This window comes from Takifugu flavidus, chromosome 3 (assembly GCF_003711565.1).
Source record: "Takifugu flavidus isolate HTHZ2018 chromosome 3, ASM371156v2, whole genome shotgun sequence".
Taxonomy (NCBI): Eukaryota; Metazoa; Chordata; class Actinopteri; order Tetraodontiformes; family Tetraodontidae; genus Takifugu; species Takifugu flavidus.
The window spans coordinates 12,383,784-12,672,141 of NC_079522.1; the positions used below are offsets into that span (position 1 = coordinate 12,383,784).

The window sequence follows — 288,358 nt, forward strand, 5'->3', positions numbered from 1 at the left end:
CTCCTCTGAGAGACTTTTCTTGCTGTGTTTGATGCATTGTTGTTATGTCTGTGTGTGCAAACTTTTCCATATTTCTGGATAAGATTGCGTCATGTACAGGTAATAGGTGCGGTCGCAGCTGTCATGTCAGGCTGTTTTCTTTATGTCATGTTTTCTTTTTTCATTCATTAGGGAACACTTAACAGCCAACATGACACTTCCGTTATTTGTCTTGTGGCCTGTTATTTACTACAGATTATTGTATACTACTTTAGAAAAGTTAAAACAAATACAATAAGACAACCGACCACCGAAAGGAGCCTGAGAGTTTCTTAGTTAAGTCACTCTGGAGGATTTACCACCCTTGGAAATATTCAGTTCTGCATACAAAGTCCATTAAGTTTTAAATGAGACAAATAATGCAGACACATGCACACACATCTTTTGTACAGTTTTCATGGATGTGACAACATTCAAAGCAGATTTTACAAAACTTTCAGGAAACTTTTTTTTTTGCATGTAAATAAAACCAATAAACACAGTCTAGAATTGCACAGTTATATGATTCATACATTAGTGAAACCACTGAAGTGACATTAAATTGCTTTTACCTTGAAATAGAAAATTAGCAAAGTTACAAGTACATGTTTAAGAACAAATACTCTACGTACTGTAAGTCCAGACTTAACCAAATTTAAGAATAGGCCACATAGAGCTTTATTTTTTGGAAAGTTGATTGAGTTGGCCTTAAACAAGATGTCCCAAAAAGTGACTGGAGCCCCCTGAGCATTAAGGAAACAATGTTTAAAATAGGCATTATCGGCCACAGAAACAATTCCACCTTGCATACTACTTTAATAAGTCAGTATGTCAAGGGCATAAGCTGCTACGTCACCTATTGTATGCTCCCCCCATTTGCAGGTAGAATTTAAAATTTGGAAAAATACTTTAATTTTCCGTCTCGCAGTATTAGTTTTAATTAATATTTTTGCAATACTATCTTCCTTAATACAAATGTTTGAAAACGGACCGTATGGGAGACGCAGTCAAACGAAATAATGTAGTGTGGGGTTAAACCTGGCGGTGGCGGTAATGAGCTTACACTCTGGATGTGAGCTGCGTTTCACCACTAAAAGAAGAAGAATTGGGACCAAGCGGAAGTTAAGGTAAGTAATATGTGATGGAACTACTACAATGTTTCATTTAAAATTAACCACCAGTGATATTGGCATTGTTTATATTTTAGCTTCCACGTTTCGTGTGTAATTTGTCGTTGGTAAACAGGGCTGTAAGCGCACAGGCGATATTTCTGTCTTGACGTGCCATGCCACACGTGGGTGCTGAATGCTAATGGTTAAATGTTAACTCCTAATGACAACTTCTGAATTTCCAGCCGACGACTCAACATGTCTGCCAGTTATCCGACACCAGTTTACTCCCACGTCGGTCGAGGAGACTTCAGAGACGTCTATGAGCCGGCGGAGGACACTTTTCTACTCATGGACGCCCTGGAGAAAGACGCAGAGAGGCTGCGGCAGAGCTGGTGAGTAGTGGAATGCATCCAAAAGTATCGACTCATTTACTGTACTGAAGCACCAATGCAAAGAACTGCATAGTAATGCAAAGCATACCCGAATACACTCTTTTGCTAGTCCCATGGCACTCTTTGAAACGCTAAATTTAAATGTAAACTTATTTTCAAGTCACTGCAAAACATATTTACATTTTGATAACGAACTCTAACAATCACAGCTCAACTTAAATAATTGTAAAAACATTTTTTAATTCCAACACATTGCTTTTAGACCAAACCTCAAAACATGAGTAGGTCAGAGATGATCGGTCAGAAAATAATTTCAAATCTCGTGTACAGCACCCTCCAGTGGACAAACAACACAACAAAATGGGTAAACTAGATTTTCCTTCGTCATTTTGCTTGAATTTTACAATTTTACATTTAGTAAAGGTAATGCGGCCGATATCAATAGAACAAAAATACTATTTAACATAATCAGCATTTTCGGTTCAATCACTGAGTTTGAATAATCAAATTTGATCCGATCACTTGAGGAAGCAATATTTTTATTTCAATACCATGTATGCACTTGATATACACACCTTTTAAAAAAAAAAAAAAAAAAAATCATATATATAAATATTCAGCACTGTAGATATATAACTTCAAAGTAATCAAGACAAATCAAAATAACTAAAAGACAGAAATAATGGCTGAAACAAATTAACCTACTATAATGACTTTTACATTGATCTGTATCCATCATATTTAAGATTCCCAAAAAAAATGTCCACATAGAAATAGAGCTCAGAAAAGACATATAAAAACAATTAAATGTCTGTATTTTGCTTTGTTTGTTTAAATCAAAAGAAGCAGTTTTCATTGGTTTAAATGTGATTTTCTTCTTTGTATGGGTAGTTTTGACACAATGATTAGCCAGCAACATAGTAACCAGCAGTCAAATACGTTGGTGCAATGAAACTTCGCCATTATGGCCGATCATACATATTACATAAAATCTAAATATTGGCTGGTCCAATATAGCCAATTAGACTGGCAGACAGCCTATATTTTACTCAGTGAGTCTTTATGCTGCATGGTCAAATGAACAGGGCTGCAGCTTCCATCTCACTTACTTTTGGGTTCTAATACAGTAGACATCATGTGAAAGACAATAGTGATCTGGGGATGGGTCAACACTAAATGATCACTTTTGGGTGAAAGAATCTTTTCATGGCAAAATGAACGTACACAGATCTAAAGCACAGCCCTGCAACCCTAATTAATTGAAATCCAGCTTCACTGGCAAAAATTCTCATCAGCTTCAACAGATTGTGATCATGTAATGTGAAGTATATTTTCTTATGGCTGGTCATTGTTGTACTTTATATCAGCACTCGTGGAATGTCTCTTGTTCAAATGACTTGGTTTGAACTACCTCTTATAAAAATAGTTCTTTAAAATCAGTAATCTGCAGTCCTGTTCACAGTATCTCTACCTTAACCAAATACATCTGAGTCATTCTTCCAGCTCAAAATTTAAGATGTGCTGCAAAGTTACTTTAAAAATATTTATGTAGTACTTGTCGCAGTGTGTTCAATGAAATATATTTTCCTTTCCTGCGTGTAGTCCAGCTGTGATTCTGGAGGTCGGCAGTGGTTCAGGAGTGGTGTCTGCATTTCTGGCATCAATGATCGGACCTTCCGCTTTATATCTGTGAGTGATCCAGCCTAGAGCCGTATTCTTTTTGCTCTGCTAGGTAACGTATATTATTGTGTGTCTTTGCCTTCCAGTTGCACTGATGTGAATCCCGCTGCAGCACAGTGCACAGCAAAGACATCCTCCTCCAACAAAGTGTCGCTGCAACCTGTCATCACATCCCTGGTGAGTTTTCAATTTTTGCTATTCTGTTTGTGGAGCTATAGAATCTTGGTTTTGATGAAAACTGCATCACTCTGTGGAGCAGACGGGAGCTTTGTGTTGTCAGTTCAAAATGGTGAGTGCAGGAGAGGTGAGTCTGACATCGTTCACTCATCTTTTGTTTTGATGACTGGATTGTCTGATAGAAATATCTTAAAGTGCACGTTGAATTGTGTTTGTAGCGTGGGTGTTTTTCAAGCAGTTAATTTAGATGTGTCACTCAGTCAACTGATTGGTTGATTTGAATGTGGTGTATGAGGTAAAGTTTTTACTTTACACAGTATCTTGTGCTAAATTTGTTGTTTTGAGGTCACTTCCCAGCATTAATGGAATATGTGGCTGTACCGGGCCAGTAGGTGGCACTAGAGGTTAAACCAGGTGACAGAATTGTTGTGTAAAAAACTGGCAAGTTGGTTTTGTTCACGTTATTACTCATTAATAGTGATGAGCGAATGAAACTTTAGTGAGGTCCTGAACCACTTGGCCCAATTATTTTGAAAAGAGGTTAATTATCCCGAGGTTGTTATAGCGACCTCTTCTGGAGAAAAGTGGGCATTGCACTGCAGGATTTTAGTCAAATTGAATTAGGCTAGTTGGTGAACAGGAGGCACTTGAATCTTTTTTATTTTTAAAGGCTAGGCTAAATTTCATCCTCTTTGGACAAATAAACAATGAATGTGTGTATTGTTTTAAGGAGAAAATGCTGGAAAGATATGGCTGAGATTGGGTGTGCTTGTGTAACAAAGGGGCAATTATGTGGGATGGGGGACACTCAAAGATTTTTATTGAGGTACATTATTTTTTTCCACAGTATTTGGATTTAACCAGTTTCTCCTTTTGCTTAAAATTTCTCCACATTTGGAGAATATTCTTTCACAGGGTCCAGAAGATGCTGGTGTGCGTAAAATTAAAAAGGTTGGGGTAAACATGTTTGTGGTAAAGCCAGTAGGCTCGTGAATGTGCTGATCTGGCAGCAGTGGGTCGCTCATGTTCGGCTGAAGCTTCAGTTTGTCTTGCCATCACGACTCTACAGGTTAATTTCAATCATTATGTTTGTCTCTTGTAGGTGGACAGTCTTCTGTCCCGCTTAAGTGGGAAAGTGGATGTCCTCGTCTTCAACCCCCCGTATGTGGTCACCCCCTCTGAAGAGGTGTGTAAATTGTGCTGTTGTGACTCTACTCCACACACACAGAGGGCAAATGAACAGCCTCATTGTTTTGCAGGTCGGCAGCAGAGGAATCGAGGCTGCGTGGGCCGGAGGGAGCAGAGGACGGGAGGTCACCGACAGGTTTCTTCCTGTTGTGGCTCAGCTGCTCTCCACCAAGGGGTCCTTTTACCTCATTACGATTGCCGAGAATGACCCAGGTGAGTTTACAGACGTCCTTGGATGTCTCACAACGCCATAATAGGTCCTGACTGTTTAATTTTTGTCCCTCCAGAGGAAATCATCACTTCCCTTTGCCAGCAGGGTCTGCAAGGGGAGTCTTTCTTGACCAGGAGAGCTGGAAATGAAAGACTCTCGGTTTTGCGCTTCCTACAGGGCTGATGCTTTGGTGAGTTAACTTTACAAAATCACTTTTCCAAATGATTTTCAGCAGGTGCATTTTAATTGGTACAGCAGTTGACCTAAACATATTTACGGAATGTATAGAAGGGAATGTTAATCTTTAACATGTGTTCTTCAAGGGGGACCTCCACTCAATGTGTCCATCGTTTCCAAGACGGACAGTACCACTGGCCACCAGCTCAAGAGCCGTGGGGAAGGCTCTGTGTTCAGCCTCCCTGATTCTGTCACACAAGCTGTCCTCCGTGTCACCAACTAACACAGGCACAGCCTCCTGCACGATGATGGCACCTGCATCCACTTCCTCCTGCACAGAGCACAGCCAGAGACACTCAAGGATGTGAGTATTAAAAATAAATCCACTCTGTATTTACAAAGTGCAGTATTCTTGTATGTTTAGCAGTCTTTGAAGACACGGTCACGCCATCGGGAAATACGGCCACACGAGTGGCCTCAAGAGTTGGATTACAATGTCCTTTCCAGGTGGGTGTGGGGCAAATTCTGAATTTTAGAACTGCCCCCACCCACCTGAATCATACAAGAAAGAAAATGAAGGTTAATACTTACAGCGACAAAGTGGACTGTGCAGCCAGCGACTCTCACCCCTGCCTGCAGAGCCTGTTTCTGAGCATTCACACCCTTGAATGAGGGCAGCAGAGATGGGTGGATGTTCAGCAGCTTTCCTGAAGGAAGAGAGACTATTAAACAGCGCAGTAAATATCAATTCAGTAATAGATTGATTTGAATGTTCCCTCATACCAGTCCACTTCTTGACAAAGGTCCCTGTGAGGATCCGCATAAACCCAGCAAGACACACCAGCTCCACTCCAAACTCCTCCAGTACAGTGTTGATGGTGCTGTCAAACTCTGCACGGCTCCCGTATAGTTTGTGGTCCACCACCTGTGAAGGCCAAACAAATACATTAACTACTGGAAAGAATAAAATCCTTGATCGGACTGGACTCCTCCATACTCACCCGTGTCTGGATGCCAGCCAGAGATGCCCTCTTCAGGCCCTGAACTCCAGGTCTGTTGGAGATGACCACCACAATCTGTGCAGAGCTGGACGGACGCTTGGCCTGGTCTATCAGTGCCTGCAGGTTGGTGCCTGTGGCCACCACAAGAAAGATATTTCCAGCTAAAACCAGCTGTGCCAAAAATGTTCAATTGGAAAAACAGGACACACACCTGTTCCAGATATCAGCACACCAACTCTGGTCCTCTTGTGAGGTGCACTGCTGTCCTGGTTGACGGCCATCCCATCACTACACGCAGGTTCTGCTTTCAGGAGGCTGTGCTTTAGGTTTCGCACCACCACGGGTTCTCCCCCTGCAATTTTTAAACAAAAGCAGTTGGTTTTGCTGCACTTTACATCAAAGGTCTACTTAAATGACACGAAGATCAGTGACCAGTATGCACTCATTTCTCACCAGGCTGCTTATGGGCCAGTGATCCGACGATCCAGGCTGCCGTCTTCTCTGCATGAAGCTGGTGGAGGACCACCTGAGCATTGATGGGCGACACCACCAGCACTGCCCCCAGGCCACAGTTGAAGGTGCGGGTCATCTCCGCCTCACTCAGTCCTCCCTCCTTGTAGAGCCAAGAAAACACAGAAGGGATGCTCCACCGAGATGCATCTGAGCAGCAGAGTAAATGTCAGCAAGGCAGTCGGAAGAGCTCCAAGATGGGGAGAGTATCATGTTTGTCACCTATATCGACAGCCAGTTCCTGGGGAAGCACCCGTGGGATGTTCTCGAGCAACCCTCCACCTGTGATGTGCGCATAGGCCTTAACAGCACCACTTCGCAGTATAGGCAGCAACAAGCGACTGTAGATCTTGGTTGGTGTCAGCAAAGCCTCTCCTGGGAGTTGCAATAAATTGAGTCATTAAACAATTTTGGTGATTTTATCGATGTGAATTAAACAAGACCGTGTCTGTTCAACAACATTTGCCACGCAGTACATTAACATGGTAACAGTTTAAGGTCCTGTCGGGCAGATATGGCGACATCCTGTGGCGATAATATAGATTGCAAGAAGCCAAAATTTATTTGCATGCATGAATTTAAAGTGAGCCCAGCGAAATGCCAATAAATACCTTGGTTTTTTTTTTTTTTAATTTAAGCAGTACTTTATAAATTGGGCTTTTATAAACTCAAGGGTATGAAGATCAAAGGAAAAATCTGGGATGATTCCAATGGGTGACTTTCTAACTGAGTTCTGTAGTGGTGACTCACCAATGGTCTGTGCTGATGTGCCAAAAGGGGAAGGGGAGCTGTAGCTGAGGTTGGCTCTCTCCAGGACTTTACGGACCAGGCTGAAGCCATTACTGTGGACCCCAGAGGAGGCGACACCAATCAGTAGGTCTCCTTCCGTGATGTCACCGATCCGAGGCAGGAGAGCTCCACGTTCCACTGCTCCGACACAGAACCCGGCCAGATCGTACTCCCCTGCACTGTAAACACCTGGCATTTCTGCTGTCTCACCACCTGGAGAGGCAGAGAAAGGTGTGACAGATGGCAAAAATGAAGAACACCCATGATCGTCCTCACCGAGCAGAGCACATCCAGCCATTTCACAAGCTTTGGCAATGCCACCGATGACTGAGGAAGCAACGTCGACATCCAGGCTGCCACAGGAGAAATAGTCGAGAAAGAAGAGCGGCTCTGCACCCTGAGCCAGCACATCGTTCACACACATCGCCACCAGGTCCTGGCCCAGGCCGCCATGGCGGCCGCATGCCTGTGCGATCTGAAAATAAATACATAATGGATGCATTGCAAAAATAAAAACACATGAAATTAAATAAAGTTTGTAACAATGGCAACCTGTCCCTTGTGTAGATTTTTAAATAAATCAGCAAATGATTTAAAAACAAAAACAAAAAAAACAAACCTTGAGTTTGGTTCCTACTCCATCGGTTCCAGACACCAGGATGGGGTCCACAAAGCCTGCTGCCTTCAGGTCAAACAGGCCAGCAAAACCTCCCAGTTCAGCATTACAGCCTGATGGGAGGTGGGGGAGCAAACCCCAATTTGGTTTAGAGTTCAATATTCCAATCAGTCAAATCTCATTTTTCATTTGTGTGTAACATGTACACACAAGGATGAAATTACCAGGACGAGACGTGGCCTTGGCCAGTGGTTTGATGGTCTCCACTAGCTTGTTGCCAGCAGCGATGTCCACTCCACTGTCCTTGTAGGTCAGACCCCTGTCAGAGACAGCAGTGAGCGGCGACTTCAGATGTAACGTGTTCAAATCAGTAGAAAATATATATGTTAACAACAAAATGAGGCAAAAAAAATTACAAAAACACTGTCAAGATCAAAGATTTTATTCAACTTTACATGACAAATGAAAATAAAGGAATATTCAGTGTATCAAATGTGTGTTTTAACATCACACACACCTGCGCTGCTTCAGGTGGGTGATGGCTCTGTGACCAATGTCGCGTCGGTACACAGCTCCAGGGAAGCCGATGGCAGCCACACCCTGGTTGGCTGCCTGCAGTGCTGTCTCCAATGCAGGCCTGACTGCAGTGACAGTGAGGACGCGTCCACCGCTAGACACCACGCATCCATCCTTGAGGGCAGTGCCTGCATGAAAAACCTGCAGCTCCATGTCCTGAAGCTGAGACAGACCTGAGAAGAATAATAAAAACAAAAAAAAGCTCAGGTGAATTCAGAAAATTAACAGCTGTCTTTTCCCATTTTAAATATTTATAATATTTACATCAAATGTTATAATTTAATGCTAAGCAGACATTTGGAACAAACCTTTAATCTGGACTCCTTTTGCATAGGTGCCAGGATACCCAGAGCTGGCCATGACCACGGTGACTGCAGAGCTGTCATTGTGCCACACGGGGGCGCTGGTGGCCAGTTTACCTTCCAGGGTGTTTTGGATAACTTCGTATAAATCACTTTTCAGGAGAGGCAGCAGCACCTGAAATTTTCATGACACGTGTTGTCATACTACCATTAATGGACCTTTCTCCCATTAAAAATATTCTTATTGATTTAATATGTTGTTTAAATGGAATAATGTGTCAATAAAGCCAGTAAATATTGAAAATTATTAGTTTTGATTTTCTCTCTAAATCAATTAGTAGATTTGAATTCTTAGACATTTTAATTATGTGAATTATTTTTTAAAAACCATCTGTCAAGGAACCCTAGGGACATTTGGTGCCTTTTAATTTAATTAATCTAATCTTCTAAATTAATCTATTCCTAAAATAGCTAAGCATCACAAGACAAATGACAAGAAATACACATTGAAACATAGATTTGGTGATTTTAATGTCGCCAAACCCACCTGACACTCGGGATCACCAAAGCGGCAGTTGAACTCGAGGACTTTTGGTCCCTGATTGGTCAACATAAGACCTGCATACAACACGCCTGGAACACAGAACAGATATCAGAGCAGGAATCATAAGGGTGTGGGGCGAGATACGACATATTTAGCCGACTTGCCAACATAAGGAGATCCTTCCTCCCTCATCCCGTCGACGGTCTTCTGCAGAACAATCTCTCTGATCTGCTGCAGCAGCTCCTGACTCACCTGTGCAGGACAGCAGCTCCATCAGAATTCAGAGTTTTGAGGATAAATCAGGAACAAAAGAGAATTTCAGGCTTACCTGAGGGGTGGGGCAGTAAGCCCCCATGCCACCAGTGTTTGGACCCAGGTCACCATCCTGCAGCCGCTTATGGTCCTGAGCCGGAGGCATGGGAGCCACAGAGGAACCGTCAGTGAAACACAGACACTGTGGGACAGAACCCAAGCCTCAGATACACAGCATCAAGCTGAAAGGCGGAATCCTGCAGGTGCTGTACTCACAGACACTTCCTCCCCCTCCAGGAGCTCTTCCACCACTACGGTGTCTCCTGCTGAGCCAAACGCTCCATCCTGCAACACGGTCAACGTTAAAACACTGATAATCAGGAAATCAACACATTTTCACATTGCTTCTGAAATTTCATTTTAAATTCATAAAAAATTTTTTTAATTCCTACTCAGAATTGTTTGCATTTAAAAGCCCAAATCAGCGAGTGCCCTTTGAGTGAGTCAGTCACAAACCTTCATGATGTCCATCACAGCCTGACAAGCCTCGTCTTGATCTGCCGCCACGATGACACCCTTGCCTGCCGCCAGCCCGCTCGCCTTCACCACCAGCGCTGGGAAGTCGGCCCTGTGGACACATTTCAACAGGTGAGCACGTTTAAACAGATGCCGTGTCGAGCGATTTTATTGCAGAACCATGTTTGTCAAGCTGAATGGAGGCCGTCTAAGCACAGCAGCTGCTTTATGGCTTCTTTCACCCTCAAAATGTTCCACTCGGTCGGTTTCAGTGGCTCGTATCAGACACAATCATCACATCCTTACATCATTAACCCCAAGCTCCATCCCAGAGAGCAAACTTCTGACAATTAGTTTTTCCATCGTGGCACCGCTTCTGTATTTAATGGCTCCAAAACCAAACAAACATTTTTACTGAAACTTTAATTCAATCATTCAGGAACTAACATCGTGAAACGTGGGTTTTCTGCTGTAATTGTTGTTTCTGTGTGTACTGACGTGCGGATGAAGTTGCAAGCCTCCCGGGGGTCAGTGAAGGAGCCGTAACGGGCCGTTGGAATGCCGTGACGCTCCATAAAGGCCTTTGAGTAACTTTTGCTGGCCTCAAGTTGCGCCGCCTTGGATGACGGCCCAAAACACGCGACTCCAGCCGCCGTCAGGTCGTCCACAATTCCTGGAGAACAAAAAAGAATCAGGGGGTTAAAGGAAAAATCCGGATGCACGTGACGATGTAATGGGAGGTCAGGAACCTGCAGCCAAGGGTGCCTCTGGTCCCACGATGACGAGCCCCACCTGGTGATCCTTACAGTACTGAGCCAAGATGGAATGGTTGCTAACGGAAACCTCTGCACCAGACAAAGAAACTGACGTTAATATTCTGTCTGTAAAGGCTTTCATGTGATAAAGGACTTTTATGACACTGCTGGAAAAAGCATCATCTTCAAGTGGCGACTTTTTGTCCCAATTCTCCATCAATGCTGAAATTGATAAAATTGAATTATCTTTGCAAACGAATGCTTAAATTCCACTGAATGAGTTCGGTCTTGAGATCGTCTTTTCCTCAGCTACCAGACCACGAGCTTCATCGTTTAACGATGTTCACGTGAATGCTTCAATATCTTATTTCTCTTTACCCGAGTTGCTGATCTTCTCGCCGTTTGCTGTGCCGGCGTTTCCAGGCGCCACCAGCACCTGCTGAATGTGCGGCGACTGGGCCAGCTTCCAGGCCAGTGCATGTTCCCGTCCACCGCCTCCGACCACCAACACCTTTACCACCATCGTGCCTTGAGGAAATGAGAAATGAGTCGACTTTGACAATGGCCTTGGCTTGGCTCATAAAACACCCGTTTAATTGCGTGTACGTATTGACCTATAGCGAAAGTGGCGTCCTGAGCTGTGAACAAGCGCTGACCTTTATAGGCTGCAAATTATTTTGCAGTGTCAGTGGAGGACAGATGTATTGGAGCAGAACAGAAATGGTCTTTGGACATCCAACTCTGGAGCCCCCGGGACCAAACAGATCATTTTTCCTGGCTGATGAATGTTGTGCTTCCTTGCAGAGCTTTTCCTTTGAGACGTCGTGTTGATTAACTCCAATGAGACAGGAGTGTCACAGTCTGATTGTAATCTCTAATTGATTTTTATGTTAGTAAATAGGGACTTGACTTTAAATTCTTAGCTCAAACATTTTGTTCCAAGAAATGAGCACAAAACAAAAAAAAGACCTCAAACAAATCAGGATCATAGGTCAGATCATCCTAATCTTGATGATGCAACTCCCCCACAGGCCAGTGGGTGCAGATTAAAGTGGCTAAAAGCTGCACCGACTGTCTCAGGACAGCACAAAAGGCCGAGTCTCGACCTCTATGATTGTCTTCATCGACTTTAAGTGGAATCACTCCACTCATGTGACTCATGTCAGGAGAGAACATCACTTGCCTTTAGATGGGCTTTAAGTGGGCAGCCATTTTACCCTAATTCACGAGCCCCTAATACTGCATTTATAACAAAAGTTAATATCAAAAGACCAGAAAACTTCTAAATAACAGTTTAAGGTCAAAGCGCAATAATACAGTAGGTTTTTGGTTTCTTTATAATCAGTATGGCTAGCGTCATCCACAAAAACATCTCAAACAAATACGAGTAAGGTTCCTTTTCAAAGTGCATATCGTAACATTGCTAAAGTGTTTATTTTAGGCTCAATCAGCTTCAGCACCGACATATTTGGCATTAGTTTTAGTACTAGTCGTTTTTAAGACTCACCTCTAGCCGCAGATTCAAAGAAAGAAGCTGGATCCAGCGGAGCCCCGATCAGTCTCCTCCGCCTGCAGAATGCAACACTCACGTTTACACACGCACATACAAACCACGTGGATCTAATTATCACCGCGAAGCCGAACTGGGGCCGCTAAAACAAACTCGGAGTCGCCCCATTTTGCGTTTAATGAATTCACAGGTCTACCTCTTACCCTCCAAATCCTGCTGCCGAGTTTTGCTTTTTTTGGGGAAAGTTTCTTAACTTCCTTTGGCCGCAACGGCCAAATGAATCATGGGAATTGTAGTTAATCATTCAGTAATTGATTTAGCTTACTAAAACTCATGTGACATGTTGAATGTTTTATGTAATGCTATTCGCCATTCGTTTTTGTAATTTTAACGGTTAAAATGTACTTAAAATAAAATATCAAACAGCGATCTTAAACAGTGACTTCAAAAGTTTTACTCATAATTGTGTGTTCATCAACAGGGCTCAATATTTTTGTCAAAATATAAAAACATGTGATGTTTATTAACCTTATATGAATGTGATGTTTTATCCCTTATTAATGCAAAATACAGAGAAATATGCATTACATATCCCAAAATACTGTGTGTTTACTCAAAAGATACCATGAAAAAGTCCAATATGTTTTACACACACTAAGCAGACCACCAAGCATAACCTGGTCAAATTTAGTTGTGAATATTGGTATTGTCAAAAACACCTGACAACCATTTTCTTCAGCTTAGTCCCATTTATACTGACATTAAATGCTAACCCAACAAAGGGAGCTCAGGAGCCCTGATGAGCTCCCGACCCAGCGCCGACTGTTGCAGAGCGAAAAGTGTGATGCCTGAACTGTACGCTGCAGGGATCCTGATGTGTGCTGACTTGGACCCATCCTCCTCTTCTTCTTGGCACATCATTCTCACCTGACCTAAAAGAACCAACATTTTACAGAATTTGGAAAACTGTAACTGAAAAAGTCGTCACAAATACATGTATAAAGAGGTGCTTCACCTTGGACATCCAGTGCTTCCCATCGCGGTTCAGATAGGTTGGCCAGGCAGCAGGCAGGTGTGAGGCGCTGCAGGACATCTTCTCGCCGGATCAGGAGCACCGACTCGCTGCAGAGTCTCTGGTGCAAGATGTCCTCACTCACTGAAGAAGAAAACATGCAAGACCGGATCGACTTTAGAATATTCTTCTGGAAAAAGGCAGATTCCTCTCCATCACTCACCAACATCCAGAGGATTTGTCATGAAAACTGCGTTTGGCGCCACACCAAAGATCAGTTGATGGTGCCAAGCATCTGGCACCTCCTCCCCAGCAGGCACAGCCAGCTGCATGTTCATGGTTGCCACGGGAACAGCACCTTTACGGATCCAGCGTGCGAGCCAGGTGACCAGCTTGACCCTTCGCCGAGGGTAAAGGTGAAAGAAGCGGCCTGACACTTTCCCCCGACTCGCCTGCTCTGCGCCCTGGATAAGCTGAGCGTGAGTTGCACCTGGACAAATAAGAATTCATGTTTAAAAGCAGATTTTGAGAGTCCTTTAAATATTACCGACTGCAATTGTGTGATCCTTTTGGGCCACTCACCAGCTTCACTCCGGGACAGCAGGTAGTCAGGCAGCGGTGCCTCGTTCCTCCTTAGACAGGTTTTAACACAACGGTCGGCTTCCTCGGGGGCCACGTCCACTGTGAGAGCCTTCAGCACGTCCACCACAGCGGTGGCGCCACAGGCAGATGCACCAATCTGCAAGGTCTGCTTCTCTAAAGCCTCCTGGATGGACCAGAGCATGGCTCCCTTTGCCAACTCTTCCTCCTCCTCTTCACTGACCTTCGGCGTCGGTTCTTCCATTTCAGATCCTAAACTGAAATTACATAAGTTAAAAATCATGTTTTACAGATGTATTCGGATCGATATAAATGGGTGTTGTGAATACAGTTAAGTACAAAGACTGTTTACTGTTCTGTCAGTGCAGTTGTCAACATAATGTTAAAACTTTCTTTAATCTTTCAGAAACAGCAATAATATATTTACCCTCAGAAAATAAATCCATTTCCAACATACCTGTTTACAGATTTCTAACTTAACATTTCTGTAACCTAAGCAGACTCAAGCGGACGACCAGCTGCGTCAGTGCGCATGCGCAACTCACAGTTCAATCGTTTGTTTTTCTATTTCAGCAGGACCGACAAACAAAGATGCGTCTATCGCCCCCTGGTGGCACATCAACAATCAAACAACTGTCAAAATTCTGTCACTCTTCATCAAAATGACCTAAACAAATTTGTCCATACACTTCAGGTAGCCACTAGCAGAATTTTGACCCGAGTCAGTTTTTTTTTTTTTTAAATTTACTGATAAATCAAGGCCAGGCATCAATCCCCTACTAATGAGATTAATGCAATATCAGTAAACAACTAAATATTATTTTATTTTCAGAAATAAAAAGAATGAGGTCAGGTTCTGTTATACTTGCAAATGCAACTCAGCTTGTGTCAGGAAATATTAAAAAGAATTTGCAGATAGATAAGTCTAAATACAACCAGTTCACAACAGCATTAAACAGGAAAAAAACAGTAATTAATCACGTTTCTCCACAAAGAAACATTCTAAAAGTGAGTCATGAATAATTCACCATCAATCTTCATCATTTTATCCAGCAAATGTAAAATGGAGATTTAATGTCAACAATGGAGACACACAAAAGTCACACTTGATTTATGCAAGCCAACATATTGTCTCCTCATTTTTTCCCTGTTGTTACGTCACATGCTCCAATTACATGGAAATCTCTTTATTTTCACAGAGCTACTCTCTGTCGAACCAGATAATTACAGGCACACATAAAGCACAGAGCAGTTTTCATGTATCAAACCAACTGTGATTTATGCTGCATGCAGTTCTGGATGAGAAGAAATGTGTGAAGGGGGAACGGTTGCTGACATTTAGAACCTGACAGAACTGGAATAAATGAGTAGCTTCAGGTTTTCAAAGTGCCACATTTTGAAGAGAAAACACATTAAATGTGCTTAAGATGTTGAAGGAAAATTATACAGTGTCTGGTAGTTTCATTTACAGAAATACATATATTTCTAAAGCACATCTGAAAACGGGGTGGTTGAAAAGTACTTTTAAAATTTAAATTGTGGGTTTCAGAGCTTTACTTTTATACAATGAATAATGGCAAAAACATCTGTGCTTTTAAAATCGTTTTTGTATAATAAAAAGTACCATTATTTTTTTTTAATAACAATCTAACACATATTTACAAATAGTTAAGAGCTTATTAGTTCAATATCGTGTTTAAGCATTTTTAAAAGCTCAGGATTTTCTCTCGGGGGTTTACGACGCTTTAATTTTTGGATCATTAACAGACAGGTTTCCATCCGACCACTAGATGTCACTGTTGCTACACGTGACCGCAGCGCACTGGCACGTGGCGGTGTTACAGTACAGTATGTGTGAGATGACAGGTGAAAAAGACAGCCGGAAGTCACGCAGCAAATCACGCTTGATACTGTGTATCATGTGAGAGGAAGCAGCCCTTCCATCCTTCCATCCATCCATCCATCCATCCATCCATCCATCCATCCATCCATCCATCCATGCAGAAGTCTTCAAGGAAAGATGACACTGATCAAGCGTGTGTACTGGTAATCAAGGTTCAAGTTGAGCCTCTTAGATCTGCTTCCTGTCCTGGTGGAATTGCATGTGAGCTGTGCAAGAACTCCACGTTGGGAACATTTGTATCACGTATGATTTGTATCACGTATGATTTAAACTGACATTAAAAAGTGATGGAAACCATCCTGCCGGCCCACTGATGTGCCCACTGAGTTGGAAATGACATTTCAACTCACTCTGGTGATGAGCAGATAAAGTGACAAAACCCCGATTGGACCACAGACAGCGTTAAATGTCCGTAATTGTTTAGAACAGCCTACTTTTGAGCATCAGTGGGGTTAGGTCTTCCAACGCCCTCAGCTCCTCCCTCAGCACAAGCTCCAAGATCGACTAATCATCGCTCTGTCCTGGTTGGTATTTGTCTCACGTCCACATTTTCCTGGTTTCCCAAAACAGCTGGGAACACCATGTGTAGACAGTGATTAAACCTGACTGGGCTCCATGAACGTGACCTGGCAGCCGAGATGAAGTGCGTCAACAAAGACACGGGCGAGGGATGGAGGTCTTGGATGAAAGGCAGAGAACTGGGAGCCTGTCTCAGTATCTCAAAGGCAGCCTTCACCTTCTGCCATTTGGAGGTGCGAAGGAGCTGACGAGCTGAAAGCAGCACGGCAGGGTTTTGTGTGCGATGAAGTTGTCGCAGGTCTCAGCCGTCCTAATTGTCAACACACGGATCAATACTGTTTTCTTTGAATCCACGCTGAGCTCGTGTTCATCAGCAGTCAAACTATTAACAATTTGGGAGGCTTCAAATAAAGAGGAGGAACTAAACAGCCCCCTCTGATTCCAGGAGCTGCTGCTGGTGGAAATGAGTCAAACAGGGTTTTTAGGAACTTGTTGGTGAAGGCGCTGATTCAGGAAACATTGAAAGTTATAATTTATGAATAAAACAATATTTCATCTCAAGAAATCGAAGAAAAATGAAGAGGCAAAAAGTGTCTTCAGACAAAGGGATCATCTGCACTGAGGCATCTCTCTAATTCACTTTCATTTACTCCACTCATATTCTCTCCTTTTTTCCCTTGAACTTCCCGCGTGCCCAACTAATCTGAGATATCTTCACTGACTAATAAGTTTTCCAGATTTACCTGCAGCCTGGCAACAAGGAAATTCAAGGCTGAATAAATTCAAAGCTGGAAAATTATTGGGGAGAGAAATGAATACTAATGAGGCGCTTTGTCTGGTTCTGTCTTCTATAAAAGAGATTTTTGTATGTTTTTCTATCATTTCTGCTCCACAAGTGGAAAAATGAAAAGCAGTATCGGTATAAACTCTCCATTCTACTCATAAATAAGATGCAATTAGTTTTTCAAAGTCAGACAGAAATCAAACTTTAAAGGAAGGTGATTCCTTAAAAACTTCACAAAGTCACTGATTTACTTTTCCTCCTGTTGCTTGAAAGGCCAGAAACATATCTCATCATTGTCTCTGTTGCCTGCATGTGTGCTGCTCCAGAACCACTGCTAGGTGAACAGCCGGAGGCCCTTTGTGATTGTTTCTTGTGTTATTCTAGTGTCCATATTCCAGACATTTTATTCTTTTCTCTGTAAGACCCCAGGCAATGCCTGGCCTCTACGAGCTGCTGAGTTCATATAGATAATTTTCATTCTAGGAGGAGGGAAACATACGGGTGTTGTACTACAAAAAACAACATCTCGCTAATCCTGCAATCTTTACCTTTCTTCCACTTAGCTCATGTGCGGTACAAAAATGGATAAACAGTGAATGTGCCAGCCGTGCGCAGGCCTGTGGAATAATAATGGAGGCAAAGTCTATTTAAACACTATCTCCATGACCTCTTGGTGCACAGCAGCTGTGCAGGGATCTGCAGGATTAAGCATCACCTCTCAGGTAAGCTGATTCATAATAAATAGCAGCGATGCTTTGAAACACCCTTAACAGCGCATTAGCATTGAAATGAGGTAACAGTTGTCAGGCGGTAGCACTGGGTCGCAGAGACAAACGTCAAACACCACCCAGGAGGATAGGCGATGGGGGCTGCTTCAGCACACACTTGGATATTCCCTCCCGGCCGTCTACATCGGTAACGAAAACAGAGTAAACATCCCGACTCTTCTGCACAGATGTAGGCTATGGATTTGTTTAAACTTCCGGGGGGCAGACCAACAATATTAGCTCAGACGTCCTTTTATAAATGCATGGACACGTGAGCGTGAGACGGCTGGGCTGCATTTTTCCGCCGCAAAAGGAAAATCAGACCTGGAGGGAGAGCAGGATCCACGTCCTTTACCTTCCAAATTCAGCTGTCAAAAGCTGAATTTTACTTCAATTCAAAACCCCATCAGCCGTCTGTCCACTCCTGTAAATACAGCACTGATTGTTCGTTAAGTGACGAATAGAAGGTTTCCTTTCTTTGGGAACTCATTAGCGTGTGTGATGAAGCACCAGGTGGCCATGTCAGTTTTCAGTGGAGAAAATCATGCTTAATGACTTAAGTAATGCCTGTAAATGATTGATGCCTTTAAATGAGTGGTGCACAACCACAGTGGGTCTTTTTCCCCCCGATACACTTGAATGCATACATGACATCAAGCGTCATCATGTCAGATCATTAAACATTCAACAATGAATTCTTCAAGCTCCTTTAGTCCAGAGCAACAATCACCACGCACAGGGCCTGGAACAACTCCACATGAGGTTGCGACAGCTGATAAATCAGGTATTAGTAGACTCTCAAGTATATTTTCAAGAAATACTGCTGTATATTCTATTACTATCAAAGAGTTTATTATATCTGGAAACGGTGCACAGGTGAAAGCTGCAGTAAATCATATACTGTCCCATAACAGTATGCCAGATGAAAGTGACACACGGCTGTTGTTCTTGAGTTTGTGCATAATCTCGAGAACCAGCTTATTGCTTTTCTGATTAGGATTCAGCTCCCATCCTGCCCAGCATCTGAGCTAGCTGGGAAATGGAATACATCATCACCTAAGTGCAAAAGCAAACTGTCCTTGGCAGATAATGCTCCCTAAAGTTGCTTTAGCTGGCTGATTTTCCTCTGTTAGAGACATTTGTCAAGTTCCTCTGACACCGAGACAATTTCTGAGCAGTGCTCATGGGTAGCTGCATCAAAAAAAAGAGATGAATCTTTTTCTAAAGATGTCAACTTTAAATAGCTGGTTTGACATTCAAAATCACAAATATGACTTTTACAGAGCGAGAGGCAAACTTTCCTCGCCGCCACCGCTTCAACTTCAATTCTGACGCGGCCGAGCTTTATACAGCGACTGGCAGATGTGAGTGAAAGGTGCTCTTTAGGTCCCGGCGCCTTCATCGGCCGGCCTGGTATTAGCTCATGATGTCCGCTACGGAAGCTGTCACTACAGAACAACAAAATGCCATTTTCTCTGCTCCATTTCTGCAGACCCCTGCTGTGCTGCCTGCAGTTCAGCTATCAAACACTGACATTTATAGGCTTCCTGCTTCTCCAAAACACCTATTATTTATCCTGGAAAATGTGGTAAAAGTTCAGCGCGGTCTCAAAAAGATCTATGCACCATGTGCAGCCCCTGCTTTAAATGTGAGGGTTTGGCAAAAGAAGACAACAGAAAAGGTTTAAAGCCAGAGGTTTGGACTATTGACTCTGGAAAAACAGATATCGGCGATCTGTCACAGCATCTTTCTCCTCCACATAAAAGCATCAGGTGGACAATTTCATGTGAAATTCAATGAAGTTCCTTCACACCCTAAAAGTCTCATAGTGTTCTGGCTTCCATGATGAGTGTTCCGAGTATAAAAGTGAATGGTTCTTTTGGGAATATTACCTTAATATGACTCTTCTGTGTTTATTCATGTGCATGTGAAATACAAAGAAGCATTAGAACGGGACCATCTGCAAATCTAGAACCAATTTCTATGCAAATGCTACGATTTGAAAGGAGCTGACAACAATTGTTCGGCTCCTGAATGCATTGTTGGCTTAGGGCATCATAACGCAGGGCTGCAGAGCCGGCTGGGACGGAGTGTCTCCTCTGCTCATCTTTCTTGAACTGACAACTGGAGGTGCGATCCATTTATGTTCGCCTGGACTGCAAACTGCTGTAGGGGAAAGTCATAACTTTGCTGGGGGATGGAAGCAGGCTAATTGTGTGACTGCAAGAACATTTCCTTGAAGCCAATGGTGCAGCAAACTGGGCCCCTCATATTTCCTGTCCAGTAAATGGTGGCCCCAAAGCATGCTCCAGGTAAAATCACCATCTGTTTGCCGCGGTCTTTTCTCTGCAATAAAATTGCTACTAGTGCTACAAAAGACGGTGGTCAAATGAGTAGATCTGCAGCAGAAGTGCGTTTCTAGACTATCCCAACCACCCAGGAAAGAGAGAGAAAAGCAGAATGATTTCAAAAGAATATATAAATAGACAGCGAAGGATTTGCTCAGATTCACTGCCTCACATTTTCATTCAGCCGCTATCCTTCACATGCCCCGACACAAACACTCACGCACCCACGCAAAATATTTTGAGGTACTTCTGAGGACTTTGATGACCCTTATTTTACTTATATGTTGTTCAGACACTAAACGCAGCATAAGCAATTTCCCCCTGCAGCACGGGCACAGCGCTGGCCTGCCTCTCGTATGCTCGAGTCTGACTTAAGCAGCAACCACCGCCATCCACCAAGGGGGTGACGCCATTTTACACCTTCAATAAAAGATTCCTTATCGCTATGCAAACATGCACTGAGGAAAACTTTTGTTCTCGTGCCACGATGGCGGGGGAGAAGAGCCAAGTCCTCCAGTTAATTATGTGCTAAGATGGTCTCACAGACATGCAGAACTGTAGATCACTGGTACTCACAGTCCTGCTCAGGGGACACTCGGTGCCTGTGAAAGACTTTTCAATAGCCCTTGATCATTTTCCTGCCTGAGATGTACAAAATAGTGTTCAAGGCTGTGGAGCTACCTCTACATTTATAGAGATAATGAACTTTTCCCCTTTTTTATTTTACATTTCTTTACACAGCTCCTCTGAAGAGCATTTTCAGCTCACGTCATTGGAATTCTACTGATAACGTGGATTCATCCACACATCCCTCCACCTAGCGCCACGAGTCGCGTTGTCAGAATTTAGAACACCCTCCACCAAGTGCTGCCATTACAGGTCTCATTCCAAACTCGAAAAACCTCCAAAAGGAAACGGCCCTGAGACAAAACATCGCCCAGTTCAAATGGCCTACATGAGCACATGTAACAACTTTGACCATTTACCTTTTCTGAGATGCTAATTTCACTATTGATCAGGCGAGGGTCAGCCTAGGTTTAGGGTCAGGCTGGGGTTATCAGGCTAGCAGTCTGATAACTGCTCACAAGCATGGAAATGGAGAATTGTGCCAAATTCAGAACTCCAGGAAAATAATGGCAGCCATAAAGATGTGTGTTAAGCAGAGAGACTGTGTGACGTCCAGTTTTTCACTTACAACCCTGACGGTGATTTCACAAACCAAAAACAAGATCAAGATCGATATAAATCCCAAAGTTAAATTAAAATCAGTAGTGTTGTAGCACCAATTTGGAAAATGTAGGTAGCAGGGTTATCATCACGGGTGGAAAGATGTATATCTAATGTAATGGATTAGGAAATATTAAACATATGAAAACGGGGCATTAGACAACAAGAATAAAGCGTGAAACATTGAGTGTTGAATATGAATTCAGTCCAAAACCTGCTGTCGTGTCAATGACAAGTAGATGGAATTAGCACAGGAAATCACAGGCAGGAGGATAAGAAGCACGTGAAAGGTAAAATGGAGAGTGACACATCTCAGAATTGCTACTGGTACTTAAATACTTGCAGCATTTCTGTACAGTGATGCCAAAGTTTACTGTTAACTGATTTTACCCCTTTTTGTGATTTTTAATAAACTCAATGTGCTGCAAATCTGTCCATAGCAAAAATGTCCATCTATATGTAAAATGATCAACCAACATAACCAAAACCCCCAAATCGAATGGAGATTTTTAGAGGCTACACTAGATGAAAACTGGACAAACGTGATCTCCACCCCCGCTCCAACCCCCCAAAAAACAAAACAACATGGAACAAACGACAGTTCACAAGCAAAGCAAATCCACAAGCTAAAAAGATGTCCCCTTTAAAATGCTATAAAACAAAAGAGGCTCTTTCTGAAGTGCTCGGCTCTGTTAATCTCATGTATTTCACAGAAATAATAAGCATCAGAAGAGAGAAACCACTGAAGGTGCTGCTGTGCTCTTTTACACAGTGAAGGTTTGCTGGATGTTCAATCCCATAGAATCCAACACAGCTTCCATAATAATCTATCCTTCTATTTGTCCTGGAACTACATTTAGTGAGTGCATCAATTTGAAGCGAGCAACCGAGCTATATTTCGAAATCTCTATGACTCTTAATGCATAGTTGTTTCCAAGGAAACCAGATAAGCTCAAGAGCGACTCATGAATGTAAAATGATATTCCAGTTTAAATGACAACTTTACGTGGAGGTGACTTCATCAGGCCCAGAGGGGTGAAGGTCAATGCTGAGCAACACACAAGGAAAGTCATCATAAAGAGGCATGTAAGGACCACACATGGACCCATTCATTCTATATGAACGCGCGTGCGTTGCCTAGTAGGTTATAGAGACCTTCTTTTATCAGAAAGGTCATAGGATCTGTCCTGGCCGACAGCCACTGTGTATCAATTTCAAGCTGTTTATCCTCCTAAATGTCCCGCTGCTCCCCGCTGTCACACAACCAGGAGGCTTCTTAAATATAAAATCCAGGTTTTACGATGCATTTTTCTCCCACATTTGTGGCTGTTACCAAGTGTGACAGGCCTCCCTGGAAAAATAAGCGCATTAATAACACTTTCCTTAAAGTCTTATCAAACCCATCACACGAGTACTTTGACATGCACCAGGGATCTATTTTTAATGGCTTGTTTGTATTAATAAATGTCATCCTCATCGTGGAAAGTCAAATCACTCCTGATATGAATGATGTAGCAGCACAATGTCCCAATATTTCTCACAAAGTTGTGTATCAGGTGACCTATTGTTATAGTATTGATCGATTAATGTTGTGATGAAAACAAGTCCCCCCCCCCCAGCAGGAGTGTACCGAAATGTATGAGTAATTCCCTATTCCCTGTGCTGGATGCTGGGGTCCAGGGTGGGTAGGTGCACAAATAAGAAAAAAAAATAAGGCTGACCCCAGCAGATGGGATAAAATAGTTTGTGTTCCGCAATTTTCAAGGTCACATTTGTTATTAGCTTCCAGCTCTGGAGGATTGGAGTCAAAGTCCATAGATTTGTGAAAATTGTTTTAGTTGGAGTCCCAGGAAGAATCTTTGCTCAGCGGACGTTCTTATCGAGTTGTTGACATTCTATAACAGGAGGCTTCTGCGTCAGAGCCCTGCTGAAGGTCCTCGGCCACTTGATAAAAGGCACTGCAGCACAACAGTGCAGTGGGAGCTCTGCCGGACACTCACTGTGCTCCAGATTAAACACCATAATTATTAATCCTGAAGCTTGCCAAAGAATAGAATAATTCTACAGTTGCCAAGAGACTACTTTGTGCGTTAGGGGGGAAGTGGCTTCGCAGAAGAATGGCGCTCATTTACATGAAGCAATGAAGTGCAGAAACACACTGGGACATTCAAGGTTTTGTTATTAACAGCATGTGATCGTCTCCCTCTGTTGTGTGACACAGCAGTTTAGCAGTAATGTGCGTCCACTAAAATAAGGGAGACTTATATCTTCTCCAAAAATGCTCTGTAAAGGTTATTAAAACAGGTTTGCTGGTAAGACAAAAAAGACATGAAATAAAGTCCTAAGAGAAGGAAAAAGGAAAATCAAGCCCATATTTTAAGCTGTTTAGATGGTGGAATACTGTATATTCTGTTTAACATGCTTTAGGCTTTTTCTAAAAGTCTGCAAAGAATCATCTACATTTGTCCTTCAGAAGATTTTCAGTGCAATTAAAGGAGACGTTGGCATAACACTCAACACCTACACATTAGGCACATCCATGAAAAAGATTCACATGCATTTGTTCTGCTTTATTATTATGTACCTCTGAAAACAGCAGACAGGATCCGTGAACGGGCAGCTGAGTCTGATCCCTTAGCGGAATTTAAGGGGATAAAAACCACATTTCTCACTTAATATCACCATTTAAAGGGGCCATTACTGAGAAGCACAGATGTTGAAGTGATGAGGTAATGGAGATTTTAGATCAACGTGCATAATGGTGACATTCAGAATGAGCTTCTATTCACTTCTGTCATTTGTTTTTAGGATTTCTAACATTTAAACACAGCCATCAGTCTCCTTTTCATCAGAGCCAGGAACATCAGCTCCGGTCTGATTAGCGCAGCACGGTGATGTTTTCGGTTCTGATCAGCGTGCCTTATTAATCAGTGCTGCTTCACTGCTTCCACATGGACACCCCCTCTGGAAGGTCTCCAATCAGTCTCCAGATTTCAAAATATGACGACTGCTTGCAAGATCAGTGTAACGAGCACACATCAAACCTAGAGACTGCAGTGCCTTCCAATCAGGAGACAACACAAGTGATTGATGGCTACAAACACACATCCCTGTATTTCTATCTGTGTGAGGACTTTCATAGACATAATACATGACCCAGCTCCTTACCACCTAACCACCCCCACTAATCCCCTAACCCTAACGTATAGCTAAATAATCTATTTATTGCGGGGATTAAATCTTTGAATGTGTAATATTTGCAACAAACCTGATAGTTTTATATTATTATAAATGATATAGTTAATATTAGAGGGGTGAAACGATAGAAACGCACCAGCAATTTTCTCATTGCAGAAAACCACAGCATGATTCAAACAAAAAAAAAAGACAGACGTCTCTGTTGGGATGCCCGAGTTATTCATCCCTGCACAACACATGAAGAGGTTGTTGACACCGCAGCGCTCCAACACACCAATGCGGGGCAGCTCTCGGAGGCGCCGGGTCTCCGGGCACCAATAGAGAGCAGGAATTACTGTGAGGGGGAAGTACTCACTGTTTCATTGTTGACCCATGACTCACACCAGGGGGACAGTATGAAAACATACAGCTAAAAAGATTGGCTAGGAGGCAAAGCTGCTCCATCGGGAGAAGGTGATAGTGAACTCTATTAAAGTGAGTGCAGATTGAAATGGAAGAGAAGCCACTGGCTTTAAGATGGGATGAGAGGCTTATGGTGATAGGGAGCATTATGGAAGTGATATGTTGTCTATATGAGGGTACAAAAAGGGCAGGTAACAGGGTGACACACACACACGCACACACAGTTGTATCAACAGCTTTGCTCTCATTACAGACCTTTTACCCACAGCAGAAAAAATAAAGACTTTATATCAAATATAGCAGCAGTCCCTCCTAAGGAAGGTGAGTGAGGCCAATGCTTCACGCCAAGTACGGTGGGTAATGAAGAGTAACTACTTAGTGTAATTGCTATACTTTAATCACTTCGCAGACATTTCCCCCCAGGTATCTGTAATTTTTTACTTTGGATTCTTATCAAATGATCCTTTGCCAGAGAAATAGTTTCATTTCCTCTCTGATAAAGACAATTACAACCTAAACCAGAAGTAATATATGATACGTTTATTAGGCAAATTGAGACAATATAATTGGGTGAAGATTATGATTTAATATCTCCAATTTATTGAGTTCCCAGTCAGTTCATTAAACAGTAATAAAGGGAATATTCATCACATTAACTTTAACATTGAAATATTAGTCCTTTTGCAAAAGATCATGTTTCCTTCTCTTTTCACACATTATCTCATGCGACTTTGTTGATAAGCTAAAGCTGCCACATGGTGCCAGACACTGCTGCTGGTGTTGACAGGACCTGGCTACCTGGCAGCATAACAAAGCATATGCATCTATAAATATGAAGCAAGTGTTTTGCTTTTGCTGCACTTTGGGATGTTGGAGCAACAGGAAAAATGTGCTTCAGCTAAAAGAATCTCATCATCAAAATGGAAAGTAATTACGTGTACTGTAAGCTCTGCTGTTACAAATAAAAAAAGGATATCCTCCTTCTAAACTTTCCAGCATGATGCAAGGTGAAATATTAAACTTCTCTTATCTTAATATAAATATTTAAAGTGCAGCCTTCCTCTGATAATCCATGAACTGTTCTTATGGCAAACCTAAGAGGCTGCTGTGTTTACACAAGTCTATAATCATTCAAACCAAGACTAAATAAAATTACATAATAGCTCTGCAATGGAATCTAAAGCAAACAAGCATTCTTCATACACGGCCTGGGCAAAAAAATGTCGGCACCAAAAAATATTTAATATTTTCTTCACGGCCTTTATCTTAGATTACGCACACATTTACTGTGGCACTGTTTCGATAAGCTTCTGCTATCCAGCGTTGCATTCATTTTTCACCACGAACTTGTAGCGATGACGGGAGAGTCGGACCACTGTTCAAAGGCTTCTCCAGCACATCTCAAAGATTCTTAATCTGGACTCTGTGGTGGCCAATACCCCTGTGGAAATGATGTCTCGGGCTCCCTGAATCCTGGGATTGTCATCTTGGAATATGTTTGTGCCACCAGAGAAAAAAAGGCATTGATGGAATAACCTGGTCACTTAGTACATCAGGTGTTCAGCTGACCTCAATCTTAATGATGCTGAACCTGGATCTGACCAACTGCAGCCCCCTTCATAGCCACGAGCTATTATGGGTGCACCTCTTCATCTGCCTGATGTGCCCGTCACTCAGGAACAGCAGAAATCTGGAACATCCAATCTCCAATCTCCTGTCCTCCCTCGCACACTCAAGCCTTTTTTCTGACGAGCCTGACTGATTAGTGGTTTTCTTAAGGCTACACAGCTGTTCACTCCCAATCCCTTGAGTTCCCTCCACTTTGTGCGTGTGGAAATGCTCTTACTGTCATCATTAAACAAAGCCCTGAGTTCTACTGTTGATTTGATTTCAGCAAACCCTTAAATGATTGCCAAGCACGATCATTCAGGATTGCTTTCTGACCACATTTTTACCTCAAAGACGGTGCTTCCCCACCATCTTTCAAGCTTTCAATAATGGGTTGGACAGTTCTCAACCCAGTAGTTTCTGCAGTCTCCTTTAGAGGTTTTCTCTGCTTCATGCAGCCAATGATTTGACCTTTCTCAAACATTTTTCCATTGACCACGGGATGTGTCCTTCAACATGGTTGTTTAAGGACGGAGAAGCTACTCATTGCATCATTTGGGGTTAAAATACCTTTTTCCAGTTGAAAGATAATAGGTTTGTGTTACCTATTTGCTTATTTAAATCCAGTGGGCACCTTTTTTGGCCAGGCAGTTTATAATGAAGATATTTTGCTAGAAAACAACAACAACAATTCTTTAAAATCAAAGCTCATTAATTTCACATCTACCATGCAGGGATGTAAGAGAGGCTCTATAATTAAAACAAACAACCATTTTGTATTTGAAATAAAATAGCTAATCAGTGAAATTAATTAGCCACAGCGGGAATAACAGCCTCTGAAACAGGTTCTAATGGCCTAATATGTCAGGGATGTCAAGAGGTCGCAGCCAACAATGTCAAAGTGACCCAATACTTTTATAAAACTGTAGAAAGGAAGGCAATTTCAGCTGCCATTTCATCTTTGACACAAAAATCAATAAATATTCATTTCAATGTGTGCGTCAATGTGTGTGTTACATTCATTACGTAGATAATTGGAATCAATACGTTGAAAAAAGGCATTTCAGATGTGTGTAGCTGCAGCTGGCTCCTTGTTACCTTTTAGAACTGTCACTCCTCTGCCATGGGTATGGATAACGTAACACCTTTTGACCCGAGCTGACGTGGAATGGATGGCAAGACACATCGAAGTTTAACAACATTTATCCACCCAAGTGATTTAAAGTGAACAATGACAGTGGAGACCAACACATTCTCCTCAGCGACAGTCATTAGTCGACTCCTGTGCACATCAGCAGACAGGTAACAGAGAGGACTGAGCCTCAGCTCATCCCCATTTATACACTTGGCCACCTCCCTACTTAATAAAGCGGATCAATGCTGGGGGGGAAGAATGGCAAACAAACTCTTTCCTGAAATAAGTGCTGCACAAATGCAATTTTCAGACCATTTTAACACCATAATTCATATAATTTAAATATCTGAAGTAATGATTTTGTACTGCCTTGACAAAAGTAGCTGTCCACAGACAAAGAGATGGTGGTATCCACTCGATTAGACACAATCAAGGTGTATCTCCTCACCCCTATATGCTGACTCGGAATCCATTTAGACTCTTTTAGCTCACAAAGCAGGATTTGTGAAAGAGGGTGATGTTCTGTGAAGGTGTTCACACTGGGTTAAGGACATCTTTGTCCTTACCCAGTAAAGTATTCACAAGAAGCCAGTAAAGCTGACCATTTAGGGACAGCGAGGGTCACTCTCACAGTGAGACAGTAGTTTTGATGCTGCGCTGAGTTTAAGAAAGGTACTTTAGCTTTTGATTGAAAATACCGTATTTTCACGACTATAAGGCGCACCTAAAAGCCTAGAATTTTCTAAAAAATCTACGGTGCGCCTTTTAACCCGGAGCGCCTTTTGTATGGATTACGGTAATATTGGTTAATCGCGGCTACCGTAGTCAGTAGGCGTGGCCGAGGTAACAGCAGTAAATTCAGTCCCAAACCATTTCTGTCTGTAAAGACCCCAAAATGGCTCCTTGCAGGAGACGCGCTTTTGACGCAGAGTTCAAACTGAAGACTATCAGTCACGCAGTTGAACACGGAAATAGAGCAGCGGCAAGAGAATTTAACGTGAACGAATCGATGGTGCGGAAGTGGAGGAAGCAACAAGACGACCTGCGCCAGGATAAGAAGACTCAACGGAGCTTCCGAGGAAACAAAGCAAGAAGTGGATTAACAAAGGAACTCCAGCTGCTAGATATTGGTGTCAACGGGGCATTCAAAACTAGACTGCGAACTGCGTGGGAGCGGTAGATGACGAACGGCGAACACACGTTCACCAAGACGGGGAGACGGCGCCGAGCGTCATACGTCACTATCGGCCAGTGGATCGTAAATGCCTGGGCATCGACCGTGGTCCGAGCTTTCGGGAAGGCAGGGATTGTCACTGAAATGCCAGACAACACCAGCGACACCGACCCTGATGACGACTTTGACGAGACGGAGCCGGCCATGTTGGACGCCGTATTCGCACAACTGTTCAATTCGGACACCGAAGAAGAAGAATTCGAGGGATTCCTGGATGAGGAATGAACTGATAAAGTGATCTTTACGTGTTTCTTTTGTGTGTTTACAACTTAACAAGGCTGGTCATACTGTGAATATGGAAATTACCGTTTGAACAACTTGTTATATTGCTATTGTTATATTGCTATTGCTATCGCTTTGCACTACTTCGAGCGTTCGAGTTACCGTATATTGTGTTTGCATTAACGTTTGATTTACCGCAACGGTACTACGTGATAAAATGTTGCACTAAATCGAAGATTTATTAAACTCCACTATCCACTTGTGATAAAAATGTTGCACTGCCTGTTATAACTCGCTGTTATTAAACGAATGTGTTACGCGAAAACACTACGTCACTCGGGAAAAATAATAAAACAGCTGTTTATTTTCGTTTTGGAGTGAATAGAGTTGTGAGAACGACGGTTTGTATTCTATTATAAAGTTTGACTGACTTATCTGGCTGTTTTATTGACATTCCTTTTAGCGCAGCTCGATCTAGTGAACGCGTCATGAAACCACAGGCACTACGCAGTTTCTATGCTATGCGCCTTATAACACGGTGCGCCCTGTGTATGAAAATATTTCTAAAATAGGCTGTTAATTGAAGGTGCGCCCTATAATACGGCGCGCCTTATGGTTGTGAAAATACGGTAAATGCATTAATCTACTCTGAAATGAGCAGCAGGGAAATGGAACAACTTAAGTACTTTTTGTTACCTCGCATGATGCAGCCATTGTTTAAAACAGTTGAGACACATTGCTAAAGCTATAAAAGACAAAAAACAAAATCAAAATCAAAACAAAATCAACTGTGAAGGTGTTAATAAAGAATGACTGAAAATCACTCTGGAATTTTTTTTTTGACAAAGTTTAGATGGAACGTGGACATTTGCCCATTTCCAGACTATCATTTAATACCTTATTAAAATGGGTCCAGTTATATTTATTAGTGTCACTAATCTTAGAACACCATATAGTGTTTTATGGTGTGTTCACTCAAAACTTCACTTGGATCCCAAAATGCAGAGACTGGTTCGGTACAAAATTAATTCATTAATTAACTTCCAAAAGGGAAAAACAACTTTTCCGGCCACTGGCAGACCAGTTTAGAGGAATGAATTGAAGGCAAAGTCCACAGGAGAACAACCCGGAACTCGGGAGAGCTGGGAACACTGGAGACTGAGGCTTGATTCACGTGTTGACAATGAGGACCATCTGGCAACGAGTGAAGTCGCAGGTAGGTTTAAGTACCGGTAACTGAGGCTGAGTAATTCGCAAACTAGCAACAGGAGCTCTGCCCTGAAAGAGAGGAACGAGGGGAAAGAGACCAAAAATAAAAACAGAAAAAAACAGTATGAACCACAACGTCACAGAAAAATGCCTGGTGCAATGTGATTTTTTAAAATCTATTTCATCACACTGAAACAAACGTCACATTCTTGACTTCCCCAATCAGGTTCACAGCCTTCAAGGATTCTTAAAATTGTTCCTTTTGTCTAAATCGGAAGGCTGTGATTCGTTTTGTTTATATTTAGCACCTACTACAATGATGGTTGCTCATCTTGGAGTCTTTCTAGCTTATAAATATTACAAATAAAGAGCATTTAGAGGAGCTAATTACTCGACCACTGTACAATTCCAACAGCCAGTGAACAGATAAGGATAGAACAGAGGTGCTTAAGCTTCTCTACATACAGTATACAGGAGTGCTTAATATATGTATTTGGTCTACATAACACTTGCAGAGATAAACCATCATCACTGATCTGACTAGTCTGAAATAATAATGCATTCTCTTTATCAGCTGGTCCTCAGGTGCTGGTGGCACATCAGGTTTCCTCGTGCTCTCAGTGAGTAGCAGTCGTCACGCTACCGTTGTCACGTCGATACATCAACCTGTCACGTCTCATTTTGTTTGGGAATTTGATTCTTTATTATTGATTTATAGTTTTGACTGTACATCAGTCTCCAATTTGTATCCGTCTTTCTTGTCTGAAGCACATTCTGTTAAACCAAGCATCTCCAGGCAGAGTGTGTGTGTGTGTGTGTGTGTGTGTGTGTATGTGTGTGTGTGTGTGTGTGTGTGTGTGTGTGTGTGTGTGTGAATTTTTAAGGGGGTGCATTGGTGATTCACTGGAGGATTTCTTTGCTTCTGAGAAATACCTGCTTTGAGCATCTTTTCAGGGTTGTAATTTACGCTGCAATAATAACAGGATTTAGAAAAAATAAAATGGGATGCCTTAAAAAAAATATAAAAAAATCAGCTTTAAAGATGTTGCTCTCAATTGGATTTGAAATCTATATATATCTATATACTCTATATGCAGGGAGAAGATTGTGTGTCAAGAAGGATAAAAAAAGTCATCTTCCCCTAACAAAAAAGGTTAAATTAAAGGTTAAAAACCTTTGCAGGACTGCGGACATTAAAATGTAATATTTCACTTTGCCCACAGCGTCCATGGTTAAAATGACCTTAAGACTCCTGGTCAAGGCTCAATCCACCACAAGAGCACACCAAAATAACTGTACTCTCAGAAATGCACAATGTTCTGCAGCACTTTTACTAGACTACTGTATTAATGTGAGCATTAAACAGGGAAAATGCACTGCGTAAATATACCGTCTGTAACGCCATGCAGAGACCCAGAGCCTGACCCCTGAGCAAGCAACGGTGGAAGAAAAACAGGAAGAAACCTTGAGCAGGACCATTGCGTGGAAGTCACTTTCTTTTCATTCATTGTGTCAAGACATGAAAAAGAAGTAGAACTTCATCTATTGAACATGATCTATGAGGAGAAAGTGGCCACATGCACACACATGTTATTTGCATGCATCTACAGCCATGCTGGCTTAGCAGTGCTTTAAAAACCCAGACGATACCTGTCAACACATTCCCCTCAGTGCCTCAGACAGTGTTTGGTCGTTATCAGCTCTGTCGTTCAATCAACAGTTTTTTTCCTCCTCAACTGAAGACTTCACAGCTTTAAGCTCCCTGTAATTACTTCCCATGTGGCTGCTTCTTTACACTTTCGCATCTTGCGGAGGAGTTTTACTGGTGCCAAGGGCATAGACACAAAGACGGGGGGGTAGTTGAAACACAACCTCTTTCCTCCCAATGATAGAATCTTTTTTTTTTTTAACAAATGAAACAAACGGCTTTGCAGGATTAACCTCATCACACGTTGCCTCCAAATGACTGAAAAGCATCATCTCTTATTTGTTTATGGCTGCAGCCCGCTTTTCTTCTCCCTTTTTATTTAACGCAGCGGGAGTTAATGGAATTGTTGTGATGGTGATGTATGGGGGATTGTGCCAGCAGACAGATGGGGAAATGTAATTACGGATGTTTCAGGGCTTCGGGCAGAAAAAAAAATTGTCACAAAGGAGAGTTCAGGAGACAAAGACAGCCCCATTTGTCATGTGAGATTCTACTCTGAAAAAAATTAAATCAAGGGGTTTTTACATAGACAGTTTTCTCTTGCAATTGTGTTCCACACACAACTCAACTGCAAAGGGCTTTTTTCTCTCATTAAAACACTTCGGCAGTGCACTTGTGGAGTCACCTGATTGTTAGAATATTGACCTTATTTACATTATGAAAATCCTTTAGTAACGTATTGCTCCTCCTGTTTTTCACCAGAGTGTACCCGCTGCTTTTATTACGTACTCTGGCGACATCGGTACCGAACACAGACATGTGTCCTTTGTTGTTAGCAAGATAACAGATCCTGGATCAGTCAGCTCATGCTGGGTGTAAGACCCAGACCAGTGAAACGATTCCTGTTCTCACTGTTAGTGGTTTGCATGCTGTTTTCTAGACTTTCTTTTTCTTTGAGAAGTTTAACCTCTCCTCTACATGGATTTTGTAGAAGGTAATACTTCACCAGTGAGGTGACGCAAGATAAAACAGTCTTGCAGATCACCTCTAGTGATTTACATCTCTATCAACTGTTCTGAAGCCATGCATGCAAGACTTTAGACTTTGTTCTAAAGGGAGAAGACACATGTCAGCTAATATGTGGTGCATGACTTATTCATGATTTCTACATTAGTTATTAAACAGAAAGCTGCCGTATAAGCATAAAGGTTGGCTCTAGTTCACAGCTCAGTGGGACATCGATGAATGATAAGTAATAACCCACAAATACTGGGTTCATATGTCTGACACAAAAAAATCTGAAAGCAGGAAAGATGTGATAATATGGAAGAACATATGACAGAGCCAGAATGAACAGATGGGCTCCTGCAGAGCTAAAGAAGACGAGGCCGACTGGTTCCTGAGCCAAACCCTCCAAACCTGTGGGACCTGGGACTCCACCTAATACCAGACCTACCTGAACAACCCAAAGCACAAAATCGCACCCTTTTCTCTTTCCACACACCCCATCAGTTCTCCTGCCGCCTCTTATTAACCTTTCATTGGACAGGTTCCTTGGAGTAATGGGGCCATTTAAGCTGCAGGGAGAAAGAGGTCACCGAGGGGTTGCAGGTTATTTAGCGGGTGTGGTGGCATTTTGACGTTTTACTGGGAGCCTGCAACAGTCATGTACCAGCTGCTCCTTAGCTTTAAAAAGTCATTACGCCATAGACATTAAGGTTGCAAATGAAGACAGTGGTGGGGAAAAAGGGAATAACAACATAGCATATTTTATCTGTTTGAGGGCTGTAACAAAGCTGAATTTCTTGGGCTGCGAATTCTGTCAACTGGTTGGTTTGTTTGCCAAATTGGATTTATTTCAGTGAAACCTAGTGGAAATATACAGGAGAAGAAAAAAACTGATGCTCTTTGAGCACAGAGGTGGATTGAAGAGCAACTGAAGTAAGTTTATTTTCAATTTTGTCATAAAGATAGGTCTCTGCCATCAATTCGAGTGTATTATCTTGAAACAGTGGCTGGAATGAACTAGATAAAGCTTCTGAACCTTAAAAAACCTACACGTTATTTTATTGAGGTGCCAAACAGTTTTCCCCAAAGTTACACATCATTTCTTCAGTCTAAAAGGTTCAGAAGAGGCAAGACACAAATGTGTCTTAATCCACTGCTGAAAACAGCCCGTGACCAATGTCCAATTTAACACAGTCTAAGAAACAGCGGCTAAACCCACCTCAATAATACATATTGTGATCCATTCCAAAATTATAATCTCTTTGTGTGGACTCAAAAAATAGCACCAAATCTGTTCTTTCAGGAAGCAATGAGCAGGATGCAGAGACACAGATACTGATGGATTTCAGGAATTGCTGTCAGCTTGGAAGAATCAAGTTTTTTTTCCCCTGGTCCATCGTGGTTGAAAATAAAAGTGCACAGCAATTCAATGCATAACAAAACAGATTTAGCTGCATTCCGATAGTTTTCTTGCCCAGATAACAGTTGAACTGTCAGGACGACATTATACGCAACTTTGTTTTTATAAAGCATGAAAAAGGAATCAATGAGGCTCTTGGTGGAGACGGCTCATTGGCTAGCTGGAGTAACAGAGCATAGACACACGCTGCCACGACCTTGGACACTGCATGCAATGCTCTGAAAGATAGATGGAGCCCAAAAGCACTTGCTGTCCTTTCAAGTCTATCATTTCCAGCCTTTAGTGGTTCGCGACTACTGTATGATGCCTTTGCAGAGCAAAGCAGGGCAGGGTTATATGGACTGGGTTCAGTGAGCTGTATGGAAGAAAAACAAACAAAAACAAAAGGGAAAAACCAAACTTCCCCGAGCTCCAATGGTGTCAGGAAAGAAGCGTTACAGCAGACATAAACTAGTCTGCTCATTGAGCTGGTTTCTTATCTTATCCCAGTGATCATGTGGGGAGTTAGTAGCAGCGCCGGATGAAACTGTGATTTGTAACTTTCACGTGAATGCCACTGCAAGGCAATGTGAAATTGTGAATTCTGCCCAGAGGCACCAAAAAAAAAAGGGTGAGGAGGGTGCCTTTCCGTCTGAGCCAAGACAAGTCTCATTGGTATTCCATGCATTAGAGTGGGGCCTGTCATGCTGCATATATTTATGAACACAAGGTGTAAAGAAAGGAACAGGATACCAGTAAAAACTGGGTGCTGCCCTCTTTTGTGACCTGTCCTGAACAAGGACAAGTTGCTGCCGGACCAATTACTAAAATGACTCGCTGAGCTAATTTGCACTATTACGCATTAATTGTTCACATTGTCATTAGAAAATCCAGTTGTACCCTATTTGTTACTGACACAGCCAAACATAGCTCTCCTTGCTAAGCAGAGAGGTAGTGAGAAGCATTAATTCTTAACCCTGTGGAGGGAGCAGCACTGAGAAAGCCAGACGACTGCAAAATCCATCTCTGTCTCCTGGCCCCTTGAGAGCCAAAAGGTCACTCAGCTGTCAGGAAGTAAAATCCAATACCTCAACCTTTCAAGCATGTCTCTATCCTCTGTGTCCCCGTCAGAGCTACACAATCCCTTTCTGATGCATCTCTGACAGTCGGGCTGCGCCCTGCGAGGACAAATCATGTTCTCCACAGCCGGAATGACAGTCACCGCTGACGGTTTTTAGTGACACCGTAGAACCCATGACAAGTAAAGAGATGCTTCTCCACAGCAGAGTACACGCTGAACTGGCTGGCAGACAATCATGTGATACTTTCATTACTCCTGTATGTCTAGTTTTAGGACAACAACAGTTTTACATCGTACTAACTGTCCTCCCTCCACCTGTAATGGGTTCAAAGAAAACAGGAAAATAGTTTCCAACAACTTTTCTGAACGGCCGTTGATTCGCAGAATCGTTCGGTCTGGTTTGTAAAAGGCAAAAAAGAAAAAAAAAAGCCATTTTCTTTCTGCCTCTGTGGCGTGCTTTATTCGTCAAGCATAGAAACATTCATGTTTGTGGCCTTTTCCACTTAAACGCTGCAAAACAGTCAAGGAGCAGGAAGGAGAAGACAACGACTGAAGGACCGGCTTTGACTCAGATTTTAATCATTAATTGCTTGACAAGATCTCGTTACTTTTTCCTTTAACATCAAGTTTATTATATCAAACGTTTTCTTTGACTGCCATTATGAAACACTCCAACTTTCTCTACCATGAACAAAACTACTTAATTACCACACTGCCTCCAGCCTGCCACCCACGTTTGTTTGATCTGAGTGTTTCCTCTGACCTCGTAGAGTGTTCAGTGCAGACAAAACCCATGACCTTCCATTCAAACCTCGCAGCATCTTTTCGTGGATACAGCACTGGGATGGCCGATGGGATAAGCCTTTGGAAATCAAGTCTTTTCCTGCAGTTTCTGTGACAATGGACTGAGGCCTGCTGATCCATTAGAGCAGCTTAAGAATCACTCAAACCCTGCGTGTGTTCGGGTCAATATTCCACTCTTTTGGAAACAATAGGGGATAAGACAGAAAGGTGCAGAAATAGGAGGGAAAAGAGCCAGGGCAAGGTTGGGCAGAGAGACCTGAGGAAGAAAATTAGCAAGCAGAAAGAAAGATTGGGTGACGGAGCTGGAGAAAGAGGGGTTTAATGCTAAACATGGAGGAGGGATAGAGATCGAACAATATCGGCAAGGGCAAAAAAAGGGAATTCAGTGATGAAAGGGGTTGTAAAAAGAGGATGTGGGTGGTACTGGGGAAGAAGAAAAAAGAAGAGAGAGGGAAAGGGAACGATTGAATTCCTCTGGGAAGTGAGCCAGTTCAGCTGAACAATGGGAGTGTAGAGCAGTACTGATTAGGGTGGTGGGGTGGGAGATGACAATATGCTTACTGCTGTTCTTTATCCGACTTCTGCTGCAGAAGACTCTCCACCCTCAGAAAGGTGTTTTCTTTCCAACCAGCATCGTGGGCAATTAACCCAACTACCTGCTGGTCACAAAGAAATTGCCTCTTGCCATTTGCCAATCTGGCTCCACTGAAGAATAAAAACAGGCGAGGCACGTCATCGAGACACTGCTCAAAAGGCTGTTTGCAAATGCTCCTATAAATTCGTCCCACAGACTGAGAAATAAAGCATGCGCTTCTATCTGTGCACACACACTATCTTTTGTTTTATTACATCTGGTGTGGGGTGAATCATATTTCAAAAATTAAAAGAAAAGTGGATTCATTCATCTTAAAGGCAGGACCTGGACCGAACCACCCACCGTGATTGATGATGGCAGATATGCTGCGAGGGAGTGGGGGATGGGCTGGAAAGGCTCAGACACTCATAGAACAATGGCGAAAAAACGTTTTCTACTAAATTAGACAGCAATAAATGTTAGCATGCATCATAATGACAGAGGTCTGAAAATAATGGTTAAATTCCATTGACATTTGGTTCACAAATTAAAGCAAAAGGACATCTTTGAATCGACAGACGTACCTCTCGTGCTCAAGGTCAAAAACCTCATAATAAACCAATGCATAGTACAACTTGAAGGGCTAAATACATGATTATCAAAACAAATATGGGAATAAAGGTTCTAAACCAGTCAGAAACAGGAAAATTTAGAGACCGAAGCGCAGAGGTATCCCAAAGGAGATGAAAACAATTGTGAATTACAGTATATCTTATTACACTCATATCAGCGTCACTATTTATTTGTTTTTTCCATTTCCTTATCAGTTTGTTTCCCTACCACTTGACTAAAGTGAAAACGGAGAGGTCATGAGTGCACAAACCTCTCAATTTAGGTTCGGTAAACTAGAAAAAGGCTCATCTGAACAGATGTTTGATAACTACTTTTATTAAAGGATCGATTGTAGCTGATGAGTAGCCTATAAAAATGTGTGATAAATATTTTCAGTAATGACGAGAACAGCACTCTGCTAAGAATCTGATCACAACATGGGAGCCACTTTTCCAAGCATTTCCACGTTCATTAACTCAACTTGACTTGCAATCAGTCCCACACTGAGGCTCTCGTATCAAAAGTGGTGAACACATTTGATTTGCATTTAGGAACATGCAGTCAGGAACAATTTGCCTGTAAATGCACAAACACTCACAAATATGAGAAACTCCATCTGCTAGTTGGAGTTTGAAAAGTGTTTCTCGTTGTACAACCCCAACCCTGTTCATACAGTGTTTCCATGTGCATTTAAATGGGACTACACTTGTCACTCTACTGGTGTGAAATTTTGTAAAATTTCCAAAAAATACTTGGTTGACTGTTCCTTCCGAGCGCTACCAGGGGCCCATGTCAGAAGGCAGGTTGAACAAACACCGAGTCAAAACCTGAACTGTAGGTTGTGCAGCTCAATCAATCCTGAGTCAAAGTTACCCTGAGTTCGTCTTGTGCATGCGATGCTACCCAGACAAGTGCAGTGGCAAAAAACAACCACAGAAGTGTAGAAAATACCAGGAAATGGCAGAAAAATGTGAGTGTTGATTCATACAAATCCAAATGCACAATGAAATGTCTCCAATAGTCGAGAGGAAACACTGACATTAACCAGCCTGGGTCAGGAGACAACCACAGAGGAACAAGAGGCTCCAGAGGAGTCAGAGGCTTGTTTAAGTCATTTGTCCCCGTGGTATCTCCAGAGGCTGATATTGTCTGTATTAATAATCAGCATTACTTTAGTAAACTCAAATCTGGTTGACAGCTAGGCTAGCAGCTTAGCTGTGTTTAATCACACAGTTCACTCCTCTCCACTTATAAACTTCAATTGTCTGTTGGCTACTATTAAAGTTAAAGTTCATTGTATTTGAAGTTTACACTAGCAGTAACGGAGTTTTAAAAAAAGCCAATAACAATAATTATAATAACCACAATTTAAATAATACAGACAGAAAAGCCACTTTTGTTTGTAGTTGTATATCGGCCCCCTGCTGGGCCACATTCAGAGTTCTTGTCTGACTTCTCTGACTTGGTCCTCAGAATGGATAAAGTCATTATTATTGACTTTAACATCCATGTAGATGTTGTAAATGACAGCTTTAGAAATGGCTTCATTTAATTACTTGAGTCAGTTGATAAACCAACCAACTCATAGCTTCAACCACACCTTAGATCTAGTCCTGACTAGATCTGGTGTTGAGGTAGAACATGTGTCAGTGTTCCCTCAGAACCCACTCCTGTCAGACCATTCTTTGATCACTATCAGAGAAAAAGCTAACCAGGCCATCCCAACAACTGGACCATCACCAGATGTGCTGACTGTAAGGTGGCAGTGATTAAGCCGTTGCTTAAAAAACCATCACTGGATCCTGATGTGTTAGCAAACTATAGGCTGATATCCAACCTTCCTTTTATCTCTAAAGTTCTTGAGAAGGTTGTGGTGACTCAGTTACTGGAGCACCTGCAGAGGAACAGCCTGTTTGAGATGTTTCAGTCAGGCTTTAGAGCTCATCACAGCACAGAAACAGCACTTCTTGAAGTTACTAATGATCTTCTCATAGCTTCAGATCATGGACTGGTCTCTATGCTGGTTCTGCTGGACCTCAGATTAGATTAGATCACATGATCACTCTGGATGGTATCTCCTTAACATCTAGTCTCTCTGTGAGGAATCTTGGAGTAACTTTTGACCAAAATCTGTCCTTCAACTCACACATTAAATTAGTCTCTAGAAGTGCCTTTTTTCACCTGAGGAACATCACAAAGATCAGGAAGCTACTGACGCGGCATGATGCTGAAAAGTTAGTCCAGCATTTGTTACTTCCAGGCTGGACTATTGTAACTTATTATCAGGGTGTCCAAACAACTCTTTAAGAAGCCTCCAGTTGATCCAAAATGCTGCAGCCAGAGTTCTGACAGGTATTGACAAAAGAGATCACATAAGTCCTGTAATGGCGTCGCTTCATTGGCTGCCCGTTAAATTTAGAATAATTTTAAAATTATTCTTCTGACCTACAAGGTCCTCAGAGGCCTAGCTCCATCCTACCTGGAGGAGCTAGTGACACCTTATCATCATCAAGTATCGCCACCTTCATAGTTGTATGCTGACCTGCTGACCTGCTGACCTCTGACCCCACTGACCAACTCAACTCTACCGGCAGTTTATTATAATTAATGTATTTCTATGTTCTCTACCTATTCACTCCTCTACCTGTCCTCCCCCCTTCTCTTGTCTCTCTACCCAGCCCCCCCATCAGCAGGAGGGTCCCCCTACATGAGCCTGGTCCTGGGTTTCTTCCTGTTAAAGGAGAGTGTTTTCTTGCCACTGTTGCTTGTTGGGGGTCAGGCCCTGGGATTCTGTAAAGCACCTAGAAACAATTTTGATTGTAACAGATGCTATATAAATAAAGATTGATTGATTGATTGATTGATTGACTGATTTATTGATTGAATCTTCAGCTGAGGGAACAGAACCCTGCAACTACAAGCTGTTGTTTTTGTCTTTGATCTTAGATTGTCATCATCGTCTTTGATCTTAAGTTGGCATTTTAGTCTTTGATTTCCTTTATGTCATTGATGTCAAAGTTGTTCTTTCATGTCAGATGACTGAAGAGATCAATCGAGAAATCAGAGCTGGGAGATCAAACACATCAGCTCTACCTCTTTCAGCACACGCCTGAGGAGCTCAACACTCTTGTACCACACTGGTGACCAGCAGACGCATCAATGGCACAGAGAGGAACCCAGCAGCTGAAGGCAGAACAAGAACCGATGGAATCATCAGCGGAAACTTGGAGGGAAGAGGTCCAGCAGCTCAGAGAAGCCCTGGCCGAGAAGGAGGAGCAGCTCAGCAAGGCTGTGAAGAGGAGACAGATGAGGACTGTGGCCCACGTGGAGACCCTGACCCTGCTGAACAGCACACAAGCTGCTCTGAAGGAGAGCAAACTCAAATGTGCTTCTCTGGAGGAAACCCTCCACAGTCAGCAGCAGGAGAAAGAGGAGAGACGCAGGAGAGAGCTGATGGAGCAGGAGGAAGGTCTGAATCACAAGCTCCTTGTGATCGAGGAGGAACTTGAGAGGCAGCTGGAGGAAGAGAAGCAGAGGAATAATGAAGAGAAAGAGGCCATGAGGCAGCAGCTCTTTCGACAAGAAGAAAAGTTCAAGAAACTGCTTGATGAAGAGCGACACAAATATGATGAGAAGATCGTGGAAAATGAAGAGTCATTGAAGCAGCAGCTGATGGCTCAAGAAGAAAACTTTAACAAGATGCTGGCTGATGTTTGTCAGCGGTGGGAGAGCACAGCTCAGAAATGGGCACAGAAGAACGAAGAGCTGGAGCACAGGTTCCAGGAGAGCCTAAGTTTGAGGCAACACGAGGAGGAGGAGAACAAAGAGGAGCTCCAGAGGCTCTCTGAAGCAATCCTCCAACTTGAGGTGAGATGCTTTTGCCTTTGTTCCTCTTCCAGAAGATTTCAGATGATGTTCAGTGAAATCTAAAACACAATCTCTCTTTTCTGCAGCTTCAAGTATTAAAGAAGCAGGAGAAAAAAAGCTTCTGGAGATGGAAGTTCTGGAAAAAGAGGAAGCAAACAACAATTCCAGAGCTCCCAAAGCCCTCCTCCTCCTCTCCATCCTGACCTCCACAGCATCACATCCTGTCTTTATTTTTTTTAGTTTTATTTTACAGTATAATCATTGTTTATATTCTATGTTTGGATCTATGATGTAGAAACAATAAAACTCAAAGTAAACCACCAGATTATTGTAGATGTTGTAAATGACAGCTTTAGAAATGGCTTCATTTCATTACTTGAGTCAGCTGGTTTCCTCCAGCAGCTAAACCAACCAACTCACAGCTTCAACCACACCCTAGATCTAGTCCTGACTTATGGTGTTGAGGTAGAACATGTGTCAGTGTTCCCTCAGAACCCAGTCCTGTCAGATCATTCTTTGATCACGTTTACATTTATGATTAAGGATTCTTCTATGCTCAGAGCACAGTCTTACTATAGCAGATGTCTTTCAGATAATGCTGTAGCTAAGTTTAAGGAAGTGATCCCTGTGCTGATCCCAGGACCACCGTGTGTTTCCCCAGGGATCAATTATTATAATCTTAGCCCTGCTGAGGTTGACTCTATTGCTGAAGGTGCAGCAACCTCACTGAGAATCACGCTTGATTCTGTTGCCCCCTGAAAAAGAAAATAGTAAATCAGAGGAGGTGTGCCCCCTGGTATAATTCACACATCAGGACCCTCAAGCAGAAAGTGCGAAGACTGGAAAGGAAGTGGCATTCTTGTAAAAAAGACAGCTATCATGTAGCCTGGAAAGACTGTCTATTAGTTTACAAAAAGGCCCTTCGCAAGGCTAGAACAGCTACCTATTCACTCCTCTACCTGTCCTCCCCCCTTCTCCTCTCTCTCTACCCAGCCCCCCATCAGCAGGAGGGTCCCCCTACATGAGCCTGGTCCTGCTCAAGGTCTTCTTCCTTGCCACTGTTGCTTGTTGGGGGTCAGGCCCTGGGATTCTGGAAAGCGCCTAGAAACAATTTTGATTGTAACAGACGCTATATAAATAAAGATTGATTGATCAAATCTAAATATGTTGTGTCTGCACTTGCGTCCAATTTGGTTGTCATGGCAACGACGTTGGTCTTCCTACATGTGCTAATACACAGGTGATGATGTGGTAAATCACCAGAAAAGTAACATGGAAGCATGTGCAGTGAGAAAATGGATGTCGGATGCTCACTTTTCAGGTTCTCCTGGTGGTTTTGAGTCGTGGCTCTGACCTCTGCTGCACAGGGGCTGCAGTGTGAACAGGGCAAGGTGCTCACCGAGATCAGCTTTGGATAACCACGACCACGACCTGAATGAATGACAACCTACAAGGACCACCTCCTGTTTTCCTTTGATAAAGTTGGCAACCCGAGGTACTCATCAGGGAATGATGAAACATCCAATCGGGCTCTGATAATCATCTCCCCACAGACGTTTTTTGAGTAGTGTCAGCTCTTCGACATCAACTGGGTCTTCAAGAGACGGACACGACATGTCTGCCACTGCCTTCAGTCTGCAGCCGTCAGCTTAAGAGCAGGAGTAATTTGAGGTGAGTTAAAGCAAACCTGCCAGTGAGCAGGTTAGTTTCACAGAGTATGTTGCCCGGGTAACTGGCTCAGAATTGCAGGAAACTGGCTGAGTTTCCCTCATCTCAAGACTGACTAACAGGGTTTTCGCTAAACCTGCTGTGAGAAACTGGAACCAGGTCAGCAAAATGCACACATTGCTCAGGCCAACTCACCGTCCGTGCACTCTCAGAAGACTTACAACTGTACTATCTGGCAGTATTAGTCTGGCTACATCCGGACCAAAGGCATCCACGTGTTTTATATCATTGAACTACTGCAGGATTTTATGTTTCATGCATGCACGTAAAGGCGCTTAGTGATGAAATGTGACCTCTTCTCGGTCGCACATCTCTCCCACGTCTGTCTCAAACCCTGGCACCACAATATCCTTTCACTCTCCTAAACTCTTTTTCACGTCTTCTCCTGCGTGACTGAATTTCTCTGGCCACCCAAATCTCTTAATAACCCCAAAACAAGGACGAGTGCTCATAGTGGAGCAGCACTGACAGAGGGTTAAGCCTCTTCTCTGTCTCTTTGTCATTTTCCATGTATATATATGAAAAGCGACACACATCTACACAGCTCCTACTGTCTGTTCATTCTATTGTGGCTCTAGACCGCCTCTCCTAAACTGTAGCATCTTACAAATTTTTGTTATTGAAGATCTGGTACTAACGTTGAATTGCACAACCATTATGTCCTCGTAATCGTGCATAACAAGAAGCAGTAATTTAGCAATCAATTCTCTATTCAAACATTAAAACCACTTCAAAATGGAAATATCATAAGTTTAAATGTTGTACTCTGGCAGGGGGGGCATAGTGTTTAGTTTGTTTATTGTAGGCACAATGGGTGATGCTATTTTACAAAAGAGAAGTGTGTGTGGGGGGAAACTGGGTAATAAACTGAAGCATGAAGAGCTTCTTTAGTGAAACACTCCCTCTTCATCCGGACTTGACAAGATGTTTGTGAAGGACCTGATTCACAGTCCATCACTTCTTTAACATAAACCTACTTAAAGCACAGACATGAACATCAGGATCCTGATAATGGTACCAACAAACTGTCAGGGTTTCTGGGTTGTGTCGGTCTTTGTCCTGCAGGGGGTGGTGTGGGGCACAATTGGTGGCAGCTGGCACTGCTGGCGGGCGCACCTGTAGGCAATTTACATCGGGCTGCCTATTCAGTGCCAGGGTGTCTGTTTGTCTTGTCAGTGTGTCTGTTTGTCTTCCTTGTCGTGTGCTGGTGTTCTGTGTTTCCTGGGGGGCCGCTCCAGCTTCGTGTCTCCTGGAGGGCCGCTCCTGTTCCCTGGGTGCTCCCCAGTCCTGGAGGGCTGCCCTCGTGTGTTCCTCATGGTGTTTCCTCATGGGGGCCTGCCAGGCTGGGAGATGTTTCCGGTCTACCGCTGGGGGTGCTGTCCCATTGTCGACTCTGGCCTGGGTGGTTAGGGGGCTCTGTGCTTTGGTGTGGAGCCTCCGGTCTGTCCGGGTCGGGGTGGTCTTTGTGGCGGTACCACCTGTGGTCACGGTCCGTGACCTCCCTCGGCCTGGTGGGCCTCCAAAGGTGGCGTCTCCTTCGCCTCAGGTCTCGGTGCCCAGCCATGTCTCAGCTTGTTTGTGTGTGTGGGTGTGTGTGTGTCCTTTTTCTTGATTCTCTTGTTTCTCTTTGCTGTTTTTATCCTTTGTGAGGCACTTTGTGCTACCTAGTGTATGAAAAGTGCCATATAAATAAAGATTGAATTGAATGTTCTTTGTGTGCCCCCTTCCCCCTGTAAATAAAGCTGTTTGATCATTTTACCACTGTGTCCTGGCCTGTGTTCGGGTCCTAATCAACCCGTCCGTGACACAAACAAACAGTTAAACTTCATGAATTTGTATTCTGATGTGACTGTAAAGATGACAAAATTGCTTTTCTCTGTCTTCGTATCTCTTTTGAGCAGGACATCCATGCATCCCCGATAGACCTTATCCACGCCCTAGGGCATACATGAGTGGACAGCAAAAGAAAAGAGGACGTTTTTAATCCAATATTACCAGTATGGTGGCACTGCTGTGGAAAATTACTGTTTTTTGCATGAGGAAGATCAAAGTCAGTGGCCTTATTCTGCCTTTGCTGGTTAGGAATAAAGTTACCGCTGCTCCATGGACTCCTGATCACTGGGCAAGATCAAAGTAAATGGCACAAGCATCTGATCTTGCTCCCCCCCAAAAAAAAATCACATGTCAACATACCATCTTAAAAGTCCTATTGTTGAAGATCTTTAAAAAAATAGATATTCTATCAAGTTTGGCAAGCACGCCCTTCAGTGGGCTTCTCCAAAAGCTTAGCAATGATTCAGTTGGCAGCCAACTGTCCCTGCAGAGCACAGATGGATTAGAAACTGACAGTTCAGACCATGCTAGCGCACGTCAGAATGACAGATGTGTTGCTAAGGCCCAACACATGCTTGATGGAGGTCTCGGATTAGTTAGAACTGCAGCATAGTGGGAGCTGCGTGTATGTTCTTCATAGGCTGAATCATGACGCCACTTCCAGTTCAGTCCACTGCTGAAAAGGCTTCATAGAATTTTGTTTCTTTTTAAAGGGACCTTGGGCCGATTGGGGATTTTTACCATCACTATTCGTTCATATCCACAAAATTCCACAAACAACCTAAATCAACTTTACAGTTTTCCATAAAAGATTATCACACAGTAGAAAGCAAATGTGCTGCGCTTTGCTTTAAAATGGAAAAGCCATTTCATTTACGTACTATGTCTCAAAGGGGGACGCCTGGCCGACTTTTATTTTCATCAAAGGGGAGTTTCGGGAGTTGTGCTGCTGGTGGTGAAAGTTTTGGGGCGGGAGGGGATTTTAAATCAACACACTAACTGATCTGCCAAAAATTTGAAAAAAACAAAACAAAACTATAAACAGAGCAAACACTGAATAAATTATAATCTAAACAACCTGGACTCAGGATAATTCCTGTAATTTTAGGTTAAGAGAGCAATTGAGCAGCGAGATCAAACACAGTGCTTGTGGCCCTGCCAACTGCGCCCCACTGGATTTAGGACCACTTGTTAATGTGTCAGATCTCATTTACAGGCATCTGTATCTTAATTATGCAGGAAAAACAGACGGGAATAGATGCAGGTGTCTACCCAGTCTGGTCACCTTAGCATCCCGGCAGATCCTCCTCTCACATTTTAATGGGGATTATACGTGCTATAAGGCACAAGGGGCATTGAGCAGCAACCTATGTGGATGGTAAATAATGGGGATACTGATCCTTCAGACTGGGAACACCTATTAACACTAGTTTGAAAAGAACAGATTTCCCACCCTAATTGTTATAGGTCCTTACTCTTGTAAACTACAAATAAAATGTGATTTTTAAGTGCAGAAATGATAAATACTAGACTGCTATCTTTTAAATGGTAGGTCTCCTTTTGAGGCCTGACTGACATGCTAAGTGCTTGGAGTTTGTCATCTATGAGGTCTTTTTCTTTGATACTTCAATGAGACAAATTGCTGGAGGCCTTCTGCAATTATTATCCATTATGCATTGGCAATTACGATTGTTAATCAATTATGCAAGTAGTTGATATAGCAAAGGGGAGCCAGTTGTAGCACCGTCGAGGAGGGTAATTTGAATTTAAGCACCGTCTCCATGTGAATTTCTTCCAATGGAAAAGTTAATTGGTTGTGCGACATTTACAGTAGGCAGTCAGATGAGAAGAACTGACAGTATAAGGACGGTGTAGATGTCAGATGCACCACATGGGTGCGAGTGTTACTCTGTGACAAATGAAGCCGCCTGCAGCAGAGTTTCTGCAAATGGAGGTTTGCCATTTTACAACGATTTATAATAACATGAATGTCATAGGCATCGCCAGTGAAGCAGTTTGGAGCTATCAGTGCACTACGGGAGTCGTTTTGGGGGTTGTTTTATAACTAAAAATGTTGCGTCTTTAAATTATTTAATTTAAAGGCAAATTTTTCATAAATAACTGAAAAAAAAGTGCGGCAATTTCCAGTGAACACTTGTGAGTGGATAGTAATACATGCAGACGAGGACTTGGGGTAGTGGGACGATACAACCATATAAATTGAGGCATTTGTCTGTTTTAGCATTTCTAGTTAAAAAGGAAGAGCACTTGGAATATTGGAGCCATTATACGGTCGATAGTGTCAGATATGCTTTAAAGGGTTAACTAGTCCTAAATAATGCAGCAAGCAGATGGATCAGTCCTATAAAGATGTTCGACCTCGGTATCATCCTGAAGCATGTTTCTGCAGTCTCACTGTGCTGCAGGAATTTTATAATTCATGGATTGGGTTTGCCTTCAACTCTTCTGCCATGTCCCCAAACAAATGAACATTTGCTGGGATTACAAGAAAAGCACAATGAGCCCCGGTTTCAGACACTTTAATCTGGGTTGGATGCCACTTGGTTTTCCCTCGTTTTTACGCCTTAGTGATGTTTTTTTTCAGTCAGCAGTTTCTAAATCTGTAAGACTATCCAAAAATTATGGACTGTGAGCAGATATTTCCAGTTTGTTTTGGCGAGAAGACCTGATTAGAAACTGTTGTTTGCTTGCATGGACAGCTTAGGCAAGGATTTTGGAGTCTCTTGCCTGAAAGTTCCACGGTGGTGAAAATTGAAAGAAATCTCATGTGGGATATCGAGTTCAAATGAAACAAGTTTATCAAACTTCTCTGATAATAACATGGAGCCTTCACCACAGCTATTTTCTATATTGAGACCTCATGAACTGGAGTGCTGAAATCACATTTTAATAAACCAAAAAATAATTACGTCTATATGTCATTCCTGCAAAATTTGCTCTGGGAGTAAGCGACGGCTGTACTTGTTTAATTTAGCTACGCGAATGTCTGACTAACTCTGCCTGTAAAAGATGTAGAAAGGTGCACATTCCTAAAAGCCTTTCAAAAGCTGCCCCTAAAGCACCGTGGGAGGTTCTGTCATATGTTAGGCAGCTTCCCGTCACCCATATGTTGTTGCCATATGCCATCAGTATACGACACCATCTCTGGCAGTTGTTGTGCGCTACCTTGATACATGCAGCAATGATATTGTCAGGGGATAAAAACATCCATCAGGTGGAAAAATGACAACCTATTCATGTATTATAGGAAGTTTGCGTGTGTCCCGCATCCTTGTCACACACAAATGCTGGCTGTTGAGTGATACTCATCACATCTTGATGAGATTCTGACTGTCTGAGCCATCACTGCTGACAGGATCTGCATCCCCTCCTCCTTTCCCCTCCACTTCCTCTCTCACTGCTGGACCACTCTATTGACGTTCAGTCATCCTGACAGATGTTTCAGTCACCTGGGATTAAAAATGAGAGAGGGGAGATAGATGGTATCCATTGTGAAGGTGCAATTTTAAAATGGCCTGAGATGGCGTGAATGCCTCCCAACCACAATAAAACATGCTGTCAATTGGAAGCAGCTAAAGAGATTCAGTGTTGAGCTTTCATTTTTAGAAACAAACTTTGACAGCCGTTGCTTATTTCATAGAGATATAAACAGTAGGGGTTTCTCAAAAAGGTCACCTTTCAGGTGTAAGATTTTCTGATTTCACGTACTGGTGTGTTTTACTCATCCCCTTTTCACATTCTTTAACTTTGACATGTACACATATTCCAAAGTGCCATGGAAACTCCTTGGAAACACATTTATACAGAAATGCTGCCGGGCTCAATGGCCTCTTTTTATGGAAAATTCTCTTTCCCGTAGTTTTCAGCATAGACAAAATAAAGAACTGTGCCTATATTGTTTTTAGTTAAAAAAATACTCCAGTTTGACACGCAGATAGCGTCAACAAGAAATAATCCAATGTTAATCATCTATTGTTTTACAGATAATTTACAAAATCTTTAGCTGAAATACAAATAATAGGACTGAATAAAGAAGTACAGACCACAATATCCATATTACAATTTAAAGTACTTGTTTAAAACTGGCAAATATAATAGAGACTTTCTTCATCGACCTCTTTGTTTATGCTTTTATTCATGAAGCAACATTTCCAGCTTTTTAAGGCAAATGATGTGAATGGCAGGTTTTTGGCACATCACCATGTGTGTCTGTTTACAGACATGAGTGTAATAGACCAGTATTTCATTAACCAGACCACTGGGCTGGCTAATAATATGACTTATATGAGGGAGGCCTCACCGGTGTCTGCCAGGCTCTTATCAATATCAAAGCACGTGTTGTCAGCGCCTCTCATTTATTCCCAGTGTGCAGCTCAACATAGGTAATATTTGCAGTTCTAAAGAATTTTTCTCTTGTATGGAATCATTGGACTCCATTCAAAGACAGTGCTTAATTTTTGAAACTGCTTACTTTCAGTCGCCGATGGAGTCAACTTGCATAAATCTACATGTAAAACAAGACAATCGTTTTAAAGAATGACTCACTTTAGATCTATATTCTGAGGGGATTACTTGATTATCATTTGGTGCTGTGAAAACTTTGCCAATAAAAGAAAAAGGCCCAACATAAACTTGTTCCAGAGCTACTCCCTTTAAAAGTTAGAGGGTTTTTCAGGCTTACTGCTGCAGCTTTTGATTCTACATTAGCACCACAGAAGATGAGCCAGGAAATACTCCTTCATCCTTAAAAACCTCATCCTACTTACTATAATCAAAGTCTCCTCACCCAGTTTTTTTTAATTGATTCCCTGTGGAGTTGAGCTACACACTGGCATGATATCAGAGATCCGGGGCTCCCTGAGAAATAAATATTGCTCACAGACACCGAAATGCAAAGTTTAAAAGGTGGGAAGATGTTTTTATAAAAGCATAATCAAGCTGTACCACAAGAGCTGCTCTTCTGAGCTGATGTCACACCAGAACTGAAACATTAGTGATCACAAAGGTGGAAGCAGTCTCACTGGAAGGGCGAACACAACACTGCAGATAAAGACATGGTCCAAAGACATCTGTGGCTGAGATATTAGAGAAGAAATTCCGGAAACCTAAAGCATGTAGAAGACTCAATTTCAAGGTATTTTAAAAGTAAACAGAATTTAGGAGGTTATGAACACATTGTTTATCTGAGATTTGCAGGTGCCTGATGAACCTGAAGCCGACAAAACAAGCTACAGATCCTTCATCATGGACAACGCAGGTGTCTCTTTGATTACATCGTTCATTCAAGGAGGATGCTCCCTTCAAATCTAAAATGCAATTGAATCAGTGCAGTGAGAGCAGTCAGCGGAGCAGCACATGTGGTCAGTCATTGTGCTTTCTACCTTTTAACATAGCCTTGTTTATTCTCAAACACTAACTCATGTTCAGAAGCTGCCAAATTTTATATCATTAAATGCACATTACACTTCCACGTCTCAGATGTACTTGAGCGAACCATCTGGCACTGCAGTGAGAGCGGTCCATGGAGCCATTTGGCCATTATATTTTAGGCTGACTATTTCTCATTTTCTGGCAAAAAACACAGGAAATATGAAAAGATACGCCCTCGGTGCAGAACTGGAGGGTATTTATTTCAGTGTGGTAACAACTCAACAGCAAATACATAAACGCTGGTCTTTGGTCTCGACAGATCAAGGGTGTCAAAATCCAGGCCTCGAGGGCCACAATCAAACCGGCTTTTACCTGAGTTCCCACTCGCCTTGGTGAAAGCTGTTTCTGCCTGGCTGGATTGCAGCACTCGGGGACTGGGTTTCAACTCCGCAGCTGTAGATCAAACCGCCGGATGTGATACATGGATGCGATACCTACCACCCCTAAAACTGCCCCGCAGATTATCTGATAATGTGCCGACAGGTCAAAGCCGTGTAAAAATGGTACCATACACTGCTGCTTTATACCTCATGTCTTTGTCACATTTACTTTACCAGTGCATATCTTCTGATCATATGTGCCGGGGAAAAAATGCTTATTGGAGCGACCCTGCTGCTTGGAGACTGACTGAGGGGACAATGCTGTGCACCCTGTCTGAGGATACAAAAGTGTGGATGAGAGATTCGCCGGTGTCCTGCTTGGCTCTAGAGAGATTACCAGCAATTTATTAGACTCATCCATTTTCCTTACTAGAACACAGAAAGGCTAAGCTGCAGTTGGGGTCTTCTTTGCACCATCATCAAAACCTAGATAGATATAGATATAGAGATATATAGATATATAGATATAGATAGATAGATAGATAGATAGATAGATAGATAGATAGATAGATAGATAGATAGATATAGATAGATAGATAGATAGATAGATAGATAGATAGATAGACAGATAGATAGATAGATAGATAGATTATGCCATCTTGTTTTTGCTCAGAGAAAAGGAAGGTTGGCTGCCTTCAGATGTGAGCACAGATATACAGCTGCTGCTTTGAGCTGAAAATGGGGCAACACATCGGAGCATCACAAGTCCCAGCTGAGCCATAGAGCGAAGTGAATAAACTGAGATAGTGAAGGCTTTGACTGTATTTGTTTGTACAACTGCATAGCGAGCACCATGTTATTTAATTGGCTCATTTGCAAACTGATGATACACATTAACAGATAATGGAATGGCCGTATTGAAATGCACATCACAACTGCCCTAAGTGAAATGCTGGGGATGGTAAAAACAATGTATTTCTTTCCTGATAACTCAAATGAACCCTTCCCAGTTAAAGGAAAAAGGCTTCAAAGGCTTTGCAATTGTCCTGTCAATAATGTTGCAGCCTAGGAAAGCTTCTCAGGCACAATTCCATCAGAAAGAAATGTATTGATTAAATCATCTGTCAAAGGGTGCCCCCCCTAAACAAAAAGAATGTACTGCTCTTAATCTTTGTCTGCCTTTTTTGGGGGAAAAAAGGCCACTCAAGCCTGGAATCAATATCCTGGGGAAAAGAAATATGGTAACAAAACTGAACTTCATGTGATGTCAATGCATTAAGTCGGTTAACAAAACAAAAACAGGGTTTTTTGTCCCCTGTCCTAAGGCCTGAAATAGTTACCATCTGCTACAACAATTTCCTACAGTGCTGTGCTTGAATTTCTCCCAAATGAATGCTCAGATGTTGCAATTGCTGCCTGCCACCATGGTGCCACAGTCTGGGGGATGCTAATGAAACATGAGGAGGGTGCTGGAAGTTGACAGCAACATTAGCCACGTCTAATCCATTCAATTCCTATTATTTGAAACAATGGGGAGCACAAACAATGCATCCAACTAATGTATCCTGCAGCTAAAGCTGTTTCACGCCAAACCTCTGGAGGGGGCGAGTGACCACCGGGGGATGACAGAGTAATGAACACAGGCCGCATGCTGGGGAAGTCAGAAGAGGTTCGCATTTAAAAAGGAAGAAAATTTGAAAGCAAAGCGTGGTAAAAGCGGTTGATCACATATTACTGGTTAGTGTGGCTGAAAATTAAAGCTTCAAGGGCATACACAGCTTCATTGACTTTTAAAAAAACACTATAAAAAATGATTCTAAGCAGCTAGATGGGTACTCAATACCCACTCGAGTCGTAATCTTCAACACTGGCAAAAATATTTCTGGCCTCTGTTATTGAAAATAAGTATAATCACAGACTGGTGGTACATTCAGAGAGGTTTCAAAACCAAACTCTTCAAACATTCTGTCCTGAGAAGGATTTTTTTAATTTAGACTTCTCACAATGGGTCACAGGCTAACCGGCATGGAAATTCTTCCACATTCTGTGTTTTATGAAAATAGGAGCTTATAAATCTGCTGAGACGATCTGTGCGATTGTGCAGCAACACGTTCCTTCTTGACTTGCGAAACAAAAAGGCAAAATACCGCTGAACTGAATCCAGAGGGCTTTTCATCTTCCAGAGATCAAGGTCAAGGGTTATCATAAAGCTCCATGTACATATACAATACTACAGCTACTGGTCCCTATAGGTGGGGAAACCAGAGTAACCACAACATTCACTATTCGACATCTGATGTCATCGGCTCAGTGCTTTTTGTAGACTTCACATGGGCTTTAATCATGGACCTTTATCATACCACAAACTGTGGTTCATAAACTTCATACCCTTCGACTGAGCTCCTCCCTTTGCAACTGGGCCCTGGACCCTCTGTCGGACAGACACATATTACTGCTCTGCAAAATATCGGGGCTCACATGTTGTCCAGTTTGTGTGCGACAGTGCTCCGATGCATCAGCAACAGCAATGAGTCCAGCAACAGTGAGGAGGTGGAAGATCTAGAAGGTCGGTGCAGCGAGAATCACCATCAGATTTAAGATGAAGGAGACAATTATGGACTTTTGAGTGGGCAGTCACCTCCTGCTGCACATCTGAAGATGTGTGGTCTTCAGCTATAGGTACCTTGGTGGCCACCTGAGTGAAGAATCCAGCTGGAGCAACATCACTTTCAGTCTGGTCAGGAAAGCCAACCAGCGCCGCCACTTCCTCAGGCGGCTTAGGCGTGCTGGACTTGGTAGCGCAGGCATCACCTTGCCTTGCAGATGTGCGTGCCATGGGAGGTGCTGAGAAAAAGACATGCATAAGGTGATTAAGGCTGCACAAAGGACTTCTAGAGTCAGCTTGCCCACAACAGAGGACATTGACACCTCCAGATGCAGGAAGAGAGCAACTAGCACCAGGACGGACCTCACTCAACCAGCACCCACAGTCTTTGTCCCTCTCCCCTCAGGCAAGAGGCTGCGGAGCATAAAGAGCAGGACCACCAGTCTGAGGAACAGATTCTGGAAAGAAGCTGTAAGACTGCTTAACTCTGGTGGGGCGGTGTTAATAATGGAACCCCCTCCCCCTCAAATGCAGCCCTTTATTTATTTATTTGTTATCATTATCAACTATTTAGAGTTACTTATTGCTTCTATGTTTAGAATTGTTATTTATTAAACTCTAAGTAATAAATAATGCAGGACCTGGTTGCATAATTTTGGTTCCATCTGATGCTCTTGCATGGTTTGCAAATGACAAAGCTGCTTGAATTATTTCAACATTTATCAAAAAGTATACTTACAAAGACAAATCACTAAAAGGGATGTAACCTTCCTCAAACCCCAAATCTACATAACTAACATTTAGAGAATAAATATTAGTTTATAATTTCAGGACCAAAACATCTATCAAGAAAGACAGACATAAAATCGGTAGTGCAGCCAATACTGTGTTACTGTGGTTACAAATTAATCTGGCAGTCAACAGAAATGAACTCAGATGCAGAGAATAAGCCAACTTTAACAGAATCAACTTGTTCCTCCAAAGAGTGGAAAAATGATCAAAAGTATAATAAAAACTAAATTTAGTAATGTAAAATCTAAACTAAATATCACTAGTGGTGGGAGGACAAAAACAGATAACTGAAAGATTATAAAAATCCAAATCAAATCCAATCAAAGGATCTAAGCACCAGAAACTGTCTAGACTGGAGGATAACCAAACTAAAGTGTAAAAAGTAAAACAAATATTAACAACAATTTAGCAGCGCTTTAAAAATGGAGGCTCTGCAAAATCTTTGAAAATCTTACAGTTACAATGTCTGTAGCAGGAACAGGGATGTGGACATTTTATTTCTTATTTTATTCTATTTTTATTATCTTTAATAGGTTTAATGGTGTGTAATGGTGGTGGGTAATTTTGTACAGTGCTGTACGTTGTTTTGGAGATGCTAATTTCCCTGATGGACACCCCCTAAAGGGATCAATAAAGTACTCAATCAATCAATCAATCAATCAATCAATCAAAAGGCTGGTGTGTATGACAGGGTGAAAGACCAGGGCAAGACGCAGACCGTATATACGCAGAGTTTAATGGGGAGGGGGCAGAAACACTCGGGAGAAGGGATAAATGACCTGAAACGAGGAGAGTTGTTTCTCAAAATCAAAGAGGGAATCACAAGACAACAGACAAAACCTCACGGGTGTGACGGCGATGCTTTCATGACATGGATGTCACGTGAATTTGAGAGTTCAAAACAACGCGCAGAGAAAACTTAGAAGACGCTCCAGAAAAGCCTCTGGAGTCAGTTCGTTTCACAGTATCAAAGCTTTGTACCAAAAACTGCTAATTATGCAACAAGCAGCCCAGACAGATTATGTACATACACGTCTCATCAAGGTGACTTGTACGAGGACGCCGAGGGTTCTCCCGGGGGGGGGGTTTACTGACACAAAGTCCATTCCCTCATTTACATACAGTATGCTGCGTCTGACGCCGCCTCGGTGCCTCCATGATAAATGAGTCAGATTGTGTGCCAGTTTTCATTTAATTACGTGCTTTTTGGTCGAATCCTCTGAATGAATCATCTAATTAAATGCAAATGTGGAAGGAAAGAGTTCTCTGTTAGAACATCAGTTGCACCCAGCAAGAATTTGTTTTGTTTATTAGAAATGATGCAGGAAGATGAGCCAAGAGAGAAGGAATCGCATGAGGAGCCCCGGTGAAATGAGCTCGCCACAGGGCGCTCGGATTCCCAAAAACTGAATCTTGACCTCCATCTTCCAGGCTGTGAATAAGTAACAAGCTCCCGGGAGAAGAGCACCAGAAAATACATCTGTTTTATGTTCGGCTTTTATCTTCACACACAGGCAGAAAAGTGGGTTCGGCACCATTTCCTTCAGTTACTCATTAATTAGTGTCAGCAGCACTTTGACTCTGTCTTGATTTTACCAAAATGCATCCATTACAGCAAATGTGCCGGGGTCCCCCGAGTTCAGTTGCTTTCATTGTATCTGCAGAGACTAAACACTCTACCTCTCTTTTGAAAAGTCCAAGAATAAATACTGTACATTTTCTGCAGTATAGGAATCAGTCGAGGATGGAGGCCATTGTGTAATTTCTCCCACTAGAGGTCTGTTTTCCCCCTAAAGAATCATTGGGGTGTTTTTTTTTAAATCTAACCAGGGACTCAGTTGGATTAAATGGATCTTCACTGCGATGGGACAAAAGATCGATGGAGCGACACACCACTGTTTCTGAACATAAGACATTATTGATTTGGTGGCATTGTCAACCACAAACAAGCAAAAACATAAGATCTTCCAATTATCCTGTACCGTGACAATTTCACTGCCAGTCATCCACAGCAGAGTGACAGATGCTCGATGCCATCAGTGTAGCACCAACACAATGTGTTATTAACCAAAAAGGAATCAGACAATAGCAAGTCAGTGTGTGAAAACAGACCTGACAGCAGACATTTAACCACCACACCAGGCTGCAACAGTTACAGGACATCATCCATTCATACCAACGGCTAACTGAAAAATACATGCCGCCATAAGACAGTGACATATTTAAAATACTTCCCGAGTGCAGCTGAAGGAATATGAAAGCCCATGGAAGGGCAGTGACCCCCTGGAGCTGATGGAGGAGCACGTGTGGGCGTGAAGATCACACAGCGCTTCCCTGTAATCTCCATCTCAATTAGACATGATAATTCAAGAGGGATAAATAGTATAACGGTAATGCTGAGGCCGTCTTTAGAAGAAACCCCTTGTGATCTTGCCAAAGCAGAGCGCAGAAGACAACGCTGCTTATCGATGTGCAGCCATGCTTGTTTATATGTGGCACCTCCAAGATAAGATGTGCTGCCTTATCTCCTGCTGAGCTATCAAAGGATCCAACACAGGTTTAAAGAAGCATTTTGCTGCCTATTACAGCCAAATCCCAGAAATCCTACGTCAGGCTGTGATTTTTCAAGATGGGAAGCTCGTAAAAACATAAACATAAATTTTTCACAGCTCTCCAACGTGCTAAAAATAGAAGCAGTCACGAACAAGTCCACCCGACATCTTCCACTGATTAAGAATTCTGACAAAAAATCTTTCATGTGTGGCTGATGAAGCTCATTCCTCATCACAGGCCTCAGTGTTGACACTTATGTGTTCCCTGTGTTTCGCACTTAATTATCTCCCCGTACTGAGCAATGCCTCAGTTTTCTATGGACCATGCAGCTGATGGAAAAACAACCTTTTCTATATCTTGGCTGATAACTACAGTCTCATTTAAAGCAACTACCTGCGGCACCTTGTCACATGATGTAAGCAGGAAGCTGCAGGCTGACAGCTACGATCGGAGAAAACAGGAGGTTTCCGACATTTCCTCAGCAGTCTCCGAGGCGCTCTGGCATTTTCATGTGCAAGGCATCTGGTTTTTGTAACCTCTTTAGCAACTTGGAGCTTTGCATCCTGCTCCTCTTGATCCCCTGGGCTGTTTGTTGCAAAAACATTTCAAACCAAACATTAGATTAGACCCCAGAGACACAAACACCATTGCAGCAGGAACAAATTGGAAAGCGAATGAAAGAGAAATCAATTATGCTGAAACCCCTTATTAACAATTAGTGCTGGTGAGGGGCCTTTCTCTTCCTTTTGTTGGGGTTGATTGTGTTGAAAACTGCTGTCATAGGCAGCTGGGGTTGTTTATCTGTCTATTGTCTTTGATGCTGACTGTCGGCACCCAAAGTGGAAAAAGACTTGACAGGGGACGAAGTTACACCGCAAGGTCATGAAGTTAAATTCTTGTTTGTGTCGACTGTTCTTAAATGCTGCTCCAAACATGAGATTTTAGTTCTAAAATGGAAAAAGCACAGAAATATTTTTTATTTCTTCTGTTTAAATCAAGCTTTCCATGATCTCTCTTCTGAACGGGGCAGAATATGCCCAGTGTTGCAGCCTTGAATTCCTGTATTGCTAAAATTCTTTAAAAAAAAAATAAAAATAAAAAAAATTTCATTATATCAGCAGTATTCTGTATGTTTAATGACCCACAGGAAGCTCCAAAACTCAAAATCTGCCCTTTTCCCAGCACTTTTATTGCATTTTATCTATACTTTCTCCTTTTCTTTACCCATGGCGCTCACTGGTTTTACTGCAGGAAACCAATTACAATAAAACAGCCCAACATGCACTCGGTGAAGAAATGAGTTCTTTCTAAAGGTTCAGATTAACGTTGCTATGAAAGATCAAGAAGGTGGCACGACACACATCAGGGAACTGAATCACATGAAGGTGAAACTGTTAATAAATCATAATAAATCAGATTTTTTTAAAAATTATCCCACAATTCCATGGTGTTAGACCTCCGATCCTCCCAGTATTCTGCCCAGTTAATCGTAGTATCCCCACCTCTGAACTTTTCCATACGGAAAAAGATAATTGGGTAAGAATATACAATTAAGCAGATCAAAAATGCTATTTACGGATGAATAAATTGACCAGTAAAAATTCATTTTAGTGAAAGAAGCAGCTTAGGGAACACAGTCCAGTTCATTTATCTGTGCAAAGAACATGTGTGAGCTTTGTGATCCACCCAGGAGGGCCCTTTAGGCCAAGCCGGGTGAGTGACCCTTACATCCAATCCCAGCTGTTGAGAGGCTGGCCGGGCAATGATGAGCAGCTGGCTTTGTCACATTAGCTGTGACCACGTGCGACCTCAGGGTATCTTGGCAGGCTGCTGGCTGACTGAGAGGCCCGGGAGGAAGCTCGAAATGGGAATCGGGGAAGCAAATGAGCCAGAAAAGGGTGGTGGGGGTGACCAACACCAGAAAATGGAATGATGGTGGACCACAACAGAAAGCAGGGGCAACATGGTGCACTTGTCTCTATGCAGGCTGTCAGGGAGCCAACTGAAGCAGATGTTACATGTGGATTGGGCGACTTGGATGCTCCAAAAAAAATTTAAAAAAAATTTAAAAAAATAAGAAATGCTAACGAGCGTCTGCTGATTCACTAAAACTGCAATACTGAAAGCGCAGCACGAAAAATGAGCCATAAAGTTAAATTTACAATAACCAATTTGTAACTAGTTTCTCCTTTAAACTAACACCAACATCACAAATATTGTGGGAATCTTCACTTTCCCACATTTCATTATGAGCTCTTTATGAGAACCCCTTGTGTCCTTGCCCTTAATAAACAGGATGAATAAAGTTCAAGGACAAGTGAGGGAAACAACAGCAATTTCAAAAAGAAGTCTATAATACTGATGTATTAAGAGCTAAGTGAGGAACAGCACTTCTTGTTTTTTTAATCCAGCGGGTGCACCTATATTCTCTTTCAAGCCCACCGTCTCACTCTGTAGAGGCACCATTACTGCTGATGTCTGCAAGAGACAGAAAAAACCATGTGGGAAGGTCCTCTTTCAGTCATAAAGAAATTTTAAGACACTAATTTCCTATCGGATTAAAAACAAAAATCCATACATATTCAAAATCTTTATATAAATAATTAATCAGCTTGAATCTGGAATGAGCCTGGGTACATGCAGAGAGAAAATAGCCGCAGATTTTTGCACAGCACGACCTAAAATGACGGCTTACAGAGACTCGTGAACAGAGAACGGTGAAATTTAACGAGGTGGATTTAATTATATCCATTACAAAAAAGTGCCTCCGTTATCTCAAATATCCCTCTCAGATTTAAGCGCATTATTGCCCATTAAAACGTCTTTCGGAAATCCTAATGGTGTAAGGCTCCCACACAGCTCTTTCCATTATCCTGGAAGTAAGTTGGGAAGAAGATCTGAGGCTTCGATGGAGTCAAAACAGACGACAGCGACGAGCAGCTACCGTTAAATCCTGGCTAAGCCACAGCCGCGCTAACTGACTAACTCTTGTCTCTGGACAGCGGACGCCTCGTATTGATATAGAATTAATGCAATGCGCTAGGTTTCTGCAGGTTTCTGAAACTAAAATCAGTTAATTTCGCAGTCAAATGAGCGCTTCACATTTTAAGAGGACAGCAATAAACACTCTGCAATACACCATCACCCCCAAAATCTTGTGATATTACGTGGAGTGCTTTCCTACACACAACCTGTTGTTACAATTCCACTAATCAGATTTGCAGCGCAAAGCCAAATGGAGGGTTCCCTTCTTGACTACCCAAAAAGGAGGTGAAGCCATGTGACCATCCTCTCTGGACAGGCAGCCAAAATACCAGTAATCACATCTGACAGCGGCGCGTGCGAGGAGAGAGCACTCACATTTGGCACGGTGCTCAAATGTCATTTCACCTTCGGCGCACACTAAAAGGTGACAGGCGTCATCCTCCGTGCCAGGACGAGGAGTTGGCTGGAGGGGAGATCCCCGGGAGAAGCCGACAGAAAACAGGCTGTACGGCACCGTAAAAAAACGCCGTCTTGACTGACAGAGCACCAAACGATCTTATAATGATACGTAATAAATGCCACTCGGGCGAGCCCGATGTTCGGATGCCACTTCATAATTAGATAAGATCTGAGGCCAAATTGTTGCTATGATGAGATAATGTGCCTGAATCAGCGGCAACAATCCAATAAAAGACTCTGTGTCATCAGCAAAAATAACACGGAGAAGCATCATTTCTCCTGTTGTGAATGGTTGAAGAGGCTTTTGACTAAAAGGGAAACACATAAAATGGTCCATTAAATGCCACCTAAACACGACCACCTAAAAGTACCATAAAGTTTGACTGTACTCCAGCTTTTTATCGATGAAACCAAATTTAAAGTTGAAAGCAGTTTTCCAATAACTGCACGTTCGGAACACTTCGAGGTACGATAAGTTCGTCTGTTTGACCTCTGTCCGGCTCCAGAGGACGAAAACCATCATCACCGAATGGTGTTGGTGACTGATGCGGCAGAGAAAGGAGACAATGAGATGAGCAGCTCGCCATCCATCATCGTTTGGAGAAGGTCAGCGCGTGGACGCCGAATCCGCTCCGTCCCTTCATGCCAGTGTTTCAAATGAATGTCCGTTCAGCTTTAGTAGTGCCAACACGATGGCTACACATCCCATAACGCTGAGGGGAATATTAAGTTGACCTTCATTAGGATGATATTCTCTAACACGGATGTTCTCGTAGGTTCTGTAAGAGCAATAATGCAGAATGGTATTGATTATCACCATTTAATTAGTTTGACCTTGCGGGTTCTTCATTAATGTTCGGATAGGGATTCAAGGAGGGACATAACAGAAAGTGTCCAGTATTTGAATGGCCTTATCCAGCATCTGCTGCACTGACGCCCGCATATCTGCACTGGTTAATTATACACGTACACATGTAGAAACACATTAGTGAAAGTTCACTTGTAGTTCAGCCTAAACCCTCATGTCTTACAAAACTTCTATACGGACATCTGTCCTTGAATGTAGGGTTGTCTGTTTAAAAACAGAGCGCCTGTAAAGCTGTAACACGCAGGTGACCCGTGCTCTGGAGATCATCGCGCGGCCCTTTAACACACAGGCGGCCGTACATCGATGCTTATTACCTCTCCATAGGAGCTTATATTGTTTCCCCTGGTAATTGACCGTTCGATCATTAGCGCGACAAACCAAACCAGCGGATGGATGACAGCGCAGCCCGTTGAGATGATGGCCAAGAGCCAAAGAGGAGCCTTTTTAAATGTGACGCAGAGAATTTGTGCAACCTCAGTGCTTCTCTGGAGACTGATTGTGGCGGTTTTACTGCTTTAAACACGCTTTTCTCTAATGTGTTTTTAGCTGCTAAATGCCATCTCACTTTCTGAGCTACAGGTGTGAGGAGAAGGATTCCAGGTCGATTCCACCTCTATTGTGTCCCACTGCTCAGACTTGGACCTAATAACCAGGGAAGAACCAATAAAAGCCATGTTTTTCTGGCAAATGTTTTCTAATTTGCCAGTTTGGCAGGTTCCAAGAAAACGCCCGATTCAGGAGAGACGGCTGACAGCGTGATGTCAGAGGTGATTTGAATATGACTTTCTAAAACCAGCTAACAGTGATCAGGACGGGAATATAAAATTTAATTAAGAATCCAAACACAGCATATTTCCACACTATCATGGCTGAAACGGTGCCAAGAAATGTGGAAACTACTGAAGCTCCAAACATCAGAGGGTTTGAAACGGTGACGTGCAGCTCGGTCACATGGCGTGGCCGTAACCCCATCGAGGACGTGAATACAGACATTTCATCTCGACTGGATGCCTTCCTTTGATAGTCTTATGCATATTCATTAAGCATGATATCCACCAGAAGGTTGTTATCCATAAATGTCACTCCATAATTAATTAATCCTGTCTGCTGGTTGCTCTCCCTGCCTCATTAATGAGCCAAGACTGGCCGATTGTATCCACATTATTATGTTTAAATCCACCATTCTATGGCAGATTCACATGCCAGGGTATTCCACTTCATTAGCGGCAGGGAGCGCCTGAAGGGGCTGTTTTGACAGCCTGGTTTTGATTCCTCTTTCAGAGACCTGAAACACAGACTGGACTGGAGGATCACTTTCATCTGGAAGTTTACTCACACACCATCAAGAACTACCTTCAATAGGTAAATCCGGTCCAAGGGGACATTATGGGGGTAATTTTGGGCTGTTTAGTAAATTGATTTTTAAAGCTTTCCCAGAGGTGCATCTATTACTATCGGTTTGAGTTTTAATAAAAAAATCCAATGAATTTGCACAAAACCTAATTGAGTAACTCAGTCGCATTAGGCTAATGGAGAAGAGGGCCGCGGCTGAGGAACGACTCACAAATAGTTTGACATTTACCCCGATATATACACACTCAATTACTGGCCGAGAATTTTCTCCTCAGGCTCTGCTTGGTTATGCATGACACTCTGCAAATGCAGTGATAATCTACAGCAGCTCTGAGGACAATGTGACATGTACCCGCTCACATGTAGCCAGGCCGTGTGCTTAGCGGCACAGCTTAGCATGGAGGGAGATAGTGTCGTAATGGGCGCATGCACGTCAAATCCCCCATCGTGGGCTGGCTGTAAAATGTTCTTGAAGGAAATTGCTAAATCTCGTCTTGTGCGCCGTCACTGCCGATACGCTCATCAGCCGGATGTATGAAACTGAAGTCTAAATTGAACAACTTGAGCTGATGGGCTGCTTTGTGAGAACAGGGTTTCTGATTTGAATTGTTTCCATTTAGGTCCCCTTTGCATTCAAATTGAATCCTATAGTGGTTGAAGAAAACCATTCCCTTAACTGATTCACTGGCTAAGGTTTGGATGTAATGGGGCCGCCCCGGAATCAAAGAAAACCCAAGCATGATTATTTTCACTTCATTGAGAGAGAATTAAACTGAATAATATAAATAATAAACCTACACATTTTACTGTGTGCTTCAATTTGCCATTTTTATGAGACATAAAAACGCCATTTCAAGGTACAGTGTCTTATGTGGGTGTGTCAGGCTATAAAGCCAATTGTGAAGTCAAATTTAAAATAACAATACCAGCAAAATAACAAAGAGCTGAAATCTAATCAACGATGCAGAAAGATGGAACCTAATACACCAAATAATGTATCGATCACAGAATTGATCTGAACATGAAGACGGAGAGCTATTTTTATAGATAAGACAGGACGTGAGCGTGGTGGGACCTACCATGACTGTTGGAGGAGAAACTGGTTGTAATTAAAGGTTGTCATCAATTGATGCTCTGTCTTCTCCTGGAAGAGATCAGGATTTGGCTCCTTCTTTCTGAAGATAAGCTAATTTAAAACCAGGCTCCATCGTGGTCCCTATAAGAATTAAATGTCAGATAAGAAGCCTTTGACTGGAGCGGAAACGTCTACTTCATTAATCCTAAAAGCAATGAATTAGCATTATTAGCTGTCTAATTAAGCTTGGTGCTTAATTAGCACTCAAACAACTCTTAAAAACATTGAAGTTGTAGAATGTCTTTAAATACCTTTCTAATATTTTCTGCTATTTAAACAACAACTTTTAAATATTCTGGCATCGTACAGTTAAAACGAACGATTATTTACCACGTCCGGTCCAAGAAACAGGAAGTCGACATCAGAGCCCACTTAGCCTCTTAGCTTAGCTGCGGTTTCCCAAATAGGTGCTAAAAAAATAATATAAAAAATCCACGTTATCAGAGAAACTGTGTGTACTGCTGGTAATGATTCTGGTGTTAGCACGTCTTCAGTGTTTGATTAAGATTAGAGGGGAAACATCCATATATCTGATTAATCCATCCTGAAGTATTACCCAAATTTATTCAAAGCCACAGTTTGTGTACACAGCACACAAAACAGCAGCTCACCTTTAATTTATTAGGCAAAAAACTCATTGATTCACCACTCTCAAGCACAAAATCCATGCATTCAGGATTGATGTGTGCCAAATGGCGCACGGAAAGTTCTCCACCGTTCAAGGAAATGTCCCTTCATCCAATACAAAGTGTTTTTTAGCAGCTTTGCTGTACAAGCACAGACTCAATTATGTTTCCAGCAAGCCTGAACTCTGGAATGAAAGAGCCCCGAATCACAGCTCACAGATTATGTGACCAGCGGTCCTGACGTCCCCCAGATCTCCACTGTGTATGTGGGCGACTGAGCTGCACATGAGCTCGTGGGTCTTTTTTAGACACCTACATCACTTTAAAGGCATTAGCCTACAATGTCGGGTCATTTTGAACTAAAAAAACCCCTCCTCCCTGTGTCCTTGAACACCCAAGCTGCTCTGCAAGCAGCCATAAAGCTCCCATTGGTCACGTGGATCCAGTCTCTTCACTGCAGAGCTGGTTGGGGTCAAAAAACATTTATGTCTTAAGGTTCAGTTTCAAGAAAAAAAAAAAGATGTGCTGGTCAAATTTATGTTAACAGCTCAATAATTAAAGTGTCCATTTCATCCTGCATATTTTCAACAAAATTACACAAATTACGCAAGTGCCAATGAGGATAATAAGTAGAAATTCATGATAATAAATCTGATTTAAGAATCCTTTGTGTTTTTAAACCTCCAGTTAAACTGAAGAAAAAAGAAAGAAAAGTATAACACTGCCTTTCCTGCCAGGACAAATTGTTTTTGAAGGTGAATTAGCTGCTTCCAGCTCTCATTCTCTTTCACTCACACGCACACACACGCACGCACACACACCACACACACACCACACAACACACACACACACACACGCACGCACAGCCGCATGTACCTGCTGCTTCCAATCATCTGCGCTGTCAAATTAGAGATTAGGTCCAGTGTCTTCCGGGGGAGTCTGAAATGGAGCAGATTGCAGCGGCGGAGGGATGCGCCTGCCAAAATCGTTCCTCTCAACAGAGACAAACGGGCCCGTCCGTTGTGGGATTCTCCAGGGCGGGAGAAGAGAGGCGTTAATGGTGGGTGATCTCTCTCTTCCTGGAGTCCTGAAACTTCTGTCTGACTTGAGATGAAGGCGGCGTCCTCATCAGGGAGTCTCTGTTCGAGATTAGAGGAGAAATCAGACTGCAGGTTTTACTGCACCTCCTCTGAACGTTAATGCCGTAAAAATATCCCAGTTCATGTTTGTTGCTCTCGTTAGCGGCGGCCCCTCCAGCCACAATCCAACAGGCAACCTGCTGCTTCCCACGACGCCCGAGAAGTCTTATCTGCCGACTTCAAATGGAAGCCGAGCGGGGGAAGCTTTGTTAACAGAACTTGCTGGCTTCTCCATGCTTCTCAGAATTTGGTTAATTCCTCCTTTGAGCAGAGCTTCACCAATTTATTTGGCTGCGTTATCTTTAAAGACAGTCAGCTGTTACCAGGGAGGCCCAGATTCAGATGCAACACGGTTACTATTAAACTCTGGACTAATGGAGGTTCAGAATAACCTTGATAAAAACACAACTCTCCTCTGAAGGGGGGGGGGGGGGGGGGGGGTTCGCTCAACTTCAGAAATGAAAAGCTATTAAAGCTGTGTCTTTGTAGAAAAGTCCTCAGACAAGACTGCAGCTCATTAAAGCACAGATTATAATTAAAGGTTCATACATGGAAATATGTAACAGTGTTTTTCCCTCTTATAGTCACTCTTGCAAGACATTACATCACAGTATGGCTGGTTTATTAAAGAAAAAGTATCTTATTATTTGGGCACTATTTAAATCACCGACAGGAACGAGGTCTCCCTAGACACAAAAATATCTAGTTTGAAATTTAAATCATGAAATTTAGCTGTCGGCTGCAAATGGATAATTTTAAAGAACACCTCCACTACAAAATACATGTATGTTCTACATATCAACAGACAAGTGTTTGCATGTCCAATGTCTTGCTTGTTCCCCAGCCAGGCCATTTCAAAGGCTCCAGAGTAGGAACAAAATAGCGAAATACTATAACAATACAGTACTGGGAAACGCGCAAACCTCACGCCCGTGTGCGTGCGTGACGTCACAGGTGGTGAGTCTGCTGTCTAAAACCTCAAGAGTTTACAGAAGCACGTAGTGTTTCTCGCTGAAGCGTTTAATACTTCATGTAAAATTAGTTTCGCCAGGAATTTAGTATTAAATCGCTTACCTCGGAGAGGCGGAAGAACACCTGTCGCTTGTTAGGGCGTGATTAGCTGCAGGTGCGCCGCCTACTGGACACCATAGGAAGTCTCCCAGTCAAAGAGCATCGTGCAAGATTTATCTGGCTTTTCTGTAAATAATAAATTATCACACTTCGAAATAATAAAAAAAAGTTACTTTAAAAACGTTTTACAGTAAGAAAAGATAAAAATGGCCACAGTGAATGATGACAGCTCTTGTTTTTCTACCAGGACATGTTTATTTACAGCGGCAAATGACAGGAGTCACAAGTGTTTCCACAGGTACGTACAGAAAGACATCAATAGTTCCCACCTCCTGCACAAAGCACACAGCGGGGGTCAGTCCAGGAAAGATGGGGGACAGAGGGAACACATACTGTACACTAAGTTCAAATACGCCTGTTTTACCTCCTACAGAAAAAAGGACAGAGGCATGGTGACAGAGAAGGGAGGACGAGAGGAGAGGGGAAAGGGGCGAGGGGATTTTGACTAATTGTCAAATACAAAAAAACATTTACAAATCTTATAGCCTCCAGGCACTGTGCTCCCATATTTACAGTTGTCACAACAGGCAGCAGAACCGTTCCACAGCAGGACCATCCATTTCAGGTATGCAGGTACAAGGGCCCACTATGAGAGAACCGAGCACTGAGAGGTCTGAGATAAAGACCGGCGGAGTCCGAGAGGTAGGGGAGGGTGGCGAGTGGCGAGGAAGAGGCAGTGGTGGTGGTGGATGTCTGTCACCGATTCAAAGCAAGTTGGACCTCAACGGGGGACTCGTCTGGACACTCGCAGGTCCATATATGGGACATGGTCATAATGCTGCACAATGCACCATGGAACTGAAGAGAGGTACGCTCACTAATACACTCTGATTTATAAACTTTAAAGATTAGCAAATAAATTATATGAACAAAAAAAAAAAGCACTGTAGAAATTTACGACGCCTTCGGTCTTTAATTTAGGACAATATACATATATATATATTTTTTTTTCTTTCTTTTTTAAATTTGCACTGAGAAAAGTTAAAAGATGGACCCACAATCAAAATACTGTTGCAAATACATTCAGCATACATACACTAGACCTGATTGATGAAAAGAGCATGTTCACCCAGCTTTATTCCCCCCGAGCGCCTGAGCTGAGTTCAGGGACGGTGGACAGAACTGATGCTAATCCCATCCAACAACTGGTAGATGCTAACTGTCTGTGTCCACGCATTAGCCGGGCTCTAAGTGCTTTTTGTTTCCATATTCGCAATCTCAAACAGCATGTTAGACATGTTATCGTATGTTTGCTACACCATATTCTGTTGAATGAGCCTAAACTGCATCTATGTGGAAACACAGTTACACATTCATGCTGAGGGCTGATGTGGACTCATGCATTGGATCAGTCGGACAGGGTACGGCGACCCAAACCCTACATTTGACCCCAAAAACCTAACAGTGCATCGTAGTGTGGTGTACTACAACAGCCGTGATCGACTGGTTAAAAATGTATTTCCAGCCAAACACATATTTTGTTTGTACAAAAACAGCTAATGGTCGTCTGCTTTGATGACCTTGCACCAGATACACCATCACCGAGTCTGTCCATATGCTGGAGCTATGAAATGGCATCAAGTCAATGTCAGAAGATCAGTTTTACTGAAGATCTACCAGGACAGCTACAGTAAAAGTGAATGGGGTCCAGGGTTTGTGTCCTCACAGATACTGCAAAACAAGTACAAAGCATTGTGTGATGAGACAGTTCACCACATTACAATAAGCCCGCCATTTTGGGCCCGTTTTTACTGCACTCAGACAGATTCCACAGGTTCACTGACATGTTCGATGGCAAAAAAAGAAAAAAAAGAAAAGTGGTCGAGACCTAACGCTAATGTGGTGGTCTTAACCACCGCAGCAGGGCCGAGCCACAAGGGGGGGTTGAGGGGAAAAAAAGGCACACTACCCCTGTCATTACTTTCTGAATCTAAATGCTGTGAAACAGCTTTAGGGTACAGATTTGAAGAGGGAAAGCAAATGTGGAGGGGTCAAAAAGCAAAATTACATCATCGTTGAACCTTGGACTGAAACACAGCAGAAGGAGCAGAGGGGTAAAAAAAAAGCTGCATCAGCAGCGCTGAGAAGAAAAGGAAAATCCTGTATACAGCAAAGCCTGTTGCATTAAAAGAAAGACAAATCTCTTCCAGTATACTTAAATAAAAGCTTCGTAAAATACTCTTTTCTTTTTTCCCAAGACCTATGTACAGAACGTGACAACACCAGCGAGGAACAGTGATCGAAACCAAGGAGCAGAACGGAAACAAAGAGACTCGGAGACGGATCTCTGACTGGTATCAAATGAAATCCAGTTTGTCCATTTAAAACATGCACGACACACATGGATTGAGTCCTCGTCAGCATCGTTTGCGCACGTGCCACGAGTCTGTTTTCTTTTTTCCCTACTAACAGCGACAGTTACTACATGACACCATTCAGGCCAGTTGTGCAGGACATCTCTCAACCTCGAACCAAACTGTACATCAGGCCACCGGACACTGAGCCTCTTTTCCTGTGACACAGATTCTGGAGCGAACACGTGAATAAATCCCACGGTTCAAGTTGAAGAGGGCCAACAATATTTACTGTCGATATAAAAATGATATGCCAACACCAAAATCAACGCACGGGTATGGTTTTAAAGTGTTCAAACTGCAACACAGGCTGGCTTTTATTTGTCTTTTTTTAATTGAAGCAATGCATTTTCCTGCACCTGGAGCTAATCAACCAGCCGCGATGCCTCCAGAATACGTTAAACACCCGAGACCAACTCCAAATTCATTTCCATCCTAAATACGTCACACAGGAATTGTAAGGAATCGTCAGAGTTCCCAGACACCTGTGTGCTTGAAACACAACACTGAAGTATTTTTCCATGTGTGAACTACACTTGTGCACTGGGACACACACCACAGTTTGTTCTGGTGCGTTATGACGAAGCAGAAAGGGCAACTCCCCAAAGCAGAACTGAACACTGAGGATGACAGAAACAGGTGTGTTTGGTACAAGAAGCAGGATTAGCAGCTAGCAACATCCCCCCCCCCCACCCTCCTGCTGCCTCCAGACACCAGCGCACATGAATGAGAGTGCCGTACAACTATAAGTTAGCATCTGACCCGGCACTAAAGGCTTCAGAAGCATTAGCAACGGTTCACACAGGCATAGGAGGAGGTGACTGGGTTGGCCAAACTGAGATGACATGTCCTCTTCCCCCCACCCTGTACAGCAGCCGCAGGGGCCGATCCTCCACTGGCAAACTGGTGACATCAGAGACAAACAACTGGGAATCGTTTAAGTGGGGGGCAATACTGCCACCTGCCACTAGAGGGCAGCAGTGACAACCAGCTCGATGTGTTTTGTGATTGGCTGAAACCATCGCAGCGTCTTCCAGCGAGGACGGGGCGTGTGCATGGAACAGAGCACCAGCGGCACAGTAGTGTTTATCTTCTTTAAAACAGACGGCCAGAACAGGAAAAAAAATAAAAATAAAATCTGAACAGTGACATGAGACAAATGAAATACAATCATTGAGCAACAAACTTTCCACTGATGGTACATTTATCACGCCAGGTGTCTAAAAGGTTGACCCTTACTCTCTTTCCTTTTTCTTTTTGTTGTTATTTATTTTATTTTTTTTGTATTTACAAATGCCGTACATTGGGGCATTGATATAAACAGAAATCATATTTCACTCCACTAATTTCCAGTGTAGAAGATTCTCTGGGATTTGGTCTGATGATCCTAATGTTCTTTTGGTGGTGGTGGTGGAGGGGGGGTGATGGGGCCGAGCCTCCTTACGCTCTGCTGTCGTCCGGTTTCGTGAGGATGCTGTTGTCACTGTGCACTTTGATTTCAATCGTATCCGGCTTGAGAGACTCTTTTCCATTTTCTTCCTTCAGCGGTAATTTCCTGAGGAGGAGGGGGAGGAAACGCAGAGGTGAGCGAGAGACCCGAAGCTCCTCCTGAACTGGCAATGATGCTGAGATAAAAATTTGGCATTATTACATTTGCAAATGAGTATTTGCTAATGTAAGGAATGATGACGTGACGACATACAGGACAGAAAATGATGTATGAGTGATCCACACGTGCGGGTTTCCCCCTCCGTGTGCTTCCTTGTTTATAGCATGGCAGCATAAGAAACTTTCATCTTAAAAGATCGTTTTAGAATACACTAGTCAGAGAAACAAACACACGCATCTGAATACAAGAGAACCCAAGTTCCATGTGCCATGTGTGCTGATAAGCTGCGAGGTGCCGCTGGCAAACAAGCATGGGCTTAACGGAGACGACGGATTTATATGAAACAGGGACATGCAGCAAGTGAAATTAGTGCTGAAATGCTGCCACAAGACAGAGTGGGCTTAATGGGTTTCGCCACAAAAGGTGTCCTTTCTGGCTTTGGAGCCTGGCAGTAATCACCTTTTAGACCTTTCACAGCTGGGGGAGCTGCTCCTGTTCGGATTAATAACGCTGAATTAAAAGAGACGCAGCGGGGTTAGACTTAAAAGCCTCTGCGGGGCCCTGAAAGGACTTAAAGAAAAGAATCTCCACACGAAGCACCCAAACTCTTCACTTGAAAGGTAAAAGAAGATGCAACCGGAGCTCCGAGAGAGGCCGCGTCTCCGTCCTGAGGAACCAAACACGCTCCTCGTGTTCGCCGTATTAAAAACATCTATATTTGGGGGCCTGGATCAGTGCGCTTTGTTTGTGTTGTGTTCTACAGTCTGCATCGGTGGGGACAAAAGCGCCATTGTGTGGATTTAATTTGATCATGAATCCCGCTCTCTCTGCATTCTTCTGCTCTCCATCTGAGCTTGTTTGGCTGTTGGCGGCTTTTAAGTGCTGATCTATTTGTCTGTCTGTGTCGGCAGCGATAACATCGCCGACGCCGTGTCTCCCGCTGGCTTTTCATTCCATTCAGTCAGCGCAGCAGAAAGGAATCAAACGAGGTGATTGGCTGGATCCCTCGTCGTCAAGACAAGCCTCTGCTGATTTATCTGCATTCAGCTCCACACGTGCGCGACCCTACGGCGAGTTACAGAGTGACTGGTGACAGGCAGGAGGCGTCACTCCCACATTGACTCCACATCCAGTCGGAACGCATTTAAACTGGCTCACACCTGAAGCAGCTATTTGAATCCAAGTGACAACAATCCTCACTCGAGCTTCCTGCTGTACGGGACAACAAAGATTTACCACCAGTTTTATTATGGAGGTCATTAACAATGCATCAACCAGACGAGGTTCATCTGACGCCTGTCTGCACCCCAAAATAGCTCTCAGGATCCTCCGGGGACCTCATCATGTTCTGTAAACGCACCATGCACTTTATACATGTCATGTACTATAAACCCGGAACTGCTTTTGGTTTGTTGGGCTGTTTATATTTCTGGACTATGTCCTGAGGTGTGTGTGACCTCAGTACCTTTTAAATTGCCCCAAGGAGAACAAGAAAGTGATTAAATTGAATTGAGGAACAAATGCATGTATTTCTACTCATCACTTTATTTTGGAAACCAAATTCAAAGCTGGCAGTAATAATAATGATAATAATAAAAAGAAAGCTATAGAGTAGTTATCATGGAGTTATTCCTTCTATGGTGTTGGCGTTGGCAGTGAGGCTATTTTAGATATTCAATCTGCACCGGGGGACTTTAGTGTGGGCGCTCTCCCTAACTGTTGTGTGCAGCTTGTTCTTTCTGCGGATTCTTCTCAATAGATTTGAGGGTTTCTTATTGTGGTTTTTGTTCTTTAGCGCAGTATTGGATCAGAGACTTGGCCCTGCTCCATGTCCAACGAGGAGTCCAACTGTGCGTCCACCGGCGCCTGACTGAGGACAAACTATGAAGTGGAAACTGGCTGACTGAAAGTATGGCACAAAAGATCACAGCGTGATTAATTTTAATAAATGGGTACGATTCGGGGTAAAATGTCCATCACGTTGACAATTAGATTAATGCTGACCTTTAATTAACAGTTTGATCAAAGCCACTTAGAAACAACTGTAACTAATGTTCAGTCTAACATTTTAAATTAGGGCTTTATATTTACAACACCATTAAAGGTTCTGGACGTCTTTATTTTACATTTACAGTAAATTGACCATTTTTAAAGCTGTTTTTTTTTCAAAAAATTACGGCCAAATATCCCAAAGAGACGTTTACCAGGAGTTTAATTCAGGCAGTGCGATGAAGAACGTAGAGGAAGACGCTCTGCATGATAATGTACCTAATGTGCCCAGATAATGCCAGAGGGCCAGAGGGGATTCCTCCGTGGTCGATTGCGAGATGTTGAAGTTCCTCCAGTGTGGATCCAATTTCATGTTTCATTAGATTCATGCAAACCCAGATTGGACATACACAGTACATTACGGGCGATATCTGCCTTTTTAACGGCTTTCTTTTCTCAGATGCTAAATCTGCAGAATAACAAACATGTTTACATATCACAGGCGGTCACGAGTTCTGGCTGGATGTGGCTGCAGGCAACAGGAGCCGCGGTCGAGCGTGCGACTATTTGTCTGGACTTTGTACACATGAAATTGCTGCAGCGAAAACCAAATATCTGAAATTTGTAAATGAGGCCAGTGCTTTGTACTTCAAGCAAAGATGGCTGAAACTAATCAGAAAATGCACTAATTAGGCAGCTTGTGTCCTGATTTTGAGCTCAGTGAGACTAATCACCCCCCTGCACGCACACTCACTCACTCACACACACACACACACACACACACACACACTCACACACACTTTGAGGGCTAGGACACAAAAACAAACTAATGCTACTGGCCTCTTTGATCTAGGCTGCTGTGCACCTCATAGTCAGAGTGGAGCTATCACAGTGTGTTTACAGATGTGTGTTTGTAGTCTGTAAGCCTAAGTGACACTGCAGCACAGCAGGAGCGATTCGTTCTTCCCTTTGCTGATGTTAATTAGGCAGAAGGCCATCTACGCCCGGCCAGGAAGGCTGACAACAATCCCTTCTTTGCACAGAGATAAATTAGGTTCCCTGCCGTCTAAACCACAACACGTCCCAGCGCCTTAGTTTATGCTCTTATCTAAACCTTTCAATTTTACATTCATTCTCACAGTCAGTATAGAGTGTTCCATCACTGTCGACATGTTGGAGTCATTGCCAAGGACACTTCTGAAGGAACACAGTTCATGAAGAGATAGATAACGAGCCCTGGTTTGTGCCTATTCACAGTACCTTAAGGAGCTAAAATGGTGGTCACAAACAGCTTTTGAGCTGTGCCTTCCAACTTGTTCCTCAGTGTGAGCCTGATGTTGTTCCTCAGACAAAGTTCTACCACTCACAACATCTAGACTCTCAGCACCAACTCCATTCTCTTTACAGTAACTCTGAAAACCAAATCTATTTGTGTAAGAAGAGTCTGGTTTTCACAGCCGTTGTCATGGCTATGGCAGCTACCTCCTACAGCCATGTCAAATCATGTGAGTCAGGTTTGAGACGTGACTGAGGCGATGCTTCCGCTCCGACAGCGTCATAACCAAGCAGCAGTATTTACAGTTAGCTCCTCTCTCTCTGTGGCCATCTGTAAATGCAGTTCAGACAGGCGGTCAGTCAGCCCTTTGGCGCTGTGAGCAGAGCGATCCAGCAAGCGTCGACACTCCACTGTGCCCTCTGCAGCCCAGACGGGTGCGGCACAATGACAGCACGAACACAAAACTGGCACTGCTGGAGCTGATGAATCACACTGTGTGGGTGCTGTCTCATAAAAGCCCAGTTTGACTGGCACCCTGCTAAAAATAGTTGAGATTACGTCTGAAAATCGATAGTGCCATGACTTTCATGGATTTTTTTTTAGATGGATGGAGAGGGAGCACTTCCTCTGTGACTGGTCATTTCACACATACATGCGGTGATCCCAGGGTGATTTCGTGCACAGTGGAAACAAAAAAAGACAAACAGCTTGTCTCACACACATGCACGTGTAAAAGAGCATGCAGGCGAGGTAGCTCAGAGGTGAACTCACAGCACTTTATATGAGACGCATGGATGCTAGTGAAGAAGACATAATCAGAGACATACTGTGGCTGAAAGGGTGGTTGGGCGGCTGTTGTAGGTGTACCTACAGTAAATAGTGAGAATAAGTCTGTTTTTTCTTATGTTCTCCACAATAAAGAGGTTTTTAGACAATTCTAGGCTGTACATGAGAGGTTCTTGAGAAGCCAAACTGAGAACAAAAGGAACAGAAAGCTTAGAACAGTTCACAGTAACAGCCCTGACACCAAAAAGTTTTATTTAACTTGCCTCTCAGATTGGGAACATATAAAGGTGTTTAGTTTTGAAAATAAATAAATAAATAAAGCTCTAAATTATAGTGCAGAAGCAGTATTTGCCAGAATGACCCGACGTCACCCACAAGCATCAAGATACACCCACAGCAGATGCTCTCTCCGCAAGCATGAATGACTTGGCAAACATTGACGCACCCTGACTGTAAATCAAAGCCTTCAGTTACTAGAGACAGAGGAATATTACCGCAGAGCAGAATCACTTACAGGTAGGCAGCCTTGCCCTCCTCCATGTCTTTGCCCTTGCCACTGGTAGCTGTTTTCTTGCTGCAGAGCGTGCGCGTGATGCACATCAGCAGGCCACAATGACGCAGGAAGAAGCAGCTGACATCCACCACCACGAGGAGCAGCAGCAGCGCTCCCAGGCCCAGGCCCACCACCGTCCCCAGCCCAAGGCCGCTGAACAGGGATTCTGCTAAGGCAGGGAAGCACAGACACACGAGAGGGAGGGGAGAGGAAAACATCGTTAGCAAGTTTGGACTTCTTCTGTAGCGCACGTAGTTGTGTTAGAAGAGGTCAGGTGTGGCGTGAAGAATCAGGAATGTCACAGAGAGACATACAAGCAGGGACAGGCTGTACCCGGAACACCACCCACCACATTTTTCCCACTCCGGTTTTCTGAAAACAACAGAAAATTCAAAGAATTCCCGGGTGGATGCTAACACCATGACAATCCACAGAACCTCCAGTTTAGGGTATCCTTTGCCGAAGGGCTCAATTATTACTGAGATTCCTCAAAGCCACCTCCAGGAAAAAAATGAATTTCAACAGGAAATTTCTCAAACCTGCAGCACTTCGCTGTGTGATTTGCTTGCATGTGATAAGATTCACAGCTTCTGTTAAGACCTGACCTAGACTGGTGCATTTTACTGGTCGCAATCTTCAGAGCAACACACATTCTATCGTGTAGCAGTGTTTAACCTCACGACCTGAGTGAACGCTCCACATCATGTCCTTCAGATCAACACCTCTGGTTCCAGAAGACATTTCTGCTTCCAACAATGGTTCAAGGTAACGTCCATCAGCAAGACCGACTCCACCGAGGTTATTTCGCCGTCTCCGGCTGTGAGCATGCAGAAGCGCTGGAATCTGAGGTTTAGAATTAAAATGTTCTGCCTGAGCTGACACCACTCTGCCCTCCAGGAACACGCGGAGCAGGCGGGAACCAGCAGCGGAGCTCGACTTGTGTAATGACAAAATAAAGGTGTCAGAAACTCCATGATGGGCAGAGCTAAACACAGTTTTGTCCTTAAGTGATTGTAGGGTAGCGCTAACAAAGCCTCTATTGTAGGATCAGTGTTGACAGCTGGAGGTCAGATCTTGCCAGGAGTAATCAGCCACGGAAGACCGAGGCCATGTTTACGCATCAACGTTGTCGCCAGAAGCAGAAAGGTTTTTCATTTGCGATTTCAGAAGCACTCTGGGTTCTCATGGAGACGGTGTCAAAACCACGCACGTTCGCACGCATCCGCGCTAACAACTCAAACAATGGCAGCCAGCAAGACAGGCCAGGAGTTGGCGATGCTAGTTTGCAGTGAAACAGGTGAAAGCGTGTGCACAGGACTGAGACGTGCTATCAGCATCAGCGTTTTCACCGAAAACAGCGTTCCCTGTGAACACGGAGATGTAAACGATCGTTACGTTTGCGGATTCACCCCGTGCACCGTTCTCGTGTAAACGAAAGGCGCAGCAGCAACGAAACCTGGACATTTTCTGCTTTTTTCTGCATCATGTAAATGGAATCACTGCTATGCGTCGATCTGCTCTTATGTGGGCCACCAGTGAGAAGGGGGAAGCGCCCAGAGATGGGCGAGCTGTAAAGCTGTGTTTCTGCCGCCTCTGTGTAGGAAGAGATAAGATATCTGAAGGGGTTTGATGGATTATTCACCTGTGCAATGAATGGAGCCTTTCTGTTTAATTTTGGATGACAAAAAGAGACAAAGAAGCTTAATTATTTAAAACAGCTATTCAAAAACAACACAGTTCTTCTGGGTGCGCTTGCATGTTCATCAGCAACGCAACACAAATAGCTGACAAATATCAGACATCCATGAACTTCTCTGGCAGCTCTGTGTGACCCTCAGCTGGACTTGGCCTGGACCCCCATCAGGTAAATCTAACTGTTAAATGGCGCGTTTCCACTATGTTTAAATATTAAATCAAGTAGAGCACATTTTGTATGGAATATGGTTTCTTTCTGCCCTAAGATGCACCATACGGACACACAAACTGGGCATAAATGGAGCAATAATGCTGAACAATGGCTCATTGAAGCGGTTTGACAAAACCTGCAGATTACAGCAGAGAGGAGACACTTACCAACTCATACTTGCTCCGCTGGAAGCAAGCTCATTTCACACCCGAAAGCATTCTTCCATGTTCTTAACTCTGCAGCCGAAGGAGGCAAATGGTGAGCCACAAACGCCTCACGGTGATAGCAACTCTAATTAAAACACTGTATTTTCCCAAAACCGGGTTATGGGACTTGAGACTTGCATGTTGGATCAATACTTCCTCACAGCTCCAGGCTAAGGTTTCATATCTCACCTTCTAAAGGCTTATCTGAGTTAATTTGCAAAACCGCAGATTCAGAGGTGGTAAACAACACCTTTCCAGTCCCCACAAAGCAGCCGCAAATTACAGGAGACAAAGGGAATGCTAATCTTTTTCGTTAAGCCACACTCAACCGTTTTTTTGCAAAACTGTAGCACCCTCAAGCTTTCACACCGTGTTGAAATTTGTTGCTTCAAACACTCATGACATTGCAAATCACGGGGCTCTTGTAATACCTTAATGCAGAACAATTGTATTAAGAACAGAAAACAAGCAAGTCGAAAGCAGCAGGTTATGATCAAGTTTCCAGCTTCGCCTGTGTGTCAAATGAATGTTTAATCATACAAACAGAGCGCTTTTCATGCACTTCTTTACTTGCAGCGCTTTAGGACATGATGAGACATTCGGGAACACGCCAAGTAGAGATTAGAATTTTACGGTGGCACAAAAGTGCAAAACATGCCGAGGGGGACTTGACGGAAGACCAGCCATTGGCTATATTCCAGACACCAAGTACATTTGTATAGATGATTGAAACAACAGCGTGCTTCTTCTCTCTTCCTTTCAGAAGCCAAGATTGGTACCAGGTGAACTATCTGTATGGGGTCCCAAATGAAAAGAGTGAAAAAGAAAATATTGTAAAAGTGCCTTTACTGTAAGTCAATATTTATGCACAGATTTTCTACTTCAAACCAGAAACAAGATGCCTTCCACAGTGAAACAGCTCAGATTTCCACGCAAGGAATTAAGGCATGCCGAGCGGCTTAACTTTAAATTTAATAAACAGAGATGAAACGCAGCTGAAGGAACGCGTGGCCTCAAGTCAAACTGCTCAAGTTAGCAACCAAGGTGCCTTCCAGCACCCAAACACAGCTCGTGAAGAAATGCCACGACGGGAGGAAAACAAGAGGAAATTATGTTTATACATAATATACTGACTTTGGCAATCTGCACTGTTCAAAACAAATATTCCTGCGTTGGCCCACAGCGCAGTTGGTGATTTATAATGTCAGAGTGCAGAAAAGCAGTGCAGCCCTTCCTATGTGAGGGTCTCCTTTAGAAAATAGAGGGCAAATGTGCCCTCATCTGAGTGCTGAATGATCATCTGTGATCAATCTGGCGCCAGCGGCGGCTGTGAACGTCCTCATCCTCCTGTAATAACCCACGGGTCAGAGTGATAAAGTGCCTGCCAGGGCCCCTCTGCAGATGTGCCATGAGTCTGTCAAGAAAAGCTATTTTCTCCTTTTCTCTAAGACACATAGAAAAACAGGATTTGTCATTTAAAGCTGTCTGATTTTGAAATCATAAAGATGTAAACATTTGCCGCCGCGGAGCAGCTGCAACTTCAAATGCAATGACGAGTGACCTGCAGGGATCAAGGCTCCGCTGGCATCACTGTGGTTTTAGCCGTCTTTTAGCTCTGTGCTAACAAGGACTGAAAAAATAGTGTTCCTTAAATCATGACAACGCTGTGGCGAGATCAGGCTGAAGACATGGAACCATCAGATTATTTTCACCCAAAACAAGAATAGTTGCTTTTTAAAAGAATTTGTCATCAAAAAACAAAATATACTTTTTGCCACATATTATTAATAAATAAGCGAGTTCGTCTCCCTTCTTGGGGTTTCATTGTCCACTGGGGAGAATATCCATGCTCAAGGGTGCGCACGTTTGAATGGACATTATGTTTTCTTCCATTCAACAGACAATTTACAACCATCATATGTCTAATAATAACTTCAGAAACTGGGTCAGTTTATCATCACTTTCCATCAGCTCCTCTCTTCATTGATGCACATATACAGTATATACAGTATATACAGTATATATATATACACACCCACACACACATCAGGGCAGGTCAAGGTAGCCTCTTCCTGTCAGGCCAGGCTCATGTCTGAGCAAAGCTGATTGAAACAGTTGACACCACAGACCAACGTGGGTTTGATATCTGTTGTCCGTAATATTGTTGTTGACTCTGGCTACAACACGTGACCCCGAGATGAGCCAAACCCTCTGTGACACCTGTTTTCTGGCTCTGTAATTATATCTCCATTATTTTTTTGCACTGTACAGCTTAGTTTATTGGAAGACTGTTCCACGAGTCACAGCTGAGGAGGCTTTGGCGAGAACCTAAAGATTTTAGGTGACATTTCTGACTGTCTCCCAACAGTAGAAGTGCCGTTCCCTCTCAGCCAAACTCACAAAGAACCCAGATGTTCCAGCATTGTTGGCAATGAATGCGCAACTCACACAGGATCTTTCCCACTGTGACTCTGGGGCTGGAGCACCAATTGCATTTTATTCAGGCACTATTTCGTGAAGCCTCTGACAAATTTCCCAGTGTTGAAGCTCAGCGAAGAGGCTCCGAGACAAGTGTTTCCAATAAACTTGCAGCTCAGGATGAGGAAGTAATTTAACATTCTTAGGAGGAGAATGTGTTTGTCTGTCCTTTGTTGTTTTTATGTATTAGCTGTAATTGCAACTTTGATTGTTATCACTGCTGTGTTTACCTGGACATCTGGTAGAAATAACTCATTTGTTTGGTGCCACTTGAGTTTCAAAAAACTCTCTAATTCCTGCAAAAACAGAGGCCATTAATCCTTGTTTCCCTGCTCTATTAACCCTTTTCCTGACATCATTTGACTGTCGTTGATGTATAGGCCCATTAGCTGTTTCAATCCATTTGTTCAGGATTCAGATGTTTATGTGGCACCTGAAGCAATTCACACACATCTCAATTTGACAGTGAAAAGTCATTAGGCCTGAGCCATGATTGATCGTCTTTCGATTTGATCTGAGGGGAAGCGACTGGATTAATGATGTCCTAACAGGCATTCATTGATCAGGCAGAAAGGAGCTACAAGTCTGCAGAGGAATAAATGCAATCATTTCAGGATATGACTTGTCCAAAATGCTCCTTTTCCACTGGAGGATTTTTTTTTATTTCGCTTTGCAGCATCTAAACCAATGTTTGATTCGCGGGCCGCGAGGTGGGACACAGATTAACCCATTTTTGGGAACGTCGTGAGAGGAAGCAGATCTGACACCTGGTGAAATGAGCGAAAAACAAAACAAAAAGAAATGAAAGATGCTTTTCATTTAAAAGGATATGACATTCTTAGAGGAAGAACCGGGAGACTTCAAAGAAGTTTGGTCCATCTTTGGGTAATTGCTGCTTCCAGAAGTGATTAAAGGACCTCTACCTTGATCTTTAAAGATAACATTAAAAGCAGGGAGTCTTTGGAATGAACCAGGGATTACCAAACAAAATAAGCCTGTTTTCAGAGCGTGTGTTTTGTCATTTTAAGCAATATTCTTTCCAAGTTTTCCTAGTTTGACCTGTGCACGTTCTGCTTTCCTTTTTTCTTGCCTGTTGTCACTTCTGCCTGTGTCTTGTGTCTCATTGTCTCCAGCTCTGTCTTGCATTGATTCCCCAGTCTTTGCTTTGGTCATCGAGTTTGTCTTGTCCCAGTGTTGCTGTCCAAGCTTTGTTTCCTTGCCTAATCCAGAGTGTATGACTATTTCCACTGTCAATTTAACCTATCTTCGTTTACCTTTTGGTTATATACTGTGTTTCTTGCCTGACCTCCCCTGTACCAACCTGTTTCTGCCTTATTAAACGTCTTTTGGATCTCGATCTTTGTTAGAGTTGAGCATTTGCTTCCAGTGAACGGAGCCCGATATATTTTGTAAAGGTATCGAGGCTATGTTTTAAGGGGACAGATGTGGCCGTAGCTAACGATAGCAGCCTACTAAATGCTACGTGTAGAACAGCCAAAGCAAATGTGGCGATTAATGACGCAGCATGTTTGCGCCATGATTTGAACTTGTTAAAAGAACGCAACACGAGCAGCTGGAGTAAATGCACTTCGCCAGGACCACAATGCAGTGCGGTTTTTCCACTTCACTACGTCCCTCTTTTGAGCTGTATAGAGACCTGCAGTGGATGCCATTCAAAGAAAAATAGTTTTGTGAAACTGTTTGTAATGTAAATTAGTGGTGCTGTGGTAGTTTATAGAACGTTTCAACAAAATAAGGTCTGTTTCCAATACATAGGAAAACATTTGCTCATTTTAAAAAAGAAGCTGAATCGCATAACAGATTTAGAAGATCAAGCAGCTACATCAGGATTATTGAGAAGTCTACTGTTGTGTTAATAGTACACAATGTGCCCCCCAAAAAAACATTAAATAAAAACTAAACTCATAAAATGTAACACTATTCAAAAATAAAAATGCTGCTTTTCTGTCTCGTTTCTGTTCAGGCCTAGAAGAAAATCCAGAGATCTCTTTACAGGCCGCCTTAGAAATGACTTTCATTTGCAAAATTTATGAGCGAGTTGATTAATGTAAGGGGCAGCAATAAAAAAAGCATTTTCCCACTCTGATTTGTGACTTCATTTTGAGGAAACGTTTGACTTTGGAGAGAAAGTGGAGTAGAGAGAAAACCTTAGATATTAATTCATGAAGAGCTCTGACAGAAAAAATGGATTAATGGATTTTCTATTTAGAGGGTTTTTGATAAGACCAACAACTCCAAAAATCAACAGAATCATATACGACCATACACCTTGGTGAAGTGGGGCTTCACAGAGAAACACAGGTTTTGTTCTGCGTCAATGATGGCTGTTTTTCTTTTACCCCATCTGTCTGCTCTGGCTAAACCCGTCACAATGCTGTCCTCCACTGGGGGACCTTTGACCTGGAGGTGCAGGTCAACAGGTGAGTCTTGTCCAGAGGAGTTGGCTGTCCTGTGCTGAGCGGACGGTTGGTTTCAGCAGATGGACAGCTCTGTTTCTTCCCTGGTCTTTTGTCCTTTAGGTGGACCAACCTCTTCCTCAGAGCGTTGCCAGGCTTGAGTTGAAAATGAATGCGACGCTTGCTAAAGATGAGTTTTTCGGAAACAGCGAACGGGATGACAGAGTCTTGGCTTTGTTTCTCTGTCCTTGAGCTTCCATTAGTACAGCTCCTCTGGACATCAGAGATGAAACATCTACCAGTTTCTTTCACCTCAACGAATTTTGTACTGTGATGACAGACCTTGGAATTGGGATGGTAAACAACTAGCCCATTTTTGATTTTAATACTACATTTGCCTTGGAAACAAAACAGCAATGTGTCCCTGCCTGCAACATGAGAGCTGTATTTAAAGACCTTTATCACCATCCCAAATATCTGTTCTGCAAAAGAGACATGTGGAGACGCGGTTGTCACACAAGCTGCTTCCTTAAAGGAAAGTATAAAGCGCACCTGCTAATCAAATATGCTCCTCTCATAGATGTGACTTTCAGCTGAAGGTAAGCTCTGCCAAAATAATGTTTGAGAAAGAGCAAAAGTAAACAAATATATGCACGAGCTGTCGATGGAGAAAGTGCAAATATTGATTCAAAATGAAAAAAGAAAAGAAAAACTTTAAGGAAAGGAGATTAAACTGAAATGTAGGCAAAGGGAGCAATGCATTTTTGCTTAAAGAACTCTGCGAGGAGGGCAGAAGGTTATGCAGCACTGTACAAACTAAAAATAGAAGGAGGAGGGGGTAAAAAAATCCAATTCAATAGCCTTCAAATGCATTATACATTGAGGTAGAATTGAGAGAGAAATTGGTTGGTGAGAGATAGAAACACCTATGGTGCAAATCTATTTTTGTGTCGGGGTCTGTGTGCTTGGACAAGAGTGTCTGTGGGAGAAAGACAGGAAAAAACAAAACAGAAAGCGACGAAGAGTCAGTCTATAATTGCAAATGGCAGATTTTCACATTTGATATTGCTGATTGAGCTGAATCAAGACCTTCTTCCCCCCTTCAAATTGACTGCAGAAGGGCGATCGATGTTCTGTTGGAGATCATACGACTGGGCATCGCTTTTGGCTGGAAGAGGTTGTGATTGAAGCTCGCACTTAACGGAAATACTGCAGAAATAAAATGACATGATAAGACTGTAAATTGGAGTGATCTTCTGCTGGATTTACTCTGATTTAGTAGAGACTGCAGTGTGGAAAGACCAAGTGTGAGTGATTCTCTGGTGGCTCAAGCTCCCATAAAAGCAGAGCTGTGAGTCCAGCTGGGGCCAAAAGCTTGCTGGCATGACTCTCCTTCAAAATAGAAGCAAAAAAACAAAACAAGAGAATCCATTTCTGTGTCTCTCGGCTGTGCTCTTTCCTGCGATGCACCGCTGTTGGCTAATGAGGGAGGACAGCCAAAGTGAAGTGACCCTCCTTAAGCTTGGCATTTTTCCCCTCACGCTCATGTGCTCATGTTTTCAGTTTAAAACGCAGCACCCGCTCTCACTGGTACATTTAGCGGGTACAGCAATGACCCAGGCAAACACACGCTCCATCCTAAACAGCAGAAATGGATGTGACAACAGGCTAAGAGGGGCAAGCAGGATGGGAGGTCTTCAAGTGGACGTGACTGCAATAGCCCTTTTTTAAAACACCACGTGACTTCCCGCTTGCAGCACCACTGCATGCTGCCCACGTGCACCATTAGCATGCTAGCCAAAATAACCGAGAGGACCTGAAAATGAGAAGCCTCCTGGAACATTAAGCACGAGACAAACAAAGGTGCAGTTTTCATGAGGCAGAACAGTAACCTTCAACACCGACTCGACACAGAGCTGAGAAAGATGCCCGTGTTTGTGTACTGGCTCGTGTGAGCTGCTGGTGTTCCGAATGAAAAATGAGCTCGACTAGCCATGCAAAAGCATTTTCTCTTCTTCTGTGCAGAATTGCAAAGCAGCACCATGGGAGAACCGAGGGATGAAGAGAGGAGGAGGAGGAGAACAGAATGGTATTTTAAAGATGACACTTTTCATCTTTTTTCTGGGACATTAAGCACAAAGACAAACAAACACATAAACTTTGCATGAGGCACAACTGTGTCCGCAACATGCGGTAAAAATTCGCTCCACTACCCAAAGACAAGTCTGTGTTGTCTCTAAAAGTACCAGAAATGTACAAGTTATCATGCTAAAAAAAACAAACAACCATAGACAGTTTTTAAATCTAAAGACTGCACACTTTAAAACGAAATTCTATGTTTGCCTTTTAAGTTCACTGAATGTAAAACACTGGTTGAGTTGACTGGATGATTAAAAAAGTTTCCTCGGCTTTTTAAAAATCACCAAAGTGGAGTTTTTGGAGCACTCCAAACAGAATTCCTAATTTAATGACTATGGTTTTACAGCGCATGCAGGAACTACTTAACCCCAGTTTTATTCTGCTTTTTCTCCCTTGATTTTGTAGGTTGTTATATGTGCACTGCATTTCCCCCAATCATTAATCACAGTACAGTAAAGTTTAATGTTGGATTAAGACATGTGATATTACCAATCGGCAGTTATAGATAAACTACAGAGCTGCAAAAACCACCACAGGGGAACTGCATGATAACTGCAGATAAGAAGAAGGAAAAGTAGACGGTAAAAACCAGCCTGAGGGTATTTTCATTTGTGGGTGGTTACTCTGAGGCAGGCACTGGTGTGATACCAATGTTTGTTGCTGTTTATTTGTACAGGTCTGGGAGGTCGATACCAACACTGAGAACAGCTGAGAAGCAGAACCTTTGAACGCAAGGTTCTGTAGTGAAAACGCCGGGAAAGGAGCAGACCCAAGTGAGCCTTGTGTTTTGTATCCACACTACATTCAAAATAGCGTAAAAAAGTTTTGGTTTGAAGAACTTCTCAAAGCACCTGTTTGGTAGTCTAAACCAGTTTTAAAGGGCCAGTGTCATTTCACACACACAAGAAAACATCCCAGCCTCTCGAGAAGTGAAATGCATCTGCAGAATGTCTCCAAAGGCTCCTGGTGGAAGTTTGAAAAAAATAAACCTGAGGATAAATCACACTTTGGAGAGGTTGACCTAAAGTGTCCAACCCTCAACCAGAAAATTTACTAAAAGGACTCAAACCACTTGGCACTGTTTGATACAGCTTCTGCGACAAGGAGCTGAAGGAATTTTGACCCCCGACAAATGCTGAACTGTGAAAGACTGCGATCAGCGGTGGTGCTGACTCACGGGCTGGATCAGTGATTGACAGGAACACTGATTGTCTCTGAACTTTCTCTGCCCTGAAATCTTCTAAACAGACGGGTTGTACTGGACGAGGTGACCTGACGGGAGCTTTCAGAAGCATCTGCTTTGTATCCAGCTTTTATCATCTGCTGTGCAGGTGATATTCTGGTTTCTTTGGCTTTGGCACCCAACACAAAACGGATGGTTGAGGGTGCCTCTTCACCTCCATGCTGAAAACCGTTCCATCATAACCTCGTCAGACAGCGTGGGTAAGATCAGTTCAGACGCCAGCACTTGAGACGAGCCACATAAAAAGCGTTTTCATTATGGGCTGAACGTGGTCGCTCTCTGCCCATCAGGCAGCATTGAAAACAACTGAGGGAACAAAAGCAAGAGTGTTCTAAACTCCAAATAACCTGAGTAAATATCATTTTATCCGCAGATAATTGATCAAATAGTGATTTTCAGCGCCGCTATAATGATATTTTTACCTTGGAGTCACATACAGCTTTTCAGGACAACAAGAGCCAAAGAATTTTTGAGGTGCCTCCAAGATTTTGACGTCATTTGGCGACGATGTGGCAGAGAAATTCAAGGCAGTAGAATCACAGGTGCCAATTTCTCCACACACAGAAGCCTCATTTCTTCACACAGCGACGGTGCAGCGCCGCAATGCTGCATTTATCTGACAGGCTGACTGTTGTTACCAGAGAGCTAAACGTCCTTCCTGTGGCTTGCACAATAACACAATATCCCCGCAAATTAAAAAAGAGGAAATAACTTATAAAATTAGGCAAGAAATGGGGAAAAAAAAGGGAGTCAAAAGACGAATTATAAGCACTTCCTGAAAGCATGCTTTTACCTGTAATATCGGGTTCCTGTGGCATGAAGAATTGATAGAAGGTGGGCTCTGATAGGCCCTTGACGTTGCGCGCTGTGATTTCCACCTCGTATCTTGTGTTCCACTGCAGCGGCTGCAATATCGCAAAGTCATTTGCCCCAGGAACCAGCTTGGTCATCCACTGCTCCTCTTTATCCTGGCATGAGGGAAGAGAAAATGGGAGAGTAAAAGCTTCGCTCCCTCACAAAAATAACCTTAATCGGTGCTCAACGTTTCCTTTTTGTCTGCAAGCATCAAAGGAAAGTCTGCGGAATGCTCTTTAATGTGATAAACAGCATCAGACTCTTTGCAGGGTTTGTTGTGTAATTAGAGATTCGGAAGGTTATTTCCACAGGAAACACTGCCGCATTTGTTTTTGGGAAGTTCACAGAGACCTTTGTGGTTCTTTTAGCTTTTTATCTTTTACCGTCTCCCTAAATCATTAATCCTTCTTTCTCCCTTCATTGTTTCCCTCTTTCTTCAGCCCAAACACAAGACTGGGAGCGGCAGAGGCAGGCCGGAAGACTGCACCTGCACTCCTCTGAATGTTTGATGGATGGATGCGATTGTGTGCCCAGTGGAGACGTGGTGAACACTGGCCTGGTTTGTCAGGTGAGTACGATGAGTCTGCACGCTTTCTGTCTTGTCTTGGGTTTTGTGGTGGTTTTTAACACACTGTCACAATTACAGTGTAAAGAGGGGTCTGCTTGGATGCTTGAATGGTAGTTGCCAACGTGCCAGATTTGAGATTTGGACCAGCTCAAATCCACTCAGTCCTGTGGAGAGATTCCTGTAGCAAAGCCATCTATTCTGGTTTCACCGCTCGCCTTATCTTGTGAGCTAAAGCTGAATTTTGCTATTTTACACACACAAAAACTCTTCTACTTAAATGGGTGGGTGGATGAGCTAGCATGCACTCTCATTTGTAGCAGAAATATTAAGTGAAGCACACACTAAAAAATAATGATTCCTGAGTAGAACCTTTTAATTTTACAATTTTACAATTCAGTCAAAAGTACTGTATTAAAGCAGTGAGTCACATGTGCTCTTCTGGAGGGAGACTGGAGTCCCAATGTCACATCCTGTGGCACTATTTTGGCAAACAGAAAGAAAAATGCTTTTCAGCTGTTTTGATTAATTATTGAATTTTTTTCACGTGAGACAAATTACCAGACTTCTAAATGAAAAAAAAAAAACTTCTCTAAGTATGCCAGGCCTGTGACAATGTCACATCCGATGTCACTCTCAAACAAAAAGAAAAATCAATATTTTTGAGCTGTTATGAATTATTATTTCATCTGAGAGAAAATATCTTAGTTCTAAATGAAAGAGGCAGAGGAACATTTCCCCCTTAGATTCCTCCTCTGTCTCAGCTGGCCTTGTTGATTTTGGCAACAGTAAACCAAACCACAGAAAATACTAGGTTTGTGGAGCTTTTTCCCAAACTGTTCATTAATATTAAGTACAAGAGAAGGGTCGCATATGGGGGGATAAAAAGAGACAACAGGATCCACTCATTTCTGGAGAGCAGATCAGATTAAACACAGATGCAAAATCCTACAAAGACTCACCGTTTTATACTTAACAATGTACTCCACAATGGGCATTCCGCCATCGTCCTGCTTGACCAGCCCCAGTCGGTAGGCCTTACCCATTCCTCTCTGGCCATGCACCGCAGGTGGACTTGGCTCTCCTGAGGGACAGAAGCGGGCGGGGGTGGGGGGTGGCTTTAGGAGATGCTTCAAAACAGTGTGTGAATGTTACGTGTTCTTGTATCGGCTACATTTCGAGTGCCAAAATACTCATTCTAGTAGCAAAGTAAGGATGTTTTTTGGAAGTGAGGACATTTTGGCTGGTCCTCACAACTTCAAAGGACTGCCTTAACTGACAATGTCTTAACTGAGGGTGAAGACATTGGGTTGGTCTTGGGTTTAGGTCAGTTGGACTGGTTAGGGTAAGAAGTTGGACAATGTATTCTATGGAAGTCCTCACAAAGATAGAAGTCTGAGGGTGTGTGTGTGGTGCCGCTGGAAGGCAGGCAGGGGAGCAGGTGTCAATGTGAGATATGAGATAAGGATGCAGTACAAGCAGAGAGATGCTTTTAAGCTGAATTAAATTCAGATTAGAAGGCAACTCCCTTTGCCTGCATATAACTAATGTTGACAAGAGCGCCTTATTATTGGCTGCATTTTGCTAATTGGGTCGTCTTTCCAGCACCAATTCTCAGCAACTGCAGTGCTGTAAGACATTAACCACAGAAATGCATTTTTCTACAGGGCTGCTTATGTTTACTGCCGTCCTGCAGCGCTGGACTCATTACTTAAATATTTTTTTCTGCGGTTCGTAATTTAAAAACAGCAGGTCAAGACAGATTTGAAGGAAACTGTTTCAGGTTCCAATAAGACCGAGCTTTAACAACAGACTTTCATAAAGTCGTAAATATGTACCATTTGACCAAAGCGCTCAATCTCTTAATATATTTCTTAAGAGGGTGCTCCCATTTATGTTCACGCCCTACTGTTTTTTCATATAAATCCAAATATAAATGTTTTGTGGAGCTATTCTGAAGTTTTCCCTCCCGCTGTATGTCAGCATCGACATTATTGACTGTGAGCACATTAAGAGATAAGCATCTTACGTATGGGTAAAGTCTGGAAGGCCTCCGTGTGACTGAACTCCCCCTGGCCCTTCCCATTGACGGCTGCCACTCGAACCTCATAGGTCGTGTTGGGCTCCAGTCCCATCAACACCACGGTCGCTGGGGAGAGACCAGGTTAGAGTACATGACCACCATTATTACAACACCACCATTGCCACGATTTTTGTAATTCTTGACGAAGAAGAAGGCTGTGCACGGAGTATATTCCTGTTTTGTCTGTGTAGAATGTTATCTAAACTACTCTAACTGAACACGAGTGCAAAATGCCCTCATTATTGAAGACAATTAGAATTGTACTGACATTTGACATCTGTATTGATTTCTGAAGCAAACATGACATCAGTGCAAGAGCCCATTGCAGATTCCCTTTTATCCACACAGTCTGTCTGCAGAGCCGCGTTCTGAGGTTCAGCCTGCTAATTGGCCGCTCTGTCAGCATGCCACATTAAATAGTCAAAACTGTAACAACAGCCTCTTGGTGGTTCTTTACTCCAGGAACAAAAAACTATTTCTCCACTTTAGAATTAGAGGGTCACTTTTTCGGACTGTGAGCGAACGTCTCAAACACGCCTGGATGTTGCGGCAGCACAGCTCACCAGCCGGGTCTTATCTGGCCCAAATGTTACTAAACTGTTAGAACTATTTAGCATTCACCTCTTGGCATCTCCATCTAGTAATTGACTGTGCAATGAGGAATATTAGTGATAAGCCCTTCAGGTTTGTCAGTCGTGCTTATCGGCTGCCCATTACTCCTCCAGCTCCCATTTCTTTATCCAGCCATCCAGCCTTCACCTCACCGTGTATTTTCCGCCGGCTCAAAAATCAATTTGGTGTGAGAACGGAGTAGAGGAGCAGGAACTGGCCCTTCCACCTGTTATGACACGGTCTGCACGAGAAGTCGGAGCTTCGTTCTGAGGGAAAAACGTGTCAGGATCGAGCTTTGAGGGATCATGCGATACAGCCTCTGCTTTGGTTTGACTGGTCTGTCGATTTGTAGTCTGGTCCGAACATCTGATACGACCTGACGTGACAAACCATCGCCTGAAGTGCCAGCTGCGACACTCTTGTGGTGTTTATGTTTTATTCCATGTGACAGGTGAACATTAAATATAATTTGCTCCGTGCAGAGTCTGGCACCATGTTTAACACAATTTCTTTCCGTGTGACTTTCTGGCCGTCTTTGTAGCAGGTCTTGCAAATATTTGTATTTCTACAGTTATTTGATTAGTGCCTCTCAGAGTGGTCTGCTAGCATTAGGAAACAATCCAGCCCATTATTATTGCAATGTGTAGGAGGAAATACCTGAGAAGCAGAGCATGTGGACATTTCTGGAGGGGTGCACATCACATTGTGGCACAAATGCACCCATTGATACTGTGGGTTTGATTCTGAAGAGAATCCTTGGCATTTAAAACTGCCCAGGAAATGCAGCACTGATGGAAATTCAGACTCACTCTGAATGCTGTGGGACTTGACATCCCTCCAGTCTTGTAAGCCAAACTCTTTGTATTGGACCAGGTAGTAGCTGATGGGGACGCCACCATGCGAGTCGGGCTTCATGAAGGTGACAGTTGCTAGGCGCTGGGAAACAGCCGAGAGTCGCACCGAGTATGGATTTGATGGCACATCTGAAATGACAGAATAATGAAATCCGTTTAAAGGCCATTACCTTCAGTTCCCGCTAGTTCCCTGCTAAACTACGTTTGTTGGGTTCACAGCTCACAGATACAGAAAGTCTCCTAAACTTTTAATAATATAAATAAGAAGGCCATAAAAAGGTTGTATAAAACAAATTAAGTAGCCACCTTGCTCAAACTAATAATTAAACATGTGGAAAAGTCACATTAACTTTAGCTGAAGGGCCAAATTTATAACAGATGTTTATTATTGAATGCAGCCTCAGTTATATGCACACATATGCTTGTGTACACACTTTTATCTTTGCATAAAAAGCTAAATCCATTGTGGTCAAGTAAGCGCTTCACTGTTGATTTAACAACACTTTTGTTTTGCTTTGTATGCTGACTGAACAATAAAAGAGAAAGATGAGCTGGTAGAACATTCTCATTACTGGATTTTCACTATTTATTGTCCTGCATCACAAAATGTGTTCAGTAGATTTAAAAATGCGTAGATTAAATTTGTTGAGACAAACAGAGGGTGTATATTTATGCAGATGACTCAGTTATTTGTTGGAGCCTGAAACTTTTGTTCTGCATCTGGTTTGTTTGCACTGATTTTTTGCATAACTTTGTCATAATTCGGTTCATGCTGTATGCATGTATGTATGTATGTATGTATGTATGTATGTATGTATGTATGTATGTATGTATGTATGTATGTATGTATGTATGCATGTATGTATGTATGTATGTATGTATGGGTGTGCATGCTCAGGCGCTAATGTATTCTTTTAAAGAAGAAAGATAAGCCTTCACAACAACAATCAGTTAATTCTCTGAGCTAGTGAATAAAGTGAAACATAGCTTCGTCTGATAGTACAAGAGCTAAACAGTTAGGGGCATTTAGAAAACACCGTTACTTTCTTGGTTATCTTGAAAATTATTGTCTACTCTGTCCCTTCTACTCATCCGTCCTCGAGAATAAGTGGATAAATGAATAATGGATAAAAGTGCCGTAAAATTAAAAAAAAACAACCTCTGCTGCTGTTCTTTAAAGCCACTCTTGTTAAAGAAGGAGCTGTTTCCCAAAGACAATCTCTGTTGCCCCAAAGAATGAGACTTTCCCTCAAGCAAAATTTGTCTGACAGAATAAGAACCAGATTGGATCAAGTAAAGGAAAAAGAAAAAACATTTTTTTTTTTCGCTCTGACTTCTGACGTCTTATGTCACTGTGTTCACATGCACGCAAATAAATTGATGTCCTGCCTTGTTTGTGGGGTAGCAACCAGTTGGAACTGAGTGAACCAATGGCCAAGTACTGATGCGTAAACTCGTCTGTGGCTGTGACCTCGCTGGATAGCTACTTTATGGATTAATGTGGTGTGACGTAAAAAAGGTCAACAACAAATAAACCAGTGCAAATCGTCACCTAATCTGACAACTGCAAACTTGTTTGTAGACAGAAAGTCCGGTTGCATAAATTATTCAAGCCAATCGAGCAAGAAGTGTAGTCGGATTTAGACACGCTGGTAAAAACACTTAAAGGTACAAAGAACACTATAAGTCTTTAATTATAACAATAGAGCTAATTTCATGTTATTGTTATATTTAAAAAATAATCACTGTTTTGACAGCAAACCAGCAGTTTGGCTTTCTTTGTCCTTTCATTACTAGAGCACCGCTGGTCTCAATTCCTGTACTTTCAGCTCAAGGTTCAGCTTTGGAGAGTGGCTGTGAGTAAGTGATGAGCCTGTGCAGCTTCCACTGCAGATCATCTGTCTTCTGACTCATCCTCTCCTACACCAACACGTGCTTATGGGTGTTTCCTATCGAGCGTTTGTGTGTGTGTGTGTGTGTGTGTGTCAGAATAACTTCCAAAACACATTGTTTCCCACAAGACTACATATTGGGTCAGCCTTTTTTGCTCACTGCCTTTCTCCGCAGCCAGAGCAATTCAATCTGCACTAAAGATAATTGGACTGCACTACTGTGTATTAGCCTGCACTACCGTAAATTAGGGGGTACTTCAGTAAATAGCGAGGGGCATGCTAAATCAGCCAGCACTATTTGAGATTAGGCTAAACTGAATAGGGGTTGGGAGTTGTAGTGGAATTTATCTTCCTGAGAATTGCAAATAAGGCCATTAGTGTTAGTAGAGACACAGCCGTTGGACAGTTACTGTGAGAGCCCTGATTCAAAAGGTGTAGGAACCCTGACTTCTCTCATTTCAGGAACAGAAATGAGGCCACAGATGTGGTTGTCAGTGGGGAAGAGGTAAACTCACCGGCCTGGGCAAGAATGAACTCCTGGTATCGCATGCCAATGTTGTTCCTGGCTGTGCAGTTGTAGCGGCCAAAGTCCCGGTCCGACATGGGAGTCACCTCAAATAAGGATCAAAACCATAACTTTCACATCCCCAAAAACCTACAAGATGTTAGCAAATAACCTTAATGCTGCACGTGAACAAAACAACACATAGTTGTTTTTATTTAACTGGCTTAATAAATGGAGCGCACCTCATCCCTTTATCATCTACAAACATCGTTGACCCACCTCCAGCACGGACTTGCCCTCTGCAGCGTGCACCCGGATGTTGGCCGTTCCCTCTGCGGAGATGGTGAAGCGTTCCCTCCTCCACAGCATGGTGGCGGGAGGGTTGGACATCACGTCGCAGCTGATGTTCACTGGGTTCCCCTCCCAGGAGTAAAAGATGGTGTGGTTGGTCAGGAACTTTGGTATATCTGTCCGACACACAGATGTCATCACTCACACTCTGACTGAAGCTGCTACACTCCTGGTGTGTCTGGAGACAGTGGCACCCAATTAAATGCTTAAACCAAAAGGTGAGACTGGACCAGATGATCCGAGCCATTAAAGCCTCTTGCTGGAGCTTAACGCCCAAATGCCTTCAAAGGCAAAGTAAATGTACTTCATTAACACGTTCCGGACGTTCTCTGCCATGCTAAAAGAGAGCTTAATTAAAGCCACCTACTTGCTCCAATCATTTCAAAGAGAACCAGAAACAAAGGATGTAAACAGAAGCCTCAGCAAATAAGAAGCACAGTAAGGGACGAGAGCAGGAGTGAACTGCTGCTCGGATTTCTTTGGCCCAGCTCAGTCGAAGAGGCATTATGGTTGTTTTATGCCTGCTTGCAGGATTCCATTAAAGAGATTGATGCCCAGCTCTCTGTCACAGCCGAGGACACGTTATCCCCCCGCAGGCTGCACTGACTTAGTAAATGAGTTCATTAGTTTGGTGGCAATGGCATGCTCAGCCTCCCCACACTCAGGCTAACAGGGTCGCTCTATTCACGGGGAGTCAGCTGTGACTCACCGTGTTCCAATTGCCCCCTGCTTGTATTTGACCGCCATCAAATTTTTATCTCAAAATGATGACTTTTCATAAGCAATGTATGTATTTTTAAAAGGGAACCCTACAGTCACTGTAGCCAAAGGAGGAGAAATGCAGTTTCTGCTTGAGAAAGAAAAATACTAAAAATACACTTGTTTGTGTTTCTTTGCTGTTGGGCTGTTGGAGGTGGAAACATTTCCGGCGACCAAGTGCACTTCTCATTGCTATCATTCAGGCCACTGATCTCTTCCTATAATGAATATCATCATTCTGCGACCAAAAATGGAGATCTTTGTTTCAGAGCTCATTAGGCGGAGGATAGGCCACCCCAAATAACCCCAGACAACGAGCAGTGAGGAATGGATAAGCTCACTGGGAAACAGGAGAGCCATAAACAGGGCAAAACGAAAGGCAGTGTACGGTTTCTGCTCACTAATTAACCCTCCTGAAGGCATTGCAGCACAAAGGATGCGGGCGTGAGAAGAGGTTGAGCAATAAAGTAAAGATGCGAAGAGAAAAAACAGCCCCCGCGTGAAGCTGAATTTGCAGAATCAGAACTTTTGAACCTCAACATTTCTGACTCTCCAGGTACCCTGGAATGTTGCAAATTTGACTTAAACGCGTGTTGGACTTTCACATTAAGGGTCCGATAGCACAAACATGGGATGCAGAGAGCGGCGGGGTCAGATCAGGTGTGGAAAGTCTCTTCGGTACCAGTAACATCAATTTCCCTTGCAGACAGGTGAACAGAAAGAGCTGCATGAATATTTACAACCCAGGAAACAAATTATGAGCATCTATGCTACGCTAGCATTTAATTTGAAAAATGTCTTCAGTGTAGTAAATAAAACCACTGTGATGGTGACTATAGAATACATTTGATTTAGAGATTTAAATTTTTCTCGTGCTTATAGAAAACAAATGCAAAGCCTTCAACTCGCAGTGATATGGAACCCAATGTGTTACACGCAAAGACGTGCTCAGGGTGAGCTGGAGAAGATTGTAGAAATGTGGAAATATTCTTTTTGTTGCTTTTACGATATAATCGGCTCCGTTGGCAGCCCTCCCAAGTGCTGGCAGTCAAAATCGAAAAAACCCGAGGATTAAACATAACCGACCTCTTGTGATACTTACGCTCGATATCCAGAAACATGCTCTTCTGGTGGCCTCCAATCCTGCTGAGGGCTTCGCAGTCAAATCGACCCAGATCGCTGAGCCTGACGCCACTGATCGTCAAGACCGATTTGCCATGGCGACCGCGCACTTCAAAACGTCCACCGTGACTCTGTGGACACGGACACACATTATAATGAACTGCTGGCACGATCACAAGAAGTTTAACGTGCAAATCTGCCAGCATAAGAGCGTCCCTGGAGATTCCCTGGTCATTTCGGCTGTAAGGGGCCTCATGGAGTGGAATGTGACAGCACTCCTCATCAGTAATTTGTCAGTATAACGTACCTTACTATAGCTCTCATACCTTGGTAAGTACGTATACAAAAAAGCTTGTAGCAATTTCCGGCTAACTTTACGTTGAACAAAAGCCTCTTGGTCTATTTTGACCCTTCCCTCTTAGAGGCACCCATCCCTTGTCACAGATAGCCAGGGTTAATGCAATAAACCGTGGATTTATTACAGCATCATTACATTTGTATGAAGACAGATGGCATCAATTTGAAGCAACGGGTCAATTACAGGAGACAAGGCTATCATTCCTGAAATCGACATTCATTCTTAATGAGGGAGAATACGAGAGGAGCTTCCTTGTTGCAGACATCATGTGTGTGCAGCCCCCATACTGCTGTCTAACACATGACCTTTGACACCTCCCTCAAATTCTGCTCCTCCTGCTTTTCAAAGCTACGTGCCCACACGGGCAATTTCTGTATTTTTCTAAGCGAACACTGCCTTCAAGCTCAGAGTTCTTCCGGTAAATCCGCTGTTAAAAACAATGAACACACGCTGCACTTCATTGTATAAATACATGTGTGATGAGTGGGTCGGCCTGGCAACCTCTCCATGACAGACAGGGTGCTGCCGTGAATGGGAAACATAGTTTTAGGTGAGTTTCTCTTATTATTCATAGTCTGAGAGTGCTGCAGGGTGTTTTCACTGTAAGCACCCATCACAGCTCATGGCATACATCATGTTGGCAATCTATCAGTGAACAAAAACAAGGTGCCATCAAACTGCTGCAACGTATATCTATCGCTGGCAAGTAAAGCAAATATGGACCCACGTGACTCTGTTGCTGTTGACAGAGGCTGACATGTTTAGATCAGAGCTAAGTAACGACGGGTAAAACAGGCATGCTCTCAGCCTGCCAGTGTTTACCAAATCCTGCACATCTTGTTTGTGACATGACATGAAAGTGACACAGGTAATTGATGCTGAGTTAATAATAGGAGAGCTCATTTACTGGTGGATTGCATTCCACTGCTGGACTGGAGGGGTTTCCTCCGGTGGGCACATATCTACATTTGGAGAGATAAGGCATGCCCCATGGATCCACAACAGGGAAATGTTCAGCCCAAAAGGCTTTGGCTGGGTCGCAGCTTGTAGCTAATCAATGAATATTTTCATATTCATTCCTGCGATTGAGGTGTGAAGAAGAACGTGCACAACTGCTCTATAAATTTGCTCTAAATCAATGCGCAGTCAACACATTTTAGGGCATTCCCACTACTTTTTCCTGCCTCGGCTCATACTTAATAAATGTGCTCAGCTGTGAGGATCTGTCTTGTATAAAATTTACTTTCTGCTGATCTTTGCTATTATCATTGCTATACTATCAGGCAACAAGGTGAAGAGGCGTTCATGGATGCAGCTAAGGGCTCTTTGCACTGCCGCTTACTTGTTTGCTTCAGCTGAGGTCAATGGGATTCGTGAGGGTGTGGTGAATAGGAATGCCTGGGAACAGAGACGAGCGAAGAGACAGAGAGTGGGGGAGAGCGAAAGAGGAGGGAGGAGCTCACCAGGAGTGAGCCTCAGAATCTGGGAATTACTTGCTAACCTGTCCAACCTCCCACCCCACTGACAGGTTCTGCCAAGAGATGAACTGTGCCCTGAGCACAGCCTGTTTGATATGCAGCACAGGCAAGCAACAGAGCGAGAAGCCAGACCCAAACACAACAGCGAGCACGTTCGCATGTTCAATCGAGCATACTGTAAGCACGTGAGCGCTAAGCAACATGACAGCGGAGATGAAAGGCAGAGAAATGTGGAAGTTGAGAAAATGGAATAACTGCAGGAGATGAAAGGCGGAGAGAGGAATCAAGACGACACAAATATGAGAAATCCTCTCCCTATCTGCTTCATAACACTTCATGAACACGTGAAGCCGGATCTCAAATGCAATCCCTCAAATGTGATTACGCTGCGGTGCTGTGTTACTTCAGTCTGACTGCTGGCAAATTCACATATGAAAAATGTCAGCTGAATCTCAGTGAGACGCTGGCAACAGTTGCTTATTCAGTCAGTGTGCTGTGAAGGCTCCAGCAGAGCTGTTTGAATCTGGCCACCTTTAATTACTGGACTACATCATCTGTGAAATACATTTATTAGGGCTGTCAGACGGAAGTAAACACTACTGTACAGTGCTGGCATCTGTTTTTCACACTCATTTGGCAGCGTGTTGAGCAGAGAAAAATCAGGAGACGCAGAAAGAGCTCAAAACAAATATACTCCCAGACATGTTGTCTCAACAGGTGAATGGAACCAGAGAGGCTTTAAATGACAGCCGCTCCGTGGTAAGTGACTGTTTAAATTGAAGAGCCTCCGCTGGTGTTTGCTAACCTCGCATTCACGCGAGACCATATCAGAGGGGCCTCGAAGGCGCGCCTCACTTCATAATCAAATCCCTCAAACTGTATCCCATTATGTTCAGTCAGCAGGAGCCGAGATGCTAGTTGACAAAGAATATATGAAAAAAGGGAGCACCATTACACAGTAAGTAAAGCTGAGCCCCTGGAAGCTCACTGTCTCTCAGCAGTCGTGTGGGTCGGCTGGGTATGTAGATTGGACAGTAAATTGAGAGAGGAACATCCTGCCTTGAGCCTAAATGACTACGGCCATCCATCATGCCTCGCGCTATACACGCTCTGTTTGTCTTGGCAGGTGTTTAGGTGTGTTGGTTCGCGCTTCGCATTTCCATAATTGCATTTGCTGTTGGAAAAGAAGCACTGACTCTCATTTTTGCCCGTGATTGATCAACCCCGGCAATTCGAGCCAATGCACACATCCATTTATCTCAGCAGTGACCTTTTTCCCTGACTACCATCCAAAAAAAAATTAAATTATAAAAGAAATAACTGGGAAACTGTCTTCCGTCATCTATGAGTTTTGACAATGCAAAATAATTTTTTTCCAGAATATTTTCCACTTTGTTCTTTAATAAGGCTGAATAATGGATTCTGGGAGTAAACAGAACACACAGCTGTAATAATGTTTCAATGCCTCTAGTTTGATTGGATAAAATGTCCCTGAGTCAAAGATACAAATCAAAGTGCAGGCTGCGAGTGTTAATACCCTGAAAACCTCAAGGTTCTTACCACCTCTTTAGTGCTCCAGAGGTAACAGATGCGTTGGTCGATTTCCCTCGAGATAATAGTCTCGGCATAGAAATCCAAACACTCCCGAAGAAACAAGGGCAGAAGGTGAGCCCGCCTGTTTTATCTGAGGGCGCTTTGATGTTATAAGACATTGTCATCTGCTGCAAGGTGAGTAAATATACGGCTTGTTCAAAATGCCCTCTTCTCGTAAAAAAAGGGAAGCCTGGAGTGGAATAAATCATAACTTCATGAATGTAAATACAATCAGCATCAACCATTAGATGTGCCCCGGGCAGCACTGTGAACAATAAAGGAGTCCGTCTGCAGCGGCACTGAAGAAGCTTTTATTTTCATACTGAAAGGTAATAACCTATTAATGTGCTATACTTTTTCTGTGGCTCTACAGAACGGAGCAGCAAGTGCACTGTTCTATCTCCTCTACAAATAGGAAGGTTTTAGTCAGGAAAAGGAAAAAAATGAATCTTATGACTGCATTTCCTTTAGATTTACTAGTTTTGTTGTGAGCTTATTTAATGAGCTTACACACCTTATTACTGAGCTCTGATATCCAACAGAGCTGCAGGTCATTTCAGAAATAACATCGCTAACAAATAAACACTGTTTAAAAGGTGGTGTGCCTGCGTCACTGGTGTTGTCGTGTTTCTGAAAGGCACCACAGGTTTTCCTCGATTATCACACAGTGCATGAATGCGCGCCACATCTGTCAATATATCATTTTCAGATCAAGTCAAAATACAGGCCAAGCTTTGTTTTCAATTTTTTGGGTTCCATGTTACCAAGCTTTTTGGACGTTTCTCACACAGATATCAGTGATATACTCATGACGGCTCATAATAAGGTGTTTTTTTAAATATTATTTTCATCTAAATTCTTTTTAATGTGACGATAATCAGCTTGAACCAGTAAATGATGATGACGGAGGAAAGCAGATGTAGACTTTACCTTGTCTCCATCCACAAATGTCTGGCCATCGCTGGCTCTCTTCCAGGAAATGTCAGGCAGGGGCTCGCCATCAGCCACGCAGGAGATCATGGCAGCGCCGCCCTCCACGGCTGTCACATTTTTCAGCTGGGTGATATGGGGCGGGACTGGAGGCCACAGGAGATGGGATCGCAGAGGAGAAGAAAAAAAAAGTGAATAAAGATATATGTGGCAGTAGGTACAGCAGTAGGCAATGAGTAAGGACAAGAGTGAGCAGGAGCGACACTGTCAAACGTCTGAGTCACAGGGGAGGGGAGACGAAGGCTATACCATAGGGTTTAAACGTAGGCTTGATGCATGACTTTGGTGCTGACAGCCTAGGCCGCGATCATTTATACACTGCAGACGTTGTCTGTAAGCATGCCTACTGGCCTATTTTGTGCACAATCCTTGGCCTAGTTGTTAAGAGACGAAACTGACAACGCTAAAGTTTTAAAGCACAAAACTAATTTATTTTCCTGCTATGGATTTTTGTATGGAAGGACGCATCGCCAGCGCTGTGTGAATCCTTTTTTGGCTATGTGCAAAGTCCATGAAGAGTGCAGCAAAGTGTCCCGTCAGGGACCGCTCACCTCTTCTCTGATAAGATACTGGGGTTAGCTGTGGAACACCATGCATGTCAAGGGTAACAGGCGTGAAGCATGAATCACAGATTGCTTATTTCCTCTCCCCACACACATTAATGGTGAATTCTTTAATGGGCATGCTCAGAAAATGGCATAAAATCCAGGGGGAAAAGGGATATGAATGGAACATACACTGAGGTTAACCCAGGGAAGATCATTTGCAATTCCACAACTTCACCTCGGAGACTAAAACTCAAGGGATTATGGGAGATTCGTCCAACAGAAACAGACACATATACAAAAAACTTCAATAATACCGTTTGATTTGTTATCAACTGCTATTATGGTCAGGTGTAGTAGGTGTAGCTGAATGAATAAAACAGCCACTGAAGATGGAGGAGAAGATGGATACTCGACTCACACAACGGGGCTGACTTATCCAAAGGGTAGATTTCTTAATTCAACATTGGAGGTAACAATAAAAAGGACATTTTCTCAACTGCAATTATTCATAACACACAACAAACTAGTGTTATATTGGAGAGTAACCTTAATTTCTATTTTTAATCAACTTAATTTAGTTAACCATTCTTACTAAAGAAAATGGTCCCAATGGTCCTCTGGGGGATCAAACTAAAATCCTTCCCACTCTGAGGTGACAACTCTAACCCTACTTATAAAACCTATGTGTCGTTTTTATCCGTATTTGTTTAAAATCCAAAAAACGGCCAAACTTCAAACTTTTCAATGTTAATTTTAAATGACCATTGGCATCATATGAGAGCATATAAATGGTTGATGAGTTATTTGAAATTCGAGTCCTCAATCCATCTGAAGCTATCATGCACATAGGCCTGCACTGATTTTTAAATTGCGGTATTTGGAACAGAACGCAGGCAGAATCAAAGATAACAAAGGCTGACAATAACGAACGATGAGTTTCCTTGTTTCCACAACAAACCTTTCGAGAGTGCAATCATCATGGCATTTTTGTCAAGATGCTACAATGGAAACAAGTAAAATCAGTGTGATGCATTCAACGTGCAGAAATACGCTCAAATGAGAAAAAATAGCTTGTTAGAAAACACAGAAAGTAAAGCAAATATAAGGGACTCTGAAGATGTGTTATCAACCCTCCAAACGACCTATTGAGTCAGGAATGGTGTTTTCAGTCAATGAGACCGCACAGATGCACAGAACCACACATGCTGGTCTTTGATTTTCATCATTCGTTTATCTGCAGCTACTTCACCCCTGATCTTCTTCATTATGTACATTTTAAATGGAATATCTCTCATTTATGAACCACTCTGCAAGGAGCCTCATTAATAATCTATTAACAAAAATTTGTTCCAATAAATGTAAAAAGAGAACCAGTTGTATGGAGGCAAAAAAATCTAGAATTAACCTGAACTTTCGCTTTCGGTTATTGAATTTTTTTTAAATTATTATTTTTTTAATCGCTTTTAAAAATAAATAACAAACAGAAAAAAGTGCACTGATAATTACTATAATTTTAATAACTGCAAGTGCTCTGTACTTATACTATGACCCTGACTGTAACTAAATATATTGACTATTTTCCAACCTCTTGGCTCTAAAGCACAAAGCTTTTAGCCCCAGAGTAGGAAACAGGAATACACTGTAATCTGTCTTTTTTCTAACTGTTACTTGAGACATGTTTTGAGTGTCAATGGTGTAAAATCAATCCACCTGACATGTACCTGACATGTCTGCGGTCTCTGAAGAGTCAATCACCGTGTAAACACGCACCGGCGTCTCAGACCAGTACAGTGGCCGGGTGGGATCTGTGGAACTTCATATTCTTCACCATAACTTCCTTCCTGACTGCAGACAGTTGCTGGACAATGAAGACTTAAACTTGGCACTTGCTGCCCTAAAACTTGTGCGGACATTTCTGCCAAAGGCCAAAAGATTGCCATTTTTACCCCTTGAAGCCGTCCACCGTTCCACCAAGCAGCAGTTGCTGCACTCGGACTGAATCCATGTAACAGTAATGGCACGTAAATCTGAACAAAACTAGAAATAAAGCACTTCCCAAATAATGTCACTTAGATCTGTAGTATAGTTTGTGCGTATAGCTATCTGTCTGTCTGTCTGTCTGTCTGTCCGTCCGTCCATCCGTCTATCTCGAAATATATACACTGTATATTGGCATGAGTAATTCAAGGATACACGTTGCTTTAATCTTAGGAAGATCAAAAGGTCAGTGTTCACCTGGAATCCAGAACATTTCTTTTAAATCCACTGGCACCAGCTGTCTACCTCCTTGGTGGAGGTAAAACCTGAGCCTGTTTAAGTGAACATGGAGTCAGGAAACAGACCAGTCGATGTTCAAGGCATTACAATTAATAGTTTCACAACAGACGTTGTGTATTCTTAAATGGCCGAGTCCTCCTTGAAAAATGATCTAACACCAGTTCAGGGTTGTCTTTTGCGGTGTATTGATGCAGCGTTCACTTCCCCTGAACTGTCTGATCCACGGGTATCAGATTCTGACAGCTTTAGACCGCCTAATTCAGCACAAGTATGAAATCAAAATCAGTTACCAGACCCCACATGGACTCCACTCACAAAACACTGGGTTAATATCAGCCGCTGAGTAATCCCAGTGGTTTTTGTCTAAATGACCTCCCACCTGGGAGTCTTGGTCTCCATGCCGAGGGCATCACACTAAATTAAGAGCATTAGAAACACATGAAATTGATATAATGTAACCCTATCAGCTCAAAGGCAGCAAAGGTGGCTCCACAAGCCTTCCTGTTAGAACCACAATGGTTCCCCATGAAATGGGAAGTTGTGAATTTGAAGCAGAAGTGAATGGGCCATAGGCAATTTATCTTCCCAATAAAGCAGCAACATCCGGTCATGCTCTTAATGTCAAAAGCCATCTGTGGATATAAACATGTCCGGAAGCTGCGGCTGCATCATAACAACATATTGAACTCTCTGCCGAGAAACAAATTCTTCAAAAATATCCATTTCTCTCACTTATCTCTCCTGCACGATACCAGTCTTTGCTACACTGGCATATTTCCTGCTTGTATTCGTCCTCAAGCTTCTCCAGCCACCAGTGAACACAAAGGTATGCATGTCTGAGACAGAATATTTACTGTGTCTACTCTGTGTTGGCTATTAAATTTAGGATTACCTTTATTTAAAGTCATGGCATGAAGACATTCTAATAAACTACCGGCAGCCTATAAATTGGCTGATGTGAAACATGAGCTTCAGATTGATGGTGACATTTGCTAATTTGGAATAAACAAAAATGAGATTGTCATTAAATATGAAGCCCTGAGTCTCAGAATGTGGTGCACAGAAGAATGGCAACACAGACTCGCACCCGGTGCAACATAATTGTCCCGTTCCTCTCCTGCCTGCCCTGTCAGGGCTAATAAAACTAGCTTACATCTGCGTTTTCCCAGCAGAACCCCTCCCTCTTCACCTCGTCATGTAAATGTGCATTTTTACGAACAAGCAGGTTTCACATCTTGAAAGGATGTTGATGACTAGAGCAAAAATCTACAGATCCCAGAGATCTGTGAGGAAATAACCAGCAGGCTTATGAAGATATAAATTACATTTTCTTATTAGGAGTGAGGTAAAGGAAATATGAAGCCATAAATCTATTTTTTTTCTACAGGAATTATTATTATATGTGCATGGCTGGTGACCATGTTTAGATATTTGGAATTTGAAAAGGAAAATGGTAAAAATGTGAATGACCACAGTTAAACTGTGTGGATCAATAAAGCATTTCTATTTGGGTTTATTTTTCCTTTACTGCTTTATCCTTTTCAGGTTCATGGGGAGGGTGCTGGAGCCTATCCCAGCTGCATATGGGTGAAGGCAGGGCACACCGTTGGATGAGTCTCCAGCTGATCACAGGGCCCTATGTGAGCATTTGGGGCTTTGGTACCTTGCTTACGGGTACTTCGGCAGTGCTCTGAGGGTGCCCTGGCAGCTTGCCCTACTACCAGAACACCTTCCAAGCTTCAAATGACAAATAATTCAATTTGAATCGATTTTCAGAAAGAGATGTGAATGCTTGAAAATGCACTTGGGTATTTATGAAAGAAGCTTTCAGAGATGCTGTGGAGTTCCATCTTCCCATCGGTTTTTGAGGGTTGGGCGGAGGTGGCTGCAGGCTACTCATGATACTCCAGACCTTCCTGGGAACAATTAGCTGACGTAGTCCCAGGCTGGATGAGATATGAAATCCCTCTGGTCTGTTTCCCAGTTGAAAGGATCAAGGAAAAAAATACCCTTGCCGACTTATTTTGATAAAAACAAACATCTTCACTCTATAGAGTCATTGCCTTCCCACAACCCAAACTCCTCTAGTTTTGATACCAGCACCCCTGAAGATGACAGGTGAAGGCCAGACCATGGAATTAACAGCTTTGCAGAGCTTCCACCACATGTACTCCATATCAGTTCAAAGGTCCTGCAGATCGAAGAGCTCTTTTCCCGCAGGAGTCCAAACCAGAGACCAATCTGGACTGGAGGTTCATGCTAAGTTTAATCCAACTGCCTTTGTGAGAGTTATGAGCGACATTAACTGATGTCAAAACAGCTAAAATCCTCCAAGTAATGAGGAATATTTCAGAAGAATGTCTGCGGGAGATAAATACACAATGGAGATGTAGTTTGTTTGAAAAGACCAACTGTGCCGCACTTTCTGGGGTGCAGCTCAGGCTGTCATACTCTCTCCTTCCCCGGGGAGCGAGGGAAACCGGGGCTGTTATGCAGCTGTAGAATAGAGACTATTTTATCTGTCAACATAACGACACCAGTGTGAAGAAAAGCAATACACGCACATTCCATGGAGCTCAAGAATTTGTTTCAAGTATTCAAGTAAAAAAGCAAGTGAAAACTACAATAATCAGTGATTTTTTTTAATAGTCGACCTTATTCCAACACTTCCCATTGTCCTTACCAAACACTTTGAGGAAGAGCTCTCTCTCCTGAGATCCAGCCTTGTTGCTGGCTTTGCAGGTGTAGCTACCCCCGTCGTTCTGTCGGATATTGCGGATGGTTAACATGCTGCGTCCACCTTCCATCCTGTTGAACATGTACTTCTCTGACGGTTCCAGTTTCTGTCCCTTCCTGTACACACACACACACAGACACACACACAAAAATCACAAAGGAGCACATCGCCGGTGAGCAAATGAGGGCAGACTCACACCCTTCCTTCACTGGCACGGATGAAAGTCACCACAGCACCTTCACATCTACAGACGTATAATTTTAGCACTTTAGATGTCAACTGATCCCATGAAAGAGAGGCTAAATGCTGGAAACTCGACTTTGAGGCCATTTCCATCCACAGGAAAGAACATGACAAAGACTCTCAAAGACAGTAAAAGTCATTCCACAGAATCCTTCCACTACAGTGCTGTTGAAGATTACATTCGAAGGAAATCGATAGGAATATGCCCTCAAACTTCCTCTGAAACTTTCCGATCCGGAGAAACTGTCAAATAAAGAAACAACAACTCACTGTCTCATCTCACGCCGTGGACACGGAGCTGATTTAAACATTCTACGTTAGTCGACTCTGTTGTTAGACAAGATACAGCCAAACTGATCATTTGTCTAGATTTGTGCATGAGTGCTGAAGCGTAGTGGTCCATGCAGGTTCCCAGCTTCCCACGCTTGCTTATTTACTTTACTTAACAAGCCGTGTAAACTACGAGGTTGAAGGGATCACTGGAGTCCAGGTTTTTTTGGTTTTTCTCACGCTGGCAGATTTAGACAAAATCACAGGTGCTCTGTTATAGAGGCTCAAAGTGTGACAACAGCTCAGGGAGTAGAACCCAACAGCTAACGATTAACACCACCGCGTTAATGAGGATTTGTCACGGTTACACGCACCAACAGTTCGCTTTAACGTTAGCACATTCACAGCTAAAATGGAACCCAAGAACCACTTTTATCCATGAAGAAAACAAGAATATTTGTGTTGCATTATTTAAAAAGCGCGCTGTTAATGCGCGATGTCCATGTCACAGGGGTTATTGAAAGAGATTCCCAAACTGCTGCAGAGAGAGTCGAGGTCAGCGACGTGGGCTGGTTTCCTTGGCTGTGAGGTAATTGGTGTGAAACCAGGGATGATCAGAATTACCCTCTCCCTGAAGAGTTTTCGCTGTATTTCCGACAGCGAGGCCACCCCCCTGCTGCCCCTGCACCCACCAGCGTCTTTGTACTGGGCTGTTCAGCTGGGACCACATCAGTGCTGATAAAAATCCATACACTAGGATATAAACTATAACCGCGCACACACTCATTCTTCTTCCTAACTTCTCTGTTGTATGGATGGCCACAGACGATAGCACACAGAGAACCAATCTGATTGCTTCCATTATCTTTAAAACATGATGCGCTGGGTTCCTAATGCACGACTATTACAGTGATGAAAGGGGGGATGTAAGCAAGCGACTTTGGATGACACAGCCCCTCGTCCTTCATCTCAGCCTCAGCACCTTACTGGGCTTCTGTACCCTCGTAATCTACTTTTCTCAAAGGCATCGAGCACAGAGTGCTGGAAAACAAAACAACAACTTTTCCACAACAACAGTATTTTAACTTTAAAATGCAGATTTCAGGTCATGAATATCCAAAGGCCTCAGCATATGATGTAAATGCAAAAGGGAAAATAACTGCAAGTCAATGGAGGAAACAGCAATGCCATGTAACGATAACTCAGACAGAGCACAGAGGAAATTAAGAGAGGCATCATCTCTGAAACAGACAGCACAGGATGAGCTACACTGCTGAATGTGATTACACTGACTGATTGCTGACAGGTAGTCCATTATCCAAGATGGACAAAGGACGAGGAGAAAGCTACACTCTGACAGGAAATGCAGTCGGGGAGGACGGGCCCGCCAAAGGTGACAACAAAAGGGAAAATAAATTGGTTTGTTATTGTTCTTCACGTCAATGCCGATTCTTATGTTGTGATGTTCACATTTAAATTTTGTCATCTCTGGGTGATGAAGGGTTTATTGACCCACGGAAGGATGGAGAATACACTGAAACGAACGAACGCCAGTGGCCATCACAGATCCATGTTTCAGTCCCACTTTTGAATCTCTTTGTGGTCTTTTACCTAAATAAGATTGAATGGATCCTCAAGCAAACAAAATCATTCCTCACCCACACGAACAGGATTCTCAAATCAACTACCTAGGGTAATTAATGAGCACTATCAAACACAATTCAATTCCATTATTAAAGAGAAATAAAATCAGACGATGGAATATTTCTTTACAGTAATTCTGCAAAATAGTTGCTGAAGACTGATCAACACAACACCTTTCTGGAAACACTTGTGATGTATCCTGTATCACACCATTTAGGCCGTTAAGCTGTTAAAATAGAATTTACATGCTTCCCTTTACTGCTCTAACGCAAACAAGACAGCAAGTTATAAACCTCCAGCAGCCGTCCGCCGTGTCTTCAAATCATGTTTGTACTTGCAAAGTGTGATGCATGGGCCTCGAGGTTTCCCTGCCTCGCCGCGTGACCTCTCTGTCATCGCACACGCTTCCACTTCTAATTATGTTTGCAACAGTGCCGGACGTAAAGCAGAGAAATGATATATTTACTCTGCACACAGTAAAATGCTCCTCCCCCGGGTTAAAAATGTGACCTTCTTGTCACGGTGACGAATATCCGAGGAAACGGAAGGCTAGCATTTTTTTTCTCTCGATACAACTGATTAAACATGTGCTAGTCGACAAATTCTGTGAGAGGAAATGTGACCCTGCGAATTAAAAGCGCTGATGTTGTTTTCAGAAAGAATAAACAGTGAGTATCTTTGTGCGCTTCCAATTAGTCCAACGAGAAAAAGCCATTTTTAATTGCATGTCCTTCTCTGTTAGTGGAATTTGGAAACCTTGGACCTCCCAGAAATAACTGACAACAACAATTCAATAATACATTGAATTTCATTTACTCTATTTGTGAACATCACTAATAGAAGCCACCTGAAACAGGCAGGAAGACGGGTTGGTGTCATCTTTCAAGCAGGCAGAGAATTCACCCTGGACAGGTTGCCTGGTTACACACATTCATTCATTTGCTCGCACTCACAGTAACGGGCAGTCTGGAGCCTCCAATCAAACTAATGTGCTCACAAGCACCAGAGTCAATGGCAGCCAACCCAAACCACTTTAATATGTGCAAATGTAGGGCTGACCCGTCCACCCACCTGTGAAAAACATCATCGAGCGCACATCTATACTTATAAATCTGACAGAGGAGCAGACAGAGAGCTTACCTCGCCCTTTTCCAGCTCATTTTGCATATAACTGTTGCTTTAATGACTTTTTTACCCTGATAGCATCATTGCAGGTTCCTGCAGAAGTTCCCACTTCATGTCAGAACAAGCTTTTGTGCTGCAGGATGTGATTGCAAACAAGTGATAGCATCAAATACCATTTTACCACTAACAATAAATGGGATTGTAAAAGAATATGAATGAATACGTTCGTATGACAGCGACAGAAAACAAGAACTTGGTGCAGAAATAATGACACTAACTATATTCACAATCATATGAACAACGTCAGGTCAAATCGTTGTTCGTACAAATCAGATCTGATTTAGCAGCATTGTTGTTTGTTGAGAAAAACTAAAAAATAACAGTGCTTGAGAAAACAATAGCTGATTGTGAACATATAGGTTCTCGTATCTGCCTATAGAGTCGGCAGGCTAGTTATTGGCTGTAGCGCAGCTGAGTTGAGTTGGTGATGAGTCGGTCAAATACTCTTCAGGTGCACGTTTTTACACTTCAGCTGTGCGGAGTGTGATATCATTGTGTTTCTTTGGGTCGATGTGCGAGGGTGGACTGAATGAATAAACAGATAAAACAAAGGCGTAACGCTCAGTCTGAAAAATCAATGATTCATGAGACATGAAAAAGGCCAACGAATTGTAAAGCTTATCAACAACTGTGAGATCAGGGTCAGAAGAATAATCTGATCGGCGATGAACGCTAAAGAATCAGCAAAATGTGTGTGTGGCATCTGAACTGCACCAACAACATTAAAATGACACCCCTAGACGACCCAGGTTCAAGCAGCCCTGCCAGACTTAAGAATGGGTAAGAATGTTACTTTGACCATTACTTGTGAAAAAATTGGAAAGCCTCGTCAAGTCATGGGGCACTGCGTGCGTTTCAATGTGTGTGATCACATCTGGAAGGCAATTCCTCAGCCAGGATCCAAAATCCTGTAGCAGGGTGGCTCAAGCTGCTGATTGATGGTCTTGATTTTGAATTAAATGTTTGGTGTCAACTTGTGTTTGCAGCCATCCTTTATCTTTGATGGTCCGGCAGATCTCAAAGCCCAATGTTTCCTGTTTGAGCCACGTGCCAAAGAGCGGCGTTAAATATTAAAGGCGAAGGTACCTGTGCCATGTGACCTCAGGGTCAGGAGATCCAGAGGTGATGCACGTGAAGGTGACAGACTCCTGGTAGTCTGCCGTGGCGTTGAAGGATTGCTGGAACACCGACAGCACTGGAGGGACTGCAGACATAAACAGGAGAGAGGAGAAGAGTCAACATGACAGACAGGCGGACGGACAGACAGACGGACAGACAGACAGACAGCGCGCTACGCAGCACATATATACTGAATAATTCATGGAGCAGATGACTCCAAACGTGTATATACGGGAAATAGACACAATGAGTGTATAAATGCAGCGTGTCACATGTAGCGGCAGAGAAATCAGCGGCTGCCAGCCAATCGGCTGAAGCCTGTCATCACATCACCCGGTTACAGCTCAAAAGACGGAAAACACGGCCAGTCTTTTCTCCAGTGTATTTACTGGTGGACTGACAAGAGTGTGACAGCTTAATGGCACCAGCATGGGTTCCAGTCCATTTCTAAAGTCTACACTCTGCACATGATGGCAGAAAATTGAGAAGCTTGAAAAAATAAGCACTCTCTGAGGGACTGACAACATTTTATAATACTAATATTGATCTGTTTTTAATCCATTCTCATTGTATAAAAAATACTTTATTTTCAGTAAAATGCACTGTAGAAGGAAAATGGTGGGCTTAAGTTCACATATGTTAAAGTCCACTCTTGGGCATTGGTAGAACATATCATGATAAGTCCCTGCAAGAAAATCACAGATATCCCTAAATTTGTAAGATTTTGGCCCTGCATACTTCTTCACAACAAAAACAAAATACTTAGGAAGCACTTTGTAGCCCAAATGAAGATCATTAGAAAACCCACGTGTAAATACAGCTGTTGACTTCCAAAGGCTGAGAGAGTCTCCCGATCTCACAATGTGACACCGACTTTGCTAATGAGGCCACTTAATGTGTGGGTACATCTGAAGGTGCAGTTCGCTGCTTCTGTTTCCCTGCTTGTTTTGTCGCTCCACCCTGGAGCAGAAAGTTTCCTCATTCCTTCAGGAGGAGCTGAGCAGCAGAGATGTGACAGCACAGAAGCTGTCAGACTCACACAGTGGAAAGCCAAAAACACCCAGAAAGACCAGCACCTGCCTGGTTTGTTCAGCATTGCGGAAGAAAGACCAGCGCTCCTCGAGTGCGGGAGCTTAGCAGAGTTCAGATTTGACATTGGGCTCTCAAGGTTATGATGGTAAAATGCTCTGGAGATGACGGACAAAAAAAATCACCTCCTGCTGACGAAACGATTGTCAGGAAACATGTTGTTTTTGATCCAGAGGAGCTCCAGGGCCTGGACCATGAGGGGTGCACTCCTGTGCAGGTGGACCCCCCTCCTCTCTTCCATTTCATGTTTTCCTGGGTGCCGCAAGCAATGTCAAAGCCACCTCACTGTGCTTTTGTATGCCAGAATCAGCTCACAACACAAAAGAAAAGTTTTTTCTTCCTTTTTTCCCAAGTGTTCCTGTGTCCATTAAAGCCCTCCATAACTGCAGGTGCCACAAAATACTGTGTGAATGGGTAAAAGCACGGTTAAATATAGGCTCACCTGGCTGCTAATTAGCTTTGCGGTGTAGCTGTGATTTTGGGGTCCCAGTGTGATTTCCCCACTGCCTGAGCAAACAGGCCTGTGTGACTTCCAGATGTGTTTCACAACACATCCCATGCAGAGAGTATGAAAATTAGGGTGGGGAATCTTTTTCAGAGACATCTTGAAGGTTCTGCCTGAAAAGGCTGGCTGGTCTCATCCTGCAAAATGAAAACCTGCTTAACAGCTGCTTGCACTCCAGTTAAATACGAGACGGAGTTAACTGGCAGCTGCACAGCTACAGTATTTCAGAACAATCTTCTTGCTCTAATCCAGAAAACACCTAAAAGCCGATTAAATTGCATCAATTTGTGGGCAAACAAAGCTGGATGATTGTGAATTCCGAGGAGATTAAAACACTTCATTTGGTGCAGAGGTTAGTCAGGTTTAATCAATTGAATTTCCCCTCCAAGTCATGTCGGCTGGAGGACACTACACTGATCTGGAAGCCGCTCGGAGAAAAGGTGACAAAGAAACAGAGTAACTGGCTTTTACTCCCATTACAATGCACTTGTAATGGGAAGCATTTGTGGAGTTGCAGGAGCAAAAGAAATGAATCAGACATTCTGATCTTAACAAAGCTTCATAGCATTTAGTATGATGTCATTTAGCCTTTTTGAAATGTGCAGAAAACAATAAAAAGAAGGCAGTAGAAAAACAACATCATTAGTCAAAGTGGCATAAAAACAAAATGCAAAAATGTCAGAGCAATTTAAAATCATAGTGGGGAAGCAAGTTTAAAGAGATGCTTCTGAGTGAGCTTTTCAAGAGGGGAAGGGAATGGACATCGCTGAGATCAGGTGAGTTCCAGTCTAGGAGCGCGGCGGCTAAAAGCTCCGTGCCCCATGGGGATGAGGCGTTAGGAGGGGACGCTCAGATGGGTATTGGAGGAAGATCATCGGTGGGGGGGGGTCAGACAGGTAAGGAGGGGCGAGGCTGCGGAGGGCCGTAAAAGTTAACAGGAGGATTTTGAATACAATTCACTACTTGATTTGGAGCCACTGGAGCTGCTGGGGGACAGGAGTGATGCCTTTTAATTAAGTTTATGAAGAATTCCAATGATCCAATTGGGTGTTATTGGGATTTCAAAAGTTAAACATGCACCAACATAATTGTGATAACCCCACAAACTCAGAACAGACAAAGGTCTACGCACCCTGCGTAATCTCTGGGGGGCTCGGACCCCAGGTTGGGAACCACTGCTCCAACACACCAGAGAACAGCCGAGTTACAGAAAGAACTTACTGTCTGCCAAAGTTGAAGATTTCTTAATGTTTTAGGGATGGCCTTGAGGCCTCTGAGGCAACGTCTGCAGCCGACGCAGACATTTCTGAAGATGTTAGCTTGCATGGATGTGACTCTGCGCTGACACGGGGGACTTGTTTTCTGCACTAATGGGCTCCAGTGAAGTGCAGATCAGCCATGTTCAGAAGTTGTGAAATGCTCCTGCTAAATGTCAACACGGTGTTACACCTACTAGAAATGCAGCGAGTGAATGTTTGGAGACAAGACCTTTGGTGGAGTGCTTATTAGGGATTTGTTTTGCCTTCGCGATTAGCACGCAGGCGGGAATCAAACTGGGCCCTGATTTATAATTGGGAAGCGTAATGTCACGGAGGAGACAGCGCTCGTATTCTTCTCTGGGAGAGCCCGCATCTATGATGGACAGCACTGGAAAATGATTTCAGAAAATCAAGAAGGACACAGTCGTTAGTTTCTGTTGGCAGCTGAAAAGGGGGAAATTGCAGGTTTGGCGGGTGCCTGAGTGAACCAACTATTAGCTAGATGAGTTGGGATGGATAGTGGGGAAATCAAGAAGCAATTTCCATTCTGCAAGGCAATCATTTGCCATGGAAACAAACTGATTATTATGGCTGGCCAGCCTTCAAAATAAAGAGCAGAGAGACCTTTTAAGGTTAATCCAGGGAAAGTGTCATTGGATGTCAAAGTGAAAAGTTGGCATATATCAGACAGAGTTATGAGTTCTAATCTCAGCCACTCCAAAAAGATCTTCGTTCGATTGGCAGTCTGACATTTGGGGGAAAATATCTGTGTTTTTATTTGAATCAAATGTGGGCAGTGAAAAATACCTTTTTGTTGGGAGGAGAAAAAATTGGATTTTTTTTGTTCTTTCTTCTTGGCGTAGATCAATTATTGCATTAAAGGTTTTGTGCAAAACAAGCTTTGAAAATAACAATACTTCAAGTGTTACTAAAACATTTAGATGCTGCTGTTTCGCTCTACGTGGGCGAGTGACTTCCCATTAAGCTGCCCATTTGCCGGCTAACTGTTGCTGTGCCTGTAGCTTTTTTTTATCCATTCACCAAGGACATTAAACTGGACCTTTCAGAGAATACAAGCCCACTCCTCTGGACTCCAGAAGCTGTTCATCTCACTGTTGGCGATTTTCTGTAATATTCTGAAATGTCTCTTCTTTATGCGCCTCGAATGTTACTGTTTATCCTCCTGATGGAACTGCTCAGTACAGCACCGGCCGAAGGTGGTGGGGAGAAGTAAAGACTCCGACATATTGTCACTTTCAGCAGTTACAGCTGTCATCTTTATTCCTCATGGAAGTTGACAACTGTCACCATGGCGCCATATAAATTACACAAAAACGCGGCACCCAGAGCGGCAAAGACCGCCACGCTATTAATGGCCACATTAGGCTGGATTGAAGGAAATCCGTGAGCTGTCATGAGGCCGGGATTGAAAACAAGCCGAAGGAGAAGATTATTTAGGAAAGAGAGCCTTAAATGAATGTAGAACATGAAAATAATAAAATGTTTGTTTCATCTTCATGACTGAGATAAACCGAATCTTTTTAAACCTTCAACCTACTCGGGAGAGTCTGGCGACGTCCGTGTTTGCCAGTGTGACACGTGCGGCTTCATCTAATGCACACGCCGCACGAGGGAAGACAACTGGAGGTGTCGGCCTCAGAAATGTCTCATTTCATGGGATTTTCTTCAGCATCCAGGGGTGAAAAATGATACGTCGTGGGAGGAGGGACAAACGCAGGCGTGATAAACTCAACTGTTGTCACCTAAATGGAAAGTGGGCGACTATGTAATCGTGCCCAGTATGATTATATAAATTAGATTTGTAAATCACCTGTTGACAACATACAAACAGCCGCTGAGAAATACAAATGCACATTTCCATCCATTGTGTCTCAACATATAGCCGACTCCCCTCCTACTCGACTACTTCAGAGATCACTCAGTGAAACGCTCTGTACCCTCCAATAAACCAGGCTGCTTTGCCCGCAGGTTGATTAACCATTCAGCGGGAGGCCCCCGCTTTTCCCCTACACCATCATTCTCATCTGCAGGCCGCTTTGATGATACACTGGAGCGGGAGCTGAAGCCCGGCTTCGTTCGCTCCATCCTTGTGTGCAATACACCACTCTTTTATCAAGTGACCTATAAATATTTATGACTTCACACAGGGGGAGAGTGTACAGTGAGCTATTCCATCCAGGCTTTTCTAACAAAATGCAGTTCAGCGTGAGTGGTTAGGGAATGTTAACACGGCACCGCGGCGGTCAAAAATGGCATGTTCTGACAAGCTACACTGAAAGAGACACTCCCTGTATCACTCTTCCAGCCCAACTAGGACTTTGCTGAGGGCAACTCTGCAACATCAACTGCAAGGTGCCATCATTGCTGTTTTATTTTTAACGCCACAGAGCCCTGGAAACAGCAACGGCTGATTGTGTCTTTTTTAACTGACATCCAGGAAGAGTTCAAACGCAGTTGTTTGAATCACATCACTTTAAAACTTTTTTTTTAGAAATCTGACAAGTCCAAACAGAGCTGTGTTCATCTTTCTGTTGAAAGATCAATGAAAAAACTTCACTCTTGTTCAGTGGAATGCATCCACACGTTAGCAAGTTTTCATATAAAATATAAAAACCTATAACTGTTGCCAGTAGTGGGGTAGGAGCATTTTCAACAGGTCAAAATAAATCTTTCTGAATAATTATTTCAGTTTTTAGCTTTTGGGGGCCTTGAGCTGAGAGGGAAAACTTTTTTGGTGCACTGTGAGTGTGCAGTCCTTGGTGCTGATGTAGCTGCAAACAGTGAGATAAAGCAACACTGCCAAAGCTTTTCAGGGTGAACGGGCACAACTGGTGTTTTTGCTGTCAGTGCTTCTATTAGGACAAGAATCGATGTCTCATTCCAACATAGAACAGTGCTTTACGTTAGAACAGGACCTCAGGAGATGAGGTGAAGCTCTGCAGCTGCGTCTGTTTATCATCCTTTCTTCTTTCCCCTTCTTTCTCCTCCAGGGGGCTTCCGACACAGAAAGACTGTGACTGTGGCTGTTTTTATCAGCTTGTTTATCTTTGCTCAATGCAACATCCCCAGGCCCCGCAACACGGAGCAGTTCACTGTCCGCCGCTGATTGATAAAACATGTAGCGCAGTCTGTTGCACACATCGACATTTCTCAGGCTGCTGGCGATCTACTCTGTCATTGCCTGCTTGTGCTCAGGGTCTGTGTGTTCGACCCGACCAAGTTGTCAATATTGTATATTCTTCTGCAACCCTAGTGGCTTCTTTTTCCTTTGTAAATCCTCTGTTAAGACAGCTCTCCGTGCTTCAACAATGCCTCGGCGATCAGGCTCCATAGAAGGCAGATAATCCGAGGGAATTCTTCAGGCAAGAAGAGATTTACACCTCAAGCTTCATCGCAGGAAATAAAAATGTTCTGCATGCGCTTGCTTGTGTGAATGGGTGAGCCCATAGGCTCAAACACCGGTGCCGAATGGCTTTTCTGATCACCACAGACAATGAAAACAAGTTATCAAGGATTCTACAAAATCCGGAGTGTAAAAGGGCTGCTGGTGTAAAGCAAGCAAATACCTGAATGGAGGGTTTATCTGATCACATGACAAGACTGTCCATCATGTTCTGCCAATGAAGAGGAGCAAGTCAAAGAAAAGAGTGGAGAGCTGAGCAAATATCTCCAATATCTCCAGCTTGGTTGTTTTAAGGTACCAATTCCTTACATTGCTCTCAGAGTAGTCGGCAGCTCAGCTAATAAGAATTAGTGGTGGAGTTGTTATTTAGCCATTTGAGTTTGACCATTTGGGCAGCAAAGAAACATCCAGATCGGCAGTGATTTCATGACAACTACACGATGCATGCATTTTCGTCCCCACAAGCAAACACAGGAATTCCAGCTCTCTAGTTTATGTATATCATGTAATTTGTACTCACTATAGAACATGTAAAAGTGATAAGAATAGTGACAAATGGGCCAATGCAAATGTCCGAGTAATGATACGCACATGTGCTACAAAGGGAGGCATTACCAAGAGACACATGAATATCTGGTGGCCTGCTGAGGACACTATCTGCTGTGCTTTGACACCTGTCACTGTGAATGTTTAGTATTTGAATAATGTTGCTGTAATTGCTGTAAGACTCGTCTGATTTTCCCAGCGTGCTATCTTCTGTCACTTCACAAGTCCCACTGGGGCTGGAAACGCATGAGAAATGGCCACACGGGAGAGTTGTCCTTCAAGGAGTTCTCCAGACGACCAATACCTATATGCATGTTCCTACCACAGCAAAGGTGGATTTCACCTGAGGTTTGTTTGGTTCTTCCTTTAAGCTATCAGCGTCTTTCTAATCAGCATTACTGTGTTTGTGCTAAATCATTAAACATGTGCCACTAATTAATGGAAAAAGACGAGAGGAATACAAAGAAGGGTTTGCTTCAGAGTTCATTCTGAGTGCTCAGACAAAACACGTGCGCTGCTAGAACAGATGTCCCCGCAACTGTTGACTAGACAAACTCATTAGTTCTGAATTTTGTGTTCCCTCGGTCAACTATTTATATATTTCATGTGGACCAAATGGTGTTTCCACAAAACAGATTAGAGCAACTTCAGCCTGGACCACGTTGGCACGTGTGATTCTGAACAGAGTGACGGACTGAGCCTCCCTCAGGCGATATAAAGTTGACTTAACAGTGTCTCCCTTGGGGTGTGGCTCTCTTCCAGGGTCTGGTCTTCCTTGGATGCCCAGTAAAACGCTCTGCCCTCGTCTCAGCAGCACAGGGGGAAAAAAAATGCAATAATCGGTCACGGCTTATTGAGCAGGCTTATAGGATCTCCCTGTGAAGTAAAGCAAGTGGTATGCTAAACTAAACACAATTCATTTTTTCTTTTTTTTGTGGGGGGGGGTTGGTCTGCTGTTACATTAGAATTGAAGCTGTTCAGCCGTTACCTGACGCCTGTGGCCCGGGAGAAATCATGTTTCAATCACTTCAGCGGTCTCAGGTGATGTGCGGTAAATGAGAAAATTAAAATGACATTTTTCAATCAGGGGCCACAGATCCTCAAACCAATGGTAATTGGAGTTTTCAATCAGAGTAAAGAAGCTAAAAAGACAAAAGTGATGGTAGCAGAGAGCTACAAATGTGCCAATTATGAACTTATCTGAGGCTGTGCAGCATAATCTGTCAAGCTGACAACTGTGTTTTGATACAGCCGAAGATGCTGGGGGAATCTGCAGAGCAGGTGCTGCTAAACGCACGTGTTGCTTTCACAGACCTGAGGCCAAAAGAGCCCCAGAAGGGTAAACAGCCCTGAAATGGTTTTAAATTGCGTTATAGTGGCGCTGCAACATTGTCAGCGGGGCTGACAGTCAACACACTGATGCCTTGTTAGGTACCGCATTAATATTCACCTTGATAAACAGCATTCAACTGCTGGAAAGACCAGACTTTGTCCAGATTTTTACAAGAAGCATTGTCTGTTGTTCTCCCGTCATCGTGGTAAACAGCCATGAACCTAATGTATGAGTAAAGAGGAGAGTCTCCGCAGCAGCGTAGAGAGGCTGCCTAATGCGTTCTAATCTCCTATCGGTGTTGGAGATGCGTCTACAGAGTTTCCTTTCAAGCTCGACACAAAAGTCCAACGTGCCGGGTGTGGTGGACTGAACTGAGTGAGATCTGTGCTGATAGCCAACTGAAAACCTGCTTGTTTGTGCCTCTCTGAGGATTAAGTTTCATATCAAACTATGTCACTGCTTTTCACGACACTAGTTTTCACGCATTCCAGGGCAATTTTCATAAAACATTTTAGGTACTTAAGGGACATGCCTTGAAATGTATGTCTCTTATTTGACCTTAAGCAGATCTAAATCATTTGGGTGGAAGACTGTTCCCCTGGGCCAAAGATAATACTGGAGATAATGCACCTGGCAACTTCATTCTTCGGAATGCCAAGCACCCCTTTATCTGCTGGGGCTCCACCGGGACAGCTGATATCACATCAGAGACTCACTCGCCCAAGCATCCTGTGACAAGAGTGCTTATGGAGACGGCTCAGAAAGGACAGGTGAGACTCTGTCCTCGTTTTGAAACAGAAGATCACAAACACAAGAGTGACAGCAAAACCCTGAGCTGAATATCAAACCGCTGTAACTCACCGTTAACTACCACGGCGATGTCCACGAAATCAATCTCGCCGCGTGCCTCCACGCTGGCCTCGCAGCGGTAAACGCCCTCGTCGGCCTTGGTCACCTGCTGGATCTGTAGGTTGTTGTTTGCCAGCACCAGGAACCTGCCTTCAGCAGCAGGGCACAGAAGACAGGAGGGTAGGATGAGCAAACAGACAGGCAGGTAGGCAGACAGGCAGGAAAAGAAGGCGAGGAAGCGGAATAAGAACAACAGCGGATGAGAGAGATAAGGATGTCGGGAAAACAGCAGGAGAAAATTAGCATCTCCGCTCTTCAGCAGCAAAACTGTCAATCTCCACATTCAGCCGATAAAGCCCGGTTAGATAAACAGACGCAGAATTAGTTCTGAATCAGCTTTCAGATTGGCCGGGAGGAACGAGGCCCTTCTTTTATGGCTTCCAGGCAATGATATTATACAAGCAGGTATTATAATTAGAAGTGATAAAAAAAGGTTTTCATTCCGAGCGGTGCAGAAGATTTCTATTTCAGTTAAAGGAGATTCAAGCGGTTTCTCTGGAAGGAGGATAGGAAAAGTGGTGTCAGACAGGGAGGAGGTGGGCAAATAATGGATCTGGGAGTCTCCTGCTTACTTCAGGGGCACTTAGGTTCACAAAAAAAAAATCATTTAAGTGGAAGTGAATCCTTCCTGTGAGGGCTCCCCTACATCTGTCCATCATTTCCTCACCTACTAAAGATCTCATCCTCCAGATAATTAACATGATTAAAGTGAGCAAGAAGGTGGGATTACAGAGAAGAGTTTCAGAAAGGACATATATCATCTTTCTATCAATCAAGACAGAATATTAGCGACAATATAAGTGTGCTTCATTAACATAAACGATTTCATCTCCCACCACCACCAGCCAAATTTATAATCCATTTTCTGTGTCGAGCGTTAGCATGGTTACTCTCCAAGTTCTGCGCCTCCCCCAAGGCTGATGGGGTTTCTATTCATAAAATCTGTTGTACTGTCCTTATTGTGAAGCGACACTAATTTTCAACAAGAATAGTATTTTGGCATCTTCTGAAGGAGAGAGGGATTTGGACTTGTTCAGACTGGAATAAAGCTTTTTGTTCATCACTCAAAATTCAAGGGAATTTGACAAGTTTATAAGGAAAATTAAGTTTTGCTTGGTGCCCACTTTATTGCAGCCTTTATTCCATTATCATGCTCTACTGACTAGAAAACAACACATTTTATGCTGAAGGCAATTCAACATTTCTTGAATATTTCTTGCGGAACTTGATTAAACTGCATTTCCGTGCAGTCGGAGTTTATAAACTGTCATACAATTGGTTCTGAGAACTTACTGTGACGCTCTTCCATGATCTCCCTGTCCTGGTAGTACCACACCACCAAGGGCACCGGCGAACTAATGACATCACACACCACCTCTGCCGTCTCACCGTGGCGGAACTCCTGCGGTGACTGAACATCCCGAAATGTCAGGCGCTCTGAAAGATCAAACGAGATGGAGATGGAACATTGTTTGTGTCGTTGCTGCTGGAAGCCATCAGCAGGTTTTCAGTATCAAAGAGAAAAACACAGATAGCTGCCATTTTGTTGTAGAACCTGTCACAGCTGCACCGTCAGTCTCAGCCGTCATCATTAGCAGGTTACTTAGGCTACGTTTCCCTCTAAAGTCAGTCTTCCTGTCCCACCAGTGCACCCTCAGGCTGACATGTTCTTGATGTCACACATCTTGTGTCTCCTGTTGTCATCCGTTTTCTTCCCTTTGTTCTTATTTTTGTACACAGGAAGCGTTGCGGAACCATGGCCTTTCAGAGTAGCACTCCACTCCACGCTTGACGCTGGTGAACTGAGAGTATTTGGAGTAATCATTGGCTGAACACCACTGTCAGAAAGTGTTTCAAAGCCTAACAAGTCAATTCCCCTCAATTCTTCCTGCTATTGTTTAGCTAGTTTTATGGTTATTGTTACAAAGGTGAGAGGAAATGGGAGATCTGGGCACACTAAAACCCATTTTGATTGTATGGTTTAAAAGTCTTTTGTCCATACAGTGACAGCGCTAATGCAGTTAGCTCCCTTTGTTTCACTGCTGGGCCCTTGCTCGGTCTGTGCGTCTTTATCCTGCCCTACTGTGAATGCACGAGATTAAGTGGACTTCCAAGAATCACTGAATGAATAGATTTCAAATGATTTATGCAGCCTTTAAGAAAAGGTTTTGTAAAGCATGTCAGAGAAGGTGGACAGCAGGAGCCACCATCGGTGAAAAGTTTAAGAAGACAAAGCAAGTAAAAAAGTAACATGTCTCTGTTCAATATCCCGCGCCGTTGCTGTTATTTGTGGTGTGCCAGCTTTAATGTTGCCAGAACACCAGTTACACTGGAAGAGTACTACTGGGAATAATTTGCTAATCCCATAGCAGCTCTGCGTGTACAGCTAATAAAAGATCAAGGAGGCAAACAAGCTTCTTAATTCCAATGACCTGCTCTAGATTTCAAAGTGATCCTGTACCCTGTGGAGCATTAGTGTAACTCTATGGGCCTTCATGGAGATGTCAACACGTCAACACTTGCTCTCCCACTGGTCATAAATTTCATGTACAACACGTTGCATCGCTCAAGGAGTCCTCGCCCGCGCCGGCTGTGCACTGACAGAATGGCTGGCCCGAGCTTTAGGCAGGTTTTCATCCGCATGCTGCTCATGCAATGCACACCGAGGGCCTCAGTGAGTGATGCCCGGTTGCCATGGAAACAATGGTTTTAGGGGAGCTGGTTATGTGGTGAATGAGGCAAGGGCTGAGCGGTGGCAGGTGTGATTGAGGCTGTGATGTCTCTCCTAATGGCTCACTGGGTGAGGATTGAAAAGGCAACCACACAGCAGGTTCACTGTGTGTGTGTGTGTGTGTGTGTGTGTGTGTGTGTGTGTGTGTGTGTGTGTGTGTGTGTGTGTGAGTGTGTGTGTGTGTGTCAGTCCCGACATCAAATCCTTGTGCACTGACAGTTTCTCCAATTAAACCTTAGGAAGACTCTTGAGCATATGCTCTGAAGGTTCTGCCTCTTTCACATAACAGAGTTTAATTAACGGCAATGCGACCTTCCTCGGTACCTTTTTGCAGTTAACGTGATGCTTTTAGGATCTAAAAAATTGGCCAGAAATAGGTAAAAAATATGTCATAAATAAAGCTACACCTGCACGATGACACCTCACCGGTTGCTTGCATGAATTCATATTCTTGCTTATTTTTTAACAATTTCTGCAGACTAATAACTGTGTTGCCTTTATGCACTGTTTAAATGTGACAACAACAGGACAAATGGGCTGATAGTGATCAGTGAGCGAGGTGCCTCGGTCTCAGCTCCATATCCTTCATTAATCCTGACAGATAACACTCCTGTCACTGCTAGCTCTCATTACACTATCGTCACAAGAGGGGCTTTAACACACACAGGAAAAAAAACCATACCGGCTTTCATTTTTCAAGTCGTCTGCTCTTAATCCACTCTTCTCTAAATCTCCATTTTTAGAGAGCATCCCATCTTTTTAGGAAACGGGGTTGCGAAATCTGCGGACCGTTTTGACAGCATGTAGCCGCGGTGAGGTTGGGAATACTAACAGGCTCATTATCCAAGTGATCAAACACTAATGTGAGAGGTTTATTCTCCCCACGCTGTCTTGTATCAACATCCCCCTGTGGCTGAAACGCAGCATCCGCAGGTTAACGCGGGAAAAGGGTGTCTAAGTGCGTGGTGTTTGTCAAGCTTACGGTAAATCTCCAGCACAACGGAGGCCTCCTCCGTGTGACCGTTGGCGTCCGTGGCCTGGCAGCGATAGATACCGGCGTCCTCGATGATGGCATTATAAATGATGAGCCTGGATCTTGAGGACTCTGTGTGCAGCGCCATTCGCTTGGAGGACGCGATGCGCTCACCCTGGGGGTTGAACCACTCTAGCCTCACGGGCTCACCGATAGCTGGAAGCAAGGTCAGAGAAAGAGCGATGAAAGGAGCCAAAAATGAGCAACGTTCACCAGCCACACTAAAAGGCTGATTTGAATCATTCATTTCTAGAAATGTTTACATTCACAGCTCAAAAGAGACATTACCATGACTGTACAAACATTTATTTAGGATTTATTCAGATAAGCTGCTGACACTTAAATGCCCGCCGCTGTTTATTACTGCCATTCCTTTAAGGTCTGTGCCTCTTACCTTTCAGCACCGTTGCCTATTTCTTAAAAATAACCTTATAAGTAGAAACGATGACCGCTCAGGCCTCTGCTTCGAGAAAATGTCACATGGACATGAGTGACATTCACTTGGACAGCAAGTCAGACAATGCAGTTTTTTGGCCCTTAGAAGTTTCCTGAAGTCTTGCTGGCTTTTGTAAAGTGGATCAGATTATGTCTGTACAATTATCCTAGAAAACTCAGCATTTAAAACAAATTTAGTAATGCTAATTCCGGCTGCCTTCCATATCATTTGGCATGTTCCCTGTTTCACTGATAAGGATTTTACAGTTCGATTTGCTGAACCAAAGAGGGCCATACACGAGCACGCCAGCAGAACAGACGACCAGATATGATACGATTATGTCATAATCTCGGATTTGCATTGCTAATTTGCCTGTAAAGAATCATGGACATATGTAGGATGTAAATTCCAAGCTGATTCGTGCAGACAAACATAAAGATGGCCGATGCAGACTAATGTGGATGTGGTCATGAAAACAACTCTCTACATCAGGAATTGTTTTAAATCTAGCCTATTAAAAATGCAATGCATCATATCAGCATTCTGCAAAAACTCAAAAAACCTCTGAACCCTCTGAACTTCCAGCATGCTAACGCTGATTCTTGAGCACTAAGACCCACATGGTGTCCCAAGAGCATCATGGTTCACTTGGTTACTTATGGCAAGGGGATAAATGCCTGATAGTGCTTCAGGCAACTCTTTATACCTATTAGCATTGCAAAACTTTAACAGCTTACTGGTTTACAGTCTGCTGACAACAGAAGCAACTCTATATGTTAAAGTTTATGCAGCTAGGATGGTGACAGGCAATTTGCTTCACTGATGTGAGATGACAGGAGTGAACACAACACTGCTCTGTTTTCCACACTCAGCCCTGCCTCCCTCTCTGTGCATCTTAACAACTGGGGGAAGACTTGCTGAAGGTCTCTGTCGTACCACTCGTAAAATCTGCATTAGCTCCACTGATTCTTGGCAAGAGAAAGGGCTGAGGAGCTGACTCAACTGGGGAGACAATTACCACTCTGCAACAAAGGTGTAGCAGACTCAGATCCTCAGTTTAAGTTCAGTTCTCCTTTGGCTTGGTTTAAAACACAAATCGAAATTTCAGATCACAGCTTTGGATCTAGAAGGTCGTTCGCTGTTTGTGATCCTCTGTCGACTCGTGTTATTGATGAAATGAGACAGATTAGCTAAACAGGAGTCTTCAGCGAAGCTCTGGACTTAGTAAATAAAAAGCTGTATACATGAAAAAGGCCATTGAGATTTTAGTTTTTTTAGTGTTTAGCGAGATGAGTTGGAACTTGGAAGTATAATCAGAGGACTGCAATAAAATCAGATGCTGTGAATACTCACGTAACCTTTTCACAACTGGAACTTCTCTGATTTAAGCTAAAGGAAAAGTTTTTTTCTGATCAGTGTATTAACATGGTTTGACAATTATACGAATTTGCCTTCGCTTTTACCTCTTATTCGAAACTCAAACATGCTGTTTGAAGATCCAAGATGACATCAAACACAATTAGAGCCTCAAGTTTGCATATGCAAATTGTCTTTAAAATATTTCAATGCATATTTCAGAAATTGGAATGAGAACTTTATATCCTCCATTGCTGATTGATTATATAGTATGGCAGCTCATTCAGTGCAGTAAAAGCAGCCGGGTGTCGCCTCATTTTAGCTGTATTATTTCATTCTATTTGTAGCCGCTGAATATATATCTGTTTATTACAGCACACTGACTTTCTTTCAGCCCAATTATAACCAAGTAAATTGGTTTTTGTGACACATTGCAGAGAAATGTCTGTTAGTCTAGCAGTAATATTTGAGACTGTACAGAAGCAGAATCATTCTGTGAGAGGATAAAACAACTTATTTTAGAGGTGATTTGACCAATATTAAAACATAATATTTCTAAATTGTCAGGGTACAGACATGGAATATGTTCTCCAAATCTGAATATGTGCTGCTCTGTTCTCAGCAGAGGGGATAAAGCCCAGCAGCAGAAGCCTTAATGAACTCAACCTGCAGCATTAATATTGATGATTATGGGTGAGTTCATTTGAAGTCATATCCAGCTCTACAGCCTCACATGCATCATAAGCTATAGTGTTAAAGCATGCCTGCTCACTGAAAACAGGGTCCTATATTACTTGTGTTGATGAGAGTTTATGTAGTTAGAAAAAAAAAGCACACACATTAGGGATTTTCACTGAACAATGTTAAGTGAGATTGGCGTTGAGGGGTAAGTCTTTATGAGCAGCAGCAGAACCTCAGGTATGTGTTTCAGTCTTGGAAATGTCAACGTTAATAAATAACTTTTGCCCTGGAACTTTTAAAGATTCCCTGGTTTAAAAAGAGACAAAGTGAACAATGAAAACTCCATCACCTTTTAAAAGAGACGTGCAATTTTCAGATTTTTTTCTCCCACTATAGTCCTGCAAGTTATGAAAAAAGCATCTGAAATTGTACATTACATCGCATCATTACACTCAATAAAAAGGTTTTATGAAAACCTCTCAAAGAAAAGTTAAAGTACCAATTATGGAGGAATTAGAATTGTTCCAAAACTCTTACATTCAATGTCTGACAAAGAAAACAGGAAATAGCATCCACGTCCGCACTGGAGGTCACTTTATGGTTTGAGACCCCATCTGCTTTTATCGGGAAAAAGTTTTCTTTTCCTGCTTCCTTTTCTTCTCATTGGTCCTGTGGCTAACAATTAGGAGCTGAAGGCAAGAGACATGCCAGTACTATGAAAACCATCATCTGAATGTTCCCTTTTCTGATTTTCTGAAACAAACAAGAAGCTGTCTCCACTGTAAAGTCTCTTCTTTAATCACAGTAGCATGACCTAAAAAGCAGTGGGATCGTCACCAGATTTCGTCACACCTCCACTTACCACCCTCGCACCCATTGTAGGGATGGAGGCTTCTTATCTCTCACCTCCAAAGCTCTTTTACCTGAAATCCTTTTCCATTCTTCCCACATCTGTCAGTTTGCCTGGTTTTGCAAGGCAAGCCTGCTCCCTTTCAATCCCTGCCATGTTTTGAATCCATTCACCTCTTTTTTTCCACCCTCGCAACACTTCCATAGTGCCTCAGCCCTCCTCCCACCGTGTCGGTACTCCCCTCACTGTTAGCTCCACACTGAGTGGGCTGGCAGGAGAGAAGACACAGGCAGCAGGGGGTGGGCTGGCCCTGCCAGAGAATCCTGCCACCCTGCTGAGTCACTGGCATCAGGGCTCTGCTGTGGAGTGTGCTTATACCCTTCTGGGAGGACGTTGCGGAGGAGGGGAAGGAGCGGCCCTCGGGGTCAACGTGGCACTCACCATATGGAGGACACGGTCACACTTGTCATCACCAGGAAAACAAACCCACGCCGCAAGTGCTGGTTTTACATCTGTGACCCACCTCCAAACACACCCTGGTTTGTGTCTGTTTGTGTACGTGCGCACGTGTGTGTGTGTGTGTGTGGCATGTGTACCTGTGCAGATGAAGAACTTGGACTCTCCAACGCTCAACTCAACTTTGTTCAAGGATATGGACACCTGCAGGGTGGCTGCCATGGAGAGAAAGAGAGAGAAAGCAAAAGAGAGAGATTTATTATTGTCGTCTTAATAGAAACCACAAAAGACTTCCAACAAAGGAGGGACAAAATAATGGAAAATTGCTTTCAAAATTCTCCTCCTTTGTTAGATGTGCAATTTGTCTCTTTCTTTGCTCAGATCTTTATTGAACCGAACAAAATTTGACAGAATGTGTCACCAATTACATTGTCTATATGATTAAAAGGCATCTAAAAAATAAGAATGAACATCCCTCAACAAGAATGTGTTTATCTCCAGCTTTGCAACTTTTGAAAAGACTCTTTGACTCTTCAGCATAGGTAAATGCAGAAAAGGAACGAGAACACTTCCATTGACCTGAACTGGACAATACAACCTGAATAAAACTTACTCTGTATCAAAAATGTGCACAATCAGGGCACAATCAAAGGCCATTTCACTGTGTGGCGCTATTGTGTGTCTCGATGTAATGCCACATAATGGGAGCTGTGGGGGAAATTTTCAAAAACTGAAGCAGTGCACGAACAAGAAATAAAGGCGAGTACGAGCTGGGCATGAACAATGGGGGCTGAAGCCTTTGAGTGGGAGAGCAGCGGGGGACGCACTTGTAAAGACGAACAGAAGAGCCAGACAAGTTGGAGGGCTGAGAATTGCTTTGCACGGCACATGTGATCAATAATGATTGGTTACTAAGTGAAATAAGGGTCAACTTTAGGCCAGAGGCTCCTGACACTGCGACTGTCTCACAGCTGAGCTGAGTGAACGCTTCCTCGCAGGCTCACGCAGTTATGTAATGAACACGTAAAGGGTGTTAATTCCTCCTATAATAAAGAAAACTGGGGCTGACGGTGAGTGTCAGTCATTGAGAAAAAAATGCTTATCATTTTTTTGCTTTCCAGACTGCAGCTATTAGCCCGAGCACATTGCTGTCGTGACCCGAACCGGCCTATAGATGGCAGTAGAGGGACACTGCCCTGGTTGCCTCAGAAGGTAACAAGATAAGGTTAAGACGCAACGTGATCAATGCACTTGATCATTTCTTGCTGCTTCTTAGGGCATAAATCAGTTACCAGAGGAGACTGAGAATCAGCGGCGCAAACAGTAAGAGGATCCATTTGATCACACGTGTGCAGCATCAAAATATGTTTAAAATATATACGGCTCTGGATGCACACAGTCAAACGCTCCAAAACAAGATACAACCTGCCAGACAGCCAGTCGTTTCAGGGGAATCAAATCTTAATCATTCTAAAGTGCCATTATATTTAACTGACACAAATTATATAGTGCAGTTTAATTATAGTTTTATACTTGTGTTTGGCCTTTGCTTGTTTTCTATGTGTACATCATCAACAAACAGCCTTTTGTTTGGGAATTATTTTCAGAATAAGATTTAGTCAGAACTCAGAAATGTGTGTATTGATTTGACTAATGTGCTGTCAATCATTACCGGTAATTATATCAGTTCGTGGCATGTACTTAACCTGCCTCTGACCTAAGGCAGATTCCAAACAGCTCTTTCTTTAATAGCTTTCACTTATTAATTGATTGTGGCCTATTCAAGTTCTGTGTGATTGACTGTGTAATGAGTTGCTAACAAAACCCAGCAGGCAAAAGAAAAAGAACTTCAGCTCCCCCTCCCCCCTCTCCTGTGCTGTTACTGTAAAGACTTATAATGGGAGGCAGGTTCCTCACAGAAAATAATAAAGGATGATCTTTTAGTAAAAATACTGACTGGATCTGAAATATGACATTATAATTTGCTTGTTTAACACAGAATCGCCTGGTTTCATTTGAGGAAAAGAGATTTTCAACCACGATGTGATAATGGTCACCAGTATAAAAGGCAAATGGTAGCACCTGCCATGACTGCTGCATCCTGTCCATTCAGTCACCTTGATGTAATGTCATGATTTTTTGATGAACTGTTTGTATGATAACAATTAACTGCATGCGCTGACAGAGGTCATGAACAGATGTTTTAAAACCCTTAAAAACTTGTCATAAAAGGCCATACAGTCATCTTTTCTCAACCCTGTCATGTTCAACAGCAGTACAGAGTCACTTCCAGCCAAACATCTCCCATATGAGACCGGCCTAATGACTACCTGCTTGGCACCAAGAGGCAATGTCAAGCAGTTGGAGCATTTAGCTGCAAAATTGCCAGATGTTGCCCCGAGGAATTGCTGAACACCAAAAACCAAGCTAAGAGAAAGGGGTGGACAAATTCTAAAACTGCGGCCATTGTGGTCAGTGGAGGATGTGCCAACCGAGCTGTGCTGGTGAAAAGCAAGCCCAGTGCAAACCGGGCCAGCAGCTAAGTCGCTGTAACTAAACCCGTGTCAGACTAAAGGGCAGCGAAAAGCACTGTTGCATTCAGCAGCAGGCAAAATTCAATGTTTGAGAGAGCTGAGTAATCCTGTTCTTCATAAAAAAAACCCAAAGCCAAATAAATGCAGCACAATAAGAGTGCTCTGTCTGTTTCTTCATGACAGAATACTTTTAGCTGGGACCAAAGACACTAATCAATTATTTTATTATTAAGTATTTAATGGAGGTGGGGTGGTGGTAGCTCAATCTGTAGGGGACTGGGCTGAGAAGCAGAGGGTTCAGTTCAAGACCCAGTGCGGACAATACTTGGAAGGTCTTCTGGTACCAAGGAGAGGTACCAGGACACCTCTCAGACTACTGCCCATTTACCCTTGAGCAAGGTACCAAACCCCCAAATGCTCACATAGGGCCCTGTGATGAGCAGGAGACCCTGTCCAGGGGGGAGGACCCTGCCTTCACTCATATGCAGCTGGAATAGGCTCCAGCACCCTCCTCATGACTCCGAGAGGGATAGAACGGTCAAGAAAACATCACTTATCTAGGTCCCTTAACTCATTTAATTGCTAAGTATTGAGATAAATAATAATTAGAAAACCTTCTGGCTGTTCATTGCAACTTTTTAAAGGTATTAAACCAAGAAATTGTCTAAAAACACTTAAGAACATTTATTTAAAAAGTCCAACAACTGATGAACTTGAAACTTTAGATTTTTCTTTGGAATTTGTATGCAGATTGGAAAAAGCTCCACAAAAATGACTCAAGTATAACCCAGCAAAGGCAACTTGGATGACAACAGTCATTTAAAGAGATTGGGATGAATTACTGAAAGTGTTGCCTTTGGCAGACAAAAATGAGGATGTTCAAACAGACAATCCTTCAAAACTGAAGTTTGAATCAGCTCCTCTTCATGAAAAGCAGGAGCCAACGTGATCAATCAAAACAGTTGCTACAGGTTTAAAAGTAGCAACTGGAGAGGCTATCAAAGTGTGCCTGTGTTGAGAGATTTCCTAAATAACTACCGCTAACTTCTGCCAGCTCGGGGAACTTTACCCAGCACTGTAACAGTGAGCTGTGAAAGGCACCAGGACTGAATGGACTTACCGGTAATCATTTTTAAAAAATTGTCATAATTAAATAAATAAAGTATAGTGAGCGTGAAAAATAATACACCTTTCATATTTAGATTGGTGCCCTGCAAAGCTCACTTGCACTATTCATACTGCCAGCAGGAAGGACTTTGTACAGTGGGAGAGAAGAAAAGATTTCTAGCACTAAGGAGGCACATCAGCCATTGTGGAGCTGAAACACGAACAGACGTTGTTCTGCCCATTCGCCATCCTCAGGTAAGAGCGGAACAAATGAAATAACCATGTACACTCTGCCTTCCCACGGTGAAAAAGGGACCAGCCGAAGGCAAAGTGAGGCAGGACTGAGACAGCAGGCAGGCTCTTTGCTCGCTGAAGGTCTTTCAGGGAAGAAGGGGTTCAAACTTGATTTTCTTTATCCACTTTCAGAGAACTAATGACCAGACGATAGAGGTGCGACTGGTATTCAACCCATTATCAATGCAGCTGGCAGCAGCTGTGTTCTAGAACCTGTGATCATAATGCCACTTTTAAGGCTCATGTTTGTAAAGGTTAGCAATGAAACCTGTGCTTTCAAAGGGACGCTGTGTGTTGACAGATGGCTAGTTAGTTCATCAGTATTCATAGCAACTGGGAAAATCATTCCACCGAACGTGTCTGACAATCTTTTAATAGATAATAATTGGTTCCTTAAGAACAGATGAAAAGCACCCAATCCCCGAAGCATCAGGTTGATTTAAATGTTGTCGTCAACACTCGTGATTTGCCTCTCACCAACTTTGGATTGACAGGAAACTGTTGTGAAGTTTGTCCATGTGTGTCCCCTGTCTGATTGTCCCTGGTCCTATTTATCTGTCTGACTGCATAACAAGGCTGCTTTCATGCTGCTGAGGAGCTTCTACTCAGCCAACCATATCCAATCGGCCCGGCATACTGTATCGGTCCACGTGCACAGTCTCAGGCGCAACCCACAGCTACCTATTCTCTTCCTTCTCTCGCCCGCACACCTTCTCTCTATCTCTGCTTTTCACTCGCCAACTGCTTTGTGATTTATGTCGCCTTTCTTAAGCCTCTTAGCTCAGGCCATGATGGACCTCTCTCTGTGCATAAAATCATAGAACTCCACTCATGCACATGCAAGCAGCCCAGTGCAAATACACAGATGTTTACTTTTAGACAAAGTGGGGAATATTTTGCAAAATATATGTGCATTTAATGCAAACACACTGTACATTTGATAGATATGTGCATTCTGTTTGGAGTTGTCAGATGTGCAGCGTTCTAAAAAATGACTTTAGCTGATATACGTTCCGTCAGAATAATCTAAAGCGTACGTCAAAGCTGCTTTTTCTATCCTTTTGTTTCTGTAAATTCAATTCAATTTGTCTGTGCTGCATTTATTGGACCTAGAAATATGTCAAAGCAAATGCAGATAAGAACCAAGTGTGACGAGAATGTGAATCGTTAGCCGAACATTATAGCAACAGAAATACTATAGGAAAGTATATATGACATCGGTAGGTTATCCTACATCGCTTGGCAGATGCTTGAAATGTATTAAATGTATCTGGCAAGATGTCGGACAGTGGGAGGGATATTCCCAATGGGACATTGTTGACCACAAACCCTGTTGAAAGCCAGACAACTGAGAATATGTCAGAGGACAGATTCGTTGCCAGGAGGGAAAAGCCAAGATACCTAAATGAAAGGCAATCATCAACCTTTACAGATATGAGGGGGGGTAACAGCCAGCTCTTTATTTCCATCATACAATCTGTTCTTCCACATACCACAGGTTATGGAAAAGGCAGGGGAACCGTTTTCCAAAGAAGGTTCTGCTGTGCAGCAGAGAAACAGAAGGTAGCAAACCTGCAGGTTCATGCTCACGCTGCCTCCAGCCTGAACTGGGAGCCTTTACCACTACAATGATTTCTATCCCAGAAATGGGATCGTCACGCTGAGGCTGAATAAATCCCTTTTGCATAGATATTTATGGAAATGTGTTTTTAAAAAAAAAAGGGACGGGTAAGCATAGGTGGAAGATAATGCCTTTACCAACGCTGCCTGTTTGAAAATAATTGGAAATTAAAGCGACACCATAACATTTCTTGGATGTTCTTTCATTCTAATTCTCTCTGCACTTCAGGCTCGTCTGTGTAATCTCACCGTCTTTGCCTCCCTCACCCCACCACTTCTGTTTTTCAACTTTTTCCCTTTTAAACCTCTCTGCCCTCCCTCTTTCCTCCGACTGCAACATGTTTCTGCATATGGCAACATCAGCACAGAGCTGGGAGAAGTCCGGGGTTGCAATAAATCCAGGTATGCCACTCAGACAGGATGATAGTTGCTTCCTGCCGCCCTTCCTGCCTCCTATTGCACACATCCTTTTCCTCCTCGGGACTCGGCAGAACTAAGATGTGCAAATTAAAAAACAATCTGCTTCCTGATATGGTTGAAGAGAGAACAGTCAGTTATTGGACTTTTCCCTTCACATACTTGCAGAAAGAATTAACAGTGCACGGCTGAAAGGGTTTATTCAGCTCCGTCTGTCCATGTTGCCTGACTCCATGTCCTGTTTGAGCGTTAACGTTGTGTGGATCAGGTGTAGCTGGAAACAGGATAAGTGGAGCTGTGATGATAACGTTAATGAGTTGCCTGAGCTGCTCTACTTCCAACGACAGATGCGGTTTCTTATTATGAAGGTTGTCTAATCCGGGTCGAATAACTGTCATAATAAAGACCATTTAAATGCCAATATTTTTTTTTCCCCCTTGGATTAAAGGCAAGATGATTTAATTCAATAAAAAGGAGTCTAAATCTGTCCTTTTTGTATCTGTTGGAAACATCTCCTGTGTGACCTTTGAATTTTAAAACGGGGTGTTGTAGGTCAGCCAAATGCAGGGAATTTCAAAGTGATTTCAAAGGTCATCAGCATACATGGAATCAAAGGTTCAAATCATCCTGGCATCTTGGACAAACAGGACAATGATGTTATTAACACGCAGGTTTAAAGGCCCTGTTGGCCTTTAATTATAATGTTTTCTGCACACACACACTCACACACATATGCACAAAAAATAATCTGTACGTATTGATCTTTCTTTCATTAGGCTATTTGAACTCAGGTGATTATTTCCAGAGTGATTTGGGGTCTTCTGCCTCTACAGAGGAGGAGAAGGAGGAGGCTCAATTTCACTGCACAATTTCCAACATTCGTGAGACAAGCAATATAACGTGAAATATCAAGCTCACAAGACGAATAATCCCGAGTTCACCCTGAATGGGAGCTCGTTATAACAAATCTACTTCAGTAACACGCTTTATTTGCTTTTCTTTAAGGGACTAAGAGTTCGTCTGTCACATAAACCACAACAAACTGGAACCAGAAAATGGTGGCACCACAGAACAGTGGCACTCAACACTCTTGTATTTTCCATTTCTGCACTTGCATGAAACTTTTGGTTTCCACAGTTCAGATGCAAGTGTTTGTAGAACAGTCAGACAACAGCTCAAGCATAAACCCTCAGCAGACAGTAAAGATTTGCAATTCTGCTGTCGCCCAGCACAGCATTCTTTCATCCCCAGCCGTCTGTGCTTTGAACGGAGCGTTATTTGGTCTCAGCTGGCTAGTCAGATTCACTTTTGACAATATGCAATTCTGCCAGTAAGGTTGACCCAAAACAACAGCTCCCAAAAAGCAATTTCCACATACACTGTACAGAAATCAAAAATCTCTATTGGAAGAATAACACAAAAATCACATTTTCTACATCTGATACAATGTTTGCTCAAACAGCCAAGCACCAAACACTTTGAGAGATCACCTGTGTTGGTTGCTTCCTTTTGGATTTTTGTTATTTTTTTCTATTTCACACACATTTTTTATTTCACACAAGCTGCAGCCTTTGCAAAGACTGGTGTTATTGTCCATAGCAAAGTGATCATTGCTGCAGGGACTGAAATGGCACGGTGGTGGGCCGATCATCCCCCGGCCGCATGCCGCCTGTGGCTGCGACACGGCCATTAACTCAGGCCCACGGTTTAATTCGGTCACAAAGGAGAGGTCAGTGGCTCCTGCCAGATTTGAGAGAGATGTTTGGAGAGGCTTCTGTGGGGGGCAGCAAGGTGAGGCAGAAATGTCCTCTTCCAACCTCTCTCCAACGTAATTGAAAGGGCTAAGGTCACCATTTTTGCTCATTTGAGGGATACATCCACAGACTCTGCTGGCTCCTTGACAGATTTGGAGAATATGAAACGGTTGTGATTTTAATTCCCTTAAGACTTGGACTTCATACCACTCAAGAGGCAAAGTATATGTCGAGAAATGTGGTTTTATTTGAAAACTGCCAATTAATCCACTGATCCAGCAACAAATCTTCCTCTAGAGCTTTGGTTTTAATGAAGAATCAGGGGAATAATTGGGGTATTACAATGGACAGATCATGGGGGAAAAAAGTCACTTTGCACTAATGTTGTTACTTTGTCTGATGTCAAGATCAGGGCTTCAAAGCGTCCACCTGTATTATTCACTTTTCAGCCTGTCCATTTCCCACATGCTTGCACCCCTTTGTATTTCCATTCCTCTTTGCATTCATCACCCCTAATTTCACTCAAGTCAGAGCCTTTCATCGCTTCATTCACTTGCTTCATTGTGCAACGCATTGCCTTTTCACCTTTTCTGATTCCTTGTGGATATGATGTGTGTGTGTGCACGCTCGCGTGTGTGCTCACTCTGACAGTTCTGGGCCTGTCCACATAGAGCTCCTGACAGAAGCTGCCACCAACTGTCAGTGAGGGCTGGCCAATCAGGAGTTTCTGATGCCAGCACCAGAGAGACCACTGAGTCAAATCATGCCAGGGTAAATATTACTCAAACTTTCACTTGTTCCCTTGTAAATAAACCCCTCCAAAACTCTTCTGCAGTTTTTCCAGGATCAAGGGGCAGAATCAGACTATTTAATAGGGACTGGCTCATTTGTTACCCAGCCCACAACACATGTTGAATTAACAGTCTCCATTATGGAGTTTTGAAGCATCATGGGAACTTTCTATGCATTACTCATTTGCTTTGCTTTTGTCTTTTAGACTAAATCAATACGCACATCATTAATATTTAATCAAGGCACGGTCATGAAAACAAAAGGTGAGTCCATGCACTTATTTTGGTGCCTTGACAAATGCAGCATTTGGTCCAAACCTTTACACATAGGTTCCTCCATAACAGTAAAAACATTAAACAGATTTTGCAGAGGACAAACAAAAATATGCCACATTAATGCCTAAAAGGAAACACAAAGCTTGATATAAAATCGTGGGTAACTACTGTTTTGGTGTATTAAATCCCAACAAAAATGTCACAATGTGATCAAGAACAAATGTAACTGCAAACTATTTCACGGATTTACTGATCTTGGAAGACATATATATATATATATATACAAATATATCTAATTTACAGCACTGTCATGCTGTCCTAGACGCCTTGACGCTGCCCTTGTTAGCAAGAGGCTTTTGCACACAATTATAGATGTAATGCCTAACAGGTTAATAAATACTGATGCTTTCTGATTCCCGGAAAACACACACACACACACACACACACACACACACACACACACACACACACTCATAAATGAAAATAAAATAAAATGTTGGCTCTTAAGACCTTTAGCAGGTTATGATGACGGGTCCATTATATTAATGAATAATTTACAACCACGATGAAAAATGTTCCCAGGACTGTGGGGAATTTTCAATGCACCATAAATCTGTTGAGCGTCGGGATTCTCCGACTTTGCAGAGCGCTTTGAAAGTGTTAATAAAGACTGTTTATTGATCAGCTGTTTTTTTTCTCAAAGCTTGTCTGGTCTCTATCTAAAGCTTGACATTTTTTGACATTGACGTTTGACATTGCTAAGAAGCACAGCCAACATGAGAAGCACAGGAAGAACACCGATCTGCTGCTCAACAACAGCACATTTGATGCTGGCAGTGATGGAAATCAAAACATATCATCCCTGAGAAGTAGACAAAGAAGAGATATTCTATGCTCAGCATCCCACTCCTGTGCAGGGGAGTTTACATGATTATTGGCAATAACCAGGGGATCGTCTTCTCCTGTGCTGCTAAAATAAAGTCATTTTCCAGTGTGATGCTGCATCTTTAAAGAGAAGATTTAGTTCAAAGTGAAAAAGCTGCAGATGTCAGGAGCTCTGACATGTGGTGATAGATGATGGGAGAGGAGCAGCCCTTGGATTTTTTGGCAATTAATGGAGGTAACAATCACAGCAAGGTGGCAGCAAAGTGTGCACCTACATACAGTCCTGGCTCAGCTCTTCAGGCTGTTTAATTAAGACGGTCTAGAACGAGTACGTGGATTTTGGCTGAGATTAGGACAGGCAAACAAATCAATACATGGAGTGAAGCAGTCCTGCAAAGTCACATCCTCGGAAACAGTGCATGTAGTCACATCTAACATGCACAATACTGCTATATATGCTTACAGTCCACAATCAATGACTTTGTACACACCCAGATGAAAGTCACATCTATGAACACAATACACCAATCTGAGTGTCCCTGAGTTGGATAATTGCTGCCGCTGTATCTCGGTAGACAGCATATCCCACAGCTTTAGAATTAGCATATTCATTTTTTAAACAGGGGAGCAGCTGGCTAATTGGCAAATGAACCGCTTTCAGAGATCCTCACATGAGAAGCAGAATTTGATTAAATTGAATCTGGGGAAAATATCAAAAGAGAAGGAATACAGATGAGCATGTGCTGGGATAAATAATGTAAAAAGCCAAGTTTTGGAACATGCTTCTAATGACAGTCCATGTCTCATCGCTGCAGCTGCACCAACTTTGCCATGTTTGCAAATAATGTGGTTACAAGAAAACTGGCGAACAAGTGAGGGAGGGATGACCTGGGCCAACGGGGTCATGTCAGGCTGTAAATCTGTGTGCGTGTGTATGTGTGTTCAGCAGGGGGGGGGGGGGGGGGGGGTCATTGCCGCTCATAAAAAGGCCCCGGTGGCATCCTGTCTCCACTCATTCGAGTTAATGACACACACTTTGGGTTCATATATCAGGGACAGTTTGATCCTGGTCAAGGATATTAAGCTTGATGGCTCCCTGGATTCACTGATCTCTGGTCCATTTGCCGTCGACACCCCAGGGTGCATTTCATAGGTGTACCCATCTGATCACCAACAGGAAATGACTCTTAAATGCAGGGGGAAATGTCAGCACAAACCGGTTCGAATATCTTTAGTCTTTAGTCACAAGCATGGGTAACGTGTGTGTGTGTGTGTGTGTGTGTGTGTGAGTGTGTGTGCTTGTGCGTGTCAGTGTTTGTCACAGCAGCAGAGGCCCATGCCTGTCACTACACATCAACCAGCCTGCAAAGTGTTGCAACATGAAATATGTACTGTGGCAGCTGTTGTGTCAAGGACAGTAACACTCATGTTACATTTAAAATAATGCGCTCTGCAGCCGCCTACATAATGCTGGATTTTGTGTACATGCTAGCGTTGTCGTTCGGCTGTGGAGGCACAACAGCCTTCAACGCTCGTTGACCAGCTGAAACTGTTCATTAGTTCATGATGACTGGAGTAAATTAACAACAATTTAGATGTAATTTTGCTCATTTGAGTCGAATAACTACATTTTTACCATGTTTTTGTGGATGTTATAGCATGAGGCACTAATTGTTTTACAAGTGGGATTGCAACTGAGTTTAGAAGATATGTTTTAATGGTAGCAGCTGAAACACAAGAACCTATAGGATCAACGGTGCTGAGGTGATATTTATATTATGATGATGATTTTAATGATGCTCTTGTTGATCTCAAATGCTACCTTTGTTTTTTATTTTCCCCATTTCCCACTATTGTGTCTTGTATAAGGCACCGGGTGGGTGGGCAAATTATTGACTGGGACGACCCTTTGTGTTGGCAAACAAGCCAACGGGAGTCGTTTCAACACAATCACTGGCACCGGCCCACGCTAACATTTAAAGATGGACTCCCCGCTGGGTTCTGTAGAAGATGCAAATGTGTCCCACTCCTTTCCAGTGGGTTTGTTTTTGTTTGTCCCCCTCGCTGTTTGGCGCTGTTGTCGTTAATAGTGTTTGTTGTCAGACCCCTTGGGGAGGGTTGGGGCAGCATTGTTGTGGGCAGCTGAGCCGCTGCGGCCTGGAGACAATGGACGTCCTCGGTGGCAATGACGCAACGGAACCATTGTTAAAGCAAAGAACAGAGCTGAGTAAAAGCACAATAACTTTGTTTCTGCCTTGAATTGAAAATGAGGGAAAAAACCCACAAAACATCAAGACCTGTTGAGCCCCCAGAAATACTTTGGTTTGCAGTTTCAGAACACAATTTGTCTTGTCTTCTGTCTTTATGGCATAGAAAGATCTAAAAATGTTTGCCGTTGACACAGCACTGCTTCTGCAATCGTTTTTTTCCAGGCAAAAATAACCTCCACTCTCTGAGAGGAGGGGGCTTTATTGTCCCGGGCAGCCCTGCTGCCGTCTCTGTGTTAATCAACTGCGGTTTCATCATTGTTATTAATGGCTCAGCCTGATTAATTATTCAGACTCTTTTCAGCAGTTTTTATGCAGCCTTGAGGTGTGCTGAATGATTGCCTTTTGTTTGCAATGTTTGCACATGCTGGATGTGTGCACACTCCTTGATAGCAGGGAATGGATGTACAATTTTAGTCCAGCCTTTTAACACAACAGCAGCACACAGTGTTACTATTGTTGAGCAGAGTATTGCATTATAGGACTAAAAACATCATTTGGAGCAGGAATTGAAGGTTAGGTCCGGAGTTGTAAATACATGAATGCTGTGCTTGAATATAAAAGGAGCCAAGATTTGCAACTGTTCGTGATGCTGTGCCACGCGTGCTGTAAGATTGATGCTTAAAGAAGCCTTGCTGCCATGGAAGCAGATTTTCATATACGCTACTTCCTTTCCTCATCATCTCCAGCATCTCCAAAATATATTCTGATACATCCTCTTCTCGTTCAACTCTTTTCGATTTCTTTTGTTTCCATAGAAACTGGGTCTTGCCCCATGTATTCTTCTCTCGTGGCAGCTTCCTTTATCATTGGACAGGCTCCTGCAGGAGTATCACTCCTTGTAAAAAAGCAGCTTCACCCGCAGCTTCCTATGTCTAATGGGAATTTCCTTACCGCAGAGATCTATCTGTCACATGCAGGCGGTAACGGGATGCAGCTATGTATAGCTCTGCTGGCTGTGCACACCGGATTATTACCTACAGAGGGTGTATCCGATATGTGAATCAATAAGGACAAACTCACACGACTGCTGAGACGTTTATGCGGTGGTGGTGGCAGACCACTTTCAATATGAAACATTGATGGAGCGGCAATACATTGTTTTATTTTTAAAGGAATAAGGCCACTGCAAATCAAAGCATTTAAGATCTTGCTGGACAGGAACTTAAATGCTGAACGATATTAATCACACTGAAGCTGAGAGTCCATACCGCAAGATTCCTAAACTCCTGTCATTAGCTTAAGTGACTTTTAGGCTGTGGAAAGTCTAAAAATGGTACGCTTTACAGTGTCTTTTTACTCTGGGTGGCCTAGTTTTTGACAAAAATGAACAAAAAATATCAAATAATAGTTCATATTGTGACAGGTATGGTATGGACCCAAGTGCAGTACAAAACAGGCAATGAACTGGTTTATTAACTGTAATCTGGCAAACAAAGAACGAGGGCGGGGCAGCGGACTTGGTCGAGGCAGGCAAAAAGTCAGTAACCGGGAGGCAGGAATATAGAGGGTTCTTCAATGGTCACATTAATAAGATCACCAAGATCTGCAAAATTCATCCACTACTTTCCATCTATCGGGCGTGTATGCCGTCATAGCTAAACAGTTTCAGTTTTGATAAGATCCTGTCAAAAAAAGTAGCCCCTCACACTTGAGGCATGATCTGATAAACCTACGGCGATGACATTTACCAGCTGATTGTTGAGGACTTCTTTGCAAAACTGCCACAGTTAAAAACAAAGCATGCTCCCCCTACTGGCGGGACAGAGTAGATTCAGCCATGCTTACCAGTAACCCAAATCTACTGGGATTGTGATAAATAGATAACAGCCACCCAGATTTGGATTTCCATTTCATCCCGATCACACGATCATTCTCATGGACTCTTTACTTGATGGGTCTTTTTTTTCCAGAACATCTCCATCTCCATCTGCGTCATGCATTTTAGCTGTGAGCATGAATTAATCTCAGTCTCTCAACACTGAAGTGCAAAGTGTGCAAGGCTTTTTTCCTTTTTAGCAGAAGAGCACGGTCACAAACTGAGCAGCGCAATGGAGCACTGCATGTATCCACATTCCTATCAGTGAGTGAGGAAATTAATTGGTGTTTGCAAACTCGCGACATACTCTTCTAAATATTAACCAAAATATTTTTGAGATAACTGCCGGCGGTTTTGGAGCAGTTCTGGCAGACTCGGTGTGGCTGAAAGGAGCAGAGGAAAAGCTAGGAGAGTTGATCTGCTGCAGGAGAAATGGGAGGCTGGCTTTGTGTTGAGGCAATATCGCTGATTTGACCATTTATTTATTAATTTTTCCAGTCTGGCCATACTGGTGGGCCAGCACCTACCTCCATTAACCCCACAATGCCACCCATAAAGCAGCTGCATCTTTAATTATGCCGACCTAATGCTTCACTGCAATCAACGATTAGCTGTCTCCTCCCGCTAGTGAACGTCAAGCAACGTGAGATTCAAAAATTCATTTCATAGCTTATTCAACCAGTCATTTGAAAACCCACTCGTCACAATCCTCATCCTCTGGAAAGATTGAATAAATCTTTTGAAGAGTTGCTCATCCTTACGTTCTGGCCATTAAGTGGAAACAACACAGTGCCAGCGTCTTAACGAGATGAGGGTGGGTTATCCCAGTCGGTGGAACATGACTCAATAGAGACCGAGCCGAACGTTGTTGTTCCACTGCTGCCCTCTGTGAAAGAACAGCAAATGTTTGCTTACGTCAACGTTGTTTGAACAGATGAGAGGCTTTTCTGCCAATCATCGTTGCCTGAGGTTAGCCCACACTAATCCAGCAGGCAAAGTGCTTGCCACCACGTGCACACATGCCTGACCCCACCTCCATCTAACTCCACCTTTTAAATGGGCAATAAGCAAAATGTTTTTCACTGCTAGGTTCAGTTGGTTCACTGTCTGCAGACCGAAACAAAGTGTGTGGGCAGCCACGCTTCCCTCTACCTCTGCTCTCCACCCCCAAACCACCCCTCGCCTCCTCTGTGAACAATGACAGTGACAACATGCTATAGTCCAGATGCAATTATACCTTTACATGCATTAACTCTATACATAGCAATTTTTAACAATTCCTTGCACCTAAAACTGCTGAATTTGGCTAAATGCCCCCTCAAGCCATGTTGTACTTCCCCTAACACTGACCCGAGGAGCCCCAGCAACCTCTGCAGCGCCGCACTCCTTTCATTAGGCTGACTGTTTTCAGGGCTCCCTCATTATGGTGCCTCACCATGCTCGCTGGCGAGCCCCCGAGGGCTCGTTATTGATAAGCGCTGCACAGAGCAGCCAGGCCGATTGGATAGACTTGCCACCGAGGCTCGGTGGACATCTGAATGGGAGTGGAGCGAATTCATTAGAGCCCAGCGACACAGGAGTTGATGCTGCAGCTAAATTTACTGTCATGCAAGTTATTTTTCTTCCTGTCTTGTGATGAGAAGAGCTGTAAACACTCGTCTCTCCCCGCAGCATGTGGAAGTAATGCATAAGAGCTGTTGTTGAAATAATGTATGCATTGCAAATACCGCAAAGTGAGCAAGATTGAGCATTGTTTTCTTTTCTACTTATCTCTCACAGGCTAATGTTCATCTGAATTGTAACCTATTTCCTCTTTGCTGATTGGGCCAGGTGTTGGAATAAACATTGTTGATGTCTGGTGAATGTGGCAATCATTCACATCACTTGCCCACAATGTCCAAGTGGCTCTTTAAAACAAGGCTGCACTGGCTATACTTCTGATGGCCCTTAAAAGCATGTTCAGAAACAGCTAGCTCCTTCATTAGCATGTATGTAATTGGAGCTTTGTTTGCTTTCCCGCTTTTCTGCGGCTTAAGTCCTTCTGCAAAGCTCTAGGTAGGATGTGTTTACCACTGCACTTGGGTGACTGAAACGTGCTTCTGCCTGAGGACAAAGGAAACAATGTTCTTGTTTAAGGCTCTTCTGTGCAGTGACAGCCCCTTGGCAGCAAAGAGTGATTCCACGCAGAAGGTGGAGAAAAGGAAGAAAACAGTTGCCGGGAAACGAGGCAGCGCTGAACGTGTGGCTGTGAAGAGGCATCGTGGCCCTTAAGGAGTTACATCAAGTATGATTGCGTGAAATATCAATGCACAAAATGATAGCAGTGCATGTAAAAAAGTGAAAAATCTGCAAGACTATTTTACAGAAATGGGGGATATTTGGCTAAATATTGGTAAAATAAAAGCAGATTATCCATTTTTCATTACAAACTCAAATGATTAATGTATAAACTGAACAATGCTTGAAGACTTTTCTATAAATCACTGAACTAATGTTTAGTTGTCTAACCTCTAATTCTGAGAACTGCTTCCCATCATTGTGATGCTGACCAACTTCTGATACTTGTGAACAGATATTCCAGCCCAGGAAAATTATTCACATCCCGTAATCTTGTTTTGTTGCAGAAACAGCATTTTCGCTATTACCCTACATGTTTTCCATTTGGTTTAATGTCTGCGGCCTCGGCTGGCCACTCCATAGCATTAATCCTGGTGGTCATTGACTTTTTTTATGTATTCGTATTGGTCCGTGATCACTGGAATTAGAAAAACAGGCCCAAAACAGCAGTATGAGACCCCCCCCCCCATCATGATTTGTTTGACACCCTCCTCCAAGGTCTTCACAGTGCACTGGGGTTTGAATGGAGTCATCTGCCATTTGTCTTTAGGACAGTCAATGTGGGTTTTCTTCCCATAGGTGTTCATGCATTTGTACAGTACCCAGAGGACAGTTTAGACCTTCTTTGATTACTCAGTAGCAGATTATTGGCTGTCCCTGCGGTTTGGGATATTATTCCATACATTCGATTGAATGTTTTCAATTTCCTTCCACATCTTTCTGGGTTAGGATGATGTTTTAAAGCATTTCGGATCATTTAACTAGGAAGGCACTAGGATCATCTGCTACCTTCGTCCAGTGGTGTGGGCCACAGAATCAGTGGCTTCACTCATTCAACCCTTCACTGATATTATTTTTTTAACAACCAAATATCTGATTTCTTCAGTTTTTCTGGAAACTAATAAGAAAATTAGACGTTCTTATTTTTTCATTCCTTGACTTCTAAAAGATGCAATGCTCCTAAATTCATGCGTGAATTTCAAGGCTATTATGAGGATGTTAAGCTACTCACTTTTTAAAAAATGCTCCTATTATTTTGAATACAATTTGTACATAGACAAGCACTGTTTGACCTCTCAACCCCAATTTTTCTTGTTGAGCTGCCCTGCCCCGAGCAATCTGCTCCATCGATCTGTCCGTGAAGACTCAAGCAAAAGCACTGTTCACAATCTATTGGTCCTAATTTCCATTTTGAGCAACTGGCTGGTACGTTTGGAGAATTGCCCAGAGGCGTAAAGTCCATGGAGAGTAACTGTATTGTCTAGTGCTTTATTTGTCCGTCCGTGGGCGATAAAGTTCCAGCCGCCACACCTTGAGCTGCTGGACATTGGTGAGAAGAGGTGGAACTTCTTAAGTTTAAATAGTTTAAACATATACAAGAGCTGTGGAAATGCAACAGAAGCTGCACACTTTGTTCTCTTCTGAGCTGGTTTGGGGTGCTGGACACACTGGACAGTGAAACGTAAACGGTCCAGCAAAGGTCTGAGACAAACTGGTTGTTTGTGGCCCTCTGAAACTACAAGCAAAAAGTCAACTTTTAGCCTGGAAGTAGCTATTAATGCTATGGCTGCGTGAAGGTAAGACCACTAATTCAGAAGTAATTATATTCTTGTTAGTCCACAGAGTTTATACTAAAAAAATCAGGAACATGCAAATAAAATATTTGATTCAATACGGCAAATGACAGACAAGTTTGTCTATTTCACAAGTAGATAAAATCAAGATACAATTAAATCCACAAGAAATTCTTGGCCTTGGACATATTAAAGAGGCAGCCAAAAGATTACCGGTAAGTGTTCGGCAACGTTCAGTACAGACGATCATACTCCTAAAATCAGACCTCAATTCTCAAGGGGATGCATACAAGGTAAATACAAGTCGAGGCCATGAATGTCTGCAATGTAAGATTGCTGCTATTTTCTCACTGTAAACCTAACACCAAGATGTTTTCTCCTTGAGGGCTAAAGCGCCACTTCCACAAGTAAACAACAACTGCTGAAACTGCTCAAGCCCTTTGAAATGGGCAAACAATAACAATGAGGTAAATGTTAAGTATTACCTGCCTCTATCGGCACGAAATTCTCATTTTTGCTCCATTATCATATCAGAGAAAACCTGTGAGCAGACACTTAACGTCTCATTATAACGCACCCAAAGCCCCCAGCTTCTCCGTTACCAACTGAGCTGGAAACAGGTAAAAAAAATAGGAAGATGAAGAAGAAGCCACCTTCCAATGCTGACAGTGTGGGTAATTAACTTTTCATAAGATGGGAAAATATGTTGTCGGACAGAGACATGAAACTTTGGCTTATCTGCCTGAAAACAAACCAGACTAATGCTTTGAGCATTTCAAACGAAGCTGAGCAAATGATCCGTCCCTTAAAGCAAACTTAGATGATGTATTTATTTTCTTCACAGGAGGACACGTGCAGGAAAAGAGCTGTCGTGGGTTTCTATTCCTACTCCTGAAAGTCTTAATTTAAAACCGAAAACGATGCAAGTTTATTCCCGTCCAGGATGAAAAGCAAGCCCGATTCAAAAAGGCGCTGTTTGAAGTGAAGTGGCGTAGCTGCTGTTTGATGATGTGAAGTCCAGCATGTGCATCAGGGGTAGCTGGGGAGCTGGCTGGACCAGTTAGAACTCACTCCTGAGAAAAGGAGATTAACTTAAAAACCAGAGGAGATCACACCATACATGTACAATATGAGTGGTGACAGAGGGATGGTAAAAAATGTGTTGTGGGGGGAGGAAGGACCAGTTAAAGATTAAATAAATGCCTAGAAATTAAGAGCAAAAGGTCCTTTTTTCCACAGTTCTCCTGGACGTGCACATCTCCTTAGAGAGCACTATGGTGCTGGGGGCAGCCTGAGTCAGACCCTGACAGGACCTCCCCGCCTGCAGTGACCCAACACAGCATCCATCTGCACTGAGACGCCCCCTGACCCAGACCTGACTCATTACAGTTCGTCCGTGCATTAATGTCTCGGCTGTAAGTGCAAGAAAAGCTTTGATGCTCTGACTGATATGTTGCAGTCAAGATTTGGTTTCAAATTTTAGACAACCAGGAGACATTAAGAGAGACACCTTCGTGCTGCCTGTCCTTCCCAGTTGGGCAATGCTAAGCAGGCAACAGATGGCCTGCTGGCATAATGAGCTGTATAATGTCCCCACACACACATGCACTGGCTCAGCTGGCTCAAAGGGAGAAAAGGATGGATGGTTCCAGTAACTACAAAGATACGCCAGAAGTCAGCGACTGAAGCTGCAGGCAGAGCGCTGCAAGGAACACCCCCAAATGTAAATTAATGCAGGAAATTTGTTTCTACTAATCAGTAACAACCAGAGTGGCGAACGAGTGCGACGTGGTGCACATTTACATATCTTTCCTGGTTTCTGAATGTTCTGTTCTGCAAGAACAGGCAGGGCTTAGATGGCGAGATCACTGTGCAACTGCAGATTTTAGGAGGAACAAGGACTCCTGATCGGCGTATGATGCTTCTTGTGACCGAGGCACATCTGATAATCTCCCATAATAATCTAAACTAACACACAGGTTGCGTATTTTCACGTTGTAATCGCACACACAAAACACAACAGTAATGTACCAATCTCGGTCTCTGAGGGCTGAACATCCATGTTCGATGTCTGAAACAGCACACGACAGGGCTGTGACACGATCCCACCGTGTGCTGTGAATCCAGATTTGCTTTTGTCACATTGTTCCACATCACATTTGTGGCCGCAGGGCTGTGTCTGACATCACTTCCTTAAATGTCACAAACACAAATCGTTTTGGAGCTCGGTGTCCAACGGAGGCCAGCAGTGTCGAAACACATCTGACTGGTTATGCCATTTAAAAAGATCTGACATTTAAAAGAAACGCCACTTAAACACGCAACAGACAACTGTTCTTGAGGAGCTAGACTCACATGTGCGGAGTGCACAGCTCCATGAGCAGTTTCAAGGATTGAGGAGCCTTGTTTTAGATGAGGAAGTACCTGTATGCTAATAGATTTTCATTAACATTTCTCCTGTTTCCTGAGATTTTCAGGGTCACTAGAGGACTAATTGACTCATTGGAATGGGGATTTTTTGCTGCCAGCATGGGAGAAGGAGATGAGGCACTTAGTCCTCTGTGCTGCCAAATTAACGCCTTCTACATCCCATTCATTACAGTTCAGGCAGGCTAAAAAGCATATCCTACTAGACCCCCGTAGAGCGGAGCTGAGTCATAAATCACATCTTCCTGTTCGGGGGTCCGCCTCAGAAGCAGACGGTGACCTTGTTTTGAAATGCTAACGCACACCGCTGGCCATTAACTGTGAGCGGAGCCTTTGGATTTGGAGAGTCATTAACGGGAGTAATTCGCGCTCTCTTGAATTCTCTGGTTTCACAGTTCAAGAAGCTGTGACAGAGGCAGAAATAAAGCATTTTTTCGTCCATGAATTTAAAGCATTCTGTGCTGGAGTGTTGGCGATTCAATGTCCACGTAATGACTTGGAGCTTTTAATGAGCTGGAGATATGGAAGAACAAGAGATACATACATGTTATACCCATACGCAGAGAAAATGGCAACTTTCGGTCCATGAAACTGTCCTCTGTCATTGATCTATTGTAAAATGAGTACATACACTTAGTCACATCTTGTTATATCTTCATATGATAAAAAAGTTCACAAAATATAAAATAAATGCATTTGGAAGCTATCAATTTCCAAGAAATAAGCATATATATATTCTAAAACCTTTGAGACTAGTTCAAAAGACCAGTTCGCTGTGGCCAAACAGTATGAAAGATATCAGATGACTGTAATATCATATAGTTTGTACTGTATTATAATATAAAGTATTGAGTCCATAATATTTACCCTTCTCAATATGACTGCATCCATTTTCTTGTGTGAACTAGAAGAAGCAGGTCAACAACAAAAAATGCTGCATATAGACAACAACCTGTTATCATGTTTGCTGAGATATAACAGTTGACATTAACTTGTGTTTATTTCCACACTTTTGAGGTGCCCTCATCTTTCTCAGGGCTGCTTGTCAACTTCAGGCTGCACTGCAGCTCATCTGCATCAGCCATCTTTCAATTACCTGCAGCTAATTGGGAAACATAACCCAGAGAGGAATGCAGTTTGGGCAAACGCATAAACTCAACACGTAGACAGACGGACGGACAGACAGACGGACGGTCGAGATCACTCAGCTTTTACTGTATTTCTGCATTACTGTTTGTGTAAAACATGACCTGCAAACCTGAACAAATTCCTTTTTAATGTGTGGATCGGAGCTCAAAGGGGCACCATGTCCCTGCTGATTGGCTCAATGGCGCGTGACGGCAAAGGTGACTGGATCAACAGTGCATGAGATCCAGTTCGATTGGGTGAAGTGACCAGCAGCTGTATGGAGCGGCCCCAGCTGCATGCCAGACTAGCTATTAGAAGCCCATATACAACCGCCAGCATGCTACAGCCCCATATGACGGACCATGCTGGGTTGCTCTGGGGAGACATTACCATTTAGACAGGGAGGGAACCAGCAGCAAAGCCATAGCTTATGTGGCAGCGGTGCTCGCATCACCAGAAAACAAGTCCTGCTGCCACTGCTTGTCCTGATGCCATTTGACAATTAGTGGGAGCACCATCCATCATGAAAACCCTCCTGTTTTGGACATGAAATCCAGCCTCTCCACCCTTGTCTCCAGGGTGATTTGTCTTTGCAACAAGTGCAGAAAAACACGCATATGGCCATTTTAGCCACTAAAGACCAAGGGTCCACTATGGCACTTTTTTTCCTTTTCCATTTGAAGCATTAGAGAATTCAATCAGAATTACCACTGATGCTGCAAATCATGCCAATATTTATATGATAATATTCACAATATGATGAAAAATATAATTATTTTGACACTGTCCTGCTGATCCTATTGCTTTCGAGACAATTGCTTATTAATCCCCAGCAGAAAGCAACAAATACAAAGTCACCGTCTTTTTTAAATGGAAACCCAGACATGAGCACCTGTAAGCTAGAGCAATTCTTAGCTTCAGTCTTTCTGGCAGTTTTTGGGACACAGCTTATTTATATTTTTGCTTTCCTTAAATGAGCGTGTTTAAGTCACTCCAGTTGATGACTCTTCATGCAGGAATTCTAAGGAAAATCACTGTAATCTTGTCTCCAGTGAGTGTGTGACAGCCTTTACCTAAATGACACAGACTGCAGGCAGGTCTAGAGCTGTCATTACCCCGGCTATGGTTCACGATAATGGGTAATTCATCCACGCTCACTTTTCAGGCTAATTTACTAATTAGACTCAGCAGGAGAATTGTTCAGAAGAAAAACACCGAAGAAGAGTGAGCATCACTGACACAGGCGGCACTTGGATGTCTGATAAATGACCTATTAATTACACTGGAATTGATTGTAGCGGATGCTAAACTTTGTCTTCTTCTATTCATTGTGCCGCGAAGTTGAATGGCTCCACATATAAATCGAAGCAATTCACATGGGAATGACCAATAATCAAAGAGCCAAGCACACACACATCCCCGACTGGAACCAAATGCGCTTCTCCTCTCCCTCCATCGTGCTACATTCAGAGCGAGCCGCGCTCGCCGCATGTGTACTATAGCCGGTTATCTGGCCGGTGCCGGGAAAGGCCTGAATAGAGGAGAAAGAGGCGCAGCATCGCTCTGCATGCCTCATCCTTATCGGTGGAAAGGAGCTGGATGGCAAAGGGATGGCGGCCCGTCACAGCTCTTTGGGTTGCCAGGAGATGGTCATTTATCGCTGGCACTCCATAGCTGTCTGTGCCACTATCTCTACTCTGCAAGGTTCCTATTTGTGAGTTGAGGGACCTTTTTTTCCCCCCCTCCAAGTGTGTGCAGCATGAGCGCGGAGAAGAAAGCATCAAAGCTCGGAGCACTTGGGTCACCTTTCTAATTTCCTCTTCACACGGGAACGATGCATAGATCAACGAGGGCAGAAGAACAAAGTTCACCAGTCAGACAGCTGCAAAAATATTGCCCTTTTACAACTGACAGGTAATTTAATCACAGTAAACCAGTTAGAATTTTCCCATTTGATCAAGAGCTGAGAAAGAAAAGCATTAATTGCATCATCTTATTTGAGATATCTGCCAGAACAGAAGCCCTGACAAATGTGTCAGCAGTCTAAAGAAATCCTCTGCAGATCCTGGTACTGCTAAACCATGTATGTAATATGAAGCATATGAATCCTGATTCTTATCTCCCATGGGCTGTTTTAATCAAGTCATCTGAGCTGATGCATAACAAATCCAAGTTCCTCCAAATGAATAGCTGCTTCTGACACGAACACCCCAGCGTATGGCTCTCCCACCTCCTGAAATTACCATACTCATGTAAGATATGTCATGTAGGTGTTCCGCTTGGTTGTGCTGGAATCTGAGGGAGCCAATAAAATGACATTTCGGCCAGACCAGGATAAGAAAGTAACTGATTTCTCATTATTTCCCCACTCAGTTGTGGCTGTGCCATTTGAAAACCAGGAAGTGCCCGACTGATCAGCTGAGAGTATTAACTTCAACCTGTTCACAGAAGCACACCGACTAAAAATAAGGTTTTTCTTATCTTATCTTAAGTTTGAGAAGCTATGCAAGTAAAATACCAGCAAAGCTGATGAGTCATTAGAGGATGTGGATCGAGAGGGCATCTTCTCCTCACTCGACTGATGTAAAAACAGCCCCAGAAAAGTGTAGGTTTGCAAATATAATCTGTGACTCCATGTGAACGTGCAGGCACGTACCGTATATTAGTATTGCTATTCAAAGCTTGCTTGCCCTCGTCTCAGCATCATATTACCTTTGCATAAATTTGTCAGAGTGCTGGGTGCAGATTAAGCGGTACAGGAACAAACAGTTATCTCAAGCTCCCTGAAACCTGCGGTATTTTCTGTCACCACGGAGTTGCGCGGGAAATAGAGCTGCCGTCACGACAACAATCAAAATGCCGAACTGCACATCAAAAGGAGCGCTGCGAGTTGATCAGGGCACCGTGGGTTCATGTAAATGGCACCCTTACAACTCTGATTAACTATTAAACCATCCTGGTTTTCACTTCAATCAAATAAATCACAGGAAAGTAAAAACCTTTCTCATAAATGGATCAAATAAGCTAAGCTAACAAAATATATAGCTAATAGCTAAGCTAACAAAATGACATCGTCCTACTAAAATCAGAGCATATACATGAAGAATGGTAAAATACATACACTGAAACCAATAACGAACGGGATGAGGAAAACATCCAGCACATTGCATGAGCCATTTAATGGCTGCGTTCGTGTGCTGTGCGTATTAAACAGCTGGCTGCCGCCATTGGTCTGTGACTTGCTGGTTGCTGATTTTACACATCCGTTCTTTGAGATGAAATCGACAAAACGTCAGCCCTCCACTCGTTGTTCACCACTGCTGACACTCAGGACCCCCGCCCGTTATGGCCCATTAACCCATCTCCAACCGCCTGCAGATATTGATTATTAAAATAGAAACAACCACAAAACTGATATAAATAGTATTCTTGATTAAATCTATGTAGCAATGGAAGAAATACCTCAAACATCCACACAGCATTAATAACTTCTGGACTTAGCATGAAAAGATCCCCTGAGTACTAGATAACAAATAACTAAGCAACAAAAACGTCTATCAATGTCTCATCCGTGTAGCTGCTGCTTCTCACAGTCATCAGCGGTGATGTTGTAGCTGGAGGGGGTGGGAATGGCCTGCTGTCATGCTTAGGGATGAATGTTAATGCACTCGACTGACCACTGCAGAACACAACCCAAAATAAGATTTATTTCTGACGTTACACTGACTAAACATGTAACAGACACGCTGGTAAAGAGCTGCAGAGAGGATCTCTGATATTCAAACCAAAAAAGGGGAACTAGCTGACAGTAACAGGTCAGCAGGTGATCTACATTAAAAAGTAAAACACACATTTTTCTGTAAAATATTTAGTTTGAAAGAGGCTTCATTCAAACACAGAGTATCTATAAATGATGACCACAGTCAGACGGACACTGGAGCCTGTTTCAGACGGTTTACAGCTCCACAACTTTTGACATCAACAGCATCACCAGAGCGCTCTATTATCTTCCCTGTTCCTAATTATTCAAACAAAACCAAACACCTCCGTGACACGATGCGCTTTGGTGCAAACATTCACCCCCCTGAGTCATTACAATATGTGGTCATGCCAAAATCCATCTGTGTGTTTCAGTGTCCACTGTTGCAGGGAGTTTGTTGTTGACAGAACATGGAGACAGACCATCAAACCCTGGATGTTGTGTGTGTGTGTGTGTGTGTGTGTGTGTGTGTGTGTGTGTGTGTGTGTGTGTGTGTGTGTGTCAGGGAGCTGGGGTACACATGCAACCGGGCAGGCGGCGATATGAGCTTAATCAGCACATCCTTTGCCCCAATTAGTGTAGGAGAGGAATAATGGGCCTCCTGATGCGTCCCCATGGATGATGACATAAAAAGAGATGAGTTTGTTGATGGAGAGATTTGTAAGAGGAAAAGAAAAGAAGCGGGAGGAATATTGACTGTCAGCTTTGTGCTTGAGGCCGCGGTATGTCATCACATCTGGATCAAAGCTGTTTAGCTGCTCGAGCTGTTGGCTCAGCCTGCCGCCGCTGTGAGAGAATGGAGGGAGGAGGAATAGAAAGCAGGAGGGGGCATGCAGTACCGGCAAGATCCAAATGGTTTGAGACAGAAAAGGAAGAGGAGGGTCACATCTTCCTCTGTTTAGGATCAGACATGGAATCACGCTCAGTACGATGAGCGGAAGGACAAGCAACACGAGTCCAAATTAGCTGGTGGCAAATGTGGCTCGTTAATGAACAAGATGGTGTCTGAACGGAGGTGCAGGCCATTTTTACTTCCAGCCCTCAGAGCTGCGTGCATGCTGATGGCATCATTATCCTGTAGTGAGCATCGAACTGTGAACTATTGGATGGTGTTTTGTGAGGTTTGGTGTGAATTGCATGCCTAATACTTAATGTTTGTTTCATTTCTGTGGAATAAGCAACAGAAAAGAAGAAGATCCAGCCATGATCATTAAAAACCCCAAAAAATCATCAGCGCTACACACCCACGTTTTTATTCCCGTCTTACGAGAAAAAGAATACCAGCTCCATATTTCCTTTCATGCTGGAATTATATTCCTTTAAACTGAGAAAAATCCAGCAACTAAACCAGGGAATGTTCTGCTAATTTTACATTTCCATGCTGTGGGGTGGATCAGTCGAGTATTTGCTTGGTTCTTCACCCACACAAATTTGGTTCGACGCCACATTTTTAGGCTGACTGCCTGTGAAGCGTCTGCGTTACAAACTTACAACAGAGCGGATGTGCTCCTGACAGCTCAGGCCAAAGATCTTCATCGCTCTGCTGGCGAGTACGTGCGCGCACAGCTGTGCCCTGTGATTTAATGTACTGAAATGTGCAATCAGCCCTTTGCTTTGAAAACACCCACTCGGCGAACGCTGTGCCGAGTTTGACAGAATCTTTTGGGTTTCATCACACGTCGGCCGCCTGCTTGCGCACGAGCTCGGCTGCGATGCTGTTTTTCATCTCTTTGTTGAAATACTCCCCGAGGCCACATTGTGACTCCTCTTCCCAACATTTAAAATCTTCACCTGCAGATGTTGGAGATCATTGGTTTCATTAACCTAAAGAGCCTTTTTTCCTGTGCACCAACGTCTCTATCACCATATCTTCTCTATACTTCTCTATTAACACAAGTTAACCTTTCATATTTATCCACAAACCTTGACATAAATATCGTGAAAACTGAGGCAGGCCACAGGCCATTGGAGTAGATATTTTATTAAAACTCCTGACTTATGTTGAATTAATAATTAAAGAACCTCTGGATGTGGTAAGACCAGGCACCCTGGCTGCTACCTGTTCATACGCTATGACTTTACATGCTTCACACAACGTGTTGTACAAATTTCAGTACTTCCTCACCACCTTGGGCATTTCTAGAACCTCTAGTGCCAAAAATATACAATATATCAGAATATACTGTCTTATGTTATAGCACATGTAATTTATCATCGTTATCACTGATGTTTCCTGCATATTGATTTTCATTGTCGTTCCTGCAGCACCCTCAGCGCCACCCTCCTTATTGCGTTGCAAAGGAAAAAACTAATGAAAAGTGTTGTGCAGTCTGGGGTCTGCTGCACGATTCACACGTCTGGCTGTGCGCTACCTGCATGTATCGATGAGAGGAATACCTCGCTGAGTTCCCCACCCACCGAGATAAAAATCTGCAGCCGGCAGGTACACGAGCAGAAATTGGTGAAATCAGGTTGCATCAGGACGAAACCTCAGCAAAAAGGCAGGAGTGTCTGACACAGCTATACCTCCTCCGAAAGCAAAAAAACCTAGCATTGCTGTAGGTGCTAAAACTGTTGGACATCCCTAAGAATGCTGCGTGAACCATTGCTGCTAATCTTCCAGTGAAATTTGGCTCACTCACCACTTTTCTGAGGGAGAAATGTGGCAACGAGCTAGCCATGAGTGTAGCTTTTGCTAAGCAAATGCAGCGACAGCAGTTAAAGTGGGCATGGTTGATGCTGAGCTTATCACAATCCCTAGCCTTCAGTCCAACAGGCCATTGGAATATTTGTCAAGTTACTCTTAGTGTCTCATTAAGGACACAAAACCAGATGCCAGGAGAAAGAGAGATGGAGGAGCAGTGTGGACAAATGGTTTGGTGGACAGAAAAGCAGCAGTTCTCAAAAATCATTTAAAAACAAGTAGAAAAGGAGGAGCATTAAAGAACAATAATCTGAGCAGGAGAAAAGAATCATTGTGCCTGAGCAGCCACGGAGCTTTAAAGGTGTGTTTAATATCTTTAACTAGGCAGAAGTGATTGCATTCAACGCTGCGACCTCGAGTGAATATACGCTGCTCTAAATGGCAGCGCTCCATCAAACGTCTCAATACCGTCACCTCGGTATCTGCCGGCAGAGTGACAGTGAGGAAAGTGCAATTATTCTCCCTAATGGCGATTATGTGCAGAGGAATAATGGACTGGCCCATGGGTCAGCAAGACATTAGCAAGAGAAGACAGCCCTTCACGTGATACCGTTTGGGTTAGCCGTGTCTCCTCGGAACATTTTCAAAGTTAAGGCACTTGAAGGGAATCATTTCCTACTCGACACAAGCAGATCTGAAAGTACTCCGTTTTCTACTGTGTTTTTAACCGTCTGCGGCCGGAAAAGCCTTTGCATGGAGTGTTGCGCTAACAAGTTGTGCGCTCGTGGCTGAAGCATCCTATATGGTTGGAGTGTTTGAGTGTTTAAATAATGTAAGTACTGTACTCAGGCAACATCCATTTCCACTTTCACAAAAACTTTCACAGCACTTCCACTTTAAAACTTTTACCAAATTCATAGCAGAATCACCCAAAATGCAAAAGCTGCATGCTAAAATAGCACCAAATAGTTCATATTTCAGGCCCTGATACAGTTGATATGACAAAACGTGGAGTTGGTCCCTTTATTAATACAGGTAGGACAACAGGGCATCAGTTTATGGATATGGCTTGATTATTATTCACCAGTGAAGCTCCAGTTTCAACGGATGAACCGGAAAACACACTGAGCCACATGATTCGCACCGACTCGAGGCTGCCGGTCACTAATGGACGGAATGAGGTTTGCCTCGCCGTCTCCAAGAGTTACCATCAAACATTGATTAGAGGCCAAATGTGCTCTCCCAATTCTGACAGAGGAAAGAAAAATGTATTTTCACTGAACTATAAACGGTACTCCTCTGGAACTCCACACAGGCTGTGATGCCGAAAAAGAAGCAAACTGAAGGATAAACACACACCACACCCATCTGTCTTGATAAAATAAAGGGGAGGAAGAAGACAGAGAGAGCGTCAACAGTATTAAATAAATAAATAAATAGGAAACAATTCGTAGTTCTACTGGTCCAAGAAATCAATTTGATGAATGACTCCAGAAGGATTCTGGCCATCTCCTCCCGTTAAAGGCAAAATGATAAGACAAACAACAGGGTAGAGAACCCTCACTAGAGAAATACTGCATCCTTGTAAAATTCAAGCTATACAGTAGATTGATGACTATGCAGTTGATACAAAGTTGTGCCTATGAATTTTATTCTAAAGTTAAACCAAGCCTTTGCTTTTACTACACTTTTACAGGACAAATCAATCTCACAAATGAAGCTGAACCTTCTTCATGAGCTGAGTCAAAGCTATTTAATACTGCATTTATAGCCCCTTGAGGAATTCCTGCCAAGCTGCTAAAGTTAGCATAGCTAGTGTTTTCTCTTGCAGAATGCCAAAATCCAAAGAAAAGTATTGTAGTTCCATTTTATTGTTTTATTACACATGTCCCCTCGTGGTGCCATCCTGGATATACGAAGCATCTTTGGTCACATGTCGCACGCCTCGCCTTTTCAACCAGTTGGCTAATGAAAAAGATGTAAAGAAACACACATTTAGATTTTTATGACTCGCATTTTAGCGATGAAAACCGCATCATTGCATGTGTGCGCCACCGGCGGGATAGCAGATGATGCCTGGCCACGCAGGCCAGATGGCGCACATTCCTGGTGTTCCTTTGATGTGCACAAGGTCTGGCATCAACACTGTTGTCTCCTGAATGCCTCCAACCTTCACAGTTAGGATGTAAAAAGTGGAAGACAAAGAGGAGAAAACACCCAAATCAGACATGGGTAAGGTATGATCTTGCTCCCGCTGAAAGCGAAAGCGTGGCCATGACGTCAGTGTTACAGGTGAGTTTTCACTTTGATCTCTGGGATTTGGGTGACACCTGAGTGGGATTTGATGACGGTCTCGCTGACAGACATCAATAATGAGGCAAAGGTTTTGTGATCAGAGATGACATAATGCATCACATTATGTTTAGCTGCAGATATTTTCATATTTCTAGCTGTTCTAGCTTTGGGAAAATAATAATATCCATGTTGACATCCCAGCCTGTCATATGTTAATTGCATCAGCTGCTGTGTGGAAATGCCAACAGATACAATTTGTGCAGATTTACTAACTAAGAGTGTCACATTTCTCTGATAGTTTGGCGTCTAACGTCGCTACGCTAAGCCCAAATACCAGATGACACTTCCAACCCAACCCGACCCATCTTTCCTTTATTTCAGGATAATACTCTATGCTCTGTTGGGGATTCATTTGTTGAACGTGACGCCAAAATGGGCACCGCGCTGTTGTTCAGCAGGCAGCCAGACTGATGAAACATCCTGAAACAATGTTCCACTCAAACCTACGCCTTCCAAAAACAACAGCACAAATAGAGCCTCGTGCCTTTAGCAGTCTGTGGTAAATTCATTTGGCATCCGTTCTGAAATCTCTGATGGCGCTATTCATCATGTAAAATCAAGGCGTAGAATAAACAGGAGCATCCAGCTTAATAGGTTTACACAGTTACATGATGCACAGAAACACAACAATGTTAGCGTGGTCGTTTGCAACCCGTGAAGTGAAACTGTTGGATTTATACCTAATTTATCTCACCAACAACTCAGATGAAATATTAGCATCATTTCTTTCCTGAAGTAGAGAAGTGTAAGGTTTCTGTGCTGAATATTGAGCATTAGCATGTTAGCATCCTTACTTTTTCGAGTTTAAGTGAAATCAAGCAAAGACATCCAGCAACCCAGTTTCTCATCCGCATCGTCCCATATCTCCTCCTTTATCTAGAGGCCAGCATTATGAAACTCCTTCTGACTGTCAGGCATGAAAATTCAAATCAGAAATGTGAACATACTCCTGGAGTGCCCAGAGTGAAGATACTCTAGACAGGGGCTGTAATCGTGGCATCTGAAATAGCTGTAGACTAACAGATTTCAACGCTTGTCTCTCAGATAAAGCTGTCAGATAGCGATCTTATGAAGCCTTTTAATTAAATCCAGCCAGCTCCTCATGCAGCCTGCTTTCATGTTCCACGAGGTTGAAAATGGATTAGGACTGACCAGGATGACTCCTTATGGCAGTGGCAGAAGTTTACATTAGAGCAGAAAACCCCGTCATCGTCTCCGACTGTTCTCACCTCTATCATGCTTTCAAAAACAACAATCTCTCTGCCGCAAGGTGTGAAAGTAGCACTATAGTTTGATGGCTGTAAAGGAGATTTAGATTATTGGTGACACACAGTTCAGAGGGAAAAATGAAATTCCTGCTGAGAGCTGGTTAGCTTCAGCCAGAGGTCACCATCAAGATCAACATTTCTTAATGTTTTGCTTTTCTTATTCAACTTACATTGATGTAGATTTGAAAATTACTCATTCTAAAACTATTTCAACAAAAAGAAACATGAAACAAATTTAATATACTCTGATCTAGCCATGTGCATGAGAAAACGTCGGCATTCATAGAAACAAGACAAGGTAGCGAGGAGCTGAATCCGTTAATAAAAGAGAAAAAAATGAATATTTATCATTTTCACAGCAATGGGGTAGAAGATTTCTCTTTGACTACTCTGAAAGAAACCTGCATGTGTGTCTATTGTGAGTTTGGCGACGGCAAAGCAGCACAATATGGAAAGAAACTGTGTGTGTTGGCAACAGCTAGCATGCTAACTACCCATCAGGCAGCACACTACGGGCAGCAAGAGCTTGTGTGTTGAAGGCAGCTTTGTATAAGCAGCAGCCTTTCTTCCCATAGCCAATTAATCTTCCAAAACACAACCAAAGCCTTATTTAGAGCAAAACATTTTTGATAAAAAACATAAGGAGTCTTCAGACTGGGAGGTATTCAAAGAAGCAATGATGATAAGCGCACAGCTGTCAACAAGAAAAACTGAACTGACACAATCTCCACTGGGGCAGCTACAATGGTTAGAAGGGCGTCTGACTGGTCAGGTGGACCAGCATCTGGCTGAGGTGCAGCTGGTTTAGCGTCCAGAGTCCCTGGACAGCAGCCGTACAGCACAGCTGATGGTCTCTATCAGGATGGGGTTTTTCCACAGAAGAGCTCCTGACGGCTGCCCCTAAGGACAACTGTGAGGAGGTTGATATCTACAGCGCGATGAGTTTGGCAGAGAAAAAGACGCCATTGGACAAGCTTGTACTGGTGACTAGAGCTGAGGCTCCTGCTGATATAACCCTTCCATCGCTCCTTGTAAAGGCGATGCAGGTCCCCCAAAGTTCCTGCATTACCACTGCATCCGTCACCAGCAGGCAACGTGTGCAAAAGTGATCGGTTTTGGGCACGTAATGACTCCCGGCGAGAAGGTCGTGTACAGCATCGGCTCTGACCGAAACAACACAGGATGTAACACAAGGTTATTGGAGCAGCTGAATGTGGGGACAGAGTGGACGCCTGAACATGCATTGTTTACATTTCTGGGAAAGTGAACCATTTCAACTGTGAGCTGGAAGGTCAATGTAAGACTGCTGATGCTATGATGCTTTAAGTGCTTTTAAATGCATTTAAAGCCCCGATAAACATTCTATCCATGCACTTGGTGCTGAAAGACTGCATCTGAGACTTGTGACAAAGTTGCAGAGTGCTCTCAAGTGCCAGACTGGAGCAAGAGGGTGAGAAGAGATTTTGAGTCTCATTCATTTCCAACGTAACAGGCGTTGCTGAGCAACCAATTACAGCTTTCAAAGTGGATGCTGGACAGGCCCTTGTGGACATTTTAACATTGCAAAATGACCTCCAGTTCAAAGTCTCCCAGGTTTGGTACAATGGCGTCCGTACAGCAGCTAGGAAGGTCGCCGGTCCGTTTGGAAAATGTGCAGCATTTTTAACAAAACGGTATCCGTTACATTTTATTTACACATATAGTGATCCTTTCAGAATCTGTGAAGATTTATTTGAAAATATTAGTTGATTTTTGTTTAATATTGCATAACTGATAACTTGTACAAATGTGATAAAACAGAGTTCATGGTTTGTTAAAAAATGTTGATTACATGTATAATTGTATAAACCTGGGAGCCAATGAATTAGCTCTCCTTTTCTAAAAGGCTGGTGGCCCCCCCGAACTCCACACAATATCCTTCCCATAATGCTTTTTGGAAAGACTGACAAGATAAATTCCAAACTCCCAACAAAAAAGTTCCCACTCCGACTTTGTTTAGCCGATAAATGTCTTGTCTCTTGGGTAAGTGCGCTCTTGATGTGCGTTGCATCTCAATGATGAGGATTTGCATGAATGAAAAGCAATTTTACACAACCCTTAAACGCAACGCAGACGTGCACACAACAGCGGGTCTCTTTAAAACAGCTGGCAAAAGTTGATAAGAGCCACATTCTACTTCAAAGTCCTTGAATATGAACTTTTTTCCCCCCCTTAGATCAGCAATTTGTTGTGAAAGTGAGCTGAGTGAATTGCCTATAGGATATTGGCTTTGAAACACTATTTCTGGAACGGCGCTGCAGTCTGTTGTCACTGTTGGAAAACAAACTCAGGCAGAGTTTGCCCTGATATGACGCATCACTGTAAAAGATCCTGCTTTCTGGGGATATTTTTACTTCGGGGAATAGCAGTGCCCGGGCCATTTACTCGTCTAATTAAAATGTTCACACACCAATGTTTATTTATGAGATAGACTTTTCTCTCTATTAAAGGACGACTGGAGAATAAACAGACTGGTATTTAGTCCATTTCACAAAGAAAAGTGTGGAAGCGCAGTACATATGCACATGTCGCACAAGGCTGAGGTCTCGGTTACGGTCTTGTGTTCTCGCTCGCTCTTGAACGGATTGCTGATTCACAAATGTTCTTCCAATCCCAACAAACATCAAGCCATCTGTGTAAACCCAACCCAAATGCATCCACAATGTGTATTGACTTTAGATCTGCTGCACTGAAGCCGCTGACGAGGGTTTCGGGCCGGGCTGTGTTTGCACACGTTCAGCAGTTACAGGTTCCCTCCGTCTTGTGTCTTAGAGCCGCTGTGATTAAAAATCTCTCAAACATACAGTCTCATGTGAAAGACGGACGGGAGCCAGCCAGGAAAGAAGACCATTTTTTTTCTCTTTCTGAATAGTTTTTTGATTCATGGGAATCCAGCGCACCCAGTAGAACAGAGAACCAGCTCTGTAGCCTCCACAGCGTGCTCAAATGTTCATGGAAGTTTGCCCAGCCAGTTTGATAGATTTGTGGACCTGGGGAAGTGTCTCCGGGACCGTGTGGACGTCCTCAGGACGTTGGGAGTATGGGGTCGGAGGCTCTCTGCTAAAGGAGCCTGGTCAGCATTGCTGTCACTAAGTCGGACCTGTTTCTGGTGCATGGTGAAGAGCATTTTATCTTATTAGTCCTGCATATTTATTGGGAAGAAGAAATATCAACAGCTATGTATTTGATGTAAAACCCTATTTATCACAGATGATGTTTACCTACTACGAAGACGCATCAAGAGTCACAGCAACAATAAAAATGTTTTGTACTCACGCAAGAAGCGACACAGGAAATGCGTGGGCTGATGTTTTTCATTGCAAACGTGGACACGGAGTAGAAAAAAGCCCTCCAGGTTGTTTGTGCACTACGTTTTAGTGAAAAAAAACTGCTGCTGCTGCTGAAAAGAGCTGCTCTGCTGGATGTTTAGCATGCAAGATATTCATCTTAAGTCAGCTAAGGCCTGACTGGCGTCTTCAAAGTGTTCACACTTAACAACCCAGGCTTGCTGAGCGGACGACTAGCCCAGTGTGGAGGAGGAGAGGAAAAACCAGTTGGCAACTGGCCAATTGGGCTAAAATCGTGTAGCGTGAACAAGGAATTAGAGATGGGGTGAGGAGCTCTGTCACCCGGGGAGGAGCTCGGAGTAGAGCCGCCGCTCTTCCACATCAAGAAGAGCCAGCTGAGGTGGCGTGGGCAGCTGTATCAGATGCCCCCTGGACGCCTCCCTCGGGAGGTGTTCAAGGCCTGTCCTTCTGGGAGGAGACCTCAGGGAAGACCCAGGACATGCTGGAGTGACTATGTCACTGGGCTGGCCTGGGAATGCCTTTGGATCCTCCCAGGAGGAAGTGTCTGGGGAGAGGGAAAACTGGGCGTTCTGCTTGGAATGTGCAACAACCCGGCCCAATGCAGAAGATGGATGGATGGATGGATGGATGAACATGAAATCTGCAGGACCGTCGTGAAGCAGAAGGAAAGCCAACACTTGTAACATCTACTGCAATAAAAAGCCATTTATCATAGGAAAAATGATATTAACCTATATGAGGAAGCACTGAGACTCCCAGTGACAATAAACAGTAATGACGACATTATTGCTGAGGACAATAACGCTCTTCTCCGACAGCAACCTTTTTAAATTCCTTCCAACTTCTTCCATGCCTGCTGCACACAGCCCAGAGTCATTTGTCTTATCCAAGAATTGTATTAATAAACACTGGACGGTTGCACATTAATGAGTGGCCTTGTAGCACAGACAGAGCTAAACGTAAGCAAAATTACTGTAATTATCAGACACCCACAGGTATCCTTGACAACCTTTAGCTCAGGTGGAAAGTTGCTGCTGTAGCTATAAATGAAAGCCACTGCTGCTTTTTTGATTGTTTTGACAAATTGATGCTGCAGGCGTAACGTTTTAATTCACTTATCAACACAATACATCGGCAAGTTGCTTATATTTGATCAAGATTCATTATCTCAGTGTAATTTGCACTGGGAGAGTGTGCAAATCCCCAAATTTGCCGACTAATTTTCATCGAGCAGTCTGGTAACTTTTCTCCAACGGCAGCCGATCTAAATTTAAATAAATAAATGCCCTCCGTCATTAGGACGACTAACAGCACACCCTCGGAAAGTTTAGCTCTCTGAAAGGAGGAAGAGTTGGAGAGCGCTGATTGCAGGGTTGTTTGTCCACTTACAGTAATAATATGGCCAATTGAAAATTACCACAAGTGTTGTGAAAGATGGGCTGAACATCATGGGCTTCGACGAGCACATGAGCACATTACACCATGTAATTGTGAAAGTAAATAGTCGACTCTCCACAGTCGCTCTTTTAACTTGAGCTTCGCTTTACAAGCGAATTAAGCCGCCATCTTGAATGAGTCGCGAGGCGGCGAGCCTGTGCTTTGGATGATGTCTTGCAAATTCAGAACTGTCGAGCTCACACGTCCCGTTTTCTTCTACTCACAGTTCTATCACCGCGTGTGCTTCATAAACAGCCGCTTCTGTTCAGAGGAGCTGTGCATTCATATGCAGTACACAAATATTTGCTGAAAGGCTAAGAGAGGCGTTTTCAAGCGTGATGCATTAATCTCATTTGAGTTCTGAGGCTCGTGATATTGCGTGCCATGTGCCATTTTCTTCACAGTCTTGTCTACGATCCATGAAATGAACAAAATGGCTCAGAAAATGAAAGGATTACCATAAAATTACATCCAAATAGCGCAGATCGCTTGATGAGCATCCGTGGAGCCAATTTGAAACCCTTAAAAATCCATGTGAGCTCTGTACTTCAATGTTCTTCATTATCCACTTCCTGCTCCATGAGCTTCCATCGTCAGCTATAGAATCTGTGTTTATTGACGAGGCAGTAAAGATGGGAGCTCTCTCTGAAAACCACCCGTCATTAAAGCGGTGATGATTGTCTTAGAAGAAGAGTGGGAGATAATGCAAGCTTGATCAGATGCTCAGGGCCCTATCGATGCAGAAATACTCAGAAAATCGGTAAAGAGAACTCAGACAGTACAGTGTGTATTGAACCAGTGAGCGTGGATTCCCAACAATCAATATTCAATTTAGTCTGCATTGCACAGGCCTGGTTAGTCTTAGGTGCACGAGTGGTTCGTGCAGGTCCTGTATGTGTTGGTGCTGTGAACAGTTCAGTTTTACTCAGCCCCAAGACCTCAGGTTTTGTGATTATGGGGTGTTTGTGGCCTCCTGCAGCCAGGTGGTAATGATCGTATGCCACATTACTACGCAGACACGGGATGAGTCAGAGGAGGGATGCAGTTTTAGTCACACGGAGGTTCTAAAGCCAGGCAGAGACACCTTACGTCAAAGTGACAGGTGATAAAGATAAACCAGTCAGGCTACCGCACAGGTGCACACCAGTTACTTCATTCTGACAGATGCATGAGGTGGTGGAAGGGGAAGGTTAAGAAAATGATGTCTGTAATTTTCACCTTCATCTTTTTCTTCCTTCTATATAATTAGCAGGTGCATGAATTCACCCCTCGACTAAAATTAAACACCTAAAAAGAGAAGGGTGCAGGAGGCACTGCAGCATTATGCCCAGAACTAATAAGAGTCATGGTGATGTGTGTTTCCATGGTGATGGTAAGACCACCACAGAGATATGCCTTTATTTCATAGAAGCATCTAAGGTTTGATTGTGGTTTGGAAAACAGCTTAATATTCCTCAGCAGTCTGATAGACTGTAATCACCTGTACTTCAGTGCTTTAATAAATACGTGTGGTTGCCAGGACACATTAGGAACAAGTGCTGAATTTTACAGTGGAAGTGAGGATAATCACATTTAATCAACCCGGGTGGCATATTTAAAAAACTTTAAAAGAAATTTCAAATCAATCAACGCACAATGAGACATTTTCTGTCTTTGTAACTTAAAAAAAAATGTTCTGTAAAATCTGAGTAATAATGACTGATGGGAGAGGGAGAGAGGGGATCAGTGCACTGGTATCCATGGTACAGATAGCATAATTGGAAAGAGATACCAACATTTTTGCACCCAACTTTAGTGGAATTCAAAATTCTGCCTTTACACTTTAAAGTAATGCCAAATACTCTTGCAGAGTCTGTGCATTTCTACACTCCTGCACTTGCTCAAGTCGGTGTGCGGCACCTTCCGGGACTTATCGATCGTGGCTAGCATATACGGCGGCCATTGGCAGCCATCAGGAGACACAAGGTCATTGTCCTCCATCAGTCCCTGCCTGTGACACTGATACATGTGTTTTAGCAAAGGCAGAAAATTAGTCCAGGAGTTATGACCAGGATCAGAGCGAGAAGCCAAAAGTCAATACATTCCGGTCGCATAGGTTCCTCTATGAAAACAGACAGAGGCAGAAGTTCATTTTCAATGAATCTTGATGATGTTTTCTGTGTGGTGAAAAGATCATATTTAGCTTGACTTGGAAAACAAATATGGGCCGCAGAAAAACAAACACAAATGGAAATCAAACTGATTTAGAAGAGGTGATGGATGTGCATTGAATTGCTTTCTGTGTGTGTGAGAGAGGGAGCAAGAGAGCCAAAGAGGAAGAGAGAGAGAGAGAGAGGGAGAGAAATGTGGTATCCTTAATTAACACAAAAATCCTTTTGTCTCCAGGCTCTGACCAGGGCAATTTGTGGGTGTTCAGCTGAGAATGTGGGAAAATTATTAATTAAGTAACCCTAAAGAACGTGAGAGGAGAAGCAGCTCCTAAAAGAGAGAAAGATGCAAGGAAGGTCTGACCTCTGGCTAAAACCGAAGAAAGGTTCAGTAGTGCACTCACTTCTGAATGACTCAAACCAAAGGCCAGGCTTTAATGGCTCTAATTACACTCTGGAAATTACAGTTATTGCACAGTAAACAAAAAAAGAGGCAGCAACGGGATGGGTCTGCATGTCTGCTGTCGTGGGACTGGAAGATTTCTCTACTGCATGCAGAAGTTCTCATAAATCTAATTTTCTTTCAATTATGCACACACAAATTAAAGCACTGGTGATAAAAACCCTGTGAGCTGAATCCCAAATGATGAGAGGGCCATTAGGAGGTCTGCGTGTGATGTCTGTGGGCAATGCAAAACCACAGTGGTTATGAGCCAGCAAATAGACTCATCCGATTCACACTGCACCAGCCTAGTTACTGTGTGTGTCAGCTGCTTGAAGCCACTTTAAATCCATGCAGATGAGCTGCTTGTGTTGCGAGGTGGATGTTTGATGGATGCAAAGGGAAGATTGATGCTACTTCAGATGTAGGGAGCTGTTTATCGGACTGGGAGGAGCAATGTGCAACACACATTATGAGGGATGGAACAGCGTAACAGTCAGAGGTGAGAATATTGAAAAAACAGCATTAGTAGGGTAAAAAAAAGGACAGTGAGATTTAGTAAATGTGCATTCATTTTTGGGCAGGAAAACCAGAAGTGGGTTTGTACTGAATTGAATTTGATGTGGTTGTGTCAAATCAAAGAGGCTACTTTTAGTCCATCAAAATATAAAGTTTTATTTTCTATTCAGTTTAAAGCCCTGAAAGCGGAAAAACATGTTGGAACCTTGAGAGCACAGCGCTGCTGCAACAGCATCTGAAAGTGGAAATCCGCTTTAATCCAAATTATATGTGGGATAACAATGTTGTGACAGGCAGCAGAATTTAAAAGTAATAAACACAAGTCTCCAATTTAAAGCCACTGAAAACAAACTGTCAGCTGTAGCTGAAAATGTATTTACTTTTAACAGTCGTGGCAAACCTAGCGCACAGAATGTTAATTACGATGCATCCGGTTAAAAAGCAGGTGGAGTTTACGGATCAAAGCACAAGCAATCACACACTTTTGCGTCCAGCTGCTGCAGGTTCCCTCACCAGATTGATCTGTGCGATAGCCGAGAGCACCGGCCACATCCATTCAGCGAATAAGTGCTGGGACAAGCTGTTCTTTCAGAGGCGAGCCAGCCAACAATAGGCCCCCTAATAGCTCCAGTTTGTCTCAGTTAAGAGTAACACCCCTCTTTTTAACACACACACACACACACACACACACACACACACACACACACACACACACAACACACACACACACACACACAGACACACACACAACCTCTGACATTACACCTCACTGCTGTGTTGATTAAATAACACCTCCATCTCTCTGTTTAGCTACTCTCACAGCCAATGATTGTGTCATTTTTTCCACCTTTTTTCATTTCATCGCTCAGCAAATCTGAGGCTAATTTACTTGACAGAATCCTTGAAACCAGGGAGCGTATCCCTGAAAACACCCTAACCCTGGACATCCCTCTGCAGGCAGCATGGGAGAGACGAGAAAATCATTTACTTTGCATCTCAATGCAACAGAACTTGCTGTAAACGAGGTGTATGTAGGTGCATGCTGGTGGAGCAGGCGAGCATAAGTAAACGGACAACCATAAACTAATGATATGATTAACAACAAACATAACTTAATCAAATTCTGTTTACTGTATATTCAAAATTCATGAGTGCGGGCGACGCCTCAGAGATACGCAATTCTGTGCCGTAAAGTCTCAAACAAACCAGCGCACATATGGTGGGAACCTTCTTCCCTCGCTTCCTCCTCCCATCCTCCTCCCATCCTCCTCCCATCCTCCTCCCATCCTCCTCCCATCCTCCTCCCATCCTCCTCCCATCCTCCTCCCATCCTCCTCCCATCCACAGCAGCATGCAGAAGTTTTCAAGGAGATTGTTTGTGATTGTGTGAAGTAGAGTGAAAGTGGGACGCATTACAGCCATGATGAGCAGAAGAAGGACAGACAGACAAACAAAGCAATTACATGATTCACTTGTGTATCATCTGCCCTGCTCGTCACGGCTCTTCTCTGTTCTAATTTATTTTAAAACAGGGCATTTGAACCATCTTCGGAATGTTACTGGCTCACTGCAGTACTTGAAAAGATTTCTGTGAATTGTACTTGCATGCTAGACAGTCACACGTGCCACAAGGTTGTGTGATCGTCATTGTTCCGAGAGTTGTTGTCATTTGTTCTTTGACAATTGAAGCAGAAATCACCTCTTAGAGCCCAAATCTTTTGTTGGATAAAATCAAAAGATTAGAGTCAAACCTGGGTCTGATCCTACTGAAGATCTGTCTCTTATATAGATGTAGACATATAGATATAGATACACACACTGATGACATCATAGGACGCTTGTATCACCGGGTGAGATCTCTCTTTGTCTGCCTTCATCCACTTTCTGCCCCCAATCAGTGTGTAGGCAAACAAAGACACAACCCTGGAGCTGCAGACCTTAGCACAAGCCTGCTGATGGATCCACACAAGCGCCATCCTTGCGGGGATGATTTTGGACTCAGCCGTCACTATTCCAGCTGTTTATGTTGAACGTCACACCGGTCTGCCATTACCGCACCAGTGCCGTTCTCCTCTACATCTCTGCAGCCATCTGACCACTGACCTCCTTTTATATGTTGCTAGATGGCTAGAAAAACAGCCATTGTTGAGAATACAGAATAATCGACAGGCATCAGACCTGTACTCTGATTTATAGATAAACACTTGATCCTCACACACCACATGGACACAATTCAAAGCCTACAGGAAGAGCTAACCTCTGCAATTGACTACATTGTGCTTCATAAAATAGAACAAACAAAAACTGCAGTCTTACAGCTGACAGGTTAATAAGAATGTCATTAGTAGTTCTTTCATAAAATGACTTAAATCCGGATCTTCTGTTGGACTCTGAAAGAGATCCTCAGATGTAATTTTGGTCACTTCAGCACCATAAATACAATCTAGGCGCTTTATTCCTGAGAAAAAAACAGCATCTCCACAGAAACTACCTGTGAAATCTCCCATCCCAGACAAACAAGCAACACAATGAAAGAGAAAACTGTGTATTTTTGCCTGGTTTCGCGTCTACAGAAAATATGACAAAACCTTCTGTGTACCGATCAAAACACACTGCGCTCAATTTAAACCTCTGTGAGCTGATTTCAATTAAATCGGAAAGAAAGTCAAAAACAAAGCAAGTAAAAAGAGGCGAATCCATCCCAAAACTTGCTTATTCCACGCCTTTGGAAATGGGAGACCGTAAAAGTTAGTTGTACGCAATTTGCAGTTAATGGTGTAAAACAATTTAAATGACCGACGTGATTCTTTGAACAGCAGAGACATGATACAGACTCAAGTGTGTGCTTTCATCCTCAAGTCACAGATTGAAACTTCTGTTGGCAGAGATACACACGGACCCCTGAGCTCTCCCATTGTCCTTTACCAAGAGTCTGTTGTGTTTGCTGTACCATCGGCCTGCTGAAGTAAAAGCCATTTAGCAGAAGCCTCTAAATACCAGCACAGTGCTGAGTGTGTCAGTGAAGGCTGACACAAAGTGGAGATTTTTTAAATATTTTGGATGCTATGCATCTGCGGACGCTGAAGAACGACCAGCGGCGTTCCTTCTGAGTGTTAAGGAGAAACGGAAATCAATACTTCACCCCATTTCTGCTGTATACATCAGTCTGAAGTCCAGACATTGTATGGATTACAGGTCAGACCACAGATTCAGCAAAAACATGGCGTTACTTAAGAAGAAAAGTGGTAAAATGACAACGTAACCTTCGGCTTTATGTACCTGCCCGATTGAGAAGCCATTTCGCTGTAATCCTAAACATGGGCCCTGACATCTCTGCAACCCAGCGTACGTGGGTGGAAAGAAACGAATGAACAAAGGACAATACGCCTTGTAATCCCGTTAGAGGATTAAGGGCTTCAGCACGCACATGCATTCACATACACAGCAGTGGAGAGTGCTGTTTTTTGTGTAGCATCCCCTCTGACTTGCACTTGTTCATTAACCCCTACAGTCAGACTTAATGCTATTACACGGAGAGCCGTAACTGTCCGCAACCTTCTCTCAAGATGAGAACTCAGGTTTGGCCCCTTTACTCGTCCTGACATGACTCCTCTCTAAAGTACTACAACAATGTTGTTAGCTTCTGACAAAATACACCTTAGGGTCATGTGTTGACCTGCAAATGGCTCCTTCTGAGACGTTTAGGCAGACTTATGGTGGGATTATTGCGTCCGAATCATTTCAAGGGTATAGGCACAGACTAAGACGCCATTACCTTTAATATTCCCCCACAAAAAGGCTTTAGCATGGGGGGCAGAGGGATTAGAATGTCCGGGGTGGCTCCGAATGAGAGGCAGTGGGACCGGTCGGTACGCCGGATCCCTTTGACACTAATGATCACACCGGCAGCCGACAGAAAACAGCGGTTGGTGCCTCAGGCGCCACCTAAAGAAGGAACCACTCAAAACAGCTGCTGCGCCACTTTGATGAGCAGAGTGCAGTTATGTGGCTGGTGACATTGCTGGGGGCAAAGCTTTTGAAAGCTGCTCATGAACCACCCATATCTCCCACTAGGCCAACTCTGCCATTTAGGATTCAGCTTTGCTGCTTAGATGATCACACCTTCTTTTGTTTTACCTCCAAGCCATAGCCTGCTAGTCTGTTGGTTTTACCATCTGTAATCACAGAAGGCAGAAAGAGTTCACCTTTCCACCTTCGGATCTGATAAACACACAATAATAATAAGAAAAAAGGACATTGTAACCCAAAAAGTGCGTGTCTTAAACGTGCTGTTCTGGATTTTAAACCAGAGGAAAGGTGATTGGTCCACTGCTACAGTGATTCTTCTTCCCTGGTATGTTCATTTGTGCACCCACGGCTTGTCTCATTGTGAAAACCCTCACGTATCTCAAACTCAAGAGAGTTTTCAAAGATGTACTGGATACAGCAGCAATTATTCAGATTTGTCCTACCTGATGATGACGGCAGGAAGGGAACATCACGATAGAAGAGAGGCGAGCAGCCCACGAGTCAGGCAGAGAGCCAGGAAAACAAAAAAGAGCAGAAAAACGTTTGTTATTACTTAAATCGCCAATGGAGACAACAAAAGGACGGTCTGCTTTGGGACCGTCTGAGGTCTGAGCTGTTTTTGATCACTTCTGTGTGGAGTTCATGTCCTATTAAGCTTCATAGCATCAACTCTGTAGACTGTAGTCAGTCAGCTCCAAACCATATTTTATGACATTAATTCTCAACAAATTGCAGTCATTATGCTGAGATTTCACCATTTACAAAAAATATTTACCTCAGATTATAACACAAAGCCTATTTTCTATTTCTTTTTTCTTTTTCTTGACTGTCTTATTCCTTTCGGGTTCATGGGGAGGATGCTGGAGTCTGTCCCAGCTGAATAAGGATAAAGGGAGGGTTCACCCTGGATGAGTCTCAAGCACGTTGTAGTGAGCATGGGGGGGGGGGTTAGGTACCTTGATCAAGGGTACCTTGGTGGTGCTCTAAAAGTGTCTTGGCACCTCCCCCTTGTACCAGAACACCTTCCTTGTTTTTTTTATTTTTAAATGCCGCAGCTGCTACATGTCTGATTATCTCCCAAACATAAATCTAAGATGTCAAAAATGTGACAATCATCTGCAGGCGTTGTCAACTACAAAGGGTCAAATTCTCTACACAGGAAGCAAGATTGAGGGATTTAACAGATGGCATGGACAAATCATGCAAGAGAGGATGAACATCAAATTGGTGTTGTGGTTATAATACAAAGCATGCATTTACCTAATTGGAATTAATAGACTGCATTTAAAATTTACATCTATAGAATGTTGCATTCATCCAACAACATGACCATGACTATTTCCGGAGCAGCAGATTAGATTTAGATTTAGATTTTCTTTGTAGAGATTAAGATTTATGTCTGAAGGTGAAAACGCCACCTGGTGGCCAACATTGATATTGAAACATATTAAATCTGATCAGCTCCAGGAAAATAATATAAAATGTGTCGTGATGGGTGGGTGTTAATGACTATGGAATTCTGGGAGGGATATTAAAACATCTATATTTACAACAGCAGTTCATCTAAATACATTTGATAAAGCATATGTACAAGCAGCTCCACGGATTAAATGAGATTCCCCTCAAATGTACAGAGAAACATTAAAGATGTGATGAACTATCCGACCCGAAACATTCCCTGTTCTTTGCAAACACTTTCCTGCTTTAAGTCACAGATGTGGTTGTGTCTGAATAAACCGACAGGGCTCACACACAGCTCTGATCGCTCTTTCGTTGTTACCCCAAGCAGCCCAACCCTTCCACACCACCCTGAGCAAAAAAAAGAGAGGGTTAAAGAAGGCTGCGCTGCTCCTTTCACCGAGTTCTGACAGGATAAAGTCAAAGATGTAAACCCTACTTCAAAAACGGCATAAGGGGAGCGAGCTTTACATTCTGTTAATCTGACCTGTGGGCATCTCTTAAACCAGTAGCTCTAAAGTTAATCCCCCGACTGTGCCGCTGCTCTGTCTGGATCTGGCTCTGCGCTACAGTCCACAGATCACTGTATGTCAAGAGGATGTTGAACCCCTGACACGCTTTAAGTCGGCTTGTTTCTGGAAAAACAACACGGGCCCGGTTATCTCTTCCAGATATAATCAGGGATTGGAATTCAGTGTCTTTTCTGTGTTTTGAAGATAGTCTGGACTGACGACGTGTCAGTTTAGCATGAACAGTCACTCAGACGAAGACCGGAGACACACGAGGACACCGCACAGAGAACAGCTGGCTGGACTAAGCTTCTACTGAATTGATGCATAATTGATTTCTAATAAGCGCTGCTGTTTAGGGAGCCTGGTGGTTTCCTTTATGCAAGAAAATCCTATTTTAACTGTTGGACCTTTAAAAGCTGATTTTCAAGAAGAACCCCTGTCAAGACAGATGGACAATGCATCACCACGTCCTCCTAGGGGCGAGACTATAACCTGCTGATGGACACGGCCGTGAACTCGGCATTCACCTCCACCACTGTTGATTACATCATGTCATGCGTTTGTCTTCTTTTCACTGCTGTTTCCACCTAATTAGGGTCTGAGGAGGTGCTCGAACATCCTGGATGAGCCAAAGGTTTGATTTCAGTCAGCCTCATGTTGGAAAAATGATACTGCTGCATCACGTTCCTACACATATGCTCAATCTTGGTGATTTTTGAGAGATTTACACTCATTGTCCAGCATTATATATAATCAGCTGTACAGTAACCATGCAGCACTAGATGTAAACCTAACACAATACTGGATCATTTTTAATGTATTAAGTACTTTTGGAATAGTTGGACGACTGCAGCTCCGCAGGACTTCACAGGAATGTTACTTAAATAAAAAAAGAAAGAAAATACTTGTTAACTCTCCTGCCAAAACAAGAAAATGAAAATAGATGTACACACATGATGTACTTGTTTGGTAACTATTTAATAATTCATGCTTACATCCTAATGAATATTAAGATGATCAACAAAAAGCCCCACAGATGCATCTCTCAGCTGAAAATGCTGAACAGACATATGAGAGTTTGGTATTAATCTCATCTGTCTTTTGACTAGAAAGCAAATAAGCCCATTTCCAGGGAATGTCTGATTCCATTAAGGACCCAAATCTGCTTCTGGAAGTTCAGTCTGTTAAGTGTAAAATTTGTCAGATTCCATTAATCTATTGAAATTTCCAAAACTGAGGCTCCATCCCAGCAATATTCATCCAAATTAGAACAGTTAGGGCAGATGTTAAACTCCATCCTGTGATGTTGACATGCTTCAACGGTCCGTTTGTGTGTAATCCCGAAGCGTCATACATGATGGACTTAAACTCTAACCTCCAACTTGGTTGTATAACTGCTGGCAAAGTAAGCACACATGAATGTTTCCCAGTCTTCTCTGAGCTCGCATATGTGACAGTGACACTCCCATCAGTCAGTTCCTCTCGTTTCTTTCTTCAAGTTAATGCAGGACCCCCCCCCCCAAATATTCACGTGCATTCACTTGCATCTCATTCATGTTGCCTGGCAGTGGTTGCTGCTGACAAACTGCACAGACGATAACATTCTGCAGTGTTTTGTCCAAGAAAACCATTCATGCTATGCATAAATTGTGAAATAACAGCATTAATGCCCACGCATATCACACAATGAATATTTTTGTTACTACCCAACGCTAGCTCGGGTTCATTTGAAGCAGGGACAATGAAGGAGTAATCGAGAATCATCTTAATAAATAAACAGGCATAATTCTTCATGTCTGTGCCGCATGTGTTGAAGTGTGTGTCGGCGGTGGTAACTGTTTTTGTTTTAACACGCGTCCTGGCTCATGACACAGCATTTAGCTTTTGGGTTGGCCAGAGGCTCAGCAAGTGGGAGCTGCAGCGTGTGTGGGTGAAAAAATAAAAATGATATAGAAACTATATCTAACAGTATGGGTGGCGAGACAGCGGCGCTTAAGTATCACAAATGGGAGATACGTGACATGAAATATCTCCATAGAGTGCTTCAGTGGAGTGTGACTGTGAGGGACCCGTCACTGATTATTCAAGGCTCCATTGGAACATCCAATGCGCTCCCGTCAGGGTCTTTTCCAACAGGTTCTCGATCTTTTTCACTTTTCTATTCAAGCTAAAAACCTCTTAGCATCTAATACAGCGAGACACTATGGTATTGGAAAACTACCGTATTTTCACGACCATAAGGGGCACTGTATCAAAAGGTGCAGTCTCAGTTATGGTGCTATTTCTGTATTTAAAACATACACAAGGCGCACCGGATTATTAGGCGCATGCTGAAACATACAGTAAAAAATTACCACGGAAGTAAAACAGTGAGTTTCGACACATTTATTGAACAAAATATTCATTCTTCCGCCACAAAACCATCAAAGTTTTCATCTTCTGTATCTGAATTAAACAGCTGCACAATTTCAATGTCCAACATCCTGAATTCCTCTTCTTCATCATCTGAATCGGACTCACCGACCGGTTCCGCTTCAGCATTGATTTTGTGAAAGCTCTTCCAATACATGAAGACGGTATCATAGCCCATGCGTCTACAATCCACCCGCATATGGTGGCATAACCTGCCCGCCGCTGCCTCATAGATGTGGCTGGGCGCGGTTATCTTTGGCAGTAGGTGCGGAAGATGGCCGCCCTCTCCTGGTTAGGGTTAGGGTTAGGGAAGATGGCCGCCCTCTCCTGGTTAGGGTTAGGGTTAGGGAAGATGGCCGCCCTCTCCTGGTTAGGGTTAGGGTTAGGGAAGATGGCCGCCCTCTCCTGGTTAGGGTTAGGGTTAGGGAAGATGGCTGCCCTCTCCTGGTAATCCACGGGCAGCCGCTGCGCAACAGTTGCCCTTGCGCGTATGGAGAGATGCCGCCTCCTCATAAAGCAAAAACACTGATTGCTCGATTGCCATTTTCAGCCGCATATTCGATGGCCTGCAGTTTAAAGTAAGCCTCATATGCGTCTCACTTGTCCGGCGCCATTTTAGGGGGTCCTTACGCGTAGGTGTGCCGCTAATTGATTGGCGGAGCGTTTACCGTAGTGCACCTACCAAAGGTGCACAGCAGATTTTGGAACTCAGTCCACACACAAGGCGCTCCAGATTATAAGGCGCACCGTCGATTTTTGAGAAAATCTCAGTGTTTTAGGTGCGCCTTATAGTCGTGAAAATACGGTAATAGATTTCTGAACATCTTACAAGCTTCAAACATCTCCAGCAGCTCCTTGTCCCTCCTGGACTGACGTGCTGTAACGTGTTTTCCGCCCCCCATATTATTGCCTGCTCTGACGCATATTAGCAGCACGTGCTACAGTCTTGCTCGTCTCCACAGGATCCCTGTTATAAACAGCCAATGACATTTCCTTTGCACGAGCTTGACATTTAGTTTGATGGATTTATTGACATTTTAAAACTTATTTTATACAGGGTATATATCACCAGCTTTTTGTGGCTCTCTGAGAGACCGTCTGACCTCAATGCTCTCCTGCCATGGTGACACAGTCCAAGCGCCTCACTTTTGACCCTGCATCCATGTTTTAATAAACACCAGTGTGGTGCCTCAGCACGATGTCTTCAAGATATTTTAGATCAATAAACCTAGGAAACAACAGCTTATTTTGATTGCTATGGCTGAGTGAAATCATAATGGGGGTTCTTTTCATAGAACGCATCTCGTGTGTTTAGAACAGCAAAGCTGAGGGAAGAGGCTGCTCACTAGCCCCCTAGCTACATAACAAAACTAAAAAAGATAAAATTAAGATTGGAGGCATGAACAACGATTATGGCTGAGTTGGGAGGGGAGCATCTAAAAGGTTTTGATAAAGTCTCTGCTCCTGTGTGCTTGTATCCTGCAAGACCGGTGACAGAATGAGATGCGCTCAATGAAAGAGCTGCAGGGAAACACACTCACACTAAACATCCTCATCGGTGCTCCTGTCTCTACTCATTTGGCTCTCGAAGCCTTCTGACATAGTTTGTTTGCACCGTGTCCTGTGTAAAACCTTCCACCACCCACCACTGTTTGTTCTGCTCCTTAAAGCGCCACCTGTGCGTTTTACTACCATAGTTTACGATGTTGTATTCTTGTGTCAGGTCTCAGTAGATTTATAGAGAGATTTTGTGCATGGGCGTTTGGTGACTCACAAGGTTTTTTTAAGGACAAAAGTCTTTGCTAACATGCAAATACGCTATCCTTGGGAGCCTAATAATGCTAAAATCTGTACAAAGGTGCATTTTCAAACTGTCAAAGATGTCTGTAAGCGCTGACCACTTAGCCTTCTCCATCCTCCCTGAACTCTTATTTACAGAATGTTAAGTAACACATTTATGGGTTGCTATTAGTCGGACACTTGCACTAGAATTCATATTGTGTATTAAAAGTGAGGATGTACCAGAAGGGATTTAAAATTGGAATACAGCTTCAGTATCTTGAGGATAGTTGGAATATTATTGTGTGTGTGTGTGTGTGTGCGTGTAAGAGAAAGAGAGAAAGAGAGAAAGAGATGTTGAGAGGTCACTGAATGCATTACATGAGTGATTAAAAAAGGTGACCCTGATCTTGCCTCAGTGATTTCAGGATATAGCCATGTCTGTCCCAGCGATTTGTCTGTCCGGGTCTTTACTGGAGATTTTTGTTGGTGACCTGTTCTGAGTTGTCATATCCACTAATTCAGATGTGATGCGTTCGAACTTGATGAAATTTAACTACCTTTTAATTAAAATAATATGATATAATGTTCTCGAAAAGACATTTTGCATTTTAGGTTATTTCAAAGGGAGATGACTGGATAACTCTGATGCTTACAGGCATTTGAAGGTTAAGAGCCTGGAGGGATGTCCCTCCATAATGGAAAACTAGCCCCTCGGCTATGGGAGGACGTTGTTGTCTAATAATAAAGAGGAGCTGGAGCCAGCAGATGGTGGCAAAATGACAAGAGGGGGAAGCAAAGGGAAATAGTTATCACTTGCTGAAGACTAACAAGACAATAAAGCTGGGAGCGATGTTAAAAGAAAATGAAGGAAAATTAGGAGGGACAATGACAGGAAGCAAACAGGAGCAAAGAGCTGTCAACAGCTGATGTTGGAGGGGAAATTAAACTGGAGACATGAGGGGGAAAGCAATAAAGAATCCAGGAGAAAGGTTGTGGTCAGACAGGGGTAATATTAGAAACAGGTCAGTGAGCACAGACTCTCCCTCTCTCTTTTAACCCACCCTCCTTCTCTCCCTTCAGGCAGTGCTAGCGATGCTGTCAGACCAAACTACAGCACACCTCTGTCTTTTCTCCTCTGTCTCCCCACTTGCCCTCCTGGCTTCATTCACCTGCTCATTTTTCAAATGGTTTCCCTTTTTTCCCTCTTTGCCCCCCCATCGCTCTCTTCCTCCCTACTGCTCTGGAAGGCCAGTGTCTCCCTTATGAGCTGTGAATATCAAAGAGGCTCTATCCTGGAATTCTGCCGACTCCTCGCCCACTAACTGCTTCCTCTGAGGCCAGCTCTGTGCTGCTGATGTGAAGCAGCCACACCAAGGTCAAGCTGAAACTCCTCCCCCTGTATATGGAACCCTTTCAAAGGTCGATGGTGCATCCTATGGATTGATTAGACCTGTGTAACTTATTAATGTCCTCGAGATGTCCTCCAATGGATAAAAGTGGCCCCTTCCCTTTGTCAAATGGCACCAAATTGTTGCCTAAAACAACACATTGGTGGTTTCTTTCCTCAATGAAGATATTTTGACATTTCCATTAGGACTGCAATATGCGATAACGCATTTAAATATTGTGATATATAAACAAATTTTGAAGTATTGTTTCAACATATTTCTGTTTTAGGGTTGCTCTGTTGACAGTGAATAAATAGGGAATAAACACTGACATTCTAACAAGCCAGTTTTATTGAAAAAAGAGGTTCACCTGAGTTAATCATCAAATCTGACAAAGATATGCCACCAGTTTAGTGACTTTTCTCTGTCACCAAGTCTTAGGTGTTAAAGTTTGTTGCCATGTTGCAGAACCCAGCCACAGCAAAATGCTTATTTCGACCACTATTATTGTTTGTGGGTTTGTTAGAACTGAGAGACTTTAAAAGTTGTCATGAGATTTGGTGGAGTGGGTTTAAATTGAGGTGAGTTTCAATTCTACCCACAGAGAAATGAGCTGTGCAGACCTGTCGACCTTGTCTTTCAATCCCAGATTTAAACGCTAATTTATACCCATTTGCAACAATTAATATTGTTGTGCCTCTCTGAGCTTGTTAGAACTGGGAACATTTGAAAATAATTTGGACATGTATTTTTGTGAGCTCATGTCAAAATGAAGTAGGAGACGCGATGAGTTAAACCCCAAGGTTTTTTGTTGTCTTTTTCCATTTGTAAAGATGCACCCTTATCGGTGCACCAGCTTGTTTTACGGAACGCAGATTACTTTAAGGTTACGAGGTAGTAGAAGCTTGTACCTACAAAATGACGTAATCTTTTAAAGCCCTTCTGAGGCGGAGTTATGGCGATTTTTCTGGGAATGTTTTGATGTGTTTTTAGGACGTGAGTACATGAACATATCACGATACCATTATTGCATGGAATACTATTGTGGTCATGATAAACCGTCGATATATTGCACATTCCTAATTTCCATGTTGATTCTGACAGTGAAGTGACATCCAAATGATGATAAATTGCAGACTGTCATTCTTGGACAGAGAGCAGACATTTGAGTGCAAAAAATAAAAAAAACCATCAGAGAAGAAAAGTTACTTTTAGTTTGAACGTTTTCATCAAATTAAACATATTTTCTTCCCACCGTGGTTGACAGTTTAATTTAGGCCGGTTTTCAAGATATTGATCTGTTCGGTTCTGGTGCCATTTGTTAAAATGAGTTGAATTTTGTCATGCAGGTTTTAATAAAAGCACAAGCTTCAGAGTGGCAAGAATCAAATGTTAAAATGGTCACGGAAGAAGAAAGAGTCCACCACTCATTTTCACACTCCCACCCCACAGTCAGCTACAAGTGGAGCTGCTGATCCCAGTGAACGTCCCCATCGGAGGATGTGGGAAGGAAACACACCAGTCTTCACTGCAAGCCCTCTACTGACCAGCTCACCCTGTCGCCCTGGGGTGTTTTTTAGGCCTTTACCACCGCTGGTCAAATAATGAGCCCATCGCTCCCACACTATTATTAAACCACATAGCTTAAGAGGTTAAATCTTTTTAATCACTTTTAAAACTCTTGTCCCAGTTGTGCCTAAAGTAGGCGTAAGCATATTTCTCAGAGATTCGAACACAACAAAAGTTCATCCCCAACAATGTAAAGCAGTGGATCCAGCATCGAACACCAAACTTCAGGCCATGGCAGATTAAAGACAAGATCTTTTTTGCAGGTCATCTGGTATGGATTTCTCCACACAGCTCCCACTGCTGTCATTGCTGAGTGACGCTTAAATGATTGTTGTTGTTATTTTAGACAGCTGAAGAAAAGGCTTTTTTGCCTAAGTGCAGCCTTCCTGGAGGTCTGTGAAATGACTTTTTGTATGAAACTGAAAAGCACCAGCAACCACTGATGACATGCTTCTTTTCAAACCGTTTTTTAGGTTTTTCATATTGCCTGCAGTTGTGGCCAAAATTCTACAGAATGGCTGTTTTTGTCCTGTGTAATTAAAACAAAACCTCTAACAATCCAGGCTTGACATGGCTTTGTCAGCAGCTACTGTGAATGTTTGATTTAATGATTACTGCCATGGGATGAAAGTGAAAAACTCCCCCCTCAGATTCCTCTCAGATTAACAGGTATAAACCTTCTACAGCAAAGAATAGTTTTCGTATAGCATCAGCCTCATATAACATACAGTACGAGTGGTAATATCACAGGAGGTATCCCACAAGATGTACGTGTTTTTCTCTCAAGAGGAAAGAAATACACACTTTCACAGTGAAGCAGATCAGCCACAGGTGAGTTTGTCGCCTTGAAAGCAGGACGTTAAACAGATAACATTCACATTTGCCGTCCCTTATTTCCCCAATTGTTGATAACTCCAATCGCCCCGAGACCTTTGTCAATCACAAGGTCACAGATACCACAACAAGACATGAGTTATTTTGGTCCGTCCACCAATCAAATGGTCACCACACTGAGAGAAAGCCCATGCTGGGAGAAAGCATGCTGGGTATCGATTGGACCACCTGCTGCTTCAGGTGCCCTTTGTCTCATCTGCCAAATGTGCCAAAGTGCAGTTTGGATGAAAAGCCTGAAGCCTCACAGAAACACAAATTGCTCTTCTCCCTTTGGGTGTTTTGGAGGGCCATTATACGAATGCCCCAAGCTGCTTTTGTAGGTTCCCCTCTTGATTTTCAGCCAGGAAACATAATGATCACTTCAGCTGTCTTTGGCTTTAATCTTTAAACCACAGATACACATGGGCAAAAAAAAAAAAGAGACACGGACACATCAAAACACAACAATAACACAATTTTAGACAGAAGGACTCGATTTATAAACCTTCAACCCTCAATTCAGAAACTCTGAACTGAGTGCTTCCACCTACACCCTGGATATAAAAAAATATCCTCTATAGGCCATTATGATGAGTTTGAAGGAATGAAGAAGTCTAACAAAAAATGTGACACAAGAGAGATAGTGGCTAAGAAGTCCTTGACAAAGAGTGAGAAGTGAGAGGTGTGTGGCACCGGGAGGCGAGACAGCGAAAAATGAGACCTTTTGTCTGCCTCGCTCCTTCAGGTTGCTCTGCTTCAAAGCCTTTTAGCTATGCATGAATGGGTGAATCAGGCCTTGTTTGATTTCCATTAGCTGCACACGCTCAACAATTGCCCACTTCAGGGCTCCCCTCCCACCAGCTGCCCCCCTCCTTTTCTCTTTGACATCATCCGCGTCTGTCCTGTGTTTTATCATCCTTTTATTGCTAACAAACATGCGCACACTTTGGCATTTAGCAAGCTCTGGTCCTTAATCTCCTGACCCCATTTTTACTGCTTGTTTTCCACCTGGATGTGTGATAAGGTCGGGATTCCTTTGGCCTTGTCTCCGTGGCAGACATTAAGGCTAATCTTGGCAGGAAGGCACAGCCACAGCGATAGAGAGAAAGTGGACCTAGAGCAAAGATGAGACAGGAGGAGCTAACATTGCAGCAAGCTAGTGAGCAGTAACACAAAGATGGGAGTGGAGGCGAGTGTTAGACCACTGATACCTCACTAATGCTCTGACAATCCTCCCCGACTTGAAGCACCATCTCCCAGAAGATGGCAGCGCTCTGCAGCTGCAAAAGTCTCTAAATCCGCACTTTATTTTTATCCAAAAACATACGTCCTCGCACGTTATTAATATCCGCTGTGTGTGGTGTCCGTGCCTCTGGTGAGCTGCAGAGGAGGCTGAATGAACAATGAGAGTCAGTTTTGCCTGTGCTCAAACATTGCTCCGTGTGACTCCTACTGAGTCGATCAAATCAACTCCCTTTATTCCCCATAACACATGTTGAGTGATGTCTGTAATTAATGTAGTCGTAATTATGAACTGAGATTAGGACCGAGCTAATTTACTGCCTTCAACCGGTGGCAGAAAAATTAGAATTTGGTAATAGACCACAACATGATTAACTAATGTATATATTATCTCTACTATTCTAATTGTGTACCCTGGTTCTTATTTAAATTTCTATTTAGGTGGGATTAAATTACTTTATGCAAATTTTGCATGAGCAAGGTAGAACTTCTCGGATTTGACATTCTGATATTTAATCTAGCCTGTTTAATTAAATGTCTACGTATTACAGATGAAGATATTCAAAATTGTACAAATGGTCAGTCTATAACTACAGGCCCAATACAGGTGTCAATAGTAACTAATTGGGCGCTAGCTCGCCGTCTGTCTACGTTGTAGAACAGAAACGAGACACAACTCATTAAACATGTTTATAAAATTGCACTTTCTTGATGAACAGTGGCTTCTCAATTACTTTCACCTTTAGGTAATTTTATAATGAGGGGGGAAAAATAACTCTTCAGTTAAAGAGACCAACGCTGCTATTGTTCTGTGGTTAAAGATAGCCTCAGCTAGCAATCATCCTATCTCCCAGAGCAGCTACAATGGGTTACTGATTTATGATTTTCACTCCACCAAACCCTGAGAAAGAGGAGGTGATGGGATCAGAGCACGTGCTGTACATTGGCTGTGAGTGTGCATGCTTGGGCATGGTTAGTGTTTTTAGGGGTCTTTTGAAAGGAAAAAAAAGTCTGATACAGCATGAATCACAATAACGCAATTACAAAAAAGGTTTTTGTTTCCATTAACATGATGGTCAAATATCTTCCATTCCTTCCCCACCACATACAGACACAACATGTACAGTATATGGTGTGTTCGCAGCTTAGAACGCCAGCTTAGAACGGCCCAGGAGCAAAACTGGATTCAAAGGAAAGTATAAGTATGAAGTATACAAATGGGAAATAATCCAGCAAGCAATTCACAGCAGCCTATTTCTTTCCTGTCCTTGTCGGTTGCCTGGTTCACGGATCAATCATTACAGTTCAGGCTGCACTTCAAATGTCAAATATTTTATGTTGGAGATCTCAAAACTGTCAAAACTGCAAGAGGGAAAATGTTCCCTTTTCTAAGGAGTGGATGTTGCTAAAATCTTAGAAGTAAATAATACACTTCAATGCTTCAGGTCTAAATTTAAACCTCGACAGCATGAAGTGTACATGAATGGGGGGGCGGTGTCTGGATTAAATGCACCCTAGTCTGACAGTCCTTGGCGTAACTGGTTGAGCCTTACACCGGACTTTTATGACATTAAGACATACAGTTTTACATATGTTATGGCTATTTCCATCTATAGGAAAGAACCGATAGCTTAGCGCTTCCCCAACAGAAACAGTAAAGTCTCAAATCGGGTCGTTGCTGAAAAGAAGCCACAGATTCTTAAATGTGGCTGATTCACATGCACACCGTTCACTTGGCCGCACTCAACATCTACTTGCATATATCAGTGCAGTTTTAGGCATGCTTGGTGGCACTCAAACTGCCCACGCTGGGAACTGTAGCAGGTGCAGACACTGAAAGCCCCCGCACGCAGCCATGGCGGCACCCACTGCCTTCCACCTGAGGGTGCAGCAGAGAGCCAATGAACAGAACCAGGCGTTTGCACGCGTTTATTCTGTAGGTTTATCGGTTCCCTGGCACTGAGCTCATGAATGGTCAGAGTGGGTGCCTTTCAGAACGTTTACTTAGCATTAACTTTGGTTTCCAGAAGGAGGCCCAATATGTGCTGCCTGTCTCCCCCCAGCTCGGCATGCCTGTCACGCTCGTCTCGCCAAATTCAGATGGAGAAGGCGTCACTTTGGCACCGTGCAGGACTGCACAGCGGCTGAACAGAGGAAGGGTGTCATGCCGCCCACGTCAATCTGACAGACAGAACATTTCAAGGAAAGAACGTGCCTGGAGACTCTGGGTCCTGCTTGAAATCAAACATCAAGACGTCTTCTCAAAGTAAACAGGTCTGATGCCTCAACTTAAACACAACCCAGCAATATGGACTCAGTAGATCAGAAAAAGCTCGGGAAGAGGACCAGGAACAATCGAGTCAGGGAGGTGTGGAGACAAATGCTTCTATGGGTTTTGGATGTTTGCCATGGAATTATGATGGAAGTCAGGGATAGACAATTAAATCAACCGCTTTAAAAAGTCAGTTCTGAAACAGTAAACGGTCTCAGCAGCATACACACATAAAGATATTGATGTTCTGTAAATACCTCCGTCATGCTGCCAGCATCTTTAATACAAATATCTCTTCACTTCAAAGACATTTTCCAGCTTTTTTTTTGCTGATTCTCTGTCTCAAAGGCCCATTTAGAGCTGGCTTTTGTTGATTTAATTTGTATATTTCACTCCTTTAAGGCCCCTGCCTTGGCGGCAGCAGTAACTCTGCAACTGAGCGCACAGTCTGCACTCCTGGGGGTCTGGCGAGCCCCCCCCACCTCAGAGTACAAACAATGATGAATCCAATCAGCAAATCAATTATCACCCATGCCTGCCGACAATTTTGGATTGCTTCAAACAAGCTAGAAGAGGAACACGGGCCGAATACTTATGCATCCAATGCTGCTACAAATGGATCAAACAACGAGCCCCCGGTGTAAATAATGTTTTTTTTTAAGAGCAGCTAAAAGTCCCATGCTGTGGTCCATGACTAATGTAAAGTGTTTGAGATATGAAATCTCATGCGATATCCTTTACACCAGCAGCAAACAACATTAGAAGTGATAGCCGTGTCCCACTGTAGATTAGCATTAGCCACACTTCCCTGCTGCTAAAGTGTTTTATCTACTGCACGCATTCTCCATGAGTGTGCGACTGTGCACAATGTGTTACTCACCTGTTTCTCAGGAAGACAGATACGGTGACCGTGTTAAGAGCACGATAATAACAGTGGCGAAGGGATTATTTTATGATGAATAGTGAATTGATCATAAAAATAAAACACAAAGGATTGAGGACGCCAAATCATAAGGTGAATTTTCCGGAGGGGGATGCAGGAGCTGTTGTTTCTTTGTAGATTTTATAGTGTGCTCCATGCTCAGCTGAAGGAATAGACTGAAATAACTTCATACTTAATCATTCCTCTCACAATCCAGCTTTCTTTATGGTCATAGGGGAGAATCATTTTCCAGGCCTCCGGGAATATTAGCCACCAGAGTCGATGAGGGGGGCTAGTCTGGTTTGAAACTTGCATCGAGCCGTCACCAGAATGTGCTGCTGCCAAGTGGAGCAGCCTCAAGTCAATTAACTGACAAATGTAAGCCCGCAGGGAGATGGTGGACTGAGAGATCAATAGTGCTGAATTGAGGTGAGCGGTGGAGACGCCAGAGACCATCCCTCAACTGGGTAAACCTGGTTACAAGCCCACAGGACATCAAATACGACTCCATGCTACTCAGTTGCCCTGGAGCAGGAGAGCATGAAGATCTGTTTGGCTGCTTCGGCGTTGCATTTTTTTTTTAACGTTCTGATTTGACCTTTTTAGCCCACTAGAAAGGTACTTTTAGAATAAGTGATTATTCCCACGTGTCTTTTTCCATCCAATCTGGGTGGTATGATCAACTCAGGACCGTGGATTGATGCAGCTTTTGCCATAAATAGACTTCCAGTGTATTCTCCAGAGTTCCAACCTGCTTTTAGGGTGCTGGAATATGTGAGTGTAACGTGCACCCCTGTTGCCTTCTTGATATTAGTGCTATGGACTAGCTTTTGGTTTTTTGTCCATCTTTATGAACTCTCTTTTTCAAATACTGCAGATATGTGAAGATAAATCATAGACTGTAGCCTCCTCATCTGCTACTTCCATTCAACCTCGAAATACTTGTTAACCACACAAACGGGGTACCTTTGGATGAAGATGAAATCCCTCAGTAGTTCTTGAAATGCATGTTATCATGACAGAAGCTCATCCTCCCACAACCAAGGAAACAGAGCCCCTGTTGTAATCGCTTCAAGGATCCTTCCGTAACATCACAATGACATTAACAAACAGCAGGGTTTAAAATAAGGCTTAAATAGGGTTTGTGACTCTTCCATGGTTCCACGAACCTATATGTAGTGAATGCTGGCTGTTCAACTGGACTAAAGAGGGGGACATATAATGCTGATTGATGCAACAATACGCTGCAACACATCGTGGGATCTGATGACCCTTTTCGAATTCTCTTCTAACTAGGGCTTCTAATTTTTTTCTGAATGCTCTGAGGATCTCTGCCTGTCTTTATTCAGTCTCTGTGCATTTCTCTTTAGCTTTTTAATTAGATATTTACAGACTCAGGCCTGACTAAAAACACCAGATTAAAGCACAGGGAAGATCACCACTGGTAACACCGAGGCTAACAAACAGGAACCAATGCATTGCTCTTTAGCAAACCTAACAAAGCAGATAGCCTTGAGTCTGTTTCTTACAGGGCGGTGAATGAGAATTTTTGTTTTCTCCAACCTTGGATTGATTTGTGGAGAGAGATGATGCTGAAAGCAATGGAATAACAACACAATTAAATCCTCATTTTGGTGATAAAACAACATGCCAGTGCTCTGGGACACATCCATTTTACAACATAGAACATGTCCTTCTGTCTGGCAGCTTTCTGTTTTTAAAACATCAGTCGGGTTTTGATGTTATTTGTTTGTAGGTAACATGCCAAAAATGGCCCAGTAGCATGGGAATGTGACTGATGGACACGTATAAATGTTTGCATGTTTGCTCCGTTTCAGACCACATTACAGATACGCAGACCTGTACAGAACTGATGCGCCAGCATACGGCTAATGTTTGGACATCTGTGAGACAAGTGAAAGCTTTCCATGTACAGACATTGCTAAAATTTACCAAGAAAAACAGCCCAAGTATTTAAATTCAAACTACTGAAGTGTAAGATCATACATGACTTAGGGCAACATTAATCCTGCAGAAAGCTAAATCTTCCTATCCATAATACAATACCCCAAATCAGGATATTAGCCCTCAGAAAGTTAACAAGGAAAATTAATCTATGACATTCTCTTAAATCTGGCAGAAAAAAATAAGTTATAAACATAAGATCAAACGCTCTACAGATTTCATACTAAATACTCAACATGTGTGGTAAATACGAGTAATAAAGCCCCATTTTCCAAACCATCTAGCTGGGCGCATTGCTTATTGATTATTCTAGTCCTGAAGATTGGAGAAGCTGTCGAAATAAATGAAGATTTTATTTATGTTCTGCCTATAAATACAGTGCAATTCACTCTTTAATAAGATTTCATCCAATCCCTCTGCTGTAATCCTTGAGGATTAAATGACTCTGAGGATCTATCAGAAGGATGGTGATTTTAGAGGAATGGGATTATCACAGAGGTGTCACACTTGTTTACAAAAGCACTAAAAAGTAATATGAAGAGAAAACTGGGATTAAAAGATATTCACATTGAATTTAAGAAAAAGTTAAAGCAATGAATCACATTCCCTGTATGTGTTGAATTTAAAGGGGGAACTGAATGGAAAATTTACCATCTATTGAATATTATAAAAAGATCCATGTTGATAGGTTTAGCTACAATCATTAACTGACTTTATTCACAATATTCTGTGTTCTGTGTTAGGTTCTGTGTTATGATTTCTTGCTCAAGTTTTATTAATAAAAGCATGCGCATGGCACCCATAATTTTCTAGCAAGATTATTTAAATTCGGTATAGTTTGTGAAGTTCAATGCTAATTTTCCATTAAATGAAATTTATGGACATATATGCGTCACGGTTTTAAGTGTCAATCAAATTAATCTGTACGTAATACATTTTCAAAAAAATGCGTAGGTGCTAATTACTACTTATAAAATGTGCTGCTTTCATTATTTTTTTTAATTAAAGGCATTTTGAGCCCATATTGGGATCTAGTGAAACAAATGTTCTGCCCTCCAGCTGTCACATCTTTGAGTGCACTGCATCTATCCAGATCTTCATCTCAGCCTTTCTCATTAATTATGCAGGCACCAAGCAGCCAGCACTCGTCTGATTTCCCAAACCATGGTCTCAGAATAACGTCAGAGGTGTCATCATTACTTCTGCTACTCACTCAGAACATAATCATGCTCTTAACTGAGACAGATGCAACTTCGTTTATGGCAAAAAAAAAAGTGTCACTATTTATGACTTTAAGAAGCCCAAAAAAAGATAAAATACAATAAGGTGAATTGATTTCCTGACGAATGAAAACCTTAATTATATATATAAAACCCTATATATATATATAACCCTAACCCTAACAAATCTACAACTCCAAAGAAAAAAGAAAAGCCGTCTTCTCACCTAAACACTGATATTTGTTGCTTCCCTGAGGACAATCAGTGAAAAGGCCCCTGCTTGCCCTGCCCCCGGTGTGGCTGGCCTACCTATTATACAATTAGATCACAAAAGCAAACGCTAAAGCCTCACATCAAAGACTCATTTTGAAAAATCCATCTTTCCAATTGCAGCTGATTAGGGATCCTCTAGAGGCCACTGAGAGGCAAATGTGTGCGGAGATGTAAATGAGATTGGCCTCCCCTGTTTCCATGGAAAAGGAGTCAATAAGCATTGAAGAAACCTGGGTTCACCTTCGATGTATTTGGTAGTTCTGCTTCTACGCTCCCTCTGAGCAAACACACTAGTCTATGCCATGTACAGGCAACAGCTCTGCCTAAAGGTACCAGCCAGACAACCAAAGAGGGTGTTGGTCCCTCTGGCAAGCACAGAGAGCCTTTTTGGTGGGGTAATACAGGCCTGGTGGGTGGCCACTGGCCAGCATCACCTCATCCACATGGCCGAGCTGCTCTGAAGCAAGGCACTCTCTCCAAATGCAAAACAAAATGAAAACATCAGGGGGAGGGATACAACTTCTGAAAGTGAGTGATGTGTCACAGTGGCCCCTGCAAAAAAATTAAACCTTTTTAGGTCTCACTGTTTTCAGATCTCAGACCCCCAAGGACAGAAACACATTAATTGGCTTTATTTAAACCGGATGAGATGAAAGGCTGAAAGAATATGGACTTTTTAATGGAAAACATACTCTGCCCAGTTAGCTGTCTAAGCTATCACAAGCTTTTTAATCATGAGGACTAAATCTTAAGCCTACAAATCCAGTTCCCAAACTGGGCAGCTATTAAGTTAAATGCACAGTCACAGGTAGACCTGTTGCAAACTAATGATAAAACCAATTTTACTCTCTCATTTTATGGAACCAAAAGGTATCGAACATTATTGTTATTTTATTTTTAAAAACATGTCATTTTTCCAGTGTTCCGTGTATACAACTAGTCCTATTTTTGCTTCTAAATTGCTTTCATTCTATGATAAATGTGTTTTCACTTTGCATTTAATGGTGCTAAACTCTAGAAACCAATATTTTAGCCAACAAAAGAGCCACCCAGCTTTCGATGTTGTAATAAAAGAAGGATTTATTATTTATTTTTTCGCAGGTATTTGCTGCAGTAAGTTAATTTTGGACAAAGTAAACAATGTGAATAAATATGCAGCACCGAAAATAGTCCCTAACAGACGCTCTTGAATATTAGTGTAATAATGCCGTGTGTGCTTTCCACATTCATCATCTGCACACTGCTTGCAGCAGCAGGCTGGAGCTGCCTCACAGAATGCAGCCGTGCAAATCGTCTTTGATGTCAGTGGGACTAAATTGGGAGATTGACATGAATAGAGGAAAATGTAAAAAAAAAAAAAAAGAAGCTTACGTGTACAGACACGCAGCCTTTCTTCTGGATTGTTGGCAATTTAAAGTATAGCTACACCTCAAAACAAACAACTTTTTCAACTAACCAACTGGTTGAGTAAGTAGTGTAATTGATTGTTTCTGGTCCAACTCTTGGCATTTTAGTCAAGATATTTCACTTTGGAGTATTTTGTATTAACAATGTAAGTGTGACTGCCCTCTATGGGTTGAAATCTGGCTATTACAACCTCTTCAGTCCCAACTGATGCCTGCTGCGCTAATGGGTCAAACTGGTATGGCTGTGGACCACTGTGGTTGTGATGTAAATGATCTCTCTCTGGCAAACATGTCCGCACTACTAGTGCTGTTAGAGTTGCTCATGCCTAGAGGCTAGTCATGTTGGTGTGTCTTCATGAGGAGAGGAAATAAAAATAGAAATGAAATAGAAATGATCACACAGAATTGGTCTCCTGACCACACATTCATCAAGAAAGTGCTAATTCCACAATTCCTGTAGGTCATTAAGGAGCAGGCAAACATTTCCTATTAGTACTGTTCACATTTAGCATCTTTCAGGTTGCTTGAATCTATTCTCAAGTTAAAGTCTACTGAACGACCAACAGCTCACCTGTATAACAAAGATGCTACTAACGTGTTTACAGTTGGTTGCATTTTCTTCAGACTTATACAATCAGACAATAAAGATGAGAGGTCAATAGCTCCCCAAGCATTTTATCTAAAGGGTTCTCAATAACAAAGCAGCTCTTTGTGACTGAATTGAGATCAATTGTAAAGTACTTATACTGTATACACTTTCCAGAACTCAATAAAGCTGACTGCCTTAAAAGCTTTGCAACAGCTATGCAGAGTGCAGTCTTTGGACACGGTCCTGAAGAGCGAAGGACCAGCTGCATCATAACTGTTGAGCTGAGGAGTTTTGTGAAAGATTCAAGTTCATCAATGGAACAAGTGAGAGCGGATAACAGACGGGTCGGGTTGGGCTAGGGAGGATCAGCTCCAATCAACACTGTGATGTGGCGTTAAGGGTGGCCGGCAGGGCAAACGCTGCCCGTGTGATGGGGCACACAGATGAGCACCTACCTCCTGTGTCACTCTGAAGCACTGAAGTGATTCGATAAGTGCAGCAACTGTGATGCTCTGCAATGACCCTCCATATCACTTCACAAAAATGCTCTCAAACAGCAATATTACTGCCGGTACTTACAAGGACCCTTTACAAAGGAGTGCTTTTGGGCATGCAAGACAACACAGAGCAACTGTTACTTTATATATATAACATGTGATGATGTGAGGAAAGACACCGAGCCCATATATCACTGATGTAAAGAGGATGCGCCTCTTTGGTCCACATGGCAGATATCCTTTGCCTTCTCCTTTGAGTGCTCTTCCACCATTCTGCTGTGATAAAAAGTCCATTCATTCACGGCACCTCTATGCTGAAATATAGCGTGACTTTATTAACTTGTTGTCTATCACTCATTCCTGCCTTCCATCTTGGAGATGAAAGTTACTTCCCCTCATTGTCATTCACCTTGAGGAAGAGTAAATCCAGAACAAAACCAAAATGCTGTGATGGAATGTCACACTCAGACACACGAAGACGTCAGTCTTTGTGGGCCTCTTTGTATTTTTTTTCCTCTGCTTCTTGCTATGTGAACACAATTAGAGTGCTATAAAATGTAATTAAATAAAGGAAAAGCAGACACGATTAGTCTGGGAGTTGGTATGATGGAATCATGAGTAAATCATAATGCAGAGTCAGTGGCGCAGTGCTGTCTTTGTTTTGAGGAAGACCATAAATGACTAAGGCACCTTGGATGCAGCAATGATTGCTGAACCAATGCAAAAACATGTAGTCAGAGTGCTTGGAGCTAATCACAGTCAATTATATGGCTAATGATTGCACCTTGGAAATAAGCATTCAGACAGATTTCCAGTTTCTTGTGCTGCTGTTGTTTGATGTTGTAGTCTTCACATTTTCCAGCAACAACTTGTTCAAGTAGGACAATTGATGAAGTGAGACTAATACCAAGGAAGGAACCAGTGGGATCACTGAGCAGTGATTATCTCATATCAAGGCAAATTATCTTCATTGATATAGCATCTGTTACAATCAAAAAGTGTCTCCAGGGGCTTTACAGAAACCCAGGCCCTGACCCCAACAGCAGCAGTGGCAAGGAAAAACTCCCCTTTAACAGGAAGAAACCTTGAGCAGGACCAGGCAGAGCCCCCCACCCCCCACCCCCTACTGATGGGTGGCTAAGCAAAGGAGGAGGAGAAAATGGGGAGGACAGATAGAGGAGAGGGCTGACATACAACATACATATATAGAGGAGAGGAGAGGAGAGGAGAGGAGAGGAGAGGAGAGGAGAGGAGAGGAGAGGGAGAGGGGGGAGAGGAGAGGAGAGGAGAGGGGGAGAGAGAGAGAGGAGAGGAGAGGAGAGGAGGAGAGGAGAGGAGAGGAGAGGAGAGGAGAGGAGAGGAGAGGAGAGGAGGAGAGGAGAGGGCGACATACAACATACATATATAGAGGAGAGGAGAGGAGAGGAGAGGAGAGGAGAGGAGAGAGGAGAGGAGAGGAGAGGAGAGGAGAGGGAGAGGGAGAGAGAGAGAGGAGAGAGAGGAGAGGAGAGGAGAGGAGAGGAGAGGAGAGGGGGGAGAGGAGAGGAGAGGGGGGAGAGGAGAGGAGAGGAGAGGAGAGGAGAGGAGAGGAGAGGAGATAGAAGAGAGGAGAGGAGAGGAGAGGGGGGAGAGAGGAGGGAGAGAGGAGGAGAGGAGAGGAGAGGAGAGGAGAGGAGAGGAGAGGAGAGGAGAGGGGGGGCAGGAGAGGAGAGGAGAGGAGAGGAGAGGAGAGGAGAGGAGAGGAGAGGAGAGGAGGGGAGAGGAGAGGCAGCCATATTTCCGTACCTTGGCAGACTCGGCCTATGGTAGCTACAATGATAGCCCAAAATATAAGATAACACTATTCTAAATCTGATAATTAGTTTGACAGGAATAATGACTGTAACTGAAGCACTGCTAACCATAAGCTTTCTTACAGAGGAAGGTTTTAAGTCTACTCTTAAAAAGAGAGGCAGTCAGCCTCGCGTACCTGGACAGAGAGCTGCTTCCACAGCAGGGGGCCTGATAGCTCCCCTGCTGTGGAAGCAGCTCCCAGCTCTACCATGTGGCCATTATCATGCCGTTTAGTGGATTGAGAATAGATAAAAGTTCTTTTCTGAGAAAAAGGACATCACAGTATTACAGAACACAATCGTGACAGTACACACATTGCTCTATACGTACACAATGGGATCCTGTCGTGTCTTCTATTTTCACATTTAACAAGGTTTTTGCTTTTGAAACATTTACATCCAGAAGGCGGAGTAAAGCTCAAAATGTCCCTGACACAAAAATGCTTATGAGAAAACACTTTGAACCATTCACACCTCTGTATCTGATAACAATGAATCATCCAAATAAGGAGACAAAACTCCCCTTTGACTCCAGTTCCATTTCAGCAGATGGTAGATAGTATATCACAGTTAATGTGTTGTGGATTCGCCCTCCTGAACTTCACCCAGAGTATATCACAGTCTTATCGTTACAAATGCATCATCCAGCAGGCCCAGCTGTATGTCCTTACCTGAAAAATGCGTATTTCATTCCCAGCAAAGATAAATCAAAAAGCACACGCTCCTCATCTCTGCCCTGAATGTGCAGCGCAGCCTTGCAGCGTAAAATGCATTTATGATCCATCGACGCTTTGTTCGCTTTTCTGCTAGGACGGATCACAGGGATGCACTGGTGCCAACACAAGGCACAATGCTGGCGCACTTTACGGGGATGGAAGCCCGCCCCTGGTGCAGGCACAGTGGGAGGTAGCTGTCAATGTTGTTCTTTAGCTTGTCTGAGCTGGGCAAAGCTTTACAAACTGTTTCTAAAAACCACTCATTCAAATGACTCCTTTACTATCCAGTTTTCTAGGTTTGCATTAAAGCACAAGAAAGAGGAGAGCAAAAAGTCATGTTTATAGCTATAATTTAGATCTGTTCATTAACGCTGCACACAAACAGTTGCTCATGAGATGTGTTGACCTTTAGTTCTGAGCATGGTCCAGTTAAACATGAGCCAAACGTCCTTGCTAGGATTACATGCCCCACTGAGTTTTCACCCAGTAGGGCCATAGAAAGGACATGGTAGTACCATGGGGTGTCTCTTGCAGACTGCCAATATCTCACCCTCTCCAAAGGGGGTATCGGCCGCTGTGATACTAAAGAAGGAGAAGTGGGTCACTTTGAAGGTTACTGACCAGCAAGGAACCAGAGGGAGGTTTGGCTGCTAGAGTGAAAGAAGTACATCAAGCTGCATCCGCAAATAAAATTCCTTAATGGCTTTATCTGTTGGCCACATTTGCTGTCCAGACTTCAGTGGAGATTTGTCAATTTTCCACACTCCTACTGGCTCCTTCCTATTGGCTTTACATCATTCTTTGTTCTCTTGTCAGCAGCGAGGCATTAATCACGTGTTGTTCAACTCACAGCCTGCGACCTACATTTCACACGGTCGCTTAAAAGCAGCTAAGAATGAGCTAATATTGTTGGAATCATCAGCGCTCCAGCTCTGAAACAGTGGATGAAATTATACTTTAACAGCAACATCATTCATTCACCTTCGGTCTGTGTGGAAAATCTGAACTCTCCAGGGTCTCATACGATAAAAACATAAATGATGTACAGCAGGAAAAGACAAAGACTGTCGACTCAAACATGAGTAATGTGCCCGTGAATATTTTAGCTTCAATGTCATTTTAGCCTTGAGTCTTTGTCCCCCGAGTATCTCTTTTTTCTCTCACCGTTGCCTCTCCTCTCAAACGCTTCTGAAGCTTAAATCTCACCACGGTCCTCGGGAGAACAAATCGAAGACGACCAAGGCCGATTCATTTTAGAAACATCACAGCGTCCAGGGGCCAGTAACAGTAAAAAGCATACTTAGAATACCACAAACAGCATTCTTGATTTCTTTGATTTTAGTAAAGTGTCGAGAATATTCCAGGGTCAAACACAAAACCAGTACACACAAACAGCATCCGGCAGGTGTGGCACGGTATCTGCTCTGTTTTCTACTGGTATTTTTCAATTAGTCCTTGCTTTGTATTAAACAGCAAATAGTCTACTTTGCTCAATTAGCTCAGCACTGTGCAAGATCATAATGTATTCCACCTAGATTGCGCCTGTCCCGTGTAGATTCCAACAACCACTTGGTATCTAAATGGTATTTCTATTAGATTTAGTCACACTCCTGTGGCTTCTTGCTGCTTTATAGCAGTGTATGCACTTTGTCCTAATAGAGAAAAAAGAGCATTTCTTGTCTAAGCAATTTAAAAAAGCAATTTGTTTCCGTTCTCCCTCTGTTTGCTTTTAACGTGTTCTAGCCCAGCGCACTGGGAGCAAGCAACCATACATAATTTACTCGTAGCGCCTATGAAAATGTCAACAAGATGTGTCCAGCTGTAAGATACGGTGAGGCAGCGAGAGTGAGGATGCGCAGGTATCTCTGGTGCTGCTGCGATCACACGCGTGCCACTGTTGTGTGCATGTCAAGTGGGAATATGAGTATGTGTGTGTCAGGCTGGAGGACAGCCGGGTGGGCTGACGGCTTGATGAGGATGGATGAGTGTTAGAGAACAGCTCTTTCATGCTCCTTTCACAGCGCCACACACAGTTATTCATCTGTTTGTGTCGCCTGTGTCTATCTGTCTGTCTGATGCACTATCTAACAGCTGCCATTGATGGATCATTCCAACACACCCCCACTTTGTCTGCGACTACATCTGTATGTGCCATGTGGTCATCTCATGATAGCACATGCACGAGAGAGCGTGGTGCTTGAATGCGCATTTGTCAATAGGAGCGGACCCCCGGCTTCATCCACAACTGTGTTCTTCGCCGAGATAAGTGTTGTTTTTCAAAAACAAGTGCTGAAAAACAAGTGCAGAAATGTGGTCCCACGCTGCTCGTGCGCACTTCAAATGGTTCCTCTCAGCATGCGGATAGCCGCCAGCCCCTTTTACCTCCGGTTTTTCTGCCACTGACGGACTCTTCAGCGCCTTTTTTCTATTATGTCAGTGGGACAGACAAACAAACCTCATTCAAGACTCTGTTTCAGTCCTGAAAATGCCAAAAACAATGAAAAGACAAATAAAGTTAGCAACTTGATCTGTCTTCACCTTCCGGATATGTTTGGCTGCATCTTTTTTTTCCTTAAACATACAAGAAACAATATTTGAATTGATGACATGTGGCAGTTTTTAAAGAGATCCAGCCAGGGTCGAATATTTCCAGTGGTTTGTGCAAAATGAAAGCATCTCCTCTCCCAAGTGAAGCATCCCTAAGCGAGACCCATACATGGATTCCATTCAGCTGAAATCTACTCCTACACAAGGCTGAAATAACTCTAGAAAGAGCGCCTGTGCTTGTCTTGGGATTTGACATCTTGTCAACAATACAAATACTGTAATGGATTAGATAATACTGTAAGTAAGCAGCAGAGAAAAGAGATCCCTTCAGGGGCTTTCAGGGCGTTTATGTGTGTGTGTGTGTGTGTGTGTGTGTGTGTGTGTGTGTGTGTGTGTGGTTGTAAGAGACCTCCTGTAGCTATGTAGCTACATCTCCTGCAGACCTGTGCAAAAACCACAAGTCTGTATCAATGTAATAAATACGCACAGCGGAAACACATGGCAGCTTACCATCAATACCTTCACCCATTGACAGACACACTAACTCCTATATCTCCTATGTGGGTACTGCCAGGGAGAAGGATCCCTAATCTATGGCTCTCCTTCAGGTTTCTTCTTACTCACTTGAAGGTTTTTCCTGATCTGCTCTGAGGACAGAAGGTGTCTGAACAACTTGTAAAGCCCTCCAAGGCAAACAATGTTTGTGATTTTGGGCTCTAAATAAATTTGATGTGATTTAAGAAACTCACTTACTGTGGCCAGAGTGTGTTGTGGTGCAACTGTTCTCTTGGAATACTCCGTTATATACTCATTAAACATATTATATTAAATAAAATATTCTCAATAATATATGTATCCCTAAAGACTCTGTATGTTGAATGGTATAGTGACATAGATGTTGTGGCAGTTTTATAGACCCACTTGCCACACATCAGTCATAAAGCTAGAATTAGCCTACATGAAGATCATTCTGGCACATTTCTTCATGCACGGTTCAGAGCTCGCTGATGGTAAACTGTTGACCGTAACAGCACATTTCCTACCATTTAGAGCTTATGTCATTCTCTTCTCATAAGCCTACAAAAGTACACAATCCAACTTCGATACAATGGTGTTATAAATCTTACCTCAAGTCCATTTAACGCATCTGACCGAAGTGTGGCGGACTGCATAAGAGCACTACACAGCTTTAATCATGCACCCATTAGTGTTTGCAGACACAGGTACAGCCACTTTAAAGGCTTGGCTCAATGGGATTCTGCACATGCCACCTAATGACCAAGAAATGAAGTATAATCATCCTCAAATATATTGTTACCGTCACTAGAGAATCAGTTACATCAAGACATTGTAAGTAGAAGCTTGCAGAATCTCTCATGGCACAGGTAAAACTGCAGTTGAAACATAGAATCTTGTATTATCCAGCATACTATATACTGACTTGCATATGATGATGGCAGATCTAAAGAAGAGGTGTTAGTAGTAAAGAGCAGCAGAGGCTATTTTCCGAAGCATGACTTATAATTATAGTCTTATCTACAATTCTACCCAATTAGTAAAATGGAGGCGAACCCGGACCCATACACGCAGATGTGCAATCTACATAATCACTGGAGAGTCAAAAAGGTTCTGCCAATTCTTGTGGCTGTAACTGATTGTAGGAAGGATTCAGAGTGGGTGAATGTGAATTATTTAACCTGTGTGCCCAGAGCTGGGGCATTCCAGTAAAATGAAAGTATGATAGCCCACACAAGCCCTCTTCAATTACTGTCCTAACTGCACAAGAGGGGACATGGGACACTGATGACTGTCCCAGAGGATGCCGTCGTACTGGCTGGGAAGAAAAAGAAAATCCATGTGTATTGGGTAAAATTGTGAGTGCATTTATATTGGAGCTGTGTGTAAGAGAGGCATTTAGCCTGGCCATAAAAATACACATGGAGACCTGATGAAAATTCATATTTCTTCTATTCATCACGAAGCAGCTACAATATTTTGTTGACACAGAAGGGTGTTGGCATATTTAGAAATTACATTTAAAGACCTTTTCATAGCTCTTAAAAAGACAGTCACTGTGAAATCCCATTTGTTGCCGAGCAGCCAATTTCTAGACAGTGTGAGCCAAGTGAGTGAGTTAGCGTGCCTGCTTTAGTGAACACACTAACACATATTTAAAAGGCTTGTATAAGGACTTTCACTTCATTTAGGGGCAAAATCTATGCCAACATGCCCATAACTGCATTCCACAGTCCTCATATCCCTCCTCATTCCATTTAGACACCCTGTAGTTGTACTTTTTTATTTCCCTGGCTGTATATCTTTGCTCTCTAAATACAGCAAAACAGTCTTTTCAAAATATCACATTAAGTGTCCTTTTCATCATTCAAGCAAATCAGTTCCACTGACAAGCAATGAAAGAGCCAACCAACCCACTGGTTCTGAACTGAGGCGGGTGAAAAAGCCTTAAGAACTGTCAGATATGGCGAGGGAACATGCTAATTGAGGGAATGTTTTTGAATGGCTTCTGCCTTGTGGACCAAGACTTGCAGGCCTGATAAGAAAATACTAGAAAAAATATGTTTCCATTAAGCTTCACTGAGCTGAAGCTTAGTTTGGTCATTTTTTTCTTTCTTCAGACCTATTTGGATCCAAATGAGAACGTCTCTAAACACCAGCAGGGAATGGGAAGGGGGTACAGTGAACAAGTGTATAAATAAGCTCTAGCTCCACATGTGTGTGTATATGTGTCAACTGAAAAAAACACATGTCACTCTGCCTGGCAGTGATGTGTGCTACCCACCACCACCATTTCCAACACTTCCAATTATGGCTCAGGTAATTGGACCGCCCTGGCGTTCTTGTGTTGAGTGGACGGGTCCTTCTGCGACACACCGACGTGTGTTCAAACCGTTGGGTCAGTAGGTCGGCCTAAAGCTCCTCTGAAAGGCTGTTTGGCTCAACTCTGAGTGCACAGCCAAGTGTGGAGATGGTACCTGCATTGATGTTGCTTCGGCTGTTAAATCCACACAACAGGAGGCAAAACAAATGGAAAAGATCGCTGCAGTTAAAGCTTTTGCGGTCATGGATCAGCTGGTTCTCAAACATCAACTTCTATAGGTGTTTGAAGGTACTTTAGCATGGACAGATAACAGTGCCGTGACTTAAATTAAACTCTGTTTTATCCCAGGACCAGATTGCAAGAATTATCTGCATCATTACCATTGATGAAATTGACATTTATTTCACTTCGATTTGAGTGCAGTTTCATTTGAAGCGCAAATGCTATTTTCAATCAACATATACTACGTAAATATATCTGCTCCCATCCTTTTTTTCCCCCACTCACTCACTAAGAAGTAAATTCTACTTTCAAGCAGAAAAACATAGTAGCAGGTAGAAATTAATTGTAAACAAACAAGTGTCTCCTTTATAAACCTCAAAAGAGTTTGACATCACTGTCGACCAAAGCGAGGACCATGTGCCGTTATTCAGCTGCAGCTGCCTTCTTTAGTCTGTGTCCTAATTTATTCCTGTCCAACAAAGATTAAAGCATACATTTATTCCCTAATCCCAATAAGACGTTCTTTTTCATTCTTCCGCTTCGTCACAATCTTAGTCAGACCTCATGGATTTGGAAACCAGATGCTCCCCGGAACTGATGAACATTTCGTAAGAAGACAATCAGCACAAAACAGTTTCAACCTCTGTTCCCATTAAAGTCAGTGTAATTAGACTAAACGCCTGAAATTTAATCATTATCTCCCATCAGTAACAAGGACTTTTGCACGCAGCAATTTCATTAACCGTTTACTATAACTGCAGGAGTTAATGAGGCAAAATATGTGTGTGAACGTGCACACATTAAAAACTCAGGTTTAGAAAAATTGGCTTTATAAATCAAATTGGCATGTGCTTTGTGTCTGGTAAGAGTGCCCCCCCACCCACCCCCCGTGATTTCCTGCTGAATTGGCTTTGATTGAGCCGTGATTAAAATATTTGTTCAGCTCTCAGCCATGTTGCGCAGTCTTTGCCATACCTGCGATGTCCACACTCCCCAACAAACGAGCAAAAAGCCCAGCACCAGCACCAGCACCATTCATGTGAATGTGATTGTAAAATGTTACTGTGAGTGACTCAGACTGGAGCAGTTTTGAGAAGAAAAAACAACAGACAGAAGCTGGGACTAATCCAACGCTAATCATTCATAATGGTGGACATTTAACCCTTTCCAGTGACAGCCAACGACTGCAAAGTTAATATATATGTGTACCAAACTCAGATCGTAATGGCCGTGAAAACCAACTGGCCGATCCTCGATCTAGAACGGACTAAGAGGGAGCCTGAAATGTTGATAGAAATAGGGAGCAAAAATGAAAGCATGATTAAAAGCAAACACACTAAACACCCTTGGTTACGTAGTCTCTGATCCATTGTGCAAATGCACACAAAAACCTCGACCTCCTACGTGCAAACGCAGCCACAAACATATCCCAATCAAGCCTCCAGTCATGCACACTGTTGTACTGCTGCTGGCACCCCACAGCAGGGTATCAGTGGAACAGCTGGTGTAGCTCTGGGCTCCGGCTCCTGGCTCTGTGTTTAAGAATCTCTGTCCTTTGGGCCTCCTGCATGGCGCTGTCACTGTCTTTTCACTGTGAGAAGTGCTTAACAGCAGCCCACAGATGATGTCACCTGTCTGTGCCCCTTGTAAGAGAACTGCTACGCAACACTTAAGGATGCAAAATGTTGTTGGAAGTTTGCAAATTTCCAGTAGTAGAGCAAAACTGGGGGTTGTCTCTTAAAGAAACAAGAATGTGAGCAAAATGCAGACCGCGTATGTCCGTGTCCTCACTGACCACATAACCGTAACCAGTCTTTCACCATTGGAAGATGATTGATCACCAGATGATTAACGATTAAGAAGTAACACCAGCAGGTCAAAGTTCCAAAACAAACTTGCCGTCTGTTGTGAGATAGTTGAGATTAGAATTATATCAACAAACATGAGTATGTTAGGTTGCTATCATATGTGTGTGTGTGTGTGTGTGTGCGTGTGTGTAGTTTTACAACCGAAACAAAAACGAGAAAATTACAGCAAATCAATGCAAACTAAACTTACGATCCGTTAAATAAAGGAAGAAAAAAAACAGTTAATGGGACAGGACTGTTACATTTAGTATGCTAACTTAGGGGTTCTTGTTGTCACCTAGAAAACAAAATGTCAGATTGACCGTGAAAACTGAAATTATGGTCATGTCTTACATTTTGCACATTTAAAATAAGCACAGTGGCTCATAGTGTTGGGCCACGAGGCGCCGTGTGAACATTACTTAGGATCCATTTAGATCATGACAGATAAGTCTGCCTTACTGGCTCAGGTACACACCAGCTGACTTCCAGCAACCTGCAGGACGGAAAATATGAAGGAGGGCAGAAAGGCGGGTGCCATTCTCCAAGGCCTTTCAACTTAATCTTGGCAAAAATAAGTGCACCAGTTGGACATTTCCCAGAAGGCCTCCAGGCTGAGCAATTGGCCTGGCAGAATCATTAGCCTCCACCTTCCTACTTTACTTTCCCCCCTGGAGCCGGAGGTCAGACACACCTGTCAGACAGCTACTTGACATCACAACTACACACACAGGTACCCAGGATCTGCTGTTACCGACTGATTTTCCACATTCACTGATTTTCCAAGTCACGCCTTTAAAGAAGCCTCGTTTCAAAAATTTACTCTTCACTTTCTGAGTCTCAGTACTTTAAAAAAAGCTGTTTCTTAATAAATTATGTGAATTTATTCAATACATGAGAAATTTTAACTGCTTCTAAAAACAGGAACATTTCTCTTTTGATGATGCAACTGGGGTTTTACAAAAGTATGTGCAAAAACCTGAGGGGGACCTGTGCCTGCAGGAAATATGTCCCCAACTGGAGAAATAACAGATACTCTGGTATAATTTCATTATTTTTATAGGGTATTTCCTCCTGGATGTTGATGAGGTCAGTAAACTGTAGCTTGTTGTTAACTACATGTATTTGATGTAACTTCTCAAAGTTTTTTTGCCAGGCAAAAACATTTTAAAATGTCTCTCTGTCCCACAACCCCCAATCCCCCCCACCCCCAAAAAAAACAAAAACAAAAACAATGCAGTCTGTGCTCAGACCTCCTTCCTCTGCCTTCACCCTGATTGTGAGGATATGATGAAGGTTGCCCTGGTCTCCCCTGAGGGTCACTGACATATCTCACACCAACAGAACACGAGGGCCTGTGGGACGCTTTGATTTATTGCCACCCTAATTAGGTCACCCGGGGCCAAAATTCATTCGACAAGAAAGCGCATCCTCCGCCAGGGTCCGTCCAATGGCACCTGCCTCTCCCGCCCTCCTAATAACACACGTTCTCTCCAGTTGCCCAGCTCTGGTCCGGTCAATGCTTGCAATGTAAGGAGATTCAGCCCATTCAAATGGAAACCTGTGCCAGCTGGAGTCTAATGCTATACAATTACAGGAGTAGAGCTGCTGCGGCTGAGACTGAATCACAAATCGTTGTAGTGTGGTAATGATAATGACCCCTGCCATGGGGGAGGAGCAGAGGAGACCCTAAACACAGCCTCGGGCAGGAGCCGTGCTCACAGCCAGGGATCACCCAAGGAACAAATAGGACACTGAAACCAGTGAGCATTGGAACATTTCATTTGCACCACTGCCTGAGAGTGGTGCTCAAGTGGTGCGAAGAGCGAGGAGAGAAAACGTGCTCTTCTGTGAATTGAATATGCACCAGTACTTCTTGAAATGAGAATTTTAAGGTTGTAAGAGAATGAGCTCGATATCCCTCTGAGGAAGAGGAGGAGGTTCCTGCTTTTCAGTGAGGAGCAGGCTGGTCAGGGTCATGAGGACGGCTGCCTTACCTCCAAATGGCCCAAAGAGAAAGTCTTTAAATATTCGAAAGGCAGATTCGGGTAAATAATTTGGACAACTGTAATATCAGCAGGTCTCTGATGTTGCTGAAAGTCAAATTTGGGAAACAGCTGTGCTGTTCCTTTCTTAAACATATTAGTATCTAATTATTATCATCTACAAGTCAGGAGTTTATAACTGTAACAGGAATCAATTAAGTCAGTTTTCTTTTAAAATAAAACAACAAACAAACAGGTTTTAAGATGACAGCTGACCTTAAATAGAGTATATTATAGTGTATTGTGCAGCTACTTCTATAATTGGTGGACCTGTGAATAATGTGTGAAACAGCAGGGATTTGCCAACAAGACATAAGCCAATTAATTAAGGATTAATTTGGGAACCACACATTTCTTCACTGGCCCAACACAACACAAACATGCTGATGGAAAATATCTTTTAACAGGAAAAAACCTGGATAAGAGCACATTCTTCCCCTAGAAACTAATCAACTGGTAAAAGTGATTGTTCAATGTTTAAAATTGTTGTTTTCTGGGAAAGGGTTTTATTTTTTTATTTTTAGAAAACAGAGCGCTCATTAAAATTTTCCTGAGCTGGTGGTGCATCACTGCTGCAACGACTCTGCTTGGATGCTGGCAGATTTTAAACTGGCATCAAGGTGCAGTTAATGCTGCACGAGCTCAGAAAAAGGCTTTTCTTATCCTTAAGTTGTCTCTTTTTTTCTCAAAACTTTTGATTTGTTTCTCAGACAGTTGATCCAAAAATAAATCAGTGACAGTAATATCAGTTAGTTCTGATTGTAATCAAACAAAGCTCTTAATGAAGACGTGTACTGAAAGTGTTTACTACTTCAAAAATAAGGACATTTTTGAGACTTGTGTTGCTTTATAACAAATATAGATGTGAAGCATCTACAATACTTGAAAGACTGTATAAAAAAAGTCCAATTTTTCTACATGCCAAATTTCCTGAAGGTTCCAAGCAAAAACAATTTGCAGTGGAACAAAGGTAAAGAACAGAGACAAATCTCTTCTTTCAAGCTCCACTTCAGGGACAACTGATATGGAAAACACAGTAAAAAGAGAAGACGCTGCCACAATGCAATCCCTGCAATCGTCTTCTCTCAGTTTCACCAACCCAAATCTCATTTCCCTGTTCACCATCCTGCAGTTCCTTTAATCACTACCTTCAGTCTCCTACTATTCCAACTCTTTAACAGGCCTGGTGGGCAGCCATTACTCAATTCTCCCGATGGGGGAAGGTTGACACAGGGATGCAGACTTCAGGCAATGGAGAAGCCACAGGAGGGAGTGATAGACGAGCTCTAACCCTGGGTTAAGAGTTTTAATTCCCCCTTCAATAGGAGTAAATGGGTGAAACAGACAGCAATAGAGACAAAAAGAGTCTTCTAAACTTTCAAAGCAAGTCGTGCTTAGAGGCACCTTTGACCAAACTGGCTCCAGCAAGTGCAGCAACCTGTTGATAGTTGTTCATGAGTTTGTGGAGTCTAGAGCAAAATTAGCACCTTGAGGTCATGAAAGGCAGCTCACACTTGTCACTGGGTGTTTCATTCTCACTGCTTTCTGGCAGCGTTGTTAAATTTGGTCTGTCTCAACATCTTCAATAGTACAGGTGCAAATGAAGAGCCTTCTCCATTCGACAGCTAAGGCTTTTGTGTTAATGATTTAAATTTGTATTTCCAAGTATCAAAAATGCCAAAGCAGGTTTAAGAATCCTTTCAAAACACACTTAGTTTCTACTCAAAGAGTTTTTAGGAATACCTATTATTGGCAAAGTATACCCACAGCTTATGTCAAGAATCTTGGAGGGAGAAATCTTTTCATTTTAGCCTTGAGCTGCTTAATTGTCAAGACTGTTATTAGATGGTAAAACTAAATAAATGTCCACGATGAGGGATGAATCTGTGTTGTACACACCGAAGTTACCTTCTAATTCTTCAGATAAAGGCAGATTAAGATATCAATATTACCTTTCTCAGCTTGGACTTCAAACATTACCATTAGAAACGTTTGACATTTTTCTTCTAAATCCTGCCCCTTTGTTTAAATAGATTTCCCATCCTCTTGCTTCAATGTTCCATTTTTCACATTAACAACATGACGCCCCCATAGTTTAATGTGATAAGAATGAATCAGCTGATTGATGCGGCGCTGTCAGAGAAAGGACTTCGAATGTGACAGAGAGTATAGTTAATTCAATATAGCAGCCTTTCAGTGCTTAATGGTGAGAGGCTGAACTCGGTACAAACCCCGACCTTTGTTTCAGAGCTTCTGTGTGTGTGTGCGTGTGTGTGTGTGTGTGTTGGGGCGGTACTCTTCACTCAGCGGGTGACTTTGGGAGACATCTGACTTTGCATTGTCCTTTCTGCCATTCGTGGCTGTCGGGTAAAACGACAGGCGCTTATCTCCTCCAGTCTGCTGGCTTATCTAGTGCTCACCTACACATCGATGGGAAATCAATGGGAAGCCTTCAGTGTGACATCAATATAACAAATGACCAATTCAACTAGCACTCGCAGCACTCGCTGCAAATGCAGTCACGAGGCCCCCAGGCTGAGCGCTGATGGAGAAAGTGCCAATTCAGCCTCTTTAGAAGCAGATGAACACACAACTCATATCATCAAGAAAACTAGTGAATAGTTTTGTTTTTTTATGAAGAGAGGTCACTCCTTCACTTAGTATTTGAAATCAGCTATAACATACCGAATGGTATGTTTCCTAATTAAAGGCAAGTAGGGGTGGCTACATTTACTTATTTGTCTTTATTTAAGACAAAGTGAATCATCTGAACAGTCAGCCAAGAAGTGAGTCATGGCTTAAACTTGCTGCCCGAAGCATTTCAGGAGAAATGTCACAGGCCCCTCATAGTCAGCCAATTCCCAAAAACCTCTGCAGTACCCTTCATCAGGTCTGTCCAGCTTTCACACTTTGCTACCCTTCCTCAGTTGCTCCATTTCTTTACCTTGGACTGACATTCCAACCGTCCATCATCCATTGGCCTTCCTTTGAACGCACCTAACCTCAAACCTGGCAACATTCTCGGTCCACAAAAATATGGCCAAGAGGACGACTCTTCATCTGATCCTGGAACCTCGAGCCATCTTCAGATTTAGTCGACAAAGTTTTGGAGTCCATTGTACAAATAATCAGCTTTTTTTTCTTCACCTCTTTTTTCAGTATCCCAAACCTCGTTTTGTAGAAGGTGACCCATTTGATGACCATAAACTTTGCAGACATCACTTCCAATTGATTCTTCTCTATCTTTAGGGCCAAGAAGGCTATGTAAAAAAACCAAAAACAACAACAACCCATAAACACGTGATATCTCGATCAGCCCTGCTTTATTCTGAAGCTAGAATGCATTTGTTTGTTTACTGTCGCCAGGCCTTCGAGATATTCAGCTGAGTCTCAGTAACACTATCAGCTGAATGCATGACGAACAATCACAGTTCTGTCCAAGATAATCCCAACAAGGTACACGTGGCTTGTTTAAGGGGCCGCTTTGTTTTCCATCTTTGGATATGAGAGTGGTAAAAACTTTGGGTCCATTTTAAAACCCTGCAATTTAATAATAATAATTTATAGAGAATAATACCAGAAACAGAATCTCACCATCAGCTGTATTGAACTAGCAGACAAACAGGAAATGCCTTCAGTGCGTGTGTAGTGAAGTTTTAGAACTGTTCCACACACATCTACACACTGCATCTACAAATCTCATTACAACTGGTTGAAATTTAAAATAGAAGTAAAAACAGAAAAGTAAAATCCAGACACAAGTGTGCTATTGACAACAAGAGCAAGACCTAATTTCTTGTAAAGCTCTATTCTAAATCCCACACCTCTTTTTTCATTTCACACATTTCACACAGCAGAAGATACACTTCAGACACAGCTTCTATAGCACCACTGTTGTCAGCTGTTGAAGTGTAATTTGCATTCACGCTGAATATCTTCGCACTTTTATGACAGGAAACCTTGAATAGTCTTAAACCTTAACGCTGGTGTGTATTGTCTGTACCTGGATCCTCATGAGACACAAACCACCTCACCCGTCAATTACCGTACGGTGGAGTGTGACTGGAATACTGATGCTGTGGCAGGCCGTTTGGCTTGCACTGACAATATGCTCACAGTGGCAAGAGAATTGCTTCTGTGGCTGTGTTGAAGTACAGAAAAGAGAAACTGTTTCATTTACCTATGTGTGGCATCCACGTGGGGCAGGTGGCATGAAAAAGACAATAAGAGAAAGGATTATTAGATCAGCTATCAGCCCTTTTAACACAACATCAAGCCATACAAGGCATCATTAGCCATCGTTCTGATATACTTTACTTAAGCTATTTGCCTTTCATGGCACGCACACACACACGTGCACACACACACACACAAGCACGCACACACACGCACAAGCATGCACACACACACACACACACACACACACTACCTGTGTTCCCTAGGGGGGGTGGAGGAAGGATTTAATGATTTCTACTTCACTAGTCAAGCACAAATTAGCATCTTTGCTTGCGTTCCACAATCACATGCACAACTGGGAATCATCAGCAAGGAGGAAAGAAAAAAACACACTGAAAGTTTACTTTTGTCAGAGTCGTGATCGATCGAGGGTGGGTGGCTGGGCAGGAGTGGTGGGTGTTGTAATGATTGCCAATATGTTTCCGATCTCCTCTTTAGATGTGTGTGTGTGTGTGTGTGTGTGTGTGTGTGGCTGGGGTAAATGACCACATAACCCTGTGCAGAGTCTTCCAGCTCTAAAAGGTATCATTAAGTAACATAAATGAATAAATGGAAAGTTTTAATTAATCATTAAAAATGATTTTGAATGAGATTGGGAAGACATTTGCGCTGCACTTTTCCCCACCACATATTTACACTGATTACACTGTTTTAACTTTCTGCTAAAATGATTTGTCGGTAACATGAAAAAGTCAAATGGAATTAAGGAAGACCATTCCTAACTCTTACTCCAATTTGCGCCAGTTTTAATTTTTTTTATGAGAGCCATTTTTTGTGAAGTAAAAATATATATTTTTAAACAAGCATGTTAGTCAATGGGGAACAGCAGAAAAGATGGACTCTTGAAAAATGTTGCCTCTTATTAGTCAAGGTTTGCTTTACCTTTGCTCATTTCACTGTGAATCAGTTTCTCGGATGCTGCTTAAAGCTTCTCAAAGTCTTGTCGTTTCAGTACAGCTTGAAAGGTCAAGGGTGAGAATATGCAGTATCAGCTGGATATAATCAGAGGTAACAGGGTGTCACTGATCACATTAGGACTGCTCAATGGGTCTTGAATCATCTAAGCTGAGAATCTGAAGGTCAAATAAGGAATGATATTCAGACGAGCTTCTCCTTTTCAAACCTCTTTTCTCCACTAATGGGCCACAGAGCACATTATCCTTCATCCTTTTGGCGTATTTGCTTACGTTCCCAAGTGCATTGAAGGGGTATTAAGAAAGAGTAACTTCAAGCCAAAGTTTTGAGAACATCAATGTCTTCCTAAGGGGGTATTAACGGAAACCTGAGACAAGAGCTCATTCCATCACGAAGCAGCTATCTGAGTACTTAGGTGATGTCAGATGGTATTGATCGACGTGCATAATTGGATTGGTAAACCAATGAATGATGCAGGTAAAGCTCCGCTGTGGCCTTGCAACCAGGCTTGGCTATGTTAAAAAGCTGAATGTGCCCTACAGAAAAGCTGCCTTTTCTCATTTTCCCCTTTCTCTCTGTAGCAGAGCGTAGCATGTTAAATAGCATCACAGCGTCTCAGCACTAAATCTAATCTACCTCGCTTCACAACAGCATCAAAATAATGAACAAGGCTTTTAATCAGTGTGACAGGCATCAGATACATAATCGAAATGGAAGACTTTAATGTCCCAGAAATATTTATTTTGTTTGTACAACCAAATATCAGACTGCAAATTAATTAATTACATGATTTATCTCAAATTCAAACACCCATCATGCAATGGGAGCCAAGAATACTTCCCCCCTACATAGAGTGTGTTTATCTATCTCATTATTTATCTCATTTATCTATATCCATGTTATTTATCCGTCTACATGTTATTACAAATTCAGCTGTTATAACTTCACTACACTGGAAACATTTAACGCTATTTGTTCGAGCGTAATGTCAACATTTTAAGTAGTAAATGCAGGACCGAGCTGTTTTCCAGTCTGGCAACACTCACACATTAAGGTGTTACCTGTTAAGACTCTGTTGACACTTGAGGGAAATCAGGTTCACATTTAAGAATAATGTTAACATCAGCCAAGGGCAATACTTGGCCTTTCGGACATAAACTTGTCTTTTCAAGAAAAGCAATTCAGCACTTTTTAAATTGGTCTTGGGTGCCCTTGATAACAACAGTATATGAATTATGAGTCGGCGTCCCCAGGGGCGACGCAGCAACTGATACACACAATGGAAATACACACGCGCGCAGACAAAGAGCGATTGTACTGTTCAAAAGCGAAAACAATGAATTGGCAGAGTTACTTGTGGAAATGAGGACGGAAACGCGGGCTGAGAGAGACAGACTAAGAGTTGTTGATGACACGAGAGTAGCAGCGATTACTCAATCCCACCACGTTCACGGTGAGTTCTTTGACAGAATGTATTAGACATTAACATGTTGCTGCGGTGCAATAAAACTTCTCTGAGGGCTGCTACGCTAGATGCTAATTTCATTAGGGGGCCCTATGCAAGAGAGACATCTTTCTATGCAAATGAGGGAGCTCAGTATAAGCAAATTACGGCGCATGCCTGCCAAGTGTGCGATTGTGGATGTGGGGTTTTGTGCTGTAACAACCATCCAAATGTGAAAAGCATTTTCAAATAGAATTCTACAATGACACAGAAGGAGAACACTTGCTTTTGAAGTGGTTTGAGTTAACTGAAATAGCCATTGTTCAATGGTTTAGACATATAGGAGTTATAATAAATTCGACAGTAACACAAACATTAAATTCAATAGACACAAAACAACTGCAAAATATGATCATTTGTTCCTAAATTACCCCCCATAGCACACCCAAAAACTAAGATCTGCTTTTTATTCATTTTTTGGTATGCTTGGATTTTCTAGTTCAGCATGTCTATGTAAACATTCAAATGAAGCCCAAGTTTACAATATGTCTAATCTATAGTGGATTAAAGATTAAAGGAGTCCAAAGGAGTAGAAACATGTATTAGTTTAAGTTAGTCATAGAATATTTATTCAACCAATTTATTTTCTGAAAAATTCAATTCGCAACCACATTTTTTCGTATCTTGTGTACATGTTAAAGTGAAGTAAAAAACCCTATACTGTTCTCTATCTAGCTCTTTGACTACAAACAAAGGTCAGTCTCTTCTGTAGGTCACAAGTTAAACGCAAACAGCAAGCCCATGTTTCCAGCCATTGCAGAGAAATTGCAGCATTCTCCTGGACACATCTGCTCATGGTATCATACACTTATTTCTGAAAACATTTTTAAAAATTCTGTTTATTTTCTCACAAGCTCCTAAAATCAAAACCAGCGCCAACTGTGTCACAAGTATTTGCTTCCAAATATTCCACAGAGAAGTGAAGAATAAAAATAGACTGATGTGGATCATCCTACAATTTAAATTCACTAAAACTTTAGCTTCCCTGAAGATTTTCTCTTTATTTTTGGAGGTGCCGCGAATAAAAAGATGGAATAAAATAATAATAAAAAGATTCAAGGCAGAACGTCATCAGAGAGAATGCTTTGTTCAACACAGGAGTAAAAGTCACGTACGTCAGAGATATTCTGCAGTTTTTTCTCCTTTTCATGAGGAAATTTGGTGAGTGGAAAAACAGGCTGCCTTGACTCCGTTCCTCAAATTAATTTGGGCATCAAGAGCGAACTGAACTTTGGCAAAGGTAGATGAAAAGGGGAAATGAAGAGGAAAACATTCAAAGACAGTAAATTCGTTGACTAGAGCCCCCTCGACATCTTCATTGATCCATCATGTGTAAGGCTGTTTTCACTTTTGAATTTTCTTTCCCTTCCTTCGGTGAAAAACTGCAGCCTCCTAGTTCTCGTATCATGTCTCTCTTGGTGCAGAGGGGATTGCACAGAAGGTGCAAAGTCTAACACTGACAGAAACTGTGCATGGCCTGCCTAACACGTCTGCTCCAGCCATCATTTATCTGAGGGAAGTACTGGTGCAGCCTGACCAATTGTGTTTTGTAACCAAAGTTTTCAACTGAAAATGAAATAGTGAACACGGCAAATGAGAAGAAAAGAACTCAGGACAAACCTTCAACTTCTTATTTGCTTAATGACAAGAAAAATAATTCAATGTCCCATGTATGCATGTATGATATTCCAAAGCTCTGATTCTGGATGTGAGATGGATGAACATGGATGGATGATGAGCAAGTGTGAACATGGTTCCGGAACCTGCAGAAGCTGCGTGACAGTCAGAGGCCAGTGGAGGCATGACCTAAACCCGGAGGTCAATGAGGTGGTCGATGTTTAATGCAGTCTCCACGTGGGAAACATTAAAGTATAATCATCTCATCTGAGTCCAACTAATGTCTGAATTAAGCACCTGCCAAGCATTAAAAAGCATGAAAACTGCCCTTGTGGAGAACTGAAGGAGCCATCTGGGACAAAATAACAACAAATAATTACATCAAATCTGTAGTTTTGTAGCACATCCTTATATAAAATAGCTATTGGCTATCAATATCAATATACAGTGCCTTGCGAAAGTATTCGGCCCCCTTGAACCTTGCAACCTTTCGCCACATTTCAGGCTTCAAACATAAAGATATAAAATTTAATTTTTTGTCAAGAAACAACAACAAGTGGGACACAATCGTGAAGTGGAACGAAATTTATTGAATAATTTAAACTTTTTTAACAAATAAAAAACTGAAAAGTGGGGCGTGCAATATTATTCGGCCCCCTTGCGTTAATACTTTGTAGCGCCACCTTTTGCTCCAATTACAGCTGCAAGTCGCTTGGGGTATGTTTCTATCAGTTTTGCACATCGAGAGACTGAAATTCTTGCCCATTCTTCCTTGCAAAACAGCTCGAGCTCAGTGAGGTTGGATGGAGAGCGTTGGTGAACAGCAGTCTTCAGCTCTTTCCACAGATTCTCGATTGGATTCAGGTCTGGACTTTGACTTGGCCATTCTAACACCTGGATACGTTTATTTGTGAACCATTCCATTGTCGATTTGGCTTTATGTTTTGGATCATTGTCCTGTTGGAAGATAGATCTCCGTCCCAGTCTCAGGTCTTGTGCAGACTCCAACAGGTTTTCTTCCAGAATGGTCCTGTATTCGGCTCCATCCATCTTCCCATCAATCTTAACCATCTTCCCTGTCCCTGCTGAAGAAAAGCAGGCCCAAACCATGATGCTGCCACCACCATGTTTGACAGTGGGGATGGTGTGTTCAGGGTGATGAGCTGTGTTGCTTTTACGCCAAACATATCGTTTTGCATTGTGGCCAAAAAGCTCGATTTCGGTTTCATCTGACCAGAGCACCTTCTTCCACATGTTTGGTGTGTCTCCCAGGTGGCTTGTGGCAAACTTTAAACGAGACTTTTTATGGATATCTTTGAGAAATGGCTTTCTTCTTGCCACTCTTCCATAAAGGCCAGATTTGTGCAGTGTACGACTGATTGTTGTCCTATGGACAGACTCTCCCACCTCAGCTGTAGATCTCTGCAGTTCATCCAGAGTGATCATGGGCCTCTTGGCTGCATCTCTGATCAGTTTTCTCCTTGTTCGAGATGAAAGTTTGGAGGGACGGCCGGGTCTTGGGAGATTTGCAGTGGTCTGATACTCCTTCCATTTCAATATGATTGCTTGCACAGTGCTCCTTGAGATGTTTAAAGCTTGGGAAATCTTATTGTATCCAAATCTGGCTTTAAACTTCTCCACAACAGTATCTCGGACCTGCCTGGTGTGTTCCTTGGTCTTCATGATGCTCTCTGCGCTTTAAACAGAAGCCTGAGACTATCACAGAGCAGGTGGATTCTATTTATCATCATCAGTCATTTAGGACAACATTGGATCATTCAGAGATCCTCACTGAACTTCTGGAGTGAGTTTGCTGCACTGAAAGTAAAGGGGCCGAATAATATTGCACGCCCCACTTTTCAGTTTTTTATTTGTTAAAAAAGTTTAAATTATTCAATAAATTTCGTTCCACTTCACGATTGTGTCCCACTTGTTGACAAAAAATTTAAATTTTATATCTTTATGTTTGAAGCCTGAAATGTGGCGAAAGGTTGCAAGGTTCAAGGGGGCCGAATACTTTCGCAAGGCACTGTATGATTCTTTTCAAAAGAAAAGAGAGTGGCTTTTTAAAAAATACTGTCAAAAGGCTTCGAACAAGGTCCTGTTAAATTAAATAAAATGATCTGCAAAAGTTTTCCGGCTGTGTTTAAGTGGCCTTGGGAGTTACTTTTGGAGCCTGTCCAGGAAAGCAAATATAACACATATCAGATCCACTTGCTGAGAGATCGCATCTGTCTGCAGCCTCAGAAAGAAAAGAATATTTGACTCTCCTGGAGAGTGAAATTAGATTGAACCAAAACATTTCAAAGAAATCATTTCTGACCATCAAAGCACAGAGTAACAGTCAGTCCTTTGAAGAAGTTGAGATGTTTCCGCTTATCAAAGTTAATTTGTGATAAAAGCAGGTAGATCTTGTGTTTTCCATTATATAACAGGGCTGTTTTAATGACTGACTACACGCACTGTTGCGTAATAAATGTCAAAAAACTTCTAAGAGAAAAGATTTTTTTTTTTTTTTACAGATTACAGTCGCAGGCTGGTTTGACAATGGCAGCTGGGTGAAGCTCGGATTTCTTCTTCCCCTCACTTCAGTTCCAGCCTGCTTTGATCTGGTGCTGATGCTTTATTCCTCCTGACTACCAGCCAGAACTAAGGAGGAAAAAAGACTTCCAGTGTCCTGAAAACACAGGTTGGAGAGACCGGCTGTGAAGCTGAACCACAGTTGTGATGTGCAACGAAATCAAATGAGACAAAAGAAGGTCATGAAGCAACACAGCTTGGTATGTGTGGCTTTTAGGATGGTGGCTTAATCATCGATCCATTTCTTTGGATGATTTGTCTTGATTGGTGCTGAGCTGTTTTAAAACCATTGCTGCTTTACATTGAAAGTGCCAATTCGTCTTCAGTGAAAAAAAGAGTCCAAATGCTGCTGCACAACATATGGCAATGTACGGTGACAAAAGAGAGCAGAGTTTGTGCTGGTTGTGAAATGCATGAATGATTAATACCTGCTTCAGAAGCAAGCTGGAGACATTAAATCAGTTTGCATGGTGCTAACAGCATATCGACACTGCCACTGATATGAGTCGGAAACATGAGAGTGGTAATTAAAAACACGAGAGCTGCATTAAGAACGTAATAACATCTGCTTGTTTGCGGTCTGGAAATCCAACTAAACGACCATCATACAGTAATATTTAGATGCTTGATTATTAAGAAGATCATTACAATTATAAAGCAGAAATTGTGTATATATGACTATAAACAGGATGGGTCTTCTGCCCAGTTCAGCACGCTTCATCCACAGAAAGGATGAGACGGGTGAGCTTATATAATCTATATTATATATTCAGCTACCCAGATGATGTGTGCATTCGTGTGTTTTTTACAAATGGACTTTGGCAGTCCTCCACAACAGTGAAAGCACCTGCAACCAGCTGCTCTGCTGTTTCCTTAACATTTGGTGCTGATGAGGTTTCAATCACACGTCCGGAGCTCAGACGACAGCTGATAATTAAATCAATTGCAGCGGTATTCAGAAATGAAGGCCAGCGTGAAGCCTTTACAGTCACGTCATATGAACTGATTAAAGTGAGAACAGCAGTGCCTGTCTACATGTCTGCCCCTGTGTTGCCTCTAAAAACCTAAAAATGGAGCTTTGTGGTGGCTCATTAAGGTTGTTTAATGATGGTAAAAATCACAACAGTCATTATGGTTGTGATGATTATTTATCGAGGTTTCGACCAGCCGAATATATTTACTGAGCGAAACTAAACAAATGAAACAAATGAAACTAGGAAACACACAGGCAGAGCTTCACATTTCCGTCCCCCAGTTAGTAACTGTAGCTGTCTGACAGGCACCTGTCCCTCCGTGACCTCCGCTATCAGCAGGCCAAGAGTGTTACCAGGGTGGGCTGTCACTCCTCATCATGTTACATGACAGTCAAGTACACACACACACCACGCACACACACACACACACACACACACACACACTACTGCAACCAGTTAGCAGTTTATGGCTCAAACACAGGTGATACATGGATGTGCAATGTCAGCTGGGGAGCATAGGGTTCAGTGGAAGTTCATGGTGAACATCTCTCTCTTCCTTGCCCTCAATGGTCACAATCCTCGTGCACACCTTTGACGGTCTGGTTCTGCATGGTTGCTGGGGAAAAGGCAGCTCAGTGTATCTTAATGTCACACTCGGCCCGTCTGGTCTTTCCGCAGGGCTGTGCTCCAGCAGGAGGCAGCGGGTGAGAAAAAGAGACTGGAGGAATGAGAGACAGCTGTTTGCCAGCCTGTATTTCAGTGCCGTTTTATTTCGCCGGTTGTCAAATTTATCTCCCGGCTGCAAATTTTATGTTTTGTCTCGTGACAGGGTGCGTACAAGGTGACTCCATCTGGGATCATATTACACACATTTGCCGTTTTCAACTCTGACGAGTAAGGAACTAACCGTTTCTGTCATCATTCCCAAGTAATGATACTTCATTTTTAATTCTAACTTTACATTTTAATTAAGTTATTTTTCTGCTACATTGGTTCTCAGTTATTTATTTAACATGATGTTGTAATGCTTACGTGAGTAAATGAAATACCAATTTTACTGTATGTTACATGAATAAACAGCACATTTATCAAACGTCAAGATTTTTCTTTTTTTGAGAGTTGTTGCTATGGCCACTGTGACTATTCACTGGTCATTATCTCCAGGCCTTGAACACATAGGTCAGACGGACCTGAAACAGCATGTCCAAAAAAGAAAAAGCTCAAATAATTATTAAACCATTTTTCTTTTCGATAAGAACGCACACTCTGTCCAGTCCGACTGTGCAGGCACACTGCCTTTTCCTCGTCGGAGGCGGTCCGATCTAACAAAACCTAATGAGCAGGAGAGGATTACTGCTGGGTGGATCATCAGCGGAGTGGAAAATCAGCTGTGCTCCGTACCCCAGCGTTACAAAAGTCACCTTGACCGTGGGTGCGGGAAAGAGATTGCCCCCCCCCCCTTCCTGTCACCTTGGCCATAAAGCCCACACGTGGCACTTCTCCTCCAGCCATGAGACTGAGAGACTTTTCTGACTCCTGCCGAGGCCTAAAGGGTGATGATATCTCACACATTATATCATGAGGGCATCAGGGCTGCATGGCTGTGTGAGCCTTGTTGGTTTGATTTATAACACTGTCAGTGATCTCTTTTTCTGATGGATGGCTAATAGGACAGCCATGGAATTCCTTTTTGTTGAGCATAGACTTCTGGGTGTATCACTACAACACTCACCTACTGTAAACCAAGCCTGCACCCCTCATGCTTTGATGATCTGAATGTCTGACTGTTGCATGACTAACCAGCATTTTCCACTGAGCAATCACAGCCGTCCCAGACCTGTCAGAGCTCCGCCGTCAGGCTCGGATGCGTCACTCCTTTCACCAAACTTCTGCTAATAGCCTCAATCACACAGTACGTGGCAGCAGCAGAAATACACTCCATCCGAGGTACAAAGCCGGGACTGATGGGCTGATGAAAGTCCTACTAACACATAAATATTTGATTAATGTGTCTAGAAAGAGCTGAAACTGTCATGAGCAAAGCCTGTCTGAATAAATCTGCTGTCACAACTACAATTTAGAATGTTCGTCACTTTTGTTCACATGTATCATTTTCATTCTATGTGTTCCTGGGCCAGTTAATGAAACTTTCATTAGCACCTATAAAGCTACTTATGTTCATCTCAGTCAGTCATTCTGCATTTAGATAAGGAATACCCACCACTGATACAATAGGGGAAAAACTGTTTTATTGTTATACTTATCCATTTTAAAAATTTCCTAGAAGTTGTCAGCATCTTGGTTGCACAATTACAAATGAATGTGAATTCTAACCCAACAGAAGAGAGAAGGTGCAGTTCTCACCTGCATCATCTCCCGCCAAACCACACAAACATCAGTAATATCTAGTTTGGGCCCAACGTGGATGAGTGATTGGAGTTACCGATCATATGCAGCAATGAGATGTCTCTTCTGCAACGCCACATTTACACAAGGGTGTTTCTGGGTTAATGTAAAAACTTAACATCAATCAAGAGCTGGCACTCTATCTCGCTGCTCGCTTCACCTCAGGCTTGAACAGTGAGATAAATATGTGCGTCTGCTCAGAGCATCATCTGCATCCTCAACCTATAGCCATCTTTGGATTGAAAGAAGATGTGTTTGCAGGTTGAAGCGGTTGGGTATTCTAGACAGAAGCTGTGCTTTAAACTCAACGGAGGAAGAGAGCCAACCTCGATCTGCTGAAGGTCAACACGTTTGACTGTTTGGGCCTGATTTTCTAAGATGTCCGATAAGTAGCGCCAAATTGTGTGCTCCTGGTAAGGTTGTGCGCGCTTAATTTGTGTTTATTTTGTGGGTGCTCTTCTAAGAGAAAGTGCGCAAGAGCCTACAGGTGCAGAGAGCAGTATTTAAGTGAGGAGTTTGAGTGCTGCTGCTTTTTCAACCATGTTGAGTGAAGAGGGAGAGTGAAAAGGCAAAATAAAGTTGATTAAACTGATTCGGAAGTGTGGTTATAGGAGACAAATAAACACCAAAATGATTGCCAACAGGGAAATCTAAACATCGCATGAAAAAAAATCTGATATGGAGCCACATCTGTGCCATCAGGAAAACAAAGACAAGTCCAGGAAGTAAAAAGAAGGACTGTGAGGCAAAGAACAAAAGAAAACCTCCCCTGACACCAAGGTGCTGGCTGAACAAAATAAATCTGGCTCGTGCACAGGACACTGCCGCACCCACCACACAGCTGATCAGCACCATGTCTGGCCTCGTCAACTGTGCCCATTAGTCTTGGAAGACTAATACATCTGAGACCCTCCAAGCAGATCCAGGATGGCATGGCTGGTTAGGAAATAAGGTTTTCTTCTGTCATTCCAAATATTCTGATGCAAATGAGAAAAATCTGCTCTCTGCATCTCGGTTCATTGTTCCTGTGTCTCCTCCTGATGAAGCTGACAGCAGCTCCCAACGTACTGTATTTAGAGACAATCACAGCCTCCACAAATACCACCAGGGTAGTAAATGCTACTGCATGTGCTACTAGTTCTAATCTAATTTTCTCCTCCCAGTATTTGGCTCATCTGGGCAGAAAAGCCTCTTATTCCTTATTCATTAAGGCCGAGGTGCTAAATGGACAGTGCGTGTTGTTTTGCTCACTTTAAAGACACAACTAGTGCACGCCGTTAGCAGGTCAGCTTGCACATATTTGGGGGCTGATCTCAAGTTTGAACACATACGGTACACAAAATACCTTTGTAAATTAGGCTCTTTGCATTGCTTTAGCAGCTCTTCAACACATAGTGACAAAGGTTGGTAAATAAGTGTAATTTAAAAATGTCTGTTTTTGGTTCATTCACCAAAAACAGACATTTACAGACATTATCAAAAATAGAAATCCCAAATCATGACATTAGATAGGATATTTTTTTTTTAAATCTGACCTTGTCACAAACTCTTTTTGAAGAAAAGATCATTTCTATGATCAATAAGATGTTCTGGCGTATGGAGACAAGTCCAGGCTCTTTATCTGTCAGGATGATGCTGTTTGTTGCTGTTTAAAGCTGATTTTAAGCGTTCTGTTTCATTTATCAATCTGCTGCGTAATGCCTTGGGGGAGATTGAACTCTTGTGCACATTGTCTTATTTCCAAATATATTCATGAACCATAATTATAATAAAGGCACAACACACACAAATCCTTGCTTCCCAGTCCACAAAGAAGCTACAATACATTGTATCCATAACAATAATACATACAATGGAATGCGCTCAATACTGTAAAATAAGGGCCAAATGTAGCCAACATCTACACAACGCAACAGCGCAGGGGATGATTGAAGGTAATGTCCCGCTCAGGGGAACTCAAGGTTGGTCACGCTGCTGGAAGCGTCTGCCAGCATGTGATCGGCAGCTGCATCAAGCTGGCACGATTTGCTGAATGGCAAGAAAATGAAATCTTTCATTTCTTTTTAGTTTGCATCAAAGATCGATGTTCAACAGTTTGAAATTTACTGGAAAAGGAATTAAGCCTGTTGATTACTTGTTTTTTAATAATGCAAAAAGCCCAAAACAAATCCCACCCCCTTACTTTTTGACAAATTGCACTCTCTTTACACAAACACAGGAAAAAATAACAAAACAAAGGGAAATAAATTTCTGTTAAAAAATAAGAGCTTTCTATGGCATTTACTGCCTGTATAAAGTCTTATTGCCTGACATAAAAGAGATTTCTGTGCTCAGCTGGACACAACTGCCAGATTCAATTTAAAAGTTACAAGCTTGGAAAGCACTGAGCCTTATAATTAAACATTCAAACAAGAAACTTCATATTAATCAAGTCCTGCTCAGCTTTCCTTCAGTCTTCTTCCTGGTAATCTATTCCTTGTATAAATCCCATCCTCCTTTGTAGCACACTCTCCTGAGTTGATGAAATATGTGGGGCATTGGGGGCATCAGCAGCCCCTGCGCGTGTACTTGGTGCAACCCCACTGCTGTGGCGAGGTTAAACGACTTCAGAATATTTTCTTCGTCGATTACTTGGACTGAGAAACACCGAAAAAGGAAGCACAAACAAGAAGCATCTGACTGAAGACGCTAATCTCCTATTTGTTTGATCTTGATTAAACATCTTGTCAGATTTGTATGATTATGGTAATCATACTTTTGATTTTAGCAGGGGGAAGGGAAGCAGAGAAACCAAACTGGCTGAGCCGATTACACACATTTTACATTTCCTGAACTACATCAAAAGATTAGTTTTTTCCTTTCTGATGAGGACAATCACAACTCTGTGTGTGAAGGCTAAAAATCACAGATTTGTGCTACTAACAGACAGTATAAGAAAACTCAAACCTCAAACTGGAAAGGGGAAATATGTTATGAACAATGCTCTGACTGAATATACAAGTGGTGGCAACACGCTGCCTCCACTGAATTAATATAAATAATATTTGCATTATTTGGTCTAAAAATAAAAAATAACTCTGTGTAACATTTTTTAACAAGATATATACTGCACATCTCTGTGGGAAATACCCCCCCCCCCCCCCCCCCCCCCCAAATATATCTATTTCCTTCCATCTCATCAAACACACACACACACACACACACACACACACACACACACACACACCTCCTGGACTGTTTGTGCCACCCAGCACTGAACCGTCAGGCACAGACCGCCAGCATGAAACGCCTTGCTACCCTGTTCCACCTGCCTGCCTTCAAATGCTGCAGTTCTGTCAGCTGCAGCGTCCGTCAAATCCTTTAACCTCCTGCATGTTTTCCCCTACACTGAACCATTCCACTGACAACAGCCCAACATGTGCAAAACAAGCAAATTGTCAAGTTGCTTGCAGTTAGATGAGAGAAATAACATCAAAGAATCTTTGTGCTTATTCTCATCTGCCATTTGGAGTGACAGCTACCTGCAGAACCGAGGCAGGCGAGACCAGACCTGCTGCCTCACTGTGGAAAGTCAGCTATCAGCACCACGGAGAGCGGTACTAGTCTAAGAGAACAGCACCGGGGCAGCTTCAGCACTGACAGCTGATCCACTGACTGGCTGTCTAGAGGTGAAAGAGAGATGTGAGCTTCATCATGGCACATAATGCTCCAGGGTGATGAGGGCGGGTTGCAAACCAGGAGAGGTGATCAAAGACTAAACTAACAGTAACACAGAGGGGTAAAAGGCAAGGAAGGAGGAAGTTCTAAAAATGAGTCTTCTAATACACCCCCTGCTGAGAGGATTCTGTCTGTACTGTATCTGCTCAATGTTACCAGGTTTAAAACATACTCCAAGCACTACTGGACTCCTCTTGGGTAAAAACGTCAGCAAGAAATAGATTTAATTAAGCAGTGTGCATCTCCTGTCTTTGACAACACCGGTTACAGTATGTGCATAGCCATCAGAATATGGAGGATATTGTAGGATAGCCTTTAAGTAATTTCAGTCCTCATTGTCACAGAATGACACATTCTGGCCTGCTTTGTGCATTATTAGTTTTGCAAACTTGTGAGCACAAAACTTATGCAAAACCTTCGCCACTTCACATGGAGCAGTCGGCCAGAGAACATTCAGTTGGACCCACAACCCAAATTTGTTAAATCTGAAGTCTGTTCTACTCAAAGCAGAGTGACACTGGCCAGAGAAGTGATGGAGCTGTAATTGAGGGTGCAATTGAGAACGCATTCATCCACATGCCAAGCACTGTCCTTCCAGTGGACCTGGTAGGCATGATGTGGTGAGAGCAGAGCAGCAGCCTGGAGCTCTAGTGAGGGCAACGTTTTCATTCCCAGACCTGCTGGGAGCAACTACACAGGGAAAGTGTTAAAGGCTTTCTGCTCTCCTAACATCTTCCATAAAGGTGCCCTTCAGTGAGCTACAGAACACCATTCTGCTCAGAGGGAATATCGGAGTGTACACCAGTAGTGGTTGGCAGTTACAAAGAGCAACAATACTGTTACTGACTGTGCCAAGAAGGTATGCAGCAAAGCATCAGGACATTGTCAGATCCTGGCAATTCTGTCCTTTTTGCTTTTCTTCAGGATCAATGAAGGTGAACAAATTATTTCCAGAGAACATCGAGGTCAAGGGCAATGTGTCATGGCACAGCATCACGCCAAGCTTTCCAAAAGAAATTTATTTTGGAAAAGTGAACCAGAAATCACAGAAGGCTCTTAGGTTGGGTTTTTCTTTGCTAAAAAACAAAACTATTCAAGCAGCATAGCTTCAAATACATGCTAAACTATTGAATGGAGTTCATGTTTATGTTCAAAAGGTTAATCCAATATAGGAAATATCCTTAATAGATACCTCAGGCTAATATCTGCCTCTATCGCAGGCCAGCCACCGCATATTTCCATTATATATTATCATAAAATAAAATTAATAGAAATACTCATACAATGAATAACTGACGAACACTGCCGTATAAGCTTTAAACATTGCTTTATTTCCTCTTACCTATAGATTTTTGTCACATTACAGTAAAAGACTTTCCTGTTAAAGTCACCTTTGTGTAATGGAGTGAGCCATTTACACTGATTTAAGCCCTAACTTTCATTTGAAGAGGGTAAAGCTTGTTCAGAGCAGTGGATCAGTATTGATCTGAGTGTGTGGGTACGTGTGTGGGTACGTGTGTGGGTACGTGTGTGTGTGTGTGTGTGTGTGTGTGTGTGCGTGCGTGCACGCACGTGTGTGCGCACGTGTGTGTACTGTGCAAGACCTTGGCTGCAATAGTGAGTTCTCATTTGGGCAAAACTGGAGAGATCAGAGGAGACTAACTGGAAAGGGCTTGGATAAAGCTGTATAAAATGAACCAAAATAGCTGCAGGAATCAGCGAATCATAATATTGCCGGTACTTACAGTAACCAAGTGGCTGTTAGGTGCTGGTAGAATTGGGTGAGCCAGACTAATCATCAGCGGCTGTGGGGCACCATGAGGCTGTGTGTGAGTTGATGTGAGCAGACAGAGCCTTCCCTTAGCTACTGACAAAAATTAGTCTCCAGGAGAGGCACGTCCAAAGCTGACGCACTTGTTTTCTTCCATGCTGAGAGGATGCAGCCTGCCAACTGGCCCTCCCACCAAGCTCCTTACAGTAGCGTTTCACACAGGTGCCTGTAAATCAAAGGTACAGGCTTTTCCTGCTGTGAATCCTACAGGAAACCATGTTACTTCTTTGCTTAGAGTCACCATATGCACTGAAATATCCTGAAGAAAAACACAGCTTTAAGAGCATTATTGCCATCAGAACTGCTGGGAACGGTGTTGGTACAGTGGTACTGGATTTGAGGACTTTAGGAGCGGCTACAAATTCCTTCTTCCTTACTTTTGAAAAAGCAGCTCGTAGCAATCATGAGTTCTCACTCTTGCAGAATCTCCCATCAGCAATGGTCAACCTCCAGTCATCAGTTGGTGTTAATATTTAATGCCTAAATCTAGAGATTACACTTCTTGCTCGGGGATGTGTGCACCACAGTTGCTGAAGGCAAAGAATGGAGATCTTCTCAGCCATTCCAAGTTTTGTTTAAAGTGTTCAAAATGTAAGGACCTCCGCTGAGCCTCGAGGAGACATGGACTATTTATAGGTAACAGAAAGGGAAAGAAAGGTGGACATGAAAATAATCAAATTAGAATGGGAGAGAGATGATCTTGCTTGGATGGTTAAATACTACCAAAGCAAAAAAACACAGGTGGCATGTTGTCATTAGCCCCCGCCCATCCTGTCATCAACGCCATCTCATCTGCATCAGAGCGAGTAGGTGTTATCGAACGGCCACCAGACCCATGAAGCAGAGAAGACAGGCAAAATTGCATTCTAACGCCCTCGATTAGCCTGATCAATACTCGGCCTGCTGGTCGTCTGCTGAGAGACAGTTATGAGGTAAACAGGAGGACGGAAGGGGTGATGGTAATTGTGACCGAAGGAGGATGAGGAAAAGACACACGGTGGGAGGGAAAGGTGCGGTGAAATGGACTCAGATGAAGGATGGTTGAGTAGGAGGGAGAAAACCTTGATTACAGCAGATGTGATACTGTGATACTGTGTTGCTGTGTTCCAGGAAGGGATGAAAGGGCCACAGGTGTACAGAGAGAGGAGAAACAGCAGGGCTAGCAAGGCAGAGAGAAAACAATATTTCTCCACACTTCCCACTTGGTGATTTCCCCAGAGAAAGAGGGAGAGTTGTGGCAGGAAAAGGATTTGCTTGTGGTTGAAAATGTGTCTCGGGCTCGTTGCAGCTTCTTGTTTCCCTTTCAGAGGTTAGAAAAGCCAGGACTGTTTCATCATGCTTTGTGACGGATTGGAGATAAAAGATTTTTTTTTTTTTTTATAAAAAAAAAAAGCTATTGTGCAGCTGTTCAGAAAACATGTCGGCATGGTAACATGTCCAACAGCCTTTTAGGAAGTGGAAGGCCTTCATAATTACTTGATGATCAGCTATTGTGCCATCTTTACCCTGAGCTCCAGCTCGTCCTGTACATGCTTATTTTCTGCTTGCTGTTTGCCTTGGGGATCAGCATCTGAGGCAGGAACAAACCAATGTCAGCACTTCGAGGTGTGCCGAGGATAAATGACGTCAAGGGTGAACAGGGATGAAAAGCACAGACCCGCACACACTAATTAGCGAACACCTTTCTGCCTCGTTCTTTTCAAGTGGCATCTAACACTAAATTATCATAATTAATTCACAAATGTGAGTAATAGTTCACGACAAACAAGCAATGCTGGTTCATGCTAATTCCAGCTCAATTAGGGTATTAATGGAATTTTGTAAACATGTGCGCACATGTTTATTAATGTCACTGCTATGATGTTTTTGGAACAAGAACGACAACGATTTTCACTCTCTGTGGAATAAACACCTGCAAAGATGCTACAGAACTATTAATTCAGCAGATGTTTCTGCTGCCTGGAGTCAGCTTCATGGAAGGTGTCTAGTTCTTTATATGATTCTTGAGACTGTGGTTTTTGTGGTTCAGAGTTGATGACCAGAGTTCACATATACAAGATACACCCTTGTGCCAAGCCCTGATTGTCCGGTGACAGCCACATTGGCAAAGTGACTACACCCAGACTTTCATCTATTTTGGGTTGGTTTTCACCTGAATAAATAGTCACACACTTGGTTTTGAGGGGCTGAGGCTCTGGATGGAAAGACAACATGACATACAGTATAATTCATTTCTTATGTCAGGTTTGCTGGTGACACCTAAACTGTACTGTTGAGTTTATCATTGCAGAACTTGTTTTGAAATGATTTCACGCTACCTGTCTCGGTTGATGATAAGCTCAGCCCACTTTGAAGCAGCTCTATCATAAGTAATGCTTCAGAAGAAGCAGAGATGTTGCTGTTTGGGCTTTTAAAATGGCAATAATCCACCCTGTTCAGAGAATACAAAGCCATTTTTCAGCTTCCTGCACAAGAAATGGTACAAGTCATTCTTTTTACTCATTAATTTCAAGAGATGTGTTCCTGGATTTGGCCCAATGACATCCATCATGAATTTTCAATGAATTGCCTGGATGGGATGACAGGTGAATGTCTCATAAAGCTCCGTATGTCATAAATAAAGCGATGTGGCTTAATCTCGACTCTTTAATGATGCCGGTTAAATGAGGCACGAGAGGTGAAATTTAATACTCTATTGTTGTGCCATCCATTTTCTTCTGTTTACAATTAAAGGCGATACACTCGAGTTTGACACTCCGATCTAAATGAGGCCGACAAAGAGAAGCCAATGAGGCGCCGCAAGCAAGGTGCTGCTCTGTCTTTACCAGAATAAAACGCTTTAATAAAGATTTGCTGCTCTGTTGTTCCCGGTCGGGCTCAGGCGTGCCAGGACGCCCTGGGAGCTGCTATCAGATCAGCGATTTGCCAGCAGAGTGAGATGGAGGGGAGGTGACGGCCTGCGGCACGCTGCTTTGCAGCACATGCGTAGAGCTTTCCAGATGGCTGTGATTTATGAACTTCTCACAACACTGGGACTAATGAACGACACTCGACATGTGTTTCTGATGGAGTTGGCCATCGGTCCAGTCTTTGAGGAGTGAGCTGACATTACACGGTTGGTTCTGATGGTTGGTGAGCACGATGCAGATGCCATCTGCTGTGTTCAGTACTGAAAACCGTTCCACTACATGACGAAAATTAACATTATTACCACAAAGTTATGGCTGTAGTCAACAAAATGTGCCAATTAGACTTAAATACTAGAGCAGAGGTCTACATATTATTGTCATCACCCATCTAATTTGTCCTCTTGTGACCCGACATTGCTTGATCTCTCTTATTTTAGCCATTTTATGTAATTACTGAGCTATTTCCACAATAGCAGAGATTAAGTGACTCCATTTTTATTTTATTTTACAGTGAATCAGCGTAATCCAATCTAATGCATACATTGCTCCGCCATCGTGGCACCATTAACCAGCACCACTCATCAGGTGAAGCATTAGCTTAAAGGTAGAACTGAAGATGAAATTAAGCAACTTGTAGGAAACAAAAACCTGTCTTTTTTCTCAAACAATGATTTTATTTTCAATATTTATTTTCCCAGTCATTAAAATGCAAAGATTGTTTTGCTTGTTTGGTGTGTTTTTTTTAAACAAAACTAACTAATTTTACTCTGCTCTTATCAACTCCACTGACTCTTCATGTACTTCTGCCCTGAAAAACTAAGAAGGCTTGTTATCCTAGCAAATGTAAAATGCATTGTAACACATTCAATTATTCCTTTTAAGTGCAGCTTCTATTCAAAGACAAACCAGCGTGAGTTCATACATCATAATGTCACTAGGCAATATCTGTCCTAAGATCAGAAAAATTTGCTTGCAATGTGTGGTTTAAAGCCAGTCTGATTGAGAGAAAAAAGGTATTCATGGAAGTGGAAGGAAATACATCTGCAAAGCAATATTCCTGATAAATGTTGTTGTGCAAAAGACCTCCACCCTCTGATTCTGGCTGTCCTCTGTTACACTGTTGACCCCCCCAGACTGAATTGGAATGTGTCAGGAACAGTCAACAACAGAGAAAGTTCCCTAGCTGAATGAGCTGATGCTTAACTGAGATCAGGGTGATGATAAGACATGATGCTGAAATAGTTGGTGTAAAAGAAATTAAATTGTTGGAAACATATATATCTGTCCTTAAATCACACTTCAAAATGGGCTTAACCCAGAAATTGAGAAGGATAGAAGCACAGCTATTGCTTTGCATATTCAACAATCTATCCCTGAAAACATAAAATTACAAATCAAAGTCGGTTATTCTTATTCTATTATTTAACCATGAAAGAGTAGAGAGGCAGAGACAATGTGTGAAAAACACGCAAGCCAAAAAAATGCACAAACAAACTCACATTTACACCAAATGCCGCCGAGAAATAGAACTGACACCAACATGTACACAGGCAGCAGTTCGTCCTAAGGTTCTGACAAATCTGCTCAAAGCAAGGAGAAATAGCTGAGACAGGTAGAGGCGCGAACGCCTGCTGAATATTTCATAATGTTTTTACTGGCCTGTCAGGAGTGCAAAATGTGCGATTGCTGTGTGTGCCTGTGCATAACAAAATAAGCCATCTGACAATTTCAGTATTTTATTTTTAGTCTGTGTACAGTACATGTTAGTCTGGGGTGGTGGGGGTGTGACAGACCCCTGCTCTAATTCGAATCAGTATTCACTGGATATTTATATAAAGATTAAAGAAACAACCGGAATCCAAATGTTCAGTGTATTCCTGATTTACTACTAACCTCTCGCTCTCTGTCTCTCTCTCTAGTGAAAGAGCAGCTGGATCCTGCACTAAACACCGGTGACATACAAACCTCACATGTGGTTGTTGTCAAAGTTTCCGGTCAGTTTCTGAAAGATTTGCTCTGGAAACCTTTCTGCCAAATAAGAGCCACAATTAATTGGGCCAGATTCTAGGTCTGGAACAGGTATATGATAGTAAAACCAGGCTAGCTTTGGCAGCCTGTTAACATTGAGGTCAATGTCTTTACCCATCTGTATACGCCTCCACTTCCATGCTTCTTTTTTCCTCTGCCAATCTTTCTCGCGTCCTGCTCATGCACTACTCTGTTCCTGCCTGCACGTCCCTCCCCCTTCCTCTATCTCCGCTCGGTAACAGGTGAGTTCCCAGAACTAATTACAGGAGGCTCTCCCAGGGTGCAGCAGGGTCCGAATCATTTGCATGCGGAGGGAGTGCGAGGAGACTGTCTAATAACATTTTCTACCGCCTGATTAAAAACAGCTCATAAATCACTTGTACACATGGGTCTAGCCACAGGCGCGTGCATGGGCACATGCACAGTGGTAAATACAGCCATCAAACACAACTATATTACACGCAGACATTACACGGCTTCATTTGGATGTCGATTTTCACATTATCCCACAAAGAAACTGCAAATTCTGATTTTTATGAAGTGTTTACAGTTTATAGAGTTAATAAGAAATTGCACCAAGGAAGGAGTGTGTCATACAAATATTTTAACGGCCTTTAAATATCAATATGGTCATGATGCCCAGATGTTTGACAGACAGGTCTCCTCTCATAAGATGTTTCCATGAATTGTGGGAATGTACATGGCAACTGTGTGTAAATGGCCAATACGACCAGCTACTGATTTTAAAACTAACACGTGACAGCTTCAGACAGACATATTTAATTCAAAACAAAGGAAACCAGCAAATCTACTTAAATAATTTGTGAACAATAAAAGGAAAAATGCTCAACAGAATAGTTCATTAATTTTCTGTCCATCAACTAAGTGATTAATCGGCTTACTTTTCCCCACTGTATTCCTGTCTTTTCTCGCTAAGAAGTTGGTTTTGTGAGCTTATGGAGACTTAACAAATATTAATTTAATGAAAAACATGTAGTAAATAAAGACCTCTGACTTCAATGCTCTAATTTTTCCAAGATCAGTGCTGTTTTTACTTTGATAAACTGTTAGTTCCAGCTACCCAGACTGAGGATTTGCTCATCCATTTGCCTACATCTGATATATGACTGTATGTAGGTAAAAGAAAAAACAAATGAAACATTACAACGTAACCAATTATTGGACAATCCGACACACAGATCTCACTACATTACTGACTCTACTGGGCCTCTGAGCTTGTTTCTGCTCCCAAACTGTTGCACTTAGAATTTTACAGGCTTTACTCAAAATGCCCTTTTCGCACAACAAGCTGCCAAACAACAAGCGCGACAAATTGAAAATGACTTTTTAGCATGCTAAGATGACTCTGGGAAGAAAAGAGAATCTTAGCAAAAAAAACAAGATGTTATCATTTCACAAAGAGCTTAGTGGGAAAGTGCTGCTCTGCTGACCTCGCTTGGCAATTCCTCAAATTTCATACTGTTTGTGCCAAAGAAACAAACGAGAGTCGTGCAGCTCTGTTGTGGTCTGGATGAAGCCCCAGATGGCTGAACATGTTGAACGCAGGCCACACCAACTCCATCTCCCTCCCCCTGCGTTGCTGATGAACTATTAGGCCTTCTCATGGCCAGGCACTGAAATAGGAATCCTGCCATGAGATGATGATTAGACCATAACCACCGGCGAATTGGGAGGTCCCGATTTTTGATTCAATGCCTGCAATTCTCATTTTATTCATTTTCATTTTGGGAGAGGGGTGACACATGAGTGAACATTATATCAATCAGCTCACTACCAAGTACATGGAAATTCCGAAAATTGTGCATACATCTTAAGGTGAGCTTCCAAGCAATGTGAATATTGTTTTTTGATTTGCATATTAACCTGCTGATGCAGGCAAATAAGAGCACCACATCCTCACTTGATGCCTGGAGCCTTGAGCTACACGGGGGCAAGAACCAAAACAGTAAAAAAAAAAAATCAAAGCGTAAGCAGGATCCAGAAATAAACAACCTCACAAACACATACAGTACACAGCCGCCATTCAGATGAAACACGTTTTCTACTTCAGCAGCACGCTGCATCAGCAGCACTTCATTTACAGGTAGAGGGTAAAACAGTGTAGACCAAAAAAGGCTGCTGTAATATCTCTTTTGTCCTCTTTTCTAAGGTTATACAAGGAAGCTGTTATCAATGCACGGAGCAAAAGCCAAGATGTTCTACAGTGCAGGCAAACAACATAAAGAAAACAGTGAGAAAAGTGAGACGTGAACAGGATTAGATAACAATTTAGCTAAAGAATGATCCTTTTATCTGTCTGTTGCTGATGTATTGACGTCTATGTCGATCATCCATTCCAGAGCACTGTAAAAAAAGAAGCAAACCCCGTTCTGCAGCTTCTTTTCCTCAAAGAGTCGATTTTGAGCAGATTCTCTTCTCCATTCTCAGGATTTTCTTGACAACACCCCAGGTGACAAGGAACAATGAGCAATCATCAGTATTCATAAAGCCAATGGATACACTTCTCAGAAAGAGGAGGAACAAGGGAAAAGAGAGTCACCATTTTCTTTTCTTTTTTGTGCTACGATGCAGACATTAGATTCAGCAACACTGTAATGCATCCCACAACACAGCACAGCCTTTAGGGAGGTACCACTAAAACTGGGCCATAAAACTGGTCAAACAACCACAAATAAATTGGTTTCTTATTAAAACAGTATCAAAGTTTTATTTGGTAACAAACAGCAAATAATCACTTGGATGGAAGAAACTAAATTAGAGACTTCCTCTGGTTACTTCCCAGATGAATAAATGTTGAGACTGCAAACATTTAAGTTAATTCATTACCTTCCGTCGCTTAAGACCCAATAATGAGAGGAAATCATGAAAGACTAAATCTCCGCTGAGATCAAATCACCTGTTCCTTTTATCTCTTTTAAAAAATAATTTGCAAGTGACTAATACTGTAGTGTATTTAAAAAGAGGAAATTTGGCTGTATGCTAAACTTCTTAGTCATCCATCGCACCCTTTTATTTCTCTCTTTCTTTTAAAAGTGCTCTTGGGTCATAGTCTGGGGCTTGCTGTAAAAATAAATGTGCCAATCATTAGAAATTTAGGACACTACACTATCAATCCTACGTCCCACAAACACTTGAAGTCCATCTAGGAACAAGCACGATGTCCAACATTACATCTTCAACAGTACTGTTTTATGAATGTAGATAAAGTATGAATTCATGTTTTGTTTTAGCAAATCGAGCTATTAGTCCTCGCTCTGAAGCCCGCTGTGAGAAAGCCGGTGGCTGTATTTAACGTGAAGCATTTCAAAACTAATGATAAAACTGCGGCCCGCACCGGGGCTACATCACTCTCCCTGTCTGTCAATGAGAATTTCACACTCTTGTCAAATCAGTTCTGCAGAAACTGCGTGAGTTGCTGGCAAATTTGTTGGCCAACAAATCTGAGCTGTCAGAGATAATTTCATCTTGAATTATTTATAACTTTCTTGTGATTTTTTTTAAAAATACAATTACATGGTAATTATGTAGAGTCAGGAAGATTATGTCCTAAACAATGTGCCAGCCCTTGTGAACATTTGCAGCACAACCTTCTCAAGAAGTTTCAAGGAGGTGGGGACATAGGTGAAAGAGCAGTGAGCCTGGTCTTACCATCACACAGGTTACACGGGGACTCTTGGGAGGGTGGAGGGGGGACCTCAGTGAACTCCTCATTTCTGTGGGGGTTTATGTACCGTGACGGTTCCAAATGAAACTCCCGATCATGTGGGAGCGCTGTATTAATTTGTGGCTCAGGCCGCCTCCTTGGGGAGAGAGCTGCCGCAGCCACTGCTGCCCTCCCTTTGCAGCTACCAGCAGAGCATCTTGTTGCTTATTGACCGAGGAGCCGCACTGCAATGTTTCTCTATATCCGCCGCAGCGTCTTTCGCCTCAAGAGTCACAACCATCTATCATTTCTTTAGTTACCTATTTCAGACGTTACAGGATGGATGAACGGCACCGTGAAATAAAAGTAATCTTGCCTCTTGGAGCAATGTACAGCAAGCTGTGGCTAACTGGAAAACTCTTTCCACAGCACTGAGAACTCTGAGGAACATAATCAGCCTCTGTGAAGTTTGGGCGTGATGAAGTGTTTAGACGACCACCACCAGTTTGTGAAAGGTTCTTAAATTTGGAATTAAAGACATCAGCCAAAAATCCTTCCAGCGAACCGATTCAACAAAATATAACAAAAAGGCACTCAGAGCTTAGGGTTTGGAGGATCACATGTTACATGTCTTGCAGCACTTGTTTCTATGATGTTTTCAGTCCCTGGTGCTGGTTACAACAGGACTTTATCAAAAAAAGAACTTTCTGGCTGCAAAGAAATACATCAATGCACAAGATCACACGTCTCTCTTAAGACTCGAGCCCTAAAGCATGTAGATTCACATGAAAGGAAGGCCAGCAAAGGAACCCTTCCCACGAACCTTTGCCGACTCCTTCTAGCTCCACTTTTTCAATGCCTGTTCCACCTTGAAGTTATCTCTTTAAATACATCCAGAAAAATGACACCATATGTGTGTTTGATGAAGTGCTCATTGTATGAATAATGCAGGAAACATGTGCACGTATTAGGGTGATCGTAGTCTGGAAAAGCAAAAACTGGCTTTTACTGGTCTAGACAGAGAATCAATCCAAAAATAGGCTTGGCTAAGTTCCCATCTTGGATCTCAGAGATTACAAAAGCAACGTAGGACCAGGGCCAACACATGAGAGCCTGTACTTCACTCGCAGTGCCTAAAGATCCGTAAACAATTGATCAAGTTGAAGATGAGGTAGATTCTTTAATTAAAGAGAACCCCTTTGTGTATTTCCATGAAATGGTGTGTGGGAAGACAACAATCTCAGGGTACCGTGGGAGTACAGGCAAGCTAGGAATGATGGGACATTATGCATTGTGTAATTAAAGGTACCTACAGTTTGCCTGCCTCCCTTTGTGAGCCGCTCAAAACAATTGCTACAGCTGAGACACGGGCTTGACAAAACAGCCCTGAGCCATCCGAAGCTGGGAATTCCTAACAAAATAAAAATCTGTAGGTGTTAATAACTGACATGAGCTGCACCGCACCATTATCTATCTCAGCAAATAATATTAAGCACACTTGCATGAATATCCTGCCCTGTAGGGAAGAACAGGATCTTTCCCCTATAGATGATGCTGATGAAACATGGGGGAGGAACATGTAACAGAGAGGACATGAAAGGAGTGAGAGGAAGCAGATAACCGCCCCATAGATTTATGTCAAGCCGCTGATGTTGATGTGCGTTGGGTGACTTTGAAGGACTGCCAGTCATCAGGGGATTTTCAAGGTCATTAAAAGAATATAAGAAGTGTGATATAATGTCAATCTAATATGAGCAAAATAACAAAGCAAAAAAAAAAACAGAGCAAAAGATTTCCTAAAAATCTGGCATCTTTATTCATGTTCAGTAAAGGTCAACCATCCAGTATCAGGGCAAATGTACCACCACTGGCCCACTATCATGAAAAGGAAGCTCTCATTTACATTTCACCTTGATGCCATATGTGACCAAAAAATAAGAATAATCGGAGTCACAGAAAGTGTCTGAAATTGGTTTTCCATAAATGTCCCTAGACACTGCACAAAGAGCTCAGCAATCCAGGAGGAGCTCAATGCCGACTTGCTGCTCATCCAGTTGAGGTGGCTTTACCATCTGACTAGCTTCCCTGATATCTCCCCGGGGAGGAGTTTCAGCTACATCCAGCTGCAGGGAAGCTTTTCATGGGGACTTGAAGAGAAAGAAGAATAAAAAACAAAAACAAGCTTGACCACAGTGCATTTCGGAGATTCCGTTTGAAGACTCTCTGGCATGGGGAGGCAATCAGGAAAGAGGAGATGCTTTGGCCTCACTGCCAGTTATCCTGCTGCACCGCAAACACATCCCAAGTGTCCCTCCTCTTCCTCCTGTCCTTCTCTCTCATCTATTTCTCATCAAGTGGTGCCTCCCATGAATAGGGATATTTGCCACCAGGCAAGAAATCTGAGAAGACTTGATCTCTTTTCAAGGCTGTCTCAGCATCAGCTTCAAGCACCACCAGCCCTCTGAGGACGCTGGACTATCTAAAATCACCTGTATGCCGACAGTACCAGCAGGTCCTGGGGTTTAAACTCCTCAACACCCCACACTGCTTGGCTGTGCCTGGTAAGAAACTGTCAGTGTGTGTTCGGTCTGACTGGTTGATCTCTTTAAGATCACAAAATGGACCGCATCCTTTCACTTGAGAGTCCATCCATCACAATTTAGCTTCATTAAGCAACAGAGAAGAGGCGGAGACTGGAAACACAAAACAGAACATGCCAATCCAACAGAAGATGATTTCAGTCCACAATCATGATGGAAAACAGAGTTCAGATCAAATTCAGAGCGTTCGGCTCATGGCTGTGTACGCAATTACTCCTGTAAGAATTTTAGAAACTGTGTCTTTATAAAAACTAAAAGAGAAGATGCGATGTAGGTAGGTTTATGGTGTTCTTTCTGTATTTTAAAGTTATCTACTGGCTTCGGATTGTGTTTAAACATTCTATAGACTAAACAATTAATTGAATAAATGCTGGAATTATCTGCAGATTCAAGGATAATAAAAATAGTCATTAGCCAGTGATAAAGTGTGCCCAAAAGCCTGAAGTGCTTTCTCATTAGAGCCTCCCAGCCAGCAGAGCTGCAATTAACATTAATCTTATTCTCAATCACTGTGATGGACTATATACATTCTGCAGCCTCTGCAGGGAGATGCTAACTACTTATTTTAAATAAATACTCAACAGAAGTCCCATTTCCATTTTTGAAAAAAAAAAAAAGAAGAAGAAGTTTTTTCCAACCACTTAGTAAATGGCTCCTTTTCATTACGGTTCTATCTACATCCCAGCATTAACGCACTCACCCGTCTGTCCATCTGTCATCAACACACACCATCCTAATGGACATCCACCTATGTCAATCCCAGTGCCTTGGCGACATTCATCTGTCAGGAATATTGGCAGTGAATTTAATATGCCTCGACACATTTTGGCTCCAGCATCCACATTCATGATGACACATTTAGTGATGATTCTTAAGAGGTCTCTATTGTGTGGTTGGGAAGCCATTTTCAGTTCCCGAGTATGCTTCAAATTAGCTGTCCAATTTCTGCTCTCCCCCAACTATCAAGGCAACATCTTGCTCAGCACCCAAGGACGCAGCCAAGTTTACACACTTCAAACTTGCTGTTGAAATAAAACGGTGAAGCAGGTGCTGTCTCACAGACAGGACCCTTTGGAGCAGTTCACAAATTGACAAAAATATCCCTGCGCCTGCACGCGATGGATGCAGGAGGAATGCGATATGCAACGATTTATGATCCAGCCACAGCTTCAAATGTGACCCAGGGGAAGGTGAAATGATGAAGAAAATAAAACACCTTTTCAACAGCAGCAAGGCTTTTATGGTAAACCCAGGACAGAAAGGTTGAAGCAGGATTGTTGAACAACAACAATGTTGATAAGTGATGCTTTTGCTGAAGCTGCTCAGCTGCAACACCAGAAGAGCACAGCTCAGGCATCTGAAGTTATTTTTATGGATAGTTGTTTTAACGGCTGCGCTGATCATGCTAATTTCACCCAGTATGTTAGCACTTCATTTATACCGTAATGTGACATATTTCTTGTTCATGACCGTCCAGGTAAGTCAGTACCAAACCTAGATTTTTTGTCGTCTTTGGCTTCAACTAGTCCTTGATGACCTTCAAAGCTAACATAAAATGTAAGGCAGGGCCACAGGAGCGCATGGCATGATGCAGCAACAGTGGTTGCCCGTTCCAATCACATCACACTGGTCTAATTTGATTCCATTCTGACAGGACTCAATTACATTTTATTAATTTTAGCAAAGTAACTCCACATTTTGATTCAATCTCTTCACAATGCAATTAAATTGGATGCAATCAGATTAATTTGAATTGGATGAATTTTTAAATATAATCTCTTCTTGCCTTCCTGCCTGTCAATGGCATCAGTCTATCCAGACTCAAACCACTGTTAGCAATTTTATGTTCCTGGGTTTCAGAATAAGAAATATAATCAGCAGCTCCGACAGAACAACAGTGGTTGTGGCAGCTTGACAGACCAACATTACCTACACAACCTATTTTCTAACATTGAACACGCAAATATAAGTCATTGGTGGTACAATTTCTCCTCTCTTCAGGCTGAAGAAGCTCTCTTAAAGCTTTAAAGTGGTCCTGAAAAAATACTCCACATTTAGAAAAAGAAACATCTGGACAGTTTTCCTTTTCTGATACTGATGATGCCGTTAACGGAACTGTTGGTAATGGAGCAGCTTGCCCAGCCTGCCTAGTTACTCATTTTTGCCAAGCCACTCAAGTGGGTCGCTGAATTGTGTTGGGAATTATGAGTTATTTACATTGTAATGTTCGCAGCCTGTCCGTTGCTTTATGCGTACATTTAAATTCCATTTTGTACTCGGTAGAAGTTTTATACCGCTGCATGTTTAGGTTGTGCTTCATTATGCCTGCTTGCTTTCCAGCTTATTCCTTTTATCTGGTTAAATTATACAGATATTTAATTTTTTTCGTACATATTTTTCAAGTTTGCTGCCTATATAATGAAATGTACTCAGTTAGTGTCACTGTAAGTCAACTGGAATTTATACTATGTTAATGGTGTTTACTCTTTTCATGTATTTATGGTCTCTGCATCTGGAAATTGGCAAGAAAATATGCAGTTAGGTGTTGGAAAAATGTGTCAATCATATGTGAAAATGCCTGATCTTTCTGACTCATTCCTCCATTTTTATTCCCCCCAAGCTGGCAACAGGCCTGCAGCACAGTTGCTTGGCAGTCAGAGCTATTCTCACAAATCGAGGTGTTTCGAAGATAGACTCCTCACCTGGCTTATGTGCCACGTACATATTGAATGGTAAGTTCTGAAACTGGTGGATGTGGTGCTGAAAGGCACAGATGAGAAATCAAAGGCTTGCATGGAGAAATAAACAGCATATCAATAACAGAGATTGGCCTTTGTACAAGTCAGGCTGCTGACTCCAGTCATTCCATAAATTGATTTCTCATATACAGCTGCCTCAAGGGGGCAATTCCATTTTCATTAATACACTGGGTCCCTATATGTATGCTACCAATCCCAGTTTATTAATCAACTAACTCAATCAATTTCACCTCAGGAGCAGGACACAAGCTACAGCTTGTGGGAGAAGCGCCCATTTAATATTAGCTCATATATGATAAATGTTATTATGACTTGTGTCCATCCACTGTTTTCTTGCACAGTTTTTGGCACAAGAATATAGACAGAATATGGAAATACTGATTTCATTTATCTAGATGACTCCAGAAGATATTTATTTTTGGCCCCACATTTACAATTCTCACACAAACACGGTCACGGTCATCTTCCAGGCGTCGAAGATGTAAGCAAACCTCCAACACTCTCTTTAGCAGAGACTTGGGAAGCAATTAGAAACTCTGAACCCGAGAGCATAAATCTTTTACACCGAGCATTACTGACATTCTCAGCAGGCAAAATATCCTAATATACCATCGGCGAGGTCCAGCTAAGCTGAGCACACAATTCAAGGCACTTAGCATGGGGAAAAAGGTAAATAGATATACCTCCACCCTTCAAGGATGCATACTCAAAATGCAGGGAGGATGTGAGCTGGGAGTTGAAAAGCAGATGTTTTCCTTCAGGAGGCAGCGTGAGGCGGAGACGCTGGCTAAATCTAGCCATCCTTACCAAGCTATGAAGTCGCCTGAGATTCTTAGCTGTCCACAAGATGAACGAAAGACACCCGGCAATCTATATCTACCTAATTTTGGTGCAAAATGCATCATCCTCTACAACTACTGTTACAAACTGAAGACTTTTTTAAAAAAAAAAAGTGATGCATGAACTTATCCAATTACATTTGAGCATCATCAGTACTGTAGAGTCATTTTTAAAACTCATCAGACAACTTGTATGACGTACTGTCATCTATCAAAGGAGCTGTCATCTGTCAGTCCTCTGTCAATCCTCTGAGCCCTTTCCTCGCATTCACATGACAGTGTTTTAACACCCACTGTAGCGCCTGCCCTTCAACTACCTCAACACTTCTCTTATTTTTCACTTAACAACGACTTCCCCGCTTCGTCTCTAACGCGTCAACTTGTCTAGGATAGGCCATTATGAAAAACACGATAAAAATGGAAATTGGGTGGCGGAAGGGTGATGTAACACTACTGCAACAAAGGGAAAGAAACAAAGGGATGCATGCTAGGGATATGGCTTTAAATGAAACTGACTTGGTGCGTTGAGTTTGGATACATTATAGCAAGTTCCTGCATCCAAATTGCAAAATGTTAAATATGAGGCGTGGATCATGTTTGAGGATATAACTGCTCATAACTTTAAGTTGTGTGTTGTGCTCTAATTCCACACACTTCCAAGACAAATCCCTGACATAGGTCTTTAAACAAACAAATAAACAAGCGGTGACGTTTCCAAGTGAGCTCACTTTATACGCCGATATTGAAAAGATTTACAACTTTGCTTGCATGTTGTGGGTGACTGTATTTAAACTAACGCCAGAACTTCTCCTGGTCCGTGCTAGGTGTCCTCTAGTCCCCCTGAGATCTTCACAGCAGCCTCCTAAACGCCTGAGACGCAGCAGTCTCAGCACCACTTTGTAGCGCTCTACCCCCACCTGCCGTTGTGCGCCAGGAAGAAAACTTTTCTGTCTTGGCCTGAAGCCTTTCAAATCTTTGTTTTCTTTAAGACTTCTTTTTTTAAGATAACGCTGCTGATCCAAATAATCTCCCTTTGAAAGAAATTTCGCTTCCCTTTAAGAAACCGACTAGTTGTGAATGTGACGCGTATATCTCGGACTGCGAGCCACATAAGAAAGGCGATCAAATGCTCCGAGAATAAGAAGCTCACACCTTCACTCCGCTCTGGGCAGAAATAGTTCATTGTCTCCCCTCGCACGCACGCACGCACGCACGCACGCACGCACGCACACACACACTCGCCCCCCCGCGCACACGCTCATCTGCCCCCGCAGCAGGTGAAGCGCGGACATGACACCACAGCAGGTGGAGCGTCGCAAACGCGGCTGCTCCCCAGAAACTTTGACTATTCCACCGCAACAAGCATTAATCACGCACGGCCCCGCAGTGCAAACGGCGAGTGGAGCTCGGAATCTACACCAGAGTGAGGGGAGAAGACAGACGACGGTCGAAAGGAACGCGTGTCTGCAGGAAGTTCACCACGGGGAAAGCTTTTACACACATTTCAAACTAAAAACAACGAGGAGCCGCTCCTGAGGACAGCAGCTTTGCTGCCTCCTCCTTCCTATAATGGGGGCCACATTATCATGCCCCCTTTTCAGCACGAGAGCGTTCTGGTCCCCCCCAGACGTGCCTCAACTACAAAATACGGTCCAGTTGAACAATCCAACCCTCTCTCCCTCTCGGCTCCCGCTGGCTGCCGCAGATCACACGCAACTTGTCCACAAAGTCGGCAAAGCTGGAGGTTCTCACGCACACGCACACGCACCACCCACCTTGGCTGCCGCAGACGAGCACCCCGAGGAGGAAGGCGAGTTTCAGCATCATTCTGGAGGCAGGTTTGGGGCTGTCGGACGTTGTTTTCAGCTGCGGAATAAAAAGGATGTGAGCAGAGAAAAAAGCTGGGCTCCGCTCATCCGCCGTGTCGATCCTCCGCTGGCAAATGCGCTGCCTCGGCTGCTTGATGCCTTCCTGGACGCGCGCTCCCGCTCCAAGCGCGTTCACCGCGTGTGCGCTGCGCTGAGGACCCAGATGCTCGTTTTGAATGATCCACCAGGAAGGGTAATGGAAGCACAACTATGGAAACGATACTGCCTAGGTTGGAACCACCCTGGCCAGGCCCTGCGCAGCTTCCCTCTTTTGCTTCTCTTGTCTTTTTTGACACTTCTGTTCTTCTTCGTGGAAAGTCGATGGTAGTCACAGGGCCTTGTGTTTGAGTTTGGAGAAGTGTGGCTGCCTGTATATCATTAAACTGCAGCAAAGGCAACTGGTGTTTCTGAAAATAAGCCAAGGTGAAAAACATACCCTTAATTGCAGCCATATTTGTTGTGTAGATAAAATAGCTGAATTAGTGCGTGTTTACTTCAGTTGTCACTTATTGCTTTTGGATTAAAAGACTGGAGTCGTGCTGGTTTCACCCATATTACTTTGTTTCCAGCAGACGCCCGTCTTGGAGGCTGCAACTCCCCACAGTTGCCAGGCTGAGTGAGGCAATGAAAACACAAAGACACTCCCTAACAGCCATCTCGAGGGCTGCTGGGAACTTACCTGATTCTGACAGGCAGGGGGTTTTGTCACAACGTCAAGTGTGTCCTTTTCCTGGACATCATCACACACAGCGTGGAGATGCAAAAGCATGCGTTTTAGACAAAAATCATCACTTCTAATTACATAAATAAATGAGGAAATGTCAAAAGGGGAAAAAAGGTAACATGAACAGGTTTCGACAGGTCAGTAGGAACTGACTTTGTACCGGAAAAACAATTCCAAAGGGCAGCACACAACAGCATATTTATTCCTGTTTGCAATGCCAGTGGGATTACAGCTATTAAAACTAAATGTTTTATAGAGAAACAGCTGTCACATAATCATATATACAAGAAGTGACTCCCTCATTTTATTTAGTTCATTGAAAAGTATAGATTCTTCATAAATGATAAAATGATTTCATTAATAGCTAATGAGCACAAGGAGGAACTCCAGGTTAAAGGCTAATTACGTGTGAACGTTGGGGATACGTATGCAGATTGGTCCACTGAACAGCTTAGCATGAAAACCCAAAGCCCATGACCATTTCAAGAGTAAATAGGATGCTTGGGATCCACTTAAATAAATCATACCAGTGACAAAACAGCAGTTTCCCAGCAGTTGTTCAATGTAACATAATGGTTCCAGTGGTTTTAGTGCCATAAAACCACTGGAAATGTTCCAAACTTACGGAAAACTGTTGCCATTCTCAGTCAATGCTGTGAATGATCAAAATGTATACAGTTTTAGGTAAGGCCTACAGTAGCATCGTGTGTTTAAAGTCTGAAGTCAGTGAAATCTGTCATGGCCACTGTCAGCCAGCCAGCTCACAGCTGCCTCACATGTGTTGATGATCCACACAGCGTGGAGTTGGAACAAGATATGGTTCAGATCAGGATACAATCAGGATCTGACAGACCTTGTGTGTTTAGAAAGTGAAAACTGTGGTTTAAGAAAATATAAGGAACATTTTAAGGGTAAGGGCAAATATGTCACATCATCACAGTGCGAGCCTTGTGGGCTGTTGGCATGTGCTGGGCATTGACATGCTTCGACGTCATGGAAACATGACATTTTTTAAGCCACTGCTGTAAATAACACGCACCAGTTTCTACTGTACATATGTATCTCTTCTATGTCGTTCATCCTGAAAGATCTCCCCAAAGGAAAAAGTACGTTTTATGCCGGACTTAAAATGAGGACTGAGCTGTTTGCTGCACACTGCATGTCAGAGCATCGCCTCCCTTGATAATATGCCACACTACACATCTTCACATGCCATCTAGCTCTGCTTCCCATTTCAATAAAACAGAATTATGCACTTGAGTGCTTCATGCTCCACCATTCCTGAGCTGTATAGAAAACACTGTAAATGATAAAGCTGTTGCAGCCAAGGAAAAAAGCTTCAACAAATTCTCAAACATAGACTTGTAGTTTATGGTCAAAGCAAGACAGGCAGAATTATTATGATAAATGATCTGCATGGATGTTGGAGAGTTCAGCTGATAAAAACAGTTCCTACAGCTATTTACTTAAAGTACCCTCTTCATGGTGAGGGTGCTGTAAAGTTTAGGAATGATCGTAATTATGGGAGAGTCTCTAGCTCTTATTTCAGCCGGAGGTCCAGAGACAGACAGGTAATCTGGAAATTTGGCAGATGCCAGAAGGGCCACAGTGCCTTGTGGGCCCCTTGGCCTTTTAACCAATAAGAGAGGCCCAATGCAGCCCATAAACCAAGAAAACACTGCTAGCTTGGGGGAAAAGTGTGATCAATGGACTGATTTGTTTTCAAGACAGATGGGTAGAGCAAGCCACTTCATACGTTATTAACTGTATGCGTGTAAAGCACGTTATTAATCCTTGAGTGTCTGGCTCTCGTCTTTGCATTCGGTTGCGTGCTGGCGTGGTTGGTTGTTACTTCCATGTTTTGGTCAACTACACATATATTGTGTTTTTCAGGATGCTGTGGGTTCATACTGACCATGGTTAGGCCAATGTGTTTATGATTTTGGTGAGATGTGGTTTTGGTGTGCTTTTTGTGCTTGTTTGGGGGCCCCTGTGGGGTCGGTTTGATGTTTGATGAGAAAATGTTCGCTGCTGGGGGCTACTAATGCCAGGGTTGTGTTTTGATCCCAGTCTTTCAATGCTGAGGTCTGGACACATTTGGACAGTGTAACACCAGTATGCACACGTGCCCATCCACAAGGCTCATGCTCGCTCATCACTAATGAACACTGAGATTTAGAATAATAGCAGGAAAGGAATAAACATGTGCAGCAAAGGAATGTACCAGTTAAATATATAAAAAATATGTTTTCATTCCACATATAAGGTGGCACTGGATATACACCACACAGCAAACTCTGAGAAATAGAGTACTGATTAAATGACATACTCAAATGGCAATATAGTAGTAGAATTAATGAGCACGTTAACCAGAACACATCAGACTGAAAAACAAGTGTGTGGTTTGGCCCATATCCTGGATCTTTATCAGGTTATTACACCAAGGATTTGACAGGCAGCTTCTGGTGACAACAGTATGCAGCACGGAGGGCTACGGGCTTCTCTAGCCATGGATTCAGGTTCTTGGATGCGTAATGGTGGGCTTCATATAATTAAAAAAACCTCTTAAAGTTATTGTTAGATGAAACATTGCTGTTGGCCGGACTGCATTGCATTGCAATTGCAATTGCTACTAACTGTGAATGTGAGCAGAAAGCTAGAGAGCATGCCATTCTGAAAAAAGACAGATAATGTTCCAGTTGATTTTTACGATGTAATTAGTGGAAAATTCAAGTACAGATTTCCCAGTATATTGTTTCGACTTTAAATAGATTTTACTGAAATTTTGAGACGTCACTTAACATCTCTGCCTGCTGAGAGACGGTGGAGAGGTTTTCATCAGTAATTATGGATATTTATCGCCTCCTATGATACCATCTCTCTGTTTATCTTAATTGATGGACCCCCAGCTGTAGAAATAACGTACTGCATATTAAACAGGCCACATCATGTGAATATTGTGTCTGCGTGTGGGTTCTTGTTCTTATTACTCAGTTCCAAAATCTGCATTCTAATAGAAAGCGAGGACATTTTCGGCTGGTCTTCACAACTTCAAAGGACTCTTTTAGGGTTAAGACACAGTTTAAGGTTGAGGAGGTTGAGGTTCGAACTGGGTGTGGGTTAGAGTTGGGGTAGGGGGTTAGTTGGGATGGTTAAGGTTAGGTTATGGAGCTTGGTAATGCTTTATGCCTCTGAGAGTCCACACAAAGATAGTAGTATGTGTGCCTGTGTGTGTGTGTGTGTGTGCGTGTGCGTGTGCGCACGTGTGTGTGAAAGGCCCGGTGAGTGATACGTTTTTTACCTGGTAGCGTCCCACTTTAATGCTGCCTTGGTTTGCAGTCCTGACTTCGCGGAGACAAGTCACTCTGTCCAGGCTATGATGGAAAATCTGCCGGACAGCCTCCTGATTCAGCACAAAATCTAGACAGCAGATAGAAGAATCCCTGAACCACTTGGTAATAAAAATCACACACACACACACACACACACACAGAGAGAGGGAGGGCTCAAATGTTGCAGTTTCCTCAACATTTCTATCTTTTGTGGATTTCTGTGCAATCAAATCAATTACAGACACCTGTTGTACTAAGACAACTTAAACAGATGGTTCTGAGAAGTGCTTTTAAATTTCTCTTGTTATTTAAATACTGTTTCCTTGAAGAGTTTTTCTTTAAAATTGCAAAAGCACTCAATTGCGCTCTAGTCAAAGAGCAGTTGTGTGACTATAAATTGAATAATTGGTGAAGTCATATTAGCAATTTCCTTTGCTTGCTTTCCTTTGATTATCAAGTTATCTTTACACTTTATTTGTGAATTAATGTGATTACAAGCTCTAGGTCTTTTCTGAAGTTTCACCATGAAATCCAGCAGCATAAGAAATGAAATGTATTCATATTTATTACAAACATTTAGAAAATTGAAAACATATATCAAGGGTGAGAGGATGGACCTTTTAAAAATAATGTGTCATCTGCTTATTCCCATTTTAAACAAGCTGTTACCTTCCTATCCTTACTGAGCATTTCCAGCACATTGTATATCTTAGAGCAAAAGGACACTTAGTTTCTTCACAGTTTAACGGGAAGGCAGCACTCTACTCTAATCTACATAAGACTGATTGGGTGAATTTTCATTTCCCTTTAAATTTACTAAAGGCTAATAAAGGTAGGTCCTATAACCATTCTCCAGTCACAGCCTGGTTTGCTTCTATTCGACCAGTCCGAATATTGAGTTTAATTCTGACTTGGGTCCTTTGGTTTCCTCTCTTTGGCAGAATTTGAAGCCACCTGTAGAGGAAGTCTAATTGGTTTTGCTATGGTGGACTAACATCAAAACTCCCATTGAAATATGAGCATAAAAAGCTCTAAGAACTACACACGGTTGACAGTTCCAACCCGACTTGAATGACATGCTTCTCAGAAGACTACATGAAACGACAAAAGGTAGGTATAATGTTGCCAAACTCAGTTCGTGTATTTTTTTTAAATAGAATTTAAGTCAGTAGCTATTTTTCTGGCATGTACCGGTAAATAATTAAGCTTCCAAGGTTGTTGAGGTACAATAACAAGAAGCTGTTTTCCATTATGTTTTTCAATTATAATCACTTAATTAAAATGGAATTTTACATACTATATATATAGTATGTAAAAAAAAAAAAAAATATATATATATATATATTGCATCAACAGGCATTTAAACTGTGAGCTAAATGTCATCATTTTCAGTTTTCACACTTTTGTTTCAATTTCACTGGGAAAACCTCATTGTCAGAAGAGTTTCTGAACATTTGAGTTTAGTTACTTAGTCTCAGAGGTTTTTTGCTGGAGGCCGCCCCAACGCCTACGACTACCCAGAACGAACGTGTGACAGTGGAGACCCTTTGCCATTATGACTCCTTTATACGACCACACAATACTCGTGTAAATTGAAAATATTAATATTTTGGGGCTTCGATGCTGACACAGAAACCAGGATGCTGTTCTATCTAACTATTTTACTGCATCCTCAGAGCTGCTCTGAACATCCTCGAAGGACTTGGCCAGATGTGAGCAGTAAGGTGCAATTGTGGTGGGGAGTCTTGTAGAAAGTAATCCCCAAAGAGACAAGTCAAGCAAGGCTCTCAGTGGTCATGGGCTTTTCGTCAGCCTGCTCATTAAAGCCCCCACCATCTCCTCCCCTCTCTGCTTCAAATTGCCTTCCCAGCCTCATACTGTGGCAGGGCCAGAGGGTCAACAGATTATCTTTTTAATCCCGTTAATCCATCCCCACATCAGCCCGGGATGATTCTCACCATAATTGTATTCGCCGCTGCTTCAATTAGAAAGAAGCAGGGGTCTGGAGAAATGAGGTGGAATGAGACATCACAACGGATCAGCGGAAGGGATACACGTGTTTCTGAGCTGTGTGTGTGAGAGGGAGCAAACCCGTGGAAAGAGGTCCAGCTTGGTTCACCATTGTGGCGAAACAATGACATTAGTTCAGTGAGCTGAAATATCGGCTGCCCGACCACGCAGCAATCCTTAGATATAAGATACAGGCAGCCAGTCGCTGTGTGTGCAATCTGAAGTTTGACATAACCGAGATGGCCACTTCCACACGCGCATGCATTACAAGAAGTGTGGAAATAATACGTAAATAAGAGTTCACAGTGCAAGTGCATTCATGTGCTCAGCCCCACTCCCCTTATTATCACTGTCAGAGGGTGAGTCAAAGGTTAACCACTCCTAATGGGTGGACATTACTTTAATTAGACCGTCTATTAGTGTCCTGTCAGATTAGGCTCAGTCGACATGATTTGCGGTCAGAGGTTGAGAGGCTGAGAAAAATGCAACAGCGCTTTTAGCCTTGGAGAACTTTTCTCTTCTAATGGTGCTTTACTGTGTAGAAACCCTCTCAGAGCTGGCACTGATGTTACAGGTAATGGCCGGGAACTAAAGACCTCTAAATAATGTGGTGCATCAGACTGCAGACTTACTTAAAGCTTTGTGCCTGCAGTCGGCTTTTGTTTAGCTTCAACCAGAGGAGAAAGCAATCAGTTGCATTTAGTAACCGCTTCATTTGAGTGCAAAGCATTAGATTACAGGGAAACGGATGCTTCAGATTCAACAGCTGGTGACTCATTTGACTGGGTTCAGTCAGACAGTCACTATAACTAAGCTTCACTATCAATTAGTGAGGAAAAGAAAAAAGCACCACACTCTCCATCCCCATCTTTCTCATTAGTACATGCTGGACCAGTTCTGGGTTAGCTTTGGGATGTCCTCTTCATTTGTAGAAACATGAAGGAATCTCAGGTGGTTTAATGTAATGAAAAGAAAATATTCTGCATGTCTTCAGCCTTGTGAGACAGTTGAAGTCCTGCTCCAGCCTTTGATTCAACCCCTTTTTAATTTCTGTCCAGCACCACCTCCACTCTCTGGTCTGCCCACCAGCTCAGATACATTCCCGCAAGCCTAAAAAGCTGCAGCAACTCCAAAAATAAATATTTGAATCAAAGCAGCACAAGCTACTTTACTGGACCGGTAAAGCAGATTTACTATTTATTATTTCACTTTTTGATTTTAATGAAATCTACACACATTATTATTCTGATATCTGGAGTGTGATTCTTTCATAGCAGCATTATAATACATGTTAAAGTTACTGTAGTAACATAATGATTGTTATTTCCGCAGGGGCCTCACTTATGTAGTTCACTACACCAAAATTATTTTTTAATACTATACCACCAAGGTTCACCGCTTTGCCTTAGGTGAGTTTTAACTCCCTGTTTTTTTTTTTCTCTAATTGTCTTTCTCACCATTACAGATGGAGGTAGTTGTACTTATCAAAGGGTGGAACTTTACAAGCAAACTGTTGTGGAGTACTGAAAAATCTGTGCAGAAAGGAAAAAGTCTGAGGGTGCAGTTGTCATCTTTTTCAATCTCTATGACCTTCAGAGCAAACACGGCAAGACAGTATTAATTGAAGTTCCCTCGACCTTTACAATATTTACACAGGACTCCTGCCCCCCCACCATAACTTTTATCTTTCTCTGACTCCAATAGTGCATTTTCTCCGCCTTCTCACCACAATGTGAATACGCCAGCTTTCATATCACCGAATGCTATAAATGAACAAATATGAACTGCCAGGCGCACGTGTGTGTCCGAGGACCTTGGAACAGAGAAACTCTTTTCTGAACCAGCATAAATTTACAACACTCATGTAATCGGGGCTGTGTCATACAGATGTACAAGCCTCAAAAGGCTTCAACCAACTGGCTCAGTGCAAGACTGCACTTCCATTCTACTTCAGAGCCTCGATTGTTCTTGTCTTTACTTCTGGTGTAGGTACCAAATATGTCAAGCTAAATGTGCCATGCAATATTATTGGCAAATATTAGCGAGATGATGACTTTTTCAAGGAATTTTAAACATTTCCCCGAAACAGTGGTCATCAAACTCTTGCTTTGAAGTATGGGGAGAGCAGAAAAGGGGTGATATGGAGGGCGACCAAAACATAGCTGGTAAATCGTAAGTATAGCGTCAAAGTGTAAAAGGAAAGTAAGTGCTTTAGTACATGTTGCGGTGATGTATAAAATTACTTGCAACGCTGTCACAAATTTCCACTGGCTGCATGTAGATGTGCTTTTTGGGTCATGCTTTTGGACAGGTGCGTGCACATGGAGCATGTTCTCATGCTCTCGTGTACATGATTGGCACTTACCTGGATAGGGATCACTTCATAAAAAAATGCATAGCAAGTATGTTTTTGCTGGATAAACGTATATTGTTGTCATGGCCTGTCCTGTTGGGAAATACACATATACTTACAAACTGCAGTGGTTAAAAGCTACTGTTCTATTTGTGTATGATCTGCTTTTTACAAGATATGTTGTCACAGGGGAAAGAGGAGAGATTAGAGCATCTTAATCATAACAAACACATACAGGGGACTGCAGCCACTTTTGCGGCCCAATGCAATTGGTAAAAATATTAGTTGGACATAGAAATCCGAAACTATACCCGTAAACATGTCTTTTACAATGTTCCCTTGTTGACATAAATATATTTTTTGCAGGTCAAATTGGGTGGATATCATAATGTCTGCTCATAGACTTGGGAATGTTTCTTTGGAAAACATAATCAAATAGCTGATTACTCCTATTAAAAATTAGTTTTGTTTGGAAAGGCATCAGCAGTTACTCAAGCCCTCCAAACATAGAGGGTGGGGTGGGGGGTGAATAACAACCTCCGGAAGGAAAGTGGAGTGGAGCGACCCCGTGTCTCCCAGAACAGATGCTCAAGCCTCCCTGAGAACATACATGTACCTGTCTGTGTATTCATCTATTTCTCAATTTGTCTCTGTCTGTCTGTCTGTCTGTCTGTCTGTCTGTCTGCCTGCCTGCCTGCCTGCCTGCCTGCTGGCTTGTCGATTTATCTATCTGTAAATCTGTCTATCTATATAGTCTATAGTCTATATGTCTATATACAGTATATATATATATATATATATATATATGTGTGTGAGTGTGAGTGTGTGTGTGTGTTCTTGGGTTCTTGGTTCAAGCCCCAGTGCAGAAAAAACAAGGAAGGTGTTCTGGTAGTAGGGGGAGATGCCAGAACAATTTAAGAGCACTGCCGAGGTACCCGTGAGCAAGGTACCAAACCCACAAACGCTCATATAGGGCCCTGAAATGAGGTGGAGACTCATCCAGGGGTGGAACCTCCCTGTGACCCCGAAAAGGATAAAACGGTTAAGAAGACGAGACGAGATGATATGAAACTATCAACAATGCGTTGTCAAGTGGCAATGTTACATTTTTAGTTACGTTTTTAATCTAATATATAATGATACAATCATTCAGTTTTTGTGGCCAACTTTATTTCTTATTTTGTTTTGATTTCAATGTCGGAAAAGACACAAATTAGCCCATGTGCAGAAGTGAATATGGTTCAGATGGGATTCCGAGTTTAGATCGGTACAGCAGAGACAGCAGAGATGTCCTTCACACATAGAAATACAGGTGCGCAGATGTGGAAGCATAGATTAGGCTTAATTACTACCTCACAAACGTCTGTTTTTAAACATTAAATTAATCAGCGCTCCGTAAATCGAGTTGATGCTCCAATAAATCGGGTGTTTACTCCCATTATATCACTCCCGTGTTAAAGTCAGTGAGAAAAATTGTCGTCTTTAACTCCTAACATAAAATGAATAAACGTTTTATGGTTGCGTTACACTGTAGATGACTTTGAATCTGCAACTGTAGTGCAGTTTAATACAACCTGTGGAGCTTATACAGTCCTGGCAGCTCTGTCAGCGCTGCTGAGGAAATGACAGATGATGCTTGTTATTTCCTTCTGACATTACTGCAGCTGCATGAACATTTGGCGATATGAACATGCAGCTGCAGCTCAACCCCACGACGCAGCCTTCAATTACCAGAAAAGCGATTCAACCCTCCCGTATGGGTGACACATAATTAGTCACTCATGGACGGGTAGGACATTCGTGTTATTCATACAGGACAGTGTCACTAAAGAAAGTAAAATCCCTATCTCCTCAGTTCTTGTTCAGTTTCTGCACTGGGAAAACTGCCCTTGACCACTGGTATAAAAGGATAAAAAAAAACATTATTGATTAATTGTAGGGAGAAGGGTTAAATTGGCATTGTACAGTACATATTTTACTTCTTTAAAAATATATATACCGCAATAATAAAAAAAAACACCTCTACTAAGAGATTTTCAGGCCAGTCTTCTGCCCACACCTCTGAAAAAAGTCAGTTGTACACCCTAACCCACTTCTGGTCCTGGTCCGAGGCGCATTATTTAAAAAGTAGGATGATTCCTGGAAACTTTAGCAAAACATCGCAGATTTTAGCAGCCCAATCCTGAGCAAGTGCACCTGATTTTTACAGCTACGAAACACAGAGAACCTCCCAGAATGGCTGGACAGTAAGCCTTTGATATGGCTCATTGACTCCAACTGATATTTTAATCCATCTACTCGTGGCCCTGAGAAACCTGGTAGTTTCCCCAAGGCAAGTAGATTTTTAGGAAACCCCTCCTAAGCCACGCACTTCACAAATTAGGAAAAAGACTAGGTTACCGGTATATGAATAATTAATAGCGGAAATAATGATAGCTTCGGTTGAGCAGATTGCGTGGCTCATTTGCAATAAATTACAACAATTTCTAATTTGTAAAAGCTTTAGGGATTTGGAGAGGCAGTTTGTTTTCTCCAGCTCCATCAACAGTTAGCTCCCACAACCATGAACGCACGGGTTGCCAAGTTGGAGAAACCTTTCCTCACGGCTGACATAAAATGATACAATTATGGCAGAGCAGTGGGGCTGCTGGGACCTGGATGCTGCAGTGGTACCTGCCTTCCAGTGTCACAATACCTGAGAGGATCTCACTATAGCCCTGCAATGAAGCACTGAAGCAAGGCAGCTGCCCCCACTGTAACCTTGTCAAGCCATCCATCTCTCTCTCAGGGACTGCTGCACTGCTTCATGGGTACCTCGTAAGCAGCAGATGAAGCAATATTTTAACAGATTCAACTCTCATTTTTCACAAAATGGTCATTACTTTTTACTCTTACACTAGAAATTGAAGAATCATGTGTAAAAACTATGATTATTTGATGAAATCTCATCTCTCTGGACACTGCGCCAGTCCCTGCCACTTCACTGACTCAAACACCTGCTATGTTGACGTCTATCTGCATTTTGCCGAGGACGGCTCATGATGGATTTTAAGTATGCATTAATTGGAAAAAGATTAAAAAAATCAACACTACAGCAGCGATTATCATTGCACGCAGATCAACAGTTTATTGTATTGCTGCATTTATGGAAGAATTCAGAGGTGAGATGTGGTTAGATTCTCTATATGATCCAGTTTATCTTTGTGGGTGACTACAAATTCCCAGCCTGGGGATATTTGCCACTGAAAAAAGTGGAAGGAGGAAACCTCCTGGTTTCACTCTCAGGGCGTTATCGTTTAACCCAATTGCCTGTTTCCCCGAGCTGCATTTGTTTGGTGTCAACTCATTTGTGTGTACTAGCTTATGTGACAGCCACCAGCAGCCTCATGTGATTTATCCCACCGTAAAACACTTGTTATGCAACGCACTTATGAAAGCGTCAGGAGGGAGGATCGATAAACCATTCCTTACGACAGCAGCTTAAGGAAACCTAGTCATCGGAAGACGCCGTGCAGTGGTTTGCGGTGAAATATGGCTTTGAAGGGTCAAAATTAATTTACTGATGTGAATGTGAGAAACGTCATGCCAATAAAATAGCAGGGAGAAACAATTATCAATCAGCACAGTCGGGTGACTGCGGCCATAAATAGTAAAAACATCATTAAAGTCTTAGATGGGAAGCATCAATTATAATGATTATTGGCAGTGGAAATCTGGAGTGAGTGAGGAGGGATACGCAGCAGAGCTCATGGGACCCTAATGACTGGCAGTAAAGCATATTTGTGAAGGATGTGTTAGCTGACCACGTAATTGTGTGTGTTTTAACAGTGAAAGTGACGACAGTGAGTGGTGAGATGCGATCGAATGATGACCGCAAAGTGCTGATGCAGCTCCCGGCAAAGTTGCAGCATAAATTACTGCTGCGGCTCCATCTGAGCCTTAATCCAAAATTACATTCAAACTGGAGTGTTTTTAGTTCGGCGCTGATCCTTTATTCCTCTCACCGCTTGAACTAGTTTTTTAGTATTAAAAACTTCAAGTGAGATAACTGACTTATGTCATATATTGTAGGCACTGCTTAACACAAATCTAGAAACTGAGCCAGGTGGAATTATTCCACACTCAGAGACAATATTGTTATTAAATCCGTATATAACATCCGCTGCGTTGTAAAATGTATAAATCGCTTTTGTTAAGGAATGTGAACATTCAGATGAATTGAAAGCAAAGTAGATGCATTTGCCTTCACAGTGGGGGACAGTCTACTTAAAAGAAGTTTGAAAAGCAAACTTTTCTGCCTCGTTGTGTCCAATTCAACAGTTCCACACGTAACAATTCCTACCAAATAGGCAAAACTTTAACAGGAGCCTGTATCTCATTGTAGTAATTGTTTGTGTCCTACCATTAAAAAAAATGAGACAGCTGCTGCTCCAAGCGAGGGTCATTCCATCCAACAATGGCTGCAATGACAGACACAAAACCCAGTGATGATGGTCTTTTTCTTTTCTTTTCTTTCCTGTTAGCATGCAGTCCAAAAGGTTGACAAAACAGCAAGTGGTTTGCCATTTATGTCAGAATAATCATATGGAAATGGCATTTGCAGACTGATGGAGTAGAATTGATGATATCAAATTGACAGCAACTGAATAGATGGTCCTGAATGATTAGCTTTTCCTCCCACGGCAGCAGCGTCACCAGCAAGGCCTGCACTTATCTATGCGTGTTCATGCACCGAGAGCAGCTTTCACACATGACATAAATCAGTCAGTCAGTCAGAAGAGAGAGATGTCATTTTCTGATCTGCTTTGCTTTATAGCTTTGCTTTTAGGGGTTTCTTTTTATTTCAAGATTGGAAAAAAACTCTAATTAATACAGCTTAATTGCAGAAAATAAAGGAAAAGTTACCTAAACTAAGGGGCAGCTCACCATCCCTGTTTCACCTGAAACTAAAATGTCTGTTTTATGATCTATTTAACACTCTTCCAGTGGCACAAATAATGCTCTTTTGTGAAATCAACCAAGGGCCATCGAAAAACTAACTCATTTTCTGGCTGAACTCACCATCAAACTCTTTCATCTTAGACATAAAGTACAAGTGTGATTGCATAAATGACCAGCAAAAGCCCCGCTGTGTCATTAAAAGCAACAAGAAACACTCACAGTTAACTATCCAGACTTATTCCAACAAAAAGTGAGGCTCATTGCAAGGCGAGGTGGTACATTAAGAAGCTTTTAAACGAACATAAATCCGGACATTTTTTTTATTATAAAGAAAGGATTTGGTGTTTATAGACAATTTTTGTTAATAAACTATTTGCCTCATTTTTAAGGTATTCTCAGCTCAATAAATAATATTTTACTGGCATTAGTCCTTTACTTATTAATTACGTTCTTATCTTTACAATCTGGATCTCTAGTTTGTTGTTTCTTAACGTGGAGATTAATCAAGAGAAAGAAATATTAATTTATGGGAAAAACAAAGGATCCCACACACAGAAACATTCCATTTATCAAAATCAGCAAACTGAATTTATTTTGCAGTAACCACCAACTTTACATTTACAACCCTTTGTCATTATAACCATCATCATCATCATCATCATCACTGCATTTACACACACGTGCTCGCACACATTTGTGCTACTTCTGCAGTGACAAAAAAGACAATTGTTTTATTTTACAGACAATTTATTTTTATCTAACCGGATTTTTATTTTCATCATTTCAATGGTTACCAGACCTTTGAGTTGATGTAACTCATCCCCAACCAAAAAATGTTAGCATCATCTGAAAAAAGAACAGGCTTGAGTACCTTTGCTATTTTACATTGGTCTCTTAGGTATTGGTGATTGGTAGTGTAACAGTTCTTGCTTATGTGTGGGTCGAAGAAAGATCCAAAAACACTCCCGCAATTACACTGCACTGTTCTTAAGTTCTGTTTAATGAGATTAACTGGAACACGTACAAGGAAACACAATCCCTCATTCATAAAGAAGCACACAACACGAAAACTGTCACTAATTAAGTTGAATAAAAGGGGAAAAAAAGAGTCATCGACATTTGCATATCTCTGCTGCAAGACGTGTGCACCGCTCAAAAAACCTAGAGTGCACGGGTCAGTGACGTCACAATGAGAGCGACGTATGTCTTTCCAAAGGCCCGCCCTCCAGACGGTCCAACCCTTACAGTAGCACGCAATAATCTCCAAAGACATTTTAATCACAAGCATCTGAGGGAGAAGATTTTCAGTGATAACCATTTTTGGTTTGAAATGGACAGAAATCTGTTGTTGTCTGGAAAATAACTGTCAAGAAAATGACCAAGAAAAATGTGCAAAACAATTGGAAATTTGGTCCATTAAACATTTCAAATACTGATTTAATGCTGAAAAGTTGAAGCGTGTAGAAGGTGTCTATATCTTTGGGAGCTCTCCAGGATTCCTTTAAAAATGTGATCGAATCAGCACAGGGAGCATTGGAATAAAAGAAATCCATCTTAAAATGTTCTCCAGTCTCACAGCTCCATAGCTAGGTAGTAGTAAACTACTTAAAAGCTTTGCAAGGTTTTTAAGTGTGGTCCTTGTGGTGTTCTAGTGCCTGTATTGATGCACAAATTAAATGCAATAGATTGTTTCATTTATCACCGTTTCGTGGCCCCTCTTTTTCTGTGTTGTTTACCAGTTTGTGCAAAATTTGTGCTTTTTTACAGATGTGATGAATGAGAGTGCACTAAAATATTTGTACCATGGCCACTAATTAATTTAAAACCTACAAACCAAAAATAAACAGCATTTTCCTGTTTCTGTCATGCTCCTATAGGTCATACAGAACCAAAGGGATTGCAAGCGGCAGCACTTTATAGATCATTCACAATTAGGATTTAGCCTTAATGTGGCAAACAGGAAATTCCCTCGGAATTTAATTCCCTTTTGAATCTTTGGTTTTGCGATGAAATGTCTTTGTTAGCTGTAACTGCATTAGCTTCTCGGCATTTTAATTTCCAAACAGCCAAAAAAAAAAAAAAATGAGTCAGGCAAAAAAAAAAAAAACAACAGAAAAACCCAGTTTATTGCAATAATATAATAAAGGCCTATCTGCAGTTTCCATTTTCAGTTATTCCCTCCCAGACAACACCACATGACATCCACTGAGGCTGGAGTTTATTAAATATCCACAGATCCATAATCTGGTAACTGCCAGTTATATCAGTGAAACTCTGAATTGAGGTAGCAAGCCAATTCTGAGTTACTCATTACAATAGTACAGCTAATGGATTCCTAATGGAAGTGTGTATTACCAGTAAACATTATCATTTGCCTGACTCTATAAAAGATTTTCTTTTTTTTATAACCCTGGGAGTATCATTTCCAGTGAAACACTAAATTCTACGCATTCACATAATCTATGCCATTACTGTTAATTTGTTTTCAACATTCCTCACTGTTTTTCAATCTAATAGGATTTCTTCACCCCAGCAAAGAGGGTTTAGAGTCAATCTCTAAGATATTATGGCAAATTCGATGCTCTGCTAAAACCATAAGATGGCTCTCATTGTCCCCAAAAAGCACTGCAGCTCTGATGAAATTCTTTTGTCTCCTCAGGTGTGACATTGGAGAACATGCAAAGGGTGCCAATATATAGATCTTTTTTCCACCCGTACTTTGCTTTCCTATAACCTTTGATGTGAAAATGGTTTTTGTTCCTGACAATAGTAAAACCTTGATTTGTTTCTCATCAGATTAAAAAAAACACAATAGAAGGAAAGACTTGCAGTGATGAGATGGAGATGTGTGTTGGCTCACGAATGAGAGGCCTATAAAGCATGCATTTCATTTCTATGGTATATGAATGTTCATGTCTTCTCGATAAGAGGTGCCTTTGACAGAACAAATTCAGACTCTGAGGTTATCTGAAATCTTATGTGGTGCACTGACAGACAGAAAGACTCTCAGGAAGGTCTTGATTGTACTTTCTGTGTTTAACTTTGTGGAGCTTTAGATGGGATGAAGATCATAGGGCAGAACATGTGACACCAGAGATAAATACAGCTCTGGAGCTAATTTGCAAACATTTGATCGCGTGGTGCACTTTCACCAAGCAACTGCTGGTGCAGCAGCCCTGCTGAGGTTTATTCCTGCACTTTCATGTACATTCATTTAAAGGGACACTGTTTTTCCAGTCCAGCTCCATTCATTCTTTAAAACCCTTGGTTTTATGTGTGCCATTAGCACAGCTTGAGGTCTTAGTCGTTTAAGGTCAACAGTCAGTTGTAAATTTCCCTAATATGCAGAATTAGTATTGACTAAACCTGCAGAAAATCATGGCATGCTTGAATTACATAGATTCCCCCCAAAACATTAATGATTAAAATCAGTGTACATATCCACTCTATAATAACATAGCATGTTCAGCTAAACAATAAGGAGGCAGGGAGTCTGTGCCCAGGTGTTTTGGAGCATCTTAGAACCCCTATGGGTTTTCTGTATGAACTGTGAAATAGTGCCAAACTTGTAATCTGACTCCAGAGCTGCACCGAAACACTTGTACATGTGGTTTTTGGAGAGATAGCATAATTTACCAGTGGCTTCCAGGTGGAAATGAGTGTGTGTTTTCTCTGCCTTTCTGCTCCTGCAGAGAGTGAGCTACTGTTGGAAATGACCGTGGATGCCAGGCACTCGTATTTCACCTTCTCATTAGCAGTAAAGAAGGATGAGGTAATTACCGTAGTGGAGTGGCAGTTAAAGCTTTGAGGTAGGGGAAGGAAACTCTGCGCGGCTGCTGATGCAAAAGCCCCAACCTGAGGGACAAGCAGGCAGAATGTTAAACACAGGCACATGTCATTTACTCTCTCACTATTAATAATACAACAGCTATTCTGTGCAAACACACATGAAGATAAATATTCAAACAATTATTCATGCAGTGGAGCAAAAGTAGCAGACCAGCTGCCCTGAAATGTACTGATGGCTGAAGTATTATAGAGGCAGAGACAGATTCTGTTGTGCTTTGGAACACATCTCTGTTTGATCTGCTGCTTTACTCTAAAGTGTTTTGTCCCTGTCCCAGTGGTGACCTGATACTGTCAAGTGCAAGACCACAAACAGAACCCAGCATTTCTGTATTAAGATGTAAATTCTTCCAATTCTTTACCATAGCCTTGATTTCAGATCCACCACCGATCCACCCACATGTCTGAAATACCAGGGATCTCTAAAGCTTTAACCCCGTAAAGACCAGTGTTGCTGAATTACACCACATTTCAAAAGTCATAAAAAGCGCCTGCAATTTTTGTTTTTTCTTAAGACCATATTTATATAGTTAATGGGTCCTATTGTTTTTCCTCACAACACTACTGTAATGTATAGAGGAAGTGTTTATTGGTATCTGTCCATAAACTGCAAAATACCTGCAAATCTTCATTTTCAGTTCATCTCTCACAATTCAAGTAAGATTCCCTAAATATTCTGTCTTTCTAAGAATGTCTAGGGCACATTTATTTATTTTGTAAAAAATCATAAAAATACAACATTGGGCCAGAGTGGTAGTCAAACTAGCCTGTGCTCCGCACACATTATATAAGGGCAGAGCACTTCTCTCATAGACACAAACTGGGAAAAACACAGTTAGTGACACAAAGTAGCAATGCCCTGAAGGTCGGTTATAGAGAAAATGTTTTTTTTAATGCAGAGAATTTTGCTGGGTTTAACATAGACTGGCTCTCAAGCATTATTAAATTGCAATATTCAGCAACAGACTCCATAACATATAGAAGAAATTGGGGAAAAAAATGATATAAAAAATATGGTCTAGCTTCAAAGCTGTCGACTGTGACATTTCTGCTTTTAACATGACTGCTTCTCTTTCTCAGCATAATACACTCTTAAAAATGCTTTAAAAAAGAGAACAAGGTAATGGTTACAAAGGAAGATTAATTTGCCATCAGTGATATTTACTTAAACAAAGGCCGGCGTTTCATTTTCTGAGTCAAACATGCTACGAAGGTCCAACTCAAGCGAAAGAGATTTAAATTTGGGTCAATAGGCACACAAGCACTCCACATTAAGGTGCAAGTTTGACATTTAACATTTCAGAGACTACAAAAATGCACGATAACCGTTAATATTGTTTCTCGGTTTAACGGCTGCAAGAATGGCAGCTTGAGTGAGAATCTCCTTCAAATCTGAGAATATAAGTGCCTATTAACTTGACAAAATTGATTCAAAACTGATGGTAAACCATGATAAGGGCAAGACTTCATATCAAGATAGGCAAAGTCAAGAAATCTGCAAAGAATGCCAAAACACACAAAAGCCATAATTGGAGTCCTTCCCAGCTAGCTGTAGCTCACCAGCCAAAGGAAGGAAAGTCTAACATAAAAGCTAGCCTGGAAATCATTCTTGCTGAGATCAACGATTTCTGAATTGGCAAAAAGCAACAAAAAGTAAAATCAAAGAACAGATCAGGAAAACTTAAAAAAGACTCAGTGAGGTTCAAGAGTGTGTTTCAAACACAGAAGAGAGAATGCACTCGCACATTTCGGAAGACATCGCGCTTCATATCGAATGGGCTCACAGAGCACTATGATCCGTGCCGGAAGAAGGAGCACCGCCTGAGATCAATCATTATCAAGCTCCTAAGCGACAGCAGCTACCATCCCGATGAACGGCGTGGCAGAAAAGGGGCTTCCTGTGGAAAAATCAACAAATCAATGTGGACAATGACTATGCACTGAGTGTGTTAAAAAAAAAGGCAAGGCACGTGATTATCTTTGCAGAGACCAATTTAGAATTAAATCCTGTGACACTGGAACATTTGATATGTCTGATCACTCACCGATAGAAATGACATTAAATTTTACATTATGGACATTGAACTCAAGTTTATTTAATGACTCAAGTAAAAGGAGAGTTGGAAAAGGCGGTGGCTTCCTAGTTTAAAGAAACAACAAGGGAATAGGGTCTAAAAAAGTATAAATTTAAAAAACTGCAAAACAAGACAGAAGAGATATTCTCAGAAGAGGTTAAAAAGAAATTGGTATGTTTGAAAATGGCGCACTATGAAGCAGGAAGTAAGGCAATTAAACTGTTATTATATAAACTGGGAAAACAATAGGCAGATGCCACTATTAATAAGACTATAATAAGATAAGATGCCCTCAGACTAAATACAGCACAGACCAGATCAACTTCAATGATGTTTAGAAATTACTATGAGGAATTATACTCACAACCAAAAATAGATAACAAAGAAGAGAGGGAGTGTTTCCTTGTATCTCCAGATCCTCCCACAATATCAAGACTCAAACCACATGGGTCCAGGATCAGAGGGCTTCATGGGGGAACGTCCTCTACGGAAGTTATTCTGTGTACTGTACCAGATACGCAATGGTGCACTCAAAAAGGGAGATTTCCCCACTCATGGAAGCAGGCTATAATCTCAGTAGCACAAAAAGAAGGCGAAAACAAAATAGACTGTTAACAATGTCAACCCCCTGGATAAAACACCACTAAAATATGGCACAAAGTAGATAGAAAACACAGTTTAAAGGGTGCAGAAAACATTTGTTGGTGTGCACAAGACAAGGATTTGATTTCAAACAGGACAGGCAATAGATCTATAATGTCAATGGGATGGAAAGGGGTGTCATAGCCATCTGCTGCGTCATGCACAATGGGTCCGTGACGGGATTTGATGAGCTCGAATAGGAATACGGTTTAGAGTAAGTAAGGTATTGATTAAATACAATCTTGACTTGACAAGTGGTATCCTGAAGGTCTTTGTTTCATCTCATAAATTCGGGAAAGGGAACAGGCTAATAATATCTAGATATATACTGTATATATAAATTATATATGTATATTATAAACTGTAGATGAGAAAGGGAGGGAAATGTCATTATACCTGAAGATGAATGGGAAATCATTTGACCAATGGAAATCAATGGTAAACAATGTAAAACTACTTCACACAGCTGGCTGGAGTTTGGATAGAAAATCATTAACAGATTCTTCTTGATGGAGGATGTGTGTTTCAGATGTAGACAAGACTATGATTTATTTTGGAATTGCCCAAAATATTTGTCTTACTGGCATGACATTTGTGAGATTCTGAAATAAAATATTTCAAATTCCTATACAATTTGATGTCAGCTCAGTGTAGTTTGGTTCCATGGCATTGCATCCTCAATCATTAGACAAATATGTAATGAAGATATTATTGTTTGGAGCGAAACAAGTAAAGTGGCTACAACCCAACGCACCAACACTGGAAGACTGGCAGGGAACTGGGCAGGAAAAACCGGAGAGACTGGTATTCATTTCAAAATTACAGTCGAAGAAATGTAAGAGATGCTGGTCAGAACTGATGAAATATATAAGATCAAGGAGACTGCTTTAAGTACCTGTATTACATGGCTTGACACAGACTCAAACACATGCACTATGACTACAGTATATAATGATTTTTTTAAAAATACAAATCTATACTGCATAAATATGTAGCTATAAATACTACAAATATGCTCAGTCTCTTTCATTATTTACAAAAAACATTTTTTTTAAAAAAAGAAGAGAATTCTAGGATGTTTGTCTAGGCAAATGTAATTTATTCCAGCTGCAGCATCAATGAAAAAGTGGCATAGCTGTCGGCTGTGCTTACTTGCCTCAGCTAGCGTACCCACCAATGGCATCACCAAGAGCAAAGTTCTGCACAGTCTTCATAACCATCACAGCAGCGTCACACTTCTGTGACAGCACCATGCAGGTTTCACAGGCGCGCATTTCAGTATTCCCAATCTACTTTTTAAAATGTGAACACAGATGCAAGTGAGTTTTAAAAAAAGAAAATTAGCATGTATCATACTGTGCGTGTGTAAAATGTGACTGACGGCAGGCAGGTGTGCCAATGGAGTTTTGCCTGGGAAATTGTCTGGTGGCAAAAAAAGCACATTGAGTTTAGAGTAAATGCTGCCTCTTATCAATATTCATAAAGTTCTAATAAGGTTTTCCATCTAGTTGGCAAAACAGAAAAGGTGAAGTTTAAGTTTTAATCCAAACAAAAGTGTGAATTGGCATAAAACTGCTCTGTAGATACCTCTGACACTTAGATGGTGAAATGATGTCTTGTCATCATCTCCATTAGCAACTGCCAAAAATGGAGTCAGTAGAAAAAGGTATTGATTATGGAGATGGTTCATGTTTGAGGAGATGCAATCAGGAATGATTACCAGGGTGACGGTGTAGAGACAACATGGAGATACTGAGCACAGTGCATCCAGCTGTTGAGCCGCAGAGACAGCAGCACCTCACCACTCAGCTGCGCTATCCCATTGGTATAGCCACCCCGTTTGAAACAAATTACAGTCGGGGGCATTTAATTCACAGCCGCTCACCTCCTGATGAAATTAGATTTTATTGGCTGCGTGAGAAGTCCCTGTCCCGTAGTTGCATTAAGTCTACAGAGCGGAGCACTCTCAATATTTGACATGGAAAAAGCGAAAGCATTACATCAGAGCAAATGCCATTACTCCTCCTGAGGAAGAGTGCTTTGTGTGGCAATGACTTGTGTCATGTCCCATTAATAATGGTAATGATAGCATTAGAGGGGGTGTCATGGGATGTAATTCAAAGAGCTGCCAAACGCGAGTGACAAGGTCATCCTAAATGACAGTAAGCAGCCCTGACAATCTCTCACAAGGAATGTGCACTTTTTCTTTGGGATCACTCACACTATTTTAAGCGTGTGCAGAGAATCTGTTGCTAACAGGAACAAGCAGAATTGGTTTCAAGAACATCAAAAAATGGCCATGCTTTATTAGATATTGGTTGTTGTTTTATTCCGAGAGGCTTTCATGACTAGAAGAAGGGTTGAAATTCCATCCATCCATCCATCCATCCATCCATCCTCTACCACTTATCCGGGGTCGGGTCGCGGTGACAGCAGCCTAAGAAGAGAAGCCCAGACTTCCCTCTCCACAGCTACTTCTTCCAGCTCATCCGGGGGGATCCCCAGGCATTTCCAGGCCAGTCGAGAGACATAGTCTCTCCAACGTTTCCTGGGTCTCCCCGGGGGTCTCCTACCGGAGGGACATGCCCTGAACACCGCACCAGGGAGGCGTCCAGGGGGCATCCTGACTAGATGCCCAAGCCACCTCATCTGGCTCCTCTCAACGCGGAGGAGCAGTGGCTCTACTCCGAGCTCCTCCCGGATTGCAGAGCTTCTCACCCTATCTCTCTCTCCCTATCCAGCCACCCTACGGAGGAAGCTCATTTCAGCCGCTTGTACCCGTGATCTTGTTCTTTCGGTCATTACCCAAAGCTCATGACCATAGGTGAGGGTAGGAACGAAGATCGACCGGTAAATTGAGAGTCACTCCTCTCTTCACCACTACGGACCGGTGCAGAGTCCGCATTACTGCGGACGCTGCACTGATCCGCCTGTCAACCTCCTGCTCCATTCTTCCCTCACTCGTGAACAAGATCCCGAGGTACTTGAACTCCTCCACTTGGGGCAGGATCTCCTCCTTGACCCGGAGAAGGCACTTTTCCGGTTGAGAACCATGGCCTCGGATTTGGAGGTGCTGATTTTCATCCCAGCCGCTTCACATGCGGCGGCGAACCGATCCAGTGATAATTGGAGGTCACGGGCCGATGACGCCAACAGGACCACATCATCTGCAAAAAGCAGAGACCCGATCCTGAGGTCACCAAACCGGACCCCCTCAACACCAGGACTGCACCTAGAAATTCTGTCCATAAAAATTATGAACAGAATCGGTGACAAAGGGCAGCCCTGGAGGAGACCAACCCTCACTGGAAACGAGTTCGACTTACTGCCAGCAATGCGGACCAAACTCTGGACACCGATCATACAGGGAGCGGACGGCCCGTATCAGGGGGCCCGGCACCCCATAGTCTCGGAGAACCCCGCACAGGACCCCCCGGTCGGATGCCTTCTCCAAGTCCACAAAACACATGTGGACTGGTTGGGCAAACTCCCATGCACCCTCGAAGACCCTGCTGAGGGTGTAGAGCTGGTCCACTGTTCCACGCCCAGGACGAAAACCACATTGCTCCTCCTGAATCCGAGGTTCGACTATCCGGCGGACCCTCCTCTCCAGTACCCCTGAATAGACCTTACCAGGGAGGCTGAGGAGTGTGATCCCCCTATGGTTGGAACACACCCTCCGGTCCCCCTTCTTAAAAAGAGGGACTACCACCCCGGTCTGCCAATCCAGGGGCACCGCCCCCGATGTCCACGCAATGTTGCAGAGTCGAGTCAACCATGACAGCCCTACAACATCCAGAGCCTTAAGGAACTTGGCGGATCTCATCCACCCCCGGGGCCTTGCCACCGAGGAGTTTTTTGACTACCTCGGCAACTTCAGCCCCGGAGATATGAGAGCCTATCCCCAGGTCCCCAGGCCCTGCTTCCTCATTGGAAGGCATGCTTGTGGGATTGAGGAGGTCCTCGAAGTATTCCTTCCACCGATCCACAACATCCCGAGTTGAGGTCAGCAGCACACCATCACCACTATACACAGTGTTGACAGTGCACTGCTTCCCCTTCCTCAGACGCCGGACGGTGGTCCAGAACCTTTTCGAGGCCGTCCGAAAGTCGTTCTCCATGGCCTCACCGAACTCTTCCCATGCCCGGGTCTTTGCCTCGGCAACGCCGTAGCTGCACTCCGCTTGGCCTGCCCGTACCTATCTGCTGCCTCAGGAGTCCCACAGGCCAGTAAGGCCCAATAGGACTCCTTCTTCAGCCTGACGGCATCCCTCAGGATGGGAAAGGACGGGAAAAAAACAGTAACATTATCCATGCGTTTTCACACTGGTGATTTTAATTCATTTATTTCTTTTTTGATTATACCTTTTTGAAGCTACAAGTCTTGAGAGAAGAGCTGCGATTATGAAGAAGGTCATTAAAAATAATGGAACATGGAAATGTGTTCATGGAGAAGCAATTAAAAAAGGCCTAAAAATCTCTGAGTTTGTGTTGCATTGGAGAACTAATGCGCTGCCCCATGAGTCATTAATTACGTCAATAATTCATTTTATGAATAGAGCCAGTGAAGACATTCCCACGGGTTATATTTTATATAATTTCCTATGACAGATATCAGATTGAATGAGAGCGGGGCAGCTGCACTAAAGAACACCTTCAAGTCGCTCTAAATCATGCTGGCAGCCAAAATTTAATGCTCTAAATACTGTATAATTAAGCTGTGAACACCACACATTTTTCATCTGTCACAGGGACTCCTGAAATTGACTGAACTAAAATGCATGCATAGTTACCCACGTCCATCCCCTCTCTCCGCAGCACTTTTTATTCACCTATTTTTGTTATTAACAACCAAAGGGTGGACATTTTTTAAGCCAAAAGTCAAAATATAGCTCAGAGATATTAATAATAATAATAATAATAATTGAATGACAACTATACACAAAAAAAATGCCATCAGAGAGATAAAGTGGAATCATTAAAATGTTGCAGCTTTGTTGCAGCTGAATCCATCTGAGGAAGACATCATAATAGAAAGAAACTGACATGTTTTCACCTCACAGCTGCACATGATGAAGTGTCAAAGACTTTTAAGGGCTTAGTTGTCATTAGATGCCAGTCGGACAATCTGTTCATCTTCAACATAATAGAGGATTTGTCGGGCTTTTAGGATGAGAAATACTCAGTTGCAGAACTTTTTCGAGAGACAAATACCAAGAAGGAAAATAGACTTTGGCTGTGTTTTCAACCATGCAAACAGAGAAATTCCTGCAAGATTTATAGAGATGCAGCTGAGGGCAGGACAAAGATTGGCAACTAAGACCCAAACTTCGTCATAAGACTTTTATGCACGACTCCTCCTTTAAGGTGTGAGGTCGTGTCAGACGCTTATGTGATTTCACATGTATGTAGATGCAGAATCCAGTTAATTAAAATGATCTAACTAGCATGTTCAGGCCAGTAGATTTCATGATTAATACAAAAGTCACAAACAAGCTGACAAAAATCTCTTTTTTGCCTTCTTTATCCAACAGCTATGACTGTCATGAGATAACGCCTCATCTTTTCATGAACTTAGAGTTTTATGGCATGAAAATTGTAAAAAGAAAAACGTTAGTTTTGGGGAAGGATCAGGTGTTCAATCTGGGAAAATATAGTTCCTATTTTTCGTTCTAAGCTACAAACTTGCCCCACTGAACCATTTTTGCGTCTGTGGTCGTAAAGTAATGGCATCATCAAAGGGGAAATATCTTTCTCTCCGTACTGTGGAAAATTTTTCAATCGCCATTTCTTCCAGAAGAACACAATGTCTTTTATCCAGAGCAATGTTGTCTGGCCTGTCTGTCCAACTCGCAGTAAATGCAACGACAGTTGCTGCGGCTTCCGGAACAGCTACTATCTGATCAAACCAGAGTGTTGTTGACCTTCAGACATTTTACGGAGGCTGTATTAAAAAGGCCCAGCCAGAGTCCTATTTTATGGCTGCAATTTGCCAAGGTCCTGCTGACCTCATGGATATTATGAGGATAAATCAAGCTTTCATGCCAACAGTTGTCCACAGTAGGGCATGGCTTTGCATTGAAAGATGGCCTTACTTCAGAATTAAGCGGAGGCTGTCAACGCGTTAGCGTCTATCCTGGTGCTTCTATTTCCAAGGTAGGTAAATGTTCACCTTAAAATCCAGAACATAAAATAATGTCCATATATGGTTCATTCAAATCTCTGTAAATTCAATTTTAAACCTAAACTGTCCGCGCCATATTTTAAATGCACACAACTAGCAGCTAAGGTTTGAGCCTGTAAACATTTTCCAGGACTTCATGGCAGTTGTCCATGCAGCTCGATGAAATATGATCTCTCTAGAGGATTCAGAGTTGGTTCTGGGCAGCCAGATTTTACCGCCGATGCCTGACAGTTACATATAGGCTTGAGAGAGCATAGGTGGAGTGGGTCCAGGTTATTTTATGCCAAATATTTCAATGCATACCCTCACATTTAGTAGTGGTGAGCTGAACTATTTCGGCAACCGCGTGGGCACGGAAATGATCATGTCATGGAGAAGAATGGAGGGGAAAATCCGATAAAGAGCTCCAGCAGGTCTATGATTATTTATTAAAGTTACACATGCTTGAACTCATTTTTTAACTCCCAATGGTAAGGAAATACTTGTTTTTTTAAATAGATAAAGGCTTCAATAAAACAAGCGCAAGAACAAATGTCTGCTTCACTGTGTCCTGATTTTTCACAATGCAGCATGGAACTGAATTAATTAAATCAAAAGTAACAAAGTCTTTTCTCATAAGTCGGCAAAAAGAGATCATATTCCTCACTGGTCCTTTACACCATCCGATAACCTGAGTTTAACTGCCAAAGCAGACATGCTGCATTACTTTGGCATTTGTGATGAAACTTAGATGAAATTCTGCAAGCGTGACTGACGGCATGTTTCAGGATCTGCCCTTTGGAGAACTTTCCTCTCCAGTTAGGCATTTTTCAGCAAGAAGACATCCCAGGTGGCAAATAAGGAGGCAGTACAAGACCATAACACTGCTGAAGAATGGATTACACTGACATCTTATCAAAAACCCTTTTTATTAATTAAAAGAAAACGGTGTTGGTGCTGCAACGAACAAAAGATCAAAGAGGTGATTGTATCCACACCAGTGATTTTATCTGGTCTTTACTGCACAATGGTCCAAAATATTGAATGAGAAATGTCACCAAGACTAACGACTTCATTTCCAGTAAAGGTGAACATTTTCATGTCATGATGGATGTGTTTATAGTCGTGCCAAACGACCTTAACAACAGATGATGATTATACTTCATACTTTCTTCTTTTTATTTAACCTCTGCAGCTCTCACAGGCAGCAACATCAAGCAATTACGAGGAGTAGAAAATTAGTTTTATGGAGACGCTGCTGCATGAAATACAGGACACAGGTGTAACAGGGGCTGTTTTTTCAAGCTCAATCACCTTTACTCATACATTGTTTACTCAGCGTAACTACATTATAAAAGACCACGATGCACTGAGTACATTAAATGAATGTTCGTTGACTGCTCATGCTTTATGTAAATACACCTTAATGCTGATGTTAATTAGCTTAAAAAATTTCTATTTCCAGTTTCATTTTATATGGAGTCATGCTGGTTTAGAGTTGTCGTCAGCGGCTACAGTTGCTTTAGCAACCAGATGACATCTCAGGATATTTATAATCTGTCTCGTGTCGAATGCTTTAGAATGATTCTGTTTTTAAAATTGTGTTTGCACGTGTGGGGAGGATCAATAAAATTCTAAACCAAAGTTTTTGTTTTTTTTACTCAAGCAGCTATATATTCTTGTGAATAACATATACATTTTTATATCTTATCTTATATCCTGGCCACTACATTGTGTTTACAACCAATGTTGAGTGGAGTACCACTGTTCTGAAAATAAGACCCTGTCTCTTTACCTGCATTAATAAAATATGCCTCAAAGCTAATATGCCAAGAACAGACATTAGTTAACTATTGATGTTTACCATGGATTTTCATACTAACATCCATCAGCTGCTGCAGAGGCTGCAAGGAATGACACAGAGACACATGAGAAGTGCCTCCCGATGGTGGTGCTGGGTTTTGAACTGAATTTTAAAATTCAACACAATCCATTAAAAAGAATCAAATCGTTAACCTTCACATTGCCAAACGTTAACACACTGCATATTAATCCGGTGACATTAATGCTATAAGTGGTGAGGTTAAGCAGCTTGTTGGAGCAAAGGTTGAAATGGCAAACTTTATTTAAATGGCAGCCTGAACCATGCAAAATGCTGTCTCGTTTTAATCCACTCACATTATGAAATACTGCTCTTTTTTAAAATCACAGCAACACAAATATTAGCATACAATGTGTCTGTTCAAAAGAAGCCCTTAATCTGTTTGGTTTCAAAAGTTCCTCTATTGTTTGAATGCTTTTCCATTTATGGAAAACCCACATTTGAAATCAGGTTTAATGTCATATGTGTGCTTGTAAAAAAAGGAAATCATATTTTCATATTCTTCCAATAAAAGCACAATTTCTTCCATCATTGCCACTAATTCACACAATTTTTGAGGAATCTTGATTATATAGGACACCTATATGCTTATATGTGTAATAATTAAAGGACATGATTTATTGGGACAATGCTGAGCAGTGTAAAACCATACCCTGAGCATTGGCGGCATAAATAAAATGGTCGGATGCTCTAAAACAATGGAAGGCTGATTTTGAGCAATATTTTAAGACATTCAGAAAAATGATGATGGTAGCGGACAAGTGTGATTACGGCTTACAGCAGGTATACAATTTCGTGTTTATTCCAGAAATAAGCCTGACCACGGTTATTTTTGTTATCTCCTTTACCAAAGGGAAAGAAAAGGAGAACCCTCAAAAATAATTTGGTCAAAAGAAATCGGTATAATGTACTTACTGGAGGAGTAATTCTGTCTTAAGACAAGATAAATCCAGTGTTTAAAATCCTATTAATATTGTAGTAACATACTACAGTACAACACTTTTAATTATGATTATATGTACATACATTACATTAAAAATGAACAGTATGTTGTCAAATGCAGAGACAAAATGGATATAGTTATATTTATGTACCGGTAAACAAAAAAGAATAAGATAGATGGCAGAAAAAAGCAAGAGAGTAGGAAATGGCCAGAAACCATCCACTGCCTACCGAAAACATTTCTCTGCTGGATTTAAATAAGCAAATAGGTATGAGCCTCCTATTGTCTTTCAACTTGCAATGAGTAGCTTCTCCATCCTTAAACAACCATGTTGAAGGACACATCCCATGGTCAATGGAAAAATGTTTGAGAAAGGTCAAATCATTGGCTGCATGAAGCAGAGAAAACCTCTAAAGGAGACTGCAGAAACTACTGGGTTGAGAACTGTCCAACCCATTATTGAAAGCTTGAAAGATGGTGGGGAAGCACCGTCTTTGAGGTAAAAATGTGGTCAGAAAGCAATCCTGAATGATCGTGCTTGGCAATCATTTAAGGGTTTGCTGAAATCAAATCAACAGTAGAACTCAGGGCTTTGTTTAATGATGACAGTAAGAGCATTTCCACACGCACAAAGTGGAGGGAACTCAAGGGATTGGGAGTGAACAGCTGTGTAGCCTTAAGAAAACCACTAATCAGTCAGGCTAGTCAGAAAAAAGGCTTGAGTGTGCGAGGGAGGACAGGAGATTGGAGATTGGATGTTCCAGATTTCTGCTGTTCCTGAGTGACGGGCACATCAGGCAGATGAAGAGATGCACCCATAATAGCTCGTGGCTCCTGTACCAGCCTGTGGGGGCAGCACTGGGGGGGCTGCAGTTGGTCAGATCCAGGTTCAGCATCATTAAGATTGAGGTCAGCTGAACGCCTAACCACTAAGTGACCAGGTTATTCCATCAATGAGCCCGAGACAGGCAAAACCGAGGTCATGGTGTTTGGTCGTTCGGAACGTCTCAGGGATAGATTAGATCACTCTCGATAGTATTTCCTTAGCCTCTCGTCTCTCTGTGAGGAATCTTGGAGAAACTTTTGACCAACATATGTCTATTAATTTACACATTAAAACGGTCTCTAGAAGTGCTTTTTTTCACTTGAGAAACATCATAAAGATTAGGAAATTATTCACGCAGCATGATGCTGAAAAGTTGCTCCATGCAATTGTAAATTCCAGGCTCAACTATTGTAATTCTTTATTATGAGGGTGTCCAAACAACAAAGAAGCCTCCAGGTGATCCAAAATACCGCAGATAGAGTTCTGACAGGTACTGACAACAGAGATCACAAAACTCCTGTACTGGCGTCTCTTCATTGGCTGCCCATTAAATCTAGAACAGTCTTTAAAATTCTTCTTCTGACCTACAAGGTCCTCAGAGGCCTAGCTCCATCCTACCTGGAGGAGCTAGTGACACCTTACAAGCCCAATAGACCGCTCTGCTCTCAGAATGCTGGTCTACTTGTCGTCCCCAGAGTCTCAAAGGTAGAATGGGGGGACACATGTAGCTACCATGCCCTCCTGCTGTGGAACCAGCTCCCTGTCCAGGTACGGGAGGCTGACTCTATCTCTACTTTTAAAATTAGAATTAACACCTTCCACTTTGAAAAAGCTTATAGTCAGTAACTCTGTACTCACTCTCACTCACTCTCTCATTTTCTAGTGGGATGTGCAGCTCCAGCTAAAATTGATGCGCCCCAAACTGAGCATGAGCCCGAGTCGGTGCACCTGATCCTAGACATAAATGGCAAAGATGTTGCAACTACAACTGAACATATCGACTACAGTCCATTTATTACGAAGGGGTTCGTGTCAGTTGTGGGCGATGCGAAGAAAGTCCGCGTCCGTATTTTGAAGGACACTGGAGCTTGCATTAGTGAAAATGTTTTGCCTTTTGATGATGTGTCAGACACGGGAACGAATGTACTAATTCGTGGAATTGGTCTAAATTCATTTTCAGTCCCAATACATAAAATTCACTTAAGCTCGGGGTTGGTTGATGGGGTTGTAAATGTAGGTGTCCGTCCTACATTGCCAATTGATGGCGTGGATGTCCTTTTGGTCAACAATCTAGCAGGCGGTCAAGCGTGGCCCGAGCCTGTGCCTCCTATGGTTAAAACTAGTCCAGTGCCAAATACACAGCAGGACGATTGTTCTACAGCGTTTCCTGAGGTCTTTAGAGCGTGCGCAATAACAAGGGCTATGTCTAAAAATCTGTCAACACAATCTAGCTCCTCTGGGGGAAAAGTATATGTTCCAGTACTTTCTCCATCACTGTTGCGTGAGGAAGCGAGCCTGGCACAAAAAAAAGACAAATCTTTGTCCTTTTTATTTGAGCGAGTGTCCTCATGCTCTAATGCAGAGTACGTTATTGATCAAGGTCTCCTGCTACACAAGTGTCCGCCACCAGGGAAGTCGGATGTGGTGATCCCTTCAGGCTATCGCGACGTAGTGTTGAAAACTGTGCACGGAGAGGAATTTGGGGTCAACAAAACATATCGGCGAATACTTGAACATTTTTATTGGCCTTGGATAAAACGAGACGTGGCTAAAACTTGAAGTGTTGCCATGTGCACCAAATGGCTGGAAGGCCAAATGAAAAAATAGAGCCTGCACCATTACAGCCTATTCCATCTGTGGTCAAACCATTTCGGCATTTAATTATTGATTGTGTGGGGCCGTTGCCGCCATCAAAGTCGGGTAGCGCTTACCTTTTGACTATCATGTGTCAAGCAACTCACTATCCTGCGGCCTATCCATTAAGAACGATTGCCATCAAAAATGTTCTAAAGGCATTGACACAATTTATACCATCCTCAGAGCCAGGGTGCTCTTGAGCGTTTTCAAGCGTCACTGAAGTTGCTATTGAGAGTCTACTGTGTTGATCTTAGCCGGGATTGGGAAGAGGGCCTACCCTGGTTGTTACTCGCAGCCAGGAGTGTAGTGCAGGAGAGCACTGGGTTTAGCCCTAACCAATTAGTGTTTGCGCACCAAGTTCACTGTCCCTTGGATGTCTTACAAGGTGATACCAAAATATCCGATTCACCAGATAATTTGGTTGATTATGTACATGGTTTTCGGCGGAAGCTGTTTTTGGCATGGAAGATGGCCAGTGACAATTTAACTGAAGCACAAAAACAAATGAAAAAACAATTTGACGAAAAATCAAAACTCCATGTGTTTAGTCCAGGAGACCAAGTGCTCGCGTTACTGCCTCTCCCTGGGTCTCCGTTCGCTGCAAAGTTTTCGGGTCCTGTGATTAAGAGGAAAATCTCTGAGACGAATTACGTAGTGTCTACTCCTGATCGCAAGCCACGCAGCTCTGTCACGTTAATCTCATAAAACCTTGTTACACCTCTTCCAATGCTTTGGGGCGAACGGAAGCTGTAGCACTGGCTGGGGGCGGGGCTCCGTCTCTTCAGGTGGCAGGTGGAAATGACGGGGTCGGTCCTGATGATGCGTTGCTGCTGGGGAGGTTGGATAATTCTGTTAAATTGGCAGAGTTAGACAAACTTGTGGGACATCTGGGTGATGATCGCACTGAAGAATTCAAAGATTTGATTCTGGAATTTAAAACTTTATTTTCTGACACACCTTCTTGCACACATTTAATTACACATGATATTGATGTGGGTGAAACAAGCCCAATAAAACAGCGCTTTTACCGCGTGGCACCTGAGAAAAGCAAAGCTTTAGCTGATTGTGTGGAGTATTTGGTGAAGAATAATCTGGCTCAGCCTTCATTTTCTAGCTGGGCGTCACCGTGTTTGCTGGTACGGAAGCCTGAAAACACGTATCGGTTTTGCACCGACTACCGGAAGGTAAACGCGGTGACTAAGCCAGACTCATTCCCTTTGCCTAGGATCGATGACTGTGTTGATCAAGTGGGGGCAGCACAGTTCATGAGCAAATACGATCTTTTGAAGGGCTATTACCAGATAAGGCTTACTCCGCATGCACAAGAAATCTCCGCATTCGTTACACCATCTGGGCTCTATTCATATCGTGTTATGGGGTTCGGTCTTCGGAATGCCGCTAGCTCATTCCAACGGCTCATGAACCGAGTGGTCGCTGGGTTGGAGGGATGCGCTGTTTATTTGGATGATGTGATTATCCATAGTGAGACGTGGGACGATCACATTGCGCGCACGCGCGAGCTCTTTGAGAGATTGGCATCGGCGAACCTCACTCTCAACTTGGCCAAATGCGAATTCGCAAAGGCTAAGGTAACCTACCTAGGCGAAATCATGGGGCAGGGAGCAGTTCGGCCTGTCAGTGCCAAGGTTGAGGCTATCCATTCCTTTCCTCCTCCCACCACCAAAAAAGAGTTAATGAGGTTTTTGGGAATGGTTGGGTATTACCGGAGTTTTTGTGTAAATTTCTCGACGGTGGTTTCACCATTAACAGATTTGCTAAAAGCTAAGTCCGTGTTTGTTTGGTCTCCGGAGTGTCAGCATGCATTTGAGAATGCAAAGTTGCTGTTGAGTTAAGCACCGGTCTTGGCTGTGCCGCGGTTGAATGACCCATTTCAGCTGCAGGTGGACGCGAGTCATGTCGGGGCCGGTGCGGTCCTCTTACAAGCAGATGGAAAAGGAATCGATCGTCCAGTATGCTCTTTTCCCCGAAAGTTCAAGAACCATCAGTTGAACTATTCGGTTATTGAAAAGGAAGCATTAGCATTGATTTGGGCGTTGATGCACTTTGATGTTTATGTGGGCGGGGGTTCTCAAGTTGTAGTCTACTCGAACCACAATCCCCTGACGTTCCTAAACTCGTTGCAAAACTCCAATCAAAGATTGATGCGGTGGGCTTTATTCTTACAGCCTTACAATTTAGTGATCAAACACATTCGTGAGGTGGAGAATGTTATGGCGGACGCTCTCTTCCGAGCTCCGTCCTAGTGAGCCTCGGTTGTTCTGTGTCTGTCTGTCTGTCCATGGCTTTGTTTGTCGCCCTTAAATGTGCTTTCAAGGTGCCGGATAGCTGGATGACTGACAAATGCGCTTGGGTGAGAGACAGGCTAAATGCTGGGGGTCACGTGAGTTGCAAATGTGAGGCTGTAATGTTTGAGAGTGTGCATGAGCATGTGTGTGAATGTTTCTTTTGGTTAAAATATTTTCTTTTTTATTTAATGGGTTTTGTAATTAAGTCCCATCTTGTTATGGGCCTTTATCTTTTGGGGAGGTGTGACGGCCCACTAGGTGGCCTCACGTCTGGGTCAATATTTGGAAATGGTGTTTTTGGCTGCGCTTGGTCTTGTGTTGTGTATGGCCTGCAGATGGAGTTGTCTGGAGCTGTTTGATGGCCACCACTCCAGGTGTGGCTCGTTGACCTGATGAGTCAGGCGATGGCTTAAAACCACTGTTCTGATATGGTGTGAGAGAGGGGAGACGGAGGTCGGGCTGAACGGAGCGAGGGTCAGCTGCGGCCGTGCGCAATTGGAAAACCTGCCGAACATGTCAACTTGAGAGTGCCAGTCTCATTGCTAAAGCCTCGTTGACTTCCCCCTTTGTTTGGAATCTCGTTAGACCTTTTTGCACCTTACGCTTTCACCTTACTGATACTGCATTACATCCTTCAGTTCACCTTCAGTACTGACTTTTCACTTTAGCTATTCAATAAATCCCCTTTTTGTTAAAACCTTTAAAACGTGTGTGGTCTGCCCTTTTATGTTGTGGTCATTCTGAGCCAAGTGGCTATGACACAACATAACACTGTTATAGCTATACAGATACTGACATTTCACACATTTTGAAGTCAGTCCAGTGGTCTGGTCCAGTGCTGGTTACACAACGGCAGATGATGACATTCTGGGTTATCAGTTGGAATTGTGAATAATTGGAAGGATAATTTTTGTGGTCCAGTTTATGATGTCATAAATGGGAAAAATAGAATTGTTCCCCTTCCATTTGGGAAAGCTGTTAGTGGGTTTCCAACACATTTACACAAAAAGGTGGATTTAAAAGACAAACTGCAACAAGCAAACAAAGCTAGTATTGGATTACATGAAGAGGAATGATGTTCGCTGTTGAAACACCCTTCCCGGATTCTGCACTTCCATTCACCCACTGCATTTAAGCCAGCATGCTCTTATAAAGTTGTTTATTTAATTTTGACCAGCTTTGCTTTGCTTTGCATTTGTGTTTTGATGATGTGTTAAATGGAGTAAAAGAAGAGGAAACGAGGTGGATGGATGACGAGGTCCAGGCTCTTTTTATTGGAGTAATGTCGAATCGTACTTGTAAAAACTGAGAATGAATCTGTCAGAGAAGCCTTATGTGTTGCCAAAAAGCGCTGCTCAGAAACATATAACTAAACATTTGATATCTTGATTATTTCCACTGTTCACACTATGTACATCCTGTTACAAAATATTCCCAATTTTAAAAGCTCTATAAATCAGAGGAACAGATCTGTCCTCTTTATAATCTCTTCAAATGCATGATAATGCTGTAGAAAAAGTAATTCATCACCCAGGTTTATCTGCTCAGTCATACTTTTCTGGATAGCTGCAGCATGAGTCAAAATCACAGACTGGCTTCAAATGATGCATAATTTTGAGCAGATAAGAAAACAAAGTGGATGATACCGTCAGTTGTTGTGGCAGCAAGCTCATGCTTGAGAAACACCATCATTGTTCACTGGTGACAACCGGCAAGAAAGGGTGTACCATAATCTGAGGACTGTGAAGCCAAGCTGTGAACAACAACGTGTCTGCAGAGGCCTGCAGCTTATGTGACAGCCTACATAATCAGCCAGGATCTATTTTCCTTGACAAAAGACAAATTAGACATTAGCCCTTTTAACGGCATTTAGCCAGAATTGGCTAGACAATCCTTTTGTTCAAAAATAAAAGCTTAGATAAAGTTTGATTTATATGCCACACAACTTTTTTTCATTTTCTAGACATTTCTTCTCAAGGTAGACCACTGTGAGGAACAAATACTGTATAATTATGGGAATTATTGTAGGGGTATTTGTGTTACATCGAGATACTCAGTGAACTTAACTCCAAATGGGCTGGTGCAGGCAGAGATCATTAGTCCCTAAAGCCACTCCTGTACAATATTTTCTCTTTCATTTCTGAGACCATTTGGTGCATAACTATCAAAGTGAAAACTACATACATCACTCAGCTGTGCCAGATCTAATGTATTCTCATAGAACCTCTGCCTATATGTATCTAAGAAAGATATCCTCCTGTCTTTTCTCCGTCTGCTTCCAGACAACAGATTGAAACATACAGCTCTCTCAGACCTAAGGAAGACAAATGGTTTATTGTATATGTGATGGAAGTTTGTTGTTTCATGATGCAGACACTGTGTGCAGAAGCTGACCCTCCGTGCAGCTCTGTTGAGGCTCAGTCATTTGCATGATATACTTCTAAGAAAGCAAGCAATGCTGAACTGCTTTGCATAAGGTGCAGCCTGTCTCATCCATCAGCATTAACACAAACATGACTTGTAGGACGCTGCTTATTACTGCCTCACAGAGACTGAGTCGAAGTCTACTGCATTTCAAAGGTGAAATGAAGAAAACAGAAGCAAAATTCCTAAAATGTTTGCGTGAGCATTCTTGTTAATAAAAATCTCCTTAAAATACTTAATGAACATGGCTACACTGAGTTTGATAATGTACCAAACAGAAAACATGAATGGGACATTATGACAGTCTTCAGGGAACCCAACAGATACAAACAAAAATCCCCTGTTGAGGTATAGAAAGTGTAGGGGATCATTTCTCCATGAGTCCCTGCAGTTTTCTTTCCTGGGACAAACATTTCTAGGCTTTTTCTACTCAAATATTGTCCCTACAGTGAAATCTTCCCCTGTTCCAGGTACTGCTTCCTCAATGATGATGTCACTATTTAAATCTCAGTACAGGTATTTCTGTCTCCACAGAATGTGTTCTGTGTCCATACCCATAATTATTAGCAGCAATTATTCAAGTTATTGGCTGATCAATCATTACATGCATAGGTGGAAAACGCAGGGGGCTCCAGAACCCCCCATTATTGAATGTCCTACAAGTGTCCCCCCAATATTCACTGAACTGTTATGTGCAGCTGTAATTAAACAATAAGCAAATATTTATCTTAAAAAAACACTTGTTTTAAGTCGAGTTGAAAACTCTGATCATTTTGTACCCCCACCACCCCTTTCATATCCTCGCAGTAGTTTCGTCCACTGCTGCACTGGTGCTGCTCCATGTGTTCAGAAGTAAATAGGTTACCTGCTTCAGCAAGTACTGAATAATATCATTTCAAATTTTGGCAGTTTTCAGGATTGTAAACACAATGAGGTGAAACCTGACACAGATATAAGTGTAATAAGCTGGGTTTGAATTAAAAGCAGCAGACACAATGACAGCAGCAGATACTCAAATCACGTCATTTTGGCTTCGAACCAAATGAGGGGATTCATTAGCTTGACAAAATTTCATCCATGATGCAGCACCATGGTGTAATGGTAAGCACTGTCAACCATTAAGGATTCCGGTTTGAGCCCATGCATGACTTCTGTAGTATATCTATTCACTTTTACTTCACTAAAAACAGTTTACCTTCCAAACATTCAGAGTAGACTAAAAATAGAAATTAATGTTTGCCCTTCAGTTTAACACTAATGTGTTATGCTTTTTGGTGAACAGTATAATGGCAACTTCTAAACACAAGTCCCCCATTTTAAAACAAGATTCTTTAATGGATCAATTTCACTCCTAGAGAGAAACCAGTTTAATGGTTAGTTGGAAAAAATGGAAGCAGTTTGTCACACTGTGGTGAGCTTTTGTCGTGTGACTTCCTATTTTATTTTGTAAGGTAACCCTCGTGTCATTTCAGGTCACTTGACTTTTCTTCACGTGCCACCTGCCTGATTGTCCGCCCTGAATCTTGATTGTTTCAACCTGTTCTCCATTGTGACACAGTTGACACAGAGTCTTATTTCTTTAATTTCTTTCTTAACAACCACTTCGGGTAAACATGATTCTGACTCGCAGAATACTCCCACCTTGCTCAGCTCTTGCATGTACCCCTGAAAAGCATCAAGATGTTGAAGACGTATATGGGCCTGTTTAAAGGGGGTTGCATCAGTTAACATATTTTAACTAAACATAGTTTAACTTTTTTAACCTAAATCAGAATCATGTTGAGCGAGCACTTCCAGCATAGCACTCAGCTATGCTGCTTCTACTTCACCAGCTCTTGCCATTCAGTGTGAAGCGAAGATTTGCTAAAGGTAAAATTTAACCCGGTGACATTAGGATGCTAGTTAATGGTGTCATGTTCTGTTTTGTTTACTGGAGACCCTTAAACATGTGGACTTCATGCTTGCTTACTTACATACTTACTTTTATTTTGCAACACAACTGGAAGCTTTTGGGATGGACTGTCTGAAAGACTGATTAAACAATCTGTGGCTATTAAGGATCGCAAGAATGATGATGAAGGGGATTCAGTTACAAGTCACCTATCTGATGTCTGAACCGACATTGACTGACACTTCTAAGACATAGCTTCAACCTGTGGGGACAACTTGAGAGCATCTCCCTGAACTCTTACTATCCCATATCTGTTGCATTATTTTCAGAAAAACCCTGTAACCATATGGACTGGCTTTTGGAACTATTTGGGCCATGGAGTAAGTCTCACATACTAGATCCAATATGTTAGTGCCTAACAAATGTACATTGGACAACTAATGGAAAGGTGGACACAGTGATCTCAGAACCAAAACAATCTTTTGGACAGGTAATATCTACCTATATATGATAACCAAAGTAGGGCACAGTTTGACCAGTTTGTGGCCTCAATTTGAAGCAGCTCATCAAAGCTCATTATTTCAGCAACATTTTCTTAAGGAAAAGAAAAAAGGAACTTGCTGTTTTGGGCATCTTTAATGAGGCAAGCTGAATTTGCAACTCAGTGACTTGCTTCCTCATCTCAGTAATGCCACTATCTACTGCGTGCCGTGAGCAAGCGGGATACAGTCAAGTAATGTGTAATAACCTTTCGCTTTGATCAACCAATGTGTTTATTTATCCTCTTAATCTCTTAATCAGAATGTCCGTCCTCCACATGCAGCTGTAACAGTATCTAAGAGAAAAGAGGTGCGTCATTCATTTTATGCTTAAGCTGCAGATCAGCTATAAAAGCATCATCCCTACACCCTGTAGAAAATTTTGCATAAATGTCTGTCAGCTTAACCAGCAGATATATTGCCTCCTTTCAATGCTTTGGCAAGAATTGTCTATTAACGAATTTGGCAAAAGCTCATCACCACCTTCTATTGCTCAGAAAGCTGAATCAAGTATGGTAATTCAAAGTAAATTGTAGGCAGAGCTTGGGAACCTAGACGCTTTACAACAGAAACAGCTTGTTTTACAAGGGTATCTAATTTTGTTCTTGAATACTGCAAGAAAATTCTAAGAGTTGTAGCTTAGAGAAAGAGCTCAACTCTTTTGTGAAGTATTTGGCCTCATGAGGGGCAAGGAATTTTGGGCTTTTCAGTCCGTGTTCTACAAGTATTCATTGCATTTCTGGAGGGTTAACGCAATTGGTAGGTGTGTTGATCAAGGAAGTTACACCTGGTTCCATTGTCCTCTCTGGATGAGCTCGATAAGTTATCTAAGTTATCATCTACGGTACTTGGAAGATTTTTGTTCTGGCAGGCTTTGTAGCACTGCAATGGAAGGCTCACTTGCACTCAAGGACTCTATTTTGACAGTTAAAGATATCCTGCATTCAGAGGGCTGCTCTTTCTTCAAATGCAATGAAACTGAGTTAAACAATCTGGTAGTTGAATCATAGCAACGGAGCTGTTTAAGTTCCATGAAGACGTTTCACCCCTCATCCAAGAGGCTTCATCAGTTCTAACTAACTCTTGGGGAGTTCCAGATACTAATACTGCTTCAGGAGCACAAATGTGCTAACTATGAGAATTACCATGACCTGGATGACTGAGAATCTTCACTGAGTTCAGCATTATTTACAGAAATTATTTACAGTCGATTCAACAGGCACTTGGTGCCTGTTGAAACGGGGTGCTACCAGTCACAATCGGGACATATTCACTTGAAAGGACTAAATGACTTGACTGGGACTCGAATGGCCATTTGTTAGTACAGGCTTAAAGGAGTTTACTGCAGATCCACTGTCATACTCCACGATGGCATTTTTGTGGTATGGAGACTGGGGGCTATTGACTCTTACTGTTCTTGGAAAACTGATATTTGTTCAAGAAATCAGAAAATTCCTGATCTGACTCAGTATTATTGAGCCCACTAACAATAACCTAGTTAGGCACTTTTATATCTGATTTTTGTGCTACTTGTGTATTGCTGGACTTTAATTTTGATTTTTTTGGGTTTTTATTTTGACTAACAACCATTCCTAGGTGGCATGTCAATTTGCATAGCACTGTAATATATTTGCAGATAAGGCAAATATATTAGGCCAAAGTCTAGGTTCAGGCAAGTGATTAACACTAGTGCAAAATTGAACTGATCTCAAGAAAATAATATCCCATATGGATTTAACCCAACCTAGTTGGTTGAGACATACTTTGCTCAGTTGTTAAAGTCCTGGTATCTTATTTACTCAGTCAAGATCTCATTTTATTTTGGTTTGGCTGACGTATGAGTTCAGTTCTATTTTTCTCTTTAGTTTTCTTATCGAGCTCTACTTAAATTCACCTCACTTTACACAACCCATTCATGTAATACTGATTTTGGTACACAGTAAGGAAAAGTGAATAAGAAAAAATAAAACAAACTTCAATAAAATCTAAAAATTACAACCCTGAACTCAGATCTCACGGACATAACAATAAGTCAAATTCACAAAATTTCACTTTTTTACACTGTGTTATACATATTTATTTTGCCATTGGTGTGTTTTAGGGGTATCATCTGTATTTAAAAGATTGAAACTTCTGCAATGTTTCTATAGCCCAAAGATTACTGAGCATACCTTCATAAGGCTGATGGCAAAACAAGGGTTAAAAATAGTTTATTTTGTATTTTATTTTCTTTCTGTTTATTGGAATAGTGACTTGTCAAAAAGAAAACTCAGTCACACTGATTCCCTCTACTTATATGCAGTTACTCTGACTGATCTTGACAGCTACAAAGTGAAAACGCAGCGACAAAGTTGTGGTTTCTCAATTTGGAGAGACTAATACGGTGAGATGTAAAAGCACCGTTGCCACTATTCAACGCTATTCTGTCTGGAGTCAGGCTTCCTCAGGGCAATGTCTGTTTCAAGGTGGCTGCCTTAAGGCCTGGTTCAAAGGCAAAGCAAAGATAAAAGCCTCGAAAATAGGTGAGCTGAGGAAGCCGGGGAGCAGGTATGTTGTTTGTCATAGCTTGTTATAAGCAAAATGGTGAAGATCATTGATGGTCGCATGCTTTCAGCACTGAGACCTAAGGCCTTCAGCAAAAACAAGTAATAGAATGAGGTACTCGTAATCAAAATGAGAGATCCTCAAACCCCATCTTGTTTGCCTCTTGGGTAGGGTCTGCAGACCTTGCAATCCATTACAGTGTGTCCTGGAGGTGGTTTGCCATCAGCTTGCAGGACAACATCTTCATAAATTTGTGACAGCACTGTAGCACCTGTCCTCACTCTGGGTTCAGGAACCAGTTGCTGTGAGATGCAATGTCACTGGACAATAGCAAATCTCAGCAGTGATGTTCACTGCTTTACCATCACATATGTCAATTGAATGGCAATTCCTGTCAATATCTGCAAGCCATTCATGAACTATTCCAATAATGAAATGTAAACAGCAACACTCCATTAAATGCTTGTAATTAAATTCAAAAATAACAGAGGAGCTCTTCCTCCACAAGTTAATTTCAGTTAATTTCATTGGTCTGCGGAGGCACTTCAGCATTAGCGCAATTAACCACCAATGAATAACAATCACTGGGCCATTAGAAATAGCTTCTGGCTTTTTACTCTCCATTTCAGTAACATATCTAACTGCCTGACAATGGGAGACTCATATTTGGCCAGTAGATGAATGGATGAATTATTGATATTTGCTGCCATGTCTGTTGCCTCCTCCCTTGGGTGCTTGCATGTCATTATGTTGGATAATGAAGAGATGGGGAAGAGTATAGGGAGATATTCACAATTTCTCTCTGAAGCACACAGCTCCAGCTGTCCAAAAGCCTTCTGAGACTCAAGCCTATCTTCTGGTTCTTGGATTATCCGTTGCATCAAAAATCACACATTAAAAACTAGAAAAAAATTTACCGTCACAATCTGCCAGAAGTCGACAAGGCTGCAGATAAAATATATTCATTTAAACTCTGCAGAGACCGACAGAACGACCGATAGATCTCATCACACATCAAACCACAACATCATATGACATCAAGTTAGACCCTCTTCCTCTATCTTTAAAATTACATTTAGGAATATGTTTCTGTGTAAAATCTGTCATATATGTTGTATCAATGTGCAAATTACTGCATGTCACATTGACCACATAGTGATTGTTGCGCACTGTGTGCATTTCAGTTTCATTTTTCGGCAACTTGTGAACCTATCCAAGCCAAAAAGAGCAGATTCGTCTGCAGAGAGGAATCTGAGCGCCTCAATTACCGGTAAGTATCACATGGTCACAAAAATGGAATTTAACTTGAAAAGGCATTTTGCATAATTGACAACAAAATTAACTATTTATGCACCTTTGTATGCAAGTATAGGTTCTTGTGAAACTATGTTGTAAACCATGTTGAAAAGCTCTGCGAAGAGCCAAAAAAAACAACTTAAAGCTTTTAAAATCTTTGAAATGTTGAGATAAATTTCTTTAATGTTTGTTTTTGTTCCTTCTTTAGCACAAGGAATACTTACTTCCTTATTGAAATAAAGAAGGTAATGAAGCCTCACAAGTCAAGTGATAGACTACTTAAAGCAAAGCTTCAAATATGAGAAATCAAAACAATGCATTCTTCTCCAGTCTCCAATATACGCAGCTGTGCAGCCATTGTGAGCTCTTGCTTGTGCTTGGGTAAGGTTCAACTAGGATAGATATGTTATACTGTAGTAGATATGTTTTAAATTATGTTATCCTCAGATGAATTATAATGGTTGGGTTTACAGATTTCTGGAGGGAAAGGTCATTTGTTGTCTTCCACTTTGGTGTTTTCACCACTATAATTGTCATGTCAGCTATATAATAAAAGTTACAAGCAGAAACTTTTTGTGGGTCAATGACAAATGGCAGGCTCTGATCTCATCTCCAAAGTAAAGAGCATGGACATTTCACTTTAGTCATTGCACAATCATATAGAAAGAAATCCATCGTCCAAATAGTCATTTATATTCCACAGAAGTTGCCTCAATAGACTTTGATGCAGAGCAGCTAAAGGATATATTTTTCTCATCAAACATCTATTTTCAGAAATGTACAAGCCTTCTTTGACAGCTAGCTAGCTGAAATATGAAAATTCTGACTTCTTTGCAGCAATCATGACTCGTGTTTTTGAAGACTTTCACATCTGTTATCACCTTTATTTTCTTGAATATTGCAACACTTTACACCGGCTATTCATTCGGGATTTGAAAAAAGTTGAGGCGAAAAGTGCTTAGGTCAACCATTCGACCACTGTGAGAGCATTGTGTTCGTGAAGGTCAAACTGTGTCAAGGAGAATATTTGAAGCATCTGAGTTTAAAAAGTACAAGGCACCTAAAGCTTTTCTTTATGGTGGAGGTCAATGCTATTAGCCTTTAGCCAACGAAGCACAGCTTCAGACCAAACAACTTTGTCTGAGAGTGACCAGAGAAAGACATCAAGCACCTGCTTGTACAGTGATTTATCAGGAATGTAGGGTTTGTTATCAGCTACGCTCCTCTCTTATTCTCATTTGAACAGCAGCTTTTATTTTAGAAAGATTTATGGAATTTCAAACAAACAAATATACTCTTATTGAAATACAATACACATGATTCTGAAGAATTCATGGTTTATAATACTCATTCTTAACACCTTCTCAATTACTCTCTAAATGCCTGAATTTGTAATTCTGGGGTCATTATGGCTTTTAAAATGGCCACATTGCTTCAAAATAGCAGTGCATAAAAGGGGAAGGATTTTATAGGTCAAGTTCTGCAGTTCTCTTTCATTTCCCCCTAAGGAATCTGGACATTGATAGATTCAGACAAGCATATGAAGACACAGAGTGACACAATCTTTATTACATGCAAGACGGCTCATGGGAAAGGGTATCCGTGGAGGGAACACCACAACTTAATAGCAAGGAACTATGTTTGATAGATGTCGCTGGTTGATTTCTGGTGTTTTGCCATCATGTCACACATCCACCACTGAATTCACTACAGAAGCCAATTGACTGAGCTCATAAATTAAAACTAGCTCTCTAGCTGACAGTGGGGCAGGCGTAAAATACAGAAATGTGTCCAATATAGAAGTACTTTCATTATTATGGGATGGTTGTACATGAAATCAGAAGCTACGATTTAACATAGAAATTCATCAAGTCCGCTGAACACTTACAACATCTGCAGGAAGCTCCTACAGAGGTACCAGCAAATTCCTTCCTGTACGCAGTAGTGTGCTGGGAGCCACCTCAAGGACGCAGCATGCCTGAACAAACTAGTGAGGAACGCAGGCTCCAGTTTGGATTGAGCTGGACTGCTTGACAACTGTGGCAGAGGGATGGAGGCTAAACTGGGTTGTGTCTGTCATAGACAATCCACATCATCCACTACACAGCGCCATCTCCAGGAAGAGGAGCAGCTTCAGCATGAGAGGACTGTCACTGTCTCCACAGGCAGAATAAGGAGACCGCGCCTTCCCCCACGCCATGTAGCTCTTCAACACATCTCGGGGAAAGAGTTGAATTGAACATAGAACCCTGGCCTTACTACAGATTTTCATGATGGCCTCTTTAAGTCCATGGAAATTGCCTGGTGCACTACATTTTGCATGCTTCACGCTGTTATTGTGTACACCGTGGACCATCACTGTGACTGATTTTCTACTGTACTTTTTTATTCTTCATGATGACATAGCATTGAAATTGTTTTCTAACTCGTCTGCAGCCTGCATGCTTCATATGTATTGACTAATTTTAATATGTAATTTTAATGTGTTATTTTAGTGCAATGTGTGTTTCCATCTTGTTATACTGCTGGAAATGGGAATTTATCTTCGCTTCGAGATGAATGTTTATCTATCCATCCATCTATCTACATTGTAAAGAACTTTTGAAGAAGTTTTTCACGACCTTGTGAAAAAAAGAAGCACATGCACAAGAGGACATGTGCTCTACCTTTAAATATAAAAGTCGCCTGTGCAGAATGAGCATGGGTAAATGAGCTTCGACTGAGGTTCTGCAGAATTGGCAAGATCCAAAGGTGAAAATTAACAAGTACAAAAACTTTGTTACAGTACTTAAGTAGATTTTTCACATATCTGTACTTTATTTGCATATTGATTTTTCTGATGAATCTTTAGTTTTTATCCCCTAACTACACATTTTGTACACAAATATCTGTACTTTCTCCTTACATTGTGAAAAAAAAGGCTTGTTACTTTTTTAACCTCTGTGGAAGACACCAGAGTATTTTTTACACAAGTATCTCTACTTCTACTTAAGTACATAATGTGAATACTTTTTCCACTTCTGGCTAAACCAGCTTGAAGTTCAAAAATTCTCCAAACAGCTCATTAGCTTAGGAATGTTGCTAAATATCCATAAAGGCTCTATCATTTCAAACTATGAACATGGATTATTTAATAAATTTCAATGTTTTTAATTGCAGATGTGTCCAACTGTAAGCTGTGTCATACGGGGAGTAATGTAGGGAATCAAAATGATTAATTACTAAAGTAGTCCACACAGCTCCACAAAAGCCTCCAAGAGCCACATGTGAGAAGGTTTTCTTCTTCTTTTCATTCTACGCTACACTTCTCAGTATAGCTGCATGCCCGTCTAAACCTTGAACACCATTTGTCGAAAGCTCCAACACACTACCCCCATCCTTTATTCACACCAGATATTTTTCCTTGAAATACAATAAAAGACAGAAGTAGTCAGGAGCAGCAGCTTCAGAAACCTCACCCTTCCTCTCATAGCACCATTTGTCAATTTTTTCAAATATATTCCAAAGAACATATTTAAAAGACTATCATTATATATTATATACCATGTAGACTATCATTCAGCAGTGGGCCGTGCATTTCATGTGCATTAATTTCATGTGAAACACAGAGACAATAAAGAAAGCAACCTATTCACTGAAAATAAAGGTAGAGGGTATTTTTGAGAGTATGCAACTGCAAAACACAACATGTTTGCGCAGCTGTGACTGACTCAAATAATAAAACAAAATGAAATGATTAAATGCTTGGACTCAGCAACACGGATCACTTCCATCAATACATTCCTTGCTATGGCCATTGAGGCTCATGCTGAATGTTGTTTCTGTCCGGTCTTGAGACTTCTGGCGTAACTTTTAACACACTTGTTAAGAATGACCTCTCAACAGATGCCGTGGATAAAGGCATGTCTGTAACCAAATCTCTTCTCCTTTAGCCATCGTAGGTTTAAAGAAATATAGCTACAACTGTTGGAAGCTAACCTACAGGTTTAAGCCAGATATTTTGCAAAGTTGCACCATTAAGGTTCTGATCAGTCCTTACCTGAACAGAGGATTCATACAGGTCATGTTCAGCATAAGACCTTCTAGCTCGACATTTGGACACAGACTCCAGATCTGATTGGCTATCGCAACTGACTGTATGTTCACTTACAGAGCACAGGAGCGCGTTCTGCTGGTTCAGAAAGCCCCGGGCAGATTTCACAGAACCAGACAACACAAATTAGCTGAAATATGACTGAATAAAACTGCTGCCATAATATAAAACAGTGCAACCAATATAATATAACACGAAGGGAACAGCCTACAGAGAGTAATTCTATTTCTATATTTACAAAAAGAAAATAAATTTACTTTTCTGATTTTTGGTCAGAAGAGAAGGCCTTGCTGGCCCACAACTACTACACTCATAAATGAGTAACCCGATGACTGGTGCATGTACCTGCTCTAGTTCTGGAAATAGTGCATTTTATATTTGCAGAAGATTTTCTTCAAATTTCTGTTGCTGCAAACACTTCAGTCTCTGTCATATCTATGTGATGGACTTCGAGGTGATGAAGAATGACAGGACATGCATTGAAAGATTATGAAATTACGTAGGTGAGCTATGATCGGTTGAAATTTAAAACGAGAATTCCCAATTATGCTATCCGATCTTTCTTATTAACTGATCCTCCCAGATTAAAAAAAATCCTGTAATATTAAAATAATTTGAGTTTAAGGTTTGAGATTATAAAAATGTAGATAAGTGATGTCTGTGTGGGCCTTTTGCAGCCCCGGGAGGAGAATATTAAGCATGTGGAAGAGTCTGGGTGCACGGCAGTGACTCAGCATGTGAGTTAATATGCTGCTGATTATGCATTCTCACCGGCACGCTGCTAATGTCAAGACAAGCTGGGTCGGACCAAGTGACTCGCATGCCTTCTTCTTCTGAGCCCCCATGTGGAAACAAACGAGACTCCCTTTTCTGGTGACACACAGGGAAACACAGAAACGGGGTGCTGTAAGCTCGGCGATCAAAACCCAGGAAGGATCCTCTGGTAAATTTCCTAGCTTGAGGTGGGCAGCTCATTTTAAATTTCCCAAATAAAGCTTTAGTATAGAGAAGAACTTAAATATACAGTGATTTTGTTGTAGTGCTGGATTTCAAAAGGTTTTATTTTCATGAGTGCAACATTTTGCTGAACCTTACATATTGTTGTTTTTACCTATTGTAGTTCTTCCACAAATTGTGCAAGAGAAATGTGTTTATGTGTTCTGACTATAAGAGCATTCTATAATTCACAATTTTTTAATTCATTTGCTTTGGGAACTCCAAAATACACAGTTGCAACATATTAGACTTGAAAGGAAAACATTAAAATCCAAAGGACAAATCCTTGCATGTTACAGGAGCACCATGCTAATAATCTATGGTTCAGCAAGTATAAATGGATCTGGGCACCTGCAGTAAATTTAAAAATGAATATCATCTAAGCTATTTCTATTACAGACTGAATAAACTGAAGCATACGGTTAGCAATGCGTCAATTGTATTTCTACTAATGCATGGTCCTGATCTCAGCAGCAGCAGCTCCAGGTGCCGTAGTGATCTGAGGCTTAGAGAGAGATCATTCTGCTGCGCATGAACTCAAGGTTAAAGCCAACAGGCTGGCACAGATCCACCCCCCCTTCTTTTCAAACCAAACCCCCACTTTGCTTTTCTGTGGCTGACCCCGTGTTGTGACCTTCCTGCAGAGGGACAAAGCAGTTATTTTAACATTATTAGGATTATTTTTATTATACTGACATATTATTTCCCAGTAAGCTTTATTATCACATGTAATGCATTCATTAATCTTTCTTGCATCCAATTAAAATATGTGTAAAAATAACATGTGGCTAGCAACTGATTTTTTTTTTTTTTTTTTTAATCTGTGATTTATTGCCATACCTGCAATTTATGGTAAATTTAAAAATCAAATATACGTGGGACTGGAAACAGCAACGGCCATTCAGTCAACTTAGCGTGAGCAATATTATTTAATGTGGGCTGACTTCCTCTGACAAAGAGGGGCATCAACCACTACTCTCTGCGTGAAGGCAATGACTTCGTAACAAATGACACATCACTACCCTTAATTCAATTAACTTCCATCTTTATTGCCTTAATTGTTTGTGACAGGACATTCTTGGAGAAATGGAGGAGGAGGAGGATGGGGTAAATGGTATGGCGATAGGTAGACTAATTAATGGGTTTCTTAATTGGGCTGGAAACTGAATGTGGATCAGGCGTTGGACATATTTGATTCAAAGGGCAAGGGGATTCATGTGCTCCTTCTTGTATTATTTTCATTTTTAAAACCAACATTAATTAATACGATTTGCATTTTTAATAGCTTCTGCAACAATTCAGCTGGATTGTTTGTGTTAACCCTCAAAGACTGTGGAAGACTGTGTTTTTCCAGGGCCTTAGTTTAAGGTCAAAAAGCTAAATCATTAGATATCATTAAAAAAGCGCCTACAAATCCGTTTTGAAAACCTCCCTAAATATTCATTCTGTTTTAAGAGTAAAGTAGGACAGTAATCAAATATGCAGTCTCTTTGTGTATTATTTCATTAAAAGAATTCAAATTGAAACCCAGAACAGTCGTAGTTTGCTCTTAAAGGAAAGCCTCATTGCATTAATTAGGATTTAAAAGCACTTCAAGACCTGAGAAATCTGGCAGGTACTTTATAAAACAGTTTATTATGCTATTCAAGGATATAATATAACATAGCATCAACTTTGGGACTTGTCTCAACAATGAAATGCTGAAAATGAATTCTAATTCAAAATAAGAAGAATATGAATGAGCTTCATAATTTAATTTTCCAGACTATTTCCATTTGTCCATTTATAAGCTAGATTGTGAGGAAATGAGTATGTACAAACGTATTAAAACCAGCAAGCATAAATCATCGACATCATCAAACCAGTCAGTTAATCCATGGTGTTTCCTTTCACTCTAATGATGTGGCCACTGGGAGAATCTGACATCAAGATATTGATTCTGATATTAAGATCATCGATGTCATCCGTCAGTATAAATATATTAGCTCATCTCAACAGCTCCTGAGAATTGCTCTGAGCTTCTATGAATAGATACAGTCCAGTTTGTCCAGTCAGAATGACACTGGTTCTTTCACCTGAAACGTAATGAGACAACGGACAAGAAGTTGAGAATAACAAGGCAGACCAGCAGGAGGAAGCTGAGATAATGAGGCTGCTGACAGACACATGGTAAAATGTAGAGGGGAAAATCGAAGCTGTCTAGAATATGCAGACTCATAAGATGTCTCAAAACAATGAGCTGAGGATGCTGGGAGCTTGTCCTACCATCTGAATCGAGGCAGGAAAGGCTGCTTTAGTAATAACATTTAATGGGCTCACAAATACACAGGCAGCATTGGGAAATCACTATGGAAAGCCTGATTTATATTAATGAAAGCAAATTACTGACCGAAACTATATGCTGTTGCCACATTGGTACCATTTGGATGAATATTTGAGAGGGAATTTTCTCCCATCCTACTTAAGCATTCGCAGCTGTGCTCTTCACCAGAAATCACTGCTAAAAGAGACACAAATTCTTACATGGGTGAACACAGACGAGCTGTTCAAAGC

At 42.4% G+C, this 288,358-nt stretch overlaps 4 protein-coding genes and 1 long non-coding RNA gene across 13 annotated transcripts; 2 read left to right on the forward strand and 3 right to left on the reverse strand.

Annotated features, from left to right (window-relative positions):
- Positions 1-5,000: 5,000 nt before the first annotated feature.
- gart (phosphoribosylglycinamide formyltransferase) lies at positions 5,001-13,167 on the reverse strand. 3 transcript variants are annotated; one of them, XM_057027517.1, is made up of 23 exons: positions 12,530-12,674; positions 12,324-12,385; positions 11,195-11,344; positions 10,811-10,906; positions 10,560-10,734; positions 10,062-10,173; positions 9,822-9,890; positions 9,622-9,747; positions 9,458-9,545; positions 9,297-9,382; positions 8,756-8,924; positions 8,389-8,620; positions 8,096-8,190; positions 7,875-7,984; positions 7,532-7,730; positions 7,217-7,468; positions 6,689-6,841; positions 6,410-6,616; positions 6,168-6,308; positions 5,957-6,087; positions 5,739-5,880; positions 5,547-5,662; positions 5,001-5,286 (listed from the first exon to the last, which is right to left on the reverse strand). In XM_057027517.1, exons 1-23 carry the CDS (start codon positions 12,628-12,630, stop codon positions 5,083-5,085), a joined length of 3,216 nt encoding a protein of 1,071 aa, XP_056883497.1. In that variant the 5' UTR covers positions 12,631-12,674; the 3' UTR covers positions 5,001-5,082. The 3 variants fall into 3 exon arrangements, with proteins under 3 accessions (XP_056883497.1, XP_056883499.1, XP_056883496.1); XM_057027519.1 differs by lacking the exon at positions 12,530-12,674 and adding an exon at positions 13,100-13,167 and having other exon boundaries at positions 7,217-7,730; XM_057027516.1 differs by having other exon boundaries at positions 7,217-7,730.
- Positions 5,103-6,874, forward strand: LOC130522805 (uncharacterized). Its single transcript, XR_008949718.1, has 2 exons — positions 5,103-5,319; positions 6,413-6,874. It is a non-coding gene; the product is annotated as an uncharacterized LOC130522805 (long non-coding RNA).
- On the reverse strand, positions 12,758-66,531 carry LOC130522800 (uncharacterized). Its single transcript, XM_057027530.1, has 10 exons — positions 66,409-66,531; positions 65,072-65,334; positions 63,900-63,979; positions 63,514-63,650; positions 53,503-53,663; positions 53,298-53,378; positions 13,921-14,195; positions 13,562-13,828; positions 13,342-13,482; positions 12,758-13,258 (listed from the first exon to the last, which is right to left on the reverse strand). Exons 4-10 carry the CDS (start codon positions 63,514-63,516, stop codon positions 13,095-13,097), a joined length of 1,092 nt encoding a protein of 363 aa, XP_056883510.1. The 5' UTR covers positions 63,517-63,650; positions 63,900-63,979; positions 65,072-65,334; positions 66,409-66,531; the 3' UTR covers positions 12,758-13,094.
- On the forward strand, positions 40,305-41,807 carry LOC130522804 (trichohyalin-like). The gene is made up of 2 exons (XM_057027535.1): positions 40,305-41,487; positions 41,574-41,807. Exons 1-2 carry the CDS (start codon positions 40,780-40,782, stop codon positions 41,688-41,690), a joined length of 825 nt encoding a protein of 274 aa, XP_056883515.1. The 5' UTR covers positions 40,305-40,779; the 3' UTR covers positions 41,691-41,807.
- Positions 66,532-66,637: 106 nt separating the features above from the next.
- Positions 66,638-242,264, reverse strand: LOC130522796 (neural cell adhesion molecule 2-like). Of its 7 annotated transcripts, none has more exons than XM_057027522.1 (18): positions 238,030-238,386; positions 126,210-126,284; positions 122,240-122,446; positions 119,820-119,963; positions 118,479-118,616; positions 109,429-109,546; positions 104,947-105,116; positions 99,379-99,524; positions 95,000-95,150; positions 93,067-93,254; positions 92,798-92,894; positions 90,346-90,519; positions 88,871-88,990; positions 87,804-87,925; positions 86,215-86,389; positions 74,994-75,201; positions 74,521-74,560; positions 66,638-70,374 (listed from the first exon to the last, which is right to left on the reverse strand). In XM_057027522.1, the coding sequence occupies exons 1-18, from the start codon at positions 238,079-238,081 to the stop codon at positions 70,318-70,320; spliced, it is 2,382 nt and encodes a 793-aa protein (XP_056883502.1). In that variant the 5' UTR covers positions 238,082-238,386; the 3' UTR covers positions 66,638-70,317. The 7 variants fall into 7 exon arrangements, with proteins under 7 accessions (XP_056883502.1, XP_056883503.1, XP_056883505.1 ...); XM_057027523.1 differs by having other exon boundaries at positions 74,465-74,560; XM_057027525.1 differs by lacking the exons at positions 74,521-74,560; positions 238,030-238,386 and adding an exon at positions 242,148-242,264.
- Positions 242,265-288,358: the final 46,094 nt, after the last annotated feature.

What these genes read in the sequence shown, in the direction of transcription:
- gart (XM_057027516.1), bottom strand. Translation starts at nt 12,630, where the DNA reads ATGATTAACTACAATTCCCATGATTCATTTGGCCGTTGCGGCCAAAGG. An exon ending in CGAGAAGATCAGCAACTCGG is followed by an intron (nt 10,907 to 11,194) that starts GTAAAGAGAAAT and finishes TGTCTGGTGCAG; the next exon opens with AGGTTTCCGTTAGCAACCAT. An exon ending in CAAGGCCACGTCTCGTCCTG is followed by an intron (nt 7,985 to 8,095) that starts GTAATTTCATCC and finishes ACCTCCCATCAG; the next exon opens with GCTGTAATGCTGAACTGGGA.
- LOC130522804 (XM_057027535.1), top strand. Translation starts at nt 40,780, where the DNA reads ATGGCACAGAGAGGAACCCAGCAGCTGAAGGCAGAACAAGAACCGATG. An exon ending in AAGCAATCCTCCAACTTGAG is followed by an intron (nt 41,488 to 41,573) that starts GTGAGATGCTTT and finishes TCTTTTCTGCAG; the next exon opens with CTTCAAGTATTAAAGAAGCA.
- LOC130522800 (XM_057027530.1), bottom strand. An exon ending in TCACTCAGGTGGCCACCAAG is followed by an intron (nt 53,379 to 53,502) that starts GTACCTATAGCT and finishes CCGACCTTCTAG; the next exon opens with ATCTTCCACCTCCTCACTGT. An exon ending in GCACACAAACTGGACAACAT is followed by an intron (nt 14,196 to 53,297) that starts GTGAGCCCCGAT and finishes ATGTAATTTCAG; the next exon opens with TTTAGGATCTGAAATGGAAG.
- LOC130522796 (XM_057027520.1), bottom strand. Translation starts at nt 238,081, where the DNA reads ATGATGCTGAAACTCGCCTTCCTCCTCGGGGTGCTCGTCTGCGGCAGC. An exon ending in CATCGCCGTGGTAGTTAACG is followed by an intron (nt 109,547 to 118,478) that starts GTGAGTTACAGC and finishes TTATGTCTGCAG; the next exon opens with TCCCTCCAGTGCTGTCGGTG. An exon ending in GAGGGCAAGGCTGCCTACCT is followed by an intron (nt 70,375 to 74,993) that starts GTAAGTGATTCT and finishes CCTCCTCCTCAG; the next exon opens with GAAATTACCGCTGAAGGAAG.